This window comes from Tursiops truncatus, chromosome 19 (genome assembly GCF_011762595.2).
Source record: "Tursiops truncatus isolate mTurTru1 chromosome 19, mTurTru1.mat.Y, whole genome shotgun sequence".
In the NCBI taxonomy this organism is placed as follows: Eukaryota; Metazoa; Chordata; class Mammalia; order Artiodactyla; family Delphinidae; genus Tursiops; species Tursiops truncatus.
The window spans coordinates 812,639-1,050,731 of NC_047052.1; the positions used below are offsets into that span (position 1 = coordinate 812,639).

Below are 238,093 nucleotides of genomic sequence, written 5' to 3' on the forward strand. Positions count from 1 at the left end.
GCTGTGTCCGAGCGGGCAGTGGGGAGCAGGGCAGCACAAGTGGAGACCGAGCTGAAGGCACCCAGCCAGCAGGACGAGGCCGGCACTGGGGGCAGCCCTCTGGCCCCAGGGGAAAGGCCAGGCCCCTCCAAGCAGAGGCCGTGAAGTGCCCAATGAAGAGCCCTCACGGGCTGCTCAGAAGCACGTGCGCCCCTCATCCTGCAGGACTTGCTGCAGCTCTGTCCAAACCGCAAGAGGCCGCAGCAACAGCTCCCAGGAGGGGTGGCTGGGCCACGCAGCCTCCCTCCCACCTGCCAGCCTTGGCCTCAGGCCGGCTCCTCCCCACTCCTCCCTCCCCCTTGGATGTCCCGCCAAGGACGGAAGCAGAGCTGGAGGGATGCAGACTCCTGCCCTGATCAGTCTAATGGGATTTGGTGTTGTCTGTTCTTCCAGCTAAACCTCCAGCCTCCTGGTCCTCCTTGGAGCCCCCGGCAACCCCGCTCCCCTCCGGCCCAGCCCTCACCTGCCCTCCCCACCCTGTCTGACCCCAGGGGTCCCTGGCTCACACCCTCAGTTCTCTCCCCTCTGCCCCTCACACCGGGAACCAAGCGGCACTCCAGACCTGGAAGCGCCTTCCTTCCAGGGCTGCCGGGGAGAAAATGCCGGCCTCCTGCCCCAGTTGCCCTCTCGGTCACCAGGCCTCGCTGATTCACCTGCAAACCCCTCGGGTTGGTCCCGCCCTCGTCTCCTGGGTCAGAGCCCAGACCGGCCCCGTGGCCGCTCACCCGGCTCCAGAGTATAAGGACATGCCGTCGTTTCAAGTGCCCAATTTGTGGTCCTTTGTTACAGCCGTCCCCGGACACACGTCCAGCGGCAAGACAACCAGCCCGTCTGCCGCTCGGCCCTCCGAGCACACAGGCCGTGCACTGGGCCAGGCCGGGTGTGATGAGGCAGCCGGGGCTGAGACGGCTGGGTGTCCCGTGGGGAGCCGTGGTCTCCACCAGAGCCTCACGCCGGAGGAAGCTTGCTCATGCAGACAGGGTCGTTCACCGAGGTGTAAAAGCCAACAGTGTGTGGCTTCTGGAAGGAAACGAGGAAAACCTACCAGCAAAGCTTCCTTAGTTAGGACACAGAAAGCATTCGCTGTGGAAAAAACCCAGAACTTCATCAAAATTAAAGCCTTCTGCTCGCCAGGACACCATTAGGACAATGAAAAGGGAAGCCACAGAGAAAAGAAATGAGACGCATACGACAAAGAGCTCGTACTGATGTTTACAAAGAACTCTTACAGCTCCATAGTAAAAATACAAACAACCGAACAAACCGTGGCCCTGAGACTTAGACACGTCAGTAAAAGAAGGCACATGAACGGCCAATAAGCACAGGAAACGATTCTCGACACCAATGGTCACCAGAGAAAGTGCCCGGTGGACCCCACAGGCCATCACTGCACACCTACTAGAAAAATTAAAATTCTGAAAAAACCAGAACACAAAAAACTAACACTGTGAGACGTTGGTGAGGGTGTGGAGCAACCAGAACGCCCTTCCGCACTGCTGGGAATATAAATGAGAACTACTGCTTGGGAAAACAGAAATTTCCTGTAAGAGCAAATAGAGCTGATTAGAATAGACCAGCAATTCTGCTCGGAGGGATGCAGCTGGAAGAGATTAAAAAGGACAAAACGTCCTCATTTGCTGCGCAAATGTTCTCAGCAGCTCCGTTCGCCCAGAGTAGTGACAATGTAGAGCGCAGGTGACGGACAGACGTGACGTGCTGTATTCACACTTGAGGGTATTACTCAGCAACCAGGGGAGCCCCAGACACACATACACAGTGCATCCCTGAACCGGCAAGAGCCCACGACGTCAGGCACGAAGCGAGTGCTCTGTTTAGACAAAGTTCCACGAACAGCCAAACGGATCTTGTAACAGAAGGAGGACGTGGGTGACTGAATTGGGGGTTGGGGGGAGTTGATTTTAAGGAGGGGCAACATGATGGAAATGCTCTAGATCTTCACTGGAGAAACGGTTTACCCCTTGGTTCACGCTCACTGAACTGCATGCTCAAAACGTGTGCATTGCACTGTATATAAATTTCACCAAAATGAAGTCAATTTCAACGAGGGGCAGTGCAACCCGGAGGCAGCTCACACTGCTTGGTGCGTTAGTCAGCTCTGCTGCTGTGACAAACAGCCCCCAAGCTGCGGTCTCACACGTTTATGTCTCGCTCCCACTACAAGCTGGCAGCGACAGGCTGGCCGTGGTGGTCTCAGTGCAGTGCAGAATCAGTCCCACAGGCGACACTGGTCTCAGATAAAGGGGTGGGAGGGAGCTGGGGGGAGACTGAGGCGACTCCTGAAGCTGCTGCTTGGACGTGGCAAACATCAGTCCCCTCATTCCACTGGTCACACCTGATGCTGCCCAGGCAGGATGTGTCCCCCTCCTCCTGCCCAGGCGGGTTGTGTCCCCTCCCCAGAGGGCAGGGGTCCTTGGAGCCCCAGGCAGGGCCCAGGTGTAATCCCGTCCGGGGAGAGAATCATCAGAGACTCACCACCCACACCCCCGCTCCTGGGAAGCCACCCAGGGCTCCAGGCTGGGGCTGGGTGGCCAGGTGAGGAGGGGACACAGGCAGTGGGTAGGGGAGAGTCCCCAAGCAAAGCCGAGGGGATGAGGGGGCCCATGGGTTGGAAACAGTGATAGTCACAGCACCTCCCGGGCTCCTCCCACCCCAGCACCTACTGTGCCAGGCACTCAGCGTGTTCTAACTCCTGAGATCCTTGCCCAGCGCCGGGGGTGGGCACTGTCTGGAGGAGCAGGAAGCACAGACCAGACAGGTCACAGGACCTGCCCGAGGTGTGCAGTGAGCAGAAGGGCCGGTGTGAGGCCCAGCGGCCTGACAGCACAGGTCACGCTCCACGGCAGGGGCTTGGGGCGTGGACGAAAGAGGTGTGGCTGGGGCCGCTCCGGGGGCCCGCCTGCCACGTTGCCAGCCTCCTCCACTGCCAGGGATGCGCCGGGCCACGCGGGAGCCACACTGGTTTGCCCGGCCCGCTGCCAGCCAGCTGTGTGCCAGGATGCTGACGGCCGGGGCCACCGCCTCCCATCTGTCTCTGCTCCCAGGTGGCGGCTATTTTTAGAGCCAAGGCTTCGCAGCCTGGATGCAAGCAAGGCTTCGGAGTGGTGGGCTGGGCTCGGGGGGGGGGGGGGCACCGCGGGGGGCCGGGCCAGGTCCACCTGGCTGAGAAGCCAGCAAGCTGATGAGGACGGGCTTCCGGGCTGGGGCCGGCTCTTGGAGGAGGAGGGTCACCATGTCTGAGCCCGGCCGCCCGCGGGACTTGCTGCCCCCTCTTACCGCCGAGCACCCCTCTCTGTGCTTCCTCCCACCCTTGCTCCTTCCTTTCCCTCTGGAGACCCTTTGGTCACCTGGTCTCCAGGACGCTGCACCCCCTGCACCCCCACTCCACTCCTGGCTGTAACTTCCCCCGTGAGTTTGTCGCCAGCTGGCACAGCGTCGGTCTCACTTCAGGGCTGTCCCTGGGGCGTGGCACAGCACTGACACACAGTAGGTGCTCAGTGAACTTTTGTCGGGTGAGTGACTCACCGTCACACAGACCAGGAGGGTAACCTTCTTTCAACATTTCCCACAAGGCAGGTGTGCTGTGATGAATTCCCTGTTTTTGCTCATCTGAAGGAGTCTTTGTTCTCTATTCACCTTGGAAGAGAATTTTGCTGACTTCTAGATGGGTGCTTTTTTTCTTTCATCTCTTGAAATATTCCACTCCACTCTCCTCTTGCTTGCATGGTGTCTGACAAGAAATCCGCTGTGACGTTCACCCTGGTTCTGTACGTCAGGTTTCCCATTGACTTCGAGATTTTCTCTCTGTCTTTGGTTTTCTGCAGTTTCAAGGTAACGTGCCCAGATGTGGGGTTCTGCTGTGTTGTTGTCTTTATCCTGTTGGGTGTTCTCTGAGCTTCCAGGATCTCTAGCTTGGTGTCTGTCATTAATTTTTGAAAGTTCTTTGGCATGATTATTTCAAATATTTCTTCTGCTCTGTTCTCTTGCTTTTCCTCCTGGTGGTGTTTTTTTTTAATTTTTAAAAGTTATTTATTAATTTATTTAGGCTATGCTGGATCTTAGTTGCAGCACGCAGGCTTCTTAGGTGCGGCATGCACGCGGGATCCGGTTCCCCGACCAGGGACTGAACCCAGATCCCTGCATTGGGAGCGCAGTCTTACCCACTGGACCACCACGGAAGTCCCCCTCCTGGTGTTTCAATTATGTGTATTCTGCACCGTTTGATATTGTCCCACGGTTCTCTTTTTCCTCTTTTTGCTTTAGGTTAGGAATTTTCTGTTGATCTACCTTCAAGTTCGCTGATTCTCCTCAACCCTACTGGGCCAACTACCAAGCCCGTGGAAGGCGTTTTCGTTTTTGTCACACGTTGATTTCTCACATTTCCTTTTTCTTATTTCTTAGAGTTTGCGTCTCTCTGCTTACATCACCCACCTGTCCTTCACACTGTCCGTCTTTCCCATTAGATCCCTTAACGTATTAATCATAGTTATTTTAAACTCCCCATGCCATAGACCTGGCCTCTGCCTCACGTCTGAGTCTGTTTTGACGCCTGCCTGGTCTCTTCAGAATGTGCCCAGCAAGGGCAAAACACACGTGAGACCCAATGGAGGTGATGTGGCAGCCTCAGCCAGGGAGAGCCTAGCAACCGAGGCTCAGTCCCTCAGGAATGGGGGTGTGGGCAAGCTGCCCAGATGGCAGAGATGCTCGTGACGGTGAAGGGTGCAGAGAACGTGGTGTCCAACTCGGCTGAGATGGACTCAGTCTTCACTTCTTCTCTTAAAACTTCCCCCCAAAACATGACCAACCACAGCTCAGTTGGGGCAAGTTTCCTATAAGAGCAAGCAGACTCCCCAAACCCCGTCCTCAGGGCTGCCGCGCTCGCCCTATCGGGGGAGGAGTAGTCCTGTCAACACTCTCGCTGCATGGAGTGTGGGGAGCGCAGGTGACAGAGCTGGGTGTCAGTCCTAGCTCTGCAACCAAGCTATGTGGGCCTCAGGCAGGTGCCTGCACTGTCCAGGCCTCCGTCTCCTGTAAAGTGCGCACAACGGTGACGGTGCCGCCCACAGGCCCTGCAGGTGCACCAACACCTGGGGGGCTTTTGAGGGGAGATTTCTGTTACACCCGTGAGAGAAGGGGCTGAGGAATGGCGGCCTGCCCAAGTGAGGAAGAATGACACAGCAAGGGTACTATTAGCAAAGCTGGGGGGGGAGAGACAGAGAGAGGGAGAGAGGGGCGAGGGGCCCTGGTTCATGCAGAGGTCAGCCCCGTTACACGTGGGCAGGGGGCTAAACACCCCCGCTAGGCCTTCAGAGGGACTCAGAGGTGGGGAGGCCAGCCCTCCCTCTGGACCTCCCGATCAGAATGGCATACACTAAGGCTGGAGGTCCACCCCGCAGCAGCTCGTCCACTGCTCTGCCGACCGTGGGAACCTCTCGGGCAGCCTCAGCAGGTCGGGGGGCGGGGGGGAACCTGGATGACACCCTCTCAAATCCTGGCCCATACCAGCTCTGTGTCAGACCCCGGAAGTCGGTCCTTAAATCGAGGGCAAGCAGCCTCAGTGAGAAAATTCATCCCCACGCAGATCCCACAGGAAGCTGCATGGCTGGCCCTTCCCAGGCTCACACCGGAGATACGACTGCGTGGGCCTGTGGCTGGGACCCGCCAGGAATGGGCACCGGGCCTGGGGGGCTGCCATCCAGGATTGTGTGCGCCTTGCAGCCCAGATCAGTAGCCTATTAGGGGCACCAGTGCGGTGTATTCAATCAGCACTGCTCTGACTCGGTCTCAGAATCCGTATTATTGGCCCAATGGAGTGTGACCGGCTCCTCCAGGGTCTGTCCAAGCCACTTGAGTGAGACTAATACGAAAGCTTCAAGCAGGCGGCCATGACAGCAGCGCCAGGGGCAGGGGCCTCAGGGCGCCTGCACTGCAGCCCCACCACCCAAGAATGCAAGCCCCTCGCCCACACCCAAATCGTGCCGCGTTGCCACATGCACTTACTCTCTGGGAAGCCAGGGCTGGCGCTGGGGTGAAATTCAGGGTATTTAACCGCTGTGGGTTGAACTGAGTCCTCCTCAAATCCATGTTGACGTCTCGACCCCAGCAGCTGTGAACGTGATCTTATTTGGAAACAGGGTCACTGCAGATGTAATTAGTTAAGATGAGATCATCAGGGTGGGTTCTCACCCAGTATGACTGGTGTTCTTATAAAAAGGGGAAATTTGGACACAGAGACAGACATGCACACGGGGAGACGTCACGTGAAGACAGAGGCAGAGATGGGGGTGAGGCTTCCACGAGCCATAGAACATCAGAGGCACCGGCAAACGCATGTAACACACAGGAGCAAGTAAACATTGGGCAGGGTAGCAAATGTATTTCCCACTACAGCTCATACTCAGAAAGGCTTGAAAGCCACGGATCTAGACAATTCTCAGAAAGATACCAGGATACTTGTTCTTCTGATTCCCATCTGACAGGGAAAACTAGGCTTCCAAGGAGTGGGTGAGACAGGGCTCCTGGGCCCCCTGGGTGGGGAGCCCTTGTGCTGAGGCCCCCCGAGGGGTCTGCAGGACTGGCTGTAAGGGCAGGACCCCCGGGTTGCAGATCTGGTGCCTGGTCCCCCCCGCTCAGGAAAGCGGGGCTGGCCTGTGTCCCACATCTCAGCCGTCTGGGGACCAGAGGGCGTGGATGTCTGGAGCTTAGAGGCGGCGCTGGGTTCAAATTCCAGCTCTATTGTCTCCTGCCTGGGAGACTGTGGCCCTCAGGGACAGAGGAAAGTGCCTTGAAAGGCGACGGCCCTCCTGCCCGCCCACAGCCCCCATGGAAAGCCAGGGCGCCGGCCAAGGCCATGCTCTCCTCCACCTGGACACAGGTCTCCCACCTATCCAGTGGAGGGCGGACGCCTGGGACTTGGCCTCAACGGCCCGTATCCCTCTGGGCAGGCCCTGGTTCCGACCAGCCATCCAGACCCGAGTCTGGGGCTGCCGCTCACCTGGCTGTCCCTGGCACTGAGCAGGTGGGGACCACAGGAGCGCCTGATGGGTGGGAAGAGGCAGGGCCACCACCTCTCAGGCCTCAGCTTTCTCCTCCGGCCATACTGTTTTTTCTTCCTTTGGCTACGTCCAGACTCCAGCCCCTTCTCAGCCCCCAACACCTCTGCCTCCTTGTCCAGCCCCATCCTGGAACTCCTGAATGATAGCCTCTGTGCTGGTCTCCCCACGTCCGCCACTGTCCTGGGGAGGAAACAGCTGGCGTTTTCCTTTCTCTTCCCCTCTTGAAATAGGACCAGTAAAGATGTTCATAACATGAGGTAGACGGGTCTTGATGTGAGTCTCAAAGCAAGAAAGAAACAAGTCGTATTTGTCTAGTTCCAACCCTGTCTTAGCAAAGATCTGCAGGAGGTGGGGGAGGGGCAGGTGGCCCCTGGGGAGAGCTCTGGGCAGGGGGCAGCGCAGGTGCAAACGCCCCCAGGTGGCCTGCCTGTTGCTCGGCCGCTGTCCACCTCCTTCCAGAGCAGCCCTTGGCCCTGTCCCCGCTTTAACCCCATGGTGGGCTGACAGGGGGCTCAGGGCAAAGGGACCCAACTGGACCCGGGGGTCCCTGCTCCCCGCCGCTGGGTGAGGCTCTTTGTGGGTCCTGCCCTGGGACGCTCCTCCTGGTCGGCGGGGGGAGCCAGCCCCTTCCGGGGTGGGGGCGTGTTTTGGCCACAGGCTCCTGGGCCCAGGAGGGGCGGCGGAAGGGGGAAAACAGGCAGCAGGTGCCGCTTCTAACAGCCTTGACGGGCTGCCAGTTGCCTCTGAGATCCAGAGCACATCTGCGCTCATCAGTTGGCCAACAGATGGGCCCCGGTTTAATATTTTTGGATTCGGTTACACTTGGGGGCCGATAGGAACCGTACAGAGTGCAGGTGTGTGAGCAGAACAGCATCCTGCGGCGGGGCGGGGCGGGGGCACGGGGACGCGCTCGGGGCCAGTGGCCGGGAGCCTGGTTGCAGGCGCTCCAGGTGCCCCTGGGGAAGCAGCCTCACTCTGCACCTCGGGTTTGGCTGCGGGCTTTGTTATAAGCTTCTTGCAAAGCACAGGCCGCGGTAATTCCCCCATCCATCCCGGGAGTGATAGCACCAGTCAGCAGGGCTGGGCCGGGGAGATAAATTTGGAGCGAGGCAGAGCGGGGCTGGGCAGGGCCAGATGGCTGGTGTGGCCGCTCATGTTCCCACCAGCAACTGCTCTTGTTACTTAATCATGTCACGGGCAGGAAAGCACCCACCCCCATTCCTAGTATCTCTGGGGCCACCTTTGCAGCTGGCCCCGGGGGAAGTTCCCAGGAACTGAGATAAGGCTGCCGGATGCGGCCTTGGACTTGGAGCTCCAACCAGGACCCCGCAGACAGTGACCCCACGGCGACTGTTTGGGACGGGGAGGTGGTGCCGACCAGGTGCCTGGGGGACCCTGGCAGGAAGACATTCTGTAGCCGAGGTCCCGGGCAGGGCAGCAGTCACAGGCCCGCCCTGCCCGGGCTCTTCCTGAAGAGAACATCTTGCTTCCTCTCACGCCTGTTATCTCCAGCTGACGATGGGGAAACTGAGGCCCAGGGCAGCCAGGGAGCCTGCCCAAACCACAGCCCAGCAGGCCGGGGCTGCAGACACTGTGGGCAAAGCCGTTTGCTTCACCAGCCTACGGTGTTGCGTCCCTCATGGGCCCGATGGTCTTACAAGACCCGCCTCACTCTGTGCAAATTCTCCTGTTCTTAAGGCGTCACCTGTCTCCCGGGGCCCCCATGACCGCAGCTATGTGGGAGGTCCTCACGGGGTGGGCCGGGGGAGGCCTCGGGAAGGAGTCCCTGCCCACGGGCTGCAGTCCAGCTGGAAAGGAAGACTCACACGTGGTAAACACACACATACATGTAACCAGACTGAGTGCACGCTGGCCTCCCGGGCCTGGTACAGGGGAGGCTGCAGTTCACGTACTCCTTCACTCATTCATTCGGCAAGTAGCAATACTTATTGATCACCTTCTGTAGGCCAGGCACGGCTCCAGGGGCAGGGGACACTGGTGAGGAGACAGACGCCTGCCCTCCATAAACACAAATATCAGTATGTGGTGCGTGAATTAACAGCTACAGGAACCAGGGGACTCTTCATTTGAAAAGCAAAAGTTGAGATTTTTCAGGGCAAACAATAAAAGCTAACCTCTTTGGGGCTCTTCGTAGGTGGCAGGCAACAGGAGGAAGGCATCGCTGAGCGTCCCTTTTGTGCTGAGAAGGGGCAGGGGCTCCCGAGGGTGCCCAGCAGCAGGCGGCGTCCAGCCGGGCAGAGGGAAACGCCCGTCCAGCAGGGGGTGCACCCAGGACGAGAAGAGCACCTCCACTCTGTAGATGTGAGTGCACGCCTCGGCCCCTGGAGACAAGAAGCAACTCATACCTCGTCTGTGTCCCAGCAGAGCAGCCCTCAGCCCCTCACCAGGACAGGCCCCTCAGCCCACTGTCACCACTCTAGGCTGTGTGGCCCATGCCCAGGTCCACCGTGAAGGGCCCAGGGCACTGTCACTGAGGCAGGAGCCTGGGGTCACCCCCTCGACACACCCTTGGCCTCCTGTGGGTCTGGGTGCTGCGCACCAGCAGGGCCAGCCCTTCTCCCTTCTCTCCTAAACCCACCCTCTCCCAGCCTCGGGGAAGCTCCTTCTCTCCTCCCCAGTCCTGCCACCCCTGCCTCCTCTGAGCCCTGGCCACTCCCCACCCCCAAGTGCACGTGGCCAGCTCAACCCCTCCCAAAGGCAGGGACCTCACAGGATGTTCCCAGCCTCCCTTGCAGCTAGGCACAGCCACAGTTTAGCCAACAAGCTGGAAGGGGAGAACTGCCTGAAAATTTCTGGGAAAGATTTTCCTCCCTGGCTCCTTTTCTTCCTTTTTTTGAACGCAGCGGTCACAAGCTGTGAGAGTTGCAGCCAGAGCAACCACCTTGGAACCATGAGGCAACAAGCCAGCACTCAGGGGACGGCAGAGCACGAGGATGGGAAGAGCCGGGGTCCCTGATGACATCATCGGCTCACGGCACCTAATCCAGCACCACCTTCTGCAGTTCCAGAAAATATACGTGATTGTCTGTTAAACCACTGTTGGCTGGACATCCTGTTACTTGCAGCTGAAAGCATCCCCAGGAAGTGCAAGGCTTAGTACCCGTGAACCCCCAGGCTGGACCTGGGCCACCGCCAGCCCTGCTTAGAGGCCAGTGGAGGAGAGAGAGAACCTGAAGATGAGGCCAAGATGGCTCTGCCACTCACTGCCTGGTGACCTTGGGCCAGTACTGAAACGACCCCCACTAGGCTTCTGCTTCCCCATTTGAAACGGGAGGGGGCCCAGCAGCCTCCCGCCCGACCGAGCCCCCTCCAGTGCACCTGTCTGGAACCACTGCCCCGAGCCATCTCCGAGGGCTTTGCCAGCTCACATCACCCATGAGCCCACAGCTCTAGTAAAGGAGGGCTGAGCTGGCTGTCGGGGAGGCACTGGTGGGCATTCTAGGCGAGGGGACGTCATAAAGGCCGCGCAGAGCCACAGCCTGGAGAGGCGCACAGAGGTGGCTTGATCGGGGCCTGGATGGGAGCTGAGGAACCAGTGAAAGGTGGTGCGTGGAGGCCCCCAGCCCCGGTCCAGGCTGAGTCCTGACACTGCTCCCGGGCTCCCAGGCTGCCCTCGAGCTCTGCTGGGAGGAGGCTGGTCTGGTAGGGGGAGGAGCGGGAATCCCGGGGTCCTCCCTGCATCCGGGGAGGCGGCCGAGCCCTCCTGCACCCCTGACAGGCCATGGGGCTTACCCGCGGGGCCACACCTGGCCCCTCCCCTGGCCTGGGTCAGAGCCACGAGGGAGGAAAGGTAACCAGACTGCTCCCGGGGCGCCGGGCGTCCCAATGCCCCCCTCTCACCCTCACGCCCCCACTGGGCGGATGGGGAAAGTGAGGCTGGGGAGGCGCAGCCGCCCCCAGGGGCCAGGTGGAGCCTCCCCTTCCCCCCACGCCCGCCGAGCGAGGAAGGGGGGCAGCTGAAGAGGCGCCAGATGGCCCAGATTCCCGGCTTCCGCAGAGACGCCGGGGAACAAGACCTCCTCTCTCAACTACTCTCGCAGCTGAAAATATTTACATCCAAATACGTCCCAATGCGCCATATTTTTGCCTCAAGCCAGCCTGGGAGTCTGTCCCCGCCACCTGTGAGGCGGCGACGCCTGGGTAGGGAGGGTCTTGCCTTCCAGGGGAGCTGACGAGTCTTACCAGAGGCCAGGATGAAGGAGCGCGGGCCTGGGAGGGAGCCCAGAAGGGACCCCGGGGTTCTGAAAGGCCGGCCTCGGGGCCCTTACGCTAGCAGGGGGCTCTGCTCAAGGGCGCTTCCCACAGGAGACGCGGGAAAAGCACCTCCTCCTAGAGAGCCAGGGCGGCACTCCGCTTCCCTCCCGCGAGACTGCCCTCCAGCGAGACTTCCCACCCGCGAGACTTCCCACCTGCTAGGTTGCCCTCTCGCGAGACTGCCTTCCCGCACACCCAAGTAGCGCAAAACGTGGGTTGTTTTGCTGCTCTTCGGCTCGCGGTGTCCTCCGACCAGTAAGGCGGCACCTGGCCTCACTCGCCCCGGCTCCCCAGCACAGAGAGTAGCGTCCAGCTCCGGTAGGTGCTCAGTAAGTGCATGTGCAAAGCACAGACCGCTGAGTGCGTGGGAAGCTCACGCAGGCCTCTGGCTTCCCGTCTGTGAGATGGGAATAACCAGTGACGCGGCCACGCCTTGCCTGGGCTGTGCAACAGGCTACGGTGGACGGCAGACTGAAAGCAGCAGAATTGTGTCCTCTCCGAGTTCCGGAGGCAGGGAGGCCAGAATCAAGGCGTCCACAGGCTGCGCTGCACCTAAAGGCTCGAAGAACGGATTATGGGCTGCACTGTGTCCCCACAAAATTCGTAGGTTGAAGCCCTGACCCCCCAGTACCCCAGAATGTGACTGTATTTGAAGATGAGGTTGCTGGGGTGGCCCCAAGCCAGGGTGACCAGTGTCCTTATAAGAAGAGGACACTAATCCACAGACGCTGGGACTGCAGACACGCAAACCTGGACGTGGACGTTTACAGCAGCTTTATTCCCAATCGACAAAACTTGGAAGCAACCAAGATGTCCTTCGAGGTGAATGGATAAATAGACTGCTTCATAATAAATAGACAGTGGAATATTACTCAGCACTAAAAAGCAATGATCTGTCAAGCCATGAAAAGGCATGGGGGAACCTTAAATGCAAGTTACTAAGTGAAGAAGCCAATCTGAAAAGGCTACAGACTGTGTGATTCCAACTCTGAAACATGCTGGGAAAGGCAAAACTATGAGACGGTGAAAGGATCAGTGGTGGCGGGGGGGTTGGGGGGAGGGAGGATGAACAGGCAGAGCACAAAGGACTTTCAGGGCAGTGAAACTACCCTGCATGAGACTACGATGGTGGATACAGGTCATTATACACTTGCCCACACCCACGGAATGTACACCACCGAGAGTGACCCTGGTGTAGACTGCGGACTCTGAGTGATGGTGGTGCAGGTCCATCAGTTGTAATCAAGGTACCACCCGGTAGGGGTGCGATAATGGGGGAGCCTGTGAGTGTGAGGGGGCAGGGGCTCGATTCTTCTGTAAACCTAAAACTGCTCTAAAAAACAGAGTCTATTTAAAAGAGAAAAACCTGGCTCACAGAGCTGACCTCCTAGTGGAGGGACAGGCAATAAACAACATGAATGAGTAAAGCTTCTCTCCCTTGAGCTAGTGCCCAAGGAGCAGGAGGGGGAGGAGAAAAGGGGGCAAAAAGTGAAAAACGACATCGTTCCCAGTGGAGAGGTTTTCCTTTTTTATTCTTTCTGGATCAAACACAGCCTCAGGTCCACTGGGCTCATGCCTCATGGGCTCACAGGAAATGCGTTTAGAGCTGATTGCTGAGATGCGGGGTAGATACTGGCTCCTCTGCAGGCGGGCAGCTCGAGGGACGGGGTGGGGGGTGCCCAGGACGCGGGAAACCTCAGCCCAGAGTCAGAGAGAAACCAGGACCTGCCGGGGCCTACCCCACCCTCCACCTGGGGCTCCTCAAGGGGAAAGTGGCCTCGGGGAGGGGCCTTCCCCTTTGCAGCTTGGCTGCTCAAGGGAGCAGGGTGGGCAGCTCCCCACAGCCCAGAGGGCGCGCTCTGCCAGCAGGCAGGCAGGTCCCCAGGAGTGTTGGGGTCACGCAGAGGTGACACTCTTCCCTTCTGAGCCTGGGTTTCCCATCCCTCGGAATGGACAGCCTTGCCCGATGCCGCTGGAGGGGGTGGCTGGTAAGCAAAGAGACTAGGGGTGGGGCGGTGAGGGGCTGGGTCCTTGGTGCAGCGGGACCCTCGCCCATCCCGCCCGGCTCCCCCAGCCCCGCTCTGGGTCTGACTGGACCCAGCGCAGCCCCACACCCCGGCCCCGCGCACCGGCTGGTGACGTGGGCAGCCTGCTGAGCCTCTCGGAGCCTCTTGGTGACGGTGACAGGTATTAGGTTCAGGTGCAGACTGAGGAGACGTCTCAGCGCTGAGTCACGGGGACTTGGCTGTCATCACTGTCACTGCCAGCACTCTGTGTCCATCCTCACACTCTGTCCTCACTGGGCTCAGCCCAAAGCCCCAGGCCTGCTCGTCAAGCAAGTGAAGTTCAGGACAAGAGGAGTGGGCGTGGCTCCCCCGCCACTCCACACCCACCTCCAGGTTCGGAATGTGCGTGCCGCCCAGCCACAGGCCACAGAGCCCCGGTCCCCCGAGGGCACTACACCAGGCCCCTGGCTCCCAGAAGCTGGGCCTGGGGCACGCCCTTAGTGGGCCGGGTCTCTAAAGGCAGACCACTTAGGGTCTTGGGACCCGTGACCCACCTCCCCTGAACCAGCCACACAGCTGGGGTCAGGGGTTGAGGAAAGCTGGTCTGTCTTCCTTGGAGGGTGTGTGGCGCACAGGTGGGGAGTAGCGTCCTGAGGGCTTCCCCTTCTCCTGCCAGTGAGTGTGCCGACCGCCCCAGAGCCCAGCCTCATGTGCAGGATTCCCAGGCATCGACCCAGGATGCAAGTGGCCCTTCTCCATGGCTCTGTTTGCTCAGTGACACCCTGACCAGGGATTGGCGGGCAGGGTGTCCTGCCCTGGGCTGTCTGTCTGCCCCAAGTGAGCCCATGGGGGCAGGTTTTCTCCTGCACCATCCCTGTTGACCACCACCGTCTGGCCACACTTCACTCTGGACCTGGAAGCAGAGGTTGGCCTCCAGCCAGGCACTGGGTCCGGGGGTGCTGATCTGTCTTGGCTCACGTGTAGCCCACATCTCCCCATCTGGCCTCCTCTGGGGCTGCCTTGTGACTCATATCCCTCTTTTGAGTGCTTTGTGACTGGGACTGTCGCCCCTGTGAGTCCCAGTACCTCCTCTCTAAAGCGTGGCTGGCATGAGATTTGCATAGAATCATGTTTCCACTAATCCATCCATCAGTCACCCATCCATCTACCCACCCATGCCTCCCTCCATCCATCCACCCATCCACCCACCCATCCATCCACCCATCCACCCACCCATCCATCCACCCATACACCCACCCTCCCATCCATCCATCCATCCATCCACCCACCCTCCCATCCATCCATCCATCCACCCATCCCTCCCTCCACTCTCCCATCCACCCACCCACCCACCCTCCCATCCACCCACCCACCCACCCTCCCATCCATCCATCCACCCATCCACCCACCCTCCCATCCATCCATCCACCCATCCACCCACCCTCCCATCCATCCATCCATCCACCCACCCTCTCATCCACCCATCCACCCACCCTCCCACCCACCCACCCTCCCATCCACCCATCCACCCACCCACCCTCCCATCCATCCATCCACCACCCACCCTCCCATCCATCCATCCATCCATCCACCCATCCCTCCCTCCACTCTCCCATCCATCCACCCACCCACCCACCCACCCTCGCATCCATCCATCCATCCATCCACTCACCCTCCAATCCATCCATCCACCCAGCAGTCATGGGGGCTCCTACAGGATAGGAGAGGAGGCGGAAATAAGACACCCAGCCCGATGGGCTTCCCTGCCCACCTCCACCCAGTGTCATCTCACCACTGAGCCCCACTGGCCTCCCTCCAGCTCTCTGGCCATCCTACAGAATCCTGAAAGCCTGAAAATGTGACCGCCTCTGGGCCCCTCTATCTGGAATGCTCTTCCCTTCACTTCCCCAGGGGCAGCTCTTAATTGATCCCTCAGACACAGCTTCCAAATCACCTCCCCTGATTGCCCCACGGGCCACATCTATTGGGGGCTTTTTGGTTGAATGTCTGCCTCCCGTAGGGGAGAAGGTCCCTCGCCCCCTGCCCCCCGTCCAGCGGTGGGTGCTGGCCGCGGTGGCCTCTGGAGGGAGCAGCCCCACCCGCTCGTGCAGCCACTCCTGCTGCAGTCACTTCCTCCTCGGGTCCTTATCTCCCGGGCCGCCCAGCTCCGAAAGCCACCGCCAACGTCTGCTTCCCCACAAGCCCCAACTGCCCGGCCTGGGGGGAGCGGGGAGCAGGCAAGCACCCTCGAGGTGGCCACCAAGGGCCGGGCAGCCCCCGCTCCCCACTCGTGGGCAACTTGCTTTTCTTTCAACCCAACCTCTGTCAGCCCCTCTGATCAGAAAACCAGGCAGGATGAGACGCCTCCTCACGAAAGTGGAAGTGGCCCATCTGGGGTGCTCCCTGCAGGTGCAAGCGCCCCGAACGACTGCCCAGAGCTGGGGTGGGGGCTGCCTTCACAGGGGAGGGGCCTGTGCCTTCCCAAGACCCTCTCGCTTCCCAGTTCGCAGAGGCCCCACTGCTTGCAGCCTGGAAAACGGGGCGAGGCGAGAACCCCAGCACCAGTGCGAGTGACAGCTGCACCGCCGACCCCGAGGCAGGCCGTGCCCGGCGTCCCCCGTGGCATCTCCTCCTGGAACAGTCTGGGAGCTGGAACCACTGTGATCAGGGTGTCACACACGCTGAGGAAACTGGCCAGGGTGACCCTGAATCCCACCCTGACTGAGAGCAGGGGAAGCCAGGAGGGGCCGTGAGGACAGTGGCGAAGCCAGGGACTGGCCCCTGGCTCCCAGCACCCTCCCCTCCACCTGAACCCTGGGGCCCCGGGGCAGTGCACCCTGAGGGGACATGCACGTCGCAGCCCTTTCCAGGAACAGACAGGGTCTGTCCCTGCCTGGACTGTAGAGGGACGCCCACCTGCTGTGACGGTGGCCTCTGGGGAAAGAGCGGGAGGCACTGGTAGGGGTTCTTACTTGCTGCCCTGCGCCCTCTGCACTGCTTGGACTGCTCCCCACAGGCAGGAGTTACCTACAATCCAATTCAGTTCTGTCGGAATAGCACAGAAACCTGTGCATCAGCCCCGGGTCTGCGGGCTGCACGCCTCTGGCCTGTCAGAGGCCCTGAGACTGCGGCCGAGGTACGATCCCCAGGGACTGACTGCCAGGCCAGTGGAGGGCGAGGGCCACACTTCGAGGGGTCTTCCCACGGCGGTCACCACCTTCACCAAGCGGCCGTTTGAGTGACTGTGAAGGGCCCCGCCTCCCCTGTGCGGGGTGCCAAGTGGGGAGCAGGGTCTGGGACACCCGCTTCCGGGCTGAGTGGTCACAGAGGGCCCTGACCTTGTTTCTGGCGTCCGTCAGAGTGGGGAGCAGCCCGAACCCCCCCAGCAAATTCCACCCGTGAGCCCGAATTGGCACTGTTCCCCAAGGCGTCCATCGGGAAGTGGGGTAAGGGTCCCTGAGGAGCCCCCAGCCAGGAGGCCAAGCCCAGAGAGGGGGTTAGCCTGCCCAGCCTGGCGGGCAGTACTTCCAGGGTGGGTGGGGGCAGGATCCTCAGGCCGCGAGGGGAAAGCCCTGAGTGGAGGGGAGCTGGCCAGAGCGGCAGGACCGGATCAGACCAGGGCTAACCCAGAGGTCAGGTTCAAGGTTACAGGCGATGCCCTTGAACAGTTGGCCCTGGGCAGGCGGCCCTGGGGGAAGTCTGGCTGAGGGCAAGAGAGGGCAGAGACCCCCAGACCAGCCCAGGCTGAAGACAGGGCCAGGCCAGAGGGGAGACAGGTGGGCTGGGCAGCGTGGGAGTTGGAGGCTTGGCCAGGATGGACGTTGCCCCCATGCTGCTGAGCTGCGCCCCTGCCCAGGTCAAGGGAACACACCCAGCGGGCCAGGGCCAGGGCCAGGGCCAGGGCCAGGGCCAGGGTGGGTGGGGTGTCACCGGCCGGGTGGTAGGAGGAAGTTGTTGGAAAGTCAGGACGGAATGGCCGTGAGGGAAAGCCGGGCAGGGCTGGGCCCAGATGGTTCCTGTTGAGGAAGCAGTGGGCACAGCTGCACGACTCTTCCTGGCCTGGCCACACTATCACAGCGACACAGCTGGCTGCCTTGCTGCAGGCTGCAGGCGACCTCCCCCACCGGCGCGTCCCCAGGCCCGCCCCGCATCACATGAGCCCCTGCGGCCGCCCGCCCCTTCCCCAGGCCGGCGGGCAGCGACTGCTAGAAGGCCCAGAGCGGTCTGGGGGACAGAGGCCTCCGGCTCGGAGAAGCCCAGGCTGGCTGAGGCCCCTGTCTTTCCCTCGAGGGCTCACGAGGTCGGGAAGGACGCCCAGGGCCGTGCTCAGGCCCGGCTCCCGCCAGCAGCAGGATTCAGTCTCCTGGACCCACCTCCAGCTCCATGTCCCGTGTGTCCCCCGTGCTGGAGAGTGGGCTCACGGCACCCACCAGCTGCTCAGCGCCTAGGGGTCCCAGGAAGGGCGGCCCAGGTAAGGGGATGGGGCAGGGGGAGGGGCGGCCCGAGCAGGTGGCGAGGCTGTGACACCTCCACGCTGCCGCCTGCCTGGCCCTGTTGACTCACCCCCACCGTCAGCGCGGCCTCCCACCGGGCACAGGCCCGCACAGCTGGGGCAGGTGGCCGGGGAGGACCCGGCAGGTGCCAGGCCGGTGGGCAGGCCCCACCCAGAGGCGGATGCTAGAGGCGGGGGCGGCTCAGTCCTCTAAGAGGGGTGGGCTCTGTCGGCCTCAGGGAGCAGGGCCCCGGAGTCAGCAAGGAAGAAGGTGTGCAAACTGGTGGGGACCCCTACGACTTGGAGGTCGGATGAGGAAACTAAGGCCAGATAGAGAGGGCCTCGCCCAAGGCCCCGGGACAGAGTGATGGTCCAGGACCCAGCCCTGGGCCCCAGTGAGGAGCGGCCCTGCCAGGGTGCCCACCCAGTGGAGCCAGTGCCAGGGAGAAGTGGTCACATAGGGCTGCTGACTGGGGGGTGCAGGAGGCCGTGGCCCTCCCTGACACCGACCCCAGCTGCAAGGTCGCCTGCCCGGCTCTCCCAGGACTCGGGGGCCAGCAGGGCTGTAGGCAGGTGGCCCCGCTCCCCAGCCACAGCCACGTGCCCACGGTCCCAGGAGCACAGAGTCCCAAGTCTCACTGCGGAGTGCAAGCATGCCCTGCCACTCACCCTGGCACCCCGACCCCAGACATCCCATCTCCCCTGCAGAGGGACCGCCTCCCCTGGGCAGGTCCCCACCTGCCCCATCCAGGGCCCCGAGGGCCAGCTCCCTGCACAGGCTCTGCCAGGCGCTCAGCACATCCAGGACTAGAATCCCGGCGTGTAAGGCCCGCCTCTCCACACAGTAACGAGCGTGCTGCTGGCTTCTCCCGAGTGTGGGTGATTCAAAGACATCGCCAGGGAGGCACCAGTCACTGGCCTGGGACACGCTCGCCCTTCCCTCGGGCTGGCCAGAGGCTGCAGTCCCATCTAGCTCCAGCTGGGCCCCACACAGCTGCCCCTCCTTTCCCAGGGCGGCCCCGCCTGACCCCACTGTTCTGGGACCACTCCCCCCTCCTCACCTGGGGCCGGCCCCTCCTCGTGGCGGCCTCAGTTTCCTCATGTGGCAGGCCCCGTCCTTCTGCCCACTGAAGGGGTCAAGGAGCGGCTTCTCAGAGGCGGGGGAGGGAGGGGGAGGCAGACGAGACTGCTGGCTGCTGTGTTTGGATGGTGGAGTGCCAGCCCGTGCAAGGGGTTTGAGGCCAGGAGACACGATGGGCCCTCTGCGCGCGTGATGTCTCCTGCGGTGCTGGCCGGGCTGCGGGCCCTTGGAGAAGGTGGTCTGGGCGGGCCTCCGCTGCAGGATCCCAGCCGCCCCAATGGGGCACTTCCCACTTGGGAGGCTTTGCTGGGAGGAGGGAAAGCAGTGGCTTGTGCATTTGACTGGGGGCTTGCCTGGGCGCGGGGGTCCCAGCCCTGGGACACTGGCTTCTAGGAGCTCACAGCCCATCGTCTCTAAATCCCCTGGCCCCAGGTGATAGGCACAGCCACACATCCTGCTCCCCAGGTCTCCTTACGGGGGCAGATGCTGGGCCGTACAGCGCCAGGCATCACCACCGGGGGAAGTGGCAGGTGGAGCTGGGCTGGAGGGAGCCCATGGGGGCCGGGGCCCGGGGAGCCTGGGGACTGGGGACGGGCCCGTGGATCAGTGCTGCTCCGTCGAAGCGGGAAGCGTGCAGGCTTCCCACGATCCCTGCAGGCTTCCCACGATCCCGTGAAAACCTTTGAGACCCTAAATGTTAAGTAGCGCCCAAACCACAAAAAGAACAGTAAGCAGTATCTTCTGAAGCTGAGCCTGTCCCTCTGGAGAACAAACGTGCATGAGCCCTGCGGCTTCCCTCTTGCTTAGCAGGAGGCGGGGCGGGGCTGAGGCGGGGGGACGGCAGACCTGCTGGTGTGGCCGTGGCAGAGGGTGGGGATCCGTCAGGACCCCACAGTGCGGTGGGGCCGCCGGCAGCAGGTGGGAAGGAACGGCGCTATTTAGTGCTGAGTGCTCACTGCCCTCAGATTTACTAGGTGCCGGGCCTCCTGGCGGCCCAGTGGTTAAAACTCGGTGCTTCGAACATCATGGTACATGACTCTTTCTGAATTACGGTTTTCTCAGGGTATATGCCCAGTAGTGGGATTGCTGGGTCATATGGTAGTTCTATTTGTAGTTTTTTAAGGAACCTCCATACTGTTCTCCATAGTGGCTGTACCAATTCCCATTCCCACCAGCAGTGCAAGAGGGTTCCCTTTTCTCCACACCCTCTCCAACATTTATTGTTTCTAGATTTTGTGATGATGGCCATTCTGACTGGTGTGAGATGATATCTCATTGTAGTTTTGATCTGCATTTCTCTAATGATTAATGATGTTCAGCATCCTTTCATGTGTTTGTTGGCAGTCTGTATATCTTCTTTGGAGAAATGTCTATTTAGGTCTTCTGCCCATTTTTGGATTGGGTTGTTTGTTTTTTTGTTATTGAGCTGCATGAGCTGCTTATAAATTTTGGAGATTAATCCTTTGTCAGTTGCTTGCAGCTCTATTTACAATAGCCCGGAGATGGAAACAACCTAAGTGCCCATCATTGGATGAATGGATAAAGAAGATGTGGCACATATATACAATGGAATATTACTCAGCCATAAAAAGAAACGAAATTGAGCTATTTGTAATGAGGTGGATAGACTTAGAGTCTGTCATACAGAGTGAAGTAAGTCAGAAAGAGAAAGACAAATACCGTATGCCAACACATATATATGGAATTTAAGAAAAAAAAAATGTCATGAAGAACCTAGGGGTAAGACAGGAATAAAGACACAGACCTACTAGAGAATGGACTTGAGGATATGGGGAGGGGGAAGGGTGAGCTGTGACAAAGCGAGAGAGAGGCATGGACGTATATACACTACCAAACGTAAGGTAGATAGCTAGTGGGAAGCAGCCAGATAGCTAGTGGGAAGCAGCCGCATAGCACAGGGAGATCAGCTCGGTGCTTTGTGAGCACCTAGAGGGGTGGAACAGGAAGGGTGGGAGGGAGGGAGACGCAAGAGGGAAGAGATCTGGGAATGTATGTATATGTATAGCTGATTCACTTTGCTATAAAGCAGAAACTAACACACCATTGTAAAGCAATTATACTCCAATAAAGATGTAAGAAAACAAAAAACAAAAAACGGTGCTTCCACTGCAGGAGGCCAGGGTTCCGTCCTCGGTCGGGGACTAAGATCCCGCGTGCCGTGCCCAGCGGCCTTAGATTTCTTAGGTGCCAACTGTGTGCACTAGAAGCTGGGCTCCCGCAAACAAGAGGTGGGAACCAGGACACCAGCCGGGCTGCCTCAGTCAAAGGAGGTTCGGGGGCAATGCCCCGTGGCCACCCCCGGGGGAGAAACTGAGTCAGGCCTGTTAAGTGTCACCTAAGAGGGACAGGTGGGGCCCAGGTGGCAGATTTCCAGGGAGACAGGGAGTGTCCTATCACCGGAGGGTCCAAGCAGAGGCAGCTGGGGCCTTAGGGGGTGTTGGGCGAGATCCCATGGAGAGCGCTGTCCTGGGAGCCTTGGGTCGCCTGGTCCCAGGGGGTAGGGTTCAGAGGTCAGCACTGTCACCAAGTGGGCTTGCCCTCCCTCTCCCCCATCCTCATCCTCCCCCTCCAGCTGCACCCCCCACCACCACAGGCTCCTCTCTGGAACGTTCTCTGCCTGGAATGCCCTTCCCTGTTGTATTAATTTCCTGGGGCCGCTGTAACAGACCACCGCAAACCAGGTGACTTACAACAGAAATCTACTCCCTCCCAGCTGTGGAGGCCAGAGACTGAAATGAAGGGGTCGCAGAGGCTCTGGGGGAGGGTCGTTCCTGCCTCTTCCAGCTCCAGGGGGCTCCAGGTGTCCTTGGCTGGCGGCCACGTCCTTCCAGTCTCTGTTCCCGTCTTCCCATGGTCTCTCCCCCATGTCTCTGCCTCTTCTCCTCTTCTTATAAGGAGATTTAGGGTGACCATTCCAGATGACCAGAGCTCCGACCGTCCCTTCTGCATTCCAGGCAGCAGGGTTGGGGCGAAGGTACCCACAGCCTGCAGCCAGCCACCTCTGTCACAGCCAGGGCCAGGGCTTGGGCACGTGGGCTCCAGCTGCCAGGGGGCCCAGTGGTGCATCCGGGGCCGCGTGGTGCAAAAGGGGAGCCAGGTTATCAGAAGCCCACATGGTCTCCCAACTGCCCACTGCCCCCTTTTTCATTCAGCCGAGGCCCCTGGGACATGCTTTCAGGGCTGTCGGGAGACGGTCAGCTATGGACGCTGGGGAATTCACACAGGGAGGGCCCGGGGCTTCTGGGGTTGGTGTGTGCATGCAAGGACGGCAGAGTCCACAGCCCCTCTCTACGATGCGGGACTGGGGGCAGAGCCCCACGGTGACCATCCATCTGCGTCTCTGTGCAAAGTACTGCAAGTGCTTTGTCATTTGATTTCTTCTGTACCGTCGTCCCGCTCAGGATGGCAGTCCTGTCCCTGCTTTGCTCACACTCTGCAGGGCCTTCTCCCCCTCCTCAGGCCTGTCCCCACGTCTTGTTGACCACACGGTGCTGGGGGCTCCTGTGTCAGGGTCATGGCTCAGGGCTGCCAAGCCCCACGTGCTGCTGTGACTGCCATCTCAGAAGAAGATACCGAGGTTCTGAGGGGCACACAGCAGGCGAGAGCAGAGGTGTGATTGAACCCGGCTCTACTGACCCTGCAGGACCGATGGAGTGGGGGCCTATTTTGGGTGGAAAGCGGGCCCTAGACACCCTGCCAGATCAGTTGGTCCTGGCAGGAAATTGCTAGCACGACCGCCGGGCAACGGAGTGTGGACTGTGGGATGAGGAACCACTTACACAGGTCAAACAGAGCAGCCAGGTCAGCACAGGAGTCTGGGGGCTGATACAACCTGACCTGAGGGGTGAGAGGGGAGAAGGGGAGGGAGCTGAGAGGGGCCAGGAAACGAGTGAAGTGGGCTGAGCCCCGGAGAGTGGACGGCAGGGCAAACACCCACGTCCTCCTTCCCCACCCCACATCTCCTGGGCCTGACCGGTCCCGGGCCAGCCTCCAGGGCACAGAGCAGGGGAGCAGGGGTGCAGCTCTGGGGCAGACGGAGGCTCTGGACTGAGTCCCCATCCCCCCACGTCCTGTGTCAGGACCCAGAACAAGTCTGGGGAGAGAGGATTCCACTCCCCGCCAGGTCCTGGGAAGAGTGGGGCTCCCTAACCCCCCTGCCCCGGGGTAACTGTGGAGCGTTCTTTCCCTGAGACCCGCAGTTTCCATGCTGTCCCTATCGCACAAGCCTGTGGGGCAAGACTTCTGGGGGCAGCCAGCAGGAGGACACTGGCCACCCGTGTCCTCCCCACCCATCAGACAGCAAAACTGAGCCTCAGAAGACAGAGCCGCAGGGCGGGGTGATGCCCAGGGGACAGGGTGCAATCCAGGCCAGCTTCCTGAAGGAAGTGGTCCTGCGGGGGCGGCGGGAGAAGGCAGAGACTTTCACTTCTTGAAGCGTCTTGACTGAGAAGAAAGGCACTGGTGCTAACCTCTCACACCTTCACTTCCGTGACTGCAGTGGAGGAGGGAGAGGCCAGGGCAAAGAGGGGCCTCCCTTGGACTCCGTGATGGGGCCAGAGGTGACGCTGCAGTGGTGCTAATGAAATTCCCATCGTTAAACCCCACCTAGGTCACACTGGCATAGCCAGGGCCGGCAGACACCCTGGGCTGGGCAGTGACCGTCAGAGTGCAGCCCAGGATGGAGGTGGCCTCCGTGGGGACCCCTTCCAAAGGTCTTCTGGGGGCGGGGTGGGGAGGGTTGACAGGCTCTTCTCGTGGGGCTCTGGGGAGTCACTTTGTCATTCCGCCGTTTGCAAGAGTGAGCCCAAGAAAAGGCAAGTGAGATCACCTCTAGCCTGTGTGCACGCCCCCCGGCGGGGGGAGCTTCCCCCACCCCGCGTCCTGTTCCCCCCCTCCCGTGCCTCCCTTCAAGTCTTTGCTCCGGTTACCCTCCCCTCCCCCCGCACACGTGCACTCAGTCCTCCTCTCCTGCTGTTTTCTCCTTCACTTACTGTTCCCTCCTACAAGGGGGCGGCTCAGGGTTACTGCCTCTTCACCATCCGTCTCCCGGGCATGCTGGCTCCCCTGCCTGCTTGCCATGGCGCACTCAGCGCCCAGAGCGGTGCTGCTGTGGTGCCCGGCACCGGGAGGTGAATGCATCCCGTGTCCAGATGACTTGACCACCCCGCACACAACAAGCCTGCTGACCAGCACGGGGGCTGTGGGGAGTGGCTGCATTGGTCTCCAGATTCTAGATTTGCCATCACAGCCACTGTCAGACAGGACCTGAGGCCCAGAGATGGGGGCAGACTGCCAGGGGTCACACAGCAAGCAGGGCCGGGGCTCAGAGTTGGACGCGGGCCTAGCGGCCCCTCTCAACCCCTCCCAGCCCGAGGGCCTCTCCGTGGGCACCAGGGTCCCCTCCCCTGCAGCCTGAGGCATGGAGGGTACCAGACCACCTGCCCTCCCATCTTCTCTCACCGCGTCCTCTGCAGGGGGACACAGGGCCCAGAGAGGGGATGTGACTGCCAAGGCCACAGAGTGCAGTCACAGGACGCCCCAGGTGGGGTGGTCTATGAAGAGCAGACATCTATTTCTTGCAGAAGAGGAGGCTGGCCATCCAAGGCCAGGGTGCTGGCAGGTTTGCTCTCTGGTGACAGCTCCCTGGTCCATTGCCCGCTTGCTCCCCACCCTAAACAGCACTTCCGGGAAAGGGCCAGGGAGGGGGCTGGGGAGGGCCAGCGGGCAGAGGGCGATGCTGACTGGAGGAAGGGGCAAGCACCTCCAGCCATCCCAGCGGGTTCCGTTGCCTTGGAAACACTGACCTGCTGAAGGCCTCCGTCCCAGGCATGGAGGAACAGCCCCCGCTTCCTGCCCCCTGTCCCAGCGCCCACTTGGCCACAGGACCCTGGTGGGGCGTTTGTGCCCTCGCCTACCTGGCCCTGGGGCCTGGCTCAGGGGCCTGGGCATGCACACACCCCTCCCCCGGCTCCTGAGTCGGCAGGCGGCCCCCTGCTCTGGGCGGGAGGGCTCAGGTGGCACTGCCAGGAGCTGGGCAATCCTTGGGTGACGAGTGGGTTGTGCACAGGAGGCCTGCTCCTTGGCAGCAGAGGCTCCCTGAGTAGGCCATGACCTCGGATGCAGCCCCCGGGGCAGCGACAGTAGCAACACAGGAGGGTCCTCCGAGGTTGTTCCCTGAGAACAGGCTGCAGGCCTTGGACAAGTGGGCAGAGGGGATGGGCCACTCCATTCCAGATGCGTTCCTGGCCCTGGGCACAGCTTCTTCCCAGGAACCCTTCAAAGGCATCATTGGCCTGGCTGTACAGATGAAGACAAATCAGAGGGGTCAGGAAACCTGCCCAGGGTCACACAGCAAGTCACTAGCAGGGCTGGGGCCTCCCTGTCTGCCCAGCGCCCTCCCTGGGAGGAAACGCAGTTGAGGTAGGGCCTCAGGAAAGGGACCGCTTTTGCACCCATCATTCCCCATGTGGGAGCTGCACCCAGCAGTCCAGACCCTTAGCTGAACCCTCTGAGAGCCTACAGTGGGTCTGCTGGCTCTGCACTAGGGAGCCCAAGGCAGGTGCCGTCTGGCGCCCCAGCTGACACCTGGATCGAGCGCTGCCCCAGCTGATGCCCGCAGAGCCACCGCCCGGCCTGGCCCTCGGGGCGAAGCCCTGTGCTGCCTGCTGCTCTGAAACCTTTGGAAGCGTGGGCCGGGGCTGCCGCGGGTTGATACCCCGTGTTGAAGCGCCCGGGCCTTCGGAGGGCCCAGTCCGTGCTGCCGAGGCCTCGAGGAGGGTGTGGCCTCTGGGTGTGGCTTTCACTCCATGTGTGCAGAAACGGGTCCTTCCTGAGAGGAAGCAGCGTCCGGCCACCTGCTCCGTGGGGCTCACAGCCTAGAGGGGCCGGGGTACGAAGGCGCACACGTCAGGGGGCAGAGGGTGAGGCCTTGCAGGTGGCCCGTCCTCGCCCTAGAGACGTGGCCAGTGTCCAAGCTGCCCTGGGCCTAGGCAGAGGGGGCACCCGAGGGCCTGGCCCTCACGCTGCCCATGTCCCTTCCCTGGGCCTCTGGAGCTTCACAGACGCTGCAGGGGAGGGACATGAGGTGCAGGGCCAGGAGACCCGAGAGGGACGGGAGGGGTCTGCGTAGCCTGGCTTCCCCAATCTCAGTTTGCTCGTGGCAAGGGCAGCCGGTTGGACCAGATCATGGCCGGGAGGGGAGGGCTGGGCTGGAAGCCAGCTCCACCACTCACCCCGGGACCCAGCAGGACTGTCTCCTCGTCTGTGACATGGGGGTGGCATCCAGCCCCCGAGACGCTGGAGGATGGTGGGGGAGGACCCCGGCACCCACCTAGCCCTCTGCAGGTCCAGGCCTGCCTTTCTCGCCCCCCACTCGGATCCTGGCTGCGACCCCCTGCCTGCACCCGCTCCCCGGCCAAGGGCCCTCGCAGGGGTGAAGAGGGAGCCCCGTGGAAGGAACTGGGGATTCACCCGCCCTCGGACTCCCAGCGCTTCCTACTTCCCTCCCAAATTGGGGTGCATTTTGAGTGAGTGGAAAGCCCCGACCTCACAGGGCCTGGGAGGGGGCAGCGCGGTGGGAGGGGAGACAGTCAAGAGGGGTGCTGGGACCCTCGCACCTCAGGCCAACTTCAGAAACGGGTCCCCTCTGCTGAGCTCCGGGACTGGGGCGGCAGGGGTCTTCCCACAGCTGGGTCCTCTTATTAAGAGAAAAGATCTAAGATTCCAGCCTCACCCTGGGCAGAGTGGCCGGCTCGGACACGGGACCACAACACCCAGACCCTGGAGCTCAGAGAGGTCACAGTTTGCCGAGGGGTCCCTGGGCCTACCTCCCCGGGACGCTGCCTGCCGCCGCCAGCCCCCCACTGCTGGCCGCACGCCCACTCCTGCCTCAGGGCCTCCGGACAGGAGACATCCTCCCCCTGGAGGCTCAGGGCACCCGGCCCCTGCCTCTCCCTTCCTGTTTCTCAGGAGGGGGGTATGGCCTTGATGTACCCCCAGCCCTGGATAGATGGACACGCAGACATCAGACTCGTTCCCACCCCTCCACCACCACAGCGTTTTCTAGACCCAGGGTCAGGACCCGACATCCTAAAAGCAGGTGACAAAAAATGCAAGTCAGAACAGTATCGCTCCCATTCATGGCCCCCAGGTGTCCCACCCTGAAGTCCTCCGGGGCTCAGGAGGCCGGCTGAGAGGCTCTGCTTGGCCCTGGCCCCTCAATCGGGGCTTCCTAGTCTGCGGTGCAAGGGGCTGTCCCCACCTGGGGGGCTCTCCGGGCGGGGGCTGCCACCCGGAGCTGCAGGGCAGAGAGCACAGCTGGCTCGAGGGGAGATGGGAGCAGGCGGCTTCCTGTGGAAACCGAAACTGCCAGGTGCTTCCCTCCGTCCCGCGGGGACCGAGACAGCTGGACCCGGTCCTGCAGCCCTGCCCCGCTGAGCTGCCTCTCCTTCAGGCAAATGCCCGAGGTCCAGACTGTGCTTCTCACCCGTCACCGCGACAACTGGGCCTCAGGTCACCACCTGCCCCTCACCCTCAGCCCAGAAGAGGCCCAGCGGCCCCGAGGCTCTGCCACCCCCTGGGGCTGCCCGTCCAGCCTGAGCCACCCTGGCGCAGGATTTCAAAGTCTTTGGGCAAAAGCAGGATGCGAAATACCTGAGTAATCTTTAACTTGAATACACGCGAGGATGATGACATTCCAGATAGATCAGGTTTACCAGGACACAGCATTAAAGCCAGTTGCCCTGGCTGCCAGAATAGGAAACACTTCGCCCGCGGCTCGTGTCCATTTCCTACTGGACGGACTGCTGAGCCCGCAGGAAGCAGGAGACAGAAGGGGCAGGTCTGGTCGTTGCCCGCAGCTGGGCCTCCGACGCGCCGCCCGCTCCTAGCATCCCGTTGTCTCCTGGCCCACCTTTCATTTAAATCATGAAAGAATTCGCCCAGGCCGGGAAAACCCCATCCCAAGTCAGACGGGCGAGCTGAGGCTCCGCTCCGGAGTCTGCTCCCCCATCACCACTTCTTCTTAAAAAGGAATCGCTATAGATCCCGTGCCCCCTGCCCATGCTGCAGCAGCAAGACGGGACCAGAAATCCCTGAAAGCCAGGCTGCTGGGCCTGGACCCAGCTCAGGGTGCCCTGCGAGGTCCCCAAACTCGGACCCACGTCGTCATGTGTAAAATGCGGACGGTGTCACACGTCAGCCCTGGGAGCCGCCCACCTGTGGAACCGTCCAGAGGACTGTTTTTATCTGTGTGTGTCTTTCCCAGGTACATTGCGATTTTCTGTTTTAAATTGTTACATAGGAGTATCACGTTCTGCGCATCTTTTGCAATTTTCTGTTTTCTCTCCACGATGATACGTAACACTGGATCCGTGCAGGCGCTGCCTGCGTTGCCCTGCGGCCCCATGAGTCCCCACGAGCCCAGGCAGTGGGAGGGTAGGACCTCAAGGAGACCCCACCTGGCTCCCGTTGAGAAAGGCCTCTCGACAGCCACGTGTCCAGAGTCATGTGGGGTGTTTCTGGAGGTCATGAAATCTCCCTATGGCTCCTGGGGAGGCCCAGTTCACTGAAACTAGTGTGGGCGGGGGCGAGGCACCGGCACCTGGGCGGGCCTCAGCTCGACCTAGTCCGACCCTTTCTGAACGTGGACTCAGCGTCATCCCGGGTGAGGCTGTGGTGGGGAGTCCAGCTGTGACGAGCAGGGGGAGAGGCCAGTCGGTGTGTGGCCCCCTCGCTCTGCACCATCCCCTCCCTGACTCTAGCCCCGCTCCAGACCTTTGACATGAGGCCTGGGTGGTGGAAAGTCCTGGCGTGTGTGGGCCAGCGGGCCGGAGGCCTCCAAGCTGGGAAACCCCGCTCCTCTCCAGAAAGCCAGAAACGGGGCTCTCAGCAGCCCCTCCACGATGCTAGAAGGAAGAGGCGGCCGAGGGGACTTTTGTGCCTGCCTGTTGGCTGCCTGAGCCTCCACCCCTGCCCCCGTTCCCCCCCCCCCACACACAGCACTGCACAGAGGGGGCCTCGGCCTGTCCTGGAGGGGTCAGGAGACTGAGCTGCTGAGCACACATCCCCGTCCACCCCTCAGCGAGGCCAGGAACGTGTGACAGGCGGCACTGGCTGCAGAGGGTGGGCAGCTGGGCTGGTGCAGGCAGGACGGGGTCAGAGCAGCCGGATTGGGGCCCAGGGGGGCAGTGGGGGCCTGGCGGGGGCTGCTGTAATAATAGTGGCGTGTCACCGAGCTCTCCCTGCTCCCTGGAGGGAGAGCTCCTGCAGCCCCGACACCGTGGCTGGTGGGAAACGGGCCTGCCATGTGCTGGATGCCAGGGCCTACCCTCCAAGCCAGTGGCTCAGGGGATTTTTATTACTTTTGGCTGGCATGTCCCCTAAAATTTTTTTGAAAAATCAAACCCCCTTTAAGGTGATATTTCTTACAAAGCGGCCTTCCTGGGCGCAGTCACACCTGACCCTGGGCTGCTGCCTTTTGGTGGATAACAGGGGCCCGGGGCCACTAGAGAAGTTTCGGAAGGTGACAGTTAGCTGGCCACAAGAAGGGCTGACCTTAACACCCCCCGTGAGACATTCGGAGTGAGCAGTGCACAGAGGCACACGCCAGTTTCCCAGACTCCCCACCCTGCAGGCACCCTGCCTGCTCCGTAGGAAACAGGCCTTGAGCCCCGGGTGGGCATCGTGCTGCAAATGTTACTGAACTGAACTTGGCTCTGCTTGCCCATGCGCAGCAGAGCTGATCTCCTGATACTGCGCTGTGATGAAGGAAAGTACAGCATTTATTACAGGTGCCAAGCAAGGAGAATGGGCAGCTCATGTTCAAAAGACCCGAACCCCCCATGACTTTCAGGGAAGGGGTTTTAAAGGTCGTGTGAGGGAGGGCGATGCAGGGGGTCTGAGTAGCTCATGCACAATTCTTGTATTGGTTGGCATCACGGTGACATTTCGAGCATCACCAACCTTCTGGTTGCAACCGGTCTGGGGTCTATGTGCTTGTGGTCATCAGTTTTCACCTCGTGGGGGTCGGCTTCCTGTAAAAACAACTTAGGAATGTGCATCAGGCCTTTATCCAGATCTTTCAGGGGACTGGGAGTTCGGTGATTCTGCTCTGTGGCTGGTTTAGAGTCTAAACTATAACCAATTTCCTGCCCAACGAGTATTCTTTGTTTCTACATCTTCACATTTTGTCATCATTCACTCTTTTTTTAAATTTATTTATTTATTTATTTATTTATTTATGGCTGTGTTGGGTCTTTGTTGCTGCGCACAGGCTCTCTCTAGTTGAGGCGAGCAGGCGCTACCCTTCGTTGTGGTGCGCGGGCTTCTCATGGCGGTTCCTCTTGTTGCGGAGCACGGGCTCTAGGTGCGCGGGCTTCAGTAGTTGTGCTCACGGGCTCTAGAGCGCGGGCTCAGCAGCCGTGGCGCACAGGCTTAGTTGCTCCACGGCACATGGGATCCTCCCAGACCAGGGATCGAACCCGTGTCCCCCGCATTGACGGGCAGATTCTTAACCACTGCGCCGCCAAGGAAGTCCCTGTAATCATTCACTCTTGAGCCAGGCTTTTGAGGCTTGGGCAGGCCTGGGAGAGTAAAGCAAAAGCCTTTGGCTTTAATGGACAGGGACAAAGGGGCCTGTATATGGGCTCACAGATATCCTTCTAAACTAGTGGGGGACATAGGACTGTGGGTGATGGTGGCGATGGGCCAGTTCAAAACATCTAGACCTTGTGGTTTAAACAGTCAAAGGTCAAGTGGTCCAGCGTATCGTGTATTTTACGTTGCACACGTGCTTGGGACCTATTTTCATGACAGCCCTGAGGCTGCAGGTTTAGCGCCTTGACTCGTGGAAATGTTGCCACAAAACCAAATTGTCAGGACCCAGACGGACACTGTCAGCTTTAATTCAAATAAGCATGTTATTAATGGCTCAACTGTCTCACTTTGGAATTCCACTTCTGGTGTAAGTGGATGGATGGCAGATGGATGGGTGTGGGTGGGTGGATGAATAGATGAACAGGGAGAAAAGAAAGAAAGCAGGAAGGCAGGAAGGTAAGTTAAAGTAAACCTCTCAAAAAGCTATAAACATGATTCTTCTATGAAAGTGTAGCAAGCACGTGTCAGAGACATGTCTCCCTCATTGCTGAGGTAGCCAGCCAGGTGGCAAAGGCAACTCAAGGGAGGACACAGCAATTTTCCATCCCAAAAAGAGAGAACACCGCCCCAAGACCCCTAAACACGGTCATGAAGCACAATCTTCTCTACTGAGCAGAAACGGTGTGCAACTTGTCTGTTTCCCGCGAGTTAACACCTAACTTACAGCGTCTGGGACCCAATCAGCATCAACAGAAAGACACCCAGGCATGTTCCGGGAGGCCCACTGACCTGGGCAGCCTGGCTGGACATGAGGACACGGGTGGCCCTCTGCCTTGTCACTCATTTGGGACAGGTGTTTCCATCGACGAAGGCGGGGGAGGCCCGGAGACTCGCTGGGTCTTTATACCCTGAGGCAAAGCACTGAGATGGGTTCAGCCCGCAGGAGAGAAGAGGGTCAGGAAAGGAGAGGAGGGAAGAACGGGCAGACCACAGGCCTCGTTTCCTGCTGGAACCATCCGGAAGTTGAGGACCCCAGGATTCCTTCAAGCTCTCTTGCCCAGCTGCCTGGAGCGTCTGTCACAGGCCTGTTAGGAAGACCCTGGCCACAGCAGAGCAGCCTGCCCGCCGCACTGGCCAGGGCTTGGGGGGCCGGAAGGCTCTTGGTTCTCTTTCGTTGGAGGACAGAACCCCTCTTCTTTCTGCAGGTACTGCTGCAAGCCAACTGCCCCCCTCACGGTGAGAGATGGGGACCCCTCCAACCTCTGTGCGGGGGCCGGGCCTCGACTCCAGTCCTGCTGCCGCCCCCACCTCACCTCCTGCCGGCTCCCTGCCCGGGGGCCCGAGCTGTACTTTCTGGATCATCAGGGGGCTGTCCTCTCCAGGGTCTGCGGTTCTCCTGGCCGTTCCCCCCAGAACAGAGCATGGCGCATCAGGTGCTGGAGAAACGTCAGCTGAGAGAGAGAATCTGGAGAATGGCTGAGTGGCTAGAAGCTTGGAGGAACCCTGGAAACATACTCACTGAAAGAAGCCGGACCCAAAAGGCCGTGTATTATACGACGCCACTCATACGAAAGGTCCCCAAGAGGCCACTCCACAGGGATGGACAGCAGATTCGGGGTTGCCAGGGGCTGGGGCAGGGGCCGTGCTTCCCGTCGTAACATCAGGCTCTTTGGACGCCTGCACTGGGGGGTGCCAAGCGCCCCCAGGACCAAAGGAGATGCAGAGAGTAACGACGCTCCTTGGGACCCAGTGAACGCCAGCGCTGACACGTGGGTCCTGGGAACCTGGACACGTTGCAGTCCTTTCACGTGGACGTTTGGGTGATTGGCCCACTGGCTGGCCTGGCTGCAGGGCACCCAGGTGCCTGCACCCCTCACAGCTTGCGGCAGGAGTGGCTAATCAATTGCTGCGCCTTTCTGCTGAGCGCAGAGGAGACCTCAGCATCCTTCACAGCACGGTGCTCCTGGGGCCAGTCCTGGCCGGCGGTCGCACACTGTCCATGGGGAGCTACTGTCCCCCATCCCCGGCTGGTACTTTTGTCAAATGGAATTAAAATGTCACGACGGCATCCAACTGGAGCAGAAGCTTCCACCACCACCGAGCGTCGCTTTCTGCACGACTCTTGTCTTTGGACCACTCTTAGCTCGATTGCTTTGTCCTGGGCGGCGAGTCACGTGGCTCTTCTGAGTCTCCTTTGTGCATCGTTAAAGCAGGGTTTAGGAAGCCCTAGAGGCCCCGGAGAAGGAGGACACAGCCTGTGCTCCACCGCTTGCTCAGGACGAGACCTCGGACGAGATGTGCAACCTCTCTAGGTTCTGTTACTTCATCCATGAAAGTTCACATTTCAGATAAACAATATTTTAGTATAAGTATGTCCCAAATACTGCCTGGGACACACTCGTACGGAAAATTATTCACTGCTTATCTGAAATTGAAATTTAAGCGAGCATCTGTATTTTTGTTTCCTAAGTCTGGCAACCCCATCCATGAAGGATTCGAACCCTGTCTCCAAACGGATTGTGTTCAGCTGCGAATAGCAGGAAACCTAACAGCAGTAGGACAGCGTTTGTATGTCTTTGTCCTCGTAGCAGAAACTCAGAGGCAGGCCGTGGAGGCTGGTCAGCCGTCCGGGACACAGGCTAGTTTACTCTTTCTATCCTACCTCCTCTTACTTGTGGCTTCCTAGCTGCAAAGTGGCTGTGGCACTTCCAGGCATCACATCTGCCTCCCGAGCAGGAAGAAAGAGGAAAAGAGAAGGTGCAGAGGACAAAAACTGGACCAGCCCCTTCTTATAAAGAAAGCAAGGCTTCTGTAGACGCCCCAGTCGGCAGACTCCTGGTTACGCCCAGGATGGGGGGTCCGGTCCCCACCTCTGAAGCTCCTTCCCAAACCAGGACTTTCTGGCTTCTAATTTCACAACTTCTCTGCTGTTTTCAAAAAAGCGCCCAAGGTCCATCCACCCGGCCACGGCCCCATGGGGCCATTTCACAAGTGACCATCCCCGCTGAACTTGGAGGGGGAGGGGGAGACCGCACTGTCCAAAACCCGGGCTGGGAAATCACTGCTCTCCTGCCTTGTCTGCAGGGCCTCCTGAGCTCAGGCGGTGTGAGCTGGGACGGGGACCCGAAGGGTCTGCTCTCATGTCTGAAGGCATCTATCCCTCCGAGGGGCCAACGGGCTCATCTTCGCAGGAAATTGACTGGTCTTTTTATTTTATTTTAATTTTTTTTAAGTCTTTATTGAATTTACAATATTGCTTCTGTTTTATGTTTTTTGGTTTTTTGGCCATAAAACATGTGGGATCCTAGCTCCCTGACCAGGGATCAAACCTGTACCCTCCGCAGTGGAAGGTGAAGTCTTAACCATTGAACCACCAGGGAAGTCCCTTGACTGGTCTTTTTAAACAAAGATCCAGCCTTTCCCCACCAGGGTCCTGGACACCAGCGTTTCCCTCTCCCCATTTTCTCTCCATCACTTTTCCAAGCAGCTGGGAGGAAAGAGGAGACTCCGAACATCCCTAGGACCCTTCTCCCCTAGTCCCCTCTCCTGCTCTCAGTTTCCCTCCGTCTTGCTCCCCGTCCTGGCCTCTGCCGGTCACAGCCTCGTGTCCACCGACTTCCAGAGCATCTCTCCTGCGCCTGAGCTAGACAGGGGCAGCATGTCCACGCTCCTCCTGCCTCTGTCCTCACCTTCCCTTCGAGACCTCTGGGCCCCTGGAGCTGGGGGCTGCCGTCCCATGACGACCCCCCCCAGGGGACTGCCCCAGCCCACGAGCCTCCCCTCAGGCCCCTCCGCACAAACCCACGTCACTGCCAGGGTGGCTCTGAGCCCGCTGCCCCGAAGGGGAGGCGGCCGTACCCCTCAGAGCCCGTCAGTGGTCACAGCACCTGCTGTGTGCCCTTGACGCCCTGCACAGAGCCTCTCCCCACCCCCTTTATCAATGGGGAAGGGTGGGCCCCCCTCGTGCTCTGGTCCTCCAGGGCCTGCTGGAACTCAGACGCCAGGAGGACCTCGTGTCCCCAGCCCTGGGTGCTGCCGGGAGCAGCTCTCAGCTCACAAATGAGCACCTGGCGGGGCCGGGGGTGGTGGGGCTCAGAGAGGAGCCCAGTGGGCCCGGGGGTCTGCAGGGCCCCTCCAAGGGCAGCAGCAGGCTGTGAGACCCCCCGCACTGGGCTCTCCGCCTGCCCCAGGCCTTGGTCTCTGATCTGGGGTTGGAACTTCTCCCTCTCCTCTCGCGGGCTCCTTCCACCAGAGTGCGTGATGCCTAAGGGCACTGGAAACATGAGCGTCTCCACGTCAGAATCCTTTCTTTGCCGCCTCCGCCGCCTCACCCTGACGTCCCCCAAATAAAACTTCTCCTTTCCCTCCGCGAGCAGATCAGTTCCCCATTCGCCGTGACCACACCACCCTCAACTTCTGCCCGGAGTTTCAGGTTCTGAGAGTTATTTTAGGTCTTCCTCCTACGTGCCTGCCTCTCCGGACAGCCCGGCCGCACTGACCTGCCTTCCCCGAGCCTCCAGACCCACGGCGGCCTGGCCGAGGGGGCTCGGCCCCCGCCCTCCGCCCTCCGCCGGCCCCTTGTCCCTAGGAGCCGGGGCGGTGCGTGCTGTTCAGAAGGTGCCTCAGTTCTGGGTCTGCTTTGATTTTAAAACAGCTTTCTTGAGATAACTCACAGAGCATACAATTCACTCATGTAACATGTCCAATTTCAGTGGTTTTTAGTCTGTTCACAGAGCTGTGCAACCGTCATCACCGCCTAATTTTAGAACACGTTCATCTCTCCTAAAGGAAACCCTGTGCCCCTTAGCAGTCCCACCCCACCCTGCCCTGGTCTCTTCCTGTCTCCTGGACCTGCCAGCTCCGGCTGGTTCACGTAAGTGGGATCGTGTGAAACGCAGCCTTTGTGTCTGGCCTCTTACTCAGCGTGATGTTTTCAAGGCGCATCCACGTTGTGGCACGAATTAAGACCTCATTTCTCTTTCTGGCGAATCATATTGCATCGTTTGGACTGTGAGGCAGCCTGGGGGAAACCCAGCCCCACCACCTACACGCTGTGGGTCTCAGCGAGTGACCGCCCCTCCCTGGGCCTCGGCCTGGATGAGGACAGCCGCCTGGGCCTGGCGTGAGGCTTCCATGGGGGACCTGGGTGCAGTGCCCTGCGCGGGCAGGAGGTGACTGTCACCTTCTCCATCGTCCTCCCCACCGCAAGCGTCCGTGTTCCTCGCACAGCACCGCGTTCAGATCCTGCCCATGTCCTCAGCACCCTCCCTGTCACCCTACCGTGTCCAGACACGAGGGTGTGGGTGGGAGGGCGGCCGTTTCTGGAGCTCTGCCAACCCTGAACAGGGGTGTCAAGAGCGGGCTGTGGGTGGCGCGTCTGGGAAGGACTGGGGGGCACCGGTCAGCGCCCCGCATGCTTCCTTGGGCGGCTCATCAGCCCCCAGCTAGCGTGGCCCCGCACGGAAGTGCAGCTGCAGTGGTACATCCTCTGGCGTGGGTCTGTCTTCTGTGCAAGCCGGGGTTGCATCTCTTACACAAGAGGAAGGGGCGGGGCTGACTTTGCGGGACCAGGCGTGGCCACCTTTGTCTTACGGCTGCCCAGGCAGGCAGGGAGGAGGGGACGATGTCCCCTAGTATCTGTCAAGAGAGCACAGCTCTCCCGTGGCACCAGGGCAGACCTGGCTCTTTCTCCGTCCAGCCTCAGAGCTGCTCCCGGACCAGCCCCGAGTGGCCACACCCCTGCTGGGCGGGCTCCCTGCCCCCAAACAAGCCAGGCATCTTGGCAGGAAAAGGTCCCTGGGGGTCACGTCCCACTTTGGACCCCCGCAGTCCCAGAACTGAGAAGGGCCCCCTCTCTGAGGCTCCGTCCGTTTCCCTGTCTGTGAAATTATTGGGCGGCCTGGTGAGCTCCGAGGCCTGTTCACCTGTATGTCCCGCCTCCCAGCCTCCCCTCCCAGGCAGCGAGGGCTTTCTCTGTGCCCTCTGTTGAGGGTCATGGGCTGAGGATGCGGAGGGTGCCCCCGGCCACACTGTGGACACATTGAGGGACAGGGAGGACAAAAGGGGATCCAGGGAGCCTGGTGGGGGGACCCTAGGACCCACCTTCCCCGCCTGGTGCCTCATCCTCTTTTAGTGCCCCTGGGCGCGGGGTGGGGGTGGGGAGGACGGTGTTCGAGGAATATTTGAGGCACAAACGAGGAGCAGGTGGGGTTTTCTTTGTGGGTGAGGATGGCCCTCCATCAGCCACTCATTCTCGAGCAGACACAGTAAAGCAGTCTCTGCAGAGCCTGTGTGTGGGTCCTGGACACTTGTACCCCAGGACAGGTGGGGGCAGGAAGCCATGGCCATGCATGAAGGGGTCTCCTACCTCCTGGGACACGTGTGCAGCTGTGATGGGGCCATGATGCGGGTGCAGGAGGGCATCTCCCCCAGATTCGGGGAGGGCAGTATGGGAAGGCCTCTTGACAGATTCCTGAGGTGGAGAGGGGCTTAGGGCAGGAGTTTCCAGGTAGGAAACATGTACCTGAGGGGCAGACTTTTTCTCAGGCGGGAGTGACAGCACCAGATCTGTCTTGCCGGGTGCTCTGCAGGTCCCCGGAGGAGAAGGCCTGGGGGTGCCCCTGCTCCAGGGATAATAAACGGCCCGTCAGAGTGGGAGATGCATGTGGGCTTGGGATGGTCCATCTGGGCCTGCCCTGGTTGTGGCGCCGCAGCAGGCAGGCTGTTCTCATCTTTTCACGCACAGAGCTCGGCTGCCCACAGCTGCTCCAGGCCGAGTTCCCCGTGTGCACGGAGGAGTTGCCGGGGTATGTAGTCAGGGTACTGTGCTTGCAGGTGATAGAAACCCTGCCCTGGAGCTCAGGAAGGACCCTGATGTGTTGGTTCAAGTAACAGGCTCCAGGAAGGATAGGGTGGGACTGGCTTCAGGGACCCTGGTCCAGCCAGCACATGCTCAGGGCAGGCCCTCTCCACCTCTCAGAGCAGACGGCCCCAAGCAGCTCTGGGGGCACCTCCTGAGCAGAGCAAAAAGAAAGCTCCCCTTCTCTGGTCCAGTTCAAAAAATTCCAGGGAAGGATTGTGATTGGTCCAGCCGGGTCACACGCCCTCCTCGTGGCCCAATAAGTGCTGCCCCCAGGCTTCCGAGCCGGATGCCACCCTGGTGCCAGGGAGCAGCCTGTGACCGGAGCCGGGACTGAGAAGCCACAGGCCTGGCACCAGAGCAGCTACCCTGATCGTGCACTGCAAGTGCACTTTAAAAACTAACTGCTATCTTCCCTTACTTAAGAAAGCAAAAATAAAATGATAAATCCAAACATGCAGATAAGAGAAAGGAAGGTGAAGATAAAATAAAATGAGGATAATGAAACCTCCCAGAGAGTTGCATGAAGCTTAAATGAGGTCATGCAGCCACTCAACAAATACTCATTGAGAGTGTAGGCCACCTGAGGCCCTGGGGACTCGGTGGTGAACAGACAGACCTGCCCTGCCCCGGGGGAGGGAGATTAGGGAACAGGTAAACCACAGGTAAACACGCTGTATGTGCAATGACGGAAAGACAGGCGCCTCGTGAGCTCACAGGAGGGCCGGAGTGTTCCCTATGGAGGGTGGGCCTGGGTACAGGCGCTGAGAGGGGGCAGCAGGTGGGCTGTGACACCAGCGGCGCCCCAGCGCAGGGCGGATGCCCCACTACAGTGACCGCCACTATCGTTTTATTATCACCAGAACCTAGGAAATGGATCTAGTGCTCAGGGGAAGTTTTGCAGGAAAACCCTGAAAGTGTAGGCAATTATTACGTGCACACATCCTTTGCCCATTTTTACTCTGTATGTCTGTATTCTCCACTCCTTTGTGGCAATTTTCGCATATGGCGCCACAGTCCTTTGTTACACCCCCTGCTCCCACCTCCACACCCCCGTTCTCTACTCTCCACCTGCCAACAGAGCATGAGGTACCCCACGGTCCCTTCCTTAGGTATTTAGTGTTCACCCAGCTACGTCTTTGGGGTGGGCTTTGTGCCACTTCTGACGTTCACTGTTGCACTGTGATGTTTAAGAAGGAAACACGTAAGGATGTAAGAAGCATCCTCTGGTAGATGAACCTGAGCGTAGGAACTGCTGGGTCTGTTTACAGCTCTCAGCAACTACTGCTGAAATGCGCCGCGGGGAAACGTCACTCGGCCTGTGTACCAGCACCCTCACCCACACTGGACATCTTCACTTTTAAGTGTGGCCATTTCTCCAGGTGGGGAGCATATGTGGCTTTTTAGCCCACGGTCCTGTGATCACCAGTGAGGGTCCGTGTTTCCCACAGCCTTGGAGTCTAGGGCACTTAGGTGAGTGAAAGTCTGTGGAAACCTTCCTTTCCTGACTTCACCGAGAATCCCTCAGAGAACTGGGTGCAGGGAGCAAACTGCTGCTGTGACCATGTCCGGTCCCCACGGGCACTGTGCCTGCACTGCCGCAGCTCTGCCACCCCGGGCCCTGAGCAACATCTGAGTCTTCCTGGGCCTCCCAGCAGCGCCCAGCCCTCGAGAGCCGCCGCCTTGGTTCCTCCCTGCAATCTGGAAGGCAGATGGGCCGCCCTTCCGCGGCCTCCTTTCCTGTGACCATCACCCAAGGCGTGGACAGGCTGGTAGATGGATGGGCCAGGAGGTGGCAGGGTGTGACCGGCCAGATTGCAGGGCGGAAGCGAGCAGCGTAGGGCTGGCAGCGCCGTGCAGCTAAGGGGCGCCCGGGCTGGGGTGCTGGGAGAACCTCTGGGACCCCCGGCGCCACCACCCTCTGTGGGTTCTTGGTCTCTCTGGGCCTGCGTTTCCTCATCTGCAGGAAGGTGGATCATTACCTGCCCCGGGGTTGTTCCGGGGTTTGGATGAGAGCGTGTCTGAAGCACCTAGCACCGCCCCTGCGCAGGTGGGACGCCAGGTGGCTGCTCCCCCGCCACAGGAGAGCTCCTTTGAGAACACCTGGCCGGGGCTGCATTTGGCCCAGCCTGGAACTGGGATTTTAGCTGCCTGGCTTTGCACACAGGATATTTAACGGCTTTGCCCAGAGAACTTGACTTCACAATTCTCACAACGTGACCGTCATCCCGATTCCTGACAAAGCTTCGGTGCGGGTAAAAACAAATGACCTGGAGTCAAGGCTTGGGAGCCCCCAGAAGCATGTCCCAGGACTCCAGGATTCTGAGGAGCCCTGGGCCAGGTGGAGGGAGCCCCACGGAGGGATAGGGAGTCCAGCCTGGCGGCTCTGTCCAGGCTCTGCCTAGCTGGCCGCTGTCCTGGCGCTCCGCCCAGATCCTCAGTCCCTACTCGGGCCGCGCCCACACCCACACCCCGCCCACTCCCAGCCCCGCCCATATTCTTAATCCCCACCCACGCCCCTAGTCCCCTCCCACTCCCATGCCGCGCCCACATGCCGTTGCCCCCACTTCCGGGCGCACCTGCTGGCTCGCGACCGCCAGCCCCCCGCTACTCTCACCTGTGTTCCCCCGGCACCACCGCCACCGCAGGGGAGGACGCAGGCGGGGAGCGAGGGTCCCTGGAGCAGCCCCACCGGAAGGGACAGGAGCTGCTGCATGAATCCGTGTCCTCCCGCCTCTCCAGCCCTGGGTGGACGGTGGCTTTTGCTGGTTCCCTCCCTCCGGGTCTCACTTCCACTCCACTGCCCCGCCTTCTGGCCTTGACCGAACTCTGGGAGGACCAAATAAGACAGTGCCGGCCACTTGTTCACATCCTGCCCCAGAACAAAGCATTTCCCAGAGGCTGTTTCCCATTCCCAGAATCCAGGTAGGAAGTTCAGCCTGCCCACCTGCCGGGCTGACTCCACCTGAAGGGCTGGCCTGAGCACCAGGGGGAGTCTGCCTGTGAGTGACCTGAGTCATGATTTGGGGTCCTGTTTCCCACAAAGCGGCCTTACCCTCCCCAGAATCACGTGGAGGAAAGGGCAGAGTGATGACTGTGTAATGCAGGCTCCTGGGCCTCCCAGCCCTTCTAATCCCATCTCAGGGGAAGGAGCCAGGCAGTGCCCGGCTGTGGAGCCCGACCCCAAAGGAGAAATCAGTAATGGCAATCCCGTCTTTATTTAAAGTTTTGATACTTTGCTCGTATGGATTTCTGTCGTTTATTCTAGTATTTTAAAACATTGGGTTAAAATGGGATTTCTCTTGTATACCGAGGGTTTCTGTGCCTCAGTACTTGCCAGGTCCCCATCCCAGCAGCCTTCGTTTTCACAATCGCTCCAGGTGATTCTGATGTATATTAAATTTGAGCTCCTCTGCATCAAGAGTGATAATTAATAACCTGCAGCCGCCCGCAGACGGCTGAGATCAAGAGCCTCTGGAAAGGAAGGCATATAGTTAGAATGCTTCGGGTTGCAAGAAACAGACTCAGCTGAAACCAGCTCGAACAATAGGAAATGTACTATTGAACCAGCAGTTCCATAAGCATGGTGGGTTTCATGGTGGGTTTCAGGAAGCATGGTGGGATTCAGCAGCTCAACAATGCTCTGAGGGGCCCCCATCCTTTCCGTCCATCTCCCCCCGCCCCGCCCCGCATCAGCGTCATCCTCAGGGTGCTGGCCATGGGGTAGCAACAGGAGCAAGGACACAGGAGCTTCCTCTAGGCACGTGGGAGCCAGAAAATTCTCCAGAACCCCCTCTCCGCACATCCCACTGGCTGGAGTGGGATCACATGCCCACTTCTGAGCCAAGAATGAGCCACTTTCTGAACCTGCAGATGGACTGTGGCTGGCTGGGCAGGGTCCAGGGCTGAGCGGTACCCTGGAGCAGCTCTCGCGGGGATGTTTAGAATGGAGACCTACACCAAGTGGTGGCTGAGCCGGTGAGGAGGAAGAGGGGCGAGTGAGGGGTGGGTGGGGGGCCAGTGGCCCAGGAAGGCAGGCTTCCCCGTAGACACACCAAGAAGGTATCTCAGAGCTGGTTGACAGGGCCCCTTGGTGACAGGCAGAGCTGCCTTTGTGAGGACAAAGGAAGGCACTTCTGCCCCCAGTGCAGCCGCACCTGCCTTCCCTGCCTGCCCTCTGGGGCAGTGTACTCCCTGCACAATCTTACTCTGCAGCCCTGAAGCCAGGTGGACAGGGTGACCTCACGGACCTCCCGCTCAGCCCTGCTAGAGTGTCTCTGCCTGGGGCTCTGGGTGGGCCTCCCCTTCTGCAGGAGGAGCCATCCCTGGATCGGGGTGGGAGGACCAGTCTTGTGTGAGGGGCCGGGGGGAACAAAGAGATGCCCCCAGGGCTGGGGGGGCTTCACACTGGAGCCCAGGACTCTCTCTGCTCAGGCTTCTTTCCCTGCCTTCGTGGTTGACTCAAAGCCCCAGACTCTGATGCCCACAGGTGGCTGATGGCCAGGGCAGGATGCCGCCCACCTGGGCCCGGGTGCAGCCCCTTTTCCCAGCTTCCTCTGCGTAGTCATCCCTCTCTCACTTACCACAAAAAGGCCGGTGTCTCCCTGCTGGGCCCCCCACGATGCCTCCTCTCCGCCTCCCCACTTGCAGCAAACACAGTTTCTTGCAGTTCGGGCCATTTCCAGTCTTTGCCACAAAACTGAAGGAGGCCTATGGACTTGGCAACTGACAGTCCTTAAAAATCGCTCTTGTGACTGGTCACCCCGGGGTTCGGGGCACAAAACTGATGGAAGGAGGCCACGGTGGTACCACTAGGGCACATCAGCCTCTGATCCTGATCTATTTACTTGTGTGATTGGGGTTTCTCACACTTTCACATTAAAAACCCACGACAGGAATGGGATTAATGTGGAACTTTGTCTTTTCCTGGCAATAAGTAATATGGATGGAAGGATACACAAACTACTCCACAAAATCTGTCCATCCCTCTTTTTAGGAGAGATATTTCTAATAAAAATTTACCTTTTATGTTTAATAATTCTCAACATGTGTAATAAATCTGCACGGTTTGTATCAGCTGCATATTACCAGTAATTATAATGATAACCCAATCCAGATGGCAAACTGGAACACGCGAGAATGTTTAAAATCTTGTCATTCCAACGTTTTTACATAGTTCTGTGTGATAGCGGCATCTAAACACGTTAGGACAAAATTCTATTGGGTGGAATGGAAATATACGGAGAGGGGGGAAGGAGCTGTGTGAAAATTCAGGTGTCAGAGAGGAGGCTTTATAGACATATATTTTTTTAAAGATTTATTATTTATTTTTCGCTGTGTTGGGTCTTAGTTGCAGCACGCGGGATCTTTGTTGAGGCACGTGGGCTCTTTCGCTGCAGTGCGTGGGCTTCTCCGCGTGGGCTCTAGTCGAGGCACGCGAGCTCAGTAGTTGTGGTGTGCGGGCTCAGTTGCTCCACGGCATGTGGGATCTTCCCTGACCACGGATCGAACCCGCGCCCCCTGCATTGGAAGGCAGATTCTTTACCACTAGACCCCCAGGGAAGTCCCTATATATTTTAGATAACAGTTCTTTATCAGGTATGTGTCTTGCAAACATCTTCTCCCATTCTGTGGCTTGTCTTTTCATTCTCTTAATAGTGTCTTTCACAGAGCAGAAGTTTTTAAATTTTAATGAAGTCCACTTATCCAATTTTTCTTTCAAGGATCAGGCTTTTGGTGTTGTATCTAAAAGCTCATTGTGTCAGCTAGGGAGCTGGTGAAAATTCAGATGTTAAGAGTTCGTGCGCGTATTTTTAAGTGGACAGTGATGCCTATCGAAACGCTATCACTTCTAGCCCATCAGCCACCCTTTTATTTCGAAATATTCATATTTAACACTATGTCAGATTTTATACTCTTGGAAGCTAATTTAAACTTCTGCTGAAGATTTTTACATATAACAGATACGTGTTTGAGGAAGTCCACCATCACTCAGAATTATTGTTTTTTAATATTTATTTAGGCTGCACCAGCTCTTAGTTGCAGCACGCAGACTCTTAGTTGCGATATGCATACAGGATCTAGTTCCCTAACCAGAGATCGAACCCAGGCCCCCTGCATTGGGAGTGCGGGGTCTTACCCACTGGACAGGGAAGTCCCTCAGCATTATTTTTAAAGACAAGTGGTCTGCAGTGGCTGGTGGTCTGCACGCCCAGGCCAAGTTGGCCTGGTGGGACTCCAGCTCCGCCAAAGACCCAGGGGTTGTTCCTGGGCCATCTCCAGAGTGAGAAACCAGCCCACGGGAGGCAAAAGGGAGCCCAAAGTGTAGCGGCAGCGTGGGCATTCAGCCTCCACCCGTGTGGGTCTGTGTGGCCATGCAGCCAGTCGGAGCCTCAGTCCCTCCACCTGTAAAATGGGGGTTCCAGTAGCCTCTGCCTGGCAGATAGGTGAGAACTAAGTGGGAAAATGCAGAGCTTGTGCTCAGCTCAGTGCCTGCCCCCAGCAAGCCCTCCTCAATGTGGCAGCTCCTGCAGTGACTCACCATGACTGTGATGTGGCCAGACTGGCCTGGCTGTCCGTCTGACCCAGTCACCACAGGCCTCAGTCCTCCCAGGTGGGGACACGGGAGCCTTTGGACTGGCTCGGGACCTGAGCGTGGTCTCTAATGATTGCAGTTTTATTCTTGGTGTTTTGGGATCTGTCACGTCTCCAGTGGTGTTCAGCACCCTGTTTAAATCAGTGACAATGCAACTGATAATCTTTTAAATATTTATCTATCTATCTATTTACGTGGCTGCACTGGGTCTTAGCTGTGGCATGCGTGCAGGATCCAGTTCCCCGACCAGGGATCGAACCCTGGTCCCGTGCATTGGGAGCGCGGAGTCTCACCCACTGGACCACCAGGGAAGCTCCTGCAATTGCTAATTTAACACAAAGAACTGACAACGATGTGCTGTTTGTAGGGGTCAAGGTGCAGCAGAGCCCAGGCTGGACCCAGCTTCTGCTAATGCTCTGTGAGAATCTGGTGCCTGTCCGTCAGTCCACCTGTCCGTCGGCCTGGCCGAAAGCCCCTGAGGCTGGCTTCAGGCTGTCTGTTCGATGCTCAATGCTCCACCTGGCCCACTGGTGGCATGTTAACATATCTGAAACCTAGAGGCATCTTAGGCTTACAACGGCGAGAGTGTTCTCTTTTCTTAGTGGCACTTAAAATGATGGTGCGTCTTAAAATGTATGGCGCCTCAGAGCCCACGAAGTAAGGGAGCCGGTGTGAATAAACGCCGATGTATGAAGTCCGGTCACGAAGTAAGGGAGCCGGTGTGAATAAACGCCGATGTATGAAGTCTGGTCATGAAGTAAGGGAGCCGGTGTGAATAAACGCCGATGTATGAAGTCTGGAACACTTGCTTTTAAATCCACGTTCTTCTGTGACACGGGTTCAGGACCCTTTGCTCTTCCCCCAGGACAGGAGGGGTCCACACCTGATCACACTCTGAAAGCCAGGGGATGGGAGATGCCAGACATTTGTGTTCCAAGTAATCCTTCACCACACCCCTCATTTCCACAAGGACAGAGGCCCAGGAGGTCGAGGGACTGGGAGGCCACATGGCTAGTTGGTGACCCAGCTGACAGACCCCGGAGCAGTGCCTCTGGGGGTGGCAACCAGGATGGGACGGTGGTGCCCCGCCCCGAGCCTTGCACTGTGTTCCCACCAGCTTCCTCTGCCTAGCTCGCCCCGGTGGGCAGGGCTCAGTCAAGAAGAAGGATATTTTTTGGCACATTGCTGTATTTTTGTACTTGGGAATTGGGGACCTTGGAACTTCGCATGCAGATTTATGCCAAATGAGATGCAAACCAGGGCTGTAGTGTTCTGAAGTTCTGGCTCCTCTGTCTCCTAAGACCGTGACCTTGGGACCCCAGCTTGTCTCTAAGAAACAGCCTGTGTCTGTTGGAGGAAGAAGAAAGGGAAAAGGCACCGATTTTGCTAGAATGTACTAACCGGGCAAACGCACCAGATATGCCGCAAAGCACTTTAGGGAAAGAGGCAAAGTGGGCGCGGGTAGGGAGGTAGGGCGAGGGCTGCAGGCAAGGAGAAGCGGGGCGCACAGAGGCCAGGGCAGCGGCTTGGGTGTTCCTGCAGGGTGACATTAAACGAATGGGACGCAGATAAATGCAGAGCACACGCAAACGCCCCAGGCCAGAAGCTGTGAGCGGGAATCCTGCGCCCCCCGCACTCCGCTCCGTAACTCGGTCAGCGTGGGGCAGAGGCCACCAGGGCGCGCGGTGCGGGGCGCGGCGAGAGGGCGCCCCCTGCCGGCTGAGCGCGGAGGCGGCCCCGGCCCGGCCCGGCCCACGCGGCAGGCGGCAGGCGGCAGGCGGCAGGCGGCAGGCGGCGGGCGGGGGGGCGCGGCGGCCGGAGGAGGGACGCCTGCCGCTCGCCTCCCGCCGGGACGCCAGACGCTGCGGCTGTAAAACTGCGAGGCGGGCGCCCGCCGACTGCTCCGAGGTGGGTGTGCGCGGCGGCGCTCTCAGCTCCAGGCCCCCACCCGCCCGCCCAGGGCGCGGCCTGCGGAGGCGGAGGCGGCGGCGGGGGTGGGCGCGGGCGAGGGGCCCGCCGAGCGCGCCACTCGAGCTCCCTGCACGGCACCCTCACGGCTATCCCCACGTCAGCCCGCGCTCCCGGCCCACGGCACCCACACTGCCACCCCCGCGGCACCCCCACCACGACATCCCGCGCTCCCACACTCTCCGCGCTCCTCGCTTCGCGGCACCCTGCGCTCCCCTCACGGACATCCCTCCCTACTGAGCGGCGCGCGTCTCTCTCTCCACAGCAGCCGCTCTCCCACCCCGGCACCCCGCGCACCCGCATTCCGCCCGCGCAGCCCCCACACTCGCACCCGCGCTCCCGGCCGCCGGCTGCGCCCTAGAGCTTGCGGCCCCCAAGGCTGGCCCGCGCCCTCGGCCGAGTTCTCAGGACGCGCCCCGGGGTCCGCGGCTGCCCGAGTGGCTGGGACGGCGGGGGCGGCCCTCGGCGTTGGGCGGCGGCGGGCGGAGCCACTCTCCCGCGCCGACCCCGCACGGAGCCCGGCGCCCCGGGGCGGAGCTGAGCGCGATGGGCGCCGAGCGGGAGGCAGGTGGCGCAGCGGCGGCGGCGGCGGCGACGAGGGGCAGGAGGCGGAGGCGGGGCGCGCGGGGCGGGGGCCGCGGGGCCCCGTGAGACGCTCGGGCGAGCGCGCGGCAGCCGGAGCCGGCGCCCGCGAGCCAAAGGCGCGGCGGCTGGAGCGGGCGCGGGCCGCGGAGGCCGGAGACCGCCCGGGGCGGCGTGCGCGCTTTGTTCCCGCGCGGGCGGCCGGCGGGCGGAGTGAGCGGCCCGGAACGCGACTGGGCATGGCCCGGGCAGCCGCCCTGCGCGCCCCGGCCCCGTCTCGCGCCTGAGCGCGGCCGGCGCGAGAAGACAGCGCGCGGTTTGCCCCCAAGTTACGGAGGCAGGGACCGAGTTCGAAAGAAAAGCCGCTTCAGGAGCCGGGTCGCGAGAGTGCAATCGCCTCCCGTCCGCCGGACCCCCGGACCGTAAGTGTCCCCGTCCGTCCGCGCGCTGCCGCGCTGTCACCCGACTCCGCCCGCGGCTGCTGTCCTAGGGTCTCCCTGCAGCCAGGCAGAGTGCGTGGGCCTCCCGAGGCCCCCCCTCCCCACTTTGCAAAGTTGGAGCCCACAGCGGGGTGGGGCCAGCCCAGTCAGCGCCCGCCCACTGACCACCCCCAAGGTGAGCGGGAGCTTGACCTGCTGGGGGTGTGGTCAGACCTAAGGTGGGACCTGCGTGCGGAAGGTGGGGAGTCCTGTGGCTTCCCCTGCGGTGCCCGCGCTTCCCGACAAAGAGGCCTCGGGCCATGTGACAGGGGACTGGTTGGGGGGCAGAGAGGGTGACCCTAGGACAGATGGAGGTGCCTGTGGCCAGGCTGGGGAGGGCCAGAGCTCCTTCTAGCCCCTCCCCCTCTTGTTTTGGTTCCTGGATATGCCTCCCAGCGCAGGAGCCGTTAAACATTTTTAGGCGTGAAGTCCTGGGGGTTGGGTCCTGCCCCACTCCCCGTGGCTGGGGAGAAGGTCTTGAACAGCAGCCGCTGGATCCTGACAGCTCCGGGGCCTCGGGCGCAGCCCCGTGGCAGCGATTCTGCTCACACGCTTTGGGAACCGTCCATCTGCATGTTGGGCAGGCTGGGAGCCAGGCTGTGGGAACGGCGGGGAGGGAGGTGTGAGCCGACGTGGAGGGACAGATGGCTGGAAATTCAGCCCTAGACGGGCTTACGTGGAGCAGAAGGCGGCGGGGCTGGTGGCAAGCCACACTCTGAGGCACCGGGCTCTGAACACACAGCCCCAGGCTGTTCCGCCTTCCGGCCCCTGGGAACTGCGTGTGTGCTCAGACCCCTGTAGGAGTGGAGACCCCTGCCAGTCCCCCCCCCCAGAATAACTGTATTCCCCACGATTTGGGCTGAGGCTGGCCGATCTCTGGCCTGTTACAGAGACCAGGGGGAAACATATTTCCTTTGAGAATAGAGATCTTGTGCTCCTGTGGGAGATGATCTGAGCAACCATCAGGCCCTGACTTTGACCAGCGGCCAGGACACCAAATCATTATGTCTAACTGGGCGTGTGTTTCCTCCCCTGGACCCAGAAACAGGAGGTTCCCAGGGCGGCCGCCTTCAGAGGACAGGGGCTGGCCGGGGACAGAGGGAGGGCAGCTATTCTGTGTCCCTCGTCGCTCTCCCAAGTTGCCGCAAGTTTTGAGAAACTTCTTGAGGTTGGGCCCCTGGGGGGGTTAGCTCTTGCCTGCCCTGGACGCCAGGAAGCCCCCCGCATCTTTTCAGGGGCAGGGGCAGGGCACACTCATAGAGGGCTGGCACTGTGATGGGCACTGGGGTCTCGCTGTGTCACCCCACCTCCCACCTTCTGTCCTCTGCATGGGGGTCCCAGGGAGGCAGGGGGTTCTGTTCTCTGTTCTGTGCAGCTGACAGCCGGGTCCCTAAAGAGCCTGGCTGCGTGGGGCTCTGTTGCCGGGCCACCCTCATGCGATGCGAGGGAAGAGGAGGGTAGGGGCGCTGAGCAGAGGAACAGATGTGGCGCCTGGGGCTCCCGAGAGCTAGGCGGACGCTGGGTGGGAGGGGATATCACATTAGGACCAATTTTCTGTCGGAATCCGGCTCTCTCTGGAGTTGCCTTGATCTGTGTGTGATGGGGGGGAAGGGACGTGGTACCCGGTTGCTCACAAGCCCACCCAGGGTCCCCGGGCTGGCGAGCTGGAGGATGTGGGGCGGACATCTTCCTCCAGGACCCTCTGGGGCTGCTCTGGGCCACCCACCAGCCCTTCCTCTGTCACCAGGTGATCCGCATAATGAGTTACCACCTCCAGGAAATCTCTCTGATTTGGGTCCACATATTTTCATTTCTGCGTAACTGGAAGAAATTAATTTTCCTTCCTACGTAAGGATCTGGAGACGCCGGCAGGCTGGGTCACTAATCCGCGAGATCCAAGCCCACGAGGCTGCTGTAGAGGGCGGCTTTGCGCACTGGGCTCCGGGCAGCAGGGGAGGGTGGTGTCGGGAGGCATCTCCCTGCCACCTGGAAGTGCCCTGGAGCTCTCGGCGCCCTCCCCCTTCCAGCCACTTGTCTGCCTCCTGCAGGACCTGCAGGGTGGCGGTTGAATTCAGTTCTTCTGAATTCCCTTGCCAGTCAGTGTGTGCACACGTGTGTGCTCAGAATCCGGAACGTGGGCGAGGTGAAGGGCTAGCACACAGTAGGTGCTTAATGAGCGGTGCTCTGGGGGCGGGAACTGGCTTTCCGTGGCCCAGCTCTCACTGTGTGTGGTCTGTCCTGCCGCCAGCACGAGTCAGCCTGGGGACCAGGCATGCCTTGCCCAGCGAGGCTCAGCGCTCACACTCACCGCCTGAGTCTGCGGGACAGCCTGCGGGGCGGTGGGACTTTCCCCGTTTCACAGACGCCCGCCCGGGGAGGTGTGGGCTGTCGATTCCATGAGGGGAGCCTGGGTGCCCCACCTCCACCCAGACAGCAGCCGCCTTGGCCTCCCTGTGTCTGTAGCCCTGGTCCCCGGCCCGCCTGTCAGGGTTCCTTCCACACCTGGGGGGGCTGGTGGTGACTGCTGGGTGCTAAGGGGGGGTTAACGCCCCAGATGTCGGAACCCTCACCTGGACACAGTCTCAGGCTCGTGGGGCACAGTTGTAACTGACATCCAGGGCACCACCTGGGGCTGGGGGCCACCTGGGATCAGGGCCGGGGAAGGTGAGCACCTCTGCCGTGTCTGGGTCACAGAGGCCCAAGGCCAGCCCCCTCCCCCGTGCCACCACCCTGGACAGGGGAGGGGTGGTCATTGTCACTCGAGGCCCTCTGGAAGCCACTGGACGTTGTCTGTTAGAACGCTCGCATCGCTGTTGGGCAGCTGGTGTCACCTCCCAGACCCGGGTGGGGCGGCCTGAACTCTAACTTGTAAACGTGGGAAAGTGGCCACTGTTGCATTTACTGGACCAAACTGGCTCTGGAAGGTGCTGTCACCCATCGCTGCATTGCTGGACAGGTAGTCGTCCAGGCAGGGGGTAGAGTGATCGTAACGCAGCACCAACAGCAGCTCACACCCCGATGGCAGGCTGTCTCCTCTCACGTGACCTCAGGACAACCCTGAAGTGGGCACCCTTGCTGTCCCATTCTCCAGACGGGGACATTGAGGCCGGGAGAGGTCCACCAGAGGGTGGACAGGCCCCTTGAGCTTTCCGCCAAGTTCCGACTCCGGAGGGCCAGTGTGGGGCCTGCAGGCATGCTTCCTTAGAGCCCCCCACAGATTCCCATGTCCCCCCACCTGGAGCCTCTGCGTCCGGCTGCGTCCGAGGGAGCGGCAGGAGGAGGCTGGTAGCTCGCGATTGGTGGGTGTCCGTCTGGGGTGTGGCCTCTGAGGGCCCAGGCTCGCGGGGAGGGGGGAGCTCAGAGGGGTGGGTTGGTAGAGGCTCCTTTTTTGCACGAGGTCACAGCTCCTAGAGGCGTGGGTGTCCGGGTCCAGGCCAGGCTGCGCGGGCACCACGCTGCGTGTTCTGAGGGTCAGGCTCCAAGACAGTTGGACAAACCTCCAAATCCTTTCTGGGCCTCATGCCCCCAGACTTCTGGGCAAAGAAGGAGCGGGCGTGCTTCTGCTGCCACGGTTCTGAGGCCGGAACCCTGCTCCGTGGGGGCCCAGATGAGGCAGTGCGGAGGGCGGGGCCCCTACGCCAAGCACACAGATGCCAGCGCGGGCTTGGCATCTGTAAACAGGCTCCTGGGCAGGATGTCACCCTCGTAACCTCCGTGGAAAGAGCCAGGCGGAGGCCTGGCGCTAGGGATGGAAACTCAGGATAAGGAAAGTGAGGAACAGTGGGTTCCCGGTTCCCGCGTCTGAGTTCACGGCATACCCGGGGCACTCGGTGCGTGGCTGAGCGGAGCCTCCGACGGACGCACCGTGTGCAGCGGTTTTCTGCGGCGATAAAACAAGTCAGGACTTCGGCTCTTTGTACCCCGGCGACTGCACCGGCAGCCACGTGTCGGTGGGAAGGAAAGCAGAGATGCTTTTGGCTGCAACGAGGAAACCTTCTCTTGGGGCCAGGGTGCCCGCAGTCCCGCTCGGCGACCACCCGCACGCTCTTGGCGTCCGGTGTCCATCCTGCTTACTGTCCACACCTGCTTCCAGCCTCCCCGAGCAGGGGTGCTTGGACCTCCCACTGCCCCTGAGGCCAGAGCGTGGCGGACGTGGCAGGAGGAGGTTTGGGAGGACGTCCGGCACTGGGCGCCTTCTGTTTATTTGAGCAGAGAAAAGTCCACAGTGGGGGCAGGGCAGGAGCCGCAGCTTCCGGGGCAGGTCCGGAGGTCTCCTTGTGTACCTGACAGCCCTGGGCCACGTGCGGAACCCACGGGGAAGTACTCACCCTGTGGTCCCGACCCGGGAGCACCCGAGAAAGCCAGGATGAAGCCACTGCAGGAAAGGAAAGCCCTCCAGCTGCTGTGGCCCCCCTTACAGGCAGGCGGGGGACATGTTGAGAGGCAGGAGGGTCGTTAGGACCAGAGGAGGCCACAGCCCCCCCCCCCCAGCTTGTTCACCCAGGCTGTGTGGAGGGGAAGGGGCACCAGCCTGGCCTCTCTGAACCCCACTGCTGAGATTTGAATCCCAATTCCCTTCCTGGTCACTGTGTGACCGGCAGCACATCGCTCACCCTCTCTGAGTCTATTTCAATGCAAAATACTGTCGCACTGGCTCCTCCCTCTTTGGGTTGCAATGAGGGTGAAAGGTCGGGTGTATCTGGCTGATTGGTGGCTCTAGACCTGGCTGTCGCAGCCCCTCTCTGGGGGCCACTCAGTGCCAGTGGTGCCACAGCTCTGCAGTCACACCCTGTTTCTCCGATTCCCAGCCTGCGCCTGCGTCCTCCTGCCCAAAGTGGGGTGATCCAGCGTAGCTCAGGCCCCCACGCCTGCTGACCCGCCTCCCCACGCTGGGGACGCAGCTAGCTCAGAGCCAGGGACCGGGGCTGTGTGCCCTGCACACCCATGCTCCGCTCCCCTCCCAGCTCACAGAGGGAAACTGGGGCTGGCGTCATCACATCCCACCTCGGTGGCAGAGGTGGGATTCCAGCTCAGGAGCCCAGGTCATCTGAGTCCAGAGCCTCTGTGTTTCCGCCACACCTGGTTCCCCCAACAGCTGGCGCAACTTCTCCCTGGGCCTTGGGCTTCCCGAGCCCACCCAGCCCAGCCTGGACTCGTGAGCGCAGTAAACACAGGAGCCCTTTCCTCCGACCTCCCTGCCCCTGAGAAGTCAGAGTGGGGCACCGGCCACCCCTGCCCCGGGCAGAGCACAGACGGCAGCATTCCGTGTCTGAGCTGGCTGTGCACAGGGCGGAGGGAAGGGCAGGTGTTTGTGTGCTGACACTTTCACACCAGGCTGTGCTGGCAGCGCGGATGTGGACGGCGGGGGTGGCTATGGTCCTGGCAGAGAGGTCCTTCTGCTGTCGTAGAGGATATCTGGGCAGGAGAGTACAGGGTACGCGGTCCTATCCACTCCCTCGACGAGCAGCCGTGTCGCCCCACCAGGTGCCTGTCCACAGGCAGGGGCCAGGACGCCGCCACCTTGCTGTGACCCCGTCTGCCACGCGCCTTGGAGTACAGACTGGACAGCACTACAGGCGTTGCTTTTACCTGGGGAAGATCCCGCTTGTGAAGGCTCAGGGTCGGGGGTCTGGCTGAGACCCTCTCCACGTGGCCCGCCAGCCGTTGATCTTGTCGCCTCACGAGCTCTTTGCATAGCTGACTCCCCGGGGTCCGATCGTGTGTGGACGGAGCCCTGGGACGGCCTCTCTACATGCCGGCGTCTCTGGACTATTCAGGGACCTCACGGAAGTTTGGAGTTTGCTCGGTTTGTGATCCGAGTAGCTGTTAGGGGGTGGGACATGCCATGTGCCCTCTGGGACACCCGAAGCCGTGTCCCACAGGAGATGCTCTGAATGACGGCTTCTCCCGGGACGCGTCGGCCCCCACGGCCTGGTGAGCCCAGCCTGCGCCCAGCACCCACAAGCAGAGCAGACTGTGTCAGTTAGGATTGTGGCCGCAATGAGAAAAGGGGAAAAGGAAAAGGAAACCCACATAATTTTAATGATATCTGTTATTTAACCCAATATATCCAAAATATTGTCATTTCAACAGGCAATTGTTCTTTTTCAATTATTGAGATCTTTTTTAAAAAAGACTTTGAGGGACTTCCCTGGTGGTGCAGTGGATAAAAATCTGCCTGCCAGTGCAGGGGACATGGGTTCTATCCCTGGTCCGGGAAGATCCGACATGCCATGGAGCAACTAAGCCTGTGCGCCACAACTACTGAGCCTGCGCTCTAGAGCCCGCGAGCCACGACTACTGAAGCCCACGTGCCACAACTACTGAAGCCCACGCGCCACAACTACTGAAGCCCACGTGCCAAGAGCCTGTGCTCCACAACAAGAGAAGCCACCACAATGAGAAGCTCGCACACCACAACGAAGAGTGCCCCTGCTCACCACAAGTAGAGAAAGCCCGCACACAGCAACGAAGACCTGACACAGCCAAAGATAAATAAGATTTTTAAAAAAAGCAAAAAGAGTTTGCGATTCCACGTGTGTTTTACACTACTCTGAGTTCTGAGCAACCACGTTGGCTGGCTGGTGGCCGCCATGTCGGACAGAGCAGGGTGCGGGCACAGGGAATTCTCAAGTGGCCACAGCAGTGAGGGCTGCTGTGATGCGATGGTGCTGGGGGTACAGGTGTGTGGCGTTGTGAGGCATGTGTCGGGGACGACCCTGCGGAGGTGACAGACCACACGGAGGCCAGGGGGCCGGGACCAGGCGGGGGACTGTGGGGCGTGATGGACCCGGAGGGGACTCTGGTCTTTATCCCTGGAGGCTCAGAGGCCCAGGAAAGCCCCTTGAGCTGGGCTGGGTGGGGTGGGGTGCGGGGCTGGTCAGGTTTGCATTTTGAGAAGATGGTCCTGGGGGACAGATGTGGGCAGACACGGGCACCGAAGAGGGTGGGGCTCATCCAGGAGAACCGTGCTCCCTCTGCGCGTCGAGCCCGAGCCCCCAGCACGGGCTGCAGAGGCCCCTTCTGTCCCACAGTCAGCATGTGGGTAGGACGGTCTGAAGCCAGGGCACTTATGCCTGAAAAGGTGTGCTTCCCAGCTCACTGCCCTTCCGTCTACTTGGTGAGGAGGGGCCGGGCTGCAGAGAGGTCCCTGGTGGAGGGGGAGCCGCTCGCTCCGGGGCCCATGGTGGACCTCACCCTGCTTTGGCAGCCCTGTGTGTGAGTGGGCATGTGGCGGGTGCACACGGGGCACGTAAGTGTGTGTGCAAGGCTGTGAAAACCAGGCAGAAGAAGGATGTGTGACCTCCCTCGACTGTCCCGAGGGCAGCAGCCCCGGGGGCACTCATAGGGGAGCTGTGCAGCCAGCCTAGACTGTCCCAGGACACCTGTCACCACCACCTGCATGGACTGTCCCAGGACACCTGTCACCACACATGGACAAGGACTGTCCCAGGACACCTGTCACCACCATCTACAAGGACCATCCCAGGACGCCTGTCACTACCATCTACAAGGACTGTCCCAGGACACCTGTCACCACCACCTGCATGGACTGTCACAGGACGCCTGTCACCACCATCTACAAGGACCGTCCCAGAATGCCTGTCACTACCATCTATAAGGACTGTCCCAGGACGCCTGTCACCATTCTCAAGGACTGTCCCAGGACGCCTGTCACCATTTTCAAGGACTGTCACAGGACACCTGTCACCATCTACATGGACTGTCCCAGAATGCCTGTCACTACCATCTACAAGGACTGTCCCAGAATGCCTGTCACTACCATCTACAAGGACTGTCCCAGGACGCCTGTCACTACCATCTACAAGGACTGTCCCAGGACGCCTGTCACCATCTATAGGGACCGTCCCAGAATGCCTGTCACCATCTACAAGGACTGTCCCAGGACGCCTGTCACCACCATCTACAAGGACCGTCCCAGGACGCCTGTCACTTCACGTGTGCCTGGCTTTGTTGTGGGAGAGCCTCGTTCAGGGTGTCAGGCACCCAGCTGGAACCCCGGCCACAGGCTTGCCCTTGGCTGGAACAGGTTATATGGTTTCTTGGGGCCTCGGTTTCCTCTCTGTTCATGCGAAACCTTTTCAGAATCTCTGCAGTCTGATCGTTAAATCCCTGCTTAGGGAGCAGCACAGTTCCTGGCCCGGGGGGGTCGGTGGAGTTGTCGGGGCTTGTACGGCCCTGGGGGCTTCGGGGTGGAGGGGAGGACGGGTCAGGGTGGCCACGCGGTCCTGGGCTTGACCTGTGCCGACGCCCCGCGTTCCAAAGGCTTTTATCTGATTCTCAAAGCGGCTGAGCTTCCTTCAGTTGCCACCCGAACCCCTTTCCGGCTGCGAATCCTCACATCACAGGGGCCTTTGGTACGGTTAGGCCTCCTGGTTCATGAGGTTATTTAGGCGGACTGTCCTCAGGGTCCCTGCTGACTCCCGAAGGCCATGCCTCCGGATGCGGGGCGTGTGTTGGAAGGTCGTGGGTCACTAGCCAGCGGGGCCAGGCCTCACCATCTTCCTTCCTGGGACCACCAGCCCCAGGGGAGCCGGGGTTGGGGTCAGCAAGGTAGCCACCCTCCTGCCCACTTGTAGGGCTGGGACCCCCAGGTCACCAAGAGCCTTGCGCCTGGGAAGAGGGCCATGACCCTCCCAGTTTGCGCTGCTGTGGGCCAGCCCTGGCCGCCAAGCGGGGAGGGCAGCGTGTCCCCATCACACCTGGACTCCCCAGTCCTGGGCTGTTAGCAACACAGACGGGCCACGGGAGGAGGACAAGGTCGCGTCCTGCCTGCCTCCGTCTCCCCACTGGGTTTCTTTTTTATTGTAAAACACACAACATGACCTTTGCCACCGTAACCACTTTTGAGTGTGCGGTTCGGTGGCATTTAACACATTCACGATGTTGTACAACCAGCACCACCGTGAAATTCCCAAACGTTCTCATCACCCCAAAAAGAGGAGACCCGTACCCACCAGTATTCACTCCCCCCGCCCCCGCCACGCCCCAGCCCCTGGCAACCACTGCTCTGCGTTCCGTCGCCGTGGACCTGCCCGTTCTGGGCGTTTCAGATACACGACCGCCTCTGGCCACTCAGCGAGGTTCGTCCGTGTTGTCACACGTGTCATGCTTCATTCCTTTGTAACAACTGAGATTGGACTGCGCGGATCTGCGCGTCTTGTGTGTGTCCATCACCAGCTGATGGACAGCTGGGCTGCTTCTGCCTTCGGCGAGGGTGACTGATGCGCTGTGAACCTTCGTGTACACGTTTCTGGGTGCGTGTGTGTTTTCAGCTCTCTTGGGCTCACTCCTGGGACAGGAACTGCTGTGCCGAGTGGTCACTCGGTGTAACTCACTGTCCCCCAGGTTTCGAGGGATGAATTCACAAGAAGAGCCTCCCACCCTGGTCACCCGGCTTCCCAGAGTCGCCTTCCACAGGTGACACGCCCTGGCCCGGGGGCGGGGCGGAGTGGTGATTCCTGGCTGTCGGGGACGCCCCGCCAGGAGCCTGGAGGGGGGTTGGGCGGCAGGGCTCGTCTGCCCGCAAGCTGTCCTTGTGTTTGGTTCCGCAAACAGTTACCGCGTCTCCTTGGCACCTGCGTCAGGCGTGCGTGGCACGAGCAAGATTCTGCACCTGGTCTCCGGCTTCACCCTTGCCCTCCCCCCACTCACAGGCAGGCAGTTTGGGGCCTCCACGTGGCAGCCGGAGAGGCCCCCGGAAAGCTAGTCAGATGTGGCTCCTCCGGGGACAGAGCCGGATCGCCCGCATTGCTGCGGTGGCTTCAGGGCCACACAGCCCCGCCCCGCCTGCCTTGCTGTCTCCCCGGCACACCGGGGCCTGGCGGGGGCTCTGCCTGCGTGCTCCCCCCACCCTCACACGTGGCTGCCGGTGCCCCCTCCGCCCCGCCCAGCGTCCTCTCTGCCGTGAGTGCCCACGGCCCCCCTCCCCCTCCCCGCTGGGCCTCTTCTTTGCCCGGCGCCACACCTCCCTCCTGGAAGGTCAGCTCTGTGAGGGCAGGACTTCCGTCTGTCTGTTCGCCGCTGCCCCAGAGCCCAGGCGGGAGCCTGACACCCAGGAGGCCCAGGGGATCAGGAACGTGTGTCATCTGTGAGCGCCCCCATCTCACGCGCGGCGATGCCAGGGTCGCGGCTGCGGGGATGCCCTCGCCGGGTGCTGGGAGAGGGCTGTTTGAACAGCAGGGCCCGCCTGCCTGCAAGCTGTCGCTGTATTTGGTTCCACAAACAGTTATCTCATCTGCTCGCCAGCCCTGGAGTCGGGCCGTGAGTCCTGCCTGCGTGGGGGCCACGGGGGGAGGCGGCCAGGGTCATGCCGTCCACCTCAACCTTACCCCGCGGCGTCTCGAGGGCTCACTCCAGGGGCAGCTGAGAGGCAGGAGAGGGCGCGCCCCAGAAACAACTCGCTGGGACGGGCGAGCTCGTGGAGAAGTCACCCAACTCCGCCTGCCGTGGCCAGAACACCCCTCGTTCCATAGCATAGAACCACCAGGTGCCGGCTCTCAGATTCCTGGGTCGGGAGTTTGGACGGGGCCCGGCGGGGACGCCCAGTCTCCACCTCGTGATGTCCTCAGACTCTCCCTCTGGCCACCCAGGATGGGGGACTCCTCGTGGGTAAGGAGCCTGTGTGGCGTGGGGAGGAGGCCCCCTCCTGCAGGAAGAATTACGGAGGGTTTCAGGGTGGGGGGTCAGGACAGGCCCCTGGGGGTTGGGACCCTGCAGAACCTGGGCCTGGGGCAGAGGAGGGGAGGGCGGTGGAGATCGCTCCGGGTCACCTCTGCTTCAGTCTCCCCAGCCAGGACGGCCCCGTCCTGGGAACCACTGAGAGATTAGGCATTTTCCTTCCCAGCTGCCAGGGAGCCCGGGCCTCTGGGGCCACTGCAAAGCCAGGAGCAGCCTGGCACCTCGTGGTATGCCAGTCCGCCATCAGCTGACACAGCTTGTCCCCCTGGGCACCCCGGCTCCCACCCCACGTGGGGCGGTCCCTGGAGAAGGACAGATGGACCCTCCCCTCCCAGAGGCGCCGGCCCCTCCCCTCGCCTGTCTGGACACAGGGCAGAATCTGAATACCCAGGGCCTGGCCAGGGTGCATGAGATGAGGATTTTTCATTTCTCTCCAAACTGGAAGACACCGGAGCTCTCGAACTGCAGCAGAGCTTCAGTCCCTCACTCCTCCTCTGAGCCCCCTGCATGCTGGGGGTGGGTGGGCCTGGCCAAAGCCACCGTGCCCCCAGCTTCGGGGGGGCTGGGGGTTTGCGTTCTGACTCCAGGCGGTGCTTCCCCGCCCCCCACCTCCGCTCACATCTGCTCATCAGGGCTCCCCCTCCAGCGTGACCCCGCTTTCCAGCCGTTGCTTCCTTCCTGGACGAAGCCCGGGAGGCTGGCCCCAGGGTGGGGGTCACTGCTGCCCGGCACAGCGCACGCCCAGCGGCTGTGGGACGCCGACACAGAGCTGGGTGACGTGGAGCTGAGACGAGCCGTCGATTAGAACGCAGTCGGTTCGGCGGTGCTTGCTCGTTCCTTCGACAGGTAGCGCCTGAGGGCCTGTCGTGCGTTGGTGCTGTTCCAGGATCGAGCGGACGGACCGCTGCCCTTGCGGGGCTGCTACTCTGTTTGGGGAGAGACGGACAATAAACGAAGGGGTCGAGGAACATTTTCTCTACCAGGGCCCGCGGGGAGGGCCTGTGGCTGGGGGGAGGTTGCTGTCCTTGCCAGGTCCAGCTTCTCTGATGAGGTGACATTGAGCTGAAGCCTGGAAGGGAGGGAGCCAGGAGGCCACCAGGGCACAGCCCCTCTGGCCTAGGGAACAGCCTGTGTGAAGTCCCTGGGGCACGAGTGTGCCTGGCACATTTGAGGACCAGCGAGGTGGGCTTGTGGCTGGAGAGACACAAGGGAGGAGTGCCGAGAAGGGCGGAGCACGGCCCGGGAACCGCCGGTGGGCACTGAGGACTTTGGCTGGTGGAGGTGCTGGCATCCACACTGAGGCGTGGGGACTTCCCTGGCGGGGGAGTCTAGCGGCTGAGACTCTGTGCCTCCTGGGCAGGGCGCGTGGATTCGACCCCTGGTCAGGGAACTAAGATCCCACGTGCCGCGTGGCCCGGCGAAAAGTAGAACAAAAACGATACTAAGGCATGCAAAAGCCGCGAGCTCCCCGTGCGCCCGGCTTTGCGCTGAAGCACTCGCAGGGCTGATCCGACGGGAGCCCTGGCATCACCTGGGGTCTGCCTGCCCCCCACCCTCATGACCGCACGGCGGCGGCCAGTTTGTCCCTGAGGGAGATCCCCGCGTGGAGCTGCGCCTTCCCAGGCTCGCGGGCCTTCTGGGTCAGGCTGTGGCCCCACGACTGGTGGCTTCGGCTCGCCCTGTCCTCCTGCTCAAGCTGAGGCAGGTGCTTCTTCTCCATCCGCCCCGAGGCCTGCCGAGAGGGAGGAGGGGGAAGCTCACTTGTGCCCTGAACCCTGCGCTGCTGGGAGAGGGTCGGAAGATGGGCATTCAGAGACCAGGAGGGCCCGCGGGCGTCCTCACGGCGTTGCAGCTGAGTTGTGGAGCCGGAATAGGCCGGAACTGAGCCCGGGCTACCCCTCGGGTCTGTCCCCGGAAGCTTGCTGTGCTGGACGATTGTGGGTCTGAAGCACACAGCTCAGAGCGTCTGCCCTGCCGTGGGCTGTCCCCGGATCACAGGAGGGGCAAGCGGGCGAGTCCCACACGCCCGCACGGAGCGCCGTCTGCACAGAGGCCGCCCTGCAGGCCGCGGGGGGCGGTCGGGGTGAGGCCTACAGACACAGGTGTTCCCTCCAAGGCGCCGGGGCCTCCTTAGCAGCTCTCTTTTAAAAAGAAGTCACATGGAAACGGTCACACTACCGGGGCGGGAGGGTGTCCCGTGACTGGGAGCGCCCCGCGGCCTTGGCCGCAATCGGGGCCCCCCACTTCTCAGCCTCGGGAAGCCCACCCTGAGGGGAACCCAGGAGATGAGGGCGCAGCCCCAGATAAAGCGCCGCCTGATTCCGCACGTGCCCGAGGCTCACGACAGGCCTGGCCTGGCCTCCCAGGGTCAGAGGGGAGACCCGGGGCCAGTGGTGGCCTCGGCTTTCCCTGCTGTCAGGCGGGGGGATGGCCTCACAGCCCGGCAGAGCGCTGCTTCTCCCTCCACAGAGAACCCCGGGCTGTTTTGACTCAGCAGGGCCCCACCCCCAGATCTCCTGGAGGTTCTGTGGAATGAGTCAGAACACCCAGAAGCTTCCGCCCAGGAGGGAGGTGTGGAGCCGGCTCCCTGCTCCCTCTCCCAGAGCAGCTGCCACCGCGGCTGCAGCAGCGCCGGCCCATCTGCCCGCCCGGTGCCGTCCAAGGCGGGGAGGCGGGGCTGGAAACAGATCCTCTGCCCTTTGTGGACACAGCCTGTTCTCCAGATCAGGGGACTGAGGGCCGGCGGGTGAGGCTGCTGCTCTGTGACCCCGGGCCGGCTCCTGCCCTCTCCGTGCCCCTCGGAAGCAGCACAGCGATTCCACCTCGGGGCTGATGTAGCATGTGGACACTCTGAACCTTGCACTTGACCAGTGAGCGCCCGCTGGCCAGCAGCATCTCATTTCTGCAGGACCGTCCCTCTGTTATAACTGCCCACCCACGGCCTGTGTCACCTCTGAGGGGGCGGCTTCATCTAGCCACACACAGAGGAGGTCACTGGGGTTTAAACCCCGGGGTGCGGCCCTCCCGCCGCAGACGTGGCCTCTGGGGTGCGGGGTCCCTGTTCTGACTCGGGTCATCACGAGCCCTTGCCTCAGACCTGGGGCGTGGGGGACCTGAGGGTCCCTGTGGTCCTTTCCCTGTGGCCACTGCCCATCTGAAGTCCCGACCAGCAAGTCTGGGTTCCTCCCCGCAAGCAGGCGGGCCCTCTGGAACACGCGGGGCTGCAGGCTGCCAGCAAGATATCTCTTGGCCTGAAGGACAGGCCTTGGGGACGGCTGTCCTTCCTGGCCGCTCCTCGGAGAGCCCCCCGGGCATGGAGATGTGCTCAGGGTGAGCTAGCATGGGGCTCCCCACGTCAGGCCCCGCTGCCCCAGCGCCCTGTGCAGAGCTGCTGTTAATGCATCTTACGGCTCAAATTGGCCCAAAAACCCCAGAGAAAGGCCCAGATCCGTGTGAGGTTGATGGCCGGCGGGTGTTGAAGGGACAGCACGCTGCAGAAGGTCTGAAGAGGCCCCCACCCGGCGAGGCTGAGGTGCAGGCGGGCCCGGGCCCGTGCTGGCCTTGGCCTCCAGCAGCTCAAGGAACTGCCCGGCCACGTGCAGGAGTTCAGCCTGGTGGCCTGCCTGGAAGGGGAGGCATGCAGGGAGGCTGGCAGGACAGCCCCAGAATCCTCGCGCCCGTGTCGCGAGGCAGGGTGAGGGTCCCCCACTTCCCGGGGAAGATGCTGAGGCCGAGCGAGCGAAGGGACCCACGCGTAGCTGTGGCCAGAAGGTGGGCGGCTGCCCGACTCAGCCCGAAGGCTGTGGCTCCCCCCAGCAGCCCGCTGCTGGTCTGGGAGAGGAGCGGGTTGGGTCCAGGCAGCTGTGTGCGCTCAGCCTGGGCACACGCGGAGCTGCGTCGTTGGGTGGAGCCCCACCGCTGCGCTCCCCAGCCGTGTGCCGAGCAGTTACTGAACCTCTGTGTGTGAGTTGCATCTGTAAAACGGGGGGTGGGGGGGGGGGGGGGTGGGGGGGGTGGGAGGGTAACACGTCTTATGTTTCGACTTTATCATTAAATAGCAGGAAAACCTCACGGGGCTGTTGGAAGGATTAAATGAGCTAATATATTGTTGGTTACTTAGCACTGGCTGCTCCCCTCCCCCTCTCCCAGGGTGGGACAGGATTCCAGGTGGGGCCTGTGAGCTGGGACCCGGTGTTAGAAGGGCTTGGCCCCTGGCCTCTGGCCTGTCCCTTTGTGGACTGTTCACCGCCTCTCAGAGAAGGCCTGGTGCAGGCAGCCCCTGAGCAGGTGCCCACCGGCAGTTGGAGAGGCAGACTGTTCTAGAACACCGTGGGTGAAAGGTGGACTGCATCCTGGGTTCCTCTCCGTCCACTTGCTATGATGCCCGTGGCAGACATCACCACGCAGTCGGACACATCTTGCCCTTTTCCCTTTTCCTCAGCAGCAGCATTCTCGCTGAGCGGCTCTGGTGCCCACCTGCCTGAAGGGCCTGGAGTGCGAGTGGAAGCCCACTGACCGCTCTGGCTGGGTGGGCTCTGACCATTTCTGCTTCTGTAAGCCCTGGGAACCTGGGGGAGATGTGGGGAGAGTGTCTGTGGGAGGCTGGGATGTGCCCCCCACCCTGGAAGGAGAGACCCGGGTGTGGAAGGAGGGGGCACCCCAGGGGCCCATCAGACGTGAGGGTTGAGATCCCGCCAGCCCAGCCCCCAGGGACAGCGTCGGCTCCGGAGCTTGGCCTCTGTGATGTCCTCGGTGCTGTCAGTACACCCTGGAATCAGGGCTCCCCCGGGTTCAAATCCAGCCCCTCCGGAGGGGGGATGTGACCAGGTGACCCCTTGGAGGGGTTTCCGCCCTCCTGAGCCTCCCGAGTGGGAATGATGACATCGCCTGGGTAAGGCTCGCTCACAGAGCGTGTACTGGGCGCCTCCTGCCCTGGGCCGGGCTTCGGGGAAGCAGGCACAAGACGGTGAGAAATCACAGACCATGGTGAAGGCTGCGGAGGAGGGGCGCAGGCGAGGGGCGGGTGAGGGCACTCGTGAGGCGGCCAGGCCGGCGCTCAGGATGCAGCGATGCGATGCAGCGTCTGACCGAGCTGTCTTCCCCCCCACCCCGCCCCTCCCAGGCAGGCCTTCTTGGACCAGGCACAGGCCTCCACTCCCTGGCCGCCTCCTTCCCCCAGCAAAATATGGCCGAGATGTGAGTGGGGCGCCCTTAAGGTCCCTCCTTGCTCTCCAGTGATGAGGGGGGTGGCTGGAGGAGATGAGGGGGGAGGGCAGAACGGGGTGTAGAAGGGGGCTCCACCCGATCCAGGGGCCCCTGGAGGAGGTGCCCACCCGGCAGCCCCAGATCAGGGAATCCCGGCTGGCACCGCGCCACCAGCTCCCTGCCATGCTCATCCTGCAGGAGCCAGACACAGCCCAGATCCTTGCCAGGCTGGGGGGAGGGCGCGCACGCGGCTTCGCCGACTCTAGGCATCCTTTCTGCTGCCTGCGTGTAATTAACAGGCTAATTAAAAGCAGGATGAGTTAATTGGTATTCATTTATGTGGCAGATGTTTTTAATTGAGGCAGGAAACAATTTACCTGTTTACATAAACAATGGCAAAGGCAGGCTTGTAAAACACATTTTTTAAAATATTTTCCTCCCCTTCCTAAAAAGAATGGAAATCACTTGGTCTCCCCGGCGCCTCTGTGTGAGAGCGCAGGCCCCGCCCGGGAAGTTCGTGCCAAGAGGAAACATCTGTTTAAAAGGTTTGCTTCCAGAGGACTGTGTTTTCCTTAAATCCAGTGAAAGGAGGTTGTTCCCAGCTTGTGTGGACGCTGGCTCACGGGGTTGCCTCCCCAGAAGGCTTTAGTGTCCCCTTAGTGTCATCCCCAGGGCCCGCTGGGGGCTCTGGCCTCGAGGCTGGGTGGGCCAGGCTGGGGGGAGACCACCCAGCAGGGTGGGGGGCAGGGCTGGGAAGTGGCAGGGGACACCGTCCTGCCAGGCTGGGGGCTCCTCTGGGTGCGGAGGGGGAGGCTTCCTTTTCACCTGCCTTTGTGTGGTGTGGCGCGGCGTCCCTCCGTCTCGCGGCAGGGCTCAGGGGAGCACCTTTGAGAAAGCCAGGGCTCGGGGAGCACCTTCGAGAAAGCCAGGGCTCAGGGAGCACCTTCGAGAAAGCAAGGGCTCGGGGGAGCACCTTCGAGAAAGCCAGGGCTCGGGGAGCACCTTCGAGAAAGCCAGGGTTCGGGGAGCACCTTCGAGAAAGCCAGGGCTCGGGGAGCACCTTCGAGAAAGCCAGGGCTCGGGGAGCACCTTCGAGAAAGCCAGGGCTCGGGGTGTCTGCTGTTGTAGGTTGGCACTAATTTGGCACTTGCTGTATACCTGGCTGCTGCCTCTACTAGTTATTACTCTGCGTCTTATTTTTTTAATTTATTTTATTTATTTACTTCTGGCTGTGTTGGGTCTTCGTTGCTGCACACGGGCTTTTCTCTAGTTGCGGCGAGCAGGGGCCACTCCTCGCTGCGGTGCATGGGCTTCTCATTGCGGTGGCTTCTCTTGTGGAGCCCGGGCTCTAGGCTCACGGGCTCAGTAGTTGTGGCTCGCGGGCTCAGTAGTTGTGGCTCGCGGGCTCAGTAGTTGTGTCACACGGGCTTAGTTGCTCAGCGGCATGTGGGATCTTCTCGGACCAGGGCTCGAACCCGTATCCCCTGCATTGGCAGGCAGACTCTTCCCACCAGGGAAGCCCTCTGCGTCTCCTCTTAACCCTCGAGGGTGGGGCCCATCCTCCCCATTGCACAGGTGAGGAGACTGCAGCGGGAATGAGCATAGCCTCCGGGTCTCGTAAACACACACACACACACACACACACACACACACACACACACACACACACACACAGTTGTGTTTACATAGAAGTGTCTGGAAGGATCCTGGAGACCCGTCAGCGGTGGTTACTGTGGGTGGGGGCTGGGAGGGGTGGGAGCGGGTTATAGTCACGGGTTTCCTGTGTGACTATGACCCCCACCTGGGGCCAGCTGCCACGCTCACCACGGGCACGTTGCTGACTCTCTGAAAGTAGGGAAATAGCGGGGTCCCGGGGACTGCATGAGGTGACAGTGGGAGTGGGGTGAGACGCATGGCCCATGGCACGCAGCAAACGTGCAGGAAGCTGTCTGCACTGGAAACGGGTTGTGTGTGGCCCCTGAGGCTCCTGGCCCCCCTGCGGGGGAGGGTCTGGGCCGTGACTTTTGGGTGACATGTGATCGGAATTTCTGGAACGTTTCGACGGTTCCTGGGGAAGAAGATGGACTGTTTGGAATCCATCAGGGAGAAGGGTCCTGGGAAGATGGTGCCCGGGATGCAAAGAGGCTGGGGCCCGGTGCCTCCCTCCAAGAGGTGGTGTGAGGCCACTCTGCCCCCAGGCCTCTCCGGCGTGGCTGGCGTTAAATTGTAAAATTAACCACAGGTATCTGAGGAGGTGAGCAGTAGACAGAGCTGCTGGGGCCAGACATGCCTGTTGTGTCCTTAGGAGCGCCCAGCCTGCACCAGTGCTGTGTGACCTCGGGTGCAGACCTGGACCTCTCTGAGCATGTGGGAAGGGAGGCAGTGATGGCCTCCCCGGTGCTATGAGCTTTGACCACGATAGAATGCTGTAGCTGTAAGGCCCCCAGGGTACCCCGCCTCCTGTCTTTACCGAGTTCTCTGCCAGAGGAAGCGTGAGCTTTTCCAGTGGCCCCCAGCCTCCCCCATGAAGGCAGAGACGGGAGGGCCTGGGGCCCAGGGCTGCTGCCCCCGCAGCGGTGGGGTCTCTCGTGGGCCCGGCTTCGTCCCTGGGTGTGTGGGTCAGGGAGGGGCCTGGGCAGGGCCTTCCACGTCCAGGAAGCGAGAGGGCACAGAAGGGGGGTTGGTTGTCTCTGGGTGGGGCGAGAGACCACAGGCCTGCCTGCACCCCAGTCCCGGTCCACAGGGGCTCCCGCAGCAGGCACGGGGGCAGCGCCATGTTGGGCTGCCCCTCACCGCAGAGCAACCAAACCAGCTCTCGGGTCATCCTTACGAAAGTGGGGCGTGAGAGCTGGAGACACCCCGGCCCTCGGAGCAAAGCCAGCCCGGACCACCTCCTCAGCCCCCACCTCTGCGGGCGGTGACGTCTAAACCCGCTTCAGCGGGTGCAGGTCACCACGTGGGATCCCTCAGGCCTCGCGGGCAGCATCCTGGGGCCACACCCCCTCGCCGCATCGGTGGCTCCCGTCACGGGTGACCGGGATCCTCGCGGGCCACGTGTGCCGAGGGCGGCGTTCTGTGTCTCGGGGCTGGCGGGAGGATCATGTGGCCCTCCGGAGAGACGCCCTCGATGGGCCGTGCGTGCAGGGTAAACCGCCGGTCTCTAATTATTATTTAGCATTCACAGGCGCAGCCTGATTATTTTATATTTTGGCAACATTCCTCTGGGGCCTTCAAGGTGATATGCAGCCAGTCTGCACGTTTTTTAAGCAACGAAAATGCCTTGGGGATCCGGTAAGCCTTCGGGGGCGCCTCGTTGCCGGCAGGGGAATATCCCGACCGCGTGGCCTAGGTTTCCAGACCCTCCGGCCTCCCCGCCCTGCTCTCCACCTTCATGCACAGGCGGAGCTCGATACTAGATTGTTCCTGGAGTTCCGACCGCACTGCTTTGCCAAGCTGCGCCCTCCACCAGGAAGCCCTCCCAGCTTCAGCTGTGCACACCGCACAGGGGCAATGCACCTCTTCTTCAAGGCTTCCCTGCCTCTCCCAGTGACGCACCCTGTCCGGGTGTGCCTGCGCGGATGCAGGGCTTCCCGCTTCACCCAAGCCTGAGCACCGACCATCCTCAGAGGGTGTTGTGGCCAGAGTTGCTTGCGTTTTGTGAGTTCCTTTTTTAAAATAAGGGATCTGGACTAAGGCTTCTGTTTATTCGCTCAGTGGCACTTTGTCATTGTCTGTCTGTTGCTCACGTTACTGTCACTTTCGTTCAGAGCTGGCGGGGGGCACAACGCTGGTGGGCGGCAGGCAGTTTAAAAATAAATCAGGAGGTGGTTTAAAAGCGGGGCTGGTCCAGGAGGGAGGCAGAGAGGAGGGGGCCTTGCTGCCTTTGCCCAGGGGCAGCTTTTGTTTCCTTCTAGAGGTTCTCCGTGTACATATCAGATCCTCTTTTGTTCCCCGGTGTCCTGCAGTCTTCCTTGGGGTCACAGCCCCTCCCCCCAGGAAACGCACACACGTGCACACTCTGCGCGTCGGCCTCTACCAGGTGCTGCCGCAGCCCTTGGGGGACACGTCTTTTGTTCAGGCCTCAGTGTAGATGTCCTGGGCTCCAGGAGGACTTCCCCCACCAGGCGAGGCAGCTCCTGGGGTGGCGGGTTCCCCCACCCCATCACATCCCCGCCAGGTGTGTGTGTGTGAGCAAAGCAGGGTGTTGGGCTGTACAGGCACACAGCTAGTCCTCACGGGGACGTCGGCCCGAGTGTGCAGTTGGGGAAACCAAGGCTCAGAGGAGGAGGCCCAGCCAGGGCCACCCCAGTGACGAGGCCACGGCTGGAGGCCGGCCTGCCGCCCCCAAAGCTGGGCCTTTCCCCCCTACCGCGCAACCTTGTGTGGTGGCCTGTGTGTCCATCGCCTCCACCACTGAGAGCTGCAGGAGGGGACTCTGTCCATCGTGCTTGGGTCACAGCGCCATCCCCCCACCTTCTGCTCACCCACTCGTGTCTGTCCACGTGCCCACACCCCTCGTGCCTGCCCAGGCACCACCACGTTTATCATCCCAGCCTGTTCACACTAACTAGGTGTGCCAGCCTGCAGCTGAGCCACTCCCCCTTGGGGGCAGGTGTGCATGGGTGGACGGGAGGGGACTCCCAGAGTGCCAGGACCGGTGCTGGGAGAGGAGGGCACCCTTCCTCCCACTGCCCCCGGCAACACACACACACACACGCACACAGTCACACACACACGGCGGGCGGCCCAGATGGCGGGCGCCTCCCCCTCAGCTCTCAGGAGCTGCTCTTGGCCGCGCAGCCCGGACAGCTGGGCGAGGAATGTGCTTCCTCTGTGCGCCAGCCGCGGGGCGAGCCGGGGGACATCTGGATCACGTTTGCGGCCGGCGGAGAGCAGGGAGGGTTTCCATTCCAGCTGCTGTGAGCTCTCCACCCCGGCCGCCTCAGAACTCCGCTCAGCGCCGGGGCACCGTGGACTTGGCTCTGTGACCATCCCAGGCTTGGTCCAAGAAGGAAGTCTCGCCTCCCTCCTTGTTTCGGGCATCTGCGCTTGGCGGCAGCTCTGGCCTCCTCGCTCCAGCCAAACCCCCAGACCCCTCTTGAAAACACAGACATGGACAGAATGGCTCTGACCAGCCTTCTACCAGGAACCACGGTCACCTTTTGTTTCTCATCCTTTTTCTGCACGTATGTTTATTTACAAGATGGAGTTTCACGTGTTTCCAGCTCTTTTGATTTTCCCTATTATTAGGTGGTATTCTGGGGCACCATTTTTGCTAGTAATCGGGTATTTGAAGTACAGCACACACACAGAAGAGTGTGTGTGGGAGTGTTCACAGAGTGTGCAGATACCAGGCAACGTTCCCCGACCTGCCCCAGGCCCCGAGCCCTTCCCCGTCACTGCCTGTCGCAGGACTACCACCCTGACCCTAATGCCAGCTTCTGAACTTCGTGTAAGTGGAATCACGTGGCCCGTCCCCTTTGGGATCTGGGGTCATTTACTCAGCCTTACGTTGGTGACATTTGTCCGTGTTGGTGCCTGGGTTACGTGTGTCCTTTTTCCTTGCTGCATAATATTCTGCCGTGTGGATCTGCCCCTTGACCTATCGATGGGCCTCTGTGACAGTGGCCAGTGAGTGTTCTTGTCCTTTGCTGCCGATGCCCGGCTGTTTGCACTTCCGTTGATTCCCCGCCTCAGAGCAAGCCGCTGTGCCTTGTGTGTGCAGTGCTCCAGGCTTGTGGGCACGGAAAAGCCGTTTCCTGAGTGAAGGTACCCACCGTGTGACTTCAGGTTCCGTAGGGCCCCCCTGGCGGAGGATGTGTTTGACCTGTCATCTGTGGGCTCATCCCCCTCACAAGCAATGCTGTGGCGAGCTTCCTTGCAGGTCGCTGTCTGGGCCGGATGATGTCCTCAGACGTGGTCCGTTGGGTGGCCTGCTCACCTGAGCCCAGACGTCTCCACCAGAGCAGGGAGCAGAGGGGCAGGAACCCTGGTCCAGCTGGAACCTGCCCCTGTAACATCTGATCCTTGGGTCTCTAAGGGCCCTCCCAGCTCCAAAATGTTGTGGTTCTAAGTACCAGTGTGTACCTGGTAGTTATTGCTGGGTGACAAGCTGCCCAAAGCTTAGTGCCTTAAAACAGCCACCTTCATCTGCCTCATAGTCTTTGGGCGACTCATGTGTGAGGTCCTGGTCCTGGCTGGCCTGCTCCTGGCTCTGCTGAGTGTGGCCGGGCCCCTCATGCGCCTGGACCCCCAGCTGGGGCAGCTGGGCCAACCCTGCCCCATGTGAGCCTTCCCCTCCAGCAGGCTCCACAGGACAGCAAGTGGAGCTGACCGCCTGGTGTCCGGCTCAGAGCCGGCTGACATCACTTCTGCCGCATCCTAGTGGCCAGAGCGACTCCCAGGGCCAGCACGGATCCAAGGGCAGGGAAATCGACTCCATCTCTGGGTGGAAAGAGCTGCAGTCACATTGCAAGGGGTGTGAGTGGGCGGGGGGGCGCGAGAATTGAGGCCGTTTTGCAATCCGTCCACCCCCGCAGGTGGCGGGTGTCCTAGGCAGCCACGAGCAAGCTTTACTGCTGTGGGGCAGGCTCAGAACAGCTCCTCGGCCCCCCCCCCCCCACACACACAGGGGCACTACCTGCTGGGGCCGCTGGGCGGGGCAGGTCCCAAGCCAAGCTCCGCCCGGGCTCTCCGGCCACAGCCACCATGCTCTCCGACGTGAACACGAACGGTCTGGGCCGGGGGCCAAGGCAGCACAAGGGCAGGCGGGGCCGCTCTGGGTTTCTCACAGGTCAGCCGGCACACCTTTGTGGAGCATCTTACGGACCACCAGGCGTCGGTGCTGGTCTGGGGTTAGCAGTGCACGGAAAGACGAGGCCCGTGTCTTTGAGGCGAGGGGTGGTGAACACAGGGACCTGCACGGACCACCATTGCGGGTGCTGACAGGTGCTCCCCAGGAGATAAAGTGGGTGATGCAGCAGGGAGGGCAGGGGTGGGGGCTAGGAGGGCTCCTTTAAGGGGGGACATTGGGACCCAATCCTGAGTGAGGATGAGGAGACAGCCTCGTGTGGACGTGGGGGGTGTCCCAGCAGGTGCGGAGGCCCTGCGGCCGCACAGGAGCACCTGGGACGGGGTCTCCCAGCCTGGGGGCGTGCAGCCAGACCAAAGGGGAGATTGAACCGCTCCTGAGGCGACCCCTGGGCTGGAGCACAGTGGGGAGATTGTGTCTGGCCCAGTTTCACAGCATCTCGGTGGTAGAAGGGAAACTCCCGTCCAGGCAGACGGCTTCCTCTCCGCACAAGCGGGATTCATGAGCCCCTGCTGATGCGGGGGGCGGCCTGGCCACCGCAGCGCCCCCTCTGAGGCTGTGAGGGGCTGCCCTGAGTAGCAGGACATTCTCCTGTGGCCCCTCCACCCCACCCCCAGACAGAGGCTCACCGCCACCCCTCTGGGCAGGCTCCGAGGGTCCTCAGTGAGGGACTCTTCCTGCGACCAGCAGGGTCGTCAGCCAGAGGGCTGCACGTGTGGGATCTGCTGCCTTATGGCCGTGTGACCCCGGGCACGCGCCCTGTGCCTCGGTTTCCCCATCTGCAACTCGGGTCTTACACATCAGGGCTCTGTCAGCATGAGGGGGTCTTGGCACCCAGGCACATACGCAGCTCCCAACAAAAGGGAGCCCGTTTAAAATGAGAGCTGTGCCCCGCCTGGTGCCAGGCCCATGGGCCTCTGGGAGCCTCTGGCTGAGCATGTCCCGTCCCTCCGAGCCTCTACGGGGCGGCTCTGCTCTCATCCCCATCTCACAGGTGAGAAAACCGAGGCCTCAGGTAGAAAATCCACTGACACTCCAGCCGAGAGGCCGAGACGGGTGGAGGGAGGCCACCTGGAGCCTCCCCGACACAGGAGCCACGGTGGCCTTGCTCCTTACGCTTCCTTTTCTAAGACCACCCCCGACCTGAGAAGAGGGAGTCACGGGCCCATTTTACCGATGGGGGTATACCGAGGCTCAGAGCCATGCTGGGGTGGTTTTATGGATTCACAGTTAGTTGGGGATTCCCTGGTGGCGCAGTGGTTGAGAGTCCGCCTGCCGATGCAGGGGACACGGGTTCGTGCCCCGGTCCGGGAAGATCCCACATGCCGCAGAGCGGCTGGGCCCGTGAGCCATGGCCGCTGAGCCTGCGCGTCCGGAGCCTGTGCTCTGCAACGGGAGGGGCCACAACAGTGAGAGGCCCGCGTACAGCAAAAAAAAAAAAAAAAAAAGCACAGTTAGTCGGTCACAGAGCAGGATGGGGGACCCAGGTTTCCTGGCTCCCGGCCCAGTGTTGTTGCCATGGCAACGGGTGACCTTGTTGTCACCCACAGGCCCGGTGGTCACAGGGTCCCTGGAGGCAGACCGGCCGGGGTGGCTAAGCGCTCTGCAGCGGGAAGGGCGGCGGCGGCAGCAGCAATGCACAGAGGAACAGCCCTCCCGGTCAGACCCCAGGACCGGGAAGGGCCACGCGGGAGGATCCAAGGGACGTGGCTGGAGCGCCAGCGGGGGCGGGAGGGCCGCCCAGACCAAGGGAGGGAAGATACTAATCCTTGTGTATATTATTACTGGTTCGTCGGTCGGCGGAGACCTTGATTGAAACCAGATGTGGGAAGCGGCCCAAGTTCCAGCTCCTGGGACTCATTAGGGCTGCCCGCCCCCCAGAATTCGCGTTGCTTTGCAGAGCATTGGGGATCAAAGACAAGCCGTCCCCTGACCTTGGCCTTGGAGGGGGTGGGGAGGGGTCAGCCTCCTGGTCAAACCCGCCCATCTTGATGTGACGGGTCACCCCATGTCCTTGGAGCCCCCCGAGTCCCTCCGCCTCTGCCTGAGAGCCCCGTCCGGCGGGGTCACAGGCCCCTCTGAGACGCGTCTGCTTCCTGGGGTGCAGGCCTAGCTTTTCCCTTGTTTTTCCCACACGCGTCCACTGGGAGGCTCTGGGAAGGTCCCTGTGCCCCTCTTCCTGCTCCAGGACGTTAGCCCTCAGGCGGTTGCCCGGCTTGCTCGAGAGCCCCAGGGTCCAGGAGAGAAACCCCCCACCCACCCTCCGGGAAGCCTTGAGGGGAGGGGAGGGCATTCTGGGGGCAGGAGCTACCTAAGCAGAGGTGTCTGCCCCCGCTGTCCCGCCGCCCCCTCTGCGCGCTGGCAGTGGGTCTGTCCCGCCTTGCCCAGGCCCCACAGCAGCCAGTGTGCAGTGGTCAGTGAGCTCGAAGGAGTTGAATCTGTCCCCAGGGCGTGCTCGGGGCCGGCCTTCCGGAAGGACTCGCCTGCACCGCCAGCATCGCCTGCGTCTCTCACGGCTTCCAAGGTCCCGCCTGACGGTCATAAGGCCAGAAACCTGCCTGGGACCGCGTGAGCAGAACAACGTCCACCCCTCGTGTGGATGCAGTGGGACCCCGTGGGCGCCCGGCGCTCAGGAGGGCCGCTCGTGGGCCGAGGCACCTTGCTCTCACCTCCACGAGCTGTCACTGCTGGGGGACGGTGCCGTGCTCGACCACGCTGCACCGGGGTCCGAGGGCCCCCACGGTGTCCGTGTCTGACACACGGGCACGTCTTCGAGCGGGTGCTGCCCACGAGGGACGCCCTGAAGCCGTGGACTTAAGCGTGCGCTGCCTGACTTCCCCACAGACACACCCGCTTCTGTCTCCTCTGTGCTTGTGGGGGGTCGGGGGCTGTTGGTAGTTAGAGGGGGCTTTGGGGCTCATAGCGGTGGTGTGATAGGGGGTGTAAGAAGAAAGGAAGGGAAGGAGGGAGGGGAATCCTGGCCGGGACCCAGTGGTGCCAGAGCGAGGACTCTGCAGCCTCGCTGAGCTGTGGTCTTGCGTGAACCCCGACCTCCAGCCCCTCGATTTCCTCATCGCGTCAGCGGGCAGCGACATCCACCCGGACTAGGGCTCCGCCACGCGGAGGAGGAGCCTGAGAGAGCGTGGGCACTCGGGAGCCGTCGGGGCCTTGGAGGACACGGAGATGAGGCCGTGCGGGCCCCAAATGTCACACACAGAGTTTGGACCTGATGGGAAAGCACCTCGCTTACTGGGACTCTGGGCCCTGCTGTCCCCATCCATAAGCGGGGTGATAGCGGCGTCTTCCTCGAGGGCTGGTGTGGGATGAAGGGTCCCGGGAGCCCAGGCTGGGCCCCGATGGATGGGCTGCCCCGCCCTGGGCAGGATGTCTGTGGGGATGGGACACTGCAATCCTCCCGGGAGAGTCTGGCCTGAGCAGGACAGAGTGTGCCCGGAGGCGCCGGGGACGGGTGGCTGTGTGCCCTCGCTGGGGACACCTTGGGCTCTTCCCGGGACACCTGACACCAGCCAGCTGCTGCCCTGCCCGCAGGCCTTCCGAGGACGGAGGACGGGGCTCCAGAGGACACCTGACTGGGAAGGTTCCCCTCGTCTCTGGCCGAGGCTCTGGGCTGGGGGTTCAGGACTGGCGTCTGCCGGAAGGGAGCCTGTGGGGCTGGCGAGGCTGTGACCGTCCCGCTGTCCGTGGACCATCTCCCCGTTCCCTCGGTCCTGACTCCACAGCATTTGTGGAGCACCTCCTGTGCGCTTGGCCCTACTTTGGGCACTTGGTTTCGCTGAGAAAGATGGTCGCATTCAGGCAAAGGCGTGGAGGAGAGTGTGGGAGGTGAGGGCAGAGGGGACGGCCAGTCACAGAGCGTCCTGGGGCACTCTCAGGATGCCGGCTGAGGGGCAGGGGGCCACCTGGTAATGCTCTTAGGAAACGTGTCTCTGGGGCCAGCTCGCCCCTCTGCCTCCAAGAAAGTCCGGCGTCCGGTCCACCTCGGCAGGAGCTTCAGAACCTCGGCCGGCTGCCCGGCCCAGGGCGGAGGCCAGCACTTCAGAGCCGGGCCCAGTGGGGCTCCCTCCTCGTCCCCTACCTACAGCTGCGGAGGCTGAGGCCGGGCAGTGTGCCCAGGGGCCACCCGCTCGCAGGGGAGGGGCCGAGGCGCAGGGCTTCTCCTCAGGGTGCAGGCCTCCTGCCGAGCCTACCACGGGCCTGGGGAGCCCTGCCTGCCTGCGGGTCAGTGCCAGGGACCGGGTGTGGGTGTGCCACAGGTCACGTCCCGAGACCCCGCAGAGAGAGTGGCCTCTGGGCCCTGAGCCTCGGTCTCCTCATCTGCCACCTCCCAGGCTGGGGGACCCGTGTGGCCTGCTCAGCTCAGGCCCGGCTCGCAGTCCGGACTCTGTCACCGTAGCTGTGCTACCCGTCGGTACCGGCCCACCTTCCCACCTTCCCAGTTCCTGCGGCTTCTGTGAGGGTCAAGTGAGGTAACGGCAGAATCAGAGCACAAAAGATGAAAGCGGGGCCCGCTGCTTCTGCGGCGCACGGGTGGGGAATGGGCTGTGCCGGAGCTCATGGCCCCCCTCCCGTGGAGGGCTCTAGAACCCCAGGGCTGGGAGCGCTGGGCTGTGGCCGGTTCTCAGACGGGCAGGGCGGGCTGGGAACACAGGAGGCAAGGACAGTGATGGATGGGGCGGCTTGTTCCGCACCCTCAACGTTCTTTCCCACCGGCTGCGCCCGGCTCAGAGAGCAGCTTCCTCTGTCAACAGATTAGTGACGTGTAGTGGGAACTGGAGCCGCGGTCTGGGAAAGACGCAGGGTCTCCCGGGGCCCTGGGGAGCGCCGCAGGGGTCTGGGAATGTTCTCGAGGGCTGGGAGTGCGGGGGCAGTGGGTGGGGCTGCAACAGAGGCCAGGGGAGGAAGTCCAGCCCCGAGGGGGGCCGCTCGCGTCTCACCCTCCAGCTCACTGGGTGTCACCAGCGGAGACCACCCCCCGCCCTACAGGATCGGAATGGGGCGGTGGGGAGCGGGGGACAGACAGTTAGAAGGTTGGACGGGGACCACCTCCAGCGGCAGCCCTCTGGGGCCGCCTCCAGCCCTTTCTCAGCTGTGTGAACAGAGCAGGTCGCCTAGCCCCTCTGTGCCTCGGTTTCCCCATCCATAGGATGGAGCAGAGCACCGTCTGCCTCCGAGGGCTGTGAGAGGGTCACGAGTCACTGGCTGGGCGCCTCGCCCCTGTCTGCCTACCTCTGAGCCAGGACCATGGGTGCGGGGTTTGGCACCCCTGGAGCTGTCTCCCGCCCGGCAGCACAAGGGCCGCCGTTCTGGTCGAGGCGCTGTGCGGGACTCCAGGAGAGCTGGCGGGGAGCCCCGGTTGGGGATAAGCCCAGACGTGTCTTCAGATTCCGCCCCATCTTCTGCTTCATTTCTGTGTGGGATTCTGGGGCTGCCGTGGCTGCTGGCTTGGCCCCTGGCTGCTGACGGGGCTGGGGAAGGGACAGGGATGCTGTGGCCGGCCCGATTCTTCCTCCCTGGAGCTCTAACGTCTGGAAAGAGCCCGAGGAGTTGGGAAGGTGGTCCTTGTCCTCCCCTGCCCCAGAGTCAGGGCGCCCGGGGCATTACCCACTGACTCAGAGCAATGAACCTGCCCCGGCCTCAAACCCCAGGCAGCTGCCCTTTCCGTGTGCTGGTCGGCCCATGCAGGGAGCCCTGGGTTGGCTTCAGAACTTTCTAGTCTCCCAAGTGATTGCAGGGCGCGGGGGCCTGAGGCTCTGATGGAGAGTCCCCAGGCTCGGTCCCTGCTGCCCTCAGGCTCTGAGACCCTGAGCAAGTCACTTGTCCTCCCCGAGCCTCAGTTTCCCCATCTATAAAATGGGCGCGATGGCAGGACCTGCCTCCTGGGGCTGCTATTGAGGTGCAGTGTGTCCTCGAGCAGGGGTATGGAATTCTTAGTCAAAGTCGGTCCCTGGGGTCCTGAGGGGTAGGCAAGCTGAGGCATGAGGGGCATGTGCCAAGCCAGCGTGGGGGAAGCTGTTATTTATATATTAATCTCATAAGAAACAAGGAACTTAAAACTTGACATACATTCAGCTGCCTGGGCCCCATAACCAACTTGCTAGATCAGAGCTCCCTAAAAGGGGGCTTGTGTAGGAGGACCCCTGGTGTTGGGTGGAGGGTCTCGGGCTGAGGACCCCCAATGACCCTAGAATCAGGAGTGGGGGAAACGCAGACCCGGGGTGGGTGCAGGGGGACCGTTCGAGCCTGGGGTCCCATGGATGGGGTCAGTGCCTCTCATAGGCGGGGCACAGGATGCCACGGTACAGGGGCTCTGACAGCGCCTTCTGGGGGGGCCATGAGGATCCAATGAGATGCCGTGTGGACGTGCAGCACACGGGGCCTGGCTTCCCCCGGGGCTGAGGACCCCTGGGAGTGGACGCTGGGGGCAGAGGTACCTGAGAATGGGGGAGGGGGGAAGAGCTGCCCCACAAGGCCGGCCCAGGTTTTCTGGGTGGAGTCTGGAACTTGCCGGGACGTCCCCCCTGCCGCAGCCTTGGCGGGGGTGGGAGCTGCCCCCTCACCGGCCCCCAGCAGTCAGCACCCAACAGCGGGCCCCTCCCCCAGCCCCCGCGTCCTGGCCAGCTCCTGCTCGTGCTGGCTTGTGGGTGCAGGGTCCTGCCTACACGGCCCTACCCAGGCTGCCAGATGGGCAGGAAGGTTGTGCCCTAGCCCTCGGGGGTCCGAGCCTCGCAGTGGGTCTTAGGGGGTGAGGGAGCAGCCCTTGGCTGGCGCGGGCCCTTGAAAGGGGCTGGGCAGGAAGCCGGCTCCTGGGAGAGTGAGGCTGCCTGTCTGGCAGCTTGTTAGCCGTGTGCCCTGAGGCCACGCAGGCCAGAGGCGGGCAGGCTTGGCTCCAGCGCGGGCTGACCCGGGCTCCCCACTCGGGGGTGCAGAGGCGGCGAGAGGACGGTAATAATAGCTACCGCCGCGGGTGGCGTGACCACGGCGGGCGCTCGGCCCCCCACCAAGAACGCTTCTCCTCCTCCTCTGACCCATGCTGCACCCCGGGGAGGTGGGGAGCCCGGCTCAGGGGCAGCCACTCGTCAGGAGGGTGGGACTCAGCTCCCTCGCACCCTGCTGTCCTCGCTCGGCAAGCCCCAAGGTAGGCAAGGGTGCAGGGTGAGCTGTGGGTGCGCCCACAGCCCCTCAGCAGCCCCCGTGTCGGCCCACCTTGGAGGCAGGGCAGCCAGGACCCCCCGACCTGCCCCCTCTGGCCCCTGAGCAGGGAGACCCCTCTAGGAGGGCTGCCGGTGGTGACCTCATTCTCGTGGCCGGCCTTCCAGAAACCCTGCGACAGGTGAGCCAGGAAACAAGGTCATCTCGGGGGGTCACGTTCCAGGGGAGCTAGAGACCCTCATGTCTCACGTGGGGACCCCTCTCCTGAGGACATGAGGTCGGAGCTGGACCCCCAGGAGGGAAGGGGGAGTGGTCCGGGGGGGGTGTGAGGGCTTGGAGCTGGGGCTCTGGGTGTCGTGGGAGCGGGCCGGGGGGTAGGACCCTGGGAAGCCCCACATACAGGGGAAGCTGCTGGAGGGTTTCAGGCAGGAGAGATGACGTCTGCTGGATGCTGTGCAGAACCTTCACTGGCTCCCTACTGCCCACCAGCCCAGCCCAGCCAGCCTCCTGTCGATTCCCTGCACAGCTAAAGGCCCTGCACACTCCCTGCTGTCTTTGTGTTCTCTGTTCCTGGACCACAATTGCTGTCGCTCGCCGTCTCCACACCACCTCTGCTCTTCCCCGAGGGGCTCTGTCACCTTCTGCTTCATGGCTTGGGGTGCGTGCCGAGGGCAGCCTCCAGAGCAGGGTCCCGGCGCACAAGTTGCTCCGTAAACCGTGACCGAATTTCACTGAGCACTTTGCCCTCAGCCTTTACAGAGTCAGCTCAGAGAGGTGAGGTGACTGGCCCTAGGTCACACAGCCAGCCAGGAGGCAATAGAGCCAGACTCAAACAAGATTCAAGACCTGTGGGGTTTCTTGTGGGGTTTCCACGGTGCACAGCCCTTGGGGACCCAGGACCCAGGGCTGGAGGTGGGACCTGGGAGAGCCGCAGGGGTGCCCCCACCCAGCCAGCCCAGAACCTCCATCCACCTGGGTTTGCTGCCTCTCCTGCAAGGAGGAGAGTTCGCGTTGATGTCAACCAGGCCTTGGAACCCTGCAGACCCACCCAAACCATACGTTCTGTGTGCCCTTGGTGGATGGCTGCACCTCTCTGTGCCTGTAAAACAGGGCTGGCAGCAGCGTCCCCCTCACAGGATCCACGACTGTCATCTTCCAGAAGCGTGAGTGTGTCTCCTTTGTAAGTGGACAGCCTCGGGCCTGCTTTCCGGGCACCAGCAGGGCACTGCCTGCTCCGTCCACAGGCCCGGCAGGCATCAGTGGGGTGGGCGCAAGACTCCTTGCGATGTGGCACCCTCGTCATCGCGGGCACACTCGGTCCACCCTCCCTGATGGCCCCCTCCCGCCGGCTTCTCTCCATCCACTTCTCTGGTCTGCTCCACCCATGATGCTCCGGTGAAGGCCCGACGTGGAAGGGCTTTGGAAGGTCCGACCAGGCCCTGCATCCCCGGCGTCCCAGTCTGGCACCCTAAGCGCCCTCCCTGGCCTGCTGGCGGGACTGCCTGCCCCAGGGTGGCCTGGTCAGATGAAGGGCTGGCCAGGATGGGGCTGCACCCCACAGAGGTGGCCTGGAGCCCACGGCGCTGGCCACGTTTTCCTTCTTTGGTTGTCACTGGAGACTGGCCGCCAGCCCCGTAGCCCGGTGTGGCGTTGACGGGCCCCCACAGCTGTGGCACACGTGTGCCAAGCCGTCAGCCTCCTGACAGACGGGCTGTTGGGGGGCAGGGCGCCCGGCGGGAGGGAGGCCAGCTGAGTGGACAGCAGGTGCTGCGAGGCCGGGTGGCTGCTGGTGAGCGGCTGCTTCCCCCTTCCGTGGGGCCCGGTGGGGAGGGGATTTCTCTGCTCTCACCCCCTGGGCCCTGGAGTGCCGAGGGCATCTCCTCTCTGTAAAGGAGGATGTGGGAGCGATGAGGGGAGGTCTGCACGGTCTGGGGCACAGGTAGCGGTAAATGCCGTTCATTAGCATCATCGCTGTTCACGGAGGTGGCTGCCCGGGTGCATGTGCATCTCCACCTCTGCCCAGATCGTGCGGGACCCCGGGGAGGGGAGGATGGGCAGAGGCAGAGGGACAGAGCTGTAGTCCTGGTGGTGGCTGACAGGTGTCAAGCCTGGCCCCATCAGCCCCCGGCCCCCGGGAGACTCCGTCAGTGTCAGCAGGGCGAGCAGTGGCTGGGGCCACGTGGGCTGGGCCTGTTCGTTACAGGCGGGACGCACCCACAATCCCAGCCGCTGCTCCCGGGTCTCTGCGGCCTGACCCTGAGCTAAGATGGAGGGGGGAGGCCCAGAGGCTCACCCCCCTCCACCTGCAAAGAATACCTGGGCAGCTGCGGCCCCGGGGGCCTCCCCGGCAGCCTGTTACAAGTGCGGAGTCTCAGGCCCGCTCCGGACCTGCTGAGTTCAGGAATGGGGCTGGGGAGGCTGTCTGCACATGCCCTCCAGGAGGGGCTGATGCAAGCAGAGTCGGGGTACCGCAGGCTTGGGGGATGCCGCCCGACTCCCTGGTCTGCAGGAGAGACAATCCAGGCTCCCCCAGGGCCACTTCCACAGTGAGAACTCCAGCCCGGCTCTGGCTGGCCAGAGTTCTGAAAGCCACACCCTCCAGCCCACCTGAAATGGGCCGACCCAAGCCTGCTCTCCGGTCCTAGGTGGGTGGGATGGCAGCCACCTGTGAGCACACCTGGGGCTTATCTAGGGCAGGCTGGGGCCTGGGACGAGCTCTGTAGGCAGAGCCGGAAGCTACCTGGGGGCCATCTGGGAGTCGCCCACCTGGGCCCCCAGCAACATAGGCCCACGTCCAGCTGCTGGGGCCCTTAGCCGGGAACCAGGTGGGGCTGGGCGGCGCCGACCCCTGTGCCCCTCGGCCTGCTTCACCCGTGCTCTCTCTCTCTCTGTCTCTCTCTCCTTTCCCCCACCCCGGTGGCCGTGACGCCCACAGCGGACAGGAAGGAGAAGGCCTCCGCGATGCCTGGCTCCCCAGCCGAGGTGAAGACGCAGCCCCAGGCCACGCCCCCCAGCATGCCACCCCCGCCGCCCGCCGCGTCCCAGGGGGCCACGCGACACCCCCCCTTCACACCCCACACAAGTGAGTAACCCCAGGGCCCGGTCCCGAGGGGTGCAGCGGGGAGAGGCACCTCCGGGGGTCCCTCGAGCCCGTTAAGGTCCAAGCTTCCATCCTGGACCTGTAAACGCCCCTGTTGGGCCTTTAAGAGGGAGGATGTCATCACGGGTCAGGGCCCAAGCTTTGAGGTTCGGGTTCCAGCTCTTCTGCTTCGTAGCCGTGAGGCTTTGGGCAAACTTCTTAACCTCTCTGGGCCCGGCGTTCCTCATCTGCAAAGCCGGGCTGGCCATGGCCCCTGCCTCAAGGAGCTGCTGTGAGGGCGAGCAAGTTAGAAGTTCTTAGCACGGTGGGCACACGGTGAGCATTCTGTCAAGGTTAGCTGCTATACTGGAGCTCAGAGAGGGATGAGGGATTCCCCATGGTCACACAGCAGGTCACTTGCATGTGGGTGAATCCTTTTGGGCCTGCACGCCCTGGAGGGCCCATTGGAGGCAGCTGTGGCCTTGGAGGAGCTCTGCGGCCAGGCCTGAGCCGGGTGTGTGGGTGGGCCAGGAGCTGGGGTCAGGGGGGCCTCGGCTGCCAGCAACGTGGTGGTATCTCGCTGGCCCTGGGCCCTGGGTTGAGCATCTCGGCACACACAGAGGGTCTGGGTGGGCTTCGGAATCCACAGGCACCACCTGAGCCCCGGTCCTTTGAGCCAGAGCAGTTGAGAAGGAGACCCCCGGCTTGGGCTGCTGGGGGGACCCTGTTCCCTGTCCCCTCGACCAAGGGCTCAGCAGTGTGTCCTAGGTGTTTCTGGCGGGCAGTCCACGTGCCTCCCCCACCCACATGTTCAGAAGCCAGAAAGCCCCACACCGGGGGACCCTTCCCCAGGCTTTGAAACCCTAATGAAGCCCGTCTCTGGGGCAGGAACCTCAAATGCCTTGGCCTGGTGGCCCCTGGCTCCCACCGGCTTCATCGGGCTCCACTCCACCCACCCGGGGTCCTGGGCTGTGCTCAGAGCCCAGGGTGGGCCCCAGGGCCCGGCCTGCTCCTTTTATATCTGGGCGTGAAGGGTACTGGTTCTGCCCTCCGAGGCCAGGCAGCGGCCCCCACCTGGAGAAGGAGGTCGGGCTGGGCCCCTTGTTGTAGGATGTTGGCTGTGAGCTGGTCTCTGTTGGGAGATGGGACAACACCACCTGCTCCCGGGAGCAGCCACCTGAAAGCAGGGCGACCCCTGCACAGTAGGAGCTTAATGACCAAGCACCCCTCCCCACACATCGCTTGGCACAGAATGTTCCAGCTTCTGTTCCCCCGGGGTCGGTCTGAGTGAGGGTCCCCACATGTGCCGGAGACTGGGGTGGGCCCTGCCCTCCGCCATCCTGGGTGCGCAGCCTGCACTGGCCGCACGGGAGTGGCCAGAGGTGGCCGTGCTTTGTCTCATTCACTCTTCTCGCCCGGGGACTGTCACCCCTCCCTCTTTTCCAGAAGAGTCAGTCCTCACCTCGGGCTGAGCCGCAGGCCGGTCTCCGTCCACGGACCGCTGCCTCCGCGTGCGGCCTCGTGGGTGGAGAGGGGAGGCTGCAGCCTGGCGAAACTTCCCCCGCGTACGCTCAGCCCGGGCGGGAAAAGGAGTTCTTCCTGACGGGGCAACAGCAGCTCCCCCTGGGAAGATGACCTGCCCCGCAACTGTTGTCCGGGTTGCAAGCAGGAGAGACCAGCAGAGACCATCTGAGGGTCTGGTCGAGGGCTCCGACCCGGGGACCCCGACCCTCATGGGCGCGACTCCCTGGCCTGCTTTTCTTCCCGGTCCAGGAGCCCGTGTTCCAGACAGTGCTGGTCTGGGAACCAGATGTTCCAGGCTGTGGACTGGGCTGGGGTCAGCTGACACCACCGGCTCGCCTCCGTGAGGCCTGGGAACAGACGTGCGGGTGGCAGCCTGCGTGTGGCTCAGGGTCCGTCCCCTCTCGTTGGGGTCCCGGCTCCGTTTAGGGCATGGAGGTTATGAGAGACAAGAGCGTCTTTCTTTCCTAAGCTGACGCCTAGTGCTCTCTGGCTGCTGGGGGCTTTTGTCTTAAGTGTCAGGCTTCCTCCAAGGTGGCCTCAGATTCGTTCCCTAACCCACGAATTCCCTGAAAGCAGGGGGGTTAACCGCGTCTGTGCACCTGCTGGTGGGAGCCAGAGTAGACGGAGCCCCCGCGTTCCCTGCGGATTCCTGCCAAGAACCTCCCCAGATTCCCCAGGACCGGCCTGCGAGCCAAGCTGACCAGAGACTGACCTTGAGCCATGGCTTGAGGGCTGTGGTTCTCCTTGCCTGGTGACTGCCCTGGGCACGAATTCATTTTCGAGTTGAAGCTGTGGTGTGGCTCGGGACTGGGGCAGAGGGCTGAGAGAACTCTGGGGAGGGATGTAAGGAGCTACTCGGCAGCGGGGAGGACCCTTAAGGGGCTAGCGCTCCATCCTGCTCCCGTGACAGGGGCTCAGTCTCTGTTTACAGTGGTACAGCTTGTCTCCTTGTGGCTTTTGCCCACTAACTCCAGCTCAGACGAATCAAATCTCTCTTCCTCTTCGGTGCTTCTGCCCTTCGCGGCAGCTCAGACCTGGGCTTCGTCTCGGAACCACCATTGGTGTGTCTGTTGACCTCTAGCCCATCACCTGGGCTCCGGGTCCCTGAGGATGGTGCCGAGTGGGGTCACCAGGCGCTTTCCAGAAACGCAGCTGTTAAGAGCCAGGGTGTCCCACCCGTACCCAGGGAGGTGCCAGAACCCTTGTGGAGCCCCAGATGTTCCCGCCAGAAACGGCCCTAAGACATCCCCTGGTCCAGCCCATTTTTCAGAGAAGGAAGCCGAGGCCCAGAGAAGGTTGTGGACTGGCCCAAGGTGGTGACAGAGTCCCAATCCCCAAAACGCTGTCGAGAGGCAGGGGAGGGGCCGACTGTAGACACCCCCCAGGGCAGCGTCCGGTGCCGGCCTCCTTCCTCACAGCGTGCTTTTCTTATTTTGCTTACAGATCGAGAGGACGGGCCTGCGATGTCTCTGCCCCACGGCCGTTTTCATGGCTGCTTAAAATGGTCTATGGTCTGTCTTTGTAAGTAAAATAACAAAAACCGCGGCCTCCCGGGAGGTCCTCACCCGGCGCCCACTGCTCTGCCTGCACCCCTGCGTCCGCCGGGCTAGGCCTCTCTTAGGGGATGGAGCCCAAGGGACAGACCCAGGAGAGCAGAGCAGCCAGGACCCCCAAGTCACAGACTGAGTTCACACCCAGCCCTGCCGCTCGTACGCTCTGTGGCCTCAGGCAGGCGGATGGCCTCGCTCAGCTTCCTTTTCCCCAACTCAAAACAGGGCGAGCCAGGCAGGTCCCAGAGTTGCGAGAAGGTCAGATGTCAGTGGCCAGTCCACAGCCCATCTCAAGGGCAGACCCCACGCTTCCCCTTCCAGGCACAGTGTCCACAGGCCGCGGCCGCCACCTGTAGAGAGAAAGTTATGGCGCTCGCGCCAGGGGTGATCGCACGAGGCCCTGGGCCACGTCAGCACGCAGTCTGGCCCACGCGGGGTGCTCAGCAGATGTTGGTCACTCGTGGACGTGCCCGTCCAAGCGCCCAAGCCGCAGCTGATGCCCTTAGGCGAGGCTCTCACGGGGCGATGCTGGCAGTGTGTGTCAGCCAGCCAGCGCAGCGGGCTCGCCCATCTGGACCGGCCCGATGTAAGCCCAGGTGTGGCATCATCTAGGGCCCGGCGTGTGCACGGAGCTGCGGTGCTGTGATGCCTGTGAGCTTTGTGTGGACAGGAGGATGGCGATTCCCAGCACCAAGGCTGGGAGGGGGGCTGGCGGGAGGGGCTGTTTTCGGTGCCTCGTCCTAGCCCCCCCGGCCCAGCCCCGGGACTGGGGGAGCCGTGGGGTGCTGCGCTGTGCCCCCAAACCTCGGCCGGGACACGTGTGGTCTATCTTAGTAACACACCTGTTGCGGGAATGAAAGCACTTGTGGCCGAGGGTTATTTTCGGCGTCTCTTTAGCAAGCGGCTGAGACTGCCCGGCAGCCTGGGAGGGAGCGCAGCGAGCGAGGGCAGGCCGGCCGCCGGGAGGACCAGGCGCCGAGGGCGAGCGGGTAAGGGCGCCACGGGGAGGCCAGGCCAGGGGCTGGCGGGCGGGGTCCCAGGAGGCATGGATAGCCGCACGTCTTCGAAGCCCCTGAGGATCCAGACCCCGAGCGACGGCCCAGCTCTGCCGTGAGTGACCAGGAGCCCCCGCTGCGGTGAGGTCCCCATGCAGCAGGCCACCTCCCGGCCTGTCTGGGGTGACCGCCAGCGGCTGTCATCAGTCTCGACGAGGGTGTGTGTGGGGGGGGGGGGGGGCATCAGCTCCACAATGACAGAGAAAATTAGCACAACAGCAGAGTCTTCTGGTCCAAGGGTGCCCTGGACACACCTCGGAGAGGGTGAGGGACAGGGCCCTTCGTGTTCTGTGTCTGGAGCTCCTTCCATCCCAGAGCGAGAGGAAGTCCCCAGAGTGACTGTCCTGTAGGATTACCCCTGAGCCGGCGTGTCACCTGTGGGTCCTGGAAGGAGCTTCTAAGGCCGCCCAGAGCAGGGGGGCAAACAGGTTTCAACCTGCACTGTGTCTCCAGGGAGGGAGAAGCGGGACCAAGGGCCGAGTGAAGGGCGCGGGCCCGGAGCGGAGCGGGTCACCACGCCTGCAGCCCGCCCCCTCTCGGGACACAGAGGCAGCACGTCTGTTTTGGCGCCAACCCTGGCTTTCAACCAGTGCTTCCCAAACGTCTGTTACGTGGGGCCGGTTATCGATGAGCCATCACCCAACACGTAAAAGCAATCAGGTCAGGCGTTTCCGGCGCCTTCCGGTGGGAGAAGGATAACCTGGGTCCTGCGAGGGGGAGCATGCAGCAGACGGAACACCCCGTCCTCCGGGCCCAGAAGCCCCACCTCTGGTTTGGGCCGAGGGCCGTGTGCTGATGAGGAAATGGGGGCCAGGCCCGAATCTCACCCACACGGCATGTCTGGGCTGGTCCAGGACGCCCACTCCCAACCAGGGTGCTTATCTTGTGCCCACAAGGGCTGGGCTGCGTTACTCTGCCTCTGAGGCTCTGCGGAGTGCCGGGGCCCCCGGGGGACGGGAGGCGACCTTGAGCACCGTGGGTGCTGCTCAGGGACTGCGAGGCCCCTTGCCTGGGGCTTAGGTGGCTGTCCCTGGCCCGCAGCTCAGGGCGGGGGGGCCGGGGGGAGCGTTCGCAGGTGTCGCCGGCAGGCGGTCATGGAAGCTGAAGGTGCGGAGCCGCCCAGACAGTGGGCTCGGGGTCAACGGGGGGCGCCAGTTCCAGCTCCGAGGGGGAGGGCACAGGCCTAGGGCTGGAGGGGAGCTACCTCCCACAGGCCTGCAGGGGCGGGTGGAGCCGGCAACCGGGACCTGGAGAGCCAAGCCCTGGGATAGCCGAGGCGCAGGGAGGAGGGACGGGCATGCGGTCACCTCACGTGCTCCCGCCCTTGCAGGCTGGGCGAGGCCAAGACGGCGGAGGTCACCCCCCAGAGCCAGGTCAGGATAGCCGGGTTGGCGTGGTCTGGAGGGGCAGGGCGACACACCCTCCGCCCGTGCTGCGGCTGTTCAGAAGGGCCGCTTCCCAGAGCCGAGCCCAGCAGCATCCCCAGCCCGGAGAAGGGGGCTGCTGCTCCCCCGTCTCCACACACACAGGCCCCGGCAGATGCTGGAGCCCTGGAGAAACCCGGCCCTGAGAAAATAGGAGCTCTGAGCTGTCCTGCGTCCCCAGATCCCTAGTCCAGCGAGGCGTGAGCGCGCGGCCTCTGCACAGACCCAGCCAGACAAGGCGGGAGGGCCAGGGCACGGGCCTTGGGGACCACAGCTGAGTGAGTGAGACGTGCGCCTGCACGTGTGCGGTGTGGGTGTGCACATGGGTGCGCCGTGGGGCTACATTGCATCGTGCCCGTGTGTGCACACGTGTGCAAGTGTGCATGTGGGGTATGCTTGTGGGCACGTGTGTGCACGTGTGTGCGTGTGTGCATAGGTCTTTGTGGGCTGTGCACTGGGTCCGTGTGCACATACGTGTGTGCATGCGTGCAGTGCATATAGGCCTGTGTGCGAGCACGCATGAGGTGTGTACGCGTGTATGCGAGCATGAGAGCACGTGTGTTTGGCATGTTGCGTGAGGTGCGTGCAGGGCTGCTGAGGGAGGGAAGGTGCGTGGAGTGCAGGGTGTGGGCGAGGGTGGGCTTCGGGATGGTCGTGTAGGGAGCACAGACGTGCGCAGGAGCGGGAGTTGGGTGTGCGAGCAGGAGTGTGAAGGCGCGGGTCCCGTGCAGCCTTCCCGTGTCCAGACCCCCTCCGCCATCACCGAGGGCCCTGGGAGCCCACGACCTCTGATCTCTGTGCAGGCCCTGGTGCAGGGGAGTGGGTGCAGGTGGTCAGGCTCTGCAGGGCTCCCCGGCCCTGGGGCAGACTCAGCTGAGGATCACGGTCCTGCCTCTGGTCCCCTTCACAGCATCCCAGTGTCTGTCACCACAGGCACCCACAGTGCTGCTCCGGGGCCCCCGCACAAGCTCAGCGCAAGCCCCTCGGGTCACCTGCTCGTCCTCTGCACGCAGCTGGGGCCCGTGTGCGCACACGTCCACCCGTGCAGCAGCCCCAGACAGCAGCTGTGCGGTGTCCCCCCGCCAGCATCCGACCCCGCTTGTCCCGGGGGTCCAGGCTCCCCTGCCCCACCTTGAGCCCCGTCAGCCTGGCACCTGCGTAGGCACTGGGGCGTGGCTTTGGGCTGTCGTGGTGGGGGGGTGGTCACTACCCTTTAGGGGGGATGAGGGACCTCCCCGTGGAAGAGGAGGGTGGGCCCGCAGATCCCGGTTGTGGGGAAGCCCCTCTACCTGTTCGCAGGAGATGCGTGTCTGCCAGGCAGCGTGCGGCCGTGGTGTCCCCGGGTGTGGAGGGCCTGACTGCGTGGCCCAGAGCAAAGCCGAGGGGCCGCTGAGCCCGGGCCACGCCTGGATCACGTCTGTGCTCCCACCCTGCCGGGGCCCCAGTTTGTGCGTCTGTAAAGGGTGTCCGTGGGGCCCGGCCGCCCTGCTGCGTCTTCAGCCCGCCTCTCCCCGCGCAGTGATGAACGGCAGCAGTCCCTCGCCCACGGCCGTCAGCGGCACCCCATCCACGCCCAGCGGCTTCAGCAATGGCCCAGCCACCTCGTGCACCGCCGCGCTGTCCACGCAGCAGCTGCCCCCGGCCTGCGGGGCGCGGCAGCTCAGCAAACTCAAGCGCTTCCTGGCCACCCTGCAGCAGTTCGGCAGTGACATCTCCCCGGAGATCGGGGAGCGCGTGCGCACGCTGGTGCTGGGGCTCGTGGTGAGTCGGGTGGGGACGTGGTGACCCTGGGCCGGGCCAGCCCTCAGTCTCTGCCCTCCTCTCCCCGGGCTGAAGCAAGGTGTTTTCTCCCCCTGCCCCGCCCCGCCCCACCCCCCAGAACTCCACGCTGACCATCGAGGAGTTCCATTCCAAGCTCCAGGAGGCCACCAACTTCCCGCTGCGGCCATTCGTCATCCCCTTCCTGAAGGTAGGGACAAACCCACTTCCCCTGCGCTGGGGCCCCAGGAGCCCCGAGTCTTTTCTCTGCCAGCTCAGATCAGCCACTGTTCTCGAGACTCTGACTCCCCTGTCCCCCAGGGGGGATCAGTGCTGACCCGTCGTCACGGCCGACTCCTGCAAGCTCGCTGCCAGGCCAGAGTAGTCAGCCACCCGACCCTGTGCTCGGAGACCAAGCTCCCAGGCTCAATCCTGTTATATTAGTGACCAATACACTCAGCCGCTCGACAAGCTATGTTTTGAGCACCTGCTCTATGCCAGCCGACAGCAACGGCCATAGACTCTGGAGCTACAGGGAGGGTGCCTTGTGCCTTCTGAGGATAGAGGAGGGCGAGGGAGGAGAGTGGGGGACAGAGCCAGGCAGCGGGGACAGCACATGCAAAGGCCCTGAGGCAGGGGTGTGCCTGCTGTGTTTGAGGAGCAGCGAGGGTGTACCCGGAACGGAGCGAGGGGAGGGGGACAGTGGACAGACGGTGGTCATGTGGGTAAGCAGACAGATGGCTGAGCGGGTGTCAGTTGGAAGGCAGCCGTGTGGCCGTCACGGAAGGTAAACAGTGGACCAGGGCCTCTCGGTAGTTGGTGTTGGGTTGGCGGCAGCAACACCAGGGTGTGTGAGCAATGCAGGTTCCCGGGCCCCAGCCCAGACCCACTGAGTCAGAACCTGCGTTTTAGCAAGGTGCTGGGCGGCGTGTGTGCACAAGACGGGGACGAGCGCTAGACCCGTGTCTCCCCTGCCGCGCTCCTCAGGGCCTTCGCTCCCCTTGAGGGTCGCACATCTCCCAGAGCGGGTGGAGGTGAAATGCTTCCCAAATATATTTGACCACGGGTGCCCCTGCTGGCGCGCATCTCCTCAGGTCAGGTTCCACAGAGCTCGCTTGGGAGATGCCCGCCCTGGAGCGCCTGGTGGGCTCTCGTTTCCCGGGCCCAGGTGGTGCTCCCAGCCGTGGGCCGTGCTCACCTGCACAGCTGCACCCTGGTGGGGCCTGCCTTTCAGAGGGTCGTGAAGACAGGCCATACCAGACGCGCCCAGATGCGAGCCCTGACCCTGCCGCTTAGCCCCCACTGTCCTGGGCCAAGCTAGTTCACCCCTCTGTGCCTCCGTTTCCGCAGCTGTGAAGTGGGAACCGTTCTCAGGCTATTGGGAAGGTTGTGGGGAGACACGCAGGTAAAGACTCTGGGATGCGCTCGACTACCACTGGGCGTCATCACCTGGGGATTTCAGGTGTTCTGCAGACGACGTGTCCTCTGCAGCTGCCCCTGCTGGGCCCCCAGCAGCCCTCGGGGTGCGGGGGGGTGGCCCAGGCACTGCCACTGTTCCCGGTTAACAGGTGGGGAAACTGAGGCCCTGAGGTCCCCGCTGGTGGAGGGGTGGAGCAGAGCCGGAGCCCCGACCCCTCCAGCTCCAAGCCTCCCAGCCTGCCCGGGGTGTGCCCCAGGTCCGCACCTCGTTGCAAGGGGACCCCACATCCGCTCCCTCCTCCCGCCTTCCCGCCCACACCCCTCTGAGCTCACTGTGAGCTGGGCTGAGGGTTTGCCCATCTGGCAGTCATTTGTAATTCATCAGCAGCCCTTCCCTGTTCCTCCCTGCTTTCAACGTACTGCTGACTCCACGCTCCCCATCGTGGGGGACGCAGTGCCTGCTTATCCTGTCAGATTAGACATTTACAGCACAGGTCCCACCTGCCCGTGTCCGCTGCCCTTGTTTATCAGAGGAGCAGGAGCAGGGAAAACACGCCGCATCCCCGCGCGCCCCGGCCAGGCCCGCTCGCCCTGGCATCCCCGCATCCTCCCAGGCACACCCCAGTGAGGCGCCAGGCGGGACGCGCCGGCCTGGCAGTGCCTGCCTCTGTGCCCCCTGCCCGCAGCACAGTCATGGGGCTGTCGGAGCTGTGGCGCCCCGATTGCTCTCCTGGTGATGGGGCAGCTGGGTGAGGGCCCTGGGCCGGCGGGCTGTCAGGGACAGAGTCCATTCGTCTGCCAGACGTGGGGCTCCTGGGCATGGCCAGTCCTGTTCCCAGGGCTTGTGGACAAGTCGTCGCGGCCCTGCCTGGGAAGTGCCCCGCCCCTGCCCCCCCCCCACTCACCGTGGGACCCTGGCCTCTTGAGCACGCAGAGTGCCGCAGGGAGCCTGGGGGCATGCCGGCCTGCTGGGCGGCCTCGGCTTCCCCACCTGTGACCTGGGAGCAGCGGGGGCACCGCCTTCCTGGGGATTGACGGCCTCCTGGGCCCAACCGTGGCGCACCCACGTGGTGGCCCTTGGCGCCGTCTCCTATAGCAGAGGCAGGAGCAGTGGCCAGCCCGCCCGGCTCAAGCCCAGCTCTGCCCTTGGGCAACCGAAACTCCCACTTCCCAGTCCCCTCCCGGGTCCCTGGGGTGTGACAGCCCACCTCCTCAGGTGGGACTGGGAGAGTTAACTCATGAGAAGCTCGTGGGAGCCTCACACCCAGGATGGGAGGAGCCAGAGCTGCTTGCAGCTCCAGCTGCAGGTGAGGCAGAAGTCAGAGAAGTTAAGTGACTTGCCCACGGTCACACAGCACAGCCAGGGTGGGCAGACACAGGGCCTGCAGTGGAGTGTGGGGCAGTGAAGGAGATCCTTGGGAAAGCAGTGGAAACATCATAAACCCTCACCGAATGGGAGACACCTGCTCCAGTAACACTGACTGCGGGTGTTTATGCAAACGCTGATTTCTCTCCGGCCGGAGTTCCCGTCTGTGAAGGGGGCAGCATGGAACCTTCTTTCAGGTGGCAGAGCTGGGATTCACCAGCTCGGTCTGTCCAGCATCTCAGTGGCGAGGCCTCCGAGGCCCTGGAGACAGAATTGGGGCTGCTGCCCAGGAAGGAGAGGCGCACCGCCCCCCATAGTGTCTATGCATTTCTTCTGGGCCCTGGTCCCCATTCCCCCAGCCAAAGGCCCCAGGTCCCCTGCACCCTCTCCTGAGCCTGACGCTGTGCGGGGCTGAGTGGTGGGGCTTTCCGGAAGCTGGGAGATGCTGCCCCGCCCAGCCAGCCCTCCACCCGTGGCCCCGGCTCGCAGCTGGGTCCAGCCGGCCAGGAATCCAGATGTTTCCATGGCTCTAACACAACCAGCCAGGGCCCGTGCTGTCCCCCGCCCTGCTGCACCAGGAGAGGAGGGGCTGGCGAGGGGGAGGGAGGATGTTTGGCGTCCTCAGACCTCCCGGGACCTCCTTTCCCAGCTCACGCTCCTAACGTGTTCGACAGATGGCGGGCTGGCCGCTGTTCAGCTATCCAAGTAGGAAAAGAACAGGCCTGGCAGCCGGCGCTGCTTGACAAAAACACATTGGCTGCTTGATCGCGTCCGGGTGGATGTGCTAGTGGGGGCTGGTGGCGCAGAGGCGGGAGAGGCTGCCGAAGTGGCTTTGAAACGCCGTGAGAAACTTGGGGAACTGCCTTCGTTACAAATACTCAGAACTCTGGCCCTCCCAAGCGGCCTGCCGCTGCGCCCCCACCCAGCCTGGGGAGACCGCCGAGCCCCCGGGGCCCTGCCGTGCTCGCCGGGAGGCCTAGAGCAGAGCGGAGGCAGGAGGGCACGGCAGTTACGCACGGCGGTCACAGGCGGGATCTGCGTTCGAATCCCGTGCCCACCCCCACGTGCCAATCTGCTCCCTGTGCTGTGGTGTCCTTACCCACAAATGTGGAACCCAGTGGTCGTGTCCAACCCCGGGAGGTGACACGCGTGACGGTCCAGAGCGGCGTGGGTACACTGATACCTTCATTCAAGGCTGGGCTGGGAACCCGCAGAAAGTGGGCAGGCAGGACCAGCCAGCGCACGTTGGGGTCTGCGGCAGGTGTGCTGGGGTCCTGCTCATCCACTGCGGGGACTGTGTGCAGGGCTGCCCCGTCCCCTCTGAGCCTCACTCTCCTTCTCCGTGCGGGCGGTCGTCTGGGGCCTGTTTCCTCAGGCGCAGGCAGCGGGTCCTGGTGAGGAGCCCGCCTCGATTTCTCCAGATGCCAATGCAGGAGGGAGCTTGGTGAAGGGGAGAAACCCCAAACCACTGGGTCTCCTGGGGGGCGTGGTCCCGCCCTCATCCCCAGGCTGTAGCAGAGGAACTCGAGGCCCAGAGCGGTCGTGCAGCTTGCCCAGAGTCACACAGCAAGGCTGGCCGCTGGCATCCCTGCCTCACCTCCAAGCACCTGGCGCCCTGACCTCAGTCAGCAGCCAGTCCAAGCCCCTCCCCGCCCCCCACAGGCTAACCTGCCCCTGCTGCAGCGGGAGCTCCTGCACTGCGCCCGCCTGGCAAAGCAGACCCCCGCCCAGTACCTGGCCCAGCACGAGCAGCTCCTGCTGGATGCCAGCGCCTCTTCCCCCACCGACTCCTCGGAGCTCCTACCGGAGGTCAACGAGAACGGCAAGAGGAGGACACCTGACAGGTACCTGGGGGGACGGTGGAGGGGCCGGCTCTCTCCCTACCTGACTCTCGAGAGCTGCGCTGGCGCCGAGGCTTAGCGGGCACCCCAGTTCCGGGGCTGAGAGAACGCAGGCCGATACCGCGTTGCGTTCCGTGGCAGCCGCTGCCGGGTTGGTCAGGTTCAGCCTGAGGTGCGAGGCCGCCCTGTCTGGCTGTGGCGGGTTCTCCTGAGGACTCGGATGCCCCGGGAGGACAGGGGCGGAGGCAGGACAGACACTGCCTGGCCGGCATGCCCTGCCTATTCGTTCTGGACGTGCACCCCGAGTGTCCAGCAGCCCGAGGTGCCCAGGTGCCTGGGCTGGCCCGCACTGCTGGGTCATAGCGTGGGTACCTGTCCTGCTGATGGGGGAGGGTGTCTCCCCCACTCTCTCCAAGGAGGCCCAGGCTTCCTGACCACCTCACCCCAGGAGCCCCAGAGGAGGGGGAAGAGGGGCGCACCGGGCTGGGCCCCCAGCAGCTGGGTCTGATCTCTCCCATTGTTCACCTCGGTCTGTCTCCTCCTCGCTCGCTCACTCGCTCTCTGCCCGCGCCCCGACCTTCCCGTCACCCCTCTGTCCACGGATCGTGGCCCCGTGACCACTGTCCCCTGCCTGCTCTTGGGACCAGGACCAAAGAGAACGGGTCAGACCGTGACCCTCTGCACCCGGACCACCTCAGCAAACGGCCGTGCACCCTGAGCCCCGCCCAGCGCTGCAGCCCCAGCAACGGGCTGCCCCAGCCCACGCCGCCTCCGCACTACCGCCTGGAGGACATGGCCGTGGCCCACCACTTCCGGGACTCCTACCGCCACCTCGACCCCCGGGAGCTGCGGGAGCGCCATCGGCAGCTGGGTGAGCGGCGCGCTGCGGGGGTGCACGCGTGCGCCGAGTGGAGGTGGGGGCGGGCGGAGCATCCGGGGCTGCCGTGTGCTCGTGAACGCTGGCGCTGCCCGGCCGCGTCTGTCTGGGGAGGATGGGCACTGAGGACGTGGGTGCAGAGGAGAGATTTGCGCCCCACCCCGCCTGGGCTGCGCCCAGAAGCCTGAGGGACAGCCATCTTTCCCGGGGGGGCAGCTGGACGCCGCCACCTCAGGGCCAGGAGGGCCCCTCCCCATGGCAGGTGGGCGCCGTGGCTGCAGAGGTGCCTGTCCTGGGGACTCTGCAGGGCCAGGTATGGGATCTAGAGCCGCTCAGGATGCACTGGCAGCCGGGAGAGACCGGGCATGTGGGGGGTCCCCAAGTCGCAGGAGTTGCAACGCCCAGGCGCCCCGAGGGAAAGCAGGGCACCACTGAGCGCACGCGGCGGGTCCTGCTACACCAAAACACCAAATCCGTATAGGGTGGTCCGTGCAAGAAGGAAGGAGATCAGGGGGGCTGGGCGCTGGGGCGACATGCCCCGGGGGCAGGTGTGCCCTTGGGCAGGTCACGTGCCCTGCAGGCCTGCTTCCTCCCTGCTGGCTGGGTTTAAGAGCAGCCCCGCCTTCAGGGGGTGAGAGGGTGTTAATACAGGGCCTAGCCCAGAGTGGGTGCTGAGACCCAGCTGTCACTGGGGGTGGTGTGGCCGGTCCCGGGGGTCCTCTTGTTGGCATTGTATGTTTCGCTGGGTCCTAGAAGGCAGCACCCTGATGTGTTCTGACACACCCGTGTGATGTGTTAGCGTGCCCACATCACAGATGGGGAGACTGAGGCCCAAGGGGGTAACGGACAGGCCCAGAGTCGTCTAGCTACCACGACTGACCTTCTGACCTTCCTCTGTGCTGGGTCAAAGGGATGAATAGGATTAGCCTCCACCCCAGGGACACCCCCCCCCCCCAGCGGGAAACCTGGAAACAGCTGCCCCTGAGGCAGAGGCCCAGGGCGCCGATGGTGGGCCCAGAGGAAGGGTCAGCAGAGGCCTTGCCCCTGCCTCCTCCCCCCGGAAGCTTCCAGGGCCCGGGCCCAGGCCCGGGCAGCAGGTGACAGCGTCTGGCTCCCTGCAGCCGGGTCAGGCAGGTGCTAATTCCCACCCGCTTCTGCTAAAGCAAAAATAAACACCAGCTGTCAGGCAGATCTCAGCCACTATTTTGGTTGGGGCGTCGGTGCAGGCCCCAGCTCCGTGGGCAGCAGGGCAGGGCGGTGCACCGCGGGCCCCAGCTTCGTGGGCAGCAGGGCAGGGCGTCGGTGCAGGCCCCAGCTCCGTGGGCAGCAGGGCAGGGCGTCGGTGCAGGCCCCAGCTCCGTGGGCAGCAGGGCAGGGCGGTGCACCGCGGGCCCCAGCTTCGTGGGCAGCAGGGCAGGGCGTCGGTGCAGGCCCCAGCTCCGTGGGCAGCAGGGCAGGGCGTCGGTGCAGTCCCCAGCTCTGTGGGCAGCAGGGCAGGGTGCTGTACCGCGGGCTGTGGCTACTACCTCCCACCTCTGCTGCAGTTTGGGTAGGCATTTCAGGTTTGGGGGGTAAAAAAGGCCTAAGTAGACCCCAGCCCAGGAAGCATGGGCCTTGCTGGGTCACAGTGGGATGAGCATATTCAGTATTTCAAAAAGTGTAGGAGGAGCTGCTGTGAGGAAGCCAGACGCTGCCCTGCTGGTGTGAATTTCTCAGCTCTCAGTTGTTTGTTTTGTTTCTGATTATGGGGTGTGGGCACCCCATTGTTTCAGTCTCTGGAGCTATACCAGCCAGCGGCTAAGGGCACAGCCCCAGCTCCAGCCGACCTCGCTTTACTTTGGTCCACATGTCCCTGTAACCAGCCTCAGTTTCCTCATCTATAAAATGGAAATAACGGCAGGACCCCTCCCCCCACACACGGTTGGAGGTTGAGGCAGGGATGAACCCGTAAAGCCCTTAGCACAGAGCCCTGCTCCACACCCAGGGCCCTCCCCTCCATCTCGTCTCCCGGGAGTCTTATCACACCTCCGGGAGGCAGGCAGGGTGGGGGAAACTGAGGCCACAAGCAAGACAAAGGGCCCAGGTCCCATGGGGAATGAGTGTCAGGGCTCTGGCTTTTCCCGACCCCACTGTTTCCCAGGAGACCACACTTACACCTGCTCACCTGAGACCCAGCAGATAAGCCGGATCACCCCTCTTCCCAGGCTGGAGCTCGGCCCAGGGGACACAGAGGTGAACAGGCCACACTGGCCCTGCCCTGGGGACTGACACAGTCTGTTGGCAGGACTGAGGATAAGCAAAGTAGCACCTATAGTTACTACACAACCAGAGATACATGGGGCTTAAGGGAGCCTGAGAGCCCAAGGCTGCTGAGGAGGAAGGAGCCTGGGACCCGTGCTTTGAAGGACGCATAGGAGTCCGGGAAGCAGTAAAGTATGGGTGAAGCCAGGCAGCCACAGGAGGCCCTGAGCGGCGGGGAAGCCCCTTGACTGAGGTCTGAGGCCACTATGCCAGCAGCAGGGGGCAGAAAGAGTGAGAGTGGCTGGATTTGGAGGTGGGGGAGGGGTGGCCAAAGCGCGGGATGGGGACAGGGGTCTCTTGCTCCGAAGCATGAGTAGAGGCCAGGCCAGTTCCTGAGCCCCCAGGGAAGTGGGCATACGGTCAGTGCCCTGGGCTCTCTTCCTCACCTCTCCACGGGAGGGCACAGCCCGTGGGCGGGGCCTGCGGCAGGGGCGTGAGTGGGGGCGGGGCCTGCGGCAGGGGCGTGAGCAGAGGCGGGGCTTGATGAGCGGGGGCGAGGCGCGGGAGCGGGGGCGGGGCCTGACCATCGGCCTCCTCCGCAGCCGTGCACGGGTCCCGGCCTGAGGAAGTGATTGACCACCGGCTCACGGAGCGCGAGTGGTCAGAGGAGTGGAAGCACCTGAACAACGTGAGTGTCCAGGCCCGGGCCACGGGGCGTCGCAGCAACTCGCAGGCGCTCTGCCCAACCTGCGGGCGCTGCGCGGGCAGGGCTCGTGTGCGCCCCTTTGGCCCTGCGCCCGCCTGTCTAGGGTCGCCCGTGCGCTCCTGGTCGGCCCCTCAGCACCCTCCCTTCTAGGGCCCCGCGGACCGTCTCCCGGAGAAAGGCCCCCTGGCCGCGGGGGTGGGACCCCTTTAACACCGTTTTCAGGGTCATCCCTGCCCCGCGTCCTTTTGGGGAGGGGAGCCCAAGAGAGCGGCGCTGGCCCGTCTGCTTCGCGGGGCAGGCCGCTCCTCGAGGGCTGCAGGGAGAGCCCCAGCCCTGGGTCGGGACAAGCCTCCGCGCCGGTGTGGTGCCCCGGGCGCCCCCCCAGCCCCGCCCAGCTGCTCGGTGTCTTTCCGGGCAGTGGAGGTGGGTTTTCAGGCCGCAGCCTTGAGCCCCCTTGGGAAGGCCTGGCGGGCGGGCTGGCCGGGCCCGGAGTGTGGGGCAGTGTCCCGGCTGTCCTCGTCATCGAGTGGCTCACCCGGCCCCGCGTGCCCGCAGCTCCTGACCTGCATCATGGACATGGCCGAGAAGACGCGGCGCTCGCTCACCGTGCTGCGCCGCTGCCAGGAGGCCGACCGCGAGGAGCTCAACCACTGGATCCGGCGCCACAGTGACGCCGCCCAGGACAGCAAGAAGGGCCCCGCGCCCGCCGCCCGGCCCCTCGGCAGCTCCGCGGGCGCTGAGGGCTCTCAGCTAGGTGTGCTCTGTGGGCGCGCGCGGGGCACCGGGGCCGGGGCCACCACTCGCCACGGCAGCGTTCTCACACGGCCCTGCAGTGAAATAGCACCCAACACCGTGTAACCTGGGAAAGAGGGGCTGCCTGACCCGCTGGGAGGCCCAGCTCTCGGCTCCGATAGGCCAGGGGCCCGGCGCTGGGAGGCCCCTGCATGATGGCCGTGGAGACGCAGAGGGGCCAGGCTCGGCCCAGCTCCCAGCCGAATCCAAAGCCCATCGGCTCCCGAGGGTCTCCCTTCCTGACATCACCCTGCTCCCCCCGCCCAGCAACTGATAACAGGGTTTCCACCATGGGTATCTTGGGGCCCCAAGATCACACACCCTGCCCCCATGGCCCAGTCGGGTGGGCCCCGTCCTGTGTGTGATGCCGGCCTTCCTGTGTTTCAGATGTCCACCGGGAGTCCGTGCCTCGGACCCTGTCCAGCTACGTGCCCGAGGAGATCTGGAGAAAGGCTGGTGAGTGGGGGTGGCCCGGGGCCCCAGACCCCCTCGCCCTCCCCGTCTGCATCTGCGTCTGAGTCTGTGTCTGCGTCTGCGTGGGGGTCCCTGCGGGCGCGCCCGGGCCTGTTGATTCAGAATGTGGGCGTGGGCCCGGTCCCCGCCCTCCAGGGGACGGTCCTCTACACTACAGTAGAGGGCTGGCTTTGCAGGTCCCCCCCCCCCCCCCCCCCCCCCGCTATCATTCGTGCCCCCGGGGCTGTGGGCAGGGGAGACCCTTCTGGGCCGGTCCAGGTGCCGACCAGCGGGGGGCGTCCTTTGCAGAGGAAGCAGTGAACGAGGTGAAGCGGCAGGCGATGTCGGAGCTGCAGAAAGCCGTGCTGGACGCCGAGCGCAAGGCGCACGAGCTCATCAGCATGGAGCGAGCCAAGATGGAGCGGGCCCTGGCCGAGGCGCGGCGGCAGGCCTCCGAGGACGCCCTCACCGTGGTCAACCAGCAGGAGGACTCCAGCGAGGTAGGGCCGCCCGCCCTCCCTGCCCCCACACACACACACCCAGTCCGGGGCCAGAACCCCACTCTACCGCCTCCCGGTCACGTGCTTCCCAGCCACGTGACCTTGGGCAGCCCCGGGGCCCCTTGACCCCACACGGCCTGGTGAGGCAGGTCCTGTGGGTGTCCCCATTGTACAGATGTGGACTCTGAGGGCTCCAGAGGGTAGATGGCTCACCCCAGGTCACTCCCTAGGAGGTGGTGGGCCGCTATTTGAACCCAGGCTGGCAGACACCAAGGTTCCCTCTAAGCTGTGAGAGCAGAGGCGAGCAGTGGGGCGTGAGAGTCACCGTGTTGGTACCTGCGCGTCCACTGCGTTCTCTCCTTGTCTGAGAAGCGCTTGGACGGCAGAGAGGCCAGGAGGAGGGGGAGGCTCTCCAGGGGTCCTGGGACTGTCCAAAGGCCCCTGGAGCCGTCTGTGCTGAGCTGGCCCCGAGGGGGCAAGGGGAGCAGGGACACAGAAGGACATCCTGTGGCGCTTCAGGCCGTGGACGTGCGCAGGGAGGACGGTGGGCGTCAGGGAAGCCCGCTAGCGGTACCGTCCGTCCGAGCAGTCCTTGAGGGAGTGAGCCGGCAGGAATCTGGGGAGCAGCAAGGGTGGGGCGGGGGGCATGCCTGCAGAGTGTGGCCAGCAGGAGGCTTTGGGGGCTAAATGGGCGCTTGGGCCTTTCTCCCAGGGTGGTTTAGCTTCCCCGTCCCACAGCCTGGGCTGCTGCCTCCGGCCTTTCGCTGGAATCCCTGCCCACCTTCTGCTCATGTGGGCAGCTGGGGTCGTCGCTTGTTACAGAAAAAAGGATCAGAGGCCCAGTGGTAGGGGAAGGACGGGACCTCAGCAGCTGTGGCTGCGCAGCCCACCTCTTTACTCTGCCAGGGCTGCCACGTTCTGGTATCGGGGCCCTGGCGAGGCCAGGAGGGCTTCCTGGAAGAGAGGGAGGGGGTTGTGGCCCACCGTGAACCTGTCTGGGGTGGGCTGGAGTTGTGGGAGCCCGTCCCCCCAAACGGCCCAGCTGAGGGGCCGAGTCTGCAGAGGGTCATCGCAAGCTGGGGCTTTTCTCTTGTTGCCCGGTGATGTCATGGCTGGGTCTGAGCAGGTGTGTTTGGAGTGTGTGCTTCCCTGGTCCGCAGCCAGGAAGGGTACTCTGGGGACCTGGGGGGCCGGCCTGGGCCACCTCTGACCGTGCCCCCTCACATCCAGAGCTGCTGGAACTGCGGGCGCAAGGCCAGCGAGACGTGCAGCGGCTGCAACGCGGCCCGCTACTGCGGCTCCTTCTGCCAGCACAAGGACTGGGAGAAGCATCATCACGTGTGCGGCCAGAGCCTGCAGGGCCCCTCGGCCGCAGCGGCCGAGCCAGTGCCCGGACAGCCCGACGCCACCCCAGGCCTGGGCCCCTGCCTGCCCCCGGCCGCCGCCAGCCCCAGCGAGGCGGGCTCCACGGGGCCCTCCCGCCCCGGCTCCCCCGGCCCGCCCGGCCCGCTGGACGCCGCGCCCCGCTGACCCGCCCGGACCCGGTGCCCATCGACCCACCCGGCCCCGCCCGGCCCGCTAGACGCGCGCCCAGACCTGGGAGCCAACCTTGGGAGTCACTGCTGCTACTGCTTCTCTCCAAAAGAAAAGAGAACCAACAGGACTGCATCAATGCAACTTCTCAGCTACCTGACGATCACGCCTCAACCTCTCGCGCATCCCGAGAAACCACCCGACGAGCTTTAGGCAGCCGGACGGACGCCGGCCGGAGGTGACCGGCTTGTCCACACCCGCCTCTCCCTCTTTCTCTCTTTCCTCTCATTTTTCTCTCTTTATGACTTTCACACACTTTCTCTTCAATGAAAAAATCTAATTGTTTGGTGGCTTATATTTTCATTGAAGAATTTTGGGGGGCTGTTTGGCAAAAGAGCTACTCAGAAATGGACAAAGAAAACTGTGGGGTTTGTTTTCCCCCTTCCTGATTCAAAAGGGAAAAAGAAAACTGTTCTTTTGTAGCCGGAGATCTGAGCTGCTGTGTCCCGGAAGCCACCCCCCAGGGTGTGTGGCCGGTGCAGCGAGGACGGTTAGAAAGATGTCAATTTCAGACTCAAGAAGTAATTTTTGCTTTCAGGGTTTTTTTTTTTTTTCCTTTAATGTCAAACTGTTTGGCTTTAAGTAGAAATCCAAAAAGTTTTTTTAAAAAAAGGTGAAGGAAGCATACCTGTAAACTACCTTGCCAGCTAGCCAGCCAAGGACGCCGGACACACCTCTGCTCCAAAGGAAATCCAAAAAGCAAACACGACAAGTCCAAATCCACAATTTTTTTGTCGCTGCCAAAGTATTTATTTCACTGTCTTACTCTACGCCTGGGCTTGTTCAGATGTCGGTCTTTTGCTTTGATTCTGTTCGGGGGGGGGGTTGGGATGTTGGGGTTTGAAGTGTTTTGTCCGACAAGAAGCGACTTCTTTCTTTTCAACTCGACAGCAGCACCTCCGCCGGGGCCGGGTGGGGTGGGCAGCTCGGCCCTCGGCACCCACGCGTGCGTGCCCGTCTGCGTGTGCACCCGGGGCACGCCCAGCGTGCGTCTGCACACGCGCAGGGAGGGTACCTCGTCTGTCCTCACTCCATCTGTGAATTTCCGTCACATTTCATTCTTTCCATTGGTGAAAAAGAAGTGCTCACGTGTCCTTCCCAGAGAGAACATAATTCTGAGACGAAACTGTGACAATCTTTTGGGTTGATTCTTGACTGCGTTTCAAAGCGCGAGGAGGCAGCAACTGCGCCTTCAACTGTTGCTTCTCGTTGTCATCCTCTACCTCTGCTGCCCGCTCCGAGAAGCCTCCCGCCCACCTCGTCTTTCCGTCCCAGCCCCTGTGTCTCCTGCAGCTCCACACTTCTGCAGAAAAAGGAAAAAAACGACAAAGGAAAGCAATCCGCCCTCCCCGCACCTTCTGGAGACTTGATCAGCTGTATATAACCCTGCATTTTTGTCTAGCTGTTCCTCAGGGGATGCTCTCTCCGAAATCCCCCCACCAAGCCTAGCCCTGTCCCCCCACCACACTCAACTCCCCCAGCGATCTCAAGGAGGAAATAAAAGAATAAGGAAATTCTGATCTGTACCCAGTGGGAGAACAGACAGCAAACACGGTCTCCCATCTGTGTTTTCTTGCATGGCTGTAAGGAGTTCCCTGGACTGGAGTGCAATAGTGACCAGCTACTGAAACCGGGTGCCCAGGGGCCCCACCGAGAGGAAGAGGTCAATAGTCTGCGATAATGTGAATGTATATAGTCCTTGCAGAGGTCCAAATGATGATATTCATGATGATGATAATAAAGAAGAGATGTTTGCCAAATAAAAAAAAAAATTAAGAGAAACCATGGAAGTATGTAAAGTTCAGGAACTAGGTTTTCAAAGAAAGCCGAACTGCGGTCCTACGGGGAGCAATGGGTTTGTTGATCGCTGTTACTTTTCAGAGTTGTAAGAATTCACCCTTTGAGTATTGCCAGGAAGGATTCCATCGGTACACAGACCAGGTCCCATCCGAACCCCACCTGGCAGGAGCCCTAACTCTGACCATCGAGCTAGACCTATCTCACCCTCCAGAAAGCTCCCGGGCCGCCTGGGGCTGCAGGGCCACCCGCCTCTCAGAGGCTTGCTTCTGTGGGTTTCAGAAGACCAGGGCCCAGGTGGGATTCGGCTCTCGTGAGGCAGCGGGCGCCCACCCGTCATGTTTCCAGTCTGCTTTCTCTCTCGCGAGACTTGAACCTGTCAGAAGGGCGGTTGTGCACGTGCTGTGACGTAGCCCCGCCTCTCCCCTCGGACTCCGTTCCCACGAGGTTGTGCCGGTGGAGGGTGGCGCCCTGGGCGCGCTGGGGTGTGGGTGTGGAGGTCTGAGGCCCTGATGTCAGGACTGCGGGGTGAGTCCTGGCTGGGAGGAGCCCCTCACCTGCAGCCCCGCAGGTGTGCTTTGCCGGCCTCTGTTCCTCTTCCCCTCGCAGGGTCCCCTTTGATTTCAGGCAGGCGCGCCAGGGCTGGCCAGCTGGTGGCATCGGGCCAGACCAGCCTGCAGGGCCGGACCACAGGCTGAGGGTCCGAGGTGGGGACGGCCCCTTCCACCCCAGCTGTTGGGAAGAGGTAACCTCAAGCCAGCTAGGAAAGGCCACCTTCTCTGTGTGACCCCCATACCCGTATCTCATATACCAAGACCTTCCTCTGGCCAGGGCTACAGAAGCCTGGCACGAGGGGCCGGCCAGAGGCCGACAGACGTAGCCCCGGCCAGCAGAGGGGGTCCGCAGGGTCAGAGGGTGGCAGCCAGGTGGGCGGGGCTGGCAGCGAGGAGGCTGAGGCCCAGAGGGGGCGGGAGGGGGTGTCCCTGGGGGCGACGTGTCAGCGGATGCCGGGTGTGGGCTGGGTCACACCAAGCAGGCGGCTCCTTCCGTCCAGGGCCCCTTCCGTGCTTCGGGAGCCGGCATGTCTGTTGGTCGCTGTGCGCAGGCCCTGTTTGGCCAAAGTGCTCACAGAGAAGGCAAACTCCCAATGAGCAGCTCTGGTCGGGGAGTGGGGGGGCGGCCGGAGCTGGGGCTGCTGGTGGTCTGTGTTCGCCCTGCCTCCCTTATGCAAAGAGGGCGTCTGGACAGAAGGGGGTCCAGCTCAGAGGCCGGCCTGCCCTGCTGCCTCCCGAGCTTGTGGGCCGTCGGTGTGCGCGTGAGGGTCTCTTCCCCAGGGGCCGAGATCGGACCCGCTGGTGAGCCCAAGCTCGGTGAGATGCGGCTGCTGGCAGACCCTCCCTCCCCCACAAGTCCAACCCAAACGGCAGCATCACCCCGTTCTGAGGCCAAGCGCCGCAGGAGGGCAGAGTGAGGCGGGCGGCGGCCGGAGCTCCCGGCCCACAGGGCCGAGTCAGGGAGATGCACAGGCTGGGACAGCAGATGCTGGCGCCGGGGTCCCCTCACCCCCGGTGGAAAGCGCCCTGACGTGTGACCCTTGGACCTTTCCCACCCCCTCCTCTCTTTCTCTTAGGACGTGTCATTGTCCCCAGGGGGTGGTGTCTGGGGGGTGTTCTCTTGACAAAGACCAGAGCCTACCATTCCCCGTGTGGACAGGCTGGCACACCCCAGACCCCGTCAGCATCACGAGGGTTCCCGTCCCCAGGACCAAAGGAAAGCCTTGGGTGCTACCAGGGAAGAGAGGAGAGCTGGAGAAAGCCTTGGGGCCAGGAGGGTAAGGGCCGTAGTGCAAGAGGAGCCTGCCTCCCGGGAAGGGGCCGCCCTGTGGGGCTGCTCATCAGGGCCCGAGAGGTTCAGTGGCGGAGGGACACGGGTGGGAGGGAGCGCTGCTTCCGGTTTCATCCCAATGACACCGTGGAGAGGGATCGGGACAGGCCCTAACTTCCTCCTATTTGCCAGTTTCTCCAAATACATCCTCAAAATGACACCAAAGTCCAGTCCCTGGCGCCGCCCACCTTGCCTGCCCCAGCTCACTGCAGCGTGTCTGTCTGGCCATGATTCTGCCCGTCCCTTCAGCCTACCTACAATTACTTATTGATTCTTTTCTTTTATCAGTTCACCCTTCTGACCAATCCTGTCATGTCTCTGGCCATTCATCCATACACCCATTCCATCCATTCATCCATCCAGTCACTCATCCCTCCATCCACCCACCCATCTGTCCATCCACCCATCCATCTGTCCATCTATCCATCCATCTGTCCATCCACCCATCCATCCATTACTCTATCGCAGCTATCACTTGGTCCCCCGTTCATCCTTTCACCATCCACCTGTCTGCACACCACACATGGGTCTCCCGTCTAATCCACACAACCACGCCTCAGTCCATCCCCAGCCAGAACCCAGTGTAGCGTCACCAACTCCCTCAGTGATCCAAAGCTGTGGGGGTGCTTCGGGTCCCCTGTGGCCTTGGCCACCCCCTCCCAGTGCCCCTCCCATTGGTCCAGGCCTGCTCCCGGGACAGATAAGGTTCTGCTGCGGATGTGGGCAGATTGGACCAATGTCCCAGCAACAGCTCTGGCCAGTCTGGGCCCGCCTAGCAAGTGTGGTGGCCACGGGCCGGGAGAGGCGCTACAGGTGGCCCGCACAGCTGCTCGGGGGCCCTGTGACCGGGACCACCAGTCGGGGAGCGCACATTCCCTGGCAAGTCCCAGACATGGCGGTTTGGCGCCACTCACTCCTCGCCTTGTCACCAGGGGTCACTGCCTGGAGGGGTCCCCAGGAAGGGAGGGGCAAGACAGAGCCCCGTGCTGGCCTCCCTAAGACACCAGTACTCCTGGAGCCCCTGCTCCCGGGGGCTCATGCCCGGCTCTGCCTCACCCCTATGCCCGTCTTCCATCCAGGGGTCGTGGGGTGGGTGTCCCTGTGGCCCTAGAGGCGCAGCACACTCTCCCAGCCCCGGCTCTCCCTGGGCCCCTCAGCCCCACACCTGCCTGCGGGCTCCCGCGACCTACGGGGCTCTTCCTGCGCCCCCCGCGGGATCACCTCCTGCTGGCAGGAGAGGAGGAAGAAGAGGTTGCAGCGAGCCTGGACACGGTGCACAGGTGAGGCCCGGGGAGCCGGCTGTCTGGGCAGCCACCTGCACAGTCCCCGGCGTTCCAGAAAACTCTGGAATCTGCCTGCTTCCCGTTGCTTTTGCTTCAATTCAGCCAGACCCTGGAGTGCCTCCCCAGAGACCCCTTAGAGCAGTAACTCGACGTCGGGACTCAAGGGGAGCCTGGCTTTAAACGTTAGAATGAAGGACAAGGGGGGCCTAGCCAGGCCAGCCTCCGTGGGCCGAGGGGCTCGGGCAGCCTCGTGGGCAATGGATTGACTGTCCACTTCCTCTTCATGTGATTTTATTTTTTAATTCCCCCAGAGGGGTTGGACCGAGAGTGCTGGGTCACGTTCCTCGGTGCCAGGCAGGGTCCTGGTGGCCGCCCTCCCGTGTCCCCCCATCTCTCTGTTCGCGGCCGCGTGGGTTCTGTGTCATGGAATAAAGCCGCCGTTCACCATCACGGGCTCCGCCTCTCCTTGGGTCCCTGGCGACTCCGCCTAAGCCCGTTTCACACACTGATTCACCAGATTTGTGTTGGGGGGCTTTCTCGGTGACAGGCAGGAGGGACAAGAGGGGATGCACCACGCCACAGGGGTGGACGAACGTGTAGTGCAGGGTCGGGGCGTGAGCGGGACGTGGTGGATGACCTCTGCCTCCTGAGTTCCGGCCAAGTGGGGTGAACTCTCGAAGGTTGTGTCCTCGAGGTGGTCGGGACGACCTCGGACCCCAGATGACACGCTCGTGGCTTCAAGGGCTCGAGCCCCCCCTGCCTGTGGCCATGTGGGCACCTCCCACAAGACCCTGAGGAGCCAGGGTGTCCCAGACGTGGTGTCCCGGCTCACAGGGCAGGTCCCACCCCTAGTGGGTGGGCAGGGCTAGGGCTCTGGGCTCACGGGTGGCCCCTGGGAGGAAAGAGGTGTTATTAATACTCGGGCCCAGCCTGGAACATGGTGTATTTTGAAAGGCGTCACTGGAAAGGCCAGCATGGGGGCAAGCCTGTCTGCACGCCAGGCAACTGGCCGGCGCCCCAGCCGGGCCTGGTGTGTCAGCAGTCCCGGCACAGAGGGGATGACAGCGATTTTCCATTGCAGAGGTCTGAGCTCAGAGGGAGGCTGGCCGGGCCGGGCCCGAGTCCAGCCGGCCCTTGGCTTGGACGCAGCCTCCCTGGTGTCCCGCCTCCCACCTGGAGGTAGAGGGAAGGGCCTGGGCGAGGGGCCCTCCGTGGGGTCTCGGCCCACAGGAGAGGGGGCCTGACTGCCCCGAACCATGGGAGAAAGACCTGCGGCAGCCGCACTTCTGTCCTCATCCAGCCAGCCTTGGGCTGGGGCCCTGTCCTCAGTGCTGCCCTTGAGGCGCTCTGGCCATCCGGGAAGGACCTGGGGACGTGTAACTTACACAGGTCAGACAGAGGGTGAGGCCCGGGCACGGTGGCCACAAGAGGGAGATGGAGCAATCGGGAAGGCTTCCTGGAAGCAGCAGCACAGTGAGAATAGTGCCCCCTGGAGCCTCACACATGCAAGCGCATGAAGCCATGTGCAGCCGGGGGTGGGGGGTGGGGGGAAGGGGGTGTTGCAGGCAAGGAGGGCCGGGAGCTGGGAGGCCAGGCCTGCAGGCTTACAGCCAACTCAGGCCAGCTCCTTTCCCTGCAGGGCCCGGGGGGGTTCAGCCTCCACGGAGGTGAGAACAGAGCCGGGAGGAGAAAGGCAGCCACGGCGGCCCCCACTTCCCTCCAGGGCGCACGCCTCGTCCCCCCATCCATGGCCCCCAGGGTTCGTTCACAGGCTGCAACTCTCCCCTCCCCCAACTCCACATTCCCAGGGAAGAGACCCTACCAGCAATGGTCTGGAGGGTGGGATGTGGGCTGGGTGGGCACACGCGCCCAGAAGGGCCCCCCATAAACACGTCAGCAGGATGGAAAAGGCATGGCAGGAGCTCCCCCAAGACGACGCCAGGGGGAGAAGAGGCCAGAGCAGCTGCTAGGGAGGACAGACGGAGGATAGCAGGGCACCCAGGGACACAGGCCTGCAGCTGCCCTGGGGGAGAGAGAGGAATGGGGCGGGACTTGACAGACTGCCTTGAGGCCCCCAGTATCCAGGCCTGACCTGCACAGAATTCATCATCGTGCCCTGCGGCCCGGGCAGGGACCCGGCTTCGTTACGTGGTTCCCACCTAAGAGCTGGCCCAGAATTGGGGTGGGGAGGGGAGGGACCGCAGGGAATCCAGGAGAGGTCAGGAGGAGGGATGTCACTCCTTCTGGCCCAGGACCCTGCCCTGGCCCGGCCCGAGAAGCCGCTGACCTCGTGGCACTCCCCTACCCCCCACCCCCAGACCTTTGTTCAAGCTGTTTCCTCCGCCCAGGCCACGCTCACCCGGCTCTGCCTGACCCAACCCTTGAAGGCCGGCTCAAATGCCACCTCCTCCAGGAAGTCTGCTCTGACCCCCTGTGCCCAACCCGTGCTCTGCACACTCAGGTAACTTGCTTCCCCCCCGCGTCATCCTAACCGTGGCCGGCCACTGGAGGCGTGACACAGCGAGGTGGGGGGACCTGCGACCCCTTAGCTTCCTGGCTCCTGCATCGTGGCGGGTGAGGCCGAGCTGTCGCCAGGAGGCCCTCCCGGCTGTGCCGCAGCTGCACCCTCTCCACCTGGAGTGTCCCAGAGGGGCCGGCCAGTGAGGAAGAAGGGCACTGGGGCGGGGGTCCAGCCTCTGACCCCTCAGGGCCCGGAAGCCAGGGTGGAGGCTTGGCGCAGCCGGGAGGCCTCTGAGGCCTCTAGTGGGAACACCTGGCCTGGGGGAGGGCTTAAAGCCCGGGAGGGCGCAGGCAGGTGCCGGCAGGCAGCGTGGAGGCGAGCGCGCAGGCTCTGCTGGCCCCTCCTGCCCCATCCGCCATGTGGCCCTTCCTCAGCCGCGCTCTCTTCCCGCCCCCCACTGAGGCCTGGCTGAGGAGGGCTTCTTCAGACCCCGAGGCTCAGGGCTGGGGGGCCTGGAGCCAGGCCGAGAAGAGCCCTCTGGGCCCGGGGGCTGGAGACACGGAGGAGGAGGAGACGGGGGAAGCGGAAGAGCGCGAGGAAGACGCAGGCTTCTTGCTGTCTGTCCTGGAGAGGGGGGACCTGGCCGAGTGCCCGTTAGCTGACCAGGTAACAGCGGCGCCGAGCGCCTGGTGGAGGGCGGCCGGGATCTCGGGAACCTGGGGAACGCTGTGCATGGGGGCAGGGGGACGGACGGCTGCAGCTCTGACCCCAGGGGTGAGAGGGCCAAGAGGGCCACTGTCCCCACGCCTGGAAGAGGGTGTAGGGACGCCCACCTGTGCACGGGCTGGAAGGGGCAGGGTGGCCTCCCCGGCCTGAAGGGGACTTTGTGTGTTGGGGGTGGATTACAGGGGCTTCTCTCCAGGCCCGAGTCCGTGTGGTCTTCCCTTTTCCCCCCGCCCAGGGAGCCCCCAGCATGACCCTGAGAACAGGCAGGGTCAGGCCCCCTTCCCCTCTGCCCTCCCTCCAGCGGAGCCTGGGGGCTGTCCCGCCTCCGGGCTCAGCCTGGGCCGTGTGCTGGCAGGAGCTGGAAGCCATCAGACTGAAGCTGTGGGCCATGGAGCAGGCCCAGCGACCGGAGCCACCCGGGGAGCAGGGCCCAGAGGGGGAAGAGGAAGACGCCAGGGCCCTGCTGGCCGGGCAGCTGCAGAGCCCCGAGACGGGTAGGAGCCAGAGGGCCAGGCTAACCCCTTCCCTGGGCTGTGGCCCGCAAGTCCTCGGGCACGAGGTTAAATGCGGTTGAGCCGCGCGCTGCTGCAGGAAACGTGTGGGCTCCCGGGGAAAGGCCAGGGTTTCCATGAGGTCCGGCCTGGCAGTGGTCCTTCTACATAGGCCCCAAGGGGTGCTCTTCCCCAAGAACCCAGGTGCCCCTCTTCCCCGAGGAGCGAGGACTGAGCCACCAGCCTGAGGCGCCTGCCCTTAGCAGCTGCCGGAGGCCCCTGCCAGGCCAAGCCCCCTGGTCCTGAACCCCCTCTCTCCACAGACAGCCCCACAGAGGCGCTGGAGGCCGATCACAGATCCGTCTACGTGGGCAACGTGAGTGGGGGGAGGGGGGCGAGGTGGGGTCGGCCCAGCAGCACTGGCTCTGCAGCCGCCTCCTGGCTGTGAGGATTAAAGGAAGGGACAGTATGGGTAGCAGGCTCAGAAGCCACATAGGCCTGGAAGCGAGAAGCAGGAGGGGGGGCTCTGATGAGGGGGCTGTCCCCATGAGGGAGCGTGGACCCTCTGTGGTCAGGCCTGATTCCCCACTGTGGGCTGGGATTCGGAATTTCCACGTGAAATCTCCCAGCGGGCAGATTATTGGCAACGAGTTCCACTTGAAAAAGCCACGCACCCTTTGCATAGGCCAGTAAACTTGGGGAGAATTCATCTGGATATCCAGTCCGCTCCCCCGGCAGGGGGGCGCGTAGAGGTCTAGGCTACCACTCTCACCCTGGGGCCCAGTCACCCCCTCTCTACCAAGAAAACGTGCTGCAGGAGACCCTGGGAGGCGGGGACCCCTGCAGAAGGCCCCCCACCAGGGTCCATGCCTGTAGGTGGACTACGGGGGCACAGCCCAAGAGCTGGAGGCCTATTTCAACCACTGCGGGGAGATCCAGCGGGTCACCATCCTGTGCGACAAGTTCTCCGGACACCCCAAGGGGTCGGTTGGGGCTTCGGGGAGGGGCCGGGCGCCCGGGGGGCGGGGACACCTCTGCGTGGGTGAGCGTGGCCCTCACCTGCCTCTGCCCTGCCCCAGCTATGCATACATAGAGTTTGCCACCGAGAGCTCGGCCCAGGCCGCTGTGGAGCTGGACAAGAGCGTCTTCCGAGGCCGGGTCATCAAGGTGCGTGTCCCCCACCAGTCACTGCGGGGGTGGGGGGGTGGGGGGAGCGCTCTGCTCTGAGCTTGTCTACGTTAACCCATTAAGCCCCGGGGGGACAGGCAAAGCAGGCAGCCGCACCAGCCTGACCCTTCTCCAGTGTCCGGTGTTTGGGCACATCCTCCGGCTGGTGTGGGGGCACCTCAGACCCCAGCGGGTTTGGCTGGGTGTATGCCCTGGGGAGGCTTCCTTCCTGACACCCCCTGCAGGGGGAGATGTTGGCTTGACAGGGGCTGGGAACAGGTTAAGATCTGATGCCTCAGGCAGCCCCATGCCCTGGGGCCGCCAGGGCCTGGTGGGTGCTGGGGCCTGTGTTCACCTGCCTGTGAGCCTTCAGCAGGGAAACCCAGGAAGGCTTCCTGGAGGCAGCTTTAGCCCTGGTCTTGGCCCTGGGCTGGGGAGGAGGGTGTGAGAACAGAGGTCTCAGGCGGACTCGGCCTTTGGTTCCAGGTGCTGCCCAAAAGAACCAATTTACCAGGGATCAGCTCCACGGACCGCGGGGGCCTTCGGGGACACCCAGGCGCCAGGGGGGGACCCTTCCCCCACAGCAACTTCCAGGGCGGGGCCCGTTTCAGACCACGGGGTCGGAACCGGTGGGCCGGGCCCTGGGAGGGCGGGATCCTATTGGAGCGGGGCCCGGTGGGCGGGGCTCTGTTGGGCCTGGCTGGGTCCGGTGGGCGGAGCCCTGGAGGCCGCTCGCCCCCCGGCCTCTCTCCGGGCAGGGGGCGCGGAAGATTCTCGCCGTGGTATTCACCGTATTGAAGGGAGGGCCCGATTTTGAGAGTGGGGCTGCCTCTGGGTCAGGAGTAGACAGCCGTGCTCCTCGTGCGACCATTTACTCCGCGCAGAATAACTATCCGTCCCCCTTCCCTCGGCGGGAGGACAGCCCAGACCCCACGGCCGAAGCCGCCGGTCGCGAAGCAGGGCACGGGGTGGACCTGGCACGCGGGCTAGTCGGGGCTTTGGGGGGCACCGGGCAAAGCTGCGGGCAGGTGAGGCCCAGGCAGCGTCGGGTCAGCTTCGGGGCGGCATACTCAGGACTGTACCACTAACGCCTTTTACAGAAAAGTAGAAATGTGTGTCTTACTGGTAAAGCATAAATTATTAAACTTGAATATTTTTAAAAAGCACCTGGCGACAGACCGCCCCGCTTTGTTCGCCTCACCTGGACGCCGTTTCCTCGGTGCACACTGTGCAGAGAAGGCGGGGGATGGGCTGCGGCTGTGGATCCCAGACCCAGCTCTACCCGCTTCACTCCCGGCAGCCAAGCGTTAGCTTCGGGGTTTACAGCGTCACCGCCAGCCCCCGCGCCTCACCCGGGCCTGGTGGCCTCCGGGGCACACACTCCCCCGTGACGGGTGACACAGACGTAGCCTTGTGGGTCCTCACCTGTGAGGCCCCGCAGGAGGGTGCGCCCGGGCACCTGGCGCAAGCCTGGGCTTCTTCACACAGGGACGCAGAGGGGCTTCCATGACGGGCGCCCTGCCTGCGCTCCTCCCTGTGGCAGACGCCCCGCTCTCTCCCTCCCTGATGGTGCAGCGTGCTTTCTGCCCTCTGACTGCGTTGGGATCGGGAAAGGAAGCTCTGGGGCCCAGCTGCAGACACGCGCGGTCCTGGCCTTAAATAACCACTAACAGATCTCAGCCTGGGCTTTTCTAAAGCAACCCTCTCTGCCGTGTACTAATTTATTTATTATTTATTTATTTTTGCGGTACGCAGGACTCTCACTGTTGTGGGCTCTCCCGTTGCGGAGCACAGGCTCCGGACGCGCAGGCCCAGTGGCCATGGCTCATGGGCCCAGCCGCTCCGCGGCATTTGGGATCTTCCCAAACCAGGGCACGAACCCCTGTCCCCTGCATCGGCAGGCGGACTCTCAACCACTGCGCCACCAGGGAAGCCCACCTTGTACTTTTTTGACTATCAGGTCCTTAAGCTATCCACAGGTGGGCGGTCCCCAGTCCCTAGTGTCCCCTCTCCAGCACCAGTGTTTTCTCGGAAGGGCGCGCCTGTGCTCTCCATCCGCGTGTCCATCTGGCCAGGTTCACACTCCGCTTGTGATCTGGGGTCAGCACTGGCCCTGTGGTGGGGTGAACGAAATCCCCCCCAAAATATGTCCACATCCTAATCTCCAGTACCTGTGAATGTGATCTTATTTGGAAAAGGGGTTTTTGCACATGTGATTAAGCTAACGACCTGGAGATCTCCCTGGATCACCTGGGTGGCCCTAAACCCAGTGACACACACTGGGTACGAGACACACCGGCACACGGAGAACGTGACGTGGAGACAGAGGCAGAGGTTGCGGTGATGCGTCCGTAAGCCAAGGAACTCCAGCAGTCGCTGGCAGCCATCAGAAGCTGGAGAGGCTGAAAGGACCCTCCCTCAGAGCCTGCAGAAGGAACCGGCCCTGCCATCACCTTCATTTCTGACTCTGGCCTCCAGAAACGTGAGAGAATAGATTTCTGTTTTCATGTGCACACGTGCACACGCGCGCGCACACACACGCACCACCACTGGCCCCTGGAGAATGTGGGTAGGAGGGGCTGAGTGGCAGGGACCTTGCCAAGGCTGCTGGGTGGCTCAGGGCCGAGCCAGGCCTGGATCATGTGCAGTTGGGGGCTGCAGGAGAGGGAGGCCTCCCAGACGTAGTTCCTGGAGCTGAACTTTATGAAGCACCAGCTCCTGCCGCGCCGTACCTTGTGCCAGTCTCCTCCTTGGCGAGGATGTGCATTGGTCTTGATGCATTCATTGTGCATTTTGCTTTTGTGGAAGGACCTGCAGACAGGCTTCTATCCCAAGGAATTGGTCCCTTTTCAGATGTATCTTCTTAATCCCTTCTGCGTGGCCACTGCGAGGAGAGTGGGCCCTTGAGTCCCTCCTTTCCTGTGGATTTCAGGCCCAAGCAGCCCATGTGGGTGGCCAGGGCTCCGACCCACACTTTCTCAGCTATGCCCAGAGAAAGCCAAGACACGCAGGATCCTCTTGGCTGTCTGGCCTGGGGAAGAAGGGAGAAGGAATGCTGATGGGGAGGGAGGACAGAACTTCAGCAGAAGCACCTGGAGCAGCAGCCAAGGGCTGAGCAGGGGCTGCATCTGACGGGGCTCAGCCCTGTGGGGAGGATGGGCAGGCAGGTGGCCCTCAGTGAGGCGAGCCTCACAGTACAGAGATGCAAAGAGTTAGGATGAAACTGCCATCTGACCGTTCTGCGGGCAAAGCAAAGGCCGGCAGGTCACGTCTAAGCCTTGATTTTCTCAGACCTAAACGGGAACACTACCTGACGATGCACGTGAAGAATCTCGAGTGTAAAACCATTATGGGTTGCTCTGGCTCCATCTGCAGAAAACCCAAACAGCAGTGGCTTCAACAAGACAGGGGTTTCATTTCCTCATTAAAAAAATGCTGAACATAAGTAGTCCAGGGCTGGTATGTCAGCAAAGACCCAGCCTCCTTCTAGCTTTCTGCTCTCCATCCTCAGGGGATGAATGTTGCCTGCATGCTCTCAAGATAGCTGCCTGGGCTCCAGCCATCACATCTAAGTTCCAGGAAGGAGGAAGGGTAAAGATGAAGGTACTGCCAGCTGAATCCCCCTTTTAAGTGTCCTTCCTGCAAGTGCTTCCCAACGCCAGCCACTTAAACGCCATAACCACCTACCCCTGTGCGGGCAGGAAGCGTATTTTGTCTAGCCAATTGTCCCCAGTAACACTAGGGTTCTGTTAGTAGCAAGCAAGAGAGAATGGAAGTTGCCTTGGCAACCTGTAGTCCCTGCCTCAGCCATCACTCAGGCAGGAGAGATTACTAAGTGAAAGCTCAACCAGAAAGTTGAGGATGGACGGTGGGGAGGAAGCCCGTGTGAGGGTGGCCTGCATCAGACCAGCACCTGCTGGTCGCACTTCTCAGCCCTCTTCTAGGTCTTGCAATTCCACCTGTGGCAGGCGAGGCAGGGTGGGGGGGAGCCCGGGACGTGTGTCTTTAACACACACTCTGAGCTGTTTTTTGTTTGTTTACTTCTGTGCTCAAAGGAAGGGAAGGAAACCCAAAGACGAGCAGAGTGCATCCCAATTCCAGCCCTGGGCCGACGACGCTCACGGCTCACAGCCTCCCTGTTCCTAGTGGGTCTGAGCCACCCTCCTACCTTCCTCCTGGTCAGAGACCCTCTCCAGAGTGACTGAGGGGGCAGGAGGGGCTCGTGGTGTCTTAGGGTGCCTGATCAAGGAAGCCAGCCACGCTGAGACCACACAGAGCAGACTGTGTAGGTGGCTCAGGCCCAGGAGGGCCTCTTCCACTTCAGAGACGCCGTCACCAAATGACAAAGTGCACTAGAACCTGGGTCACCTGATCCCAGAAGGGGCCGTGGCCTCAATCGTGGTCAGTTAGAACTGTGATCAACCTTGACTGAGCAGGCTTCTGGGGCAGCAGAAGGCGGAAATCTGATGACACCAGCCCCTCCTCAAGTGTAAGCGCCCCTTCCACAGCCTGCGCAGGGCCCTGGCGGTCAGCAGGGAAGGGGGCTGCTCTCCAACACCCACCCGGCCCCGGGCCCTCAGGAACCTCAGGGCACTAACAGGCAGGAGGGGACTCTTGCACTTTGCTCGTTCGATGCCCAGCAGCAGCTGATGAGGACGCTGCAGTTACACGGTCTCGGGAGGGTGGCCTTCCAGGGCCGGGCCAGACCAGAAGGAGGAAGGGCCCTCCCGCCGGGGGAAGGTGTGCAGGCCGTCCCACGTGCCCCTCTAATCCGGCTCTGGGCACAGAAGGCGGACCCCTCCAGATTAGCCCACCTGCTGAGCCACTGGAGGGGGCGGCCGGCCCACGGGTCCTCTGCCCCTCCCTTCGCAGCCTCTTCTGGGCTCCAAGCTCTGGGAGCTCCTGCCACCCGGCTCCCCCTGCCCCTTCGTGCCTAGTGGGGACAACAGCTCCTGCTCTGTCTGGTCCCTGATCTGCTCTGTCCCTGGAAAGTCCACATAAACTCCTTCCTTTTGTTTTTTGGCCATGCCGTGCAGCATGCGGGATCTTAGTTCCCTGACCGGGGATTGAACCTGCGGCCCCTACAGTGGAAGCGCAGAGTCCTAACCACTGGACCGCCAGGTAAGTCCCTAAACTGTCTTTAGTTAAACCTTCTGCTGACGCAGAAGGAAAAAGCCAAACCTGATCTCACAAGACCTTTAGTCAACAGGCACCGTGCATGAGGCCCTGCCCCCAGTGGCACGTCCATGACACCCAAGAGGAGACAAGTAGAAATAAAGATACATCTGAACAACACAGTTATGCACAGAACGATTCCTTCCAGCCACGGGCTGCAGAGCTCTCCTCAACAGACCTGTATCATCATGGACGTCACCATGCCATCAAAGGCCCTGCAAAGAGAAACAGACAATCAGAGAAGCAGACCCAGGCCCTCCATCCCTGGCTGGCAGAGATGTCAGTCTCTGAGGTCCAGGTGAGTAAAACTGGCTGAGGCCAGGACATGCATGCCGCCACATCAGGCGGTGAGAATCTGAGTGTCCCACCTCATTCCTGTGCGGTTTCCCACGGTGCTGCCCTTGCTGGGTCTCCAGGCGGGGGGCGGGGGGGAGGGGGGGGAGGGGGGAGGGGGGCACCCAGGATGACCCAAGACACACTGTCACCACTGAGGGAAGGCAGCAGAGGAAGGGGTCATCTTCCCTGGCTGGGGTCACCGGCCGGCTACAAGAAACCCCTTGGGAACTGTGTCTGGGAGGCAGGGAATTCCCAGAGCAGGTTTGGAGCACGTGCTCATGAATGCCTCTTTGGGAAGCATCATTGTGACATCCAGATGTTAGGTCTGTGTTTACCTGAAGGCTATTTGGAAGACACCTGCACCCTAACTTCCTAATCGTCTAAGTTCAACGTCAAAGACAAAATCGGGCAGCGACAGGAGGACGTTTTCTCCCGGAGGCTCCTGTCCACATGCCTGGGCCCTCACTGGGATCTGGGGAGGCGCCCCAGGACCTGCTGGGCCGACCTGGGAGACCAGATGGACAAGCTCTGCGGCCCCCGCGCCCCAACTCCCCTTCTGCTGACCTGGAGATCCAAGGAAGAGTTTGTTTGGAAAAACAGGGTTCTGCCTCTTCAGAATGGCTGCCTTAGACGGACAGTGCCCGTCGCTTAAAAAGACCTTCCCTCCCTGCCTCTCAGAATCGCTGCCTCTCAGCAAGGCGGGGGCTACCCGAGAAGGCGCCACGCCCACCTGGACTGAATGCGGTCCCCCGGGTTATAGAAGGGGTTGCACATCACGTCTGTGTAGGAGTTGTGCAGTTTCCGGAACATCTGGAACAAGAACCAACAACGTGTTTAATTCACACGTGTAAGTACACACAGCTGCTGCCACGCTCGGGCTTCTCAGCATTTCTGAACAAAGACGGAAAACCGAGCGGCCAGGCGCACCCACCGGCCCCCACACTCACACTGCGAATCTCGTTGTCTCTGAGCGCCGTGTTGGAGGAATCCACCACCATGACAAACTTCACCTTGGAGTTGGTCACGTAGCCGTAACTGCACAGCTGGTTAGGGAACACGCTCTTAATGCGGGGACTCTGTGACAACCCCAAGCACGGCATCACCGTGCAGAGCCTGCGAGAGGAAGGCCATCTGTGCATGTCCTCCGGCTGCTAAGCTGCTCTGCAGAAGCATGACACCTGCATCACAGCAAGTGGCCCAGGCTGGGCCACTCCCACAGTGCCAGGAGGACACAGGACTGCAGCAGGTGTGATGGACACTTCCTTAGACAGCTCTGGTGTTTACTGGAGAAGCAGAGGGCCTTATCATGATCAAGCCCCGGGGCAACCTGCCCAAACCCTGGGGCACCTCGCCTTCTCTCTGCATCAGTTCCCAGCTGGGAAGGGTTAACTGCAAGACCAGAGGTTGCACAATGAGGCGAATCCTGCCTAAGGTACCTGTACCTCTAAAGGCCACTCCATCTTGCGGAACAGTGGCTCCGGGCAGTGACACTGGGCGAGCTCGTTACTGCTTGTGGGAATGTCTTTGAACTCCATAGGTTTTGAGCCATTTGTCCCAAGGACTTGTCAAGATCTTACAGTGACTGGTGGGGCTGGGCCTGGCAAAGAGATGAGTGGGGACTTCCCTGGTAGTCCAGTGGCTAAGACTCCACGCTCCCAATGCAGGGGGCTGGGGTTCGATCCCTGCTCGGGGAACTAGATCCCACATACTGCAACTAAGAGTCCACATGCCGCAACTAAAGATTCTGCACGCTGCAAGGAATATCCCACATCCTGCAAGTAAGACCCTGTGTGGTCTAAATAAATAAATACTAAAAAAAAAAAAGATGCGTGAACAATGACCCCTTGCTCAGGAGGTGGTGGCCCCGCTGAGACGGCATGAAGCCAGAGAGTCCCCAGTTCCTCCACAAACCCAAGGGACAGGTGGAGACTGTCACAAGGCAATTCAAGCCTGGCTGCTCCCACATTATCCTCCTAATTAAAGAAAAAGGGTGTGAGGTCCTAAGTGTCCTCAAGCTGCTCTAATTCCCCACTGGCCAAAAGCCTGCATCTTTTTTCTTTTCAAGTGATGTTACGAGATGCTTTTCAGGGGGACCTAATGCTACAGCGCACCCTGCGACTGCAGGGAATCCCCAGACTCGAAGCCACTGCCAGGTGTGAGGATACACCTTGTAGTCCTCTGTGGGATACAGCAGGCCCAGGTAGAGCTCCCTCTGGTCCACCAGGGCCTTCCCCATTGCTGAGATCTTCTCGTCCACCACGTCCAGGGACGTATGCACCATGTAGTGAAACTTGAGCTCGTTCTCCGTGGGGACACTGCGGATGTAAAGAGGGTAATTCTGCAAGAAAAGGATGACAGCGGCTGAAGTGACAAGGATCCACCCCATGTGCGCTGGCCTGGAAAACAAGGCCACGGGGCACTCAGGAGGGCAGATCGGCCAAGTGCCAATTAGCCATGGAATACGCTCTCATTCCCCAAAACCCACTGCCTAATCCTCCAAACTGGGACTTCCCTGGTGGCGCAGTGCTTAAGAATCCACCTGCCAATGCAGGGGACACGGGTTCGAGCCCTGGTCCGGGAAGATCCCACATGCCACAGAGCAACTAAGCCCGTGCAACACAACTACTGAGCCTGCGCTCTAGAGCCCGCGAGCCACAAGTACTGAGCCCGCGCACCACAACTACTGAAGCCCGCGCGCCTAGAGCCCGTGCTCCCCAACAAGAGAAGCAACCCGCTCGCTGCAACTAGAGAAAGCCCGCGCGCAGCAAAAAAGACCCAAGGACGAAGACCCAACGCAGCCGAAAATAAATAATAAATAAATAAATAAATAAATTTTAAAATATCCTTCAAATTGCCGTGGGCATTGCCTTCAGGGCACCCAATCTAATCTGAGGAGGTTTTCATACTGTCTGCAAAGGGGCATGGGTAGGATGGGCAGAAAAGAGAAGACGCCTCTGAAGTGGGTCTGAGCGCAGCCTGTCACTCACGTTCTGAGCAGGGCCCCATCCTAGCACGTGCCTTCCTCCTGGCCCCGTCATACTGGCTGTTTCCCAACACTCCAGCTCCTGCAGTCTCAGAGGCACTGGCAGGCTCCCTCTAAACCCGTCAAGGCTTGTCTCAGACCTCCATCTCTGCAGGGCCATTTCCGAGCAACCTAACCCTGGAGTTAACAGCGTCTTCCCAGGCTCCCACAGGCCTGGCACTGCACAGATATAGTGTACACAACGCTGTCCCTACCCTGATGGAGATGACAGATGAAGGAGACAGTCCACAAACCCACCAACAAATAACGCAGCAAGTGATAAGACGGAAGTCAGCGTAACAAGAGCTTCATGGGAAAACCGCCGCAGAAGCCTAGTCTTCAAAAGGCCGGGGCGGACACCACGGCTCCGTGCAGTAGGAGCGCGTGGATGGCCACGCAGCCCAATCTCAGGATTCAGAAAGAGCTTTCTAGAGAAAGTGAAATCTTCGGTGGCCAGTGGAGGGGACAGGGGTGGGGGAGAAGGAGGAAGGGGTTCCAGGTGCAGAGGCCCAGACGTGAGGGAGCAGAGCCTGCCGGGGGAGTCCGTCAGCTGGAGTGGAGCGTGTCTGTGGTACGGGGAGGGGATTATTCGGACATGATCCTACGGCAATGAGAAGCCACTGTTGAGGCTTCCAGGCAGAGGTGTGCAACGGTCTGACTTGTGGCTGCTGAGCGGAGAGGAAACAATCACTCGTCCGGGGGTCGACGGCCTGGCCGTTGGGAGCGCGCGGCCGAGCAGGATGGACAGAAGTGGACGCCTAGACTCGGTAGCAGGAAACCACAAAGCCCGCGGACGGGGGGCTGGGCGGAGCGGCGGCCCGCACGGAAGAGGAAGACCCGGCCCGTGACGCTTCGGCAGCGGCAGGTGCAGGTCTGGGCGGCGCCTCCGCCGGGCCCGCCCCTGGCCACCTACGCTCGGCAAAGCCCCCGGGCCCACCCTCCGGAGCCCTTGGGGCAGGGAAGGAGGGGAACCGGAGAGCTAGGCTGACGCTGCAGCGGGCCTGCCCGGCGGAGTACGCACCTCCTTGGCGATCACCGCTACGCAAACCGCCATCTTGGGAGCCCGACAGGCCGCGTCACGTGACGACGACGACGGTAATGCGGCCGGCTAGGCCCCGCCCCACCCGCCTGTCACATCCCTGTCACTCAGCCGGTCTGACCCCGCCCCACCTCTCATTCTGTCGGTCAGGGCCCCGCTTCTCCTGTCACTCAGCCGGCATGGCCCCGCCCCATCGCCCAGCCGGAAGGGTCGCCCGCTTCGCCGGGCCGGGCCGTTCCCGCCGCTCCGGGGCTCGGTGGCGCTCGGCGTGGTTGCCATGGCGGCGGTTGCTGCGGCGACGAGGTGGCGGCTGCTTCTCGTGCTGAGCGCCGCGGGGCTGGGGGCCACAGGCGCCCCGCAGCCCCCCAACATCCTGCTCCTGCTCATGGACGACGTGAGTGCGGGTGTGGGCCGGGCTCCCGGGAGGACTGCGCTCGGGCGGGGTTGGGGGCGGCCGGCGGTGTGGGGGTCGCGCCTGGCCCTGCAGGCCGCAGCCTGGCTCGTGGGTGAGGGTGAAGTGAGGTGTAGTGTCCAGGCCGGGCCAGGAGAAGACCCTCCTGTCCTGTTCCCTCCCCCGCTCCTTCCGCTGCCCCTCAGGCGTGCTGCGATGCTGGCCGCGTGAGGACCACCTCCCCAGGACCCCTGCTCTCGCCTGCCGCCCCCCACTGCTGGGGGTGTGGGTGGCAGGGAAGCGGTGCAGAGCTGGCTAAGACCCCGGCCTGCCTGCCCGCCCTGGAAGTCGCCTTCCCCGCTGCCTTTGGCCTGCTGGACCTGCCCTGGGAACCGTAGGAGTGTCCCCGGATGGGTGTGTGTGTAGCCCCAGGCCACCCTGGTCACAGCGGCGGCCAACCCTTCCCACAGAGCCGTGCTGTTCGCGCCTCCTTTGCGACTTGGTCCCTGTGCTCCTTCCCAAGGAAGCGGGACTGTATTTGGGGGGCACTTTTTGGGGAGTGAAATGGAGGCTCTGGAATCAGTCCCTGTGGGGCGTTGGGGTAAAGTGGGGACGCAGGCAAACCTGGGTTCAGGTGCCTGCTGCCCCTGAGCTGTGGGGAGACCGCGGCCCTTTGGGCCTCCCCTCCGCCCCGTCCTGAGGGCTGAGGCAGTGCAGAGGTCCTGCATACGGCTCCTAAACCCTCGAACCCGGAGTGATACCAGTGTCTGGGGGGGGGGGCCCTGGATGGCTTCAGGGTGTGGTCGCCAGGAAGGCCAAGGCGTGACTGGAAGGTTAGGGCTCCAGGTCGGTGTACACGTGGAAGGGCTCAGAGAGGGCAGGGAAGTCCCCCCGACACCTCACCCTGTTGTCCCTGAGTTGTATCCTTGATAGTAAACAGGTGATAGTGAACACAGCGCCACCCTGAGTTCTGTGAGCCGTTCTAGCAAATTATCCAACTTTGGGAGCAGTGGGGGTGGGTTGTGGGAGCCTTGACTTACAGGAGGCCCAGGATGTGCGCCTGGCATGTGAAGTGGGGGCAGTCTTGTGGGGCTGAGCCCTTGACCTGTGGGGTCAGATGCCAGGTCCAGGTAGGTAGTCAGACGGAGCTGAATTGTTGCACTCCCAGCCGGTGCCCAGAGGCCAGAGAAGTAGTTGCTGTGGTCACGCACCCACACACACTTGGTGTCAGAAGTGTTGTGAGTAAAAATAGCTCAAAGTTCCCCAAAAGACCAGCAGAGACACTCCCGGGAGCCTTTGGACCAAGGCCACGGGCCTCACGTGGCTGCTGGGCGGTCCTGGCTGGTCGGAATTGCGAGGTGCTGTGTGTAAAAAACACGCTCGGATTTCAAAGACCTAGTACAAGAAAAAGACATAAAATATATCTCATGTAACTTTTTTATTATGAAAATAATTCTTTATTACAAAAAGTTACCAACATTCAAATAAGCCGGAAAAGATCGCAGAAACCCGCCCATGGTGGCTCCGCCCAGAGGTGACGCAGACCGTGCTTCTCTCTACCCGTAACTGTTCAGACAGGACGGCTTCCGCAGGGACCCGGAAGCTCCTCTCCTCCGGAGCCCGCCCCAATGGCTGGTACGGAAAGTTTGCTCGTGACGAACACGTGGGTCTTGGAAATGCTCGCTGTGTCAGCGGGTCAGCCTTCTCAAAGCTGAGGTTCCTGGGCAGGAAGGCTGTTTAAGTACATGAATTACTGGGGCAAGCAAGGCTTGGCTGAGCACTTAGCCTCTCCGATTTCTGCCCCTCCCTTTCTCTCCAAGGTGACAGTTCATTAGTGAAGGTCGATGCTGCAGGCTGGTTGAGATGGTCGTTTTCTGGATTTATGGGGCTACAGAAAGTACAACCTGTGCCCACACCCACCTGTTTCTCTTTGCCCGTTACTGGGGCCGCTGGGCTCTGTCGGAGGCCCTGAGTGGTGGAGGGGGACCGGCACTGGGCACGTCTCACTCGAGGGGGGCTGACCCAGGGGCCCGTCTGCCTGGGTGCCCAGGGTGGGTCCAGGAAACAGGAACAGTGGGCCAGGAGGCCCCAAAGCCCTGACTCTCCTCTGCGGCTTCCTCCTGTGACTTTGGGGTTCTTTGGCAGCTGAAGCCCAGAGAAGTCGGGGAGACCTCTGTCCTGGTCAGCGCATGACAGGAAACACACTCAAAGCGACTTTAGCAGAAGTGGGGGCCGAGGCTCTCCCGACTAGACAGGCTTCAGGCCCCCCAGCTCTGCGTCCTCACCCAGGCGGTCAGCAGGCCTGGCAGGAGGCGCAGGCCCTGGTAGGCATCAACTTGTGGAAGAATTTAGAAGAGGCTGAGAAGCTCCATTCTCCAAGGCTGATGGGTGATGGGGCCGGGGCGCAGGGACAGAGCTCCCTCCTGCCCGGCTGGGCCCGAGTGCCGTCTGTGTCTCAGTTCTTTACTTGTAAAACAGGACTAAGGAGGACGCCCTGGGGCTACTGGGAAGGGTAAGGCCAGGCTGCACAGAGGCCAGCCCCTGTGTGCCCACGGTGGGCCCATCCATCCAGTGCCCCCGCCCTGACCCTCCAGGGCCTCGCACACGTGTCGATGTGGACACACGCACGGGTAATAATTCCTCGTAGCTGTGTGTGGCCCCTGCATTGCCCAGAAGTCTTTTTTTTTTTTAATTTTTATTGGAGCGTAGTTGCTTTACAGTGTTGTGTTAGTTTCTACTGTACAGCAAAGTGAATCATGTGTACGTATACATATATCTTCATTTTTGGATTTCTTTCCCGTTTAGGTCACCAGGGAGTACTGAGTCGAGTTCCCTGTGCTATGTTCTCATTAGTTACGCCCAGAAGTCTTGAAGTTCCCACCGAGTAATGGCAAGGCCGAGGCCAGGAGGAGGACCATAGGCCCGGGTTCCAGCTGCCTTGGGAGCGCGGGTGGGCGATCACATGGGAGAGGGGAGACATCCTTCACACTCTGTGGGAGACCCTGCCCAGGGTGCCGTGGAGGACGGTCTCATGGAAGCCGTGATAGCCGTGCAAGGTGGATGTTAACATCCCTATTTTTATAGCCAAGAAAGCCTACCGATAAGTGATAGTAGAACTTGATTCAGCAGGAAGGAGCTAACACAGCAGGCCAGTGACTGCAGGCCTCAGAGAAGCTCACCTGTAAATAGGTGGGCCCTTGGCCGCCATCTGGGAACTTGGATTTGGGGAGTATCCCAGCATTCCCTGTGCCTAAACCGTTTATGCAGACGTGCTGAGGTGCCGAGCCCCACCTCCCTCCTGGGAGGCTGGGATTTGGGTGGTGCCAGTGGACCCAGCCCCTCTGCCTCTCTCTGCTCCTCCTACCTGGCCTGGGGGTGAGGGTCGGCAGCCTGCCTGTGCCCCGTGGGGTGCGGGGAGAGGGGGCAGCAGGGAGAGGCCTGGAGCCTCAGCCTCGTGCCTTCCACTCCACTTCCTGCCCCTGTCGGCCGCACTTCCCTGCAGGGGCAACTTTCATTCCAGCTCCTGTTGTGGTGAACAGAAAAGCCTTTTCAGTAATTTCAAGATAAACCATCTCCAAAGGGACTCTATGGCTGGAAGGGTCTTTGAGAACACACTGCACAGTCCAAGGGCAAAAGCCCCCAGGCAGCTCTGGGACCCGAGTGTCAGGATGGGCCGAAGGCCGGGAGACGAGGGGACGTGTCCCCCTCCTGGCTCTCCCTGACGGAGAGGGCGCCGTGTGAGCTCCTGCCCGGTGCAGGGGGCATGAATGATGACAGCCAGACCACACACCTACCTGTGACCATCCTGGGCAAACCTGCATGCTCGGCCCCCACGTGTGACCCAGGGCTCCCCGAGCTTCGTGCGCGCCGGCCCCACTCTCCCCAGCGTCTCCGTGCAGACCTGCCGAGCCTGCTGTGGGCTGGCAGGCCGTGGCCCGTGAGTCTGGAGAGCTTTAAGGGGCCCCAGAGAGACAGGCACGGCCAGGCCGCTGCAGCCCCAGGTGCCTGCGCTTTCCAGCGGCACTCTACGGAGACGCAGTGTCCACCATGCACAGTTCACCAGTTAAAGGGCACAATTCCGCGGTTTCTAGCACCTTCACAGCGTCGTGCAGCTGTCACCACGGTCAGCTGTAGGTCATCTTCATAACCCCGGGAAGAAGCCCCGTCCCCGCCCTCCCCCCACTCCACCCCTCCAGGAGGAGCGGCCGGTGAAGGAGAGCCAGCTTGGAGGGGGCTGGCGCGTCTAGAGAATCCAGAGGGGAAGCAGGGCCGCGCCCGCCAGCAGCGCCGAGGGGAATCAGTTTGTCGGGGTCACTCCTGCCCCACGCCGCTGGCCGCAGAAGGATGCGTTGGGTCGTAGAGCGAAGTCACGTCCCGTTGCCCTTTTCAGGTATTTCTTTAGCGCTTTAGGATGAAAGTTGTCGAACGCCCGTGCGGCTGAAAGGGTGTCGCAGTGCACACCTGTCGCCCCGCCTGGACTCTGCCTGCTCTGTCTCGCATCTGTCCGTCCGTCCGTCCGTCCCCGTGCTAACCCACCTCACCACCTGGCGGGTTTTATTTCGGCACAACGCACATAACGCGAATTCACCCTTTTAACATTTTAAAGCGTGCGGTTCGGTGGTGTTTAGCACGTGCGCCGGCTTGTGCAGCGCCCCCATCCGGTAGCTGAGAACATCCCACCCCCCGAAGAGAAACCCCTTTCCCACTGGCAGTCACTCTCCTCCCCCTCCCCCAGCCCCTGGCAACCACCCATCTGCCTTGTCCCCGTGGACTTGCCTGTTCTGGACGTCTCACATCCATCGTACACCCTGCGGCCTTTTCTGACCGGCTTCTCAGCAGCCTGTTTTCGTGAGTGTCAGCACCTCGTTCCTCTTTACGGCCGAGTAGTGGTCCGTAGTGTGCGTATCAGGTCCCTCGTGCCTAACAGGTGGCCACAGACTTGGTGCCTTGGAATAGGAATCTGTTTCCTCCAGTCCTGGAGGCCAGAGTCTGAAATCAAGGGGCTGCAGGGCCAGTCTCTCCGGAGGCTCCGAGGGAGGGTCCTCCCTCCCCTCCATCTCCCGGGGGCTCCTGTGCTCCTTGGCTTGTGGCTGCGACCCTCCAGTCTCTGCCTCCGTCGTGGAGGCCTGGCCTCTCCTTGTGTGTCTGTCTTGTCTCTGTGTCCCATCTTCTCACACGGACCCAGTCACTGGATTTAGGGCTACCCTGGTCCAGTGTGATCTCATCTTAGCTAATTACGTCCGTATTTCCAAGTATGGTTACGTTCTCCGGTCCTGAGTGGACGTAAACGGGAGGCTGCTGTTCACCCCGGTCCTGGATGGATGGACCACATCTGTCTACTGTTGATCAGTGATGGACACAGGCTGTCTCTTTTGAGCAGTCGGGAGTCCTGCTGCTGTGGACATTCGTGCGGCGCCTGGGTGCCGGCCGGCCCAGTTCTCGGGACAGCGAGCTCGGGAGGACCGCGGGCCTCAGGGCCTCACCGGGTTAGCTTCATGGGGCCTGGCCACCAGTAGGACGGCCTTCTCGTCTGTGCAGAAGGCAGAGGTGTGTGTCTTGGTGCCGGTGCCCCGTGAGCACGTGGGGCCGGCGTCGGGGCCGGGAGGAGGTGGGCACTGGGCATCTGCACCGGGGAGCGCTGACCGCGCACCTGCCGCACTTGGGGTGCACTGGGGGCCACGGCTCCGGCTACGTTCTCATCCCACCTGCACACGCTCTTTCCTGCAGATGGGGTGGGGCGACCTCGGGGTGTACGGAGAACCTTCCAGAGAGACCCCGAATTTGGACCGGATGGCTGCGGAAGGGATGCTTTTCCCGAACTTCTACACGGCCAATCCCCTGTGCTCCCCTTGTAAGCCACGGCCTGCTCAGGCCACCAGGGGGTGGGGCCGGGCGTAGGCCATGCTGGGCGGGGGGACACAAGGGGGGCGGGCATGGAGCGCGGAGACTGAGGCGCGGTGGGGAGGCGGGGAATGCGTAGGCCAGAAGGGGCACAGGGTGCGGGCACGGAGCGCGGGGGTGGCAGCCCTGACTTGGGTGTCGGCTCCACCGGCATTTCCTGCAAGGGGCAGAGGGCTGGCAGGCGGGCTGCGGCCTCTTCTGTCGGATGCTGGTGCTTGGGAGCACCTGAGCTCCATGCTCTGGGGAGCGCGGGGCCATCAGGAGCCACCAGAGGCCGCCAAGTGCTCGGAGCCTCTGCGGGCGTTTGAGGCCCAAGCGGCCGCCTCGGTGCCGGCGGCTGTTCACTCGCGGAGCTGAGTGTCGCGGCTGGTTCGGGGGAGGTGCTCAGCCGGGGAAGGGATCGCCAGCTGGGGGGGTAGTGGCCTCGCAGCGGGGAGAACCTCTGATCTGGAGGACGAGAGGCGACCCCGCAAGGGGCGGCACCTGAGGAGGCCTGTGGGCTGTCCCGGGAGCTGGAGAGCGAGCGAGGGGGAGCTGCGTCCGGCCCCGCTGCTGGTCTTTGCGGAGCTGTGCTCCCACCCGGCTCTCAAGTGGCTGCCGGGGACTCGGGTACCACAGGGCTGGCCTCGGGCTGCACGCGTGACCCATGTTTCTGTTGTGTCCCCTCCGCGTAGCCAGGGCGGCTCTGCTCACCGGACGCCTGCCCATCCGCAGTGGCTTCTACACCACCAACGGGCACGCGAGGAACGGTAGGCTGTGCCCTGGGGCAGAGGGAGGGGGCGTCTGTCGCCTGTCCTCTCTGGTGACCTGGCTTCTCCCGGGCGCACTTGTCGCCCAGGGTTGAGGCTTCTGTCTGGGTCGTAACTCATGTTGAAACAGAATGCAGAGCTTCCATCAGAAACAATGTGTTTTGGGCGAATGGGGAGGACGGTGAGGGTGGGGCTGGCTCCCGCCCTGTCCCAGGGGCGGGGGCGGCCCGGCTCTAGGTGGGCTCCCCGACCAAGTGGGGCTTCAAGGGGCCCTTGGAGGAAGGTGTGGTCTCAGAGCCCGAGTTCTGGAGACGCCAGGGGCAGGCCCTCCCCTGACCCCTGACCCCTGACGTCCAGACCCCCTCGGGGGCACGTTTGCCTGTTCGCTCTGGTAATGGTGCTGGCAGTGATGAGCGCCGGAAGACCTGCAAAGTGCCCGGGTGGTGCTGCCCCGACCAGGGCTCTGCCGCTCGACCCTGCCGGCTCACACGGTGCATTGCTCCACCAGCCTACACGCCACAGGAGATAGTGGGCGGCATCCCGGACTCAGAGCTCCTGCTGCCGGAGCTGCTGAAGGAGGCCGGCTACACCAGCAAGATCGTGGGCAAGTGGTGAGTCCCACACCTGCCTGCTGGGCTCACCCAGCGGGTTCCTTACTCACGTTGCCCAGTGGGAGCCCCTCGGGTGGGAGTAGAGTCCTTGAATTCCAGGTCCGCTAAGATGTCCAAAGCATCCCTTTAAAAACTGCTGTGGCCGTGCCCGTGGGACCTCCCGTGGTGAGGCTGGGGTGGTGGCTGCCACGGCAGCACCAAAGGAGCCATGTTATTGCACACGCGTGCCGTCACGATGACACGCCAGCGAGCAAAGCGGCTCTGTCTGGTGATGAAACCAAGAAGCAAGCAGGGGATGGGGACGGTCGTGTGGTGTGGAATCATCGGGATCAAGTGATCGTGAAAGATCACGTTGTCACACGCGTGTCGTGCTGTACTCCCCGGGGATGCCTGAGTACGCAGCCCTAGAGGTTGATATGAAGGTCGGATGTCCTCTTTCCTCTCCCGCGTGTTGGAGCCCTTGGAGACCAAGCCTGCTTCCTACAGGAAGCCTTCCCTGACTTCCAGCCCTGATCGTCTCTGCTCGGCCGCTGCCGTGCTTTGGACCCTCTCGCCTTGACCCCTATGGCACTCACCACCTCGAGGGCAAGCACCTCATCTGCGCCCCTTGGGGACCACTGCCCCACGCAGTTGACAGTCCTAGTGATGGGGGATCTGCAGAAACCGGGAGAGGAGTCCTCAGGGAACCCGAGGACATGGAGGCTGCTTCCTCACCCCCGAGAGGGGCTGGCAGCTGTCCTGCTGGCCGAGCGGTCGAGCCTGGAGGCGGTGGGGGCTGCACAGCAGAGCTGACGAGGGTGCAGGATGTGGGAGCCTGCAAGGCCCAGCAGTGCCGGGAAGGCCCGGGAGACGGCGGTAGGGTGGCTACGAGGCCCGCCGGGGCCGTCTCCCGGGCTGCGCCCGCAGAAGGAGGAGCCCCTGCGATGACCGGCGCTCTCTGCCCAGCCTGGCGGCTCTGCCCCGGTCCAGGGGCCTCCCGTTCGTGGTCACTGACACGGGGCAGCCAGAGCTGGAGTGGGAGCCTGTCCCCACGAGCTCCGGAGATGGGCGGACTCAGGAACAGGAAGGGACGCGGCAGGGCCTGGAGAGGCAGCTCCATGGACTCAGGGAGGTGGACGCAGAGCTGGTGGACCAGCCGGGGTCAGGGCGGCCATGGCCAATGGGATGACGGGCTCTGGGAGGCCCGGGGCAGGGGGCTCGGTCCCTCCTCTGCCAGGTGGGTGTGCTGGTCTCAGCAGGGTCCCATCAGAGCCGCAGGGGGTGTTGGTGGCCGTGGCCGTGACTGCCTGACAGCCAGCCTCGGGCCCCAGCACCACGGATCCGGATTTTGTCAGCCTAACCAAGGCCTGGGATGGATGGAGCCTGGACTCCCGCGAGAGGCTGCCCTGAGTCCCAGGGGCTCGACGTGCTGTCACTCAGCTCGCTGGCAGGCAGTACTGACCCCGCAGCTGCCCTGGGACCAGCACCTGGAATTGACAACTTCACACGAGCCGGACCTTCGTGGGTGTTTCTGTTTCGTGAAGGCCGTTTGGGCTGAAGGATGCAGGACGAGGAGTGTCACACCCAGCGGTGTCCAGCATGGAGGGGGCGTCATAGCTGCGGGCCCAGAGAGGAAGCACGGGGCGCAGCTGGCTCTCCTTTGCAGAGACAGCGCTCGGGGCAGAGCCCGTGCGGGTGCCCCCGGCACAGGGGCTCCAGAAGCCGGGCAGCCATCCGGCGGAGGCAGAGTGTTTCGGGACCAGCAGGGGGCACCGAGAGGTTCACTTACCGGCGCCCAGACTCCGCTGCCGGCCAGCTCAATTCCGGCGCCATCCTGCCCAGCTGCCTCGGGGCCGCATCCACCTGACTGAGTGAGCGAGCTGTGCGGCAAGCTCACGGTGACGTGGAGTCGGCCTGGCCCGGTGCAGCCCCCCAGCGCTGCGCTGGCGATGCTGGCTGCGAGAGGCTTTCTGCAAACGTGACCCCAAGAAACCTGTCTGCTTCCCAGGGAGGAGGAACCTCACCCCGAAACCCCTTCTCAAGAGAGACCCTCCCACTGGCGAGAGGACCCGACGTGACGCACCTGCGGGGAAGGGGCTCCCGGGTGGGAGCAGGGGGCGGGTCCGAGCCCGGTAACAGCTGGGCCGTTGCCCCGCAGGCACCTTGCCGTGTTATCCTCTCGTCCCGTCCGGCTCCTGCCCAGGGCGCCGGGGCAGTGAGCCGCGCTCATGGGACCTGGTCACCATCCCCATGTGCGCCCCTCGGTTGTCGCCTGGGTGGACTGTGCGGGCAGGGGGTCCAGGCCACGGGGCACCCGGGCTCAGCACACCCTGGGGCTGGCTGGAGCCTTGTCTCCTGAGCTGTTCTCTGAAAGCGAGGGTGTTTGCTTCCTGGAGCTCCGGGGCGCCCGTGCGGCGGTCCCTGAAGTGCCCCGGGTTCCTCTCTCTAGGCATCTGGGCCACAGGCCTCAGTTCCACCCCCTGAAGCACGGATTCGACGAGTGGTTTGGATCCCCCAACTGTCACTTTGGACCTTATGACAACAAGGCCAGGCCCAACATCCCTGTGTACCGGGACTGGGAGATGGTTGGCAGGTAACAGGCCCCGCCCACTGCTGCTGCCCACCCGCCAGCTCCTCGTCCTGCCCAGACTTCGTGCTGTGACCTCTGACTTACAAGAGCCCCGCGTCCGGGGGCTTCTGACTGTCTCAGGAAAGGTGCTGGGAGCCCCGGATGCTCCCCAGAGCGAGGCGCGTCACTTGGCTTCCGGGGTTTGGGCCCCGTGCCCTGAGGGGGCTACGCTCTGCACGGTCAGCCTCTCTCCGAGCCACCGTCTGGGGGGCCGTCGGCTGCAGGACCGACCTGGTCTGGCCATCGGGTGGCTGCAGGCAGGCCCTGGTCTTTCCTGTCTGGCCTAACTTCCCTTTCTTCCTTTTTAAATTATTTTTGTTCTGGTGGAAGCGCAGTACACGTCACTGGACCACAGAGCTGGGCCAGCATTGCTGAGGTGTAGCTCACCCAGCACCCCCATCCCAGACCGCCTCCGTCACCCTAGAGAGATGCCCACACCCGTTAGCCGTGCCCTCCGTGGCCGTGGACTGGCCGCTTCCTCTCGCACCGTCCTGCCTGTTCATTGGCGGGGCTCCCCTCCTCCCAGATGGTGGGGTCACCGGGGCACCAGACTCCACCCCGGTGGGTCCCCGACGGGCCTGGGAGCTTCCAGGCTCCGGTTTTGTTCTGACGTGAACGTTTCCGTCTCTCTTGTAAACGAGGCCCCTGACTTGGCCCAGGAAATCGGGGGGGGGGGGGGGCTTTCCTGCCCTGAAGGCCGACTTCTGTCTGGATCTGTACTGTTTTCAGATTTTATGAGGAATTTCCAATTAACCTGAAGACCGGAGAAGCCAACCTCACCCAGATCTACCTGCAGGTGACGACAGCAGGGGCTGGCCCGGCTCTGGGGTGGGAGGTGGGCCTGGGGCGGGGAAGACGGTGTGCACTTCTCCTCAGGAAGCACTGGATTTCATTAAGAGGCAGCAGGCAGCTCGCCGCCCCTTCTTTCTACACTGGGCCATCGACGCGACACACGCGCCTGTTTATGCCTCCAGGCCTTTCCTGGGCACCAGCCAGCGAGGGCGGTGAGTCCTTGGGCATGTAGACCTGGGCCCCGGGGCGGGGGGTCTGCTGTGCTTGGTTACCACCAGAGGCTGGGCCCTCGCTACCACTGTCAGCTGTGGACAGAGGGAAGCATCTGTGCCTCTGCCCCGATTCCGTCTGAAACTCGACTGGAACGCCCCCTCCTCGTCCCTCCCTGAGGTTCGGCTTCGGCCGCCCTCTGGTCCCGGAGGCCGCCGGCCCCTGCTGACCGCTCCCTCCTTCCCGCAGTTACGGGGACGCCGTCCGGGAGATTGACGACAGCGTCGGGAAGATCCTGCACCTCCTCCGGGACCTGAGCATCGCAGAGAACACCTTTGTTTTCTTCACGTCCGACAACGGCGCTGCCCTCATTTCTGCGCCCAGACAAGGCAGGTGACTTGAGCAGATGGGGCTCCACCCGGGGCCCCCCAGCAGCCCTCCACCGGGCCGAGTGTGAAGGGCTCAGCCTTGGGGAGGGAGAGACACCGGCAAGCGCCCCCCAGGTCCGATGCCCCTCTTCCCCACCGCCTGGCAGGTGCCTGGTCAGGAGGGAGAGCTCGGTGGGGCAGGCGGAGGCAGAGGCTGCGGCCCTCACCGCGTCCTGCCTCTCTACTGGCCAGCCCTGGGGCCAGTCGCGTCCGGAGTTCTCTCTCTGAAGCCGCAACGTCCCCTATCAGCGTTTCCGTTCTGATCTCAGCTGTAACACAGTGGCCGTTGTGACTGGACACGTCTGCCCCTTTTTCTGTGTTTGGGGGCCTCCCTTCCCACGGGGGCGATGACCCTGCGGCAGCCAGGCCCAGGCTTGGCGCCCACCCCGCCCCTCGGAAGCGCCCCCCCCAGGCCTCGTGGTGGGTGGTGTCGGGAGGGGAGGGAGCGAGCCCCCCTCCCCTGCAGTGCCGGAGCCCCTGGCGCAGCGCGGGGGGCCTGCTCACTCCCCCAGACCCTCCGTCTGTGTCCCTGCCAGCCTGCAGTCCTCCTGAGGACCCTGGCTCTAGGCCTCTCAGGCCTGAGGCTTTTCCACCTTGCGGAGCTGGAGCGAGGTTGTTAGAGCCCGCGTTTCACAGTCCTATGAGGGTTTCACACCCCCGTGGTGATGTCTCTTTTTCCCTTTCTTCTTAAAAAGGCTGGGCCCCAGGAGGGCCCTGAGTCACTCAGACAGCTCTGGAAGGAAGGCCACAGACAGCTGGAAACCCCACAGGGCCGGGCCTGTCTGGGGAGGCACTGGGGGACCTTACAGCCACGTGTCCTGGGGGCAGAGGGGCCCAGGGATCTCCAGGGACAGGAACAGCGCAACTGGCTTCGGCCGAGAAGGAGCTGCAGGGGCAGAACAAGACAATGAAAATCCATGTACCCACCCCCAGCTGGAGAGACAGGAGCAGGAGAGAAGTAGGCCCTCATTGGCCTCTGGCCTGTGACCCTTGCTGTCCCTGTGCTGACCAGCGAGGCCCATGCTCGGGGGTCCCTCCCTCCATCATGGCAGCGAGCCGGGGACGTGCGATTCGCCAGGACCGGGCTGTCTGCCCTCGGCACCGCCTACAGCCAGGTTCAGGGACCACCTGCTCAGAGCAGGGCGCGTCAGAAACACGGGATCTGCACCCCCAAACCCCAGGCACACAGGAGCTGCTTGTGCACAGTGACATTTAGGGAACCTGGCACCTGCCAGGCCCGGGGTCGGGACTGTGTCTTAATGTTTCCACGTCTTTCACTAACATGTCCACGTGCTGTGTGTGTGCGTGGTCGCGGTCTATGGGGGCATGACCTTATGACCACAGCTCTAGGTCAGAGCCATCTCCAGGCGTTCCGACCTTGAACTTGAGGCCTGAACCCCAGGGCTGGTCCTTTGTCTCCACAACGGCCTCAGTGCCTCAGTAATGTCACCTCCAAAGGGCCAGGCGGGGAGCCAGGTGGACAGACGTGTCCCGAGGGCGAGTGCCCGGCAGGGTGTTTATGGCCCTGGGGACTCAGGCACGTGGTCTGATGGGCGACTATCCCCAGGTGGCAGCAATGGCCCCTTTCTGTGCGGGAAGCAGACCACGTTTGAAGGTGGGATGAGGGAGCCTGCGATCGCCTGGTGGCCCGGGCACATCCCTGCCGGCCAGGTGAGTCAGAGCCGGCCTTGTGCCTGCCCTGCAGTCATCCTGGGGCGTGAAGCCGTGGTGCCCTCTCTGGCCTGCTCCCTGCGCTCGTTCCTGTCCTGCAGTCATCCTGGGGCGTGAAGCCGTGGTCCCCTCTCTGGCCTGCTCCCTGCGCTCGTTCCTGCCCTGCAGTCATCCTGGGGCGTGAAGCCGTGGTCCCCTCTCTGGCCTGCTCCCTGCACTCGTTCTGCCACGCACGTGTCATCGGGCAGGGAAAGCCTCTATTCTGCGTGTGTGGACATGCAGCGGGATGTGGCCGCACGTGTGTGTGTGCGCGCGTGGGCGTGGGCATCAGCAAGCACGCCTGGGGACCTGGCCCCTGGCCGCCATCTGGGCAGGGCAGGGCGGGCATCCTCAGCGCGTCTGCGCCACGTCCATTGCAGGTGAGCCACCAGCTGGGCAGCGTCATGGACCTCTTCACCACCAGCCTGTCCCTCGCAGGCCTGGAGCCACCCAGGGACAGGGCCATCGACGGCCTGGACCTCCTCCCCACCATGCTCCAGGGCCGCCTGACAGACAGGTAGGTTCCCGCCGGGCACTCGCCCCGCCCGGCGCCCCGCAGCTGGCGCCGGGGCCGAGCTGGCTGACAAAGCAGGTGTCCTCGCCCAGGGGGAGGTGAGACCCGGGGGTCTTGGCATGAAGTGCTTGGTGGGGTGGAGAGGCCTTGTTCCTCCCTGCGGCGTCCCTCACCCTCTGCCCGGCCCCAGCCTACACGCAGCTCCACGCCGGGACGCTGTCCAGAGGCAGTTGCTCCAGCTCAAGATCTGCTACTGTTATGCTCAAACAAAATGAGTTTCCCAGGCTGCCGTGAAGGGGCGTGGACTCTGAAGGGTGTATAGTGTAACCAGAGCAGGCTGACGGCCAGGAGTGGACGGCTCACTGTCTCTTTTCTGTCTTGAAACCTGGCATGAGAGCTTGCTACCCCTGGCGGGGGTGGTAGGGGGTGCCAGCCGCCATGCTCGTCCCCACAGGCCCGCCTGCCGTGCCCGCGTGCTACCCCCTTCCTCCGCCGCCAGCCTCTCCAGCACCGGGGATGAGGGGCGGCCAGGGGGCCCCTCCACAGCCCGGGGACCCTTTCAATTGACGCCGCCTGTCCCCCTGACAGGCCGGTATTCTACTACCGTGGCAACACGCTGATGGCGGTCACCCGTGGCCAGTACAAGGCCCACTTCTGGACCTGGACCAATTCCTGGGAGGAGTTCAGGCAGGTGAGGCGGTCCCGGCTCTGTGAATGCCTCGTCCCTCACGTCCCACCTTGGGGAGGCCTCTGTGCCCCCAGCTCACGTGCTGACCTGCTGTCAGGGACTTGGGGGTGACGAGCTGTGGCCACAAGGACAGCACCCACCCTGGCCCGCGCCACCCAGGCTCCGGAGACGAGCCTCAGGGCCACTCAGCCCCAAACCCGGGTCAGATGCCTCAGGGGCCCAGGCAGACCCGGCACCTCCCCGGCCTCCCCTCCCGTCCACCCACTGGCCCGGCCAGGTGCTCGGCGGCCCCCCGAGACGCTGTCGCCATGTTTGCTTCCCCGTGTCCACCCCCAGTCCTGACGGTGGAGTGCCCCTGCCAGGCCCGGAGCCCCACTCGGCCCTCCCAGCTCGCGGCCGCCCACCACCTCCTCTCCACGTGCCTGGGCCGCCCCCCGCTCGCCCTCCCCTAGCCAAGCCTGTGCCTCCTCACGTCCCGTCACTGCTGAGCTGTCCTGAGCACCCGGCACCCCGACGGGCAGGGCTGCGGCTGGCTCGCCCTGAAGATGCCAAGGGGCCGAGGGCCTAGGAGCCCCGCCTGAGGGCTCCTGGGGACAGCGCGGCGGCCCTTGCCCCTCCCCGGGCCCTCCCCACCCCACCCAGGAGGGTCCCCGTTGCGTCCAGCTGCACGGGTTCGCCGGCATTCTGGAAGCCACCGCTCGCGCACCGTGGGCTGTTGGGCCTCTTGAGGGCAGGTGTGGTCAGCCCAGCCTCCACCCAAGCCGGAGCCCACAGGGGCTGGGGAGCCTCTTCGAGCCCAGCGTGTCTGCAGGCAGCGGGCAGCCAGCTGCACGGCCTGTGCTGACCCGAGTGCGTTCACGGTGGGGCCGGAAAGCGTCAGGAGGCCCCCTCGGCGCGGCAGGGACACCCGAGCGCAGGGCTCCGCGGGGAGCGCTGCTTCCCTTTCCCAAGGGTTATCTGTGGGGCTTCTGGTTAACGCGCAAAACTGCCGTCTCTTCTCCAAGGCGCGCAGGCGTGCAGGCACTGGGGGGTGCCCCCTGCGGTGGGTCTGCACGGTCACAGTTCCATTCAGATGCTGGGGGCGGGGGAGGGGGCCCCGCACGCTGCTTTGATGGCCCCTCTCCCTGCAGGGACCAGTAAGGCGGAGGGGGTGTGTGCAGTCGGGAGGGGCCCCAGAAACCACGACAGCGGCCTTGTGGCCGTCGACAGCTCCCTGAGCTCTGTGGAGACTTGCCTTCCAGGCGATCAACACGTGAGGGGCAGCCTTGTCTGCAGGCTGGGGGCGTGGCTTAGCTGAGGAGGTCAGGGGTCCCCAGGTGCAGGGTTCGCCCGAGGGGACCTTGTTAACTTCCCCCTGTACCCTTGTCTGGGGCATCTCCCACCCCCTCGACCCCCCGACCCCCCCGTGCCTGTGGGCCCACCTGCCCGCGTCCTGACCAGGTACCAGAGGCGAAGGAGGAGTGAGCATTCTCCCCTGTGCCAGGTCTGGCGCCGCCATCACCCCCAAGCCCGTGGCCTCCCCTCAGGAGGCGTCTGAGGCCCGGGGGACCGAGGCAGGAGGGAGGGCCCATGTGTCCATGGGACCTTCTGCATTTCTGGACTAAATCCACGAGCGTTGGCTCAAGGGCACGGCTCGCCCGCCCCCCTCCTCCTTCCCGTCCTCCCAACGCCAGTGCTGTGCTGGGGCAGGGCACCCCGCGCCCCCTCTGCCTGGCTGGGCTGCGTGGGGCTCAGCTGCGCTGCCCCTGGGGCAGGTCCTCCCTCCCGAGAGTGGCTGTGAGAGGAAACTCCTGCACGAATTAGCGGCGTCTTAATCAAATAGCTGATGATTTGCTTCCAAATGGTAATTCGTGTTTTCTGTCTAGACTTGGATTCTTCTCCATTAACTGCTCGGCATTTTTATGCTAAACGTGGTTGTTTCTCCCACCGTTAAATCCACTTTTGTTCTCCAGCTGGTCTGCTCCCAGAAGGTCAGAGGTCACTTACTTGGGACCCACCTGGGTGTCCGTTCTCCACAGCTTAGATTGCAGCCGCTGACTCAGGGGTCTACAGCTCAGGGCAGACGACTGGGACTTATCTCGCTCCTCACTTCCCTGCTCTACTGAGAAGCAGGGTATTCACTGCTCCGCTGCCGGGCTGTCCAGGACAGACCCGCGGGTGCTGGGAGGGTTGCCGTCAGGCTGCACTGCTGCCCGCAGGAGAGGCAGGAGGCACGTCTCTGTCCCCGGCCCCGTTTTAAGGTTAACGGGCCCCGCCACGGCCCCGCTCCAGACCCTGTAAACAGTGTCCCATGATGCCTGGAGACCAGTGCCCAGCTGCTTATGGGGCCCTGAGGTCCCCAGTGCTTCTGGGGTGGCAACCCTTGGCCTCGCCCCACTCTGCCCAGATGGCAGCAGGCCTTTCCCTAAACCAAGTCAGGGAGCCCCGGGGGGTGCAGCCTTCAAGCCTGGGGGACACGCTGGCGCGGGAACCCCATCTCACGCGCGCGTCGAAGGCTGAACCCCGAGGGCAGAGGCCGCCTGGAGGGCGCGGAGCAGGGCTGCACACCTGAGCCTTGGTGGAGAAGACGCTCCGTCTCCTGTTAAGGGTGGGGGCGGTGCGTCCGGGTCCCCTGTGTCTCTGGCTTTCAGGCCTGCGGTCCCTCCTCCTCAGCTGGCCAAGGAGTCTTGGAGGAGTGCCGACCGCTGCGCACCTCGTCTGCCACGAGGCAGATAGGGTGGACGTGAAAAGCTTTGCTCTAGGAATTAGATAGAAGATGGACTGAAATATTTTAGAGACTCACCACCCCCTCCCCCAGGAAAGTACCGAAGCCCTAGGGGACGGCGCACAGGGCCGATGGCACGCAGCCCGGGGCTGGGTGGCAAGCAGGCTCCGCCCCACAGCACGGCATCCGCGGTCTTGCTGTGCTCGCCCGCCCGCTGCGAGCCCCGCACGCGTCACCTGCGCTCCGGCCTGTCGTTTCAGGGCGTGGATTTCTGCCCCGGGCAGAACGTGTCGGGGGTCACCACCCACTCGCAGGAGGAGCACAGTAAGCTGCCGCTGGTCTTCCACCTGGGACGAGACCCCGGGGAGAGGTTCCCCCTCAGGTGAGCCGGGGGTTACGGGGCCCCAAGTCCCCTTGTGGGGCGAGTGCAGCCGACCGAGCAGGGCGCCGAGGGCCCGGGAGCCACGCGGTCTCAGGGCGTTTGGGGCAGGACCAGCCTGTCCGAGAGAAATGAACCGGGGCCAGAGGATTAAAAGGGACACTGAGAGAGGAGAGATCGGGCATTGCCAAGCCTTTGCAGCTCAGGGCGCCTGCGATGCCGGGCGGTGCCCCGGTGGTTCCTGCAGGCAGCAGGCTGAAGGGTCACAGCTGCTGTCCTGGGCGTGACGTGGCTCTGTCTGAGCCCTCATTTGCTGGGTGGTTCCCAGGGTGCACGCCTCTCGGGGAGGGCGGGCGGGACAAGGTGTGGGCCCCAGCTGCTCTTCCCGGGAGGCTGCTGGATGGTGACCCCGGGGGGGGGGGGGCTTGTTCCTCAGTCTCCCCCCCCAACCCTGGCCTACCTGGGTGGGCTGCCCCACTTGCTCTGTCCCTCCCTCCACCTCGGTGACCTGGTGCCCCTCGCCTACAGCATTGCCAGCACCGAGTACCTGGACGCCCTTCGCCAGATCACCCCGGTTGTCCGGCAGCACCAGGAGGCCTTGGTCCCCGGACAGCCGCAGCTCAATGTGTGCAACCGGGCGGTCATGGTAAGTGGTTCGTACGTGGGCTGTGGGGGGCATCCCAGGGCCATGTGAGTGCTGACCGGTCTGCTGCAGGCACGAACTCCACTTCCCTCCTGCTTCTCTGTCTCCGATCTCACAGGAGTGGCAAGGGGTCGCTTGGTACCTCTGCAGGTGCAGGACGAGCCAACCCCATGTGGGATGTGGGTGTTGAAAGGCTGGGCAGATGGCCTGGGGTGCAGCAAGCCCATGGGCCACCTCCGAGCACAGCCTCCTCCAACTCCATGGGGGCTCACCCACAAGTCTGTCCCATAACTGGGGAGTCTGTGTGGCTCCCTGTTCCACAAAGATGGGCAGTCTCCCGTCCCCGCGGCAGAAGCTCCGGCAGCACCCCAAAACCCGCAGAGCAAAGCCAGTAGCTTAGCCTGGCTTCCAGCCCGTGAGTGCTCCCGCCCCGCACACCCCATTCCCCAGACCCACCTGGCGGTTGTGAGGACGGCTAAGCCCCTTGAAGCTGCGGGCGCGGCCGGGCCTGCGGAGCCGCTGCCTCGAGCCAGGAGGTGCCTGAGTGATGCCGGGTGGCTGTGATGGGTGCGCGTGAGGACGACGCACGGGTGTTGGAAGCATTCCCTAGCGGTGAGGTGTAGCAGGAGGCCGGTGGCCTTGGGGGCGGCCGAGGGTCGTTGGCCAGGGCCAGTGGGGCAGCCTGGTCGCTGTTGTCCACATCTGGGGCTCACAGGGGAAGACATTTGGGGCGGGGGCCAGCAGGGCCTCCCCCTTCCCTTGGAAGGACGCCAGGCTGGCATTCCGGCCTCTGGACTCAGCACTGGAGCAGAAGGGCCTCCCTGGCTCAGGACCACTGCGGCCCCTCGGGTCCGAGGAGCCCCTGGTGCCCCCTGCAAACCTGTCTTGTCCTCTGTGACACGGTGCTGTCCGCACGCCAGCACGCCATCTCCTGTCACGCCTGCCCTGTGGGCCGAGTCTGCAGGTAGCAGCCGTTGCCTGGTGGCTCAGAGACCAAAGGGGTCTTAGTGACGGTAGGGGAGATGGGGAGGGACTGACTCGGCCGGGGTGCTGCCGCCACCTGCTGGGCGCGGCAGGAATTGTCGAGGCTCGGCCGACCCCGTAACAGGAGAAAGCAGGGACCCCCCCCCCCAAGTGAGCTGAGGACCCCGGAAGAGCGTGGCTTGGCCTCAGACTCTGAAGCGAGCACTGCCACCAGAGAGGTGCATGGACTTAACAGTGTGTGGACGCGTGTGGGCGTGTGTGTGTGTGTGTGTGTGCGCGTGCGCGAACACACGCGAGCGTGCAAAGCCCTCCCCCGTCCCCGCACTCTGCCTGGGACCCGCTCGTCCAGGCCAGCGGGTGAGGACTCTGGGTAGCGACCTCTGCTCTTGGGACAAGAGCAGCCCGGGCAGCCCGCCTCCCTGAACCCCCAGGCTCCCAGGTTGGGTGCAGAATCTGTTTTCTGCAGGCACCTGGCCCCTTCCTCTGCTCTGCCTCAGAGGTTGGCAGCTGCTTCCTCATCTAACCCTGGCCCTGCCGGGCGGCCACTTGATACTGTTCAGGGCAGGGGAGGGCTTTATTGCGGTTCTCACTGGCGCTGATGTTCTGATTCAGACTCAGGCCCTGGCAGGGGCGGTAGTAGGGGGAGTGCCCCCCACAGGGTGATTAGGGGGATGGGTGCACCTCCTGGGTGAGGTGACACGACAGCGCCACAAAGGCTCCCTCTCAGGGGCATGAGTGTCCTGTTTTTTTTTCTTCTTGTCTTGTTTTTTAAAGGAACATTTATTTATTTATTTATTGGCTGTGTTGGGTCTTCGTTGCTGCGCGTGGGCTTTCTCTAGTTGCGGCGAGCAGGGGCCACTCTTTGTTGCAGTGCACGGGCTTCTCATTGCGGTGTCTTCTCTTGTTGCAGAGCACAGGCTCTAGGCGCGTGGGCTTCAGTAGTTGTGGCACACGGGCTCAGTTGCTCCGCGGCATGTGGGATCCTCCCAGACCGGGGCTTGAACCCATGTCCCCTGCATTGGCAGGCGGATTCCCAACAATTGCACCACTGGGGAAGCCCGAGTGTCCTGTTCTGCTGCCGGGAAATCATGGCCACACAAAGGACGTCAGCCCATGAAGGTGCAGCCAGGAGAGCCTGTGCTGAAGCAGGCCAGCTCTCCCTGGGGCACCAAGGCCTCCACCTGTAGAGCTTACCGGGAGGCCAAGGTTGTGTGGGCAGTTAGCGGACTGTCCCCTTCAGTGACAGGCAGGCCCTGTTAATACCAGGCTGCTGTGGGGCAGTGTCTCCTGTGCCGGCCTCAGGCCTTGAGTTGCCTCCGAGCCAGGTGGAGACAGGTGATTCCACACTGCAGCCACCCATTGCGGTGGGGCAGGTCACAGGCCTGGGCAGGGCAGGAGTCTGGAAAGTGCTGAGTCCACAAGTGCTTGGAATAACTGCATGTCCCCTTTCTGAACTTTCATTACCCAGAACTGGGCGCCCCCGGGCTGCGAGAAGTTAGGGAAGTGCCTGATGCCCCCGGAGTCTGTCCCAGAGAAGTGTTCCTGGCCCCACTAGCACCGGCTTGGGCTCAGGACAGGAGCCTCAGGGCTCCTGTGCTGCAAGAGCCCCCACTCCCTCTGCCCTGACTGCTGCCAGACGGACAGCCAGCAGCAGGACCTGCAAGACTACGCAGCCCGGCCCTGGAGTCAGCTCCCAGCCCACCGGGCCTGTCTGACTCTACAGCCGCAGGCTCACATCAGCCCCTGAACCGGAGGCTGCCTGCCTCATGTCCTCCGCTCTGCTCCAGCTACCTCCCAGCTGCCTCTTCCAGGGCCTGAGCTCTGCCCAGGACCCAGGGGCCTGACTCGCCGTGGCTGCCCCTGCAGTCCCCTCAGGACTTCAGCCCTGGTGTCAAGGGCGGCCGTGCCAATCCTGTGTTGCCCCTTGGCGCTGTGCACAGGGGATACCCCAGCGCCCCTCCCCCGCGTACTCCCCCCACCATGGTCGAGGGGTGTGAACATGAAGGGGGAGGAGGCCAAGGGCCTCCCTGTCCCGGAGGAGCCTCGACAGCCGAGGCCTCCCCAGTCCAGCGCGGACAGCTGAAGCCACCAGCGTCCCTGGAGATCAGGACTCCCAACCCCAGCACACTGTGGGGCCCGCCTGCGCTTCAGCACTCCCGTCCTCGGGCCCAGGGTGGCAGCGCTTGAGGACGAGCCCATTCACCAGCGAAATCAGGAGAGCCTGAGCAGGACTGTGAAGGGCCTCCAGGGACTTCCCCTTAAGGCTCGTGGGTCGTTTCCATTGTGTGGAGTTTCCACTCTGCAGACTGTCACACCAACTCTGTACTGTTGTAAGACTTGGGAAATTATGAAGAGAACAGGTTTAGAATAAAGTAACAGGCATTTTAGCCTTTTGTTTTTAAATGAAATTCTATTTGGGGGAATTTGTCCCCCCTGGGTACCACGGTGGGGGCTGGAGTGGGCCAGGCCAAGCATTCCATCACTCCCTCTGCTGCCCTCCCCCAGCAGGTCCCGGGGGAGCTAGGCAACAAACGCCTGGGCTTCCGCCTCTGGCTCGCCCCGCCCCCGGCCGTTGGTTCTCTGAACTGCTCCCTTCCGGGCCTCTGCACCGCACTCCTGCTCGGAGTCCCTCCTTGCTCCGGTCCTCAGGCACTGGCGCGCTCCTGGGGAAAGGGCCAGGCTGTGTGTGTGCGCCGTGCGCCCCGTGCGCGCGCTGGCCCCCTCGCACCGCGCTGCAAGAGCACGGCCGAGACCCGCCGGGGAGGGAAGAAGAGCGGGCGAGGCAGTGCGCGCCGCCCGAGGCCTGGGGTCCCGGCCACAGCTGCGCCGAAGACCTGCGGGCGCTGTCGGCTCGGCCGAACCGGGCGAGGATTTCCCCGACAGTCCGGCCGGGGCTGCGTAGACGCCGTACTCCATCAACCCTGACTCGCACCTGGGCCCCGCGCGAACGTCCTTGAGGCGGGGACGCTAGTGTTCAGGGCACAAGAAATAAGCACGTGTCTTAAGACTGACCGCACTTCAGATTCGATGAAATACGGTACCTCCTACGGGAGATGGTGGGCCCCGCCCACCCGAACCCAGACCCTTTCCACGCTGGCGCGGAGCCGCCTTGGGCTCCCGGCTCCGCCCCCTGGGGGCTCCGCCCCCACCCCGCGCAGGCGCGGAGCCTACTAACCGGCTCTTGCCCTCGAGACGCGCGGATGCTGAGATGGCGGATTCCGAGCTGCAGCTGGTGGCGCGGCGGATCCGCAGCTTCCCCGACTTCCCCGTCCCCGGCGTGCTGTTCAGGTACGGGCAGCCGGGCCACGTGGGGCGCGCGGGCGGAGGAACGGAGGGACGCACCGGCCGCGCGGCCCCGGATGTCGGGGCGCGGTGGGCTCTGCCTGGGCCCGAGAGTCACCAGGCTTGTCCTTGCGTGCCAGGGACATTTCACCCGTCCTGAAGGACCCCGACTCCTTCCGCGCCTCCATCAGCCTCCTGGCTAATCACCTGAAAAAGGCCCACGGCGGCAGGATCGACTACATCGCGGGCAAGTGGCGCGTCAGGGCTCCGCCGGGTCCCCGGACTCTCCCTGGTGCTGCTCGAGTCTGCCATGAGGGCGCAGTGTCGGGAGTCCTTTACCCCGGGCAGGGTGGCTTTGGGGGTCTTTTAGGGGACCCGCCGGACGCCCCAACGGTGCTTGGGTTGTAAGAACAGACCCGCTGCCCCATCCCGACTTTGCAGCCGTGCGAGGGGCGACAGGCCCCTCCAGCGGCCGGGGATCGCCTCTGATGGGTGGGTGCCGGCGGCGGGGCTGAGGGCAGGCACGACAGGTGGGGGTGTCTGACCAGAATCCACTGGGCCAAGCATGCTTTCTTGTCTTACCGGCGGGTATTGAGCGCCTGCCGTGTGCCAGGTCCTGTACCCAGTGGTGGGTTTTAGGAAAACCCAGGAGATCGTGGAAGATCCTGGCGCAGGTCCTGTTTCTCTTTGAGAGCCCCCCCCCCCATACTCCCTGGTTCTTGGATACCCTGAGGGGCCACAGCACTGCCCTGGAGGCTGGAGGGCTCCAACTGGTTGAGTCCTGCAGAGGATTCTTCCCTTCAGAAGCTCTTCCTCCCTAACCACACTCGCACGTGGGGAAGAGGCCCTTGAGTTCCCCCATCACAGCTCAGTCCGCCCCCGGAGGTGGACTGCCTCTCCTGCTGGACTAGAAGCTCCTGGGGCAGACGCTGCACCGTCTGCTAAGGGCGTTTTCAGGTACCACCAGCCACTGGTGAGCAGCTGAGCTTCGGAGAGAGGTCAGGTGACTTACCGGAGCCCACACAGCTATTTACACCGCCGTGTACCGAGTGGCTCCTGACCTCTCTAGCACCTAGCAGTCCCTGTGTGGTAGGTGATCTGTCAACATTCCCAGAGTGGTTGGATGTCAGTGGTCTTTCATCTGGAGGCAGCAAGGCTGTGTGTCCTGTGTCGTGATGGCTACTTGTCACGGTTCAGCCCTGACCCATGGGGACCCCAATGCTACTGTACCACGCGGCTGCCCCCCAACACCCCAGGTCTCGCCGACAGGCCTAGACTCCCGTGGCTTCCTGTTTGGTCCCTCCCTGGCCCAGGAGCTGGGCTTGGGCTGCGTTCTCATCCGGAAGCGAGGGAAGCTGCCAGGCCCCACTGTGTGTGCGTCATACGCACTGGAATACGGGAAGGTGAGAAGCCTGGGGGCTGCCTCTGTGGACCCTCCATTCCCAAAAGGAGAGTCGTGGACTCCAGTGGAGCTGCCGTGGTTGGTTGGAGTGGACATGGGAACTCAGGCTGAGAAGCTGGGCCAGGCTGACAGAGCCAGGAGACAGGGTGGGTTGGAACTGGGGCCCAGGGGGTGGCCCCTTGTCAGTTCCCCAGCTCTGCACACTAAGGCCTTTTGGGGAAGCTGGTAGGTCACATGCCCGCTTGCTTCTGCAGGCTGAGCTGGAGATCCAGACGGACGCCCTGGAGCCAGGGCAGAAGGTGGTGGTGGTGGATGACCTGCTGGCCACTGGTGGTGAGGGCCTGGCCTCAGGGTCTGGGGGGGTGGGCAATGGGTCTCAGCACTCTAGCTTCCCAGGGCCTGTCTCCACACCACTCCTCCGTCCCTTCCTCCCTCCCTCCCCAGGAACCATGCGTGCAGCCTGTGAGCTGCTGGGCCAGCTGCAGGCCCAGGTGCTGGAGTGCGTGAGCCTGGTGGAGCTGACGTCTCTGAAGGGCAGGGAGAAGCTGGGGACTGTGCCCTTCTTCTCTCTCCTGCAGTACGAGTGACCCCGGCCCCAGCCCCCCACCAACTGGGAGAGAAGAGGATCGGCCGTTGGGGCAGGGCTGCTGCCTGGGGGGCCTGCGGGGGCTTCTGGAAGCCCCGAGGCCTGGAGCTGCAGGCTCATTGACAGTGGAATGAGAATGAGAATAAACAACTGACTTTCTAGAGCGAGTCTCCTCCCCAGCGTCAGTGTGGGAAGGTGCAGGGGCCCACCCGGCAGGCTGGGCGCTTTCTGACATTAGCGTTTGGTGGTTCTCGAGCCCTGTGAGCCGCCGTATGCACGCACAGGGGCAGCCCACCCTGGCTTCCTCTGCTGCTGTAACTCCACGCACGCGTGTGGATTTGAAACAACTTTATCTCACAGTTCTGGAGGCCAAGTACAAACACCAGGGAGTGGGTAGGCAGGGCTGGTTCCTTCTGTGGGCTCCAGGGGGAGCCTGTTCCCGGCTCTCGGCTCCGGGCATCCCAATCTCAGACCCAGTGTGTGCCTGCCTGCCTCTCACGAGGGCCCTGTGTGACACCCAGCCCGCCCAGATACTCCAGGACCACCTCGGGATCCCACGTGGACACCTGGGAGGGTTAGCTGCCAGCCACACTACCCTCCCTGCACCCTGTGTACGAGGGGGGCCTCCACCACACTGGCCAGAAGCCCTCGAGCCCAGCAGCCACAGCCCTGACCCTCACGGGGACTCGGGACAGGGAAAGCAAAGTGCGTCGTGTTCCTAGTGTAAAACAGACACAGGTCCGGCGGCCCGGCGGTGTTGGCACCTGTCCGCCGGGCTCACAGCGCCTCCTCAGCACGGGCAAGGCGGGCCAGCTGTGCCGTGACACCTGCCAGGTCAGCGGCCTTGTCCAGCTTGACGTAGGTGTCAGTGCGGATGCGGTGGAGGCTGAGCCAGTTGGGCAGCAGCTCAGAGAGGAGCTGCACGTGCTTCTCCATCTCCCCTGCGGAGAGAGGGGGCACGTGAGGCTGGGGGTTGGGGCCCTATGAGGCCTCCCAGGACAAGACTGGGAAGGACTCCAGTAGTGACCTCACAGCCTTGCCAAGGAGCTGACCCTCCCGTGGAAACCCCACAATGGGAGGCGCCCCGCAGCTGAGGGACCAGAGACCTTGGAGGCAACAGGCAAGTCCTATGGGGCCTGGGGGCCGATGGAGGGACCGCAGGGGAAACAAGGCTGGGTTGGGTCGATAGGGTGGGAACAGCCCCTCAAGGCTGCAGGAGGCAAGGGGGCCAGACAACCTCAGGTGAGCCCAAGGGTACGGTGCCCGCCCTCACCTGGGACCTGGGGAGGGCCCTGCACGTACCGGGGCTCATGGCTGCGCGGTAGCTGCCCACCATCCTGGCGCAGGCCACCTCCATGGTAAGCGCTGGCTTGCGCTCTGACACGAAGACGCTGCGCAGCACGCGGGCCAGCTCGGGCAGCCGCTCGAGCCGCTGCAGCCGCAGCTCCTGCTCCGGGCGCCGCGTCATCTGCGCCAGCTGCTTCTGCGCCTCCTTGGCCCGGACCTGCCGCGGGCATGGACGGTCAGGGGACGTCTGCCTCAGCCCCACCACCCCCCCGCGGGGACGCCGAACACTCACCCGCTCCAGCAGGGCCTGGGACACCCCCTTCAGAGCGGCAGGCGAGGCGGCCGGCGGGGTGGCTGGCGGTGCCGGGCTGGGGGGCTGGGGGCTGCTAGGCTGCGCCGTGCGCTGCGCCAGGTCACTCAGAGCCTTCTGCATCTGAAGCAGGTCAGAGGGGAGAGGTCAGGAGACGCCTCCCCCCAGTTCAGCCACAGGGGAGGCTCCTCACACCCCGCCTGTGTGGACCCCCCCAGGAGTCCTTTGGCCCAGGGTCACCCCGGCACATCGAGGGCCTGTGCTCACCGCCCCAGGGCAGAGCCTGCTGGTGGGCGGTGCTCCGCTTGTGGGGAGAGCAGGTCCAGCTACCCTGAGGCCCACGGCCAAGGGTGGAGCCTGTCAGGCACCAACATGGGGGTCAGGCCGCCCCGCACCAGCCTTACCCTGGGTGACATCAGGCTGCGGGCACGGGCCAGCACCTCCTGGGCGGAGGCCAGCTTCTCCACGGTGGGCGGCTGGGGCAGCTCGGCTGGCTCGACGTCAGGCACTTCGTCCACATTGAAGCGGGGGTGCCAGCGTGTCAGCTGGTCCTCGGGCACCTCCATGGGGGGGTTCAGGGAGGCCAGGAAGGCCTGTGTGAGAAGGGGGGGCACCAGCTGACCCTGGGCACATCTGCCTGTGGGTGTAGAGAGCTGTCCGGGTTCCTGTCCCAGCTGGGCAACCTCGGGCAAGTTACTTCACTTCTCTGAGCCCCAGGTGCTCAGCTGGGCTGAAGGTACAGCATAGAGCACCCAGCAGCACCCACTGGACTCTCCCCAAGCTTCCCGGGACCAGAGGCTACCAGCCTCGAGCTCCCTGCTTGTCTGCTCAGGGCCAGGGTCCCCGCCCAGCCCCGCGCCTGCCCATGTGTAGAAGACAGCCGTGGACAGTGGTTAAGAGAACTCTAGAATTCAGCCTCGGGAGGAGCCCATTTCCTGTGGCAGCAGATGGGGCCGCGACAGCAGGGACAACATGAGGACCTGAGCCGGGGGACCCGCTCACCCTGTGATGCTCCCGGACTCGGGCTACCAGCTTCTGGGTGAAGACCTGGCGCCGCTGCAACAGGTGGGACGCCGTGAGCCGGGGGGCCGCACTGCCAGCCTCTGTGGGGAGAGTCCAGGCCTGAGCCCCAGGGCCGAGCCTACCCAGTCACCCAGCCCACCCCACGGGTGTCAGACAAGGCTCAGTGCCTGAGGCCTTACACCCACGCTGAAACCGTGCAGCGTCCTGGGCAAGAACCCGAGGCCCAACACACTCACGCTGGTCCAGCAGCGGCTCGATGGTGAGCTGGTAATCAGACCTCCTGACGCCATCCTTGAAGGTGGGGATGTGGTGCTCCTGGCGGAAGCGGTAGCAGCCAGGGTACACGGTTTTGATCTGGCCCACGTTGCGCTCCTCAAAGCGCCTACAGGACGAGGGTGTGGGGGGTCAGAGAGCTGGGGTCGGAGGGCGCACAGACTCCAAGGGCAGGACGAGGCCCTGACCCCCCAACCCCCGCTCACTTGTGCATCATGTCCTGGACGCCCTGCTTGACCTTGGTGAAGGTCACAGTCTCAGAGCGGTTGTAGAGCATGCTCACGATGGTGTCCATGCTGCGGAACATCTCGGCCAGCACCTGGTACTTGTAGGGCAGCCCAAGGCCCGGGGGCCCCGGCTGGGCCAGGGCGTGGAAGCGCTGGTAGGCAGGCATCTGCTCACCACTGCCAGGGAGGGAGCGGGGACGTGAGAGAAGCACCACATCCACCCCCTCCAAGCACCCAACAGCAGGCAAAGCGGTGGGGGAAGACCCCAGAGCCTGGGGTTCCACCCCCAGGGCTCACTGCGCACCAGTTTACAAAGCCCCTACGCACCCACTGTCTCCCAGTCAGGAGCACTACCAGGGCCAAAGACCAAAGCCTGGCCTCAAAGCCAGCTGTCCCCCAGGGCGGTCCCCGACCGTCCCCAGCCCTGGCTTCCTTGTCTGTAAGAGGCATATGATAACTACGTGACCTGCAAGGACAGACACGGCGCCAGGTCCTGGTAACCGCTGGCTGTCCAGGTGGTCTGCAATTCGCAGGAGCTGGCCCTCCCACAGACAGAGGCTGACACAATTGCACTGCACTGATCCCTTGGAGGACGCGGCCCTCCCCGACCCGAACCACCACAGCCCAGCCCCGCCAGGCCTCCCACCAGGCCACCCCTTCCTGGGTGCCTAGCCGCCCTCCCTAGACTCACCACAGCCCGGCTGGGTGCCCCTCGTCCTCCGGCGCGCTGGGTTCCCCGGCATTCTTCTGTGCACTTGCCTTCAGCTCCTGGACCCGTGCCCCCAGCTCCTGTGCCCGCTGCAGGCACGACGTGAGCTCAGAGAGAGAGACTTTGGAAGGGACCTGCGGACACAGAGTGCTGTCAGCCCGCCTGTCACCCCGGGCCAGTCCACCTCCCCTGCCCTCAGTCCAGCCTCACCTTGTCCTCGTCCTCCTGGGCTGCCAGGCAAGGTCGCTGGCTGGCCGAGAGGGGGGCCTTCTTTGTCTTCTTGCTTTGGGGAGAAGAGTGCTCTGGGGAGCCAGCGGCAGCTGGAGAACTAGGGCCAGAGACCTGGTGGGAAGGACCCCAGAGATGATGAAACCATAAGACTCCGGGGTGCACCATCTCGCAGAAGGCCTGACCCCTCGCCCACTCTTGCAGACGAACCTGGCGTTTACCAGTCCGCTGGGCTCTGGCCCTCCCCCAGCGTGTGTCAGATCAGGCACCCCCCCGCTCCCTGTCAGTGGAAGTCCTCTGGAAGGGAGGCCCCGCGAGATTACGGGACCCCGCCTGCCAGGTGCGCGTGAGCTGGCCCTAGCCCCTCCTCCCGCGGGGGGCCTGGGTTCCACCTGGGTCGGTGCCCTCCTCCAGGGCAGGTCTCTCCAGCAGCCCCACCCCCGCCCCGCCCCGCCCGGGCCGGCTCACGGCTCCACCGGTTCCCTCCCATCTGTCTCCCTCCCAGGCCTCAGTTTCCTCCTCCCCTCCGCGCCCTCACCGCGTTGGCCGGCAGCCGCAGCCTCCTGCGCGCGGGCGGTGCAGGCTCGGCGCGCGTGGGCTCGGCGGGCGAGCGGGCGCGCTTGCGGCTGCTGCCGGGGCCGGGGGCCGGGGCGCGGGGCGCGGGCTTGGCGGGACTCGGGGTGCGCCAGGCCGGCTTGGTGCGCGTCGGCTTGGCCCGGAGCCCAGGACGGCGGCGCGCGAAGAAGTCGGTGAGGCGGCACTGCGCCATGGCGGGAGCGGCGGGACCGGGGCTGCGGGACCGCGGCTGCAGGACCACGACTGCAGGACCACAGGCGGAAGTGGAGCCGCTTTTCCCGCTGATTTTCGCGCCGCGCCCTGGCCCCGCCCCGGCCGTAGGCGGAACCATCGGCGCCTTGGCCAAAGGGGTTGGCGCAATATGGACGGGCCCGGGCGCGTGCGCGCTGGCCCTCTCGGGCTGCGCCTACCGCGCATGCGCCGCGGCGAGGGTCTCGGTTGTTTGGTGGTACGTGTGCCGTTTCCCGAGTGCCGGATGGGTCCGCACCGGGCGGCACGGTGCCGGGTGGCCGTCGAGCCAGTGCTGTCCTGGCAAAGAGGAACATGCTACGCTGCTTCCACCTGAAATTTAAACTAATACGGTGCAATGAAGCTGGCGCCCAGCTGCGCGGACTAGGAGGGCGCTGCGCACGTGGCCGCGGGGGCGGGGGTCTCGGCGTGTCCTGGGCCTGGCCTGGCGCCCAGTGTGCGGCCCAGGACCCTGAGGCTGGTGGATGCGCCTCGAAAGAAGGTGTTCGGCAGTTTTGCGAACGGACCGAGACCACTGAATTGCACACTTCTTTAAGGGTGAAGGTTATGTTTCAATCAAGCTGTTATGTTGCTCTCAAATGGCCAAATTGGAAAGAAAGTTCTTAAAGCCTGAAGCTGGGTTATCTGGCAGGCTCAATGTCTGTGGAATTCCCATCACAGAAAAATGCAGTCAGCCCGGTTCTGAAGTCTGACCACAGGTCTGGGAGGAAACTAAATCATAAGGGTTGTCTGTGGGAGGGGGTGAGGGCTGAGACGGGAGTTTTACTTTGCCATCTTCTCCAAGTTTTCTGTGAGGAGCATGAATCGTGCCTTTACAAAAGTAAAATTTAAAGGAACAGAAACGTCAGTTGGGGTGGCGCTTGCAAAATGACAAGAGTGAGAAAGTTGGCGGCTGATGAGACGGTTTGGTAGAGAAGCATCGTTGCCCACATGTTATAAAGGGCACAGCAACTAGATCCATATTTTGTTAGCAGCCAGTAGCAAGTTATTGGTGGGCCGAGGCCAGCATTTTTAAGGCTACATTTTGTTACAGTTTTCTTTTGGTGTGTGTACTCTGATCCACCAAGTAAAGCATGTTTTTTGTTTTTTGTTTTAAGTGTGTTTTTTAAAATTTATTCAAGTATAGTTGGTTTACAATGTTGTGTTAATGTCTGTGGTACAGCAAAGTGATTCAGTTATACATACACATGCGTATTCTTTTTTTATATGTTCTTTTCCATTATGGTTTATCTCAGGAGATTGGATATAGTTCCCTGTGCTATACAGTAGGCCCTTGCTGTTTCTCCATTCTATATATAATAGTTTGAATCTGCTAACTCCAAACCCCCAAGCCAACCCTCTCTGGCTCCCACTCCCCCTTGGCAACCACACGTTTGTTCTGTGTCTGTGAGTCTGTTTCTGTTTTGTAGATGAATTCATTTGTATCATTTTTGTTTTAGATTCTGCCAATCAGTGATATCATCTAATATTTGTCTTTCTCTCTCTGACTTCCTTCACTTAGTGTGTCATCTCTCAGTCCATCCATGTTGCTGCACGTGGCATTATTTCACTTTCATGGCTAATATTCCGCTGTCTGTATACACCACATCTTCTCCATCTGTTCATATGTTGATGGACATGTAGGTTGCTTCCATGTGTTGGCTGTTGCGAATAGCGCTGCTGTGAACACAGGGGTGCGTGTATCTTTTCGAATTAAAGTCTGTCTGGATATAGGCCCAGGGTGGGACTGCTGGGTCATATGGTAGCTCTCTTTTTAGTTTTATGAGGAACCTCCGTACTGTTTTCCATAGTGGCTGCAACTCACTTACATTCCCACCAACAGTGCAGGAGGGTTCCCTGTTCTCCACACCCTCTCCAGCATTTGTTACGTGTAGACTTTTATTTTTTTTTTTAGCAGTTATTTATTTGGCTACACCGGGTCTTCGTTGCGGCATGTAGGATGTTTTTTTTTTTTTTTTTTAGTTGCGGCATGTGGGCTCTTAGTTGTGGCATGCAAACTCTTAGTTGCGGCAGGCGGGATCTAGTTCCCTGATCAGGGATTGAACCTGGGCCCCCTGCATTGGGAACGTGGAGTCTTAACCACTGCACCACCAGGGAAGCCCCCTGTATGTAGACTTTTTAAGGATGGCTGCTCTCACCTCTGTGAGGTGATACCTCATTGTAGTTTTGATTTCCATAAAACGCATTTTTAATCAAAACAGTGGTTGGGGGTTGTAGGCAGGCATCAACCTGAGTCAAAGCAGAGCCTCCTGCGCGTTAAAGAGGGACAGTGTGTGGGAGTCTAGACCTGCCTGGGAGCCTGTGCCGCAGGCCTAGCCTCTTCTCGAGACCAGAGGCGATAAGGGGACCTTGTACGCCTCGGCTGGCTTGTAGCTGCTCATCGGGAGGGAGGGTGCAACAAGTTGGTTTCCCACTCTGTGTTTCACATTTTGAAAACAGAGAAACACCCGGTCTGGAGAGGTGGCAGCGCCAGGGCCTGACAGTAGTGACTGTGCGCTCGGCCCCCCACCCCCACCCCCACCCCCGCCCCCGCCTGCCGTTTAGCCCAGCCCCTGCCCCCTGTAGATAAGCTGATGGACAGGAAGCAGCCGGAGGCCTCCCCGGTTTCCGCAACGCTGAGCTGGCGCCACCGGCGTTTCACGTGTCTTGCCACCTGCCCACCCACCAACCTGCAGCCACAGAGTGGGCGCTGGCTCATGCCCTCCCAGAGCTGTGTGGGGCCCCAGGCAGGCCCCAAGGTCCTGAGAAATCCAGGGAGACGCTTCGGGAGGGGACTCCCTTCCCGCCTGGCCACCACACGCTTTGTGACAGGCACACGCCGCCAGGCGTGTCCACAGCAAGGGCACTCCTGGGAAGGGAAAGCGTTGCACAGACTCACTCCCGCTGGGGGCAGCTCTGGGACTCTAGGATGAGCTGAGGCTGAGAAGGATGCCACTGGAGTCTCAAGTCCAGAACATGAGTGTGAACCTTTGTCTGCGGGGGTGGGATGAGGGCTGGGAAGTGCTGGGGGTCTGGGGACTTAGCACGCTGACCCCTCACAGCCAGCCAGCAGGAAGGGGGCAGCCCCACAGCAGGGGCCTCAGGACCCGCCCCGCCGCTATGGCCGCCGTCCATGCCCTGGCGCAGCGTCTGGCTGTGCCACTGTGGAGTATTTTTAATGTCACCCCTGGAGAGGAGGCCTTTTGGGATGGTTTCAACCCTGGGGCCAGCTGCTTCTCAGAAAACTGCCCACCCACCTGCAGTGATGGAGTTCGGCAGCCGAGGCAGCACTGGGCGACACCCCTCCCAAACACCGCCCCCTGGTCTGAGAGGCGCACAGCTGAGCCAATCAGAACCTACTGTGGGGCCTGGGCCTCGAGTTAGAATCCCCTTCTGTCTCCCCTGGTAGCAGCAAGTGAGATGGAGGAGGACAGCCACCTTCCACCATATGTGTGGAGACAGCGAGCAAGGGACCCTGTGGCCCCAGAGACAGCCAGCCAGGCAGCTGCTAACTCAGATGTGGTTTCTTTTGTTTTATTTTTGCCGTGCCGGGTCTTAGTTGCGGCACACGGGATCTTTAGTTGCAGCATGTGGACTCTTAGTTGCAGCATGCATGCGGGATCTAGTTCCCCGACCAGTGATTGAACCCGGGCCCCCTGCATTGGGAGCACGGAGTCTTACCCACTGGACCACCAGGGGTTGGTTTTTAATAGTTTCCAGTTTGGTCTCGTGAGGGCCACTTTTTTATGAGGTAGCCTTGATTCCTTCCTATACATTTGCCTCTTTTTCTTAAAGTGCCTCTGGGTGGGTTTCTGTTTCTTCCAACCCAAAGAGCCTTGATTAAAGCATGGTCACAAAGGTTGGTCCATTAGGCTGCATTAGTAAAAGTGTAGAAAAGGGAGGTGAAAGCCCTTCTCTGACAGGGTTCCACCAGCCATGTCAGGTTGGCATATAGGTGTGGAACGCTAAGAGGATATCGCCTGGCTGAAACGCCTGGATGGGAGAGAGACCAGATGGCAGAGGGGCTAGACCCCTCGTCTGTGGGTGTTGACCCTGGAGAAACTTGGAGATCTGGGACTGCCTTCATTCATTTGATCAACCAGCGTTTACCGAGTGCCCCCCGGGAACCTGGCTGCTACGGACCCGCTACGCACCAGGTTGAGAACAAGACAGGTGAGGCCCCTGCTCTCGAGCTCACATTCTAGTGGAGAGAGAGAGAAGCTAGTCATAAAGAGAGAGAGCGAATTTCAGATAAAGACTATGAAAGCTGGCCATGGGGTGGAGGGCCGGGGGGGCCACTTCACACCTGAGGGTTCAGGGAGGCTTCTTGGAGGCAATGACATGTGAACTGAGACGTGCATGGCAAGAAGGAGCTGCCAGGGAAGAGAATCCGGAGCAGGAGGAACCGCGAGTGTAGGGGCCCCGCAGCAGAGATCATGCAGGGCATAGTGCCTTTCATGACAGCGCCCTGGAAGTCCTGCAGTGCCACTTCTGCCCCTCCTGGGGGACGAAGGGGTTGCAAAGGTCCACCCAGCCTCCAGGGGAGGAGACGTAGGCCCCACCTCTAGACGGAGCGAGGTCCAGGCCACATTGCAGGATGAGCTGCCCAGAGGTGAGGTAGCAAGCTTCTGGTGACGAAGGACCACCAGGAGAAGGGATCCCAGCGCTGAATATTAACAGCCAGAGTGTGTGCGCTTACCACGCGCCAGGTATAGTCCTGAGGGCTTTGCACGTCCCTCTGTATCTGATCCACACAGCCACCGAGGATGTAGACGGCTACAGATAACACCCATTTCATGGATGAGAAGACTGAGGCCTGAGAGGCTGAGCCACTTGCTTCGGGCCACACAGCCTGCAAGTGGCTGAGCTGAAATTCAAACCTAGGCCCCCGCTGGCTGGCCCACGCATATGGGCTGAGCCAGAGCCTATCTGCCCACCCAGGTGGCCCCCATCCCTGACTGGGAGTGACCTGGTTCCGTCCGTCCACCAGCTCCTTGAGAGGCCTGTGGGCTTCATCTCTGCCAGCAGGGCCCGTTCTGGGTCTGCATACAGTAGCATCACTAGTTGTGGGCTGACCTAAACTTTCGACCTGGAGGTTGATGGAGGGGACCGTCGCAGTCTCCCATGTGCTTTTCCTGCAGAATTCCTCATCCCCACATTGGGTCTCTCATCAGGCTGCAGCTGAACCTTACAGACCTTGGCAATCTGGTGCTGTCACTCAACCCGTCACTGTGCCCTGGTCTCAGCCAGCATCCTCAATGCTCCTCGCCTTTCCAGTTACACCCCAACGTGAGGCCGGATTATCTTCACATGCTTTGACCAAAACAACTCGTCACAGCAGATTGGATGTGGAGCGGCTGTGAGAATCCAGCTGTCTCCTATTCAACCAGACATTAAAGTGACACAAAAAGGTAAGGAATGCCACTCTTCTCACTAAAATTTTTTGTCTTGGAAACTACAATTAGTTTTCATTTATAAAATGTGGATGTATTATTGTTATTTTTAATGCTTTAATACATAAATTTTTTAAAGCCTTAGTTTTGGGGGTTTTTTTGTTTTTTTTGTTTTTTTGTGGTACGCGGGCCTCTCACTGTTGTGGCCTCTCCCATCGCGGAGCACAGGCTCCGGACGCACAGGCTCAGCGGCCATGGCTCACGGGCCTAGCCGCTCCGCGGCATGTGGGATCTTCCCGGACGGGGGCACGAACCCGTGTCCCCTGCATCGGCAGGCGGACTCTCAACAACTGCACCACCAGGGAAGGCCAAAGTCTTAGTTTTAATATGGCAAATACTGATAGATAAAAGCCCCTAGGGGTCCTCAGAAATTTTTAGGGGTGTACGGCTCGTGAGGCAGAGCTGGGGTCTGGATGGGTAAAGGCCAGGACCTGCAGTCAAAGAGCCCAAGTGGAATCTGGTTGGGTGACTCCACACAGGTGGCTGCACCACCCCGAGCCTCAGGCTTCTCATCTGTAACAAGGGATGGTAATACTACTTGGCTCGTGAGGATTGAATGTGGGTGAAGTGCTTAGCGCAGCCACTTAAAATAGATGGGGCTTGGGGATTCCTTGGAGGTCCAGCGGTTAGGACTCTGCGCTTTCACTGCTGGGGCCCAGGTTCGATCCCTGGTTGGGGAAGTAAGATCCCTCCAGCCGCGCAGCATGGCGCCCCCCAAAAAAGAAAAGTTAAAAATAAATAAAATAAGATATATGGGGCTTGCCGTCACCACCACCACCACCACCACCACCACCACCACCATCATCATCATTTTAGCCACGCTCCAAAAGATGAACAGAGTTGCAGTAGGTTCTGAGTTTGGACCACAGCCACGTCTGACCTTCCCTAACTTCCCTAGAATCCACCCCAGCCCCGGTGCTGCTCCTGCCCGTCTGCCACCTCAGTACATGCGTGGCATGAATGGCTGGTCCCCACGTGCTCTACCTTGGAGCCATTTGCACGGAACGACAGTCACCCAGGGGTGTGTAGCGCCTTACCGTTTTTAAAGCAATTTCAGGAAACAAGAATAGCTGGCCTCTGCTGAGGTGCGCTGTGTGCAGGCCCTGGTCCCTGTGAGTGGAACGCCTTATCTGACCCCTCAAAGCAAACCTACAAGCGGTATCCCATTTCGGGGTAAAGAGGCCGAGACTCACGGGGCACAGAGCGGGTGCACCAGGGAGCTGTGTCTGCACCCGCACCTCTGCCTCTCAGTCTGCCTCTTTTCCTTCGCCGGAGACCAGACTGGAGTCAGAGACTAGTGGTGGAATTCAGGCTTTCCGGGACTCCCCTGGGCCCTGCAGAGAATGCCTCACCTGCAGCCGTGGGGGAGCTTTTAATGGTCTTGGCTTGTAATGCGAGGTCCCTGGCCAAGTATGGAGGCAGCTTTCACCTTCAGTGAAGGCATTTGGGTCTCAGCCAGGATCCGTCCGCACTTGGTCCACCAGGCAAGCTTGGACTCCATCACTGGATGGAACAAAGAGGGAGGCTGCTGCCCCCAGGGTGAGTGACTCGGGAAGTCTCCTCTCCCCGCCAAGCCTCGGTCTCTTCATCCTACCAGGGGGACCTCAAGGGAACCTGGTCTCAGCAGGCTGCCGGGAGAGTCCTGGAAAAGGGAACTGGGCCTGAAACTCCCACGTGGTTTCAGAGCAGGCGGGGGGAGTGCTCTGTGTGTTGTTGCACTGTGCGTGTCTAGAGCAGTGCTTGCCGGTAGAAATGCAGCCGGAGCCACAAGTGTAATTTAAACTTTTCTAGTAGCTACATTAAAAAAGTAAAAAGAATCATGTGACAGTAATTTTTAAAATATATCTTTACTTTGCCCGTTATTTCCAAGATGTTATTCAACCGGTAGTCAATATAAACTTATTATTAACGAAATACTTCCAGTTTTCTCACCATCATAATCATCACAAAGTACTGATCACTGATAGCAGTCATACTAAGCGTAGCGTGTATCTTACACTGACAGCACATCTCAGTTTGGAGCATGCTAAATTTTCATGGCGTACTCGATCTTTATTTCGAAATCATGAAATTGGAAAGGTGGACTCATGTGCCGAAGTTATTCTAAGTAGACTTAAAAGTTTTCCGGTAACGGCAAAGGGTGTGAAAATTAACTAAAGGCGAATGCAAGTGCAGCCCAGCCCCCGGCGGCTCCCCATCGCCCAGGGCCAGGGCCCGTCTCAGCGCACCAGTTTGTGGAGCCCGGAGCAGGCAGGGTGAGTGTGGACGACCAGGCGGCCGGGCACATGGAAGAGACGGTGCGAGGACCCTGCAGCGCAGGAAGAAGCTCCTGGAGGCCGGAGGCGAGGGCCAACCCCGGGCCCAGCCCTCGAGTGGACGAGCGCCCGCAGGGGCAGGTCCGCGGCTCAGCCTGGAGCTGCCAATCACGGAGGCGGAGACGTGTGGGGAGGCGGGGCGAGCCTAGCGTGGGCGTGGTCGCGAGCGGCGGGCCTTGTCCGTCACGTGGCTTCTCCGACCGAGGCGGTGGAGGAGGGCTACGTAATGGGCGGGGCGAGGTCGCAGGGGGCGGGGCTGCCTCCAGGGGCCTGGCTAGGTGCCGACTCGCTGCGCGCCAGGGCGGGAAGTTTCCAGGCGCTACCGAGCCCAGACTTCACAGGCACACAGAGTGGCCCAGCCGCGGCGCCGGCCGCCGGGGTCACCTGGTCACTGCAGCCCCAGGGTCCTGCCACGTCCCGGCTTGCCTGCAGGGACCGCCCCCCTGTCCTGACTCTTGCTGCCCTCCCGCCGCACCGTTTGCCCACTAGGGTGGCCCCACGTAGCAAGGCATCCTCCGTGGTCAGACGTCGTCCCAGGGAGAATGCCTAGACCTGCGTGAACAGCCTGACCGTAGGGGCCGTGCCTGAGGCCGAGGGACTTGTCCTGAGAAGGCCAAAACGCCCCCGCGTCCGCCCAGCGCGTTCCTTCCCTCCACCCGAGGGCGAGCATGGGCATCTGAGCTTCTGACACAGTGGGCACCCCTCCTGCCGTGGCCCGTGGACTGCACTCGAGGGGCTGTAATGTCCCACCTTTAACACCTTGAAGGTCCCGCCACAAGCCACCCCGTCCAGGGTGAGCTGGGGAGCCCTGCATCTGAGAGCTCAAAGCCTGCCAGAGTGGAAGGTTAGTTGGTTCTAAGAGCTCGGGCTTGAAGTGAGGCGGCCGTCCGTCCATTCAGCAGTATTTACTGAGCTCCCACTATGCACCGGGCGCCAAGCACGGAGCCCAGGGGACCGTGGGGAGCGGGCAGTGGGGAAACATACCTTAAACAAGTGTATAAATAGGCCCCTGGGAGAGCCTGACCCAACCGAGGTGGACTGGGTGGGAGTGACGCTCCCTAGGGGGCTGGGCCGGCAGGGAGCAGCTTGAGGGTGCCACGGTGGGGTCTGGGTGGGGCTGGGGGCCCTGGAGCTCGGGCAGTGAGGGCAATGTGTTGGCACGAGAGGGCGTACATGGCCTCAGAGGGCATTTTGGTCTCTGCTAAGGGCCGTGGAAGACTTACGCCGGCAGTATTTTAGAAGACTGTCCTGGGTGGACTGGAGCCAGGGAGAGGCTGATGCAGCTGGCTGGGCAGAAGCCCGTGGCTTTGGATTAGAGAGGTGGGTGGACTCAAGATTAGAGCAGATGCTGACTCCTGCACGCAGGCTGTGGGCAGGTGACTGAACTGCCCAAGAGGGTGTCGTGCAGGTCCGCGGGGCCAGCCTGCAGGGTGCTGCCTCAGGGCAGAGCTCAGGAGCAGGAACTGATTGGTCACTAGCATGGGGCAGAGCCGGTGTATCCAAGGACTGGACGAGGAGGGCCCAGCCCAGGACTCTGGGAGCTGAAGGGAGGGGCAGACCGTGTGGCCAGGGCAGGAGTGATCACCAGCCCACGGAGGACTCAATACCCCCGAAAAAGTTTCAGCTTCCTCTGAGACTGGTGGGGAGGGAAGCGGTAGATCCGTGTTAGCAGTACCTCAGTCGGTTGCTGTGCAGAGGACGGCGTGGGGCGAGCGGCCCAGAAGAGGCCGTGGCAGCCCTGCCGCTGACATCGGATGGCTGTAGGAAGGGAGGAGGGGGTGCGTGTGACCCGTCAGGGCCGCCAGCTGAGCCGCTCACCTGGTGATGCTCTCCTGGTCCTCCCAGGCCTGGGTCGTAACGCGTGGTCGCTGAGGCTGCCCTGTGCCAGCCAGCCCCCTTCCGCTGCCCAGGACCCCTGGGTTGTCTGTCCTGGGTTCCTTCGGGATGTTGCTGGGGCAGTGAGATCTCAGAATCACACCCCCTTCCCAACAGCCAGGTGAAGAAGATGTAGGAATGGTGAGAAGTGCAGTCTTCTCCCCTCAGCACCTTGCTCAGCGTAGCCTGAGTGGAGCCCTGCGGGGAAGGGATCCTTCGCAGGGAGAGGCCCAGGAGTTCTCGAAACCGGGGCCCGGTAGAGGGCGGGCAGGTCAGCCTGGACTGTCCCTGGGCGCAGCACCCCCTTCTCCGAGCTCAGTTTCTCCACGTGTTATAAACATTTTCGAGTTATTGATTTTCTTTAGAACCACTGGTGCACTACTGACCCCCGGCCCCCAGGTCCTAATCCATGAAGGGGTGACGGGCCGTCTCACTCGTGCCCCGCGTTAACCTGCCTCCTCTGTCCCTTCACTCACCTGCTTTGTGCAAGTTTGGTGCTGGACATTTTCCTGCCCCTCATAATCCTAAGCACTGTCTGACGGTGGAAATGATCCCAGTTCACGGGGAGCGCCATGCTTCAGACACTCCCTGACCCCGCCTCTGCCCCCTGCCGCCCCCTCCCCTCCTCCCGTCCCCACTGCTGCCGGCTCAGTCCCCCTCCCGTGCCCTCCCAGGCAGAGCCAGGGAGGCACTCGAGGCTGCCGTGGGCCAGGTGGCGGGGGGCTGGGCAGAGCAGTTGGTCTCAGCAAGGCATGTCACCTCTGTGACGCCCCTCACCCTACTTGCCCTGCTAGCCTGTCAGCCACAGGGGATGCTGGGTGTGGGGCCGGTTCGTCTCTGCAGCTGGGTAGTGTCTGCACCTGGGGCCGGGCCATCAGCTCCGACCCGATCATTTTGACCTGGTCCCTCCATCATCCCGTCCAGCTGGAGTCCGGTTTTGCTGCCAAGATGGGGGTAGGGAAACCACTGACAAACTTCTAGAAGTTGGCTTCACGTGGAAAACCCAGTTATTCATCGGGCCACCTTTCCCCGCAGTGTGGGTTTAGGACCCGTGCCGTTCCTGGCGGCCTGTGAAGGGCTCGCAGCCTCAGGCCCCTGTAGGCACGTGTCTGCGTTGTAGGCGCCGATTTCCAGCCTCCCAACTCAGCCGGCCCGTGAGCCCGTGAGGGGGGCAGGTTCCGGACCGACTGGGAGCTGCAAGTGCAGAAGCAGGCGCCACTGCTGACTCTGGTCCAGTCACGTCCTGAGCAGGGACAGGGCCGAGGGCTGGGCCTTCGGGCAGCGAGGAAGAGGGGTCACTCGGCCCATTCCTGGTGGGCAGGTGGCTGGGAGGGGCCTCCGGTAGGACGGGTCCCTCAGAAGGAACCAGGCCTGGGAACCGCTGACAGGAGCCTGACTTGGGCGTGTTCTCCGCTGGATCGATTCCTGGTCCTGTTTCCGGGAAAGTGGGGCTGGGGAGACTCAGTGGGAATGTACTTGGGGAAATTAAAAAGTAATCCCCGATCTCATCAAGTCTCTGGCCAGGTGTCAGGAAAACAATATTCAGAAAACAGACAACGTGGGTGCCTCTGGGGGGGCCCCCGGGGGAGGACCAGCCATGGTGTGGGCTGCAGGGAAATCCGCTTAGCCTCACGCGAATCTCTCAAGTTAGTCATTCACGGTGGTAAAAACCCATAATATAAAATTTATCATTTTAATCATTCTAAGTGCGCGATTCAGTGGCATTAAGCACATGCACGTTGTGTGTGACCACCACCATTTGTAACCATTTCCTGAACTTTCTCATCATCCCAAAAAGAAAGTCCATACCTGTTAAGTAATAACTCCCCATTCCCGTCTCCCCTCAGCCCCGGGAACCTCTAATCTAGCTTCCACTTTTATTAATCTGTCTATTCTAGATGTTTTATATAAGCGGGATCGGGCCATACTCGCCCATTTGTGGCTCACTTCTTTCTGCTGAGCAGAATGTTCTCAGGGTTCATCCGGGTTGTAGCAGCGTCACTACTTCCCTTTTCATGGGCAGATAATGTTTCATCGTGTGGAGGGACCACATTCGGTTTATCCACTCATCTGTTCATGGACACTTGGGTTGTTTCTTCTCAGAAATAAGTTGTAAGTATAGAGACAGGTAAGGATGACTGTGTTATCCTCGGGGAAAGTTAAACCTGAGTGACGACAGCCCGCTGATGACACTCTTCCCTCGGCCCTTCCTCTCTCCATGGGGGACCTGACCATGCCTGCTTTTCCAAGACTAAATTACTAGTTTTTAATTTAATTTCTTTTATATTGGAATATAGTTGATTTACAATGTTGTGTTAGTTTCAGGTGTACAGCTAAGTGATGCAGTTATACGGACATATAGCCATTCTTTTTCAGATTCTTTTCCCGTATAGGTTATTACAGAGTATTGAGTAGAGTTCCCTGTGCTATACAGTAGGTCCTTGTTGACTATCTATTATATATATATGCGTGTATACGTTAACACCAAACTCCTAATTTATCCCCACCCACACCCCGCATTTCCCCTTTGGTAACCATAAGTTTGTTTTCAAAGTCTGTGAGTGTGTTTCTGTTTTGTAAATAAGTTCACTCGTATCTTGTTTTTTTAGATTCCACATATAAGTGATATCATATGATATTTGTCTCTTTTTTTTTTTTTTTTTTTTTTGGTCCGTAGCATGTGGCATGTGGGATCTTAGTTCCCCAGCCAGGGATCGAACCTGTGCCCCCTGCAGTGGAAGTGCGGATGGATTCTTAACCACTGGACCAGCAGGGAAGTCCCTCTCTGTCTGACTTACTTCACTTAGTATGATCATCTCTAGGTCCATCCATGTTGCTGCAAATGGCATTATTTCATTCTTTTTATGAAAAGAATTCCATTGTGTATATGTGCCACATCTTCTTTATCCATTCATCTGTCGATAGACATTTAGGTTGCTTCCATGACCTGGCTATTGTGAATAACGCTGCAGTGGACACTGGGGTGCGTGTATCTTTTTGAATTACAGTTTTCTCCGGACTTATGCCCAGGAGTGGGACTGCTGGATCATATGGTAGCTCTATTTTTAGTTTTTTAAGGAACCTCCATACCGTTCTTTAGAGTAGTTATATTTCTATTTTAATCAACAAGTATGGTAGGACCCTGAGCCATGGGGTTGTAGGGCAGAAATGGCTTTGGGCTTGGAATCAGGAAAGTTGGTCTTAAGGCCTGGCTTGTCCTTTGGCAAATGACGTCCCCCCCTCGGGCCCCCGTGTCCTCGTCTGCAAAGGATTAGAACCTGCATTACTGAACAGCCAGGACTTGCCCCCTACTCGGCAAGTCGGCAGGTAGGGAAGTTCTTCTGCTGAGAATCTGTCCCCACTGTGCTCCTGTAAAATGTGTTTTGTGAATAGGTGATACGTGTATACAGCAAAAAACCACAACACAAAAAGGCATTTCAGCAACCACTGTTCCCCTCCCATCCCACAGTGCAGCTCCACCCCTACCGGCCTGGCTGTGGCGCATGTTCCTCCCAGAGACTCTGTGTCCACGACGGCCAGGCATGGGCCAACGCCTCTGCTTTTCCCGGTTGTAATAATGTGTCTTAGGGATTGTTCCATATTGATACACAGAGAGTTGCTTCACTCTCTAACTGCTTTGAAGCGCTCCACGGCAGGATGCGTGATGATTTCTTCTAACAGCTCCTCAATTTGCCAGAACAGTTGGTTTCTTTCCTGTCTTTTCGCTGCTCACAATTCTTGGAAGCATACATTCTGCTCCTCTGCAGGGAAAGTCCTTTCTTTGTTCTGGAGCCAGACGGGAGGGTGGGAAGCACGGCGAGCCAGGTCCCCGAAGCTGCGGGGGTGCTGGGGGCCGCCTGCCCAGGGCTCTTGTCCCCTCATCCTCATTCGGAGTCCTCCTGCTTCCCCCTCAGACTTTGCTCTTGGGATAGAGTCTAAAACCTTGTATCCTAGGCCTTAGAAGGACGTAGCTTAAGGGAGTGGTTTTTAAGCTTTTTGTTGTTTTTGCATTTAAACCCTTTATGCAAACAAGGCCCGGTGTAGGTGGACATCAATGTCCCGAGAGGGGCCCCCTGCTGTCCCCTGGTCACCCTGAGGGCAGGCCAGGCAGAGGGCAGGGTGGGCGGAGTCCTAAGCCCAATGCTGTGTCTGTTCTGCCTGTTGTCTCTCCCTCTCCCTCTGCCCTCCTCTCTCCAGTCCACAGCCCGGTAAAGAATGACGAGGGTGGTGGGTAACCGAGGGGACCGATGGTAACCCCTCGAGGGTGTGCGTTACTTCACACCACTTTTACATGATCTGTCTCTTAAATCTTCACAGCTTTGCAGCTGGCCCCCATCCCGTCTCACAGATGCCCCCCAAGGCTCAGAGAGGGGGCTGGCCTGTTGGGCAGAAGGCCGGCAGCCAGTAGAGCTGCCGTGGGCTGTCCCTCGGTCATCTCTCTGGACGCTGCTGCTGCTTGGGGACCCTGGCCACAATCCCCGCCAAGGGATGGCCTCAGGCGGTCAGGTTCGGGCCTGGGACTCTCAAGGAGCTCAACCCCCTGTCCCCAGCCTCCTTTGGTCTCTGACCTTGGGGAGGAACCCCGAGGCTACGAGTCTCAAGGGCTCTAGAGAAAGTCCAGGGTGAGCCATGACTCCAGGAAGGAGAGGCAGAGAGAAAACCAGTCAGCACTGAAACACCAGATTTCATGGAAGTCCCCATCTCTGGCTTTTGAAGAGTGGGAGGGTCTGGGCCTGTGTTGGAGCTGGGATGGTTGGCCAGACGGAGCCGGGCGCCACGTGCAAGCTCCGGGTCCCCACCGCACCCATCAGCTTCCTCAGGCCCTCACCCGGTCCTGGGTCCCGTCACCCTCGGTGGGCTCTGCCTTACACACCGAGCGGCTCTTTTTTTCTCCTTTCCCAGCCCAATTCAAGGGTGGAGAAGGCCAAACTGGGGTGGCCGGGTGAAGTGGCCAGCGCAGCCTGGGCTCAGACCCTGGCCTGGCCGCCCAAGGGCAGTTATCGCTTCTCAGCCATGGCAGAGGGATCAGGGCAGAGCTGGCGGTGGTGGCAGGCGCGGGTGGAAGCGGCCCCCAGCCCCCGTCGGACCTCAAGGGCTTCCCGCCCGACATCCAGCCCGGCCGCGGCCCTGGCCCTGCGGGCGGGGCCTCCGAGCCACCCCACGGTCCCCAGGGGGCGCTGCGGGTCCGCGTCCGTGGGAGCAAAGCCCCAGCTGCTCCTGCAGTGCGGGGCGCAGAAGCGGGTGGCGTGCTGCCGCGGAAGCCCGGCGATAGGGACCCTTTCTTGAGCCCTCCGGACCGGAACCGCCGGGGGAGAAGCGGCCCCCGCCCGCCCCCACGCGACTCCGAGCGGCAGCGCCAAGGCTGTTGAGGGTGGAGGTCTTCTCGGGGAGTACGCCGCACGGGGGTCTCCGGTCCCCGCTGGCCGGCCCCGGCCGGGAGGGCTGGTGGGGGTCGCGGGCGGCACGGAGCGGCGGAGGGGTTGCCGGGGCGTGCCGGGCCGTCGGGGAGGCGCGGGGGCGGGCACGCCGGGAGGGCGGGGGGCCGAGCTTATAAAGGCCCGCGGGCGGGCTGAGGGAGGAGGGAGCTGCCGAGCCGCGTCCTGCCGTGGTCGGCTTCCGCGAGCTACCGAGAGCCGCGCGCTGCGCTCCGCCGCGGGGCAGGGCTGACACCGGGGCGAGCGCGGGCCCCAGCCGTCGGCACCGGCGGGCCGCGGTGGGCCCCGGCCCTAGGAGGAGGACCAGGAGGGCGCGGAGGCGCTCGTGTCCCCACAGACCAGCCGGGGTCCTGGCCGCTGCGCGCGGCACGTGCAGCGACCCGCCCTGTGCGCCATGCGCCGGCCGCGGCTCCCCAGCGCCGCCCTTTAGTGCCGCGGCGGCCGAGCGACCCCGGGCCGGCTCCACGGGCCCCTCGGGCATGGAGCCGCACGTGCTCGGCGCCGTCCTCTACTGGCTGCTGCTGCCCTTCGTGCTCCTGGCCGGTGAGTTGGGGAGTGCGCTGCGGGCTCTGGTCTGGGACGGGGTCTGCGTCCCCGCTCCCGGTTTCCGGCCCGGCCGCCCAGCGAGGCTGGCGGGGCGAGGACCGTGCGCGGGCGGGCGGGCGCGGAGATTCCCCGGGACGCGCGCGGCCCTGGGCGCCCACATTCCAGAAGCATGAGAGCGCCGGGGGGGCCGGGGCCCCGTCCCAGCGCCAGGCTGGGAGGGCGGCGGCGGGGTGGCGGGCAGATGGCACCCGGGCGCCCACAGGGGCGGGCAACGAGCGACCCCCGGAGAGGGCGGCTCGTGCCCACGCCCTGGGCGCTGAGAGAAGGGGCACGAGGGTAGGGGAATGTTGGCCCCTATGGGAGGGGCTGGGGCGTCGGTGAGGGGGGCACGAATCTCTTTTTCTCTTTCGTGTTTAAAAAAAAAAGCTCAAATTTGCATCACGACTTCCTGACCAATCTGGGAGAAGGCGGGCTTCCTGCCTGGAGCTGTTTCATCTGGAGCCTCCGGAGGCTCTAGCGTCGCTGTGCCCTGGGCTCGGCCACCCTCACTCTTCCCCTTCCCGTCCCCACCCCACAGCCGGACTAGGGCAGGCCCATGCTCTGGAAAACATAGTTGGGGTTCCTCCCTGCCGCCCTGGTGTCCTGGCTTAACTCCGCTGGGCTCTAGTGCTGCGAGAGGGGCGGGGCAGGCTGTGCCCTGGGCTGGGGGAGGGAATGCCCCGCAGAAGCTTCTGGTCTTGGTATCAGAGCTGAGGGCCCGCAACCTTGCTGCTTGCCGTGTCGTCGGCGCCCCTTCCCGGAAGCTGGTAGTTGTGGCTTTCGTTGCTCCATGGCCCTCCCCCTGTGCACCCCTCCTGGCCTCCCTGTGCCCGGGGCAGAGTGCCCGAGACTCATTTCACCCTTCACACGCCAGCCCTTGGCCCTCAGCTCCCTCCGCTGGGGCTGTCTCTACTGGGTGTGAGCTGGAAAGCGGTCTGATTAAATTAATTCGCGGAAACTTGGAACGGTTTGCAGTGTGAGTCTGCCTGTTGGGTGAAAATTTGTCCGACCGTGGTGGGTGTTGTTGGTGTTTTTATGCTGAAAGCCTTTCCAGAGCCTCTGAAATCGCTCCAGGTGGAATTTGCCAACTTCTGTTATAGGGAGGAGCGGGCTCCAGTGGGCTAGGAATGTGGGACCCCGAGCAGCCTGCCCTCGGCTCCCAGACAGACTGTGTTTTGATTTGTAGCAGAGGAAGGTGGTGAGACTTGGGAAAATTTTCAGGACAGGAATCAATGAAAACCATTGAGGTCAGGGAGGAGGGTCTGAGTCAGCCTTGCACGGACCGGACAGCCCGGGATGTGCTCGGGGGAGTGTGGGGCCCGTCGGCCTTTCTCCTCGTGCCTCTGGAGGGTAGACGTTAACAGGCTAGCAGAACAGACCCAGCTGGACGTGTGGCTCAGAAGCTGGTAAGCTTCTCAGAGGGGCAGGTGGGCCTCGGACGGCCCCGCAGCACACCTGCAGCCTCCTTAGGCTGTGAAGCCAGGAGGGGAATTGGGTAGGCCTGCGCGGTGGGCGCTCGCTCCTGAAGGGCGCGCCTCCCCACGTGGTGCAGTCTCCTCGTTCAGGGTCAGCAGACTTTTTCTGTGATGGGCTGGATAGTAAATATTTTCACATCGTGAGCTCTTCTGGTGTTTTTTCCAACCATTAAAAAATGTAAACACCACTCCTAGCTTGTGAGCTGTAGCAGAACAAGTGGTGGAGCCAGGCTCAGCCCCAGGGCCAGAGTTTGTTGACCCCGAGAATTAATCTGTGTTCTTCGGGCTGTTGCCTGTAACCCAAATGGGTGATATGGGCGGGGGGAGGGTAGGCCTCTCGGTCTGTGGATGCAGACGTGGCACTAGCTCAGGGTTCCCACCTGGGCTACATTGGAGTCACCTGAGAGCTTTTCGCATCCTGATGAATAATTCTTTGTGCACGTGGGCCGGCTTTCCTGTAAATCTAAAACTGTCCCCCAAATGAAGTCTGTTCATTCAAACCCTGGTACCCTGGCCATGCCCCGCATGGATCCTGTGTCTGGGTGCGGGGCTCGGCCTTCCACATTTTTTCTTGAGCTTTGTGGGAGGGTGACGTAGAGCCGGCCAGGAGCCCTGCGCAGTGACACCTGAGAGGCTGGAGGCCGGCTCTCGGGTCGGGCCGTGGGCGGCCCCTGAGGGAGCTCGCTGTGTGCTGCCGCCTTCTGAGCGCCCCGCGGTCTGTGGCGAGCTTTGGTAGCGTCGGTCAGTTCTGCGGTGTTTCCCAGTGAGTGGTCGGTGCTGGACGAGGCCGTCGGAGGGGATTGGTCAGACCTGTGCCTGTGCTGGCTCAGGCAGCGGCCGCAGTGAGGGTTTGGGTCATCCTGGGGTGCCCCTTGCCTCCCCAAATCCCACCTCCACCTCGTCACAGCAGAGACTCCCCAGCCCCCCACCCTGCCTCCCCGGGAAGGGTGACGGCCTTCGACGTCTCACCTGTGGTCCCTGCTGCCCTGGGGGTCAGGACCCAGAGCTGGAAGGTTCTAGAGAGACAGAACACTTTGTGATTCCCATGGAACGGGCCCCGCCCCGCGACTCTTGACCTAATGGGCCTCCCAAAAGCAGCACCGTAGCCCAAAGGCAGGTGGGTAGAAGGCAGTAACTGTATCACTGATAGGGAAACAAGGGCAGGGCGGCAACATGGCTTCCGCCTGCGGGATGGACGGGGCTCCCGGCCTCGTGGACACGCCTACTGCACGCCAGCGTCGTCACCTGCACCAGCCTGATTGTCACTGCCGTGTCACCGTTTAGAATGGGACACTTCCTCCTTTTCATCGTGTTTTCACCATCACCGTCTTAACACCCCTGTGAGGCGGGCAGGAAGGCAGTGCGAAGACGGAGGCCTGGGACAGCGGGGCCCTGTTAGAAACCCAGGCCCGAGACTTCCCTCCCAGCCCCCTGGTGGTGACACCCCGCGAGGCTCTCAGGCTGGCAGTGAGCCTGGGGCCGTCCCTTTCCGAGGCCCCCAGAGCTGAGGGTAGGTCTCGCGTTCATCTGCCGCCTTGTAGGGGAGACTCGGCCTCCTGCAGCCCCTCCGAGGACTGAATAAGTCGCAGGACTCAGATGCCTGGTTGACGGGACCCGAGGGCTCAGTGTGCGTGATCAGGGAAGGGGCTGGGGTCGGCCCAGGAGCCGAGGACGGGTCATCTGTGGTCATCTTGCAGGTGGCCATCCCACCAGCAGTCAGGCCAGCGGGAAGGGTCCTGCGGGGCAGTGTTGATGGGGGGGGCGGGGGTGACAAGCATCTCAGATCCTGTCCCTGGGACTGCTTTCTGGGCGGTGTCTCTCCCTCCAACACTTTCGGTTCTCAAAGGTGGAGAGGGAAAGGGGCCTGTCTGCTCTGAGCCCAACTGCAGGGGACTGCCTTCTGTGGCAGGGCCCCTACAGGGCTCGAGGGTATCCCCTGCTCCCCCTCCGCCCCACCAGCACAGTCTTTAGGGCCCAGTGTGAGCTGCCTCCTACAGGAAGCCACTTTTTTTTTTTTGCGGTACGCAGCCCTCTCACTGCTGTGGGCTCTCCCGTTGCGGCGGAGCACAGGCTCCGGACGCGCAGGCTCAGGGGCCATGGTTCACGGGCCCAGCCACTCCGCGGCATGTGGGATCTTCCCGCACCGGGGCACGAACCCGTGTCCCCTGCATCGGCAGGTGGGCTCTCAACCACTGTGCCACCAGGGAAGCCCAGGAAGCCACCCTTGACCACCCTGGTCCTCAGGAATCCCCTTTTCCTTAGAATTCAGTGAAGTCTTGTCTTCTTTGTTTTCGAAATAGAGAGACTTGTTTTGTTTTTAGATTCTTTCGTTTGTAGACTCTTTGCTTTGGTTACCAAAGCAATTTCCTTCTCCCCCGTGATGCTGACTCCAGGAGTTACAGAAGTGGGTCAGAAGTCCGCTGTGTCTGCTGCGCAGCGGCTGGAGCCTGAGGCTGTCTTCGGGGGGGGGGGGTCGATGCTCTGCACGTGAGCTCTGCCCCACTCCTGACCTTTGAACCCCTCTGAGTTAAGCCTGTTTTCTGGATGAGGAACCTGGGGCTTGGGGGACTAGAACGCAGGCGAGAAAGGATGAGTCTGGGGGTGAAATCTTCTCCTTCTCAGGGCAGGTGAGCCCCACGCCTGCTGGCGGGGTGGGAGAACCTGGGGTGGGAGGTCTTAGGGAGGAGAGGGCGAGGCTGGCCCTGCTGGAGGGGCTTCTGGGTGGCGCCAGCGTCTGTCCCGCTCTGAACCTGCCAGGCCCTCACCCCTCTGTCTGGGCCTCAGTTTCCTCGCCTGTAAACGAGACGATAAAAGCTTGAAGGCCGACCCCAGGTTTCTGATCGCTTGGTCCCTGGGTGGGGCAGGGCGGGACAGTCCTGGGGGGCCGAGTGGAAGAGCCGCCCACCACCAGGTCCTGAATGTGCAGAGATGCCCGCCGGCCACAGGCCGTTTCCAGGCGGGGAGGCGTGGCGTCCAGAGCCACCGGGCGTGACACCCGCCTGCTCAGATTCCTGTGCTCACGTGGGACGTTTCCCCAAGTTCATTCAAGCGTTCTCTCACCCAGGTCTCGTGGGACGGTGCTCCGGGCAGGCGCCTAGGTGCTGGTTCAGGGCCAGTGGCGGTGGGCGTGGGAGGGGCTGGGCCCATTCTCCTCTCTAATGGAGGCCGAGGTTTCCCTGACTGTATGGCGAGGTGTGGGTCCCCCGCAGCTCCCGGCACCTTGGTTCTGTAAGTGCGTTTGCCGTGTCTATTCACGCTGTGCTGAGCCCAGATGGGAAAGAAACGCAGTGCAGCCTGTGACGTCATACAGAACAAGGTCCAGGCTGGGCAGGGCTGGGGAGAGGTGGGCACCCAGCGGGACTCGTCTGCTGGAGGGAGAGAAGTTGTCAGCCAGGCCGGGGAGGGGGGCAGGGTGGCAGATCGAAGGCTCCGGACCAGTGCAGCCCCCCAGGGTCGGACCGCCTGTGGAAGGAGGCGAACAGGTGGCCTGGTAGCTGGGGGGCTCCCATCCCCTAGCGGTGGCCAGTCGGAGGGTTGGGTTGGAGAGGGCAGGGCAGTGCCGAGTGGACAGTCGGGCCGGAGGGACCTGAGGCTTGACACCCCTCCCCCCGTCCCCATTGTGATTCTTTGATTTAGTGTTAATTACACAAGTAACGTATGAATACTTGTCCTGAAACAGTGACGTTTTGGGTCAGATGAGATTAAGTTCTTTCTTCAACCCTTTCTTCCTGTCCTGAGAAGGAAGGCCCTGGTCAGTGGCTGGGGCCCAAGGTTGCCGTGTCCCCACCCGTGGGGTTAGGTGGCTGCGGGTCTTTGGGGCCCCGGCAGCGCCCCGCCCACCCTGACACGTGTGAGAGTGTTTCTTGGGGTGGCCCGGGGTCAGCAGCCTCTGCCCTGGAGAGGAGCCCGCGAGGCTGGGGCCTGGTGCCGCGGGCAGCCCTGCAGAAGCCGCCGACTGCGATGGGCATCGCCCGGCCCGGCCCAGCCGCCCGGTGCCGCCAGGGCACCCTCAGGCCGACGTGCGTGGCCCGCGCTTCCCTGCGCCGTCTCGGGCCTTTGCCGAGTGGGGCGGGTCAATTTTTCTGGTGTGTTTTAATAACATAATTATAGGGAGTATTTTTAGTTGCCTGTAACGGCCGACTGTTTACCAGGCTCCGACCTGCGCGCTGTTTTTCTCCGTGAGTATATATAGCCGGGCCTCTTCTCCTTCCCCGGGGCTCAGGCTAAAGAGGGAGCGTGGCCACCTCAGCTGCCTCCTGTGGTTTCCTTTGCCAGCGAACGGGCGGCTGAACCCGGCCCAGCGGCTTCCGCAGAGCGGGAGGGGTCTGGGGGCTGCTGTCCTCGAGAGCGGGTGGGGGGCCGGGGTGGGCGGGGCCTCTGTCCTGGGCTCTTAACCGCTGACCGCGTGGTGGGACGTGTCCCATGCAGGGAGCTGAGGCGGGAGGGACGCGCCTCTCAGGCCGCGTCCGGGCCCAGCTCCGACCCCGGCAGTGCCCAGGTGTGCTGCCCAGGCCCGTCCCCCCAGCGCTCCTCGCCTGCCCTGCCCTTCAGTGGCCTCCCGTGGATCCTCTGGGGAAAACAAGAGAACGCAACTGCTGTGCGCACACGTTCCTCGGGCCTGCAGAAGCAGCCGGTGGCCCGTGATTGTGGCCCGGACGGTGGCTGGGTCTGGATGGGCACAGCAGGAGCGGACACAGCCTGGCTCCCGGGCAGGGGCCTCACGGGCCTCAGGCCTGGGCCTTGGTCTCTCTCACCTCCTGGAACTGCCAGGGCCTGTGACCTGTGGCTGCCCCCAGTGACACCCCAGCCTCCCCTCGGGGCCCCAGGAACCTGTCTGCCTCCAGTCTCCCTCCCTCCCTCTCTCTCTCTCTCCCTCTCTCTCTGTCTCTCTGTCTCTCTCTCTCTCTCTCTCTCTCTCTCTCTCATCCACTGGATTTGTGATTATGGTTAAAACACCATTAGAAACAACACGTCATCATAACAGCATTAACAAGAGCTTTTCAAAGGGAAACTCAGCCGTCCATGCCGCTACCCCCAGCTCAGCTGTTTCGTCCTCCCCTCCCGTGGGTGGCCAGGGATCGTAGTGACCACGGGGCACGCCCAGGAGCTCTGAGGGGCTTCGTGCCGCGGGTACCTGTCTCCCCTGCTGGGGGGGTGTCCCTCGGCTGCTTCACGGAGGGGCAGGTCACCCTCACCGCCGAGGCGCCGGTCCCCGTGTGCCCGTTTGGGTGGCCGGTGCCGAGTGTCCTGGCCGCCTGGCCGCCACGTGGGCACACAGTGCTGCGTCGTCTACCTCAGTGTCCCCCCGTCCCCCAGCCCCCTGCAGCCTCCACCCATGTCCACAAGCATCACCCCCGGCCTGGACAGACGGGGGTCTCGGCACACCCAGCCCCAGGCTTCCTGCTCTGCGTCCAGATGCATCCCACAGCCAAGTGGCCTTCCCGGGACATCCGAGAGCTGCCCACGGGGCCCCCCTCAGGACGAGCCTCCACTCGCTTTCCGGCCTGCTGCCAGCAGCACATTCGCTCCTGGGGGGGGGGGCGCTAGTGGCTTTTCCATGTCACAGATGAGCACCCCGGGGGCAGAGTTCTCGCCCGTGACACTGCTGCCTCCCGGGAGCCCCGCCCCCACTCATGTCAGTGTCTGGGGTGACCCCCCCCCCCGCAGTTCCTGTGGCTGCGCCTCTTCCTCCACCAGCCTCCCGCTTCCATCTGGTCTCCCAGCTCCCCGAGCTTGTCCTTGCCCCAGAACCTGCCGGCTGTCCCCCTGCCACCGCCTCCTGTGGCTGCCCTCCTCCCTCGCAGACGCTCGGTCGCTCTGTCGCCTTCTACGCGTCACTCGCCCGGCAGACGTGTCTGGAGAACCTGCCTGTGCCAGGCCCTGCTGTAGGCTCTGGGGTCCCGACAGAGCCCCCAGGGGAGGACGGCACGGTCCACGCGTAGAGCTTTCCGCTGAGACGTCAGGCACTCAGAGTAAAGGGTTGGACCTTACGTGTTCTGTCTGCTGGGTTGACAGTCAGGCACATCTGTCCCCCTCCCCAAGCGAGATGGAGCTGTTTCTGCCGCCCGTTCACCCCCTCGACCCTGACTTCCTTCCCCAGGTCAGTTTTGCCTGCACTGGGGGGGTCCGTGCTCGAGGGACCACCGGGGTGTGTACTTCTGTGTCTGCTGCCTTCCGTGCCTTCCCGCCTCTGGGACGTGACGCTGTGTGTGTGCTGGTGGTTCCTTCTTTCTGGTGCTAAGGTCCCCTGGATGCACGGCCACGTTTGCTTATCTGATCACCTGTTGCGCCTGGCGGGTAGGCGCGAGGCTGCTAGCCGCGTGGCGTCTCCGCGGACACACACTTGAATCTCATTCACTTCTGGCCATGGGGTTGCTGGGTCACGGGCATCGCATGTTCCCGGCAAGGAAGCTTCGATCTGTCCTCCTGGTTGTCGTTTAGGGGACGCTCCGGGGCGTTCCACCCTCGCCGCGCGTGGTGTTGGCCTCTGATTTTTGCTGGTTCGGGGCGTGCGGTGGCATCTCCCGCGACCCCAGTCTTTGTTACCCTGATGCCAATGATGTTAAGCGCCTTGGACATCTTCTCTGGCACACATCTTTAGGACTCTTTCACCCGTTAAAAAAAACTGGACTGTTGGTCTTTTTATTTCTGCCTCTGGGGGTTCGCTGTGGACTCGAGATCGTAAGCTCTTTATCATAACCTGTTTGCACCGCACGTGGTTTTCCCTGCCTGCGGCTTCGATCCTAATTGTCTAATTTATGGTGTCCAGTTAAGAGCCAATCGTCTTCTTTATGGTGTCCAGTTAAGAGCAGGTGTTTTTTTTTTGTTTTTTTTTTTTGGCAGTACACGGGCCTCTCACTGTTGTGGCCTCTCCCGTTGCGGAGCACAGGCTCCGGGCGCGCAGGCTCAGCGGCCATGGCTCACGGGCTCAGCCGCTCCGCAGCATGTGGGATCTTCCCGGACCGGGACACGAACCCGCGTCCCCTGCATCGGCAGGCGGACTCTCAACCACTGCACCACCAGGGAAGCCCGAGCAGGTGTTTTTGATTCTAAGTCCTGTGAGCTCGGATGCTTCTGGCTGGGACGTCGTCTCCCGTGCCCCCGAGCTGGTGGCTGTGACCAGGTGCCTGGCTCATGGGGTCTCTGAGTGTTTCCTGGTGGGTGGGCCGCTCCGCTCGCTGGGCTGGGCCTTCCCACTTCCTCCCTGCCCTGCCCGTCCCATCCCATCCTGTCCCATCCCAGCCCTCCCCTTCCCTCCTCTGCTGCCTGCCCAGCCCTCTGCCCGCTCTCAGCTCTCCTCTGGGGCCTCTGTCCCACTGTCTGCAGGCTCTTGTCCTGGTGTCGCTCCTGCGGTGGGACCGTCACTCTGCCCTTCCACGTGGCCCCCCCTGGGCTGCCTGTTGAATGAAGCGGGTTCCTTTCGGCCTCTGCAGAGACGGTCCCAGTCTCCAGACCCCCGTTGCTGTGGTTCCCGGGGACGCAGTGACCATCTCTGTGCTCACCTGCTTTCCCTTCTGACTGTGCCCCTCAGGATAAGCTCCCCGGAGTCAGACCCCGAGTCCCAGGACAGGACAGACTCGCTGTCGGACGCACACCTGGTGGTTTAGCAAGTGCAGCCTCACCCGAGTGGGCACAGCCAGGCCCTGGCGTGTAACGTCCTGTGTGACGCCCCCGGGAGGCCTGTGCGGTCTCCCCGGCAGACGAGCCGCCTGCGGTCCTCGGGGCCTGTCCGCGTCCAGTCCGGCTCCCTCCTCTCTCCTGCGGCGGCTCAGCTTAGCACACGCTCCGTGCTCACACGCCCAGCTCGACAGACACACGCTTGGCCCGTGTCTCCGCTCCGTGCGGGAGGCACCCGCCTGGGTCCTCTCCACCCTTGCTGGCGGGGTGGTGCCTCTTTGTCCCTCGGCCCTCGTTTCCTCGTCACTGTCACTGCAGCTTGGCCACTGCCCGGTCCTGTGGGTGGGAAGTGGACAGAGGCAGAAGCTGTGACAAGCGGGCACTGCCCGAGGCCCCGTGGGTGCCGAGCCCTGCCTGTGACACCCCCTTCCCACTGCAGGAACGTCCCACACCTTATCAGCTGGTGCACACCGCCCCAGCCGGGGAGCGATGGCCAGGCTGGGCCCTAATCTCTGGAGGTCAGGAGCGGGGTGACGCAGGGACGGTGGCCTGAGGCTCCACGAGGGCCCAGGAATGGCACCGAGGGGCCCGTCGGGAGGGCAGCCTTGCCCTGTGACCCCAGGAGGATGGGATTAGCGTTGAAGCAGCGCTGGCACGTTGTCTGGCCTGGCAGCAGCTCCCCTCGGGGTCCTGGACGCTGGGGATGGTGGTGGGCTCTGGGTCCTATGTCCCTGTGTCCCGCTCAGGAAGCCGGGGCCGCTGGGCGCCGGATGGCCAGGACCTCCTCTTCCCCTGGAGGCGGCCCCGTTGGGCCTTCCGCCGCTGCCCCATCTGACTCTAGCCCTCTTAGGATCTGGGGCCTCCGGGGGGGCCTTCCTTCCCGTCCTGTCCCCGGTCCCCGGGTTGTGGCCACGCAGGCAGGGAGGGAGCCTGTGCTCCGCTCACCAGGTGGCTCCCCTCCCACCTCACCCTCCACCCGTCCACCTGTCCACCTTTCTTCTTGGAGCGAGGCCCCTCGTTCCCCTCCCCGTCGCCTCCCTTGCCCCACAAACCCTGGGAGGGCTGTGCTGTGCCCCTGTCCGCCCCCCTCCTTGGGAGAGCGAGGGATGAAGGGCTGGAGGCCGAGAGTGGCTTGCAGGGGTGGACAGGAGGGCACTCTCCTCTGAGGGCCCACGCGGACTTGAGCCCAGCTGGGAGGAGACCCCTGGCCCTCAAGGGCCAGAGCGGGCACGAGGCAGATGGAGGGGTAACCCTCCAGAGGAGGCTGCAGGAAGCTTCTGGGCTCACCAGCTCCATCGCATTCCAGAGCCTGAGACACTTCCAGGCATCCCGGGACGGGGCCCGCTTGTGTCTTCCGGAGGCATTGGAGGCCTGCAGGGGGCTGGGGGGCGCTGAGGACCTTGAGAGGAAGGGGCCACGCGGGCAGGGGTGGGGGCTGCCAAGGGTCACCCCGCTGAGCCGGAGGAGGCGGCTGGGCACTGGCCCCCCGAGGGGAGAGGAGCTGGAGGCCCTCCTCCCGGCTCTCTCCTCGGCGTGTCTGCAGGTGGGCGGGGCCTCGTGCTGTGAGTGCGGCCTCTCTGCGGGTGGGCGGGGCCTCGTGCTGTGAGTGCGGCTGCCAGGGGCTAGGCTCCGCCGGTTATTAGTAACTTGAGGCCGGTTTCCTCGCTGCGCTGTGTCCTCTCTGGTGGCTCCCGCAGTGACTGGGCCACAGGAGCCCAGGTGGCTTTCCTAGTCTCCGGGCCATAGGGCACATCACGGCTTCCTCCCTTGCCACAGGGCAGGGGCTCCAGGGTTCCCGTCCCTTCTTCCCTGTTCTGAACACAGACCTAGCACAGCAGCTCCTGGAGACACGAGATGCCGGACCCCAGGTAGTGGGGCGGTCATGCCAGCAGCCGTGCTCAGAATCCAACCTCCTGCCAGGATGGTTCCGGGGCTTCGGGGTGTTTATAAATGGGAATTTGGACATCGTCACCCCCTGTGTCACGTCCGTGCATCCTCGCCCTGCTTGGTCCTGTTCTGTGCACGGGCGGGGGGGGGCGCCCACTGGGGCTCCCTGGGACCTCAGGTGGTTTCTGCCCCGTCCTGAGCACTGTCCCTGGGCTGCTCCAAGGTGCTGCTGTGTCGGGATCCAGGCTCCAGGGTGTATGGCCTCTGTGTGCCCAGCACCTGCCGGGCTGTGAAAGCCTTCAGGACCTGTGGTTTGGGGCCACACGCTGGGCCGGCAGGTGTCCTTGGAGCAGAGCAGTGGGATGGGAAATCTCCCAGGCCAAGTCTCTGTCACGTTTCCTCTCCCGGCATCGAGCTGGGCCTCCTGGCTCTGCTGCTGGGCCTCCTGGGGAAAGGGGCTCAGCCTCTCTCAGCCTTGGACGCTTCACCTTTAGAAGGGGGACACACGCTGTGCAGGGAGGCCGTCCGGAGCAGAGCTGGGGGTGCAGCCAGGCGCCCAGCACCCGCCCTTCCATCCCCGGGGCCTCTCTGCACCCCAGTTGTCTTCATCTCTAGTTGTGAGATTAGCACCTGTCCTGCTTGGCCTCGTGGCCCTTGGGGTGACCCTCCAGGTGACATGGGTGGAAATACTTTGTAAAGTGGCCCTGAGTGCGAGGCGGCCGTGCTGCTGCTCCCACACCCCTGGGCGCATCTCGAGAAGCCTGGCCACCCAGCACGTTAATCAAGGCACCCTAAAGCCCTGGGACACGGTGGTGGCCTCACCGGGGGGGGGAATTTGGGGCAGAGATGTTCAGTGGCTTGGTAATGTCGAGAGCTGAGGGGGGCGCGGCAGGGTGAGGACACCTTGCTCAGGTGAGCGCAGTGATGGACCCTGCCAGGTCTGGCTGAGTCATGGCGGCCGGGCGCTCCCGCAGGACAGCAGCACCGCCTGGCCCACCCTGAGCTGTTGGTAGGAAGGGAGTGGTGGGGCAGATGCGTGGCCTGGGGCCCTGGGGCGCTGGTCGTTTCCTGGTGCTGCCCCGAGGAGTCCCGTGTGACTCGGCCTGGCCTCTGAGGCGGTGGCACAGAGAATCGCAGCCCAGAGAAGCCGAGCCAGTTCCAGGCCCCACGCTGGAAAGCACAGGAGCCAGCTGGGCCGTGACCCGTCCAGGGAGGGTGGGCATGTGGTTGGCATCAGGGCACAGAAGGACGGGATGCTCTGGGCGTCAGGTTCCTGCTGGGGCTCCCACTGTGAGGGTGGAATCGTGTGTGTGGCGGTCAGGAGGGCCCCCAGCCAGGGGGCGTGTCTGCAGGGGGGCATCCCTGGCCTCGGGAGCCCCTCCGGGTAGAGGGACACTGGCGGGGCACGGGGAGCTGGTGTCTGTGGGCCTGCTGGGCGCCGGGGGACCCTCACTGGTCTCCCGGCATCGGCTGCGGCAGCTGGACGAGGCGCGAGAACCCTGCGGCCTGTCCGTGTGTAGCAGGGACGCCTGGGGGTCCTCCCCTGAGGTGACCAGAGCCTGCACGCTCCCAGAGGCTCAGCCCTGACCCTTGGGAGCAGCGGTGGGAGGTGTGCTGAGGCCTGCTTCTGGTCCCAGGGCCCCTGGGCTGTGGGCAGGTGGCCTCAGGTGGGCGGCCACGGGCTCTCCCTGTTGCTGGAGAACGCTCAGCTGTGGAGTACCCTCGAGCCAGCCGCTGAGTGTATGGGCCTGGTGTCCCTGCTGCACGGGGCGGGGGCAGTGGGGGGCAGAGGCCCCCGGAGGGCGTGCAGAGCCTGAGTCCTGTGGCCACAGGCTGCCGGGCCCAGGAACGCGTCCTCTCCGTTCGGGGCGTCCCTGGCACCTTGTGACCTGCCCATTGTGGACGGCAGCCCCGAGGTGACAGCTGCCCCTGTGCTGATGGCCGAGGCCTTCTGGGAGCTGGGCCGACTGAGGCTGGGGGCGGTGGACGGGAGCCGGCCGGGAGGGAGGGCACCGGCTCCGCCTCGAGCCTCGTGGGGGCCTGTTTGTCGTGTCGCTCGGGACCCCCGCGATGTGTGCCGCTTGCTTTGCTGTCAGGAGTCGGATTGGTTTTCCAGAAACGCCGGATGTGGTGGGCGAGAGGCAGTGTTTGCCGCCCCTCTTTTTCCAGGAACTGAACGTATGGCCTGCCCCATCCCCACCTGCCTGCGCTCTCTGCTCTTAAGTGGCTGCTCCTCCTCTCGTCTGGGGAGCTGACCCCACCACCAGGGGCCCGTGGGGACGCTCGGCCGCGTGGTCCGGGAGCCGGACGGGTGGGGGCCATACCTCGAGGGTCACTCTGGGCCTGCGATGCTGGACTGAGCCTGGGTGATGGCGTGGCCTCGGCCCCTCCCCTGGCAGCACGGACCCTCAGGGGCTCGAGCCTCCATCTGGAGGGTCCATCGCCCGCAGGAGGTGGTAGAGAGCTAGGCCGGGGCTGAGGGGCAGGCCTGCGTGCGCGGGGAGGGGTGTGAGCCTCGCGGCTAGTTTAGGGAAGAGCCCGGTGGTGCCGGAGCCGTGGGCACGGCCGGGGGTCCCGTTAGGGAGCGTGGGTTTGTTCCGCGGGTGACAGAGCTGAGCTCCATCCCTAGAGGACCATTGGAGGAAGCCGTTGCTTCCTGGCTGCAGGGGAGAGGCTGCCCCGTGGTGAAGGGCCCGGCTCCGTCTCTCGCTGGCTGAGTGTCCTTGGCTGGTGGCCTGCGGGGACCTCCCTCCCCCAGCACAGTCCCTGCTCCGTGGGCCGACAGCTCCGAACGACCAGCCTGGGCAGGGCGGTTGTGTCTGTCCTGGCGCCCTGGCTGAGAGCTGATGGCGTTGCACTGGCGGGATCTGAGAGCGGCGAGCGGAGGTGGGCAGGGTGCCGGCAACGCCGATTCCCCCCGCCCCAGCCCCTTCTCGGCAGGCTTGGGGACCGTGCCTCGGGAAGCTTCAAAGCGGAATTAAGAGGGGAGAGAGCCCCAGACCTGCTTAGTCCTGTCAGGTGGGCTGCCGGGGGACTCTGGGTTCTGGTCTCTCGGGAGTCAGGAGGGACCGAGACGGGCTCACGGAAGCCCGGGCGAGGGTGGCATCTCTGTGGCGGACATGGGGCGAAGCCCAGGGCGCCCAAGGCTGCTTTTGTAACCTTTGCGGCCCAACAGACCACAGCTGCAGGCCTGGATGCCCCCGGAAATGGCCCCAGGTGGGATTCCAGAGCCCAGAGGTGGCTCTTTCCTGGAAGGATATCCTGAAATTCATGAGCGTTTTTTCTCAAGGAGGGGATGGTGAACAAAGGACAGTGCAGCTGAGTGGGTGAAGTTAAATCTGGTAAGACGTGCACTGGCAGGAGAAACGTGTTAGAGCTGAACCACGGTAACAGGAGGAGTAGAACTGCTTGCTAATGATTTCTGTGCTTCTCTGCATCTAAAAAGTTCTGAAAAGGAAAGTGAATGTTCTGTGAGCGGGTCAGCAACCTTTCCTGCCAAGGGGAAATGGCGGCCCACTCCTGGCTTGATGCAGCCGGAGTTCAAGCCTGGGGTGCACCCTGCCACCGCCCCCCCACCCCCCTGCCGTCTTGCCCCTGGGAGTGGGTGCTCAGAGTGGCATGAGCTGCGTCCCTGCTCCGGGGGCGCTGGTGTCTGTTGGCGGGGGCAGGGGGGGCAGGCTGAGCCGCCCTGCCCAGGCTGGTTGTTATAGGAGCAGACAGTGTTGATTTTTCCCTAGGTCACCGTGCACTTGCTGAGTTTCCAGAGCCCGTGTGGGGCCCCCGACACCCTTTCTGCCCCAGCCCTGCAGCCACCTGGGCCCAGAGCTCAGAGGCGGGTGGGCCAGCCTGCGGTTCACAGTGCGGGAGCCTGAAAGCAGGTGGACCAGCCAGGGTTCTCCAGAGAAACAGCCAATAAGAGGTGGACAGGTGGATGGAATAAGAGATGGACAGATGGATGGGGTGTCTTCCATGGCCGCCTGTGCACAGACGAGAGGGAGGGCGGGAGAGACAGAGAAAGCAAGGAGATTCGTTTTAAGGAACTGGCTCGGGCAATTGTGAGACCAGTCTGAAATCTGCAAGGGGCCCAGCAGGCTGGCAGCTCGGGCAAGCCTTGATGTTGCAATCTGGAGTCCACATTGCCAGGGAGCTGGAGCATTCCTTCTTCCTGGGGGCCTCAGACTTTGCTGTAAGGCTTTCCTCCGACTGGCCGCACCTCTGGGAGGGTGTCCACCGTCCCCCAGTGCCTGCTGGACGTGGAAGTCCCATGTAAGGCTGACTGAACAGGCCGACGCGGGATGAAGCACCCGCCGGCCCGAAGGCCCCTCAGAGCAGCTCCTGGCCCACCTGCCCCTTGGGGAGAGCAGTGCTGGTGTGCTGGTCGCACCTCCAAGCTCTCGGGCAGACCCCTGAGCTCAGTGCCCTCACCCGAGGGAAGAGAGCAGGCAGGTTCTCCCAGGGCAGGGCTGCCCCCGCTGCTCCCTGCCGTCGGCACCCGCTCCGGCCCACGTTCGTGGGGTGCCTTCTGGGGTCACTGCTGCGCTGGGGCGGGCGTCTGCTGGGGAGCAAGATGGTCGTGGGGCAGGCGCCCATGAATGTCCCCTTTCTCCCAGGGGGCCCTGACACTGTCTACTGCTGACACGCACGGGTGACCAGAGCCTCCTTCCTAAACGCCCAGGCAGGGACGCCCTCCCCACCCCAGCTCCCGTGTTCCTGGGGAGGGCAGGGATCTGAAGGGGCCTGCGGACCCGCCCCCACCTGCCAGCCAGAGGTGGCCCGGTGGCATTCCTCCCCTCCCTAGGTGCTGGGAAGGGCCCTAGAGAGCGGGGCGGGCTGTGACCAGGCTCTGGGGCTCTTTGCGCCATCCAGACCAGACAGGCGGAGGGACTCGGGGCGCTGCGGGCCAGCTGAGTCACAGGGTGGGGCTCTGAGGCAGCACCCCACCCTCCAGTCCCGGGCCAGAGCTGGCGGCAGACTGGAGCGCCAGACTGGGCACCCGCGTTTGGAAAGGTGGCCCTAGCCTCGGTGGCTGCTGGAAGGTGACGCAGCCCGGGCTCTTCAGAAGCCTTGTGGCCTCGGGCCCGGCTACTGTGGGCCGGCCTTAAAGCGGACGCTGCCTCCAGGTGGAGGGGGGTGGGTGCAGGACGCGGGGGAATGCAGGTCCTTGTCCCCCCCAGGGGAGGTCTGGGTGGCACTGTCGGGCTGGACGCCCTGTGTCGGGCGCGGCTGTGGCAGGGGTCCCACGCATCATCACCTTGCTGCTCCTTCTAAGCTGGGAGGACCGCGCACCTGCGTCCTTCCAGGCCCAGGTAGCCTTCCGTCGGCAGGGCACGTCCGCCGGGGCCGCGTCACAGCACGCGGGTCTGGGCAAGCCTGGGACCTGCGTCGCCGCCAGATCCCCAGGGGACGCCGCTGGGGTGGCCTGGGAACCCCGCTAGGAGGACCGCGGGTCTGTAGGAGGGGTTACGCCGCGTCTTGTCGCACGGAGAGCTTTTGGGAAGACGTGTGGGCTGCTGGCTGGAGGGCCCTGGGAGGGTGCAGCCCGCGCGTACCTCCGAGCCGTGGAAGCAGCACCGGCCCCGCGCCTCCCGCGGCTTCGCGTCGCCTTCCGAGTCCCCTCGCGATGCCCGAGGCTGCGGAGGCCCTGGACGGGGTCTGTGTGAGGGGTGCTGGTGGCCGAGGCTCCCCGAGGCCCAGGTGGGCAGTGTGGGTGGCGAGGCCCGAGTCCTGGGTCCGGAGGGCCCCCCTCCCCCTCATTTCCGGCGCTGCGGGCGGGGCGTCTCGAGGGGCCCCACGGTGTCGACTAGCATGGAGTTCGGGGTGGGCGTGGCCCCGGGTCACGAGCGTCCTTGTTTACGCAGCGCTGAACGCCCGGGCCGCTGTCCCGTCACCACGTGTGTTTCTGTCTGCGTCCCCCAGACGGGCAGCCTTGTTGCGGGGCACGCGGACACTCTGGTTGTCGGGGGCCACTCGTCTGTCCCCGGGGAGCTGGGGGACGGGGGTCGGGGAAAGAGCAGGTGGAACGCGGCTGCGTGGGGCTGGTGTGCCGAGGAGCCAGTCAGCGCTCGGTTGCCGCGAGGGCAGCGGGGCTCTGGAGGGCCTGATGTCCGCACGGGCACCCCGGCTGGACCCTTTGTGCCTCAGTTTCCCCGTCTGACAGGTGGCCAGCAGGAGCCCCTCGCTGGCACAGAGCCCGGGTCGGGCGTGGCGGCGCTCACGGGGGTCCAGTGGGGTCTGCTCCTCACGTTCTGGGGGTGCGGCTCAGCTGGGAGCCCCTTTCCTGGAGGCTGGAGGGGGTCCTGCCTGTCCCTGGGACGTCTTGGAGGCAGGGGTCCGGGAGGGCGGGGGCAGCACAGGGCTGACCCACGTGGAGAGGCCAAGGGTGCCAGTTTCCCCCCGTGTGGCAGGAGGGCTCCCCGTGCTGGGCGCTGGCCTTGGGGACATGGGCCGCTGTCACCTGCTCACTGTGGCCCTCTGTGCATCCCAGGTTTGGCCCGTCTCAGCCAGGCCCTGAGCTCTAGGTGGCCTGGGGAAAGGGCGTGTTGTCAAACCGCATCGGCCGGAGATGGGGAGGGGCGTGTCTGCACGCTGTCCCCTTACCCGTCAGCCTGCAGAGACTCTGAGTGAGGCCTCCTGGGGCTTCCCTGGTGGCGCAGTGGTTAAGAATCCGCCTGCCAACGCAGGGGACACGGGTTCCAACCCTGGTCTGGGAAGATCCCACGTGCCGCGGAGCAACTAAGCCCGTGCGCCACAACTGCTGAGCCTGCGAGCCACAACTACTGAAGCCCGCGTGCCTAGAGCTTGTGCTCTGCAACAGGAGAAGCCACGGCAATGAGAAGCCCGCACACCGCAACAAAGACCCAGTGCAGCCAAAAATAAATAAATAAATTTAGGAAGAAGAGGGAGGCCTCCTCGTGTTCTGGGAGGCGGGGAGTGGGCGGCGGTCCCTGACCCTCTGTGGAATGCGGGCTCCACCCCTGGCCTGGAATCCAGCCTCTCCATTGTGGAGGCCGACGTGGTTTGGGAGCCCTGATCCTCCAGGGGAGCGAGCAGAGGCCAAATACCGCAAATACCGGCAGCTCCAAACACAGGGCCCGGAGCGCTGTTTCCCGGGGAAGCCCTGTGGGCCCTGGCCTGGGGGAGCTGGCTGAGGGTCCTCAGGGGAGGCCGAGTCCTGGGGGATGGGGTCTGAGCAGCCTCGAGGGGAGAGGCACCGAAGGGCCTCCCCTGCGTCTCCCCGGTGGAGCAGGGGCTGCCGTGGGGCCTGTGGACGGCCCTTGAGGCCCACGCCTGACCCCCAGAGCGGCTTTCTCCGCAGCCCCCCACCCCGGCCTGGCCGCCCGGCCCGCCGGGCCTGGGCAGTGCTGGTTGAAAGCTCAGGCTCAGGTCTTCACGTCCCACCTGCTTCACCTGCCAGTCACCTCAGGGGCCATCCCCCACCCCCACCCCAGTCTGAACGGCCGCAGCGGTACCAGCCTGGCCCGTGTGGCACGTCTTGGGCAATGCTGGTGCTGTTGGGAGCCCCCCCTGAGATGTGGTTCAGCCCCTTCCCCTGTGTTTGGTCCACGGCGGCCACCAGGTCCCCTTGGCCCTGGGCAGTCGCCATGCTTCCCAGAGCCCGTGCTGCAGGGAGGGGACCAGCCGCCTGCGCCTGCTCTGTGCAGTCAGGGAGTCGTGCAGCCACGTTGCCCGGACACCGTACCCGCTAAACCTGAACGCGGCGGCAGGTAAACCCTCCGCCTGCACCTGGGGGCCCCAGGCTGCTGGTGGGGCTCCACGTAGGTGACACAGCGTCCCATGGCCGCCCCTGATCCCTCGCTCCGTCCTGTCCAGCCCCGTCCGCACGAGCCTGCATCCGTGTCTGTGGCCTCCGATCTCCTGTGGGAGGAAGGGGATTCCCGTGAAGGTCGCTGAGGTCCTTTGTAGGCCTGTCCTTCCCGTGGCACCCGGAGCCGGCTGCCCCTCCTGCCCTGCGGCGTGGTCCCACCCGAGACCGCCCGTGCAGGGAGCCCCGAATGGCTGCGTGCAGCCCTCAGCTGGCCGGGCGGGACGGGGTCTCGGGCAGGCACGTGCTGCACGGACCGTGAGGGGCAGGTGGCGGTCAACGGAGGGAGCGCAGCCGAATGGCCTGCCGTCTCGGCCGCAGGCGGGTCTGGGCGGCGGGGCCCCTTAGCGCCCCTCCCCCAGCCTTCCGTGGGCTCTCCGAGGGGCCCTGAGATGCCAGCCCGTGCTGGCCCCGGCCACAGCGCTTGTCCCGAGGGTAGGGGTGCGTGGGGTGGGCCGTCGGCTGACCTCCCCAGCCTTCCCCTTCCAGAAAGCTGGGTCTGATCTAGCCCTTGGTCTCCTCTGGGTCTGGGCCTGGAGGGCGGGGGTGTGGCAGGTGTGGCCACCGCGTCCTGTGGGTGCTGCCGTGGGAGCTGCGAGGCCCGGCTGCCTGTGCGGACGGCAGGGGACGGCTGGTGCCACTGGGCGCTCCCGCTGCCACGTCTGTCCTCTTCCTCCATCGCCCGCCCGCCCGCCCCTGGCAGAAGCAAGCAGGGAAGTGTTTATGGGTTTCTCCTCGAAGCCAAATAAGGCAGAGTGAACAAGGTGGCTGGAGATGCGGCGGGCTGGGGTCGCGTGGGGGCAGCCAGGCTCACACGGGACCCCCGCCCTGGCAGCTGCCCTGGCCTGGCAGCCTTCCCCTGGGGTCTCTGAGCCTCCGGGTTGCGCCTGGCCCTGCCCAGAGGAGCTTCACCCAGCTGGTGGAGAGGCAGGCCCGAGGATGCCCGTTGGTGGGTCAGGGGAGCCCGGGCCTAGCCCTGCCGCTGCCCCGGCGCCTGGGGGCTCAGATGCCTCATGTCCTCCCAGCCTCCTGCCCGGTCTGTGGAAGGGCAGCCTGGTCCTGGTGGCCCGACCGCCCTGTGGTGTGTTCCCCCTGGTCTTCCCCTCTCGGTCAGTTCACCGTACCCGACCCCAGTTACACGTGAGAACCTTCCCCCCCCCCCCAGTGAAGAAGGAAGCCTCCCAGGTAGGGCCGAGCCCCTCCCACACAGGTAAACACTGGCTCTGCTTAGAGTGGCTCTTCCGCGCGTTTTTGACATTCACACGTGTGTGTCTGTTCTCATTTAAGTTTTTTTTTTTAATTTATTTATTTTACTTATTTATTTTTTGGCTGCATCGGGTCTTCATTGCTGCACACAGGCTTTCTCTAGCTGTGGCGAGCGGGGGCTACACTTCGTTGCGGTGTGTGGGCTTCTCATTGCGGTGGCTTCTCTTGTTGTGGAGCATGGGCTCTAGGCGCGCGGGCTTCAGTAGTTGTGGCACGCAGGCTTCAGTAGTTGTGGCGCACGGGCTTTGTTGCTCTGCAGCATGTGGGATCTTCCCAGACCAGGGCTAGAACCCGTGTCCCCTCCATTGGCAGGCGGAATCTTAACCACCGCGCCACCAGGGAAGTCCCTCATTTAAGTTTTACACAAGAGGCGTGGCAGTGGGCGTGGCTGGCCATGACTTGTGTCCTCCAACAGGGCCTTGGAGGTTGGTGAGTTCTCTCTGCTACCTGCCGGACACCGTTTCCATGGCAGCATTTCCCTGAGCGGGAGTGGTTATGACCCCTCCCACCCAACAGCTGGGGAAACTGAGGCCCAGAGGGGCCCGCGTCTCCTGCAGGGCTGGGCCTCCAGCCGTTTCACAGGTGGGGAGACTGAGGCTGGGATGAGTTCCGTGGCCCCTGGCCCGGGCTCTTTGCCACTGAGCCGCCTCCTTCCAGAAGCTCTTCCCAAGCACTCAGCCCATGGCCCTCCTCCCCGTGACCCCGAGCCAGGGCCCAGCAAGAAGAGGAGGAAGGGGCCGGTGAGCTGCAGTAGCCCCTGGACTCTGGGCCCCACGCCCTGCCACCCTCCACCCCGTTTTTCCATGTGCCATGGCCTTGGCCGCCCTGCAAGGGGCCTGGCTGTCCTCCAGCCTGGTGGGAGGGCGGGCAGCTCTGCCAGGGCCCTGGTTTCCCAGAGCTGACCCTGCAGACCTGCTACTCCTGGACCAGCCCCCCCGCCACCGCTGCATCTGTCCCCCGCAGACTGTCCTGTAGGGCTGGTTCGGCAGCGCCTGGGGCTGACCCTCACCCACCCACTTCTGCTCTCTGGGCCACCTAGACCCACACCATTTCTGGGGGGCGTCAGCCCCCCTCGCTCAGTTTCCTCATCTGCAAAGTACAGGCGACAGTCGTGCCCCTCGCGGGTGCTGGGCAGTCATGGCGGCCGTGGTGCGTCCCCCCCAGTCCTGGCCTCTCCCTAGGTCTCTCCCAGGCCCACTGTCCTTTCATCTCTGATGCTGACGCAGGCCTGGCATGACCTCTGAGCCTTCTCGTGCTGCCCCTGCAAGCCTCTGGGGTCCCCCGCCCGCGCTGGCCTGTGGGTCCCACTGGCCGATGGCGTGGTGCTCAGGCTGGCCTCCTGTGTGTCCCGGGGCTTCCCCGCATGGGGCTAGAACACCCCTCGGAGGGTCGAGGTGAGGGCCCCGAGGGTGCGTGAACAGCTGCCCATCCGTCCCACAGCCCTTCACGCTGGCACGCCTTCCCCCACTTCACAGGTGGGGAAACTGAGGCTCGGGGCGGGCGGCCTCCTCAAACTCCCTCGGGAGGACGGGCCTCGTGTCCTCTTCTCCCACCCGGTGCAGGCCAGCCTTGGGGTGACGTCACGGCACCGCGGGTGCACCTGGGGGCTTCGACGTCTGGCCGCCCCCCTCCCCACAGGCCCCCCATCTTCCTGCAGGCCGGGCCGTGGTGTCCAGCTCTGTGTGGAAGGAACGTCCCGGGTGTTTGTAACCTCCACGCCGGCCTCCCTGCCCTCCCTTCCTGGCTGGGCACCAACTGAGACCAGGGGTCACTTTCCCCATCTGCAGGACCAGGCTGTGATGTGCTGGGTGAGGGTCTCTGAAGGGTTACACATGCAGGCAGGGGCGGGGCGGCCTTTCCTGCCCGGCAGGCAGCCCTGCTGGCTTTCCCTCTGCCCTCACCCCATCCTATTGTTCCTGGCTCAGGAAAAGTCATATTTCCCCCATGAGGTCACCAGCCACGGGCCGCTCTGATGGGGAGGTGGGAGCTGCCTGGGCAGAGCAGGCCTGTCCCCCTCCTCAGGACGTCCCCACCGCCTCTCCACCTGAGCGTCCTCCCCCTCTGCGGGAGCCTGGGGCTGCCCCAAACCTCCTCTGGCCTTCCCTGAGCCTTAGCCGGCCCTCGAGGCCAAATGCAATGCCACCTCCTCCAGGTGGCCTGCTCAGATGCCCTGAGCCTCCTAGTCACGCAGAGTCACAGTGAGGCCAGGTCCCCGAGGGCTAGGTGTGGAGCCAGGAGTCTGGACCCAAGTCCTCACTCTCCCAGCACGGAAGCCCTTCTGCTGTGGAAACCTGATTCCCCCTCTGAACAGGGGAGAACTCGGCTCAGCTCCCCGTTTAGAGCCCTGTTTGCCTCTGCTCCCTGCTCCCGTGCTGGCCCCGGGCCACTGTTCGCTCTGCTGGCCTCTTACCCTGTCCCCAGGCCCTGATAACAGGCAGGGGAGGTGGGCTGGGCATGTGACCCTGGCCCCGGGTGACCCGGCTGGGGGCCAGCGGGCCCAGCTGTCCTGGCTCACGTCCCCTGGGTCAGCGTCCGGTGCCAGCCGCGCTCCTGGCCACCCCGTGGCCTCTGTTTCCTCATCTGTGTTGGAGGCGCTCGCGTCCCAGGCCGCGCTCATCCTGTCTCTGCCCTCTGTGTCTAATGAATGAATGACTGAGGGGCCGTTGTCGCCCCTCCAGGGCAGGCCCTGTGCGGGCTCTGGCGCCCGGCGACCCTCCCAGGGTGGGGCAGTGCCTGGCAGCGCCCACCTGGGGCTGACGTGCTGTCCGTCGTCCGTGTCCCCTGCCCCCCCCACCCCGTCGTCCCACGCGCTCCCCCGCCCCCTCTGACGCTTCATCTCTGATTTCCTGCTTTTGGCCGATGGAGCTTCTAGATTCTTTTCCTCCTGCTTGGGCTGGGGCTGGGGAGGGGCCGGAGGCCCGGCTCCACTGGCTGCAGGCTGCGGGGCTCTGGCTGGCCCCTGCCCCTCCAGTTCTGGGCTCTGAGATCCTTCGCTGATTTCTGGGGCCGTTTGTTCTTTTATTTTGGTAAAATACACATAAGGTAAAATTTACCATCTTAACCATTTTATTTATTTATCATTATTAACTTTGGGGGCCACGCCACGCAGCATGCGGGGATCTTAGTTCCCCGACCAGATATCGAGCCTGTGGCCCCTGCAGTGGAAGCGCAGGGTCTTACCCACTGGACCGCCAGGGAAGCCCCTTAACCATTTTTTTTTTTTTTTTTTTTTTTTTTGCGGTACGCGGGCCTCTCACTGCTGTGGCCTCTCCCGTTGCGGAGCACAGGGTCCGGACGCGCAGGCTCAGCGGCCATGGCTCACTGGCCCAGCTGCTCCGCGGCATGTGGGATCTTCCCGGACCGGCGCACGAACCCGTGTCGCCTGCATCGGCAGGCGGACTCTTGACCACTGCGCCACCAGGGAAGCCCCTTTAACCATTTTTGAGTGTATGGTTCCGTGGCATTAAGTACATTCTCGGTATGGTGCAACCGTCACCACCACCTCTGGAACTTTGCATCCTCCAGGACTGAAACCCTCATCTGGGAAGCGCTAGTTCCGTCTCCGCGTCCTGGGTCAGTGTCAGTGTCAGAGCCAGGCCTCCGGGAGCTTCCCCAGGACCCGCACCGCGTGCGCCTCCCCGTCACGGGCTAGTGAACGCCGTGGCTGGTGCGGTGTGCTGTTCAGCTCTGGTGTCCCGGGCGGATCAGAACAGGGCAGAGAACTGCAGCATGTGCCCTCAGGAGAAAGCTACCTGGATGGCTGGGTGGGCGGCACCGCCTGGCTGGCACTGTGGAAGGAGAGGGGCAGAGCCCAGCAGGCTGCAAAGCGCAGCTCTGGGAAACAAAGGAACTCACAAGCCTTTGCCGTAGATGCAGTTCCCTCCGGCCTCTTGGCCCAGATCAGGTCGATTTGTTTGTTTTTACGAAAACGTGTATTTGTGGAAAAGCTTTAGGTTTCGAGTTGAGCTGTTGGCTGTGGCAGGTGTACATGTGGAGGGGGGCGGCTTAGCTCTAGGGGTGCTCCGGGCAGTGGGGGGGCGCGGCAGCAGCCAGAAAGGAAGGCGGCCTGACCAGAGCTCGGGACCGCGGCGCTGGCCGTGTGGCGCTCTGGGCTTCCTTATTGCTGGGGTGATGGGGGGCTTGAGGAGACGGTGGGAAGGGGCTGAACACCCCACCTGGCCCTGCCACCTGCTCCGGGGAGATTGTCTGCATAGCTGAGTCCGTGGCCAGGTTCAGGTCGGCTTGTTCTGGCCCAGGCCGTCCAGACGGCTGCGAAGTGGCCGTCGAGCCATTGCTGGCCTCACGGTCCACACCTGGGGGTCTGAGGGGTGGAGCGCGGAGGTGGGATATCGACCCCCTCTTGGAGACCCGATCGGGGTGGGCTTCTACCCCGTGCAGCTCTGCTCCATCACGATGACTGGGCCCTGAGGCTGGGCTGTCCGCGGGGGCTGGGGGTCGGATCCGTGGTGGACACTGGCGCCCACAGCCGACTGCTCTGTCCTGGCCTGGGTGGGCAGGGCTGGGTCCCCCGGGCCCGCTTGCTGGCCGTGGTGATTGAGGAGCAGGGTGGCCAGAGGTGGCTCTAGCCTGGGGACCTCGTCAGGACCGTGCACGCGATGCTGGTCCCCTCTGGGCAGCGAGCGGGGCTTTCCTGGCCCAGCCCCCTCTCGGGTCCCCGGGAAGGGCTGAGTGGCCCACTTGCTCAGTGACGAGACCCGAGTTGGGACACATGGCACCTCCCTGGCATCCCCAGACCCCCTCACTTCCTGGGAGCGGGTGAGGTCCCGGCACCCACTGCACTTCATCAGGATGGGGTCAGCAGCGCGAGACGCAGGGGGCGCCCTGGAGTCAGTGAGGGGAGAGGCTGCAGACACGTGCGTGACTCGTGCCCCGGACGACGTGCTGGGGGGCTCCGCCGTGGCCCGAGCGGGTGTACCCAGCTGTCTGGGAGGCAGAGGTGGGGGGAGGAGGCTAAGAGAGCTGGACCCCAAAATCAGCTGTGCTGTGTGTTGACTGCAAAAACATCTTACAAAGGAGAGAAAGCAAGTCGGGAGAATGTTGTGACCTCAGGGTTGGCCCCGTGACGGGGGCTCCGCGGGGCGGGTGCCTGCGACACATGCAGACGTGACGGCCACGCTTGTCAACAGACAGCAGAGCCGTCGTAAGTCAGGCGTGGTGCTCCCGGTAACAGTGACATGTCACGCGTTGAGCGAGGTCGCTCGGCCACGCAGGGAGGTGGCAGCCTCGCAGGGGTGACACGCACAGCACCCACGGCAGAGAGGCTCGGGGGGCGATGGTCGAGGGGCACGGGGCTGGTTGCCCCCACCCCCCAGCAGCCGGGCTGACCGCGTCCTGTTTGCTCCGCAGCCTGCCTCTTCCGCATCAACGCGCTCTCGCTGGTCTACCTGCTGTTTCTGCTCCTGCTGCCCTGGTTCCCGGGCCCCTCCGGGCACAGCATCCCAGGTAAGGGCGGGCGGGGCTCTGCTGGGGGGGTGGGCGCTGACTCGGGGTCTCGGAGCTCTTTGTTCAGGGGCCTGGGGTTGGGGGAGCGTTGGGGCCCCGGCAGCACCGGGCAGGGATGGACTTTCTCTGTGGTTGAGGAGCCTCCAGGGAAGGATGGGTGGTCCTGAGTCTCATTTTTCATGGAGGACCCTTGGCTGGTTTCAGAATCTCTTTTCTGACCTCATGCCACAGGGGCCATGATGCAGGATGCCCCTGGGGCGTCTCCTGGCCGTGGGCTGGGCCGCCTTCCCACCGGGTCCCTCCCCCAATCCCCACCCTGTCCCAGCGCCGTCCTTGCGGCCCCTCTGCCCTGAGCGGCTGCGGCCAACCTTAGGTCCAGCTGCCACGCCGGCTCCCCAGCCCCGTCGTGGACTCAGGCTCCATCCACGTGCACTCGGCTTGCTGCGGGTGGGAAGGCCCATCAGGGCGCCTGGGCCCCCAGGACGGTGTGGACGGTGGTGCCCACGGCACGGGCTCGTCTGAGAGGAGCTGGAGCGGAGAGGATCCCTGCGTAGGAGGTTCCCTGCCCCCTGCGCAGCAGAGCACGGGCCCCTGTGAAGGGAGGTGCAGGCCTGCAGGCAGGTGGCACGGGAAGGGGGCACGGCTGAGGGGTCCCTTCGCGCTGGGGCTCCCACCAGGTGCTCTCTGGGTGCTTCTGGACTTGCCGTCGTCCTGGCTTCTTGGTGAGGACAGGTGCCTGGGGACTGCTCTGTGCCCCGTGGGTAGGGAGGCCGTTAGGTTTTGGAGGGTGAAGAGAGGCACCCAGGGAGCAAGTTGGGTCACACAGCCAGGGTGTGACCCCCCCCCCGTGCCCGGCGGGCCGAGGGTTTGGCCGAGACCCTGGAGGGAGGCGTGCCCACGCACTGCCCCCGGGGGGTGCTGGCCACTCGGGGGCCTCGGGCGTGGCCTGTGGCTGCCGAGACCACCCCATACTGAGCGGCCACACAGCACGTCCCCACCCACAGTCCAGAGGTCGGAGTCTGGCCCGGGCCTCATGGGGCGAAAGCCCAGGTGTCGCAGGGCTGGTCCCTCCTGGAGGCTCTGGGAGCACCTGCTTCCCAGCTTCTTGGCTCGGGGCCCCTCCCTCCATCGCCCAGGCTGGCGATGGCCTGTCAGTGACAGTCCCGCCCTGTCACTCTGACTCTGCCCTCCTGCCCCCTTTCCACAGTTAGGACCTCCCCTTCCAGGGGAGCCAGGGGCAGCTCCCTGCTGGAAGTCCAGCTGATTGGCACCGTTGGTTCCCCTCTGCTGTGTCAGGAAGCACTCCCAGGGCCCCCGGATTGGGCATGGATTTCCCCGAAGGAGTGTCATTCTGCCTTCTACAGGGTGGCAGGTCACCCCTCCCCAGCCTGTGGCATCTGGCGGTAACCCCCTCCTCAGCCTCTCTCCCCACTTGGGGCACTCGTACGGAGCCCTGATCTTGCAGTGTGGGTAGAATTCAGGGGAGGGGCCCCAGCACGGGTGCAGAGCAGGGAGCCACGGGGGACCCCAGGCCAGACCCCTCCCCAGCCAGCTGGCCCAGCTGCCCCCCAACTCGCAGCTCCCTGGGGAGGGCTGCTGGGCAGAGTCTGGCATCCGGGCCTTCCTCTCCTCTCCGTGGACCCCGTTCCCGGGCTTTCGGTTCAGAGCTGCTTGTTCCGTCAATATTTCCTGCCCACTAGCAACTGGGAACACTTTCCTCTAATTGGCAGTGGTGGAAGCACAGGCTCCCGGCCAGGGCAGGAGTCCAGAGTGGGGAGGGGTCAGGGAGCAGAGGGAGAGGCGCTGGGAAGACTTGCCCGCCTGACCTCCATCCGTCCATCTCTCCAGCCCCAGAGGCCCTTCGGGGACAGGGAGGGTGCCGGGTTTTTCCGGGCAGAAGAGAGGAAAGCGTGAGGCCTGCCCGTGCCTGTGCCGCAGCTGGGCCTCAGCGCCGGCAGCTGGTGGAAGGTCTGAGGCTGTGCAGGGTGCCCGTGGGCGCCGACTGATTCCTCGCCCCATCCCCGTGGGGGCGTCAGCCTGACCCCGGCTCCCTGTGCAGGGCGGAGAGGGGTCAGGGCCATCACTTTGCCGGGCACTGGGGCGGCGGCCGTGGGCCACGTGCCCCGCGCAGGGCAGGGCAGAGGTGCCGCAGAGCTGCAGGTGGACCCGAGGGGGTCAGCTCCTGGCGACCTGATTATGTTTAGGGACTCAGGGAGGCCCTGCCCCTGCCTTAGAACAAACCCAGCCCCGCGGCGGCTCGCTTGAGCTCAGGTGCTGTTGGGACGTGGTGGGCCGCGTGGGCGGGCCCGGTTCACCTCGCAGAGCAGTCAGTGCACCGGGAGGCTCCCTGTCTTTGCCGAATGAGGGGATGAGGCTCCGCCATCCTCCCCAGACCTGCACCCTCCTGCCTGTGAGCAGACGGCGCCCCGGGGTCGGCGGAGCAGGTGGGCCTCCCGCTGCCCCCGCCCAGGGCCTCGTGCTCCAACTCTGGTCCCCCCCCGTGGGAACCCTGTCTCTCCCTGCCCCACCTCTGCACCGTCCTCGGTGTGGCAGAGCCTCGGACGACCGGAGGACGCCCCTTCCCTCAGCTCCGCTTACGCGTATCTCGTCAGGAGGGCGAGGTCTGCAAGCCGCTCTCCGTGGCACCAGAGCCGGGCCCAGGGTGGGCGCTGCACCCGCGGGGGCTGGGGCTGCCCCAGAACAGGGTCGTGGGAGCGGGGCCTTCGTGGCGGCAGGTAGTGCCGAGGGCGGAGATGCCCTGGAGCGTTTGCAGACTGAGCAGCCGCGTCAGGGAGGTTTGGGGCTCGACCCCGGTGCCCGCTCTGGGCAGACAGATGCCCTTGCACCTGCCACGAGCCTCCCTGTCTTCTGCTCCTGGAGCCGCAGCCTCCCGGCCCCACTTCCTGCTTCTCCAGATTCCTGCCTGAGCCTGAAGTCCCTGAGCGGAGCCCCGGCTCCTTCGGGAGGAGAGACTCCTGTGTGACCCCTGCCCTGCACGGTGCACGGCAGAGGTGGGGTTGCCTGCCCACGAAGGCAGGCCCCGTCCATCCGCGGCGCTCCTGTGCTGTGCAGGCCTCACGTGGCCGAACGGGTGACCCCAGGTCAAGGAGAGGCAGGCGGCACTTCCAGCAAGTGCAGTGTGTGGTCTAGCGCCCATACGCACCCTTGACACACACGCACACATACGCACACGCGTGCGCGCCCGCCAACGATACTCGCTCTTTCTGGCACTCAGGGCCGAACCTCGGAGTCCACTGGTAGACTCTAGTGGTCACCTGCCACACGGTTTATCCCTCCTGGGCGATTCAGGAGCCCCACACTGGCTTGACCCCCCTCCCCTTCTGAAATCAGAGCTGCCCTTTGGCCTCACCCAACACTGCTGTCAGCCATCCCTCTATCCTCTCATTCTCCATCCAGCCCATCTTCTAATCCATACATCCTCCCGTCCTCCCATCCACCCATTCATTCATGTGTCTGTCCTCCAGTCCATCCATCCTCTCCTCCCATCCATCCTCCCATCCATCTGTTCGATTTATCTGTCCTCCAATCCATCCATTCATCCATCCCTCCTTCCTTCCATCCATTCTTCCATCCATCCCCCATCCCATCATCCCCCATCCATCCATCTCTCCTCCCACCCATCTATCTCCCATCCATTCCCCCATCTATCCCGCGTCATACATCCTCTCATCCACCATTTATCCATCCTTTCTCCCATCTATCCATCCACCCTTCATCCTCCCATCCACCCATTTATCCTCCCCTCCATTTGTTCCCCGTCCGTCCCCTCATCCCTTCGTCCATCCATCCATTCATTCCTCCTCCCATACATCAACTCATCGTGTGAAATCCCAGGGTACAGCCGCCTCTCGGAGCCCGAGGCTTTGCGTGGGCAGGAGAGCATCCCAGGTGCGATAGGCGGTGTGGCTGCGTGCTGGGTGGGGCCTTCCCTGGACGGTGCACGCTCTCAGCCCGCACTGGGCATGCGGCGGCACCCCACTGCCAGGGCCAGGCAGCAACACAGATGTTTCCGGGATACATGAGCAAAGCTGGAGGGAGCTTTTCCTTCCTGCACTGGCTCTGCCCCCACTGCTCCACGCCCCAGGAAGGGGACAAGACCAAGGGCAGGCAGGATGGGTGTACTGTGTACTCTGCTGATTCTTTGCTGTGCGACTGTGGGCAAGTCACTTCACCTCTCTGTGTCCATTGCCGTCTGTAAATCGGGGTCGTGATAGTGCTGGACCACGGGGCTGGGTGAGCTGTCAGTGGGCTGGTGTAGGAGGGGGGTGCTGCATGAGCTCACTTCTCACGGCCCCGTAAGACCCTGGGTCCGTGCTGGGTGCGTGTCTCGGGCTGGTGCGCACAGCCTGGCTCGGCCGGTAGCCAGGGCTGAGTGGCCTTGAGCGGTCTGCTTCCTCCGCATCCCCCCGCTCCAGGCCTGGCTGCACGCCGGCCCCACCGCTCCCGTCTCTGCCTCCAGGTCACACCGGCCGCCTCCTGCGAGCCCTGCTGGGTTTCAGCCTCCTCTTCCTGGCAGCCCACCTCACCTTCCAGATATGCCTGCACACCGTGCCCCACCTGGACCAGCTTCTGGGGCCGAGCTGTGAGTCACGAAGGGCCGGGAAGGGGGTGCCTGGGGGCAGCAGGCCCGGGGGAGAGCCTGGGGAGGGTGGGGGAGCCTCAGCCTCCTCGGAAAGGTCAGCTCAGCCTCAGGGGCCGCCCTGCATCACCCAGGCCCTGCCTAATGTGGGCCGCCTCTGAGCCCAGCCACGCTTCTCATCCGGCCCAAATGGCCCAGCTCTAAGTGCCCCGGTAATAGGTGGCCGTGAGGCTGGGCTGAGCCCCGGCCCCGTGCTGGTCCCAGAGCACTGTGTCCGGGCAGCCCCGGTCTTCGCAGGCCCCTCCGTCTCGTATCTTCCTCCTGAGCCCTCTGGGGCAGAGCGACTTGGCGGAGGGGGCGGGCCCTGGTGTGCCGCCCGCCCACTGCCCTGCGCGCTTTCACCCCGAGGATGGAATCCCCAGCCGGCACCTAGCCCTCCCACCTCCACTGACACTGGCGCCCCAATGTTCAGACGCCGGAACCCTGGGCTCGCATCCCCACTGCCCGGTGGGGTCTCCCACCTCCACGTCCTAGCGGCTCGTGGCGGGCAGGGTGTCCCACCCCGCTTCCCATTTTCATTCCGTGAAGATCGTGCCTCTCCTGCAGTTTAGAAACTGGAGAGAAGTCAGATGCCTCGAGGGCCCTCTGGTCCTGGCGGCTCTTAGACCAGCCCTCCCCCCTCGGGCCCCCAAGGAGCGGCCGGCCTCGGCCGATGGGTCCGAGAGCCCGGCCCAGCCTCCCGGGCCACACAGCGCCCGGCTGGGCCATGAAACCCATTCTGCCAGGCGGAAGTAACGGGCTTTGGTCTGCCCAGCTTTCCCCGGCTGGGCCTCAGTTACCCTACCGGCGGAGGCAGCGTTCTCAAGCACCGCCAGACACCAGGGGTTCCGTGGCCCTCCTGGCAACACAGAAGGGGTTTCTCAGCACCCGCCCGCCTGACGCGGTTCCCCCGTGCCTCTCTCTGCAGGCAGCACCTGGGACACCGTCTCCCGACACATTGGGGTCACGAGGTGAGTCCCCCAGCCTCCCTCGGGGATTTCCTGGGCCTCCAGCTCCCGGGGCGCCCCCTGCTGGCACCTGCCCCCCTGAGCCGACCACCGGCTTTCCCTACCCTCCACAGGCTGGACCTGAAGGACGTGCCGAACGCCATCCGCCTGGTGGCCCCCGACCTGGGTGTCCTGGCGGCCTCCTCCCTGTGCCTTGGCGTCTGCGGGCGCCGTACGCGGACGGCCCAGCGGAGCCAGCGCGCCCAGGAGCCGGTGAGGGATGGGGGCGCGCCTGTGTCCCAGCCACCTGAGGACTATTGTACTTCTCTTTGTTTCTCTCTCTCTATCTCTTTCTTTCTACAAACGTGGACGGTTTAGTTGTAAAAGTCCGTATGTGCCCATCATGGAGAGACATGGCCGTGGAGGAGGTCCAGTGCACGTCCCTGGGGGGGTTGCTAGCACTGCAGGGACCCCAGGCAGCGCCTGCGCCTTTCGAGCTGCCCCGGAAGAGGGTCTTCGGGGCCGCAGGGCAGTAGGGAGTCAGCGCTCTTGGAGGATGACCTGCGCCAGCCGTCAGGGAGCACCTAGGGGCCGATGGGTGAAAGGACGGACCGACAGAGGGACAGACGATGTTTGAGCAGCCGTGCCCACAGTGGGGCCATCGGTGGGCCGTGTGTGTCAAGGCAGGGGCTGTGTCGGCTCAGAGACCTGAAGCAGGGCCCTCCGCCAGAGTCCTCGGGGTCCCCGTGGGCTCTACCCTCCGTGTCCTCTCCTGTCCCTGCACGAGGGCTGTGGTCTCGAGCCCAGTCTGGGCCCCTCACACTCGGCCTCAGCCTCTGTCGAGTAGGACCTGGTCTCCAGGGCTGGGCCGGGTCTGTGGCCATCCAGGGTCCCTGCCTGGGAGGCCCTGGGGGGCCCCAGGCTCACGCCTTCAGCCCCAGTGTCCGCTGGCCCAGCAGCTGATGCTTGCGGAAACGAGGGCCTCAGTCCCCAGGGAGAAGGGGACTTCCTACCGCAGGTTGAGACGGGGCTCAGCCTACAGCTGACCTGCCTGTCCCCCGAGTCCTGCAGGACAAGGCTGGCACCCGCATTTCAGAGGGGGAGACGGGGGCCTGGAGGCGGAGTGGCTTTTCCAGGCACTTGTGGGGTCAAGTGGGGCTGGGACCGCCCTGCTGCCTGCCCTCGGGGTGGCTCCCTGACTTGGCCATCCCCCTCCATCTCCCTGGTGCATGGGCACCGGTGGGCGCAGGGGCCAGGGAGGCCTCTGGTTTCCTCGTTAGCAGAGCCGGGGCTTCCCAGAACAGCTTCACTTGTTTCCCACGCCTGGGGCGGGCGGGAGGGGCCAGCTCCCCAGCCCACGCTGCCCGTCACCCCTCGGAGCACAGGGCTGTCCTGGCAGCCCCTGGGGGCTGACCTCCGGCCCCGGGGCGGCTGGTGTAGACAGACGTCAGAGCAAGGCCACGGGGGCCCATCACGGGCGCCCGGCGTTCAAGGCCAGAAGCAGCCCCAGCGCCCGTGTGGATGCTGCCACCGGCAGGGCCGCGGCACACGCGGCTGCACACGATCTGTGCACACGCGCCCGTCCTGACTTGGCACACGTGGGTCTGTGCCTGCCCTGAGGGGGTCATTGGGGCTGCGGTGGGAGGTGCGTCCCGGGGGGCCGGCCGAGGCGGGGCTGGAGCCGGGCCTGGGTGGGCTGGACCATGCGGGCGGCCCCCAGCAGCTGTCCTTCTGCCCAGCAGCTGCCTCTGTTCTTCCCACTCCCAGAAACGCTCATTTTCCACGGCAGCTTTCCCAGGGCCGGGGCCAGGCTGTGGGCAGGGTTGAGCTCAGGCCTGGCTGTAGTGCCTTCCAGCAGCTGTCCCCCTATCCCCCCGTCCTGGTGCATGATGGGGGGACCCTGGGTACTGCTCTGACCCCAGGGCTGGGGCCTGCCCCGTGCCCCACCCTCATTTGACAGGCAGGAAACAGACTGAGAGCGGTTAGGGGGCTCACCAAGGCTGCACAGGCAAGACCCCCTAACCCCCGACTCGAAGCCGGTGTGTGAGTGACCGGGGCGCCGGGCCCCTGAGCCCGTGCTGTCAGCCTGGACACCAAGGGCCGCCTCCGCCCCGGGGCAGGGCATAGGCACGGCGCCCGTGGTACAGCTGGCGTCTGACAAAGAGTCTGTGTTCTTTCTGCCTCCCCCTGGCCTCCCTGGTTCCAGGAAGCTGCTCTGTTCTGGGAAACCCTGAGGTGGGACCAGGGCAGCAGGCCCTGGTGGGTCTCTGCGCCCCGCAGGCCGTTGAGGCCGGGAAGGGCCGCCCAGGTGTGCGTCTCACTCCCCAGAAGCCCCGCTGGGCAGCAGAGCAGGAGGCGGCGGCACCCTGGGCGCTGTCCTCCCTGGCCGTGTGATTTGGGGTCCCCTCCGAGCCTCCGTCGCTGTGCTGACGAGGAAGGTGCCGTGGGGCCGAGGCTAGGGTGGAGAGGCGCCCTGTGACTGTGGAGGGAGCTGCACACGTGGCTGTGCTGTGCCCTGCTTTCCTTTTCCCTAAAGATCCCCACGCGGGCCCTCAGGCCAAGGGCACCGGGGACAGATGCAGGAGCCTGTGGGCCTGCCCTGTCCTCGGGGTCCCCTGGTGGGGGTGGGGAGTGAAGAGGCCCTTGAGGGGCTGCAGAGCACCGTGAGGTCAGCCTGCGCGGGTCGGTCATCTGAGCGGTCATCTTGGCAGGAGCGTGTCTTGCTGCCGCAGTGGGCGCCCTCCAGGGCTGTGAACCCGAGCGAGGCGGTGGGAAGACGGTGGGCGGAGTTGGGCCTGGAGGGCAGCACGCGGCCGTGCTCAGGCTGGCGGCCCCGTGTCCTCGGAGGGCCCGCGGCGGGTGTGGGGCTGCAGGGGTGGCCCCTCCCCACGCACCTGACTTGCGCACGCCCTGTGACCTCGGCAGGACCATGATGATGGGGGCGTGGACGCCGGCTCCCTGGTGGGGCTGCAGGAAGCCCCTGCACTGACCCACAAGCGGAGATCTTGGCTGGCCGCCCGGTTCCGGATCACAGCGCACTGGCTGCTGGTGGCCGCTGGGCGGACTCTGGCCGTAGTGCTCCTCGCGCTGGCAGGTACCCACTGGGCAGGGAGCTGGGACCCCACCGCTGGCGGTCACACCGGCAGGGGTCTCGGCAGCCAAGCTCCGCACTGAGCAGCGAGACGGCAGTCAGGCTGCCCAGGCCGGGCGTGACGCTGTGCGCCTCTGCCTGGCCTGCAGGCATCGCCCACCCGTCAGCCTTCTCCAGCGTCTACTTCCTGCTGTTCCTGACCGTCTGCACCTGGTGGGCCTGCCACTTTCCCATCAGCCCCCTGGGCTTCAGCGCACTCTGCGTCACGGTGGGCTGCTTTGGCGCCGGCCATCTCCTCTGCCTCTACTGCTACCAGACGCCCCTCGCCCAGTCCATGCTCCCGCCTGCCAGCATCTGGGCCAGGTGAGCGCTCGCCCACGGGGCCCCGGCCCTGCCCGCCTCGCACCCGTGAACTTCCTCGCCGCGGTCAGTAACGCACCTTCTGTGGGCAGGGTGTTCGGGCTCAAGGACTTCGTGCCCCCCCCCAACTGCTCCAGCCCCAACGCGCTGGTCCTCAACACCAGCCATGACTGGCCCGTGTACGTGAGCCCCGGCATCCTGCTGCTGCTCTGCTACACCGTGACCTCGCTCCTGAAGCTGCAAGCGCGCTGGCCCGCGGACCAGGTCAGTGCCCAGGCCGGCGCCCCGCGTCCCCGCACCCCTCAGGCCGGGGCGGGGGGCTGAGCTCTCCCCTCCGGCCTCCACAGGGGAAGGAGGCGGCCGGGGGCGACATGGAGCTGGAGGTGGAGCTGACCGAGGTGGAGCAGCGGCCCCAGGGCCAGGCCGGGGCTCCAGCCACCAGGGAGGAGGAGGCCACGCAGGTGAGGGGTCCGGACCGAGCGGCGGGGCTGGCGCCCCCACGCCTCCAGGCTCGGCTCACGGGCCCTGGCTTGTCTGCAGCACACGACGCCTGTGCCGCCGGACCCTGAGGACAACTGCATCGTGCACGACCTCACGGGCCACAGCCCTGTCCAGCAGCGGCCCGGTGAGTAGGATGCGGCCACACGGGTGCTGCCCCCTGGTGGCCTCGCCCGGTCAGCCTGTCCAGCTGCGCACCTCTCTGGGGCCACCCAGGGCGGGCGCCGTATCTGTGATGCTCATGGAACCCGAGACCCTGCGGGGGTCTCCAGGCTCCCACCCGCTCCCCACCTGCCTCCCAGTCCCCCGAGACCTTGACTGCTCTGCCTTGGGCTGCCTCTGCGGCCCTGGGAGCTGCGAAGACAGTGTCCCCAGGGCAGGGCTCCGGGGTGCTCTTTCCTTTTCCTTTTTGTTTTTGTGCTAAGCCTCAATTTCCATTTTACAAAGCAGAGGATGAAGCCGCTGGCCTCGGGGGCTGGCATCTGGGGACGTGGGTGCTCACGGAGCTGGAAGGGAATCAGGGCACTCTCCTCCACCCCATCCCTTCAGAGTCTCGGAAGCCAAGGCCTGGAGAGGGGCGAGGACTGGCCAGGGTCCCACAGCACATCGGGAACAGGGTCGGACAGGAGCCCGGGCCCTTTGCCCGTGTGTTCCTCCCCCAATGCCCCGTGAGCCTGTGCCAGGTGTGGCCCCCCTCCACCTGGGCTGTGGCTCCAGCGTGCTGTCTGCATTTTCGGGCCACTCGGGTGTAGGCAAGGGGCTCGGGCCTATTGACGTTGGAGTTTCCCCAGCAGGGGTCTCGCCTCCCTGGTGACCCCTGCCCTCACCCCTTAGCGCGCCCCAGGCTGACGGGGCCTAAGGAGACGTCTCCGTTGCACGGCCTGGGCCACCTCATCATGGACCAGAGCTACGTGTGTGTCCTCATCGCCATGATGGTAAGGGCGCTGCCTGGGCCGCCCCTCGGGCTGGGGCTTCCGCGGGCTCCCTCGCCACAGATGGTGTCCTGGTGCCTTGTCGCCAGAAGCGGTTGGGACTGTGACCTGCTAGGCCGGGAGCAGCCCCGGCCAGCCCCCAGCCGCGCGTGTGAGTGTGCGCATACGTGCGGTGGGGGTGTGGGTGTGCCTGGGCAGCTCTCCGGGCCAGCGGGGCAGGTTGGCCTTCCTGTCGGAGCACACACGCCCCCGGCCCCGGGGGTCCACCACCTCATCAGCCTGGGGGAACGGGGTGTGGGTGCCGGGCCGGGTGTCCCGCGCAGCCCCACCCACGCCCTGGCCGTCCAGGTGTGGAGCATCACCTACCACAGCTGGCTGACCTTCGTGCTGCTGCTCTGGGCCTGTCTCATCTGGACCGTGCGTAGCCGCCACCAGATGGCCATGCTCTGCTCGCCTTTCATATTGCTCTACGGGCTGGCGCTCTGCAGCCTGCGCTACGTGTGGGCCATGGACCTGCGGCCCGAGCTGCCCACCGCCCTGGGCCCCGTCAGCCTGCGCCAGCTGGGACTGGAGCACACCCGCTACCCCTGCCTGGACCTGGGCGCCATGGTGAGCCTCTTCCCGCCCCCTGCGTGCCTGTGATGACGCCATGCTGCCCGTTCAGCTTCTAGTGCCGTGGGCGCTCAGGAAGCCGGAGCCCATGTCTGGTGGTCACCGGGGTCACCCAGCCGGCCCGGAGTAGTTGCTTGAAGAGCGTTTGTTGAGTGAACGAGTGATGATCTCGTGTTCCTGGGGGTGCCACCCCATCTGCCTGACACGGGCTCTGTGAGTGTCGCACGCGGCCCCTGGGTCTCAGCGGGCGTCTGTGTCTTTGCCATGCCCCCTTCTGGGACAGGCCATTGCACCTGGACGGCCGTGCCGCTGCCGGTCACGTGTTGGGGGCCCGTGAGTTAGTTATATCTCACTGTGCAAGCCCAGGAGCCTGCAAGTGTGCAAACACCTGTGACCCCGCGTTCACCTGCGGGTCTGTGTGCAGACGAGGTGGCGTGTGAGTGCAGGGGCTGCTGTGTGGGAGCGTGTGCATCTGTGCGTGAACTCGTGCGCGCGTACCAGAGGCTGAGCTTCTGCCTGCAGGGAGGCTGGCGCGCGGGGGCTGGGCAGGCCGCCTTCCTGCTGCGGTCTCACCCCGGCTCCCGGCTCCACCGGCCGGGCCCCACTCAGTGCCGCCGCCCCTGCCCCCCAGCTGCTGTGCACCCTCACCTTCTGGCTTCTGCTGCGCCAGTTTGTGAAGGAGAAGCTGCTGAAGAGGGCGCGGGACCCCGTGGCGCTGAAGGAGGTCACTGTGGCCGCCGCAGGTGAGCGGGCCGGGCAGTGGGGGGAGGGGGGAAGGGGGGCGCGGCCCCTCCGCCACCCGCCCGGTCCTGAAGCTGCACCCCGCTCGCCACCCCCCGCTCCGCCTGGCCCGCAGAGCCCACCCAGACGCGGACGCTGCTGCGGAGCCTGGGGGAGCTGGTCAGGGGCGTGTACGCCAAGTACTGGGTCTACGTGTGCGGTGGCATGTTCATCATGGTCAGCTTCGCCGGCCGCCTTGTCGTGTACAAGATCGTCTACATGCTGCTCTTCCTGCTCTGCCTCACCCTCTTCCAGGTACCGGGGGCGAGGGGCGGGGCGAGGGGCGGGGCGGGGCGCGGGCCTGCAGGGGCGGGGCACGGGCCTGCAGGGGCGTGGGCTGACCTCACCGCGCCTGGCCGCCGGCAGGTCTACTACAGCCTGTGGCGGAAGCTGCTCAAGGCGTTCTGGTGGCTGGTGGTGGCCTACACCATGCTGGTGCTGGTGGCCGTCTACACCTTCCAGTTCCAGGACTTCCCCGCCTACTGGCGCAACCTGACCGGCCTCACGGATGAGCAGTGAGTGTTGGGCGTGGGGGGGTGGGCGGCGGCTGCCGCGCTGGTGGCACTGACAGCTCCTCCCGCGCAGGCTGGGGGACCTGGGCCTGGAGCAGTTCAGCGTGTCCGAGCTCTTCTCTAGCATCCTGGTCCCGGGCTTCTTCCTGCTCGCCTGTATCCTGCAGCTGCACTACTTCCACAGGCCCTTTATGCAGCTCACCGACCCCGAGCACCGCCCCCCGCCCAGCGCCCGCACCCTGCGCTGGGCTCACAGGTGCGCCCGTCCTCCCTCCTGGGGCCTGGGGGTCTGCAGAGTGTCCCCTGAGCCCGCACAGGGGAAGGCCGGTCTCGGGCAGGAATGGAGTCTGTATGGTTAGGGCGGGAGACCCGGAACAGGGTTGAGCCCTCGGCCGCTGCCTGCAGATGCCGGGGCCTCAGGTACTGGATGTTTTCTCCAACCCGCGGGGATCACGGCGTCAAGCCGGGCCCCACTCTCCCACCTAGTGGCTGCAGCACAGGGGTCCCAGCGCCGGGGTGGGATGGCAGGTGGGGCTTCTCTTGTCCCTGGGGAGGCGGGAATGGGAGGGGCTGCAGGGCACCCCAGGAATGCGGGAGGGAAGGACACTTCAGGGTCCTGTCCCAGGCAGGACACGGTGAGCGGGACCCCCCTGCTGCAGCAAGAGGAAGAGGAGGCGGCACCCAGAGACGAGGGGCTGGGCGTGGCCGGCCCCCACCAGGCCATACAGGTCCCGGAGGGTAAGCTCAAGGTGCCCGGAGCCCCGTCAGTACACGGGACGGGACGGCCCAGGCCACAGAGGCCCTGGCCCCCGCTCCTCACTGGCCCCCCAACCCCCCAGCCAGCAAGTGGGGCCTGGTGGCTGAGCGGCTCCTGGACCTGGCCGCCGGCTTCTCGGATGTCCTCACCCGCGCGCAAGTGCTCACGCGGCGTCTGCTAGAGCTGCACGTCTTCAAGATGGTGGCCCTGTACACCGTGTGGGTGGCCCTGAATGAGGTGAGTGTGGGCACGCTCAGGCACTCTCGCTGAGCCGGTACCGGCACGTGGCTGCGGATCGTGGGCCCGTGGGGAGGGCGCAGCCCCGCCTGCCACTGCTCCGCCGCCACTGCCCGCCTGCCCACAGGTGTCGGTGCTGAACTTCCTGCTGGTCGTGCTGTGGGCCTTCGCCCTGCCCTACCCCCGCTTCCGGCCCATGGCCTCCTGCCTGGCCACCGTGTGGACCTGTATCATCATCGTGTGCAAGATGCTGTACCAGCTCAAGGTCGTCAGCCCCCACGAGTACGCCAGCAACTGCACCGAGGTGCGGCCGCTGCTCCAGCTCGGGTGGAGGGACGGGTGCGAGGGCCTGTCCCTGGGGCCTGGGCTTCCTGCGGAGGACCCGCTCTCCAGGTCGAGACGTCTGGGTTCAGAGATGTGTCCCGACCCGGCTGACTTCCTGACGGAAGTGCAGGTCCTGGTGTGAGGGGCACAGAGGTTTGATGTCCACTGGAGAGAAGTGCGGGGCTGCTCAGGGAAGCCCACCCACAGATTTCTCTTCACTCTCCCAGCTCCTGCTGGTGGCTTCCCTGTCCCTAAACGCCATCCATGTTCCCTTCCCCACTGAGGTGGGTTGGAGGCTGACAGTGCCCCATGTCCCTGGTTGGGGACAGCTGTGCTCCGGCGCAGACCCGTCAGAGCTGTGGCTGCAGCGGGGGTGTCGCGTGGGGCTGGCGGTCCCTGGGGTCAGCGTCCGGTTCCTGGTGGGCAGCAGGTGCTGACGCCGCCCCGCCCCCAGCCCTTTCCCAACAGCACGAACCTGCAGAAGACGGAGATCCACGAGTCCTTGCTGTACCGCGGACCCATCGACCCCGCCAACTGGTTCGGGGTGCGGAAGGGCTTCCCGAACCTGGGCTACATCCAAGTGAGTGCGGGGCAGGTGGGCCAGGTGGGGTGGGGGAGCCAGGGGCTGGGCGGGGCCTGACTGGCCACGCCCCCCAGAGCCACCTGCAGATCCTGCTGCTGCTGGTGTTCGAGGCCATGGTGTACCGCTGCCAGGACTACCACCGCCGCCGGCGCCAGCTGGCCCCGCTGCCGGCCCAGGCCGTCTGCGCCGATGGTACCCGCCAGCAGCTGGACCGCGACCTGCCCAGCTGCCTCAAGTACTTCGTCAACTTCTTCTTCTACAAGTTCGGGCTGGAGGTGAGGCGGGCGTCGGCCCTCGCCCCCTCCCTGGGCAGGCCTGAGCCGCTGGGGGTCGTTGCCACCCCCTGTGGGGTCTTCTGCAATGGGCAGGCCCAGCGCGGGGGGAGGGGGGACCACCGAGGGTGTCAGGTCCTCCAGCTGAGTTGGCCTTGCTTGGAGAGGGGCCTGCGGAGTGAGGGCAGGGGGCTGGGGCCCCGGCTGGAGAGGGGCTCCGTCTCGACTCCGCCACGGTGCCCCTACCTCGGTTCCCCCCACCGTCGAGACGTGTCCAGCCTCTCCGTCCCGCCAGGAGGGTGGCCTGGGCCGTCGTGAGCCTGGGCCGTTGCCCCCCACCCTGGGCACAAGCACTACCGCCCGAGGCTGCCCAGAGGCAGAGCCAGGAGGGCTCCTCCCCCGGCTCACTGCGTCCCCATCCTGGTCACCTTGTCCCGCTGTGCCACCCCCAGATCTGCTTCCTGATGGCCGTGAACGTGATCGGACAGCGCATGAACTTCATGGTCATCCTGCATGGCTGCTGGCTGGTGGCCGTCCTCACCCGCCGGCGCCGTGAGGCCATCGCCCGCCTCTGGCCCAGCTACTGCCTCTTCCTGGCACTCTTCCTGCTCTACCAGTACCTGCTGTGCCTGGGCATCCCCCCTGCCCTGTGCATCGGTGAGCAGGGTGGCCTGCGGGCTGGGGTGGGCATGGGGTGAGCTGGGCGTGCGTGGCTGCCCCAACCTGGGCATCCCAGCCCCGGAGTGGCCTCAGCCCCCTCCTCCCCGTGCATGGACTCTGGGGGCTGCAGTCGTGCTGGCTCCCTCGCTGGTCTCTCCTCATCCTCTGCTTTGTTTTTGCCCAACGTTCTATTTTGAAAACTTTCAAACAACCGGAGAGGTTGGGAGAATAGTCCAAGGAGCAGCTGTACGCTCTTCCCAGGCAAATGGGAGTCAGTCTGGGCTCCACGCTCAGTACAGCCACCCTGGACCCTCTGTGTTCAGGACGGTGGCCACGCACGGCCATCCACCCCCGGTCTGATACGCCATCCATACTCAGCGGCCTCGTCCTCAGGGCCACGTCCCTGGTAGCTGTTGGCTTTGACCAGGAGCTGACGGGAGTGCTTGGTCGTCCTCTTCTCCCATCGCCTTTGGTCAAGACTGTCCCAGCCTCTGTCTCTTGTGAGCTTGCCAGAGTCAGGCCAGGGGGCTCACAGAAAGCCCTGAACTTGGTTCTGTGGGTTGTGCCCCAGAGCGTAGACACCGGGGAATGCTTGGGTAGGAACGGTCCATGACGGGGAGTCAAGTGGCCATCGGGGCGTTGGGGGCCCCCAGCCCACCCTGTCAGGGGACCAGCACTCTGCCCCGCGCGTCCACGTCTGCTGACTCTCCCGTTGGCAGGACTTCACAAAATGGACGTTTTTGATTTCTGTTATTCCTGGTACATTTGTTACTTGGCTTCTCTGCGAGGAGCTTTGATTTCTCTCCCTTCCTGCTCTGTTTCCTGTTGTCTTGTCAGCGGGTGCAGGGTTCTGTCTGAACGCTTTGTAATCCATCCTGTGTTCCCGTTCACGTTCAGAGCGTCTCAGAGGTGCCCGTGGAGCCCTGCAGGCAGGCCCTTTGACGTCCTCGTCAGTGTTTGTGGAAGTCAGGCCCCTGCCCTGGGAAAGGCCCCTTTTGGGTTACGGTCTCTGAGTTCTGGCTGAAGGGTAGCAGAAGCAGAGCAGAGTTCCTAAACGTTCTCCACCCAGTTTCCCCGACGTGAACGTCAGCCTCTGAAGCGACCCAGCACAGCACCCAAAGTTAAGAACCAAAATGGGGGCCAGGCCACCAACCACGGCCGGAGCCACGGGCCGCGTGACTGTCCCCAGGGGCCCCCACCGCTCTCTGTCCTCGGCCGGCTCCTTGGCCTCCTTTGTCTTTCATCTCCTTGAGACTGGGGGGAGCAGGAAGCGGTCGTTTGTAGAACACCCCTCACCCCAGCATCGATGGGTGTTTCTTCCTTAGACCAGGTTAAGCACTTTTGGCAAGAAAACCACAGTGCGTCACGCTGGGGCTGGTGTGTCTCATCGCGGGTGACACCCCCTTTTCGCCAGTCTCGCCGCTGCTCGTCGCTGTCGCATGTTCACTTGCGGGGCAGGCTTAGGACCCGGCAGGAGTCTCGTCTCCCTGTAAACTCTCGCCCGCTGGTTTCAGCGCGCTCGGTGGATCCGCCCGCAGGGGCTGTTTGGTTTCTCACAGTGATTTTCTGTCTCCCGGGTGATCGATTGGCATCATCTGTAAAGAGGAGCTGTGTCCCTTCTCCCGACTGATCTATCCGGTTGTTTACTTTATCTGTAGAGAGAGACTCCGGGCCTGTATCCCCAGGCTTCTGCTGCACTCCTGTCGCTGGTGCTGTGTCCACACTGTACCCGCGTTGGCCCTGGGATATGTCCTCAGTCTTGGGTCCGCCAGGTGCTGCTGCCTCAGGAGCCGCCCCTGCCTGCCCCCATCCCAGGAAGTCGCCCCCCACCCCCCGCCCTGGCGCCTGGTTCCTTACCCTGGAGGGTGGAATTCAGAAACCAAGACCTGGGCCCCGGGCGTGCGTGTTGCCATGCGGTGTCACTGCTCCTCCTCCGTCTTGGTGGACAGTGTCTGTCTTTTGTCAAGACGCCGTTTGCAAAGTTACTTAGGGCAGCTCCTTTCTTCCTGGCCCCTCCCAGGAGGCGCGTTATACACGCGCTGTCCAATTAGATCACCTGTCAGTCTGCGCTCCGTCCCGGGCTCCCTCAACCACGTAGTAGAATTCACTGTGTGGTGCTGACCAGCATGTAGAGCTGTGTCCGTCCCCAGGTCCCTGCCTCCCTCCCATCCCCAGCGCCCACCCTGGTCTCCATCCCTATGGTTTGCCTTTGGATGGTGTAACCTAGGAGTCTGGTTTATCTCATGAGATGTAGTTAAGGTGCATTGGGCTGTGGCCTGGATGACGCTTTGCTCACTCACGTTCCTTGCTGGGCAGTTTTCCACGGGTTGGGTGCACCAGAGCTGGCTTGACCTTTCCCCCCTCGGATGGCACTGGGCCGTTTCCAGGTCTGGGATGTCGGGGATAAGCTCCTGCGGACGTTCGTTCGTTGGGTGGTGCACAGGTGTTTGTGTGGCCGTGGTTTTCAGTTCTCTGGGATGACCACCCAGGGTGGTCCCGCCCCTTCACCTCCACGCCAGCACTTGGCATCCACATGGTTTTATTTTAGCCATTCGGGTCCACGCCGACTGTGGCCCACACGTGAGGCTGTGCCCCGCCCACCACGTGAGGCCGTGCCCCGCCCACCTGCCCATGCACCCCTCCCCAGCCACTGGCGCCCACGTCCGTGAGAACTGGGCTCGCTGGTCCTGTGTGCTCTGGAGGCTCCGGGTGGGAGTGGGTGTCCAAGCGACTCCCGGGGACGCTGGGGACGGGTTGGGGTGGTGGGTGACCTGCACCCTCTTCCCACAGACTACCCGTGGCGCTGGAGCCGCGCTATCCCCATGAACTCTGCCCTGATCAGGTGGCTGTACCTGCCGGACTTCTTCAGTGCCCCCAACGCCACCAACCTCATCAGTGAGTCCCCTGGGGCCCCTCGTGCACACACGGCACTGCTGGCCATGCAGGAAGCTGTGCGGGTTCCCGCGGGATAGGGGGCAGGCAGGCGCTGACCCTCCTGTGCGGCCAGCGAGGGCTGAACCGTCCAGGCCTTGTGGCCAGTCCAGTCCTACAGTTCCCCGCAGGGGCGTGTTCCGTGCGCCTGGTCCCACGGGTCCACCTCACATGTGCGCTTCCTGCCACACGGTGTGGGCGCAGGTGTGCACACAGGTATGGATGTGGGGGAGGACACGGGTGTGCAGACTGATGCCACGTGGTGTGCAGTCAGGCTCACGTTGGCCTCACTTCCTGACAGTCGTGTGGTGCATGTAGACCCCCACGTGTACATATGCAGAACGTGCACACAGGCAATGTGTTCCCCGACATCCGTGTGCGCATCCGCGCTGTGTGTAGATGCCGGTGTAAACACGCACGCATGCTTCCGCCCAGGGCCTGGGGGATGAGGGCAGTGCCGGGCAGGAAGTGCCCTGCACCCCGTCGTGGGCCAGGCCTCTGCAGCCAGCGCTCCCCGGGGCGCGGCGCGGTGCGGCAGTGGCCTCCTGTGTGCCCACAGATGACGTCCTCCTGCTGCTCTGCGCCTCCCAGCAGTGGCAGGTGTTCTTGGCCGAGCGCACGGAGGAGTGGCAGCACGTGGCAGGCATGAACACGGATGACCTGGAGCCGCTGCAGGGGGAGCCCAACCCCGTGCCCAACTTCATCCACTGCAGGTGGGCGTCGCAGAGGCCGCACGGCTCCCGGGGCCGACAGACGCGCCTGGGCTCAAGCGGGACCGAGCCAGGACGCGCGCTGCCAGGGGTGTCTCTGTGGCCGGGACGAGGGGCGGATGCTGACCCCGCAGCAGAGGGGCCGCCCGGGAGTTCCCCTGGTCCTGGGCTGCGGCAGAGGCGGCGGTGACCAGGGCCCAGAGTGACGCTCTTCCCGGCAGGTCCTACCTCGACATGCTGAAGGTGGCCGTCTTCCGCTACCTCTTCTGGCTGGTGCTGGTGGTGGTGTTTGTCACGGGGGCCACACGCGTCAGCATCTTCGGGCTGGGCTACCTGCTGGCTTGCTTCTACCTGCTGCTGTTCGGCACCAGCCTGCAGCAGCAGGACACGCGCACCCGCCTCGTGCTATGGGACTGCCTCATTCTCTACAACGTCACCGTCATCGTCTCCAAGAACATGCTCTCGGTGAGCCCGGCCCCCAGCCCCCAGCCCCCAGCCCCCGCCCAGGGGCGCCCAGGCTGACCCTCCTCCCGCCTTCAGCTCCTGTCCTGCGTCTTCGTGGAGCAGATGCAGAGCAGCTTCTGCTGGGTCATCCAGCTCTTCAGCCTCGTGTGCACGGTCAAAGGCTACTACAACCGTGAGTGGGCGAGGCAGGCGGCCGGGGCCCCAAGGCGCGTGGGGACGTACGCGGCTTCCAGGACCCTGACCTGGTTGGCGTCCATCCGCAGCTAAGGAGATGCTGGGCCGCGACCAGGACTGCCTGCTGCCTGTGGAGGAGGCGGGCGTCCTGTGGGACAGCGTCTGCTTCCTATTCCTGCTGCTGCAGCGCCGCGTCTTCCTCAGCTATTACTTCCTGCACGTCCGGGCCGAGCTCCGCGCCACTGCCCTGCAGGCCTCCAGGTGGGCCCCCCGCCGCACCCCGGGCCGTCCCTCCATGACGTGACCCGCCCCCTAGAGGGAGAACCAAGGAGACAGACCCGCTAGGACCTTCTCAGTACCCCGGTGGTGTGTGGCCTCGGCCCCGGCTCTGCCACCAGCTGGCGCTTTGGGCCGGTCGTGGCCACCGCGCTGGCCTGAGGGCGCATCCCTGCACTTTGGCTGATGGGCCAGCGGCTCCCCCCCCCCCCCGCCCCCATCTTCTACCCCTGGAGGCTGCGGGAGGGTCTCTCTCTCACAGAAGCAGCATGCAACAAGGCGGTGTTGAGCTCTGTGGGCTGGGCCCCTGCTGCTGTGAGTGGGCAGGGCCTGGGACACCAGGCTGAGCCGGAGCTAATGCCCCACCCCCGTTGCTGCCCCACAGGGGCTTTGGCCTCTACAACGCTGCCAACCTCAAGACCATCGAGCTCCACCGCAGGGCGGAGGAGAAGTCGCTGGCCCAGCTGAAGAGACAGTAGGTGCCGTGTGGGTGGGGCCACGGGCTCTCTGGCCCCACCCCACCCTGCGCTGAGCCACCTCCCGCCCTGCAGGATGGAGCGCATCCAGGCCAAGCAGGAGAAGCACAGGCACAGCCGGGCCAGGCGCGGCCACCCACAGGGCTCCCTGGACCCCAGCCAGGAGCCAGGTGAGTGTGTCCACGCCTGGTGGAGCCTGCCTGCATCTGTGCCGTGTGGCATCCCACGGGGCTTCCAGCCCAACCACCCTGTGCCGCTTGGTCACTCTCTGTCCCCACGGGCCACGTGGCCGGCCCGTGACTGTCCGTCCGCACTTGTGGTCTGTCCTGCGCCCCACACGGCACCACACGTGGCCTGCCCCTTCGCTGCCCTGGGGGCTCCCCGCTGACTCACGCTCGCCCCGCCCCTCCACAGGGCCCGGCAGTGCAAGGGGCTCCTCGCCACGGCCACAGTGGTGGCAACCCTGGCTGGACCACGCCACAGGTACTGCCCCCACCTGGCCTGCCCTGGCTGCCCTCTCAGAGCTGCTGTGCGCCAGGCAGGCCTCCCACACCCTGGCTGCCGTCTCCGCCGGGACGGAGGGGGCGCGCCCTGCGCTGACCTGGCCAGCACCCCCAGGAGCCCCGTGCGTGGGCTCTCAGGTTCCCTGCTGAGCCCTGCTGTCGTCGGGCCACGTCCCCGACAACACGCTCTGTTGTCTCCTTCCTGACACGCGGGCTCGGAAGGCTGGATCCCCGCTGCCGGTCGGCACTGCCCCTGCTTTTCTCGCCCTGCCCTCACGCGTTTCTCTCGCCCAGTCTGGTCCCGTGCCACTGCTCCCGCCCGTGCCCCGTACACGTGCCACAGTCCCCCGGCGTGCCGCTCACCGCCTCCTGCCCCCGTGGCCATCGCTGGGGGGAGGGTGGCATGCAGGCCTTAGTCCAGGGTAGTAGGCTGTTGAGGGAGTCCAGCATGGCTAGGCTGTTCCCAGACCCACCCCGAACCGAGGAGACAGACCTGAGGGTCCGGGGGAGGAGGAGGGAGGTGCGGAGCCCAGCCACGGGGGCGGCCGGCTCTCAGTGACCCCTGCCCGCAGTCATCCACTCCGGGGACTACTTCCTGTTCGAGTCGGACAGCGAGGAGGAGGAGGAGGTGCAGCCCGAGGACGCCCAGCAGTCAGCACAGAGCGCCTTCCAGGTGAGCATGCGGGCTGGCGGGGCCGCTGTGGCCTGCAGACGGGCTCAGCGTATGCTGGACACACATTCTCCTGTCCGTCTTCGGGCCCTTGGCTCTCAGCACGGGGCCTGGCGCTGACAAGCAGGACGTGCTGGGTGGGCGGCATGCACCGCCCAGTCCTCCCCCACAGCTCCGTGGCCCGTTTCCTGCCCAGGCGCAGGGAGCTGACGGCCCCCAGCTTGGGCCTCCTGGCCCCAGGCTCCTCGGCTAACGGGATCAGGTCAGGGGAGGCCACGTGCTAACCCGGGGCCCTGGCCTGCAGATGGCGTACCAGGCGTGGGTGACCAATGCCCAGACGGTGCTGCACCAGCAGCGGCAGGAGCAGGCAGGGCCGCTGCCCACGGGTGAGTCCAGCGGCTGGCGGGTTGCAGGGAGGTGGGGCTGCAAGGCGCTGACCAGCACCCCTGTGCCCAGGCGGTGACCCCAGCCAGGAGGCAGAGCTGGCAGAGGGCTTGGAGGATGAGGTAGCCGGTGAGTTGGCCCGAGGGCTAGGGGCTGGGGCGCTGCGGGGCTCCCACTAGCCGTCCCTCCAGCACCGCATGCCTCGCCCTCGCCGCAGGCCGCAGCCACGTGATGCAGCGAGTGCTGAGCACCGTGCAGTTCCTGTGGGTGCTGGGCCAGGCGCTCGTGGACGAGCTGACGCGCTGGCTGCACGACTTCACGCGGCACCACCGCGCCATGAGTGACGTGCTGCGTGCTGAGCGCTACCTGCTCACGCAGGAGCTGCTCCGGGTGAGTGGGCTGCCCCGCCCCGCCCCCTGCACTCCACACCACGCCCACTGCGGGCACCCCCACGCCTTCTCGCCCACCGCGGCTGCCCTGAGCCCCTCGCTGCCCTGCAGGGCGGGGAGGTGCGCCGGGACGTGCTGGACCAGCTGTATGCCAGCGAAGCTGAGATGATCCGTGATGCACTGAGCACCCCGTCCAGGTAGGAGCGGGACCCACCCCGCCCGGCCTGTCTTTGGCCCAGAGTGAGGTCCAGCCCCGGCACCTGAGCTGCTGCACAGGGCCAGGCAGCCGGCTGGGCCCTCATCCACCGAGACCCCAAAGCCCTCCAGGGCCGCCCCAGAGCCTGAGGGGCACACAGGCCCCCTTGTGACCCGCCCGTCTTGCAGCGGGCTGGGGGCGGAGGAGCCACAGAGCAGCGTGACCGAGGACATCAGCAGCCCTCTGAGCACCAGCTGTAACACCCAGAGCAGCGGCGAGGAGATGGTCACCGAGCCCAGGGCTTCCCTGCACGGCTCCCGGGAGCTTCCCACCAGCGGCCGCGCCAGAATGCGCACAGCCAGCGAGCTGCTCCTGGACAGGTGTGCGGGGGGGGGGGGGGGTGTACGGTGGGAGGGCTGGTGGCCCCAGGCCCGCCTGGTGGCCCCAGAGGCTCTGAGCCTGGTCCCCCGGCAGGTGCCTGCACATCCCGGAGCTGGAGGAGGCCGAGCGATTCGCGGCGGGACAGGGCCGCGTGCTGCGGCTGCTGGAGGCCGTGTACCAGTGTGTGGCCGCCCATTCGGAGCTGCTCTGCTACTTCGTCATCATCCTCAACCACATGGTCACCGCCTCGGCCGCCTCCCTGATGCTGCCCGTGCTGGTCTTCCTGTGGGCCATGCTGTCCATCCCACGGCCCAGCAAGCGCTTCTGGATGACGGCCATCATCTTCACCGAGGTGGGCATCGCGGCTGGCAGTGGGGGTGGGGGTCGGGGGCTGGCGCCCCGCTGACTCCTCTCGTCTGCAGGTCACGGTGGTCGCCAAGTACCTGTTCCAGTTCGGCTTCTTCCCCTGGAACAGCTACGCCGTGCTGCGGCGCTATGAAAACAAGCCCTACTTCCCGCCACGCATCCTGGGCCTGGAGAAGAGCGACAGCTACATCCAGTACGACCTGCCGCAGCTCATGGTGCTCTTCTTCCACCGCGCCCAGCTGCTGGTGAGCGCACGCGCCGCGCAGGGCTGCTGCCTCCCGCGCACACACACATGGGCACACAGCACACAGGGCCGCTGCCTCTCGCACACACACATGCGGGCACACAGCACACACGGCTGCCGCCTCTCGCGCACGCACACGTGCGGGCACACAGCACACACGGCCGCGCACACGCCCAGCCACCTTGCTCCGAGGCAGGCCGGATGCCGTGAGGCCCAGTGTGGGCCTGGCCACCTCGCCCGCGCCGTGTGCTGCCCAGTGCTGCCACGCCGGCCTCCTCACCAGCCCTGCACATCCCTCCACAGTGCTATGGCCTCTGGGATCACGACGAGGACCCTGTCCCGAAGGAGCGTGACAGGGGTGGTGGGAAGGACAAGGCGGCTGAGGAGGAGCCGGCCCTGCTGGGACCCCAGGGGAAGCCAGGGGTGGCCAGGGCCCCCACTGAGGACGACATCCCAGTGGAAGCGAAGGACAGGTCCCCAGAGCCCCGTGACGAGAGGCGCGTCAGCCTGCGTCTCAGGAAGAGAAGGAAGGAGAGCACACGACCCAGAGGACGGGAAGCCACTGGTACGAGGGCCCGGCCACGTGCAGCCATCGCGGCCCACCTGGTGGAGCCACTGCCCAGCAGCGTCCCTGATGGCCACTGCTGGTGACCCTCAGTGGGGGGAGGGGGTCCCTGCACCCAGTCCGGTCTGTGAGGGGGGCAATAGCAGCCCCTGTGGGGTCTGAGCCGGGCCCAGCCCGTACCATGGGCTCCGTCAGCAGCGGCTGCTCCCCCCCCCCCCAGAAAGCGAGGACGACAAGGAGGTGGGAGCAGAGGCGGCGGCTGCAGAGAGCGAGGAGAGGCAGAGCCGCCACTGCACAAGAGTGAGGGCCCTGGGGCTCCGGCTGCAGAGCTTCTGCCTGTCCCTGTGAGTGACCCGGCCTGGAGCGCCCAGGCCAGGGTGGGTGGGAGGAGTGGGGCCTGGACTGAGGCCACTCGCCTGCAGGGCCCGGAGCGTGTACTGGCCTGTAAGGCGCTTCTTCCACGACATTCTGCACACTAAGTACCGCGCGGCCACCGACGTCTACGCTCTCATGTTCCTGGCCGACGTCGTCGACTTCGTCATCATCATGTTCGGATTCTGGGCCTTTGGGGTGAGTTGGGTCTCAGGGCCCCCACGAGCATAGCCCCACATCTGCGGCCACGCCCCTGACCTCTGCTCTCCTGGCCACAGAAGCACTCAGCGGCCACAGCCATCACGTCCTCCCTGTCAGACGACCAGGTGCCGGAGGCCTTCTTGGTCATGCTGCTGATCCAGTTCGGCACCATGGTCGTCGACCGCGCCCTCTACCTGCGCAAGACCGTGCTGGGCAAGCTGGCCTTCCAGGTGGTCCTGGTGCTGGCCGTGCACCTGTGGATGTTCTTCATCCTGCCCGCCGTCACCGAGCGGTAGGTGCCGGGGCTCCCCGCTGTCACCGAGCGGTAGGTGCCGGGGCGGGGACCGTGGAGCTCCGGCCTCACAACAGGCACCTGCCCCGGCTCCTGTCCCATCCAGCATGTTCAGCCAGAACGCGGTGGCCCAGCTGTGGTACTTCGTCAAGTGCATCTACTTCGCCCTGTCCGCCTACCAGATCCGCTGCGGCTACCCCACCCGCATCCTCGGCAACTTCCTCACCAAGAAGTACAACCACCTGAACCTCTTCCTCTTCCAGGGGTGAGTGTGGCCGGCCTGGGCACCTGCGGCAGGGCTGCCCTCCCCACCGGCCCTCCTGACGGTACCCCGGTGTCCGGCAGGTTCCGGCTGGTACCATTCCTGGTGGAGCTGCGGGCTGTGATGGACTGGGTATGGACGGACACCACGCTGTCCCTGTCCAACTGGATGTGCGTGGAGGACATCTATGCCAACATCTTCATCATCAAGTGTAGCCGAGAGATGGAAAAGGTGCCCGGGCCCTGGGGTGGGGGTAGCAGGGGACTCCCCACTGGGGTCCCTCCTGGGGTTCACAGCCCAGGAAACATGAGTCCCGAGAGCATCATCCTAAAAACTTCCTGGAGGCCAGAAGGGGCTTCTTCGAGGGGACAGTGAGTGTGGCCGTGTTGGGGTGGCCAACCACAGAGGGGCCTGAGCAGACGCCGAGCAGGAGAGGCCTGGCTTCTTGGGCCCTGGTCCACTAGCACGGGTCGTGGTGTGGGCACTAAAATGTTAATTGGGTTTTCGTGCTTTTTTTTTTTTTTTTTTTAGCAGTTTTATTGATAAAATTCACACACCCCGTTTGGTGGTTTCTAGTCTATCAGACTGAGGCGACCGTCAGCACAGTCAATTTAAGATAGTGCCCGTCATCCGGAGAGGAGCCCCACTCCCACTAGCAGTCAGTCCCCAGCCCCGGCCCCTGTCCGTCTTCTACACGGATGTGCCTGTGCCTGTGGTGCCGTTTACATGGAGTCACGGGACGCGTGGCCTTCCGCGACTGGACTTCACGCTTCTCTCAGCGTGACGTGGCCTAGGACACCTTTTGGGTGCCCTAAAAAACGCCCCCATGGCCATTCACGTCCAGAACTGTGGCCACAGGCCCCCTTTTCTCCCGGGTGCACACCCAGGAGTGGAACTGCCGCGTGGGTGTTGCCTGGCGGGGGCACCATCCTACCTGCCCACGTGTTACTGTGTGATCTCGCCGGTCCTGGTAGGGGTGAGGCGGTGTCTCACTGCAGTTCTGCTTGCATTTCCTGGTGACTAATAATGTCGAGCATCTTTTCCTGTGCTTGTCGGTCACTCGTGTGTCACCTTTGGGGAGACGTCCGCTCACACGTCTTGCCGGCTTTTTCTTGGGTGGTTTCTATTGCTGTGAGAGTTCTTTGTGTATCCCGAACAAACACTAGATGCTTCTCAGAGAGGTCTGCCCCGAAGGCTTTTCCCGTTTTAGGTCTTAGGTTCCAGTTCACTTTTGCCGAGGGTTTAAGGGCCCAGCGCGACTCTTCAGCACGTGGGTGTCCAGCCGCCCCTCTGCAGAGTCGCAGAGGAAAGGTCTGTTTCTGGCTCTGGGCTCTACTCCCCGGTCCCCACTGTCTTCACTGCCACGGCTTCAGTTTCAGTGCTCAGTCAAGGCGGAGCCTGAGACCACGGCGCCCGCCGCCACAGAGCAGGGAGGCAGGCTGCTCGGCACGGCGCAGAGCCGCACTGGGTGACCTGTACTGCCCCACGCCCCCCCACCCCCAGAAATACCCCCAGCCCAAGGGGCAGAAGAAGAAGAAGGTCGTCAAGTACGGCATGGGCGGCCTCATCATCCTGTTCCTCGTGGCCATCATCTGGTTCCCGCTGCTCTTCATGTCCCTCGTGCGGTCCGTGGTCGGCGTCGTCAACCAGCCCACTGACGTCACCGTCACCCTCAAGCTGGGTGGCTACGAGGTGAGCGGCCCCTGCCCGGGAGACGAGCTCGCCCTCCTGTGGCTGCTGGTGGCCTGGGGCGGGGGCTCCCGTAGCGCCACGTCACCGTGTCTCCACCGCCAGCCCCTGTTCACCATGAGCGCCCAGCAGCCGTCCATCGTGCCCTTCACGCACCAGGCCTACGAGGAGCTGTCCAAGCAGTTTGACCCCCACCCGGTGAGTGCCCCCAAACGCAAACGCCGGGATGGGAGGGGGCCTGGCTGCGCCCCGCTGAGGTGCCGCCCTCTGCGCAGCTGGCCATGCAGTTCATCAGCCAGTACAGCCCCGAGGACATCGTCACGGCGCAGATCGAGGGGAGCTCCGGGGCCCTTTGGCGCATCAGCCCACCAAGCCGGGCGCAGATGAAACGGGAACTGTACAACGGCACTGCCGACATCACTCTGCGCTTCACCTGGAACTTCCAGAGGTGCGTCCCGGGACAGGAGCGGCCGGGCTGGGGGGGGGGGCACGCCCGTGGGGGTCACACCTCGTGCTGTCGTAGGGACCTGGCCAAGGGCGGCACGGTGGAGTACACCAACGAGAAGCACACCCTGGGCCTGGCCCCCAACAGCACCGCCCGGAGGCAGCTGGCCAGCCTGCTGGAGGGCACCTCAGACCAGTCCGTGTGAGTGGGGCCGGGGGGCCGGGGGGCTGTGCGAGGGCTGGGCTGGGCCTGACCTGCCGGCCTCCTCCCGCAGGGTCATCCCCCACCTCTTCCCCAAGTACATCCGTGCCCCCAACGGGCCTGAAGCCAACCCCGTGAAGCAGCTGCAGCCCAGTGAGTGGGGCGGGGGTGCCAGGGCGGGGGTGCCGGCCGTGGCCTCGGCCCCGGACGGGGCGGTGGCCTGACGCCTCCTGGTTCCGACCCAGACGAGGAGACCGACTACCTGGGCGTGCGCATCCAGCTGCGCAGGGAGCGCGTGGGCTCGGGGGCGGCTGGCTTCCTCGAGTGGTGGGTCATCGAGCTGCAGGACTGCCAGGCTGACTGCAACCTGTTGCCCATGGTCATCTTCAGCGACAAGGTCAGCCCGCCCAGCCTGGGCTTCCTGGCCGGCTACGGGTGAGTGCGGCGGGGCCGGGGTGCGGGCTTGGGGTACGGGCCAGGCCGTAGCCCCGACGCTCACTCACCGCCCACCTGCAGCATCATGGGGCTGTACGTGTCCATCGTGCTGGTCATCGGCAAGTTCGTGCGCGGCTTCTTCAGCGAGATCTCGCACTCCATCATGTTTGAGGAGCTGCCGTGCGTGGACCGCATCCTCAAGCTGTGCCAGGACATCTTCCTGGTGCGGGAGACTCAGGAGCTGAAGCTGGAGGAGGAGCTGTACGCCAAGCTCATCTTCCTGTACCGCTCGCCCGAGACGTTGATCGCGTGGACGCGCGACAAGGACTAGGAACGCCCTGGCCCGGCGCAGGACTGCTGTCTCTTACCGTCCTCCCTGTGGGGCCCGGCAGCCCGGCACCCCCTGCCCACTCGTACTGTAGAGTTTTCTAATTAAAACCTTTTATTTATACAAACGGGTGATCACAGGCCATCCGCGCCTTCCTGCTCCGCCGAGGTCGCGCCCGGCCGTGCCCCGTCCTCGTGGGCCTGCTCCGCCGAGGTCGCGCCAGGCCGTGCCCCGTCCTCGGCCTCCAGCAGACGCTCCTGGATCTCCTGCTCAGCCTCGGCCCTGGGGAAGCCGCACGCTGGGAACCGAGACCCAGAAGGACCCCTCCTAGCCACCCCGCCCACCCCAGCAGAGCAGGCAGTACCTCTGGCTGCGGAGCTGGGCCTCGGCCAGTATGTAGGGTGGCAGGGGATCCAGGGAGGGCTGCAACAGAGAGCTGCCGCTGGTGCCGGGGCTGCGCAAGCGCAAACCCAGGCCAGCGCCCGCCTGCTCCCGCGCGGGGGAGGGGCCTCCGCTCACCAGGTCCTTCATGTTCACGCGGCAGCCATAGCACAGCTGCGCCGTCACGCAGGCGCGGGGGTCGCAGGCGCGGGGGTCGGCCTCCCTGCGGGAGCAGAAGGCTCAACAAGGGCCCGAGGGCACCCCTCCCCCGTGCAGCCGCGAGGCGCCGACCATGGCGGGTGGGGCTGACAGGACAAGGCAGGGACTCACATCCTGCAGCAGTGCTGGGCCCTGCCCATCCCGCTGTGGCAGCAGGACACGGTGGGCGCCTCAGCCTCTGCGACGGGGGGCTGCGTCTGGGGGAGCTGCGAGGAGGTCTGAGCCCCAAAAGCTGTGGCACTGTCTGCAAGCAGAGAGGAGCTGAGGGGACCTCGGGGGCCACGGAACCCCCACGCCCACTCGCCGGTGCCTCTCCCCTGGCACCCTGTGCAGGGACACACCAGCAGTGTCGACGTCCAGCACACACATGCAGAGCAGGCAGCGGGGCCCGGGGGTGCCGGCGGCACAGCCGTCCCTGGGCGCCTTCACCAGCTTCTCGCTCGTCCTGGGGGTGGGGGACAGGGCACCGTCGGCTGGGGGGCTCCACTCCCTCCCAGGACCCCCTCCCGGTACCCACACACACCCACCTGTACACAGTGCTGACCGTGGAGGGGAACTGGGCCTGCAGCCTGAGAATGAAGGCCTCCATCAGCCGGTGGATGCTGGCCTTTTCCGGGGCCTGGGAGCAATGAGACAAGGGGGCTGGTCAGGACCCACTGAGAGCAGGGAGCACGGGCTTCTCTACAACACCAGCCCGAGAGCCTGCGGTGCAGCCAGCCAGGGCCCCTGCTCTCGAGCGTCCCTGTCGTTAGACAAAGCATCGCCGACAAATGTCAGGCTGCCCACTGTCCCTCCCCACGTGCATGACCCCCAGCTGGGCACCCTCCTCCCTCGAGAGCCCCCCCTTCCCGGAGAGCATGACATGTGGCGCGGGCACCGCTGACCTTGGTGTCGACGGCCGGCGTGAAGACGGAGGGGACGGCAAACAGGCGGTTGTAGAAGGCGACCTCCTTCAGCGTGTGCTCGCGCATGGGCCGCACCACCACCACGTCGCCGTGTCGCTCGTCTGAGAAGCCCTGGGGGCGGGGGGCACAGCGTTCCCTGCCGCCCGCAGCTGACCGGCTCACAGCACCCCCTCCTTCCCTGCCAGCTGGGGGGGTCACGGGCTCCCCCCGCCTCGCGGGCAACCCGACTCAGGAGATGCCGCGTCAAGAGAAAGGGGCCAGGAGGGTGGGGACGGGGCCCTGGGCAGCTGCAGGCGCACCGTGTCCCAGGCGAGGAAGGCCCCTCTCCCCAGTGCCAGGCTGGTCATGAGCTTGACGGCCAAGCGGGTGCAGCTGTCCCCCGTCATCACCTTGGAGTAGCCGTGGGTCCGGGCCACATGCAGGATCAAGTGGGTCCTGCAGGGCAGGGCAGGGGGTCTCAGGAGCCCAGGTAGGGTAGGCCCAGAACTCCGGGGGGCAGGGGGGAGAGGGTCTCAGGACCTGGGTGGGAGGAACAGGGCTGGCACCCTGGGGTGGCAGGGAACTCACCGCAGCGTCTGCAGAAGCTCCTCCTTGGCCGTCAGCGTCTTCACTGAGTTGAAGAGTCTGGACAGAGCCTCAGTCTGGCCGGCTGTGGGCGGCCCAGCCCGGCCCTGGGGGTGCTGGGGGCAGGGCCGGCTCTGCTTCTCCTCCCCCAGGACATGGTGCTGCTGTAGGAAACTGTCCACGGCTGCCTTGTAGGCTCCCTCGGTCCCGACCGGCTCCCGAGCGGAGCAGCGCAGCACAGACGGCGGCAGGCTGAACACCTTGTGTGTATTTAGGGGGGGGGAGTGCGTGAGGGCCAGCCCACCCCACGTGGGGAAACAGGCTGGCGCCCCTCTTGGACACCCAGCAGTCACCCCGGGGCGCTCTAGCAGGGACAGCCTGCCCACCTCTTCCAAGGCGACAATGTGCCACGGGAAGCCGACGGTCTGCAGGACCAGCTTCGCCTCGGCCAGGGTTTTTGCTCGGTCCTCCGGGCTCTGGCCACAGGCTGCTCCCTCTGAGAACCGCAGGCAGAAAGGAGAGCAAGGTCAGGGCCAAGGCCACTGCACCCTGGAGGGCAGCAGTCTCTGGACGCTGACCTGTGTCCTTGCAGGTCGTTTTCAGAGTGGCTGGTGGGTTCTCTGTTTTGGTTGGGGAAAAAAGGGGGGCAGAGAAGGGCAAAGAACTCGCCCTTCTCACTCAGTGCTCTTGACCCCATGACAGACGCCAGGCAGATGCTCCCGCCCAAACCTGGACGGTCTGAGATTTAAGACAGCAGCGGTGCTGCCTGTCGAACACGGGCATCATCTCGAGAGAAACGCCCCCACCAGGGCTTTGTGTGGGCACAGCGCCAGCCGTCAGTGGGCCCAACCGAGCACCACGGCCCAGGAGAAGCAGCCACACGTACCATCGGCGAAGACAACCCCTGGCACGAAACGCAGTCTCTTGGCAGAATCTTGACTCAGGCCCTGGGGTGGACATAAAAGGGCCTCAGGTCCACAGCCAGGCGCTGGACAGAGCCGGGGCGGGCCGCTGCTCTCACAGCCTCCGGCCAGGGCTAGGGGACCAGGAGGCGAGCGCAGAAGGCCAAGCACAGAAGCACTGTGCCGAAGCCCTGGGCCGCCTCCTGTTAGCCCTGGTACAGACCGGCCCACAGCCCCTCACAGAGCCCAGGGAATCCGTGCGTGTCCCACGCGGGCCAAGGCCTCCGACGCCCAAGCTGAGCCTGCCGGGCGCCGCCCCCACGCCCCCTGCCGGTCTCCGCCCCGCGCCCCTCCGCCACCCGGCCGCGCCCCGGCTCCTCCGGGTCTCCCCTCAAACTTCTCAGGGAAGCCACCCTGCCCCCCGCCAGAACCAGGCCCTCTAGGCCCCCGAAACGCCTGCTCGTTTCACCGTCCTGACACACCACCAGGACTGCGGGGAGGGCCCTGGGCCCCGGGACACTCTGAGGGGCGCTCTGGCGTGGCACACACGGCTTCCCAGCAACGTGCTTCTAACGCAGTCCAGCAAAGGGACGGGGCGCTAAACCGGGAGATGGCTGGCACTCTGGACACCACTTCGGGGGCCTGTGCCTCTCGTGCACACGTCCCAGAGCCCTCGGGTGTCCTAGCTGGGGAGTGGGCCTTTCCCCCCAGCCCCAAGCAAGAGCCCCTCAGTGCCAGCCCCCCACCCTGGAGCTCGACCGGGCACAGCCTGGGTGCAGGACGGTGTGCAGGCGTACCTCAAGGACCTGCCAGAGCATGGAGCTGGACGAAGGCCCCCCGGACCACGCCAGGAGCACCTGGGGGAGAAGGAACATCACCGGAGGCACTGCACCCCCAACATGCCCCAGCCCCGCCCACGGACGTCAGGCCACCCCCCAAGTGCAGGCGTGAGGGAGGCGGCCGGGACAGGCCACCTGCGGGGGGGGGGGGGGCGCCACACCCACCTTCTCCCCCGGGAAGACCAGCCGGTTCTTTCCAAGCACGGCTCTGAACTTGTGGACGTAAAAGACCTTGAAACAGTCCCTGCAACACAGAGCAGCAGCAGCTGCGGCAACACCGCCCAGGCCACCCGCCCGCCGTGAGGATGGGGAAGCTGTCCACCCCTGCCTCGTAGAAGGACAGCCTAACGCTCCGCCGGGTTACGTTCTCTTCTAGCAACTTCCACCCTTAAAAGCACTGTCTTGACGTCGAGGCTGCGCCCAAAGACTGGCAAGGGGAGCCAGGGGTGAGGGGTTCTCACCAACTGTGGCTGCCCCAGGATGGGCCTCACATCACACTGAAAGGCCCGCTTGGGTCACCCCCAATTCTCACCACTGTGAACTGCAGCTACTCAGGCAGGCCCAGCTGGCGGAAGGGATGGAAGGGCATGCACGGGGCAAGGCCACCCTGACCCTTCCCTAGGCAGAGTAGCTGACCCCTTCCAAGACCCCCGTGGGGAGGCACTGAGCAGGCTGTGGGGTCAGGGGACTAGCGTCCTAAAGCCCCACACTGGCCTCCAGAAATGCCCGGGAGGCTCCCACAAACGCGGAGAACCATAACTTCAACAGGGCCTGGGACTCTGCATTCTTGGCCAGCCTTCCAGCTGAGCCTGGGGCTCACCAGGTCAGAGGTTCTTAGCCTTGGCCGCACATGAGAATCACTCAGGCTGACCACGTCAGGATGTATCAGGTGAGACCCAGACACCCACGTTTAAAAGCTCCCCAGGGCAGCTCCCTGGCGGTCCAGCAGTTAGGACTCGGCGCTCTCACTGCCGTGGCCCGGGGTCCACGCCCAGTTGGGGAACTAAGATCCCGCAAGCCGCAAGGGATGAGAAGAAGGGAAGGAAGCAAGGGAAGGGAAGGGAAGGGAGAAGAGGGAGGGAGGGAAAAAAGAAACAAAGAAACAAGGACTTCCCTGGTGGTCCAGTGGGTAAGACTCCACGCTCCCAATGCCGGGGGCCTAGGTTCGATCCCTGGTCGGGGATCTAGATCCCACATGCCGCAACTAAGAATCCACATGTGGCAACTAAGAAGTCCACATGCCACAACCAGGAAGTCTGCATGCTGTAACAAAGATCCCGCATGCCGCAACTAAGACCCAGCACGGCCAAGATAAATTAACAAACGGTGAATATAAACAAAAGAAAGAAGTGTAAGAAAAAAAGGAAAAAAGAAGAAAAGAAAGAAAGGAAAGAGAGAGACGAAAAGACAGAAAGATGGGAAGGAAGGAAAGGAGAAACAGAAGAGAGAGAAAAAAAGAGAGGGAGAAAGACGGAGAGACAGAAAAGAAGGAAGGAAAGGAAAAAAGGGAAGAAAGGGAAAGGAGGGAAAAGAAGGAAGAAAGAGAGAGAGAGAGAGCAAGCTCGCTCCCCAGCAGGCAGCCAAGGTGGACAACAGTGCCCGGCGCAGCAGGGAGCGGAGCGGCCCCAAGCCTGGGGCTCTGCCCCCATATCTATTTCCTTCTTCCTGTACGCACGTGCTGGTGTCACAGCAGTCCCCCCAACCCCGAGCAGGCACCACTTACGAAATGCCGACCAAACACCCCGAGGCACCTCTGTGGATGGTAACTCAACTCGGTTTTAGCGGCAAATCACTGGGGCTCCGGGACCCCAGGAGACCAGCCATGGGAGTGACTCCTGGAAGGTCAGGGCCCGGGGAGGCTCCTCAAGCAGACACAGATGCTCACGGCGGCACCGAGGACCCCGCGGCTGCTGCACCCACGCCTCCCCAGCACCACTAGGCTCCTGAAGCCACATGCGCCCTGTGGGTCGGGCCAGGCCAGGGCTTCCGACACGCTGAGCCTCTCCGTCACTGAGGAAACTTGCTCAAAACCTAGCTTGCAGGACCTGCAACCTGGAAAATCAGCCTCCCGTCTCTTCCCGGGACTCGGCAAGCGGGGGAGGGGGAGCTCTGGGCCCAGCAGGAGTCGCTGCGGCCTGTCTTCTTATCTGTGAGTTCTCCAAACAGACTGGAGAGTTCACTGTTTCTAGATGCTCTTACGTGCTTAAAGCGGTGACTTCCTTGCCTAAAACGTACTTCCTGATGGCACACATCAAGTCTACTAGGCCCCCCCAAAGACGGGCAAGCATGCGAGAGTCCAGGGAAAACAACTTATTCCGTCCCTTTGGTTTCTCTTCCGGAAACTTTTAGAAAGCAGAGTCCAGTACTCTGGAAGACCAATTTAAAAATGTGAGCCCATCACTCATTCAACATGCGTTCACTCGCTATACAAAGCATGCAATGTCACCAAAAATTCATAGGTATAAAACGGGAGACAGGCCCTGCCCTTGTGGAGCTATGAATCCAGTGAACGTGATCAGACACTGGAAATTATGATTCAAGGGCGATGTGGCAGGGCCACAGAGAGCTTCAGATAAAACCGAATATGCTCAGGCCTCTCTGGGAATAAGCCCCTGCTGTCCAAAGGTCCTCCCAGAGCTGGGAGAAGACTACAGCCCGCCTTCCATCTCTCTCTCTCTCTCTCTCTCTCTCTCTCTCTCTCTCGCAAGTCAAACAGCATCATGAAGAACACCTGCCAGAGACCCCAGGATGCTCCAATCTGCCCCTATATGCGTTCCAGCTGCCCCAAAGAGCTCCTCCCGCACACCACGCTCCACGTTCACTCCCAACTCTCCCCGTAAGCTCCATCAATACCTTCCTGCCACCTGACCAACGGCTGGATGTTGGGAGAATGGCATTCACACAAGAAACCTGCACACACACAGACACGCCAGCAGGATGTTAGAAGCAAGAGTAAAGTGGTAAGATGCTTTCAAAAGCAAGAAACAAAGCCACAGGACTTCCGTGGTGGCACAGTGGTTAAGAATCCGCCTGCCAATGCAGGGGACACAGGTTCAAGCCCTGGTCCGGGAAGATCCCACATGCAGCGGAGCAGCTAAGCCCGTGTGCCACAACTACTGAGCCTGCGCTCTAGAGCCCGTGAGCCATAACTACTGAAGCCCACGTGCCACAACTACTGAAGCTCGTGCACCTAGAGCCCGTGCTCTGCAACAAGAGAAGCCACCGCAATGAGAAGCCTGCGCACCGCAATGAAGAGCAGCCCCCACTCACCGCAACTAGAGAAAGCCCGTGCGCAGCAACAAAGACCCAACACAGCAAAAAATAAATAAAAAATAAAATAATTTTTTTTTAAAAAAAACAAAGCCACAGATATGGGGGCAGTACTGGTTACTGAGTGAAACCGCGTGTACCAGGTCGCCTGCCACCTCCATGCCTCACCTGCAGAAGGCATCTCCGGCTCGGATCACCACGACAGGCAGGCCTTCCTTGCACTTCACACACTTTTGCTCACGGCTTGAGACGTGGGCGGGGGAGGGGGGGGGAGAGAACAGGAACACAGGTTACAACCCTCTCCCGGGGGCTTCAGGGAGACCGTAGCCTGTTTCTCACCCCAAACTGTTGTACGAGGTCACTGGGGCCCGGGGCGGGGGGGGGGGGGACCCACACAAACCACGGCTTGTATCTTATCCAAACTACCACTGTCGGGAAAGACCAGGGCCCTGGGGAGATTTCAGTCTGTTAAAGCCAGCTCAGCGGGCTCAATCTCTCAGGGGCTGGCACAAGAACAGAGCCAACTCGCTCTCTGCGGCCCTGGAAGGGAGAAGTGGAGCCAGCGAGTAGAAGAGACAGGGAGGCCGACTTTCCTCGCCTCCCTGTAAGGACAGCTTGGTCAGGGGCGAAGCCGTCCCACTGGCTGCAAGAATTAGAGGTGCGAGAGCGCACAGTGTTTACCACGGGCTTGCCAGGCACTCTCCGGGTGCTGCGGAGTGAGGTCCACCCCCGACCTGAGGTTCCGGGGCTCCTGGGCCCCGCCCTCGGCGGTCTCCTGGCTTCCCGGGGCCCTGAGCGTAAAGCGCGGGCCGGCCCCTCGGGGCAGGGCTCGCCGTCTGCGGGAGCGCCGGAAAGAAAGCGGCGAGTGCGGCCGTCCAACTCTTACCAGGGCCGTGGCGGCGGCGGCCCCGCGGGCGCGGGCTCCCGATAGTCCTCGCCCACCTCGCACATGGCAGCTCCGTGTCACGGGGCGACGGCGGCGGCGCGGCCCGACTACATCATCAAGGCGCCGGCGCGGCCGTGACGCGCGGGCGAGGGGCGAGCGCTCCCTATGACGTCATCCAGGCGCCGGCGCGGCCGTGACGCGCAGGCCGGGGGCGGGCGCTCCCTATGACGTCATCCCGGCGCCGGCGCGGCCGTGACGCGCAGGCCGGGGGCGGGCGCTCCCTATGACGCCAACTCGGAGCCGGCGCGGCCGTGACGCGCAGGCCGGGCCGGGCCGGGCCTGGCCGGGACAGGGGCGGCGGCGGCGGGCCGGGCCCCGGGGATGGCGATGTTCCGCAGCCTGGTGGCCTCGGCTCAGCAGCGGCAGCCGCCGGGCGGGCCCGCGGGCGGCGACAGCGGCCTGGAGGCGCAGTACAGCTGCCCCATCTGCCTGGAAGTCTACCATCGGCCCGTGGCCATCGGCAGCTGCGGACACACGTGAGTGCGCCGGCCTCCAGGAGGCCGCGGGGTCGGGCGCCGCCGCGGGGAGCGCTCTGCAGCCGCCTCGGCGCGCGAGGACTCGGGGGGCGCGGGTCTCCCCGCGCAGGGCCGTTTCTGCCCTCTGGGCGCGTCCATCCCCCTCAGCCCATCCTCCTGCCCGCCCGTCCGCCCACCCCGGGCTCTCGATCCGATCACCCCGTCGGCAGACAGGACCGACCTGCAGCCCTGCCCGATCTCTAACGGGCAGTGCCCGGGGCCGCTGACGGCATAGATGAGCCTCCCCGGGGACTCACAGGGCAGCGGGCACGACCTCTGCGCCGGTCGCCTTCCATCTGGTCCCGTGGAGACTGCGGTGGGCAGTTGTGAATAAATGCCTTGTGCCTTTTGCCGTCAACTCTGTTTTGGACCCGCTGTCTGCTTGTCTTGACTGCAGAAGAGAGGAGTTCCCTAAAGTTTGGGCAGGGGCTTGTTTGGAGTCTGGTGCTGTTTTGTTTTGTTGGAGAACTTGGGTCACATCGATCACTGAGCAGCCAGGCAGGCTGGCCCTCGGGGGACCAGATGCCACACATCTTGCTAGGGTTTCCGGCTGTGCCAGGGCCGGGTTGTTTCAGGAACAGAAACCTGAGGATGTGGCTCTCCTCCCAGCCAAGTGCTGCACTCAAGGCTTCTGGGAGCTGCCAGCCTGTTTGGGAGGGGGCTGAGATCAGGGTGTCGGCTCTCCAACTCTCTGGAGTGGCTGAAAAATACAGCTCTTGAGTGAAATTAGCAGGGTGGGGAGAGGGGGCAGGAGGGCTTGGCTGCCAGTGGAGTTGCTGAGGAGGTGGGGCCGAGATTCACCCAGGCTCGGTCTTTGAACGTTTTGCAAACAAAGGCAGATGACCTGGAAGGTTCCTGATACAAAGGGGGAGTTGCAGCTGCTGGGTGTGTGTGCTGCTCATCTCACCCAGGGAGGTGGCAGGAACCGTGTCAGGAGCCAGCAAGCCTTCACACACACACACACTGGCAGGCAGCACAGGGACCTACCTGCCCACACCGGGAGAGCACTGCTGATTTGTCCTGAAGGCGCTGCGCCTCACTCTTTCATGCTGTGTGTGGCGTTTCGGCAGGGGCAGCCCCTGCACAGCACTTCTCTTGTCAGCACACAGCAGTGGGTGTTGTCAAGTGTGTTCAGCTTCTTCCAGCCCATCCCTGGGAGAGCTGTAGCGATTGTCCCAGGCCCAACTTTAGAAAGCCTTTCCCGGGCTTCGGGTTGTATCAACACTCACCCAGCCCTGGGCTGCGGTGTTTCGGGCCTCTGGTCAGCACGAATCTGGTTTCTATTTTTCCAAATAAGTCTTTTCTTAAAAGGTGGTTTTCAGAATACAGAAATACACAAACTGCTGTGCAAGCATATTCTTCTATAAACCCCGCTTCCCCGTGCTCTTCTTGGCAGAATCTGTCCCCTCTTCTCCTGTTTCTGAGGCTGGTCCTGCAAGAGCCTCTTCTTCAGCTTCTGCCTTAAAAAGACTTTCTCCCTGGCTCTACCTGCTGGTGCAAACAAGCCTCCTGGCTGTTCCGTCTCTGCCTCTTACCTTCCATAAGTTCCTCTTCCGGTGTTTTGAAGGCATGTGTGCAAATGAACATGAAAGATTTGAAGACTCACATCTCTCCTTCTAAAAAGTTTGTCGGTGGTCTGGTTATCCACCCCTCGCCCCCACCCCCAGCTCCCTAACTGTAGCAGTCTCCTTTCACCAAATAGGTTTTCTGGAGGTGACAGCAGCCCTGCCAGGGGCCGGGACTCACGCTCCAGCACGAGACAGAAGGGGACAGGTCGTAGGGAGGGCTTTTGAGCAGGAGCCCAGAGGCAGGAGGTGCCTCTGTAGAGAGTGTGGAAGCGCTCCCGTGAAGTCCCCAGGGCCCCAGACAGAGCCAGTGATCTGCCATACTTAGGGGACGGCCTGGGCAGTGAGCCACATCCGGAACCAGAAGCTGCCCGGCTGTTTCTTTTTTCTTTTTATAAAGGAATTCAGCCTTGTATGGCTTCCTCTTTTTTAAAAAAAAAAAATTTATTTATTTTATTCATTTTTGGCTGCGTTGGGTCTTCATTGCTGCACGCGGGCTTTCTCTAGTTGTAGCGGGCAGGGGCTACTCTTCGTCGCGATGCGTGGGCTTCTCATTGCGGTGGCTTCTCTTGTGCGGAGCATGGGCTCTAGACACGTGGGCTTCAGTAGTTATGGCACGCGGGCTCAGCAGTTGTGGCGCACAGGCGTAGTTGCTCTGCAGCATCTTCCCGGACCAGGGCTCGAACCCACATCCCCTGCATTGGCAGGTGATTCTTAACCACAGCGCCACCAGGGAAGCCCTGTCCAGCTGTTTTTGACCCTCTGATGAGGCCTCCCTGAGGGCCAGTGTTTGGTTCTGCCGGGGCTGCCTCCAGCCTCTGTACCTCTGTCCTGAACGGAGCACGCCTTCGGGGTCCTCTGAGCGCCAGCATCCAGCTGCGCCGCGCTCCCTCTGGGCTGAGGGGTGTCCCGTCGTAAGGATCGGCCACCTCCTGTGTGTCCCTCGCCCGTCAGTGGACACTGGGCTTCTCCACAGCTCTCGTGACCGGCGCTGCCGTGAGCGCTCCTGTGCGGATTTTCCCCCGGCCTCCCCGTGGGGACCATGGAGCCGCCACTTTCTTCCAGTGACAGGGTGGCACGCGAGGCCTGCCCCGGCTGTGAGGCCAGTGAGAGGGACGGCCCTGGAGGACTTGCTGGAGCACTACGGGGTGGGCGCTGCTGGTAGTGCCTGGTGGGCCCTCGACAGGTGCGGAAAGTGACAGGTGCGCAGGAACAGGGTGTCAGGAACCCTGCACTTTCTGATGGGCCTCAGGCCCAGCCTGGCCTTTCTTGTGTGCAAACAGTGACACCCACGGTGACGACCCAGTGGTGGCTGTTGGGAAGCCAGCGTGTAGGAGGACGGCCTCGGGATCACCTGCGGCTGCCTCTTCCTAAAATGAGGTGAAAGTCTGAGGCAAAAGAACAGGGACCCCTGAGCTCAGGTGAGCCGCAGGCCCAGCCTGCTAGACGCACGCAGAGCGGTGCACACCCCGACACCTCGTGGGTTTCTTGCAGGCCGCCAAGTTGCCACCTTTCTCTTGGGGCCGAGCGCGTGCTCTTCTGGGCCGTGGAGCCTCCGCTCCACGGCTCCCGTCTGCTAAGCGGTCCCCTTGGCGCTTCCTGCAAAGGTGGACCGAGCTGGTCCTGCGGTCAGGCTCCTGGCCCTTCGTGCCCCCACTGAGAGTGTTCGAGCCGCTGCCCCACTGCCCATCGGGCGGTGCACGTTCTTCTGCGGCACTGGGGTGTTTGTAAACACCAGCTGCTGGGGCCAAGCACACACGGGTGCCGGGACTTGTGCCTCACGATGTGGCGTCTCCACGGACACGGCCAAGGGCCGAGCCAGAGCCCTTCTTGCCGGGGAGAGGGCACTGTCCCAAGGCTGGTGACACCCCCTGGCCAGCTTTGGCCCTGCTCCATGCAGTGAGTCCTGCGGTTTCCTCTCACCACTGTTAGTGATTTCACTCCCCAGAGTTTCGTGGGTAGAGGGTCTCCAGGGTCCCCCAAGATGTCCTGGAGTCCCCTGAGGTGGCATCGTCACCGCTTGGCAGTGAGACGGACAGGTTGGGCCCTGGGCCTCCTGCAGCCAGAGCTCTTGCTGGGACCAGGGCTGCGGGGCCAGCATGGGACCTGGGGGGCGGGGGTCACAGCTGCAGCTCAGCCCTCATCGCAGAATCGGCAGGAGTGTCCCAGAAGCCCACAGCTGGGCAGCGACCTGGGTCATCTTCTGGACAGACGGTGCCCATTCAACCCGTAGGACCCTGGCCCAGAAGCTACTGCTGATGGAGGGGCGCGCAGCCCTCAGGCCCACGTCTGCCCTGCAGGTTCTGCGGGGAGTGCCTCCAGCCGTGTCTGCAGGTGCCATCCCCCCTGTGCCCACTGTGCCGCCTGCCCTTCGACCCCAAGAAAGTGGACAAGGCCGCCCACGTGGAGAAGCAGCTTTCGTCCTACAAGGCACCCTGCCGGGGCTGCAGCAAGAAGGTACCGCAGCCTGCCTGGCCCGGGGGGCTCCGATGGGCTCGCAGGGGAGCTGGGCAGGGGCCACGTCCCTTCCCTGTTGGGCAGCCCGCCGCTCCACTCGCTTCCTGCGGGCTCTGCGTGTGGCCTGGGCTCCGGGCTGTGGCTGGCGCAGGGACACAGGCTGAGCTGAGCCCACCCTGTCCCGGCACCCGCTGCCCGCTCAGGCGGGCACACCACTTTGTGGGGGACCCAGCCCGGGAACGGAGTTTGAACTTAGGCTTTCAGATTTTGCCATCGCTCGGGTTAACGAGTTCTTCTGAGCTATCACAGTAGGCAGCAGCCCTGTTGCTTTGTCCTCGAGGTCGAAGGTCAGACTGTCCAGGGGCCACCGTGAGCCCGCTGTGAGGGGCTGCCGCGGCCTCCTGCAGGCGCACGTGCCCCTCCCTCCCGGCATGAGAGCGGAGCAGGCTGTCGGCCCTTGTGTGAGGCGGCCCCCACCCTTGGCCTCGTGCGGGCCCGGGTGCAGGCTTGCTCAATGTCCCAGCCCTGGGCAGAGCCGGGGGCGGGCCGGCGTCAGGAGGGCCCCTCGAGGCGGAGCTGCCCCGCCTGCTCCCTCTCGGCCTCCGCAGTTCTGGGAACTAGGTTCCTGTGTGCACCACCGCCACCGGGAGGGCTGCCGGGCGTCCTCCCCGGGTCGTTCCGCCTGCTCTCTGCGCCGGCACCCCTCCCCTGCCCTGTGCTGAGCCGCTTCCCACCTTCGGCCAGGACGGCCACTCGGGCAGCCGAGAAGGTTGTATCTTGTTCCGTTTCCTACCTCTTGGTAAAGAATTTGCTGGACGTTCGACTGTCCAGAATTTTGCCTGCTGGCTCCCGTTACAAAGGGTATTTTTTCCCAAATAGACACCCTCCCTGTCCCCTCGTGGGCCTCCCTCGCCTGCAGCTCCCCAGGGACCAGAGGCCTACTGCCCCCCGCATGGCCCCATCGTGAAGCCGTGAGCGCCTGCTTCTGGGTGCGGATCTGCAGCCTTCGGGGTCCTGAGTCTGTGTCTCCCTCACTCGGCCTCTGGGCCCCACTTGCGCAGCGCTGCCGGGCCGCGGCATCGGGAGCCAGAGGCCCAGCCCTGCTGCCCGGCCCCTCCCCTCCTCTCCTCCCCAGGTGACACTGGCCAAGATGAGAGTGCACGTTGCCTCCTGCGTGAAGGTCCAGGAGCAGATGGCCAACTGTCCCAAGTTCGTCCCTGTGGTGCCCACGTCCCAGCCCATCCCCAGGTAGGCCGCCTCGCCGGGGCCCCCTCTGTGGGGCAGCTCCGGGCCTACCTCGCGGGGTGGACAGTGGGGCCCCACCCTGAGGAGGTGGGAGGGCTGCCGGCGGAGGGCCTCGCCCCCTGCGGGTAGGGGACCCCAGGAGGGCCCAAGCCAGGCCCCCACGGCTCACCTCCCAGCAGGGATGCACGGTCCCCAGACAGGCTGGGGCTGGACAGACACCTCCTCTCAGGGTGGGCAGCCATGTCGGGGAAGCAGGCGGCCCGGGGTTAGGTGGCGGGAGGTCGCGGTGGGATGTGCAGACGGGGGCAGAGCCCCGCGGCAGCTACGGCCCACAGGGCAGGGGAGGGCGAGCCGGCTGGGCTGTAGGAAGGTGGGCAGTGCCACTCACCCCCACCCCCGCCCCAGTGCCGTCCCCAACAGGTCCACCTTCGCCTGCCCTTACTGTGGTGCCCGCAACCTGGATCAGCAGGAGTTGGTGAAGCACTGCGTGGACAGCCACCGCAGCGACCCCAGCCGCGTGGTGAGCACGCACGCCCGCACGCACGCCCGCACGCACGCACGCCCGCCCGCCCGCCCGGGCCCTGTAGGCTCACCGGCCTGCTCTGTCCCAGGTGTGTCCCATCTGCTCAGCCATGCCCTGGGGCGACCCGAGCTACAAGAGCGCCAACTTCCTGCAGCACCTGCTCCACCGGCACAAGTTCTCCTACGACACCTTCGTGGTGGGTGCCCTCCCCTCCCCTCCCCTCCCCCGGTGCCAGTGCTGGGTCGGTCCACGTGGCCACTAGAGGCCCGGGGGCTCTGGGGCTGTGCAGACCAGGCCCACAGCGGCCCCCTGTCCTGCGGGTCCCTCACCGCTGGGCCGGCGAGCTCTCCTCACGCAGGGCCTCCTCTTGGGGAGGCGCCGTCGCAGGGCCACCATCTCCCCAGCTCTGCACCAGGGCCTCGGCACACAGACTCCTCCACGGGGGTCTGGCTCTTCCTCTCCCTCTCCCACCTGCGGTTCCCACCTGCAGACCCTCCTGCAGGCCCTTCCCTCCCGTGCACCCCCAGCCCTGCTATTCTCGTCCCCCGCCAGCCTCCAGCCTCCAGGCGCCAGACCCTGTGGAGTCGACCCCTCCGCTCCCTCCGCCTGTGCCTGGTCCCGATGGGTGGATGCCACGGGGATCCCTGGCTTCTCTGCTCATCTCAAGCCCCGTTCTTGAGTCTGAGGAGAAAGGACAGCTCCGATTCCGGGTGTCCAGCCCACACAGTCCGCCCAGCCCTCAGTCACTGGGCGCGGTGGCCTCCGGGCAGCCAGACCATCCCCGCAGCGCAGTTGCCGCACAGCGCCTAGGACCCCGTGACCGTGCGGGGCCGAAGGGGGGCGGGGAGGCTGGACGCGGCAGAGCCGGTCCATTTGAGGTGACAGGACCAGGGCCAGGGGGGTCGCTCTGGGAGGCCCTGGCGTCCCTGGCCCAGCTCCACTCCCTGTCTTCCAGGACTACAGCATCGACGAGGAGGCCGCCTTCCAGGCCGCCCTGGCCCTGTCTCTCTCCGAGAACTGAAGGCGTGGCCACTGGCCCAGGCCTCCCGCCTCAAGGGACACGCCCCGCCAGCTCCTGCGGCCCAGGCCTGCCTGGGAAGGCGCCTTGAGGGCCAGGTGGAGCCTCACTGCTGCAAGAGGAGAGGCCACGTCCCTGTCGCGCTGAGCAGGTGGCCTCGGGGGGCCGGCCACTGGGATGGAGTGTGCCCACTGTGTCTCAAAGCCATGATGTCCTCCCTGCAGAGAGGACCCTTCAGGCCCTGCCGCGTCCACAGGCCCCCGCACTGAGCAGGGAAGCGCGGAGGGGGCCCCGGCCCAGCACCCGGCAACGCTTCCCCGTCGCGTGCTCGGTACTGGCTTTTATGATTCCTAGAGGTTCCACACTTTTCTATATTATCCGGTGTGATGACCTTTTCACATTTTCTAGAGCACAGACAGAGCAGTTGCCCTTCATATTGCAATATCCGTGTCTGACTAGGAATAATAGTATTTTTATGGAACATTTACAGAATTATATTTTTTAAAAAAACAATAAAAAACGAACGGTTGTGGGATGGGGAGGAGAGGAGAGACGGGGCAATCGCTGTGTGCAGGGACCGAGGTGGCCACGTCCCCAGGTCACCTCGCTGTTCCCCAGGGTCACTGGGATAATCACGGGAAGAAATCGCAACGCCCAGCCACTTGCAGCGGCGCTGTGTCTGCTCCTGGCCTCCCGCCTGGGTCTTGGCCTCGGCCCTGCTGTCCCTGGTCCAAAGCCGACCACCTCGCGCCCCCAGCAGGGCCGCCCGGGCAGTGGCAGAGCGCGGGGCCGGGGCAGTGACCAGAGCTCACAAGACGCTCATCGGCACCTTCATTTGGCTCGTGGCATAAATTATTGCTGTCTTTAAAAAAAATTTAAATAAAATGTCTCAAAGCATCTCCAGCGACCTGGCTGGTGCGTCTCCTTCAGTGAATACTAAAGGCAGAGGGCTGGAGCGCGGCCACCGGACCGTCCTCCACTCGAGGTCCGTGGGCACGTGTCCGTCCCCAGGCAGCTCCGGCTCAGAGAGCAGCTGGCCTTGGAGCCCCGCAGAGGCCGTTTCCGCGTCTGGGGTGGGCTGGACTGCAGCCCCTGCTGGTCCTGCCCGCCCCCTGGACCCTGTTCCCCTCGACCTGTGCCCTCACTTGCCGGCCTGGCCACCTACCCTGCGACAAGCTCAGGCCAAGGTTTGCTGGGCTGCGACGCTCACCTCCTCGTCCTGGGACGGGGTCCACCTGAGGCCAGCAGGCTGGGCACCGTCCTGAGCTTCCCCGGCCGGGGTAGTCTGAATGGGGCTGGTGCTGGGGCCCAGAGGTGGCCATGGTGGCCTACAGGTGGCCTTTTGGATGCCATCGGGGTGAAGCCCCACTATCCCCACCCCGGTCCCCGTGCCGCAGCCGCTCTCCCCACTGCTGGCTCGAGGCATGCCTCTGCCTCCCCGGGCAGCCTGCCTGGTGCCCCAGCGTGTGCCCTCAGCCCCCAGGCCGGCACCTGGCCCTCTGAAACGTCCACCCAGGGACGGTGGTCTCGGGCCACCATCAGTGCCACGGGCCCCTGCTGTTCCCAGTCGCCACAGGCCTTTAAAAGCTGACGAGAATCACCTGCTGGGCTGTGCCCAGGTGGCAGGTCATCAGGGTAAGGCCAAGCCCCTGCCTCGCTCTCCGTGTCTGCCTCCCCACGCAGTGTTCCAGACCCTTCCTCTATGGAGAAGCTGGATCTCGTGAGCTCGACCGTGGCAGGGCTGGGCAAGCAAAAGTCTCCACGAGAGAAGAGTTGTGACCTGGGGTGCGTTACCCCGCTTTAGAACCCTTCGTAGGAGCCACTGGCCCACCCTCCCCTCTGACCACTCTGACCCCACCGGCCGAGGATGCCACCTGCCAGTCCTTTCTGCCGCCTTCCAGAAGGAGGCCCGTGACATGGTGCCTGGGGGGCCACCTGGGCCCAGCCTCAGCCTCCCTCAGGGCTGATGGGAAAGGAAGGATGTGGCTGAAGTCCCCCTCCTGCAGGAGGATGGGGGAGCTGGGACCTCGGCCACCAGGGAGGTGCACCTCCTGCCCTGCCCCGCCGACCAGCCTGCCAGCACACGGCCCCCAGCTGCAAACCCCAGGCCACATTCCCGGGCCTCACCGAGCGGGGACAGGGATGAGGGCCCCTCAGCACCCAGGGGAGCTTCAGGGTGGCCTCGGCCAGTCCCCTGGGGCCTGGAGCCAGTGGTGGCAGCGCTGGGACAGCCAGGCTCCAGATGCCAGGTGGAGATGCCGCCCCGTCTCCTTTCCCCCACCCCCAGCTCAGCACCTCACTGCCCCATGACCCTCCCCTGCACCCGGCTGCCCTCCCCTTGTCCAGGACATGTTGCTTCTTCCCCCAGCACTGCCAGCACATCCCATCTGGGACATGCAGCGGCTGTGGTTCTGGGCTGTCACTCGGGCCCATCGCCCATCCCCAGCTAACCCTCCAGTCCTCAGAGCGCAGCTGGTACCAGCTGTCTGTCCACCACCTGGACACCAGCCAAGCCTGTCCGCTGCCCGCCCACCGCCTGGGGGAGGACGGTGCTACTCTCACACGCCCGTCACGACCCTCGGCGCCCACGGAGTCCTGGGGGCAGTTTCAGGGTTGTCTCGGCAGGTCCTGACCTCACCGGTGCCCTGAAGGAGGTGACGCCCAGTGACTGTCCCCACGCCTCACCCTGTGGAGGCCTCAGCGCCCACCACGTCACCACATCACCGAGGGCTCCTGGCCACAGTGGGGCCCCAGGGGGGGCGGAGCCAGGAGCGTCTTAAAGTTGCTGGACACCAGCACAGGCTGGTGGCTAGTCCCTTCCCCCGCCCAAGGACGCCTGCCAAGCTCAGCCCCCCCCAGGCGCCCCCAGAGGCCACGGAGGCCAAGAGCCACAGGGCAGCATCCACATGTGGCCTTGACCTCATCCCTTCCACCCTGGGCCCAGGACGCACGGGGCCCTGGGCACGCGGACACGTGGTCGCTCGGTGACCCGGCGTCCAGGACGGATGCCAGGGCGGAGCAGTGGAGCGAGCCCCAACGCGGTGTGCGGCTGCGTGGGAGCTGGGTCGCGGCAGACGCCGCAGTGTCCGGCGAGGACACCTCAGGCTGAAGCCCGCGGGACGCCGCTCTGAGTCTGCATGAAAAGTGAGGTGGAGGTGGGAGGCCCGCACCCCAACCGACTCCAGGGCGTCCCTGACGGGAGGCTGCACACCCTCACCTCCCCAGTCACACAACGGCCTGGGGGGTCCGCACACACCCTGCCGCCTAGACGGCGCCGCCAGGTCCCTGGGAACCTGTGCCCTCGGCCATCAGGAAGGGGACAGGCAGCCAGCACTCCTGAAGGCAGGGTGCCCAGAGCATGAGCGCCTGCCCCAGGCCGCTCTCTTCACCAGCCTCAGGGCCCCCAAGGACTGGCCACAGGGGTCACCTCTGGGTCTTGCAGGAGCCGCGCCTCCGAGCTCTGGGCTCTGAGTAAAGAAGGGTGGACGGAGAGGCCAGGCGCGGCCATGCAGCCCCCAGCGGAGGGGCCTCCTGAAAGGCCCAGCCCCTCACAGGGGTTGCAGAGCAGCCCCGCCTTCAGGAAATACAAGTGTGCCCGGGGCCTGGCAGCCAACTGCGAACACGCGCGTCTACCCCATTTACCTCGTCCAGGGAGGCGTGGGGAGTCCACCTGCCGCAGAGGGCCAAGCCCACCCCTCACCCCTCGGGTGGGGCCTCGGGGTCCCTGTGACGCAGGGCCACCTCCTACCAGCTCGCTGCCCCCGTTCCACAGGGGAAGAACGAGGTTCTGAGCCCTTCGGACCAGTGGAGGGCCCCAGGGCCGCACCTCGACAAGTCCCCAGGCAGCCACGGGGCCTGAGGCCTGCGGTCCAGCAGGGAGGGCGCACCCTCGGGACACAGCGGACGGGCGGGCGGCGGTCCCCCGGTGCTGACGCCCAGGCCGCGGCGCCTCCTTCTGGACTCTCACACACCGGGGCTCCCCACACCTACCTGCGAAACACGCTCCCAGGAAGGATCCTTGAACTCACTCACCACAAGGCAGCAGGGACCCACAGGCCCAAAGGCGCCACCACACAAGTGGGCCTGAGGCCACGTCCCCAGCGGCGCACAATCAACCCCTGGCAGCAAAGCTTCCGCGCCCAGCGTTCGTGGTCTGTGTCTGTGCTGCTCCCACCCCGCCGCCAGGGGCCGGGACCTGACCTGGAGGTGCCGGCGGGAGCTCCGGGGACATCAGGCCCCTTCCGGTCCCGGAGAAGGGAGCTGCACGGCCCGTGACCCTCCGGGCTCTCCAACAAGTTTCTGGGAACGAGGGCCCAGGGCCACATGCGGACGGGGAAGAAGCTCCGGGAGGACGCTGTGGAGTTCGGAGCTGGGAACCGAGCTGTGCAGCAACAGACCCTCCCCTCTAGGCGCTGGGCTCACCCGCTGAAGCCTGACCGCTGTGTCGCACGGAACAGCTCCTGCGACCTCACACGCACACACAGACGCGTGCGCACACCCGTCTGCGTGTGCACACCAGGGCGCAGACCTGCACACACGCACATACCCGAGGCTGACACACATGCACACACGTACATCTCTCCTCAGCCCCCAGATCACCTTCCCGGGCTCAGCGTCTGGGACTCTACTGTGTGCCACAGCTGTGTGGGAAGGGTCAACGTCCCCTCCCTGAACCCCCATTTAAGAACCAAAATCACCTCTAACAACCAGGACCCAAGAGGGAACAGGCAGCTGTGAGCAGTTGTGAGTCCCCGTTCTGGGGGTGACCAAAGGCACACTGGCCACCAATCTGACCACGTGCTGGGAGCTGGAGTACTGGGTCCACGACCGTGGACAGCAACGGGGATGCTCCAACGCAGGATGTCCAGCCACACCCACCCTCCCACAGCAAACACACCACACACTGACAGCGGGGGCCCCTGAGTCCTGGGACGGCCGAGCGCCAGCTTCAAGGCCCAGCTCTAAGCGCTATTCCGAGTCCCAGAGCCAGGCCCACCACGGGGCCTTTGTACCTTCACCCACGTGTCTATACTCGAGAGACCCCCACGGGGGAGCGTGCCCGGGCCGCACTGTACGGGGACTCCTGACGCTTTTCCATCTGGTCCGGCAGGCACTGCTGAGCCTCTGCCACGGACCCAACCTCGTGCAGGTGCTGTGAGGGAAGGAAGGCGGTTCCCACCTGGCAGGCCCTAGGGCTGCATCTAACAGGGAAGGGGCGTCCTCGCTGGGCCATGAAACCCAATTAGTAAAAAAACCATGTATACACCGATGTGTATAAAATTGATGACTAATAAGAACCTGCAGTATAAAAACAAACAAACAAAACTACCAGACGCAAAAGGACACAGGTGCACACGTACACACTACGCGGACAGCCAAGCACGATCGCCACATAAAGCCCAGAAAAAGAGCACAAAAACACCCACAAAAAGAAAGAG

General features: G+C 63.3%; 9 protein-coding genes and 2 long non-coding RNA genes across 37 annotated transcripts; 7 read left to right on the forward strand and 4 right to left on the reverse strand.

The window, feature by feature from the left end:
- Positions 1–2,968: 2,968 nt before the first annotated feature.
- LOC117309089 (uncharacterized) lies at positions 2,969–10,166 on the forward strand. Of its 2 annotated transcripts, none has more exons than XR_004523351.1 (3): positions 2,969–3,161; positions 9,268–9,434; positions 9,977–10,166. It is a non-coding gene; the product is annotated as an uncharacterized lncRNA (long non-coding RNA). The 2 variants fall into 2 exon arrangements; XR_004523350.2 differs by having other exon boundaries at positions 2,974–3,101.
- Positions 10,167–12,908: 2,742 nt separating this feature from the next.
- On the reverse strand, positions 12,909–17,376 carry LOC117309100 (uncharacterized). The gene is made up of 3 exons (XR_004523366.2): positions 16,310–17,376; positions 15,066–15,104; positions 12,909–13,711 (listed from the first exon to the last, which is right to left on the reverse strand). It is a non-coding gene; the product is annotated as an uncharacterized lncRNA (long non-coding RNA).
- A 168-nt stretch (positions 17,377–17,544) lies between these two features.
- CBFA2T3 (CBFA2/RUNX1 partner transcriptional co-repressor 3) lies at positions 17,545–101,667 on the forward strand. Of its 2 annotated transcripts, none has more exons than XM_033845046.2 (12): positions 17,545–17,864; positions 79,888–80,034; positions 82,999–83,076; positions 87,104–87,345; positions 87,464–87,553; positions 91,790–91,971; positions 92,616–92,839; positions 95,689–95,774; positions 96,348–96,546; positions 96,972–97,040; positions 97,347–97,537; positions 98,768–101,667. In XM_033845046.2, the coding sequence occupies exons 1-12, from the start codon at positions 17,777–17,779 to the stop codon at positions 99,065–99,067; spliced, it is 1,896 nt and encodes a 631-aa protein (XP_033700937.1). In that variant the 5' UTR covers positions 17,545–17,776; the 3' UTR covers positions 99,068–101,667. The 2 variants fall into 2 exon arrangements, with proteins under 2 accessions (XP_033700937.1, XP_073651821.1); XM_073795720.1 differs by lacking the exon at positions 17,545–17,864 and adding an exon at positions 46,534–47,008.
- A 4,379-nt stretch (positions 101,668–106,046) lies between these two features.
- On the forward strand, positions 106,047–109,871 carry PABPN1L (PABPN1 like, cytoplasmic). Its single transcript, XM_073795733.1, has 6 exons — positions 106,047–107,221; positions 107,637–107,775; positions 108,096–108,148; positions 108,649–108,755; positions 108,852–108,939; positions 109,426–109,871. The coding sequence occupies exons 1-6, from the start codon at positions 106,973–106,975 to the stop codon at positions 109,735–109,737; spliced, it is 948 nt and encodes a 315-aa protein (XP_073651834.1). The 5' UTR covers positions 106,047–106,972; the 3' UTR covers positions 109,738–109,871.
- A 1,111-nt stretch (positions 109,872–110,982) lies between these two features.
- Positions 110,983–118,610, reverse strand: TRAPPC2L (trafficking protein particle complex subunit 2L). 5 transcript variants are annotated; one of them, XM_033846073.2, is made up of 7 exons: positions 118,494–118,610; positions 116,562–116,788; positions 115,398–115,563; positions 115,181–115,260; positions 114,293–114,329; positions 112,250–112,308; positions 110,983–111,970 (listed from the first exon to the last, which is right to left on the reverse strand). In XM_033846073.2, the coding sequence occupies exons 1-7, from the start codon at positions 118,524–118,526 to the stop codon at positions 111,922–111,924; spliced, it is 651 nt and encodes a 216-aa protein (XP_033701964.1). In that variant the 5' UTR covers positions 118,527–118,610; the 3' UTR covers positions 110,983–111,921. The 5 variants fall into 5 exon arrangements, with proteins under 5 accessions (XP_033701964.1, XP_033701966.1, XP_033701962.1 ...); XM_033846075.2 differs by lacking the exon at positions 112,250–112,308 and having other exon boundaries at positions 115,398–115,485; positions 116,640–116,788; XM_033846071.2 differs by lacking the exon at positions 112,250–112,308.
- On the forward strand, positions 117,604–139,732 carry GALNS (galactosamine (N-acetyl)-6-sulfatase). 7 transcript variants are annotated; one of them, XM_073795721.1, is made up of 17 exons: positions 118,759–118,905; positions 122,994–123,292; positions 124,283–124,449; positions 124,630–124,753; positions 125,478–125,552; positions 126,061–126,163; positions 128,592–128,735; positions 129,501–129,567; positions 129,648–129,775; positions 130,023–130,162; positions 131,769–131,872; positions 132,292–132,428; positions 133,014–133,116; positions 136,078–136,199; positions 136,725–136,842; positions 137,290–137,451; positions 139,292–139,732. In XM_073795721.1, the coding sequence occupies exons 2-16, from the start codon at positions 123,247–123,249 to the stop codon at positions 137,401–137,403; spliced, it is 1,692 nt and encodes a 563-aa protein (XP_073651822.1). In that variant the 5' UTR covers positions 118,759–118,905; positions 122,994–123,246; the 3' UTR covers positions 137,404–137,451; positions 139,292–139,732. The 7 variants fall into 7 exon arrangements, with proteins under 7 accessions (XP_073651824.1, XP_033701958.1, XP_073651822.1 ...); XM_073795724.1 differs by lacking the exons at positions 137,290–137,451; positions 139,292–139,732 and adding exons at positions 123,638–123,750; positions 138,849–139,285 and having other exon boundaries at positions 118,760–118,905; XM_033846066.2 differs by lacking the exons at positions 137,290–137,451; positions 139,292–139,732 and adding an exon at positions 136,958–137,283.
- A 638-nt stretch (positions 139,733–140,370) lies between these two features.
- Positions 140,371–143,256, forward strand: APRT (adenine phosphoribosyltransferase). Of its 4 annotated transcripts, none has more exons than XR_012327933.1 (5): positions 140,371–141,111; positions 141,246–141,352; positions 142,375–142,653; positions 142,762–142,840; positions 143,086–143,146. XR_012327933.1 is itself a non-coding variant. In XM_033846078.2 (5 exons), exons 1-5 carry the CDS (start codon positions 141,032–141,034, stop codon positions 143,092–143,094), a joined length of 543 nt encoding a protein of 180 aa, XP_033701969.1. In that variant the 5' UTR covers positions 140,371–141,031; the 3' UTR covers positions 143,095–143,256. The 4 variants fall into 4 exon arrangements, 2 of the variants coding, with proteins under 2 accessions (XP_033701969.1, XP_033701970.1); XR_004523506.2 differs by lacking the exon at positions 143,086–143,146 and adding an exon at positions 142,952–143,010; XM_033846078.2 differs by having other exon boundaries at positions 142,375–142,508; positions 142,952–143,256.
- Positions 143,257–143,426: 170 nt separating this feature from the next.
- CDT1 (chromatin licensing and DNA replication factor 1) lies at positions 143,427–147,987 on the reverse strand. Its single transcript, XM_019923387.3, has 10 exons — positions 147,689–147,987; positions 147,133–147,264; positions 146,905–147,056; positions 146,193–146,390; positions 145,950–146,095; positions 145,693–145,793; positions 145,095–145,283; positions 144,673–144,813; positions 144,396–144,597; positions 143,427–144,034 (listed from the first exon to the last, which is right to left on the reverse strand). Exons 1-10 carry the CDS (start codon positions 147,917–147,919, stop codon positions 143,871–143,873), a joined length of 1,656 nt encoding a protein of 551 aa, XP_019778946.2. The 5' UTR covers positions 147,920–147,987; the 3' UTR covers positions 143,427–143,870.
- Positions 147,988–163,159: 15,172 nt separating this feature from the next.
- Positions 163,160–217,433, forward strand: PIEZO1 (piezo type mechanosensitive ion channel component 1 (Er blood group)). Of its 3 annotated transcripts, none has more exons than XM_033846424.2 (51): positions 163,165–163,575; positions 189,052–189,147; positions 193,628–193,750; positions 194,715–194,757; positions 194,868–195,006; positions 197,659–197,827; positions 197,974–198,187; positions 198,277–198,448; positions 198,532–198,645; positions 198,725–198,809; positions 199,517–199,617; positions 199,963–200,223; positions 200,858–200,969; positions 201,083–201,261; positions 201,373–201,521; positions 201,592–201,774; positions 202,144–202,256; positions 202,358–202,512; positions 202,640–202,816; positions 203,291–203,416; positions 203,494–203,694; positions 204,144–204,348; positions 207,142–207,246; positions 207,842–207,995; positions 208,214–208,457; positions 208,533–208,629; positions 208,721–208,892; positions 209,293–209,382; positions 209,459–209,553; positions 209,798–209,866; positions 210,459–210,559; positions 210,861–210,942; positions 211,013–211,069; positions 211,158–211,330; positions 211,441–211,526; positions 211,714–211,905; positions 212,000–212,258; positions 212,329–212,517; positions 212,820–213,081; positions 213,302–213,425; positions 213,504–213,651; positions 213,732–213,946; positions 214,053–214,211; positions 214,292–214,439; positions 215,712–215,900; positions 216,003–216,095; positions 216,173–216,345; positions 216,421–216,543; positions 216,617–216,696; positions 216,789–216,978; positions 217,060–217,433. In XM_033846424.2, the coding sequence occupies exons 1-51, from the start codon at positions 163,512–163,514 to the stop codon at positions 217,307–217,309; spliced, it is 7,500 nt and encodes a 2,499-aa protein (XP_033702315.1). In that variant the 5' UTR covers positions 163,165–163,511; the 3' UTR covers positions 217,310–217,433. The 3 variants fall into 3 exon arrangements, with proteins under 3 accessions (XP_073651820.1, XP_033702315.1, XP_073651819.1); XM_073795718.1 differs by lacking the exon at positions 163,165–163,575 and adding an exon at positions 177,428–177,482; XM_073795719.1 differs by lacking the exon at positions 189,052–189,147 and having other exon boundaries at positions 163,160–163,575.
- On the reverse strand, positions 214,710–225,442 carry CTU2 (cytosolic thiouridylase subunit 2). 6 transcript variants are annotated; one of them, XM_033846426.2, is made up of 15 exons: positions 225,273–225,432; positions 224,555–224,629; positions 221,282–221,360; positions 221,075–221,134; positions 220,262–220,322; positions 219,762–219,871; positions 219,379–219,635; positions 219,111–219,246; positions 218,791–218,922; positions 218,434–218,525; positions 218,248–218,351; positions 218,018–218,150; positions 217,826–217,910; positions 217,671–217,729; positions 214,710–217,588 (listed from the first exon to the last, which is right to left on the reverse strand). In XM_033846426.2, the coding sequence occupies exons 1-15, from the start codon at positions 225,335–225,337 to the stop codon at positions 217,441–217,443; spliced, it is 1,596 nt and encodes a 531-aa protein (XP_033702317.1). In that variant the 5' UTR covers positions 225,338–225,432; the 3' UTR covers positions 214,710–217,440. The 6 variants fall into 6 exon arrangements, with proteins under 6 accessions (XP_033702317.1, XP_073651828.1, XP_073651827.1 ...); XM_073795727.1 differs by having other exon boundaries at positions 217,671–217,910; positions 219,201–219,246; positions 225,273–225,442; XM_073795726.1 differs by having other exon boundaries at positions 217,671–217,910; positions 225,273–225,436.
- Positions 225,443–225,538: 96 nt separating this feature from the next.
- RNF166 (ring finger protein 166) lies at positions 225,539–233,552 on the forward strand. 5 transcript variants are annotated; one of them, XM_073795731.1, is made up of 6 exons: positions 225,552–225,808; positions 229,646–229,869; positions 231,005–231,117; positions 231,520–231,634; positions 231,726–231,833; positions 232,190–232,893. In XM_073795731.1, the coding sequence occupies exons 1-6, from the start codon at positions 225,654–225,656 to the stop codon at positions 232,744–232,746; spliced, it is 1,272 nt and encodes a 423-aa protein (XP_073651832.1). In that variant the 5' UTR covers positions 225,552–225,653; the 3' UTR covers positions 232,747–232,893. The 5 variants fall into 5 exon arrangements, 4 of the variants coding, with proteins under 4 accessions (XP_073651832.1, XP_033702323.1, XP_073651833.1 ...); XM_033846432.2 differs by having other exon boundaries at positions 225,556–225,808; positions 229,713–229,869; positions 232,190–232,582; XM_073795732.1 differs by having other exon boundaries at positions 225,561–225,808; positions 232,593–233,552.
- Positions 233,553–238,093: the final 4,541 nt, after the last annotated feature.

Coding starts and splice junctions, on each gene's coding strand:
- TRAPPC2L (XM_033846071.2), bottom strand. CDS start 118,526: ATGGCGGTTTGCGTAGCGGTGATCGCCAAGGAG. Junction 116,789..118,493: donor TAGCGGTGATCGCCAAGGAG/GTGCGTACTCCG, acceptor CTTTTCTTGCAG/AATTACCCTCTTTACATCCG. Junction 115,261..115,397: donor GAGACAACGAGATTCGCAGT/GTGAGTGTGGGG, acceptor TTCTTGTTCCAG/ATGTTCCGGAAACTGCACAA.
- GALNS (XM_073795721.1), top strand. CDS start 123,247: ATGCGTTGGGTCGTAGAGCGAAGTCACGTCCCGTTGCCCTTTTCAG. Junction 130,163..131,768: donor CATTTCTGCGCCCAGACAAG/GCAGGTGACTTG, acceptor GACTATCCCCAG/GTGGCAGCAATGGCCCCTTT. Junction 136,200..136,724: donor GGGGAGAGGTTCCCCCTCAG/GTGAGCCGGGGG, acceptor CCTCGCCTACAG/CATTGCCAGCACCGAGTACC.
- PIEZO1 (XM_033846424.2), top strand. CDS start 163,512: ATGGAGCCGCACGTGCTCGGCGCCGTCCTCTACTGGCTGCTGCTGCCC. Junction 195,007..197,658: donor GCCAGCGCGCCCAGGAGCCG/GTGAGGGATGGG, acceptor TGACCTCGGCAG/GACCATGATGATGGGGGCGT. Junction 209,867..210,458: donor CTGGCTGGACCACGCCACAG/GTACTGCCCCCA, acceptor CCCTGCCCGCAG/TCATCCACTCCGGGGACTAC.
- APRT (XM_033846078.2), top strand. CDS start 141,032: ATGGCGGATTCCGAGCTGCAGCTGGTGGCGCGGCGGATCCGCAGCTTC. Junction 141,353..142,374: donor CAGGATCGACTACATCGCGG/GCAAGTGGCGCG, acceptor TCTCGCCGACAG/GCCTAGACTCCCGTGGCTTC. Junction 142,841..142,951: donor TGACCTGCTGGCCACTGGTG/GTGAGGGCCTGG, acceptor CTCCCTCCCCAG/GAACCATGCGTGCAGCCTGT.
- CDT1 (XM_019923387.3), bottom strand. CDS start 147,919: ATGGCGCAGTGCCGCCTCACCGACTTCTTCGCGCGCCGCCGTCCTGGG. Junction 146,391..146,904: donor GGGCACCCAGCCGGGCTGTG/GTGAGTCTAGGG, acceptor CCTCCCTGGCAG/TGGTGAGCAGATGCCTGCCT. Junction 145,794..145,949: donor CGAGCCGCTGCTGGACCAGC/GTGAGTGTGTTG, acceptor CTCTCCCCACAG/AGGCTGGCAGTGCGGCCCCC.
- RNF166 (XM_073795731.1), top strand. CDS start 225,654: ATGGCGATGTTCCGCAGCCTGGTGGCCTCGGCTCAGCAGCGGCAGCCG. Junction 225,809..229,645: donor ATCGGCAGCTGCGGACACAC/GTGAGTGCGCCG, acceptor TTCAACCCGTAG/GACCCTGGCCCAGAAGCTAC. Junction 231,635..231,725: donor GCAGCGACCCCAGCCGCGTG/GTGAGCACGCAC, acceptor GCTCTGTCCCAG/GTGTGTCCCATCTGCTCAGC.
- CBFA2T3 (XM_033845046.2), top strand. CDS start 17,777: ATGTCCCGTGTGTCCCCCGTGCTGGAGAGTGGGCTCACGGCACCCACC. Junction 17,865..79,887: donor TCCCAGGAAGGGCGGCCCAG/GTAAGGGGATGG, acceptor TGACGCCCACAG/CGGACAGGAAGGAGAAGGCC. Junction 87,346..87,463: donor CGCTGGTGCTGGGGCTCGTG/GTGAGTCGGGTG, acceptor CCCACCCCCCAG/AACTCCACGCTGACCATCGA.
- CTU2 (XM_073795726.1), bottom strand. CDS start 225,337: ATGTGCGAGGTGGGCGAGGACTATCGGGAGCCCGCGCCCGCGGGGCCG. Junction 224,630..225,272: donor CCGCCGCCGCCACGGCCCTG/GTAAGAGTTGGA, acceptor CCACGTCTCAAG/CCGTGAGCAAAAGTGTGTGA. Junction 221,135..221,281: donor TGGTCTTCCCGGGGGAGAAG/GTGGGTGTGGCG, acceptor CTTCTCCCCCAG/GTGCTCCTGGCGTGGTCCGG.
- PABPN1L (XM_073795733.1), top strand. CDS start 106,973: ATGTGGCCCTTCCTCAGCCGCGCTCTCTTCCCGCCCCCCACTGAGGCC. Junction 107,776..108,095: donor GCTGCAGAGCCCCGAGACGG/GTAGGAGCCAGA, acceptor CTCTCTCCACAG/ACAGCCCCACAGAGGCGCTG. Junction 108,149..108,648: donor GATCCGTCTACGTGGGCAAC/GTGAGTGGGGGG, acceptor CCATGCCTGTAG/GTGGACTACGGGGGCACAGC.